At 42.2% G+C, this 288,358-nt stretch overlaps 1 protein-coding gene across 1 annotated transcript; it reads left to right on the forward strand.

Moving 5' to 3' along the window:
* Positions 1 to 67,426: 67,426 nt before the first annotated feature.
* On the forward strand, positions 67,427 to 236,950 carry LOC145411433 (thrombospondin type-1 domain-containing protein 7B-like). Its single transcript, XM_080281473.1, has 26 exons — positions 67,427 to 67,545; positions 129,866 to 130,024; positions 156,077 to 156,797; positions 157,598 to 157,727; positions 198,319 to 198,446; positions 203,817 to 203,996; positions 216,037 to 216,140; positions 216,436 to 216,644; positions 217,388 to 217,583; positions 217,746 to 217,941; positions 218,656 to 218,777; positions 221,018 to 221,227; positions 221,371 to 221,568; positions 222,024 to 222,291; positions 223,358 to 223,493; positions 225,660 to 225,823; positions 226,173 to 226,326; positions 226,928 to 227,175; positions 227,688 to 227,812; positions 228,273 to 228,421; positions 229,809 to 229,961; positions 233,207 to 233,300; positions 234,639 to 234,827; positions 235,650 to 235,856; positions 236,391 to 236,475; positions 236,875 to 236,950. The coding sequence occupies exons 1-26, from the start codon at positions 67,440 to 67,442 to the stop codon at positions 236,948 to 236,950; spliced, it is 4,707 nt and encodes a 1,568-aa protein (XP_080137599.1). The 5' UTR covers positions 67,427 to 67,439.
* Positions 236,951 to 288,358: the final 51,408 nt, after the last annotated feature.

Below are 288,358 nucleotides of genomic sequence, written 5' to 3' on the forward strand. Positions count from 1 at the left end.
GACTTGTTACCATCCATGTAGCGGGTAAGTAATGGTTTTGGTCACGTTTGTCTGTCTGTCTGTGTGCTTGTGTCTCTGTCCGTGTGTTTGTTCATGTGTTCAACTCTAACTTAAAATATTCGCTCAGAAACCTCATTTTTAACACTTGGCTGCCTTTCTTCAGTGTGAGATTGCGGTTTCCATTTGAACAATAATACATTTACAAAACTTTAATCACTGCAGTAATACTCACAGTCACGGAGTAAAAAAAATATATACGTTGTCCCTTACGATGACATTCTGTACCGTGGCTTCATACATGCGTTAACTATGCCTTGGTCAAGATGAATTATGCAGTTTTGTTAATACTAGTTCAGTGATTTTACCTTTTGTTTAGTTAATTTTTCTGCATCTTTCCACTACTTTTCTTCTCCTCTCTAGTTAAAATTCCATTCATCATACTGGCTCAATATATACAGTAGATCTTTTCATTTTCCTATAATGCCTCAGGTACTCTTCTCGTCTCTTCCCTCTGAATTTTTTTTCCCTTCCCTCCTGCTATCCATCCCCACAAGTCCCCTGCCTTCAAGATTTTCCGCTCTCCTGTCATACTTCCCTTCCAGCTTCCCCTCTCAGCTCACTCTCCTTTTCTTATTATTCAGGGAGCTCGTGTTTGCCCCCTCTATTGGCTCTATTCTTACCTGTCCTAATTCTCCGTTTCGACTTTCCCCCAAACTTGCGTTATCGACTTGTCTTCATCTACCTCGTCTCTCTCTCTCTCTCTCTCTCTCTCTCTCTCTGTTCCACCGCCACATAAAAGAGATTGTTAAGGCCAGCTCAAGGGATTAAAAAAAAAATTGTGTTTATGCCCTCCAGATTTTTCTCACTTTCACAGCTGCGCCGCGGAAATTCAGGGCTTTAGATATTTTTCATTTGAGAATTTCACAGATTTTCCTCTGCCTGAGAGTAGCCTTGCGTTTCTCTTAATTCCTCCGGCACTTATAATTAGCCCATTCAATCCGCTGGCATCTATTTTTTAGCTTCTTCACTTTGCCCACTTCATTTTTCCTTTTTCCCACTCTCTTCTCACTCATTAGTAAACCTTTCCGTCCTTCCTCATGCTGTCTTGTTTGTAGTCTTTCCTGTCATCTCATTACGCTCTCTCTCTCTTGCTTCCTCTCAGAATTTTTCCCCTAGGCATGTTTTCTGTGTATTCTTCTCGTTAGCGTCACTCTTCCTATTTTTATCGAATCCTTTTGTATCATCACATTCATCTTCACTCTCCCTGCCTTCGCCTCTTCACTACGAGGACGGCTTTTTGTTTTTTTACTCGCATTATTTTCAGATGATTTGAAACAGGCTAGGGCTGGCCTTCAGGTTGGAACGGTTGAGTATAGTTTTCATTTCAACATTTCCTTCTGTTCATTAATTTCTTTCCTACCACTACTACTGCTACCACTACTAAAGATAATCTCGTCCCATACACTTACTGTGGGACGTATGGTTACAGGCTAGGCTATCTTTATGAAGAATATATAAGAACATTTAATGACAGCAAGCTTACCTATGGGCTTTGTGTTATTATAAAATCCCACCTGCCTCTCAGGAATCCAAATCAATGCGGACAAGGCCCATGACCTTCATCCCGACCTCCTTTTCCAGGTATTCTGATTATCATGTTTCAAGATCACTGCTCTCTCTACCTACACACGTACTTCTTTCGCTGCTATTTTGAGTTTAGTTTTCATCATCAGTGTTGCCGCTTCACTACGACCGACTTAAAATGTCCGAAGTGTCGATTTGAGCACCTTATATTTTCCAGGACGGTCTAGATTAGGTAAGATTAGGTTAGATAAGGTTGATTTTCTTTTCCAACTAGCACAAGGCTATTATCTTCAGCTGAGAATGAATTATAGGAGCATTACTGAAGTAGTTTACGTATGAAAATAAATGTGTGTGTGTGTGTGTGTGTGTGTGTGTGTGTGTGTGTGTGTGTGTGTGTGTGTGTGTGTGTGTGTTTAAACATTCTACTTAAAAGCGCTTGAAAAATCTTACTATTTCACTTGCAAGATGATATCCTTGTCCTTTTCCCCTTCCTCCTTCCTTTTAGCCAGGTCATGCACATTTGATTCTCACGTGAACTTCTTCCCTCTTCTCAACCCATTACCCAAAACTCACTCCTTGCCCTGAACTTCCTTTTACCCCCCCCCTTCTCTCTCTCTCTCTCTCTCTCTCTCTCACTATCTTCTTCTCTGTTTTACTAACCGTTTCATTATTGTGACATCTATTTTCTTTTTCCTAATTACGGATGATTTAGTACTCTTAAGGGAGCCCTCTTAAGTAATCAGTGAGCAGACTTTCATTATTATTTTTTTTTTATATTTGTTCTTTTTATCACAAGACGATTATATTACTTTTACGGACGATCTCTGGTAATGAAGACTAAATAATCTCAGCTGCTTCCGAATCCCCTTTGAATTCAACATTTTTTCTCTCTTTTTCTTCCTTCGTTAACTCCACATTTTTTTTTCTCTCTTCTTCCTTCGTCAATATAACTTTTTTTTCTTTCTTCCTTCGTCAATTCCACATTTTTTCTCTTTTTTCGTCACTCTAACACTTTTTTTTCTTTCGTCCTTCGTCAATTCCGTATTTTTTCTCTCCTTCGCTGGACTTGCTCCCCTATCCTCGCGCAATTCCCTCTCTTTCCCCTCGTCTCTCCGCCCGACTGCATCGCACCCCACCCCACGCCTCACTCCTCACCCTCCACAACTCGCCCAAGAATGCAGCTGTCAGGGGTCTTTCTTTCACCCTCTCCCTACCCATCCAACAGCCAGATTTCTTTCACTGTACTCCATCCAATTCTAGTTTTAAATAATCTAACTCTTTCTTCTTTTTAACCCAACTGATTGCTGTGGATTCTCTTCATGGCGTTAGCTGAAATAGGATACAAAGTCCACATTTTTCGATTAACGTGCTAATACAGATCGCTTCAGTCTGCTGGGTTCATATTCAACTGAACGTGAGGCTAAAAAAAAACAGCTGCTACTACTACGTAATACCCATCTCCTTTCAACTTTATCCTTCCATTTTCAGTTCTATCAGCTCTCTCAGTACAGATCCTCAATTATCCTCATACTAATCATTCCCTCTCCTAGATGTCTGATGTTTCTCTCTCTCTCTCTCTCTCTCTCTCTCTCTCTCTCTCTCCTCTACTCTTACCATCCACCACTACCACCACCAGCACATCTTCCACCCTTCTCACGTTCCTACGCCCAAATTTCCCCACCGCCCGAACAAGCTCCCCCTGACAGCCCGCCTCACCAAAACATATACACAGGCAAGAGTTGCTTTGGAGGCCTGTTCCCCCCTAACCTCTACCCCTCCCCCTGCCCCTTCCCCCCCGTCTCCCCTACCCCTATCCCTCCCCTTCCCGTCCCCAACGCTCACGGTGCCTACCAATTGATCTGTCGACTGCATGCATTTTCCATGTTATCAGCGTGGAATTGGCGTCGTGAATGCAGAAGGAGCTGGAGTTCCCTTTGAGGCAGACCAAAAAATGCGGAAAAATACAATAGTTTGCTCAGTCCTCGACCGTGCAGGAAGTAGGAATAAGAATGCAGCAAACAGGCGGCTGGGAAATGAAGGTGTGTGCAGCGAAATTCGGTGGGAGTAAAGAAAATAGCTGAGAGAGAGCAAGAGCGAGGGAGAGGGAAAGTGGAGAAGGAAAAAGGAAATAGTTGGTGAAAAGTAAGAGATGGCTCCTGGGAGACCGCGGGAGAGAGTGAGAGGATGGTACAAGAACTGGGATAAAGAATGCAAGAAGCAGAGAGAGGTGGGTACAATGGGAGGAAAGAAAAAACAGCAATAGGTGGGAAAAAAAAAAAAAAAAAAAGGAAAAAGGGAAGGGAAGAAGAAATGAGGAACCAAGAGAAAATGTGAGACGAAAAAAATTAGACGTGAATAGACAATAACATAAAACTAGAAAAAAATAAAAAAAGGTCAGAGAAAAGTATGAGTAGGTTCAAATATGGTGAAGATACAAGAAAGACGAACATAAATGCGATCAAAGACGACGGGACAAAAGGGAGAAAAAGGAGGGAAGATGTGGACTGAGAGAAAAAGAGGTAAACTAAGAGGGAAGAAAGAAAAATGTGGGTGGAAAGGACAGGAGAGGAAAGCTAGTGAAACACCGGAAGGGAAAGAGGGGGAAGGAAGGTGAAAGAGAACTACTGGAGAAAAGAGACAGAAGAAAAATTGAAAAGACCTGGAGGGAATAGGAATGAAATGAAAAGAAGCAGGTGAAAGAAGGGGGAATGTAGGAAGAAGCGAAGATATAAAACCTGTATCACAAGAGGGGAGGGAAAGTAATGGAAATAAAAAGAAAGATGAAGCAAAAAGGTAGGAAGAAGATAGGCGAAGCTGAGAGGTGGAAGATGGTGCATGAAAATACCTCGAGAAAGTTATAAGGGAATCTAAAAATGGTAGGAGGGGAAGCGAAGAAAAAAGTAAACAAAAGACAAAGGAAGCAGAAAGGATAGATTACTGCCAGAGGAGACGAAGATAGGAAAGGAGAGGGAAGGGAAGGGAAGTGATTACATGGGAAAGGAAAGGAGAGGAAAGAAGAGGTGAGGAAAGGAGTGAGGAAAGGAGAAATGTACCACAATGGGTGAAGGAAACTAAAGAAAAAAAAAAAAAAAAAGGAGAGATGAACTAGGAAAGGGCGAAAAATGGCGAATGAATATATAAACCAGGAGGGAAAATAGAAGGAAAATGGGTAGACCAATAAAAACAGAATGAAGAACAATGGAAAATATGCGTACACCAGGAGGTGATGGAAAGGGAGCGAAGGGACAATGGGTAAACCATTATAGGGAATGAGAAGAAAAGTCAATGATGCCAAGTGAAAAATGAAAAAAGGTAATATAAAGGGAGATGAAAAATAAATGATGCGACGGGAAGGAAGGGGACATGAAGGTTAAATACGAGAGGGGAAAGAAAAAAAGGATGCGATACACGGTGAAGAAGAGGAGCGAAGAGAAAAGGATGATAATAAAAGAACTTTGGAAAGAGGAAAATAATAAGAGGCAAACTAAACTAGACAAGGGTACAACAAAAAAAAGTGGAGCAGGGTATTAGCAAAAGGAAGAGGCGGAGCAGTGGAAGAGGGAGCAGTCCTTTGTCCAAACGCCAGAAGCAGCCCACTTACAAGGCATCAGAGGGCAATCAAAGTGGGTTCGGCTTAAAATGTATTATTAATGAGGTGTTTGGCAATTAGGCAGGAGGAGAGGGAGGAACTGGGGTAAGGGTCAGGATGGGTGATGTGCAATGAGAGTCTGGAATAGGGAAAGGGGAAGGGAAAAACGAGGAAATGGAGAAGAGGAGGAAAAGTGCAAAGGTGGAGGAGGAGGGGAGAAGGAGAATGGGAAATGATGCAAGAACAGGGGAAAGGCGAAGAAGGAAGGGAAGGGAAAATGGAAGGGGATAGAGCAAGAGATTGGGAGGTGATGGTGGAGGGTGAAGGGGGAAAAGGATGAGTGGGGAAAGGAAAATGAGGAAATAGAAAAAAAAGGGTTAAGGAAAGAAGAAGGGAATGGAAAGGGAAATAGAAATGGAATAGCCAAGGGAAAAGGACGATGTAAGGAGTGGGGGAAGGGGAAGGTGGAGAAGAGGACGCTGAAAGGTAAGGGGGAGAGGAGAGGCGAGGGTGATGGGATGGGAAGGTGAAGGATAAGACAGGGAAAGGGAAGGAAAGCAGAACTTGGAAGGAATGGGGGAAGGGAAAAGGGAAACTGTAGAATGGGGGGGAATAAAAGGGAGAGAGAGGAGAAGGGGAAGGAAAGGTTATACGCCACTGCTTTCCTATGAAACACTAACTTGTTCACCCCTGTAGCATACCATCGACCTTTCTCTCCTTTGTATCATCTACCAAGTAACCTTTCACCTGAAGCAATGCACCTGTTCTTCATCTATCTCTCCATCTTACTCCGGCTCCCATACCTCTCTTTCTACATCCCTGTCGGTAATGTGGCCCTAGTACTTCCCCTCGGATCTTTAATTCTTCAGCTGCTCTGCGCTGGTATTGCTGCACGCCCGCATTTCGCCACCTCTCCAAGTACGGCCTCTCCTCTCCCCTTCCTCGGCTTACCTCTGTACACACCCGCCGTTCCTTGCTTTAATATTTCGTGTTCTTTTTCTCCTAAGTTGAGTACGGCAATTTCTAGAGCATTTGAACGTTTCTCTCCCTTACTGAACACAGACGCTCTTCATAACTGTGCCAGCTTACCTGTTAATTGGCTTTAATTTAGCTTGCAAAATTACTCTTGCCCTGCGTGACTCCCTCTCATTAATCACACACACACTCTGATTAACTCTGAAATAAGTGGTCACGTACTAATCAAAGCAACGTTCATCCCTAACTCTTAATCCCTTTCCTCTTTTTCCTCATTACTTCGACTCGTTTCAACTCCTGTTACCCCAAGACTCACTTCACAAGACTCCATTTTAATACCCTGGAAGACCTACGCTTAAACCCAATACCCCCCACCCCAGCTCAGGCATCACAAATTCCAGTTCCTATCCATTCTGACACACCCAATCCTCACCCTCACCAGGCCCATATCCAGTCCAGCCTAATTCCTCTTTCAGCTCTCTAATCGTCCCTTCTCTCTGCGAAGCCCCCCTCTAATCACATCTATGTCAGCTCCCTGTCTCCTCCGCCCTCGCCTCCCTCTACCCCTCCTCTTGTACTATTCCTTCGCCACCATTTGTCTCCCTTCCCTTATCTCCTCCTTTCTCCCTTCGGCTCTTTCACCCCCACATCCTCATTTCACATCAAAGTCTAGCCCTTCACCTCTCTTTCCCTTCCAACCCGCAGTCCTTTATCTTACCCTCTCTTGTCTCCTTCATCTGTCTCCCTTTATTTTACCTCCTCCACTCTCCCTTCAACCCTCTTAACCTCCACACCCTCATTTCACATTAATATTTCCTATCCCCTCACTTCCCTCTCCCTCCATTCCCTCTTCCCCGCATATTGTCCCCTCCCTCCTTTCTGTCTCCCTTCCCTTCCCTCCTCGTTCCTCCCTTTAGCTCTCTCGCCCTCACAACCTCATTTTGCACCAACTTCTGTCGCCTCATCTTCCTCGCCCTATCTTCCAGTTCCCCCTCCCATATCAACCCACCTAAACCTCTCCCCATCTTCCCCCCCCTGTCCCCATCCATCCACCCTCACCCTCCTATATCAAATTATATCACCCCACCCTCTGCTCCCCCTCCCCCCACCCGTCCCCCAGCCGCTACGGATATTAAACTGGTAATAGCACGTTGCCCAGGGACTTTATCACGGCATTAATCAAATTGAATTTAGCCAACACGACCACCAGGGTGTTCACCAGACCAGAATTCACCCGACCAGTGTTCACTAGGCCAGTGTTTATTGGGCCACTGTTCGCTAGATCCATGTTTTTAACCGGATGAGAATTCACCAATCCCGTGTTCACCGTATGTTCACCAGGCCAGATAACTATTCAATGTGGCATCACTTAGGAAAGTACAAAACACAAAAAACTTTTCACCAAAACATCAAAAGGGAAATTTACAGTGTGCAGTTTTTTCCGTTTGTCACGTACGCTTTCACTTGCGACTGTAAGACTCGTGGTTGCCTCCATCAGCATAAGAGTGAAGCTTTACACAGAACTGGTACGAACTCTGAGAGCCTTAGGAGATTCGTATTACTTCTAAGACATTTAATTTGCATATCACGTCTTGGTATCCTCGTCCATGTTTCTGATGCATGTTGATATTAATCAGACGCCAGTAACATGTCGAAAAATATTAAGCAGACTGATGAATCAATCACCTAACCAACCAACCAATCAATCAATATCTATACAGAGATAGATAGATAGATAGCTAAAGACAGATACCGTAACTTTATGATTAAGATGTAAAATAATTTGGGAAAGTGAAATATAATAACAGACTACAGACATCGTTGTGTCTTATTTTTCGAATGCATTTTTTACCCCATATGTATTAAACTTTAACTTAAAAATGAAGACGAAAACGATGTGTATATCATCAGACAAATATACTGAACGAAAATGCCTTCCAGGTAGAGAGAACTTCCCTGACATTTCTAAGCACAAACTGCATGCTGACCACACTGCCTTCCTGCGACCCTTCATTACGTAGTCTTCCGGGAGCCGCGCCTAAAGGAAATATGATTTAGTTTTGTGCCACTGCGTACCGTGAGAGGCAAGGTGGCGCTGGGAACGATGACTTCATTCGGAATTTGTAGAGTAACCCATTCACTGCAAGAGGTGTTCAACAAAATCGTCTCTTGCATGAAATAAAAAAAAGTCGTTGTACTGATGGGGTGAACGAGTCGTACAATCTGGCCGTACTAACAACCATATAATATTAAGACGCCATCGTGCTCAAGGTGGTGAAGTGATCTGTTTCACAACAAAAAACATTTTCCGACTTTGGTTTCAAGAAAATACAAAGCAAGACACACTCACCGTCTGGAAGTGATATAGCACAGGGTCAATGGCCAATCTGAAGGAGTTAAAGTCACAGAAAACACCTGATCTTTTGATATTATACAAAAAATTGAAAGTATCCACAAGCGGGAAACAAAAGGCCGTATGAGAAAAATGTAAAAACACAGCGATGAGGGAAACAGAAATTCCGACCTACCAATTTCCTGCCTCGTCGACCAGGTGATAACAGCGGTCAAATGCCGTGTGTCTGATAATGAGTTCTGTGGCTGACTTATTATGCTACAATTTTTTACCTATTATGCTACAACTTTACATTATCTTGCAGTCAAGATACCTAAGGCCTATTTACCTATTCACCTACACTCCTTGGGGGAAGGCTGGGTCGTAGTGGTATAAAGGTGAACTCCAGAAGCAGGTGTTGAAATACCAGGGAATGGGTGAAGTGTATACCTGCGCAGGAAAGAATCTGTTCACAGCCGTGGTTTGCATTAGATCTTTTTCTGATTATAGTGCTCCAGGTGATCAATAGGGTGAAGGTATGCGGTCCCTGAGTTCACCGTCCCAGTTTGGCGAGCGGTTCATTAACTAAACTCACATAAAATAAATTAGTTGGGTATAATTATTCTAACTCAAGTAGCGTACGCCCATATTTATCAAGGACCGCTCAGTGGGATTAAGCCGACGATAATGGACCAATAAAGCTAAGTACAGATGAAGCATAATAGACTGGCTCTTGTGATCAATAACATTGCCGATAATAACACCAACATTTTATTACACTATCCTTCCTGCTACACTGTGCGCTACAGTTCTTTCACTTTAACTTGGCCTATATTTTCATCCTTTTGCAGCTTATTACAAGAGCTCACTGGCAAGAAAGGACACCCCTATGGCTCCACAACATAACATTTCTTCCTGACCAGCATCATGATCTATCGCTACAACTCAGCACACGAGACGAAGAGATGGCAATTTTATGCCAAGCTGATGTAAAAGAGGTATAGTTACGTCGGTGAGTATATTAATTCCAATACTTTGCGTGCTGGTCTTGGCTGTACGTAAAAGGGCATTAGAATAGCACAGTTTGCCAGCGCTACAAATGTTAACTTCCTCAATCACATGTTGCATTTAAGCGGTTTATTTCTGTTACTTCCTGATCACTTTATTCAGCTTTAGAAAGACTTTCCTAACTGAAGAAGACAAATATAGCTCTCGATGACCCTTGCACTACTTTGATTTACAGTATTATATAAATTTAACTAGGCTATTTTCATTCTTGTGTAGCTTATTCCCCGCACCTTAATGGCAAAATAAGAAAAATACTTCTTCTCAACATCCTATCCATAGAGATGTTTCGTGACTTGCCCTCCATACTAGTGTTAATTTATTGCTACAGCTTAACATTTCAGAGGGACTGATTACAATTTTACGTCTAGTTAAACTGAACAGCGTATGGAGATCCTTCTTTAAAAAATCGTCTGGGGTGGCGTGAATAAAAATGAAAAAGACATCACTTGACCGAAGGGTTTAATGATGCAAAACTGTGTCCCCTTCGTCCTGTCCTGCCCACCACCCCTCCTTCGGTGCCACTGGGATGCTTGAATACTGCACCCTTCCCCCTCCCCCTCATGCTCCCCTCTCCCCATCCTCTCACCCGCTTTTACTGAGCCCTGGGGTGGGAGACGTGGAAGGTGGAAGTGACCAGGGGAGAGAGGAGAATCGGGGAGAGGAGACTGAGGGAAACCAGGGACGAGAGATACCATGACAGGACAGGAGACAAGGAGACCAGGGGAGGGAGGACTCTAAGGAGGAATGAAGACCAGAAGAGGGGGTGTGGAGGAGGCTGAGGAAACCAGGGGAGGGAAAAAAAAACAGGAGGGAGGACACCAGGGGTAGGAGGAGGCTGAGGAAAGCAGGGGAGGGAGGAGACCAGGAGATGGATGATACCCCTCCCCCCTTCCCCCACCAAGCATGACCCAGGCAGCCAGAAATCCCAGCTGGGGACGGTGTGAATGAAGCCCCAAGGACGTGACACGAATATTGCGGCGTGGCAGCGAATCTAGGAACTAGATTCACAAAAGCACTGGCGATTAATTCCTTGTCGTAACCCTGAAGTGTTTTACCAGGAAGGTGATGGAAGGAAGGGTGTAATATTTCCCTGTGTTTGTTGGTTTTCCTGTTAAAAAAAAAAAAAAAAAAAAAAAAAAAAAAAAAAAAAAAAAATGATGGTACAGGTAGGTACCGGTCGTAATTTAATTTGGGAATCTACTTAACGTGCACCTTTTGGTTGTTAACTAGAACGGAAGTACAAGGTAACACAGCATAAAAAATCGTCTCATAATAATGGGAAACTAGACAAGTAAGAAGTGCCCCCAGAATCTGTAGTGTCTAGTAACTGCACAGATTTCAGCTCTCTCAAGTCTGATAGCGAATACATGTAAATTATTAGCAGCCCTAATGGAGCAAACTGTCTGTACATTAGAGGCTATTGTAATTTCATGTTCTCTAATTTGGGCTCGGCAGGTAACGTCGTCAGCTCTCCATCGATTACCTTTTTTTTGCATACTGGCCAACGCAGCTGCCTGGCTTATGAAACACTCACTGTACTTCTGATTATACGCTTGTCACTACCCCTTGCGTGCTATAGGATTACGTAAAATGCGGTATTTGTCCCCTGGTAGAAGTGAGACTGTCCTGCATGCGAGAGGAGCCTGAAAGGTCACGATTCCAGAGGTAAAAAAAAGGGGGGGGGGGGGAATAGCTACTGATGATACATCAGTTCTCGGAATATTTCACGATTACTTTTCAGTGCCCCAAATTATTTTTCTGGAAGATCATAAGAAGATGAACAAGTTTTATCCTTTTAGAGTACTGCAGTTTACAAATTGCGTATGTAGACTTACTGATGGTAAGACATCATATTTATTGGCGGTGGAATGTGGCGACCTCATCTAAACGTATGAGAGATGCCCTTGTATATGCAGTTTTTAAATCTCACACTGTACTGAAGGAGATGAAATTCGCACATTCCTTTCTGCTTCAAGTTTTGAGACAGATATGTCAGATATTGTCTCAAGTTGAAATAAGAGCTGGACGAGGAAAAATACTGGGTGTCACTTGCTTACAGTCTGATCAGGCTTATGTTTTGGAAATCCGAACCTCACTTTCAACTGCATTACCTCTGGCACCGAAAAAAGACTATATCCAATATTAGTCTCTGGGTGAATGCAACCTGATTGCTAGCCCATTGACACCCACACCACTGCACACACACTTACCATCATCTACACATCCATATTCACCACCCACACACCTACACCATTACACCCACACTCACCACCACCTACACACCCACATTCACCATCTACATACCTACACCATCACACACACTCACCACCTACTGACGCCTGCACAGCTGCACACATAATATTACTAATAATCATCATCGTCATCATCATCATCATAATCAAAGTCAGTCCAGAGTCCAAATGAAATGTTTTAGTGATTATCCAACAGAGAGTTCAAGGACAAAGTGACCTCAGCCGTGAATGCCAAGGTCAAAATAAAAACAACTAACAAATTTAATAGGCTTGATTCTAAATATTCTCTCCGCTAAAAACAATAATTGCTATCTGCCTTTCATGTCGTCAGATTTGATAACTACCGACCTGTTAACAAGAGTCGCACAAATATAATGATTAAGGTCATTAAAGCTGCACCACAGTAATAACCTCACGTCAAAGGCCCCACTGAACAATTTGGCTGCTAAGAGTCATTATTATCCGCTTAATTTCCATCCTCCATTAACTGCCTGAAAGCAAAGGTCACAGAATTACGCCTCGCTGTGAATATGAGGAAAAAAAAATCATGTTCAATTGGAAGATTTAATAATTCTGTTTTTCTGTATTTCGCCACCAGAGTAAGGATGTGTTGTTGGTTGTGTTCATTCTACCATCAGACGCATCCATTCACGCCGTAATTATGATATCTTGATACCCCTGCCAGCGACAGTGGGAGTCGGGGTAATGTTGTGTGTGTGTGTGTGTGTGTGTGTGTGTGTGTGTGTGTGTGTGTGTGTGTGTGTGTGTGTGTGTGTGTGTGTGTGTGTGTGTGTGTGTGAACAAAACGGCAATTTTCATGTAGTTTGGACAAAACATGATGGAAATGTTAATGGTTTTCCAATGGCCTTATTATTATTATTATTTTTATTTTTTTCATACAAAAAGGCAAGGCTGAAGGACACATAGCAAGGACAATTTTAACAGGTTTGAATCGATCTGAACCAACCTTGTGGGAAAAGAAAATGCGGGGAAGAGAAGAAGGATGAAAGTTTCAAGACCAATCAAAAGTCGAAGTTATGGGGCTAGGTCAAATATTTCACGCTGTAAGTCAATTATGATTAGGTCTAAACCAAACTTGGTGAATAGATCGAAGGTCAGGCAAGGGTTATGAGATTCGATTTTGAGGAGATTTCACACCACTACTACCCTTACTTCAGATCTTCACTATACTCTTTTTTACCTTAATTTGGCCTAATATTGCGTGTGTCAGTCTTGAAATTCCGAGTTGTAACAGTAGACTACCATAAGAAGATAGTGCTGGTTGCGGAGAAGTGCTATGGACAAGATGAAACGCCACAGTATTGTCTTATTACTGTATGCCACTAAACTACGTGAAAATAAACTGTTAAAGGACGATAATCTGGGCCAAGTTAAGGTGAGAAGAGTATATTTCCACTTCAAACCACAATTCACTGGTACTACTCCCACCCCACCAGCAGCCCGTTTCACACCTCAACGACAAACAACTTCCACATTTCACCACTGTCACCTCCAACTTTCATTCCACTAACACCACCTCACACCATGACCCTTATCTCACACCTCAAGTACACACCACTTCCACCTTTCACCACTATCACCTCCAATTTACACCTTCCACTATCTCCACTCACACCACTAAGCAGCTTCGAGGAGAGGAGGGGGAAAAAATGCAGCCACTCTCTAATTACTACAACTTTCAGACTTCCAAACTGTCTCGGAGTTTAACAGGAGCCAGGACGACCCTACGCCTATCTATATTCAGCTCCCCGGACAAAGTTACATCCTGAGATTATAATTAACTTGCAAATTAATTCAGAACTTTAGTTGATAACTGAATAATGTGACAATTAAGGCTTTCACCGCGTAATCTCACTTGACAAGGAAACTTAATGTCACACAACTCTGATAAGCTTTGGGGAGACATGACACTGGAAATTTGCTTATTACAGAGGTAAGTCCCTGAGTCTGCAGTAAGAATAGAGTATGAAGTAAAAGAGTATGTGATGGCAAAATGAACTATGATGGAAGGATGAAAAAAGGAGTATGAAGGAAATAAAAAGAGAAGTAAAATAGTATTAGATGTCTGTTAATGCCCTTGGTGTGGTGTAGTGTGGTGGTGTTGTGTTGTATAAATCTGGTGTGGTGTCGTATGAGATGAGATATTTCTAAATCTGTCATCATGACTGACTTAAAAAACCAGAATAAAACTGTATGCGTGATATAAAAGCATGTAATTAAACTGAAGAGATTACCAAGAATTTAAGACAGTGTGCCGTATTTCATCATCTTCCATTTTAAATTGGCCATGTGAGGTGGCCGAATCAGGTGCATGAGTCACTGATCAAAAAGTATCAGGAGAAAGTGTGGTCTTGTGATAATCCACTGTTAGAACTCAGCATTCAAGATGCAGAGATGGCAATTCTAGGCACGTTAAAGTGAAAAGGAAATAGTGGCCACAAAGTAACAGCAGACGTGTGGCCTTACATATGCGTCTCTGTGTCCAACAAGTCTCCTTCATTTGGCCATACTTTCCCCAGCACGAAATTAATTGTGCCGGAACTCGAGCCTGGAGTTCCCGGCTCGCCAACCCGACAGCCTCAGGACACTTGCTGCAGCCAAAGACAAGAACGGTTAATGAAATATATCCATTCTGGCTTCGATACACCTTTTGCAGTATGATCGGTAAGTTATGATTATCCAGTATGTGTGAGTAATGCCGGCTCTTTCTCAGTCTCGTTCTTTAAATTTTATCTCTCTCCACCTATCTGTTACCTTCAGTTCTTGCTGAGGAAGCTTAAGCTCTCTGTGGAGAACGGCAAAAGAGTTATGAATATACGAACTTTCGTCAGATCTTTTCGAGTCACATGCCACACACACACACACACAACACAGCATTTCGGACCCAGTTCCAACAGCAACAGAGCGTAGGAGGCAACATTACACACATTCATGTCACTGTACAGGTCAAATTACTAAACTATTGTTTCTTGACTCTCTAGTGCGCATCCTCCTCCAAAGTAAGAGTGTTGGGCATTATCGAACCCCACAGTATGGACCTATAAGTTTCGATGGGTTGGAAGGCGAAGTACAATTACGTTAAGTACCTTACCCAAATAATCCCATGTGCAGCAACTTACTGTGGCAGTAGGTTAATAATAACGATAAGTCACATTCTCGACGGCAGTTATCAAAGTAGCTCATTAGTGTAGCTCTTGAAAACAGACGAATATTTAACAACGCTGTTTTCAGAAACTTCTATTTCGACATTAATCCTCTTACTGTATATATTAATTCGTTCGTTTGTTTCAGAAAGTTGTTTCCCTCCGCATTTCAAGGGGTCGCATGAATATGAAGTCAGCCATAAGCAATTTCCATGTAAATGTAAGGCCATCTTCTACACTCCCCGCCCTCGGCCATATCCCGCCCCTACAGCATTGCACCCTCTCCCTTGAGCCACATCCCAGAGCCACTCCGCCAAATGAGATGGACCACGAGACCTGCTCCCTCCCCCGCCCCCCCATCACCGAGAACCGCTTGGGCCACGTTATAACAGGGCACATATTGCCTAACAGTCCACCACTCTTAACCCCCGACGCGCCTCCACTGAATTAGGATCACCATTTGGCACATTCGGCGTTGGATCTAGAGATATTTACATCCTTCCAGCTCCAAATTTTGACAGCTACCATTGATTTTATCCATGTATAGCGAAATTTTAGTGACTCTTTGCATTATTTCCAGTGATCTGTGGAGTTCTATGCACCTACTGACGTGTTCCCGCCTTCCGATTCGGCCAACCCACTCCACTCCCACCACCCAGGAAAGCTAATATCGGCTGAGAGCTTGAAACAGTTGCAGACACATTTAGGTCGCCTCATTGCACACTGGGGGTTAAGCTAGCTAGACTATTGCTTTTATTTTAACAGTTTTCATCCATGTTCTGTGAATTTGTGGAAACGAGAAACTTGTACCGGGGAACGGAAACTGAGTGTGCCCGGAGGTAAAATAATTAGTCTTTGCAACGTAACTGACGCAAGTGTTAGTTGTTCATTTTTTAAAGTTTATAAGGCACCAATTTCCTAAGCATACTGTTGTTTTCAATACACTATATAAAAATACAGATACTCGACACTGAGAATATGGATCGTTTTGTAAACTGAAGAAATACGAACTTGCTGGCATTAAGCAGACTTTTTAGTGCTGATATATCATCATTCTATTTTTTCACACAAAAGGATGATTTATTTATTTATTTGTATTTTTACATTTATTTAAATTATTTTGCTGATATCCCATACGAGAATAACAGACTATTATATAATCACACATCTTTATCACATTTTTCACTCACTTCTCGATACTCCGCGCTTCTGTTTACACCTGGTGGCGGTAATGATCACAGGTAAGCGTCCCTCATCGCCGTGGGTGGCTGTATTGTGCTCGTGTTGTTGTTGTTGGCCGCGACCCTATCGGCCTTTTGTTATGACACACACACCTGTCCTACTTGATTACCTCCCATTGTTATCGCACGTGGCCGGCAAGCACCAGGTGTGGTTGGCGAGGGGTGATACGCGTGTCGCACCTGCCAAATAGCGATGTGTTGTGCACCACCAATAAAAAAAACTGGCTTTGATATTCCCGATAAAAAATACTGCGGTACTTAACGCCCCCCCCCCCCCCCGTTACTGCCGTTCTTATGGTGATCAAGTATGCGCATGATGATAGTGGAATATAAATTCACTGATTTCGTACGTACTGTTATTGTAACGTCGTCGTCGTCATCATCATTATCATCATCATCATCATCAGCCTTTCGTGCTGATGATATTAAGCACAATCTCTATCAAGACGATGATTATATAAATTTGATCCTCCTACTACCATACGATTTTACAAAGATCATGAATGACCTCTCGCAATGAAAGGGTTAACTACAATTGTATTTCGGCCGGGAATGACAACGGGCACTCACGCATAAGGATTTGTTTTGATTGATAATAATAGTAAGCAGATATACGAGTGTTTGCGGACCATTTACGATTATAACTAAATGACAGAGTTCAGGACACTACCTTCCATTACCATAAATTTATTCACAGCTCGGTGGTCGCAACAACTCACTATGTATACGTCAAACAACATCCCCTAACACCACCCTCGTAGAATTAGCGATGTGTTCTGGATAAATGCTGGGTGAAAAATGTAGGAGTTGGGTTACATGTTATTTGTGTGTGTGTGTGTGTGTGTGTGTGTGTGTGTGTGTGTGTGTGTGTGTGTGTGTGTGTGTGTGTGTGTGTGTGTGTGTGTGTGTGTGTGTGTGTGTGTGTGTGTGTGTGTGTGTGTGTGTGTGTGTGTGTGTGTGTGTGTGTCAGATTAAAATAAAGACAGATCTCAAATTTGTTCTATTACTTTATTACCGAGCTCTTCTAATATCAAGTTCTCTCTTCTTCGCTTCATTACTATTAACTGCAGAAAAGCTTAGCGTTATGCAGCACCCGACGACTCTTAAAGTTTAGTGTTAATACTTAGAGGGAGAAAATGCATGAAGATTCTCAAATTCTGACGATCATTTATAGAACACCTGTCGACATGTGATTAGTCAAACTGCCACATTATGGGCGTGGAATGTGAAAAAATAATGTTGCTGAGGAAATTAGGGCAGTGTCAGAAAAAGCTCTTAAACGATAGAACTTTTCCCTGAAGGTTTTACATCGCCAGCACGTCGGCAGGCACTTCCGGCCGAGAAAACCGTAGCTCTTGCGGTAACTTACGCATAGTAATTCACGTCAAGTTTGGGGAGACTCAGACACATCCAACAGTCCCCTCCCCCCCAGACTCACCTCACCACATCACTTCCTTTTTTCCTTTCACCCGGTGTTCTTTCTCACAGCAGTCTTGTCGTTTAGTTTCGTTTCACTGCTGATGCTGCCTTATGTTCATTTAACTTTCTTGATTTTTTGTGTTTCTGTTTTCCGCACGGAGGTGATTTGTTTGTGGCCACCCCTACCAAGATCAAAGCATCTAGACAGACAGACAGATAGATGAGACAGATGGGTAATTCATCTGCATCGTTTCTTATCCGTGTTCGCGGTTATTACTACTTCCTATTTTTCACGTGAACAATGATTAAAAAAAAATATATGTCTTTATTCTACCGCAATCAGAATGTATAAAGTGTGGGAGGCAAGAGGGAACAGCCTCTAGGCTACTTGTCATCCTACATTGAAATGAAAACACGAAAGACGATAGTTCAACATGAGCCGATGCAGTCCCTACTCCAACAACAGCAGGCTCCATCAACACTCCTGTGCTCTTTTAAAAATACTATTTGTCCATCCTGAATGCTGAGCTGCTAAAATACATTAGAATATACTGGTGGTGTTACAGAAAGGATGTACAGCCGTAGCAATTGAACTAAGGCTCTTACTATATTAAATATACGACAAAAAGACCAAAAACGGTTCAAAGTAAGGTTTTGAAAATATATATTTGGGACAGGCCTCACATGTTCCATCGTACACAGTGCAGTATTTATGAAGCTGTGACATATGAGAGCATGTGACGCCAAATTTTGGTATATGGGAGGGTCACTGAACCAAAGGACAAAAAATACCTAGACTCGGTTCAGAGACGACGAGGAAAAAAAGAGAACCGTCAATGCCTTTGGTGATGTGCTCTCAGTTCCGGCAAGTAATTCATATATTGCTGGTGCGTTCGCTGCCCTTCGCTATGGTTGCAGGTGCAATAATTACTGGTGCATGCAATACGAAGTGGCAATACCGAGGGTGCGTGGTTCTGTACATGGAGAAACATCTCTGGACAGGTAAATAAATATGCGAATAAATATATGAATAAACTGATAAAAATGAATATAAAATGACTAGGTAAATAAATACGTGTCTAACATTGCAAGAGTGGAAACATTCTTTCCTACGAGACTTACTGCTTTCAAACAAATGTTCTGATTAACTTTGAGTATATTGTTGTTAATCCCTGCACTACACCAAATCTCTCCTAAGCTGAATATAATTACCTAGTAGACGCGAGTACTGAACTAAAAATACAGTCATCGTTTTGTGTTACTAGAAACTGCTTAAAACCAACTTAGTCTACTTTGAGAAACCTTAACGCTGAATAAAATCATCAGACTAACCATTTTCAACCTAACCCTGGCTTTCACTAAAAAAAAATGGGCGAGTAATTCCAGAAACCGGAAAAATACAAAAAATACAGCGATTATACACCTACCACTAATGTAATATAATCTTTGGCTCTTGGGAGTTTGTTCCTGCCTCCTTCTCTCCATCCCTCCCCTCCCCCTAACACTCCATCCCTCCCCCTTCCCCTCCCCTCCCTCCAACTCCCCATCTCTCCCCTTCCCTCTCCCCCCACCTGCAGTGTCGAGGTGCAACATACAGCTGGCTGAACATTAGTCCCATCAATTCTCCTAATGAAGCAAGGCTAATGGTATTCCGGTTGGCTGCAAACACACACACACACACTTGCACACACGCAAGCACGCGAACATGAGAGCGCACACACACACACACACACACACACACAGGTACACATAAATACATACACCACACATTACACATACACACAGGCATTAGACATATATACAAGTACACCCACTATACACACAGCACATACAGACAGCTCGACAGTTACAACGTAATTTAAGAGGCAATTTTCACTCAAACTTGATCAGAGCAAACATTAACATCATTTAATTACAATGATGCTTGACAATAAAAATTTCTCGTTTCTTTCAAAAACTATATATTAATAGAATGTCATGTGCTATCATATCATTCTACCCCGTATTCCACATAAACTCGACACGCAAAACATTACATGACATTTATCACCACAGCCTAGTTTGGCATCACCTTTGGCAGAGCAGGAAGATGCATTACTGATGGTGAGTCACATCTTCATGGAATCTGATTTATCTATTTATTTAATTTTTTTGTGTATGTGTCAACGTAACATGCCTTGCGGGTCAGATCCTTCTTAATTTGCACCTGTGACTCCTTGCCTAATTGAAGGAGAAAGGAAAATAATTGCTTTAGAGCTTTTAATTTTGCTAACTGTTCCCTGCCACAGCTTTCACTCTTTTCATCACCTGCCCTGCATTTCAGGTGATGGGTGACATAGGTATTCGAGCAAGTCGTGGTTTTACTAAGTCGAGTTATTCTTGGATTATATTTTCAAGGAGACCAATTACCTTACTATCAACTTCTCTTCAAGCATTCAGAACGAAGACATTTCTGGTATTCTCATCGACTCGGCAGGGTTTCTAGTACTTCTTCCTTACCAATTTATTTCTTCATATGGCATTTTAATAATCTTTCGTGTGATATTTATAAGATCTTTGTTGATATTAATAAAGATATAAGAGGCATGCAAGAGAATGTAGTCGTGGGGGGCAGTAGCTCCAACTCCAGGTTCATCTGTAACGTGAACCCAGTGGACTAAGCTTCCTTTGGGGGACAAAAAGGGAGACGAAGGAAGTTTGTATATCGGTGTCACTACGGAAAGACATCCCTCTCCAGCACCACGGCACCATGCAAGAGAAAGTTAACCTGGCAAAATAAATCGCTTAGGAAAAGGTGCTACTCAGCCTCCTAAACTGACGATAGCTTGGGCCCTAATATCGAAAAGTAATTCAGTGGCCGGGGTTCAACTTTAACCCCATCCACTTCCACCCAGACGACCACCAGGAGTTGCAGGACTTTTGTCAAACTCTCCCAAACTCAATCAGTCGCCCTGTTGTCTCTTGTTGACTCGCACCTCTTACAGTCTTTCTCTTTCCTTGTCTTTTCCTTTATTTTCTCGCCCAGTGTCCACCCAGTGGTTTGTGTCATTTCAAAAAAAATTTTACTCTTGTCCCGCGTCTATCATTCTTAGAGCATTTTCAAATTGGGCTGCAATGAACGTTCTTCCTGTCCTTAATTCATCTGCCCTCACTGACTCCACTCTCCTATTCTCCGCTGCAATGATACAGCACTTTCTCTTTACTATCGGTCTTACACTGGATGTAACTCCTCTGAACCCCGCAGCAATCCTGCTCCATTACAGTGCAGCGGACACGCAGCATCCGTCTAACAACACAATCTTGCCCTATTCCTGATCAGCTGTCCACTGGAATAGTTAATAAGAAAGTTAGCCTTTCAAGAAATGAGCTGATCAACTCCCCTGTCTTCCTTGGTCCATGTGTCTTATGAATATGATTTTAAATCCTTCTAACCTGTATTTAGGTACTGCCATACAGATCTAGACTTGTGATTTTGTTTAACAGTTTTGAAAAACAAATAATATTCGGGCTTCCAGCCTTGGTTTCTCTCTTAATTATATATATAAAGTTGATGGCGATTTATTCAAACCCTTCCAGTACGGACTCTCCCATACGTTGAATAAGTTCGTCTTGAAGTTACCTTTAATAAAACTAGAAAGGTGTCATCGTAATGATGGTTCTAACGCTTGGACAGACAGGAATTGTCATAAGATTTTTAATGATCTGAGGACTAAAGTAACGATAAGGAAGGAAACACAGAAGCAGATGTATAAGTGACGATGACACAAGATACAGGGGAAAAAAAAAAAAATGATATTTCTACTGTAAGGTAATTCGGAATGAGTCCACAGAATGTATGACGAAAATAAAAAAATAAAAAAAAATAAAACAATAAAGAAGGGTGAATGAGAACTCAGGTAATATGTTGAGCAAAAATGGCAGTGAGACAGTTAGAAGTGCCTTATTATTGCCTGAAATTAACATTAACAGCACCTTCCTCCAGTATTTGAGATCTTTCTGTGAACCGTGTGCAATTCACTTGGAATTTCCCAGAAGACAATAATGTAAATGACGTAGAAGCTACTCTCTCTCTCTTTCTCTCACTCACTCGCTCGAGCGCGCGCGCGCGATTCTTATGACCACCAGAAAACAAATTTTTAAAATTACATTGAGAAGAATATTAAGAAATGATTGTTTCATGGTAAACTGCAATTAAAGTAAGAATTACATAGAACATATACCCACAAATACAACAGAAATTGACAAAACAGCTAAAAGCAAGCACGTTCCCAGAAATCATAAATCCGTAAACCTGAGCCCCAATTAAAGTGGCATTACCGTCGTGGCCACAGTGCCGTCCGTTTCATAAGCATATTTCAGAGGATTGACAGCGTGACAAAAGTTATAATTGGTGAGAGAGGGAGGGCTGGTGATGTGCTGGCCTCGCTAACTGACTGACACTCTTGGGGCACACTGAATATATGCTCATCCCTACTAACCCCTCACTACCAAACCACACAACATGCACCCCAAGCATATCATCACCCCAACCACATAACCTACCGTACACCCCTCAAGCACACCAGCAACACCCAAACCACATCTAGTACACACCACCTACATTCACAAACCACAATCCACATTACACGCAAATCGGAAGATCACGGCAACCATTGACCCCCCGCGACTCCACCGTGGTTAAAAGCAGTCCTCAATACCTTTACTAGTACGTGAGAAATCTTATCGATGTGACCGTAGCTAAAATCAGGTTATTTTGTTAAGCTCATGAGAAGTTTGCCGCCCTGTAAGCGTTGAAGTCCAGGCTGGGGGGAAAATTGGATGCAAATTCCATTACCTGTCCAAATGAGAGCGGCAAATGAGGGTGTTGTGGGTGCTGGGAGTTGCACTGGGACAATTTATTAGATATACTTGCAGAAACAATAGCGGGGCATGTTAACTGGTGAAACTGAGAAGGAGAGTAGTGTGTGTGTGTGTGTGTGTGTGTGTGTGTGTGTGTGTGTGTGTGTGTGTGTGTGTGTGTGTGTGTGTGTGTGTGTGTGTGTGTGTGTGTGTGTGTGCGCTCATCTGACTTATAAAGAGAACAGGCTGACGGAGGAAAATGTACACGAAGTGGTGGTACTGGAGTAGATAGACAAGTTTTCAGGTGGGCTTGATTACCCCCACTTCACTTAAGAGCTGCAAATGGTCCTTCTTCAGAGTAACAACCTTATTACAAGCTTAAATCTGGCAGTTTGTGATGGTCATAATTACTGTTTAAAGTATCCTCCCGTTCCCTGTAACTGCAGAGAAATTTCGCTTCCATTATCCCAAAGTACCACCTGTGAAAATGATCTCGAGAAACAAGCCTACTTCTTAACTCAACTTTCTACGACTTAATCTCATTATCCAAATATTTTCCCCAGTGTTGCACCCCCTCAGGCCCTCTACAACCTCCCTCACACCCGCATTCTGTCAGTAAACCTGCCACATCCTCAGTGTTCCCCTCCCCCCCCTCCAGGATCCTCATACTCCTCCCTCCCCTCCCTGTCCACGCACCCACGAATGATGTGGCTTGGCTTGCTTGCGTTGCGAGGTCTGAGATAATCCGACCCTCGTAAACCCAGCTTAACGACTGGTCTACTGGCGCATCACACCCTGCCAACCCAGTCAGAAGGACCTTCAACCCTACTACTCTACTAACCTGCACTGCCTGACCTTCCCCTTTTCTTCCATGCTAACTAGCACGGCCCGACCTGGTTCAATCACTCTTTCTGCTTACTACCCCACTCCGCACACTCTCTGCACCTACCCCTAATCTCGCCTGTTCCATAACCTTGCTCCAGAATAACCCTACTCCCTATCCTCTTCACCCATTGTACTCAACACATCAGCTAACCCATAATCTTGCTCCAGAACAACGCTACTCCGCACACTGTCTACACCCCACTCTACTCCCAACCTTATCTGACTCTAATCTTGCTTCAGTCAATAATCGCTCCCAAGCCCTTGCCCTCTCGTTATTAGTGGGCTTATAGCTGACAGGCAAAATTACCTCGACAATATCCTGTCTTTACTGCATTCCTCGAGCTTACGTAACCTCACGAAGTACGAGCATGAGTATATATATATATCATGACAGACGAAGTACTTGAAGCTTACAATCATATCTGCTAATACCTAGACGCACACATACAAACAGACGAAGAGACTTTATGGACCCAAACCCTTGAAATGTGAGTTTACCACGGAGTTCGAGATCTCAAAGCCACAGGTCACTGATATCGTTCTCTAGGCGAGGATCGTACGCTTAGTTCAAGATTGTACCTAATACAAACTGCTGTAAATAAAAGGTTTTCCTACACGTCTTCACAACAATGTATTTTCAAATCTTGGGGCATCGAAATTGGGGCATTTAGTGGGATTATCGAATTTCATGTGTTAATGTACTAACATTTCATTTATAATTGGACGAGAAAAAACCTTTCCACTTCGGGAGATCTTGCCATAGCTCGATAAAAATACGTCACGTTCGTAATGATAGTATGATAGGGCAGTCCAGTGTTAAATATAATGGACTAAAGGTAGAAAGAATACACTACAGATAGATACCAGGCTCAAAAGGCTAATTTCCTCACTGCGATGCCCCGTCAACTTTTGACTTGCTACCTTCAGATGATTTTATTCAACTTGGAAATACCCCCCGTTCTGAAGAGATTTTTGAAGACTAGATCTAACCTTTACAATGCAAAATCTCTCTCTCTCTCTCTCTCTCTCTCTCTCTCTCTCTCTCTCTCTCTCTCTCTCTCTCTCAAAAAACCATCTAATGAAAGGAATAATAAACCAATAAATCAGGTCACTTGAATCAGGGAGCTAAAAATTCATGTGCATCCGTCACCGCGCCCTCCATGGAACTGGCACACATTTGCGTTGAGCGGATTACCTTCAGATTAGGCATTAATACGTAAAGTGCGCTGATGAGTTTACCCTGGATGCTGGGGAGAGTCAGGGTGTGGCCGCTTGTCTGGAAATGCATATAGGTAAACCCGTATACAGTTTCCATATTTCAATGCATTTCTTGTCTTTGTGGGATGTGTGTTTGTGAGGCATCAGGATTATTTAGATGGGGATTATACTCTCTCCACCTTAACTTGGCTTAAAACTGCCACCTTTCCATCTTGAATGCCGAGCTGTAACATGGGATGTAGGCTAGGATATGATGCTAGTCAAGAACAAATTCGTAAAGGATGCAAAGTCGTTGTATTGTCTTATTCTACAATTGATCCACGAGGAGTAAATTGTGTAATTTAAATCTCTGCTAGGTTAAAATGGAGTAGATATAATGTAATAACTCAATAGTATGAGTATTAGTGTGACACCAGGCAGTGTGACCTGCATCAACAGAACATACTCTACAGCCTACAGCAACATGGAACCCAAAACCCCGTGGCTGGTTGATACGGCCTTTCGATTCCGAGGGGCTCCCGTGAAGTTTCCAAATCAGGTAAGAAGATTCCCGGTGCCCTGCGTCCCCCTCTGCCCTTGTGTGTTGTGCTAAGGCTGACAGACATATCAATAACCAGGGAGGGCGAGGGCTAAGACACAGATAAATTTAACGTCATTTCCCTGTCCTAACCATGAGTCTTATTTTATGTATTTATTTATCTATTTATGTACTTATTTATCTAGCCATTTATTTTGCAGGAAGGATAAAGAGTGCAAAATCTGTCAATGTCTCTTGTCAAACTTTCAAAAACAGGTCTTATTTATGGGAGAAAAATTATCGTTGTTTGGTTTATCACGACAAGGACACGAGGGGAAAAAATAAGCGCAGATTTTTCCCATATCTCTTCTTCTTCTTCTTCTTCTTCTTCTTCAAAAAAAAAAAAAAAAAAAAAAAAAAAAAAAAAAAAACGATATAATTAAGAGGCATTTGATCGTAAGCTTGTTTGTGAATCCGGACCTGATAGTGGCATACAGAAAATTATAGTGAACATCATTGCTTTATGCTCTATAACCAGAAAAAAATATTAAGAGGTGCTGACGACCTACGAACCACAGCCTCACAAAGCAGCCAGTGTAGCCAGGACTGCCGACCCACCAACTGGAAGCAATTAAAGGGTCGTCTTCAAGGGAAAGTCAATTAGTGTTTTTCCTCCCCACCAGGAGTCAGCAGAAGGACGGGCAGACTGGCAGACGAGGGGAGAAATTAGTGGGTCCTAATTTATGGAGTCCCTTGAAAGCCTGCCGTGGTTTTCTGATTTTTTTCCCCTTTTTGACAAGAATGGGAAGAATTCAGAAGAGATGGACAGACGAAGAGATAAGTTAGAAAGTGTGATGAATAATTAGAGCAGAAGGTCATCATGGCTTCACCTATGTTGCCTAAGTTTGTTGTCCCTTTTTTTATGACAAGATGGGGATGAATTTGGGAGAGATGGGCAGAGGTAGAGATAAGTTGGAAAGTATAAAGAAGACTTAGATCAAAGGGCCGTCTTGTCTTTTTCAGCGTTGTCTTTTATAACAGAGTACGTTCCCTCGCCGTTGCTCTGCTCTTTGGCGTAAACATAGACACAACTGTTATTAAAATCTTTCGGCATGAGAAGACTATTACGCTTTTTTCCTTCAGGTATCGTTCGATTATTTCATTTTGTCTCACAGTGTTTTTTTTTCGTACCCAGAGGCTCTTTTTTTTCCAGCTCAGATGTTTTGTTTCTAAGTAGCACTCCATGTTTTTTTTTTTTTTTTTTTTTTTTTTTTGGTCACTGGAACAATAATAGCATATAAGAGCGGGACTACAACCACATTATACTCTAGAATAAAACAAAGCAACACATCTAAGGCTTAGGAAATTCAGGACTTCTACTTTGCCTAAAAATAGCAGATATTCCTTGTTTTCTTATTTCCCTTTTTCCAATATGACTAACAACAACATAGGTACAGTACTAACACATACAACAGTAGCTTAGTTCTCCAAATATCTGAACGCTGATATCCTAGAGCGACTTAGATTCAGTTTCCAGGCTGCTAACGTGAGCCAGAAACACAACACGCGCGGGAGTAGCAGTGGAGGTAACGAAGTTGAGACGCGGCCTTTGATGCAGCGGAATCTTGATGGGAGACACGTTTTGTTCGATGAGTTTCGTTAATCGAGTTATCTAGTGTAACGAACATGAGAAAACGCACACACAGAAATTTGCTTGGTTATGGGCGTAAATACATCCTGTCTACACACACACACACACACACACACACACACACACACTGAGACCCCTTTGATGCGACGGGGTGAGGGAAGATGTGTTATAGTGGCTGGGCTTTCTCCGCAGTGTGGCGAACGCAGACAGTCCGGAGGCACCCCCCCCCCTCCCTTTCTCTCTCTCTCTCTCTCTCTCACACACACACACACACACACACACACACACACACACACACACGAAAAAAGGCTACCATGGTAAGGCACTGTTAATAAATTATAGTTTCAGCACAACTTAAATGTTAACGAGGAAATTGTGACGCATATGTGTTTACCTAAAGTGTGTTAAAATTATCGCTTTTCACGTCCTGACTGACTGAGCAATTTGAGTGGAATCGTGTGTGTGTGTGTGTGTGTGTGTGTGTGTGTGTGTGTGTGTGTGTGTGTGTGTGTGTGTGTGTGTGTGTGTGTGTGTGTGTGTGTGTGTTATTTAAGAGACCGAGTTTGTTCTTTCCTAAATATACAGACCATATATTATCTACCTTATACCTGTAATTATTATACCCATGAACACTATGAATTTACTTATGTTATTCTTCAAGGTGCAAGGATGTCTACAGTTCTTTTATCTTAACTTGGTCCTGATTATTGATAGGCAGACAGTCATAGATAGAAAGGTAGACAGATAATCATATATAGATAGACAGATATATAGACAGATAAAGGAACATAAATTGATAATATGTAAAGCGCTCTCTCATTCCCTGCCCATTAACTGCACTCAGGTAAAACGTTACTGAAACTCTATCTCATCAAGCGAATGTAAAAATATGAACCTGTTTCAGCCCATGCCTCCCGGACGTAAAGCAGTCACATCATTAATCTAATTGCAGATTCTCTCTCTCTCTCTCTCTCTCTCTCTCTCTTTCTCTCTGATTAATGGTGCCTTGGTTTAACGTTACTATCAGTGCGAGGGAAGCGGGGAATAGTATTAAAAACGTATTAACACACTCGGGTTTCTATGATGTAGCCACCGTCAGTTCAGGCTGTGGACATGCCCGGGTATACAAACGTCCCTCTCATCTCCCTCCCTCTCCCATCATTAGAGGTTAATGGATTGCAAGAGGAGGACAACTTCAGCCTGCAGTCTACTGGGTTTACATTTTAGATGAAACTGCTACTACTACTACGATGTTCACCTGACAGTAAATGACACTAGCCTAGGTGAGTTACCGGAGTTTTAATAATTACTAGTGGAATAACAGACAAAACTTACTGATACACCTCAACTGCCAGTCATGGGTTCCTAGAAAATGGAATATAGTGCACTGTTTCATCAGTTCACTTTTTTTATTTTTTTAAGCTAGGTGTGTGGAGCTCCCGAACAGTGAGGAAAAAATCCTATTATTCCTTGATTGTAAAATATTGGGGATGGAATTGGTCTGGACACGGTAGGCAGGCACACTCCCCGCCCTCTGCGCTGAGCCTGGCACCGCTCCAGCACATTTACTCTGACCTGATAAAGACCTCCACCCCCATCAGCACGGTTGATAGCCAGGTGCTGTTAGATTAGAAGGGTAGATCTGACTAGTAACCAAGGAGACTAATTCTTATCTCATTACTAAGGCTCGACGTCTAATTCTTATCTCATTACTAAGTCTCGACGTCTTTAATGCAGCTACAACACAGCACTCATGATGTTGGATTAACCAAGTTCCGTGAAGTGACAACAAACTGTCCGCCTGGTTTGGACGTGGCTATGGTTCTGTCAAACTGGTTTTATCCGCACTACCCGCAGAACTTTTGAAATCCATTAAATTCTTTGGCTACTGAAACGACCACTATAATTAAAATAAGGGAGTGAAAGTGTAGACTAATCCTTGGTTTTCATCGCTTATGTAACTCCTGTTTTTCCTGGATGTCATCAGCTTGCATTTCACAAATGATATGAAGAAATTACATCCCTGTGATGGCGTGTTTGCAGCAAGTTTCTGCGAAAGAAGCTTATAGTAAGGAGATTATATAAAGCCGAGGTATTAAGCATTTTTCCTCAACTTAAAGAGGACTGGCAAAATATTATGAGTTTTTTGACCAACAGGAACTTAAACTTACATCAGCACTCCTAAAACCTTAATTTCACATCCGTACTTCAGCTGCCACCAGACGAATTTATTTTAGGGTAGCCCCGTAACAAAGTATATATGGAATTAATGAAGCTTATATTTTACCTCTCCATTTCGTGAGGGTTATCCTAAGCTGTTAAAAAGGAGATAGAGAGCAGGAAATACTAAAGATAATATTATTGTGCCGAAGGGATTAGGCTGTCCGGGGAGGGGGAGGGAAGAAGGGATGATTTCGTGAACTGGATGACAGGAGAGAAAGGAAAAGAAGTAAGAAAGAAGGGAATGAGGAAGGAAAGAGGAATCTGTGACAGCGTCTGTATTTTGCTATGGGGAGATAAAATTATGATGCAGGAAAGGATGGAATGTGGACGGGGAAAAATGAAAAGGAAACAGCAGAATATTGAGAGAGAGAGAGAGAGAGAGAGAGAGAGAGAGAGAGAGAGAGAGAGAGAGAGAGAGAGAGTCAAATTGAAGTCCAAAATAAACAAGAAAGGAAGGAGGAAAAGGATAAGAAGACAGTTAGAGTATGTTAAGAAATGAAAAAGGGAAGGAATGATGAAAGTGGAAATCACAAAGGGAACGAAACGGAGCAGAATGAAATGAGGGAAGAGCATGAGTAATAGACGTGAATTTAGTTAACCAAGTGTAAAAAGAAATAATGAGGATAAGGAAAACAAGAATCAGGTGAACGGAAGAAAAAGAAAATATCAGGAAGCAATGAAGAAACAGGTAATTAAAGATGAACAGGTGCATGGAAATAAAGACAACGTAGAGGAAAGACGATAACGCTGGTAACTACACTGTAATACACCTGATCGTTAATTTAGTGAAGGAAGTCGGCAGTGAGGAAAGTTATAATTAGCTCAGACCAATTGTGTGTGGGAAGAGAGAGAGGAGAGAGAGAGAGAGAGAGAGAGAGAGAGAGAGAGAGAGAGCACAGGAGGAAAGCGAAAGAGAAGAGGAGGGAAGAAGATAAAAGAAAGACGGGGGAAGGAAGGGATATTGAGGGAAGGAGAAAGGGAAGGAGGAGAGGTGGACGGGAGAAGGAGGTAAGTGAGAGAAGCGAAGGACGAAAAAGATATGAGGTGGTGGTGGTAATTTGGCGGTGTGATGAGCGTCAGGGGGTAGGGGGTGGGAAAACAAGGGGAGCAGGTATGAAGAAACAGGTAATACGCCATAGCAAGAGGAGGAGGTAAACAAGGTACACGGGAGGGAAGAAGGTAGGCAAGAAAAGGGGGAGAGGAAGGGAAGAAGGTAAGCGAGAAAGGAGGGAGGAGAGGAAGGAGAACTGAGGAAAACTGGAGGGGGGAGGCGAAGGTAGGTGAATGAGCGAAGGAGAGGAAGTGAAAGAGAGGAAAGGGAAGGAGGGAGCGAAAGAAGCACAACTCTGGTGCGGGAAGTGGGGACAAGGACGAAGGCTGGGAGGGTAGGGGTAAGGAAGGAATGAGGTAAAGAGTTGAAAGGGAATCGGGAAGTAGGAAGGAAGGAAGAAATGGAGGGGAAAGGGACGAGGGAAAGAGGTAATAGGGGAAAGTATGAGGAAAAAGGCGTGAGATGGTGACGTTAATCTAGCGGTGTGATGAGCGGCTGAAGGTGGGGGTGAAGAAAACACGGGGGCAGTGTAAATAAGCAGGTAATACGCCAGAGCAAGATGAGGTGGTGAGTGTTGGGTGGGAAGGTGCGAGATGTAGGAGAGGGAGAGAAAGAGGGAAGAGAAAGAGAGGGAGAGGAGGAGGAAAAACAAGGAAAACGCTGGAATGGATGGAGATAAGCAAGAGAGAGAGAGGGGGGGGGGACGGAATTGAGCGAGAGAGGGGGAAGGGTAGGAAGAGACGCGAGGGAACGAAGAAGAAAATGCGAGAGAGAGGGAGAGAGGGAGAGAGGGGAGGGAACAGGGGAAGCAAGAGACATGATGCAGAAAGGAAAGAGAATGAGAGAGAGGGAAGGGAACAGGGGAAGGAAGAGACGGCGAAGGAAGGACACAAAGAAGAGAGGAGAGCAAGGGATGAAACAGATATGAGGTGGTGGCAGTAATATGCCGGTGAGGTGAGGACGTGAGGGTCTGAGTGAGAAAATAAGTAGGACAGGTGTAGAGAAATATGTAATGTGAGAGAGCAAGAGCAAGAGGGTGTTGAGGGCAGAGGATATGATGGCTCTTGGCAAGACTGGGTGATGCTGAAAATACTTCTTTGAGTGTAATATATTCTTTCTTTTTGCCGACAGTAAGGATGTCCACTTTTAAGAATAATAATGCTAAATAATACTAATACTAATAATGATAATAATAATAACAATAATAATAATTAATAATAATAATAATAATAATAATAAAATGCAGATATACATACAATTACAAGCACTCTACTACTGTAATGACCACACTACATTTGAAATCACACACACACACACACACACACACACACACACACACACACACACACACACACACACACACACAAAGCACTCTGATCTGGAGATATTTGTAGCTTTGGCTGGAGGGAGAGCAACCTTCCTCTTTAATGTCACTCTCCCGCTGCTGCCCTCCGCTTGATTACCCCACCACTTCTACCTGTACCGCTTCTCTCAGGTGTCTGATGAAGGCCGGTTAAATGGGTAAAACGTTTGACTGTAGACCGAACGTAACATTAATCAACGCTTATGATAAAGAAAGCCAATTTTAAGCTGAGTGGTACGTTTGATAGCAGATGGAACATGGACAAACGTTTGAGAGCAGACCGAATATGACAATTTTAAGCTGTGTAGAACGTATGACTGCAGATCGAGTATAACAATCACACTTTTTACGACTCCTGAGCTGAGCAAAACGTGTTAGCCAATCGAATACAATCAGTGACTTTTTTTTTTTTATCAGACAGCTGGGGAGGGGACGCCTTCACGCTGTGGCACTATACTGCTGGGCGGCTACACTGCCTGGTTATAAAAAATCCCAAAACTCCCTCCCGAATCCCCCAAAGGAGGACGGTGGACCGCAGGATTGAAAGCAATTGCAGCCTGTAGTTCAACGGGTTCACGTTTCATAAGAACCTAGGGCTACAACAACAACAACAACAAATACTACTACAACTTCTACTACTATTGCTACTACTACTACTGCTGCTACTACTACTACTAATACTAATACTAGATATCTTACATGAAATCGATGCAATTCCATTTTTCTGTCCACTTATCTACATTTACTATGAACGTGACGCTTTTATTCAGAAGTATAAGATTTCCACACTCGAATCTTTAAAGTGATGGTCATGTCCTATCCAGTATCTAATTCTGATTTTTTTTTTCTTATGCGAGGAAGAAGGAACCAAATACGTAAACCATTTTAAATACGATTCATGTAAATAAGTAAAAATTTGCTTCACATGCAAACGAATAAAAAACACACACACAAAACACTGATAAAACCAAGTATAAAAGCGACATGCGTTTCTGAAGGCTGACTCAAGCTCAAACTTTTAGGCAAAATTAATGAGCAGGAATAAAACACAGGGGCCAGCAAACACCGCCTTGTTTACACTGGCGCACAGAATCGCAAACAACACCATCAACATCACCACCACATCAACATCAACACCACCACCACCAACAACAACAACAGCATCCGACCTAGTTCTTCAATTCGGCTCACTGGCTTATTTTCCTTTGGTTTGGGAGGTTAACCATTGTTCCTTAGCATTTACATAATTTTGCATAGGTGTATGTTTTTTTGGTATCAATAAAGACTGCATAAAGAACTGAGAAGGATGAGATGCTACACGGCCTTCAGACTCCAGGAAAGAATACAGAAAGTGAGGAGCAATATAGACGATGTTTAACGGAGTACAGAAGGTGATAAAGCCAAAATAAAAGATATACATGCGACTCAAAAAGTGAATTAGAATTAAAGGTGAGCCTGAACAAATAATATAGACGCTGTACAAACTTTAAATATGAAACTGATGAGGCAATACAGCAGAATTCTGGTGTGCTATGCAGAAGAAGACGAAATGCTATAATTAGAGGAACGCTCCACACACCCTCAGCGAAGCAACAGCATACCCAACAGGCAATAGCTAATAATACAAAGGCTTAATCACTCCTGCATTACATATACTATACATATACAGAGCAGGAGGTTCAATCAGAAGCCAGACATCTTAAGTCCAGTGGGCTACTTCGTCCAGAATCGTGAGTTAATATCGTGAAGGAGCTGAGGAAGGTAGAGGGAGGGAAGGGAGGGGTTGGGAAAGGGTAGCTGAGGAAAGGAAGGACTGGGAAAGTATGGGGTTGGCATGGTGTACTGGCAAGAGCAAGGGTGTATTCCTGTTATGTCGGTGAGCTTATCTAAGACTGCTACGGCCAGTATCAACACAAAATAAATTTCAATGTTTATTTCTCCATACATACTGGGATCCGTGTCTCCAATATCAGAATTACCAGTTAAATTCTATGGCCACTCAACCACATCTTCCCTACAATATGCCTCTCATTGACTACAACAAAAGACCAGGAAAAAACTGTAGTTAAACATTGAAATACTTGATTATGAGAATTAATATATTCATTTGGGACACAGAAAATACCTGCTGCTTTAGGGTAAATGTACTTCAGCCTCAGGTATTTGTCCCATCGTCACTGATATTCCGGTATAATGTTGGACAGCAGATTCCAGGAAAAAAATATCACGCGAAATAAAATGTGCACTCAGTCTCGACGCACGAAATACTGTTTGGTGATTGTTCCGTGCGCGGCTTTTAAACGTTTAATGGAAATATATATATATGTGGATTCAAACATTCACTGCCACAGTTTATTCCTCAATATTTGTTGCAGTTATAAACGGTTGCATAACTCTGAATATTTACAGTGACGTCACACGTGGGATGGACTGCAGGATAATAATTGGTAAAAGTTACGAGGTAAAAATGTCTCCATCTGATGCAATTTCGAGAGCGCTGAAAAACCAAACCATCTGTGAACAGCAGGATATAATAAAATAAACAAAGCCGTTGACGTGAGCCCGATACAAACGTCCTAGGTTAATGTTTCTGACCCTAGCAGTATAAGTATAGGCACTAAGTATTTCGTTTACTCAGTCTAAAGCCTCGTGTAAAAAATGTAGTTGGTTAAAAAACTGTATATGTTAATTAATTATATCTATAATTTTAAAAGTCTAAGCTTGCTGAATATGGCAAAGAATTGTGAAAGTGCATTTCTTCCCCTCTCTGCCTTCTTGTAACTACCTTTACCACCCTCTGTCTCCCTCTCTTTTGCACTCTGTTTTAATATATACATTTCTCTGCCTTATTTTACCTACCCCAGTCTTCCCCTACTGTCTGTTTCCTCAGATTACCATTCCTGGTTATTCCTACTCATTCCTGTCACTGTCTAGCATTGCTTACTCATCTCTCTTCCCTTCTCTGCCTCTCTCTTTTATCCTTGCCTTTGCACCATCTTAATCTGACCTAAGCACTCTCTGCCTCTCTCTACTACCAGTATTCCCTGTCTCTCTCTATCAATCCCTGCCTCTCCCTACCAATCACAACCTCTCTCTTCCCATCCCTACCTCTCCGTACCAACCCCTACCTCTCTCTACCAATCTCTACCTCTCCGCAACAATCCTTGCCTCTCTCTACCAGTCTCTATGTCAATCTATTAATTCTTACCTTTCTCCAGAAATCTGCCTCGCTCGGCCAACTCTGCCCCTCTCTACCAACCCTGCCTCTCCCTACCAACCCTGCCCCTCTCGACCAACCCTGATTCTCTCAACCCGTCCACCTCTCTCTCTACCCTTTCTATGTATCCACCTCCCCCATCCCTTTGCCTCGCCTCCATCCCTCTCATCCTTCACCCCTCCCTGTCCCATCCTGCCCCTATAACCACCTGCCTGGTCCCTGACGCTGGCACCACGCCCGGACCACCACACTCCACCGCCCATATGTCTCATAGTTCACTCTGTCTTAGCTCCCGTGGACGCTGCAAGGAGTTTTATTATGCAACTTAAGTCGTTCAGTGCGGTGACGATTTTGTGCCTTTTCTTGCCACCATCAGACGCTTTTGTTGAACTTAATGAGGACCTTTGGCAGAGAAGGATGTGATCAAAGCCACATCCAGTTCGAGAAGCCTAATCTAAGCTAGGTAAAAACCATGTGAAATTAACAAGAATAATCTACAAATTATGTCACCTGAATGAAGGGATAAAGCTAGTAGCCAAGACTCTCCAACAGCTTCAGTTTAATCAGTTCCAAACCCCTTATGTCAATCCCCTTACATGCCATGAAAAGGTACAGGATGAGATCTCCAGGTTTCCAGAAATGCGACAGGGAAATAGTACCGCTGCAGATGACATTAGTGAAAGGAGAAGAAAGCCGTATCTCCATCTGACAAAAGGCAATGAAAACACAGGCTTCTGGGGCTCGTACCATGCGGTTCCGTAATATAAGGGTATGGTATCTTTGTACCGATGTATATATGCATTAAAAACATACAGTAAATTAGTAAATTGCAAGCTTCTAAACCACACTATTGTATTCCAACCCGGCGATGTGACACAAAGTTCAGATCCTATTTTAATTATGCTTAGCCTACAATATATATATATATATATATATATATATATATATATATATATATATATATATATATATATATATATATATATATATATATATATATATATATATATATATATATATATATATATATATATATATATATATATATATATATATATATATATATGAACAGGCACTACCTTATTACCCCATATGATGTTCGAGGACTCACGGCTAGACTACCATAGTAGAATTGGTGGCAGGCAAGTGCAATTACATGGGTGATAACACTTCAGGCGCTTCTTGGATATTTGAATGGTTACTTAGAATACATGACCTTCATCTCGACTGGCACTGCTGACGACTAAACCAACAAGGGTCTACTAATGACTTTCCGAATAAATGATCTTAGTTTGGCCAGAAGCCAAAGCACAACATATTGCAATCAGATAATACAGTATACAGTTGCAACACACACTACAGCAACACAAGCAAGTTAAAAACGAAAATTATGGCGTTGTTCTAACAAGTTTTTCTTTTGCTAACACGCTAGAAAAAAAAAATGTCAGACACAGAATAGCGTATCGCACGAACCCTAACCTTTCCGAAACATGGCTGATATTCATAGCCATCGTGTACACTGACGACCAAAACACAACAAATTGGGAAAACGAAAAAAAAGGAATACAATTTTACTGGTAATGAAAGATGTCATGTAAGTGAAATTGTGCATAAGCTCTTCACTGCAAGAGGTCTCCCAAACGCTGAAACTCCCTTGCATAGAGGAAATAGAGTTTTTATAAAGTCATTATAGTACTGAATATAAAAAAAAGCCTTTACCGTAGTGAATGTGTAGCTCGAGGCAGTCTTACCCTACCAATACAAAGGGCTTCCTATAGGCTGAATATAGCACTAACATGAAGCCCACATAAAACACTACTACCATAGTGACGGAGTTAATGGAGATAATGAGACGTCCTTTAGGCTAAACACAAACACATTGCAGTAGTAAGTACTGAAAACGCCATCGCACTGAATGAGTGAAAAAGTATCCTAAAGAGCAGAGTTCACTAAAAGAAGAATCATGTCTACAGTTCTTTCATCTTAACTTGGCTCAGATTCTCGTTCTTCTGTAGCTTATTTCACGAAGCTTAGTATCGGAAAAAGGCAATGACTTAGTGACACATCCTTCCCACTGCACTTTTTCATGACCATAATCATATTCTGGTGTTTACAGACAAAGTAACAATCACACGCGTGTCTGCTCTCCGCTTCTCTTTCTCGCAACTAGTAACAGATTCTGGTGTCAATCTAATGTTACTGTTACAACACAGAATCCAACAAGGGGAGATGGCAATATTAAGGCCACGTTAAAATGAATGGGGAGATGGCAATTTTTAGGCCAAGTTAAAATGAAAAGAGCACAGCACGCGGGATAGTGTTGAAGTGTCTGGGTCTAGTATGAGGGAGGGACTCATGAATATGCAGATGCTGGTGAAGGAAGCAGCGGTGATGGGACGCACATACACTTCCTAGTCCTCCCGTCGTTCTGCTTAAAGAGACAGTGACAGAGGCTGGGATTTATGGCGATGGGAACGGCTTAGAGGGTTGGAACGCGGAAGAAAGTGATGTGGGAAGTCGTCGCTATCACCACCACCACCACCACCACCATCATCATCAAGCATCATTAATAATAATAATAGTAATAATAATGACATTGTTATTATCATTATTATTATTATTATTATTATTATTATTATTATTATTATATCAGTAATACTATTATTAATTAATTAATTATTATCTTCTTCATTTTCTTCTTAATTATCACCATCATCACCAATAATCAAGAACATCAAAAAAGGAAACGCACTTACGCAGAGCTGTAATTACAATGCCCACTGATAATAGTTCCCACCTCCATGCAATCGTATTTCAGGCTTGATTTATGCCTGTGCGAAAGACGGTATTATGTTTTACTGGCTGTGTCTATCTGCTTGTATGAAGAAAATAACCAAAAACGTTTTTATCACACTGCAACTAAACTTTATGGAAAGGCTGAGGGTTAATTAATGAGGAAACCAAGTGCATTTGAGAATAAAAGATCAAAGGTCGAGATCGCAGAGCTACGTCAAATTCTGACCTAGAAAAATTAACTTAAGTAAGCTTGCCCCATTTATACCAAACTGGGTGAAATTATTCGGGTTAAGTCAGGAAAGAAATTAGTTAATTCTGATGACAATCAGTCAAACGTCAAAGTCACAGGGCAATGCTAAAGATAGACCTGTGCGTCTATGTGTTAAAAAAGTTTGTGTTATAAGTACGAAAGTTCAGCAGAAGTCAAACATACTGTACCAAAAGTAGTGGGAAAACATTCAAATTAGCCTCTACTTTGAGAATTTGGTTTCTGGACGCATAAAAACTGCTTCAATTTAGTTTCCTCCCATAAGCCGTGCCTGGTCGTGGTTAGGAAGAGGGTTGCAGGTGAGAGTGACGGGTGTGTGGCCGAGGGTGGGCGTAGCGTGCTGTGATAATGGCGATAACAACACCCTTGAGCCGCCAAACTAATGGCACCCAATATTGCTCAGACAAGTTTCCCTTCCTCCCCCAACGATAACCCATCCTTGCCAACGGTGCACCAGACCCAGGTAGAAACACCATGTTCTGTTAATCTTTCAGAAGGATAAAAACAGAAAAATATATTCAGCAATGCGTAAAACAGAGAGACCACATTTCGCTTAAGGCAATGTTCTGCTTGTGTTTTCAGGCGGATGAAAAAAAGAAAAGAAAAGAAAAGAAAAAGGCCTATTAATTATTAAAATCATGGATGAGGACATATCGCTTAAAGAATATTTTGCTTTTTACTGCTAAGAATAGATAAAAAATGCTTAAAATAGGAGTAACCATATAATTTGGCTTTTATTCTGAAGGGACTAAAGCCGAAAGATGGACGATTCTTTTTTTATGTTTTCAGACTGGTGAAGTACTAAGAGCCTGTTCCATTTTTTCAGATGGTTAAAAACAAAGATCATATTCTGCTAATATTTTCAGAATCTGTTAATATTTCATCTCCTATTTTCTAACATTCGGGGAAAACTCTAGTATTCTATTCCAGATAACGCCAGACGATTATGTTTAACTGAGCGGGTCACAGGAGTCTGAAAGTGTGCAAACTGGTATCACTAATCCTCTCGTGATCAGGGCCGTTTTATTACTTTTATATCCATCTATTTGCAAGCGACTTTATTTAGCCAAGAGTATTGTCACAGCACCTGAGAGTGTTAATTCTTCTCTCTCTCTCTCTCTCTTTTTTTTTTTTACTCAATTTGCACTGCCGTATCCGCATTGCACGACCAGATGAAATTAAAATATAACTGCTTTCCATCTCATCCCATTAAGGGCGGCGTCATGCTAAAATATTTAATAAAACTGACGCCTATTAATTTCCGGCCCACCTGGCGCATCGAGGCTCAGGTTTGGCTAATAATTCTCCCTTCCATTTACAAATAATTTCCCCATCCATTTTAACTAATTTCCCTTCAGCTTGAGATTAATAATTTTCTTTAAATTATAATCAATAATTTTCCTCCCCATTTACTAAAAAATTTCCTGTCCATATCACCTAATAATTTTTCTAATGATTTTAACTAATAACTTTCCTTTCGATTTTGTCTAATATAATTTTCCTGTGGATTTTAACGAAAAATATGCTTTGAGATTATAACTTTTTTAAATATTTTAACGAAGGCTCCTTTTCCCTTGTATTTTTGCGACCGAACAAGGGAATTAAGACTGCTATTCTTGGAACGAATAATATTAATAATAATTAATCCTTCGGTCTTGCTGAACACTCTCTTGGTTCTCGGAAGGAGAGTGACCGCCAGAATTCACCTTTCCCTAGGCTGGCGAAGCCCGAATGGGGACGAGGTGTCTGTCGGAAGTGATGTATGTAAAAGCTGAAGTGTTTTGATGGCTATGTTTGTGATAAAGTCTATGTATGCCATCGATAGAACCAACAGAATGATAATATATGGAAGCTTATGAGAGGACATACTACTGGCACCCACAGTAAATGTTTGCCACAGACTAGGTTCGAGCCCTAGACAAAAGATACAAGCATCGGGAGACGAATACGCCGCCGATCGCATCACCGCAGCTCCTTATTCAACACACTAAACAAAAACTCTCTAACTTGGCCTGAAAATGACGACGCTCCATCTTGCATGGTGAGTTGCACCACTAAATTAACACCAGATTATGATGCTAGTCACGAAGAAGTGCTACGGAAAGGATGTAGAGTCGTATTAGTGTCTTTTTCAGCCACTGTGCCACGTGAAATAAAAAACGAAATCCAGGACCAAGTGAAATGAATATAGCTGCTGTAGATCAAATCACATGTATTTACTTCCCTCGTTGTTGGCTTAAATAAAGAGCCCCACGTAAAAAGACTGCGTTGTTCTGGCCTTAATCGACGGCTGCTGAAAATAAATAAAAGTCTGTTTGCTTCACTTCAATTTCCTAGTTTAAATACACATGAATTTGTAGGACTTTACTCTCGGTGTTCTCGTTCTAAAATGTGAAATATTTATAACTTGATAAATATTAACCTTTTTGATAACTGAAAACTGTGCTGGGATATATGCAAAAGGCGAACAATACTGACAATTCATAATGTACTTCTCTATAATTCTAAGTCACGTTAATATTGTTACTGCTCTCTATAATCTGTACCGCGAATATCAATTTTATTCACCCAAATATGATTCAGTATTTTTTTTCTACTCCACGAGACGATTTTATTAAACTTAGGAAGGATATTTAGGAGTATTGATTAAATGAAAGCTGTATCTAACCCCTCAAGTGAAATAAGTCTCCCGTAAGCTGAAAAAAAAAAATCGCCTGACGGAAGCAAAACTCTAATGAAAGATACGTAATTTGAATGAGGTTGTTCATAATATTCCCAATGATGCCAACAAAATACGACTGACAGTATATCAGGGGACATTCAGGTTAGGGGAAGCGGTGGCAGGGGGTTCTCTATGCTGAAGAAAATCGTCCTGCGTTGAGTGAAGAGAAAGACAAAATTCCCCATCCACGATCATACTGAATCAAAGCATTAGTTATCTCGTCGCTGTGGTGGCTTTTTCTGTAGTGAATTATATTAATCAAACGTTTGCCCTAAGTAAAATGAGAAATTCGAATATTGCAGAGAAAGGGCCATGGGATATCACTCATTTAACCCTGAATAACAAAGGTCCATTCTACATAAAATTGTTCTGTAGTGGCAAGAAAAAAATAAAAATAAACAGAGGCGATGGTGAGACAGGTGTGGTGGTGAGGTAGGTGTGGTGGAGACAGGTGTGGTGATGAGGCAGGTGTGGGGTTAGGCATGTGTGATGGTGAAGAGTGTGGTGGTGAGACAGATGTGGTGGTGAGACACGTGTGGTGGTGAAAGAGGTGTGGTGGTGAGGCAGGCGTGATGGTGAAAGAGGTGTGGTAGTGAGAAAAGTGTTGTGGTGTGCATGGAGTGGCTGGCGTGTGCGTGACCCGGGGTGTGTTCGTCAGCACGTATGCACACACACACACGCACACACACACACACACACACACACACACACACACACACACACACACACACACACAAAATGCTGCACGATTTCAGGTTAACATTTTCCTTTTAGTACCCAGTATCGTTTCCACAATTGAGTAATTTAGAATACAAGCTGGTGACACGCAAAAGTTGTACTACATTCTGTACGTGCTTCAAGTTTCCCCCGAAAATTATCGCATAAGCAGATACACAAGGACACGTACAGGTAACTAACTCATAGGTAGTAGTAGTTGTAGTAGACGTAGCCCATGGTTCATCTGAAATCTGTGTGTGTGTGTGTGTGTGTGTGTGTGTGTGAGAGAGAGAGATTGGTGCATTTGTGGTAGTAGTAACAGAGTTATAATACTGTTTTTTTAACTGTACAGTCAGTCAACCTGGACACATAGGGGAAAGGACACATTGCAGGCTGTCCTTCCACTGTCGTCCATCTTGTTAGCAAGTGTCTTTCCCTGCCTGAATGGACACTTCGTAGGACTCCAGGTGGAAGGCTGGCACTGGCGACGATATCTCATTCTGACGGTCGTTGCTCATGATTTTCATTGCATACTAATGATCATGGCTTTTAAAACTCACTCGTTTGTACGCTTTTCATTCTTGTAAAGCAGGCCCGCAAAACTCTCCGGTCCTTACTCCCCACGTTTAACTTAGTCACGATTTTTCATCTCATACAAAAAACTCGGATTTATGCCACGGATACATTACCTCTCACAAATAAACAACAAGGGATGGTCCTCCTCTTCTCTTAAAGCACATATTGCCATAATGTAGGTCAAAACAAAGGATCAGAAGTGTGCCATCAAAGTTTCATGAAGGAAAGTGTCTTGTGAGGAAGAATTCATGAGAAAAGGGTACGTGAGAATGGGGCTTTAGCTATGAGGTTCTGTGTATTACCGATTAAGACAAGGGGTGTGAGGTGAGGGATGATGGGTGTATGAGGCAGTGGGATGTGTATGAGAAGCTGGCTTGGAGAGAGAGGCGCGGGTGGGTGGTTTAGTGGGCGCGGCTGGCTGGCGGGCAACAGAAAGGGGCTAGTGGTTGCCAGTGGAGCCTCAGTGTCTCTCGGACTCTCGTCAGGAGTGGTGGTAACGCAGCGTTCAGTGTCCCCTTAGAACCCAGATCACAGTGACACAGCTGGTAATTATCCTAAGCACAGTCTGCCGGTGTGGGATTTAGTGATTGTGGCGCGGGAGTTATGTTATCGTCTCCTTAAACTGCGAAACGGATAAACTTAGCTTAGTTTGGTTACACAAAGTAAAATATACTGCAATGTACTCACTCGAACGTGAACTGTGTTTTGAAATAACCATGGTAACTGGATAGTAGTTGCAGTCTCTCATTAGATATCATAATTGCGTTCCGTGATCTAAATAATGAAGTGAGAATGTAGGAATTATATCTTATCAACAAAGACTGAAGTACCAAGGTAAGTCCAGGAAACGCTTATGTTTTTGTTTCATTTGTTTTATTCGTTGATTTGATGACGAAAGTACATATGAATTTTGCACCTGACCCATCTTAACGCGACACTTCTTTCCTTTCTCAAGATTTTCAGTACCTCAAGACGAAGATACTCAGGATAAGACAGACGGCTCCTCCTGATGGAACCTGACACAATCTTCTTTAAGTATGATGACACCTTTTAAAATAATTCTTACAGCCAGAAGGAAATATTCACAATAAATATAACCCCTTATTGAATAGATAGAGGAATCTGTCTCCACTCACCCCTACTGTAACATCATGTCTTCTTAATCTTAATTCTTATACCACAAAATTATTCTATTTAGTTTTACCCCTTCATTTCGGTGATTAAAGTCACTATCCTACATCAGTGAGGAAGAAGACAGGGCAGCAGGAGAGGCACGCGTGTGGTTGTGAGTGTGTCAGAGTGAGGGAATGAGAGTGTGGGTGACACATGCTGAGGTGTGAATGTTATGTTTGCAGGAGGGGCACATGTTGAGAGTGACGGTGTGAGAATGAGGGTGACTGATGCACATGTGAAGAATGAGGGCGTGAGAGGTTCATGTTGAGCGTGAGTGTGGCATGAGCGTGCGAGTGAGGGCAGCAGGAGAGGGACTGCCTGAGGATAAGGGTGGCAGAAAAGGCCCATATAGAGAGTGAGTGTGAAAGTGAGGGGCGTGAGAGTGAGCAGGAAGAAAGGGACAGGTAGAGAATGAAGGTGACATAAGAAGCGCAGGTTGAAAGTGAGGGTGACAAGAAACAGGCTGAGAGTGTGGGTGAGAGAAGAAGCCCAGGTTGAGAGTGAGGATAACAGAAGCAGCAGAGGTTAAGGGTGAGGGCGAGAGGAAAGAGAATGCGACGGTGACTGAGGGCCTGCACCTCCGCAGTGGTCAAGGCTCCCGGACGTAAACACACCTTAATTATAATACAAAAGTTCTCTTGACGCTTGCCGAGTTCAGTGACACGGGAGGGTGGTTGCATGTTCTAATTAAAATGAAGGGCGGCCCGTAAATAACACTCCACGAAAATTCAAGTGCCAGTGTCAAATGTGTTGCGCAGACGGCTCAGTCGGCTTGTGTGGGCTTGGTAGCGATATCTGAAATAGGGTATGATTAAATGATGCAAGGTATATACTGCTTACACTGACTGAGCCGTCCCCAGAATATTTTGTAGTGTGTTATGATCTTTTAGTGTCTTGACGAATACACAAGATATCACCTGGTGGAGTGGGAGTGGAGAGTTCTGTATGTTCCAGCTTGTATATCTCTAAGCAGTATGCCAATCATGTATGCACTTGGTGATTGGAAGTATAGCCATTCTTTTTTAATTGTTCTTATAAACAGATTTCATATATATACTAATACGGTATATCACAGCCCATTCACACTTGCAGGACTATACAGGGTAGATTGGGGTAAGGTGTGAGGAAACATAATATGGTTGTGTGATTTATTTGAGGATGTTCCTTGCAGAGAATGACTGTTTTTATCCCGTCGATCATTTTATTGCTGCCATGCTTGACTTAACTCTGCTTGCATGTGGAGATACCATAAACATTTTCGCATATATCTCCACCACATGGAATAAATCCAGTCCACTAACCCACTCCCTGCGACACTGATTATTCATCATCTTTAATTTATCTTCAATCGAACCCATCCCTTTTAAGCAATGCGAAACTGAATTTAAGATGATGATGAGAATTGTAGCGCAGACGAACATACTTGTGTTTATATCTTTTCATCTCACAGACTTCGATGCCTTTTCTTTTTTACCGTACTCTTTGTATGTCTCAGCTTAACTATTTCCCCATCACTCTACTGCCTACCTCTTCACCACAAGACAGCTTCCCTGAGGTGCATAAAACTGTCGGACAAATGCAAGAATAAGTGGAAAATCATCATCACAAAAAGGTTAAAGGAAACTTTCTAAACTCTTCAAGGTTTACGATCTCTGAAACTTTTATAGAGCAGTTTCGATCAGACCTTTCATGCCCGTCATCACAGGTATCCTTGTTATCTCTCACATTCCCTCACCCAGATGACATATTAGCCTTTTCATATTTCATTTTTGGGTGGGTTGGCTACGTGGAGGTCAGATAAAGTCTTCCTAAACCTCTCCACTAAAGGGGGCTCTCCTAACTTGAATAAGGGCGTGTGGCAGCTTCATGAATAAACTACAGAACAGGTTACTGGAGTGAAGATGCACAATTGGAAAGTCTTCATTAATCTCTCTACAAATGAGAGGCTCTCCTAACTGGAAAAAGATCGTATGGTACCTTCAAGAACAAAGTACAAAATGTGGTTATTGGAGTGAAGAAGCATGATAAACAGCTATGAAAAAAATTGCTAAGAACTCTCCTTTGCCAATCAGGATACATTTTCATTTCTCTGTAGGTCACTGTACAAGGAGGCTATCTTGTTACTCTTCCCTGCCAGTTTATTTCTACGTATGGCATGTTGTCTTTCATGGCACCGGAGAGGGACGCCTTCTCGTGGTGGCAACACTATGACCCGACGGTGTAAGTGCCTGATTTTACAAGCGATCCTCAGTCCCCTCCCTGTCCCCCGCAAGAAGGGTTGTGGACGACAGAAGAAAGTCAGTTCAGGTCTGCAGTGCATCGGGTTCGCACTTAGAAGAGCTCAAGGAAATATACCCGTTTCCCCTTAATTCTGTCCAGATTTTCGTCCTTTTGCAACATCTTTCATATTACTTAGGTGCAGAGTATTACAACACTACGGCTCTACATTCTTTCCATAGGACTGATTCATGGCTAGCAGCATTTTGTAATCTATTAATTTCTAATCCATTGCTGATCTATTGTTAAAACTCAGCCTTGAAACTGGTGAGATGACAATTTAAGGCCAAGATAGAGTAAAACGAGTACAGTACTAGTAATAATACCGTAATAATCTTCTGTATCTCATCTATGTTCTGTGTCGACATAAAACGCACAGTACTTAAATCAGGTTGAAGAAAAAAGGTGACGTGTAACATGCAAACTATCAAGGAAAAATTACCAAGACGCCTTCCACACCAGCGTGAGTGCTCCCCTGCGTGTCTGTGTCTGAGGTCCCGCCTGTTCTCGTCGCTACTTCTTACCGGACCGACACGTGGCCTTTCCGCTACTCGCCATCGATTCCCGTGGAGGTGTGGCATTTAGGCTGCTTCCAAAAATGCGACTAAGTTAACCCGTCCCTCCTCCCCACCCGTGAACCCCAGGACGCTTGATTCATTTCACTGTAGTTTCCACCAGACGATTTTCCTCAGCTTAGGGAAGGACGCATGCATGTTGTTTCTATAGAATTAATATCGACTGTTTGCATTAGTAATATAAGAGAGGATACTGAGGTGTAATATGCAGACAAAATCGCCATGGAAAAGGTGTTAGGAAATCCCGAAGGCCAATCAGAATACGACCCTGAGTACGGTCCGGATTCAAAGCATGGCGGTAGATAAGGAAGGGTACCAATAACTCCTTCGGCTCTGAATTTCTCCCTTGGGCTGAGAGTGATCCCAAAGTCACAGGATGAAATTACAGCAATCAGGTCTTTACTGCTACTAGGGACACACACACAGAGAGAGAGAGAGAGAGAGAGAGAGAGAGAGAGAGAGAGAGACTAATAATTCATAAAGACAATAATAAAAATAAACTAATAATTCAGGAGGAGGAACGGAATATTTACCGCAAGCACTACCTATATATAAGCATCTAAAAATATACCTAATAATACTGAACAGAGATATATTGTGTTCACGGGAATATTAGTGTAAAACCAGGAAGTACAATGAATAGTGTCAGCAAAGTGAGAGTTTTCTATTTGTCCAGCCTTTACTGAGAGGTGTATACGCATTTAATCCAACTATATTGTTCGCCTATGAGAGACAAGTAGCCTTTTCCCCTCCCTGTCGAATTATGTGTGTCGTGTAAATATTGCCAACGTTTCGCATTCAACGGTGTTCTGCGAAAGAGAATCTGTTTTTTCTCTTCGCACAACAATAGCATATTCAATGATGTCTTCATTATACAGAGGAAAAAACTTTGTCTAACACAGAAGGCAGTAAAGGTACGATAATACGTTATTAGCGTCGCTTTCATGATAATAAATTTAGTCTAAAGGAGGCCATGGACTGCAAGCATCACGCAGCCTTTGATGAAAATAAACCTTCTTACATGTATTGTCATTATTTTTACTTCTTTCTTATTCTGAAATGTTCTGTAAATTGAATGCCTGTCCATGCTTGTATTAAATAATCTTACTAAGAGTGGAACTGTTCAAATAGAGAACTGTTTACGGAAGCAGCGTCTTGAGGAGCCTAATACCTTCATAATTACCACATGAGAGGGAGTGCAAGGTCATGGCGAGAGTGACAAGCATTCCCCCCCCCCCCGGTGACTGACAGGCAGCTCAGGCACGCAGCCCATCACTAGCACGCCACACACCTCACGTCCTGTCACCATACTTTGCAGGTGACAGGGTGATGGTGTGTGTGTGTGTGTGTGTGTGTGTGTGTGTGTGTGTGTGTGTGTGTGTGTGTGTGTGTGTGTGTGTGTGATGGAATGAAGTAATGAATCCGCTACCACATATTTACGTAATAAAACACACGGCCTTCTCCGACCCGAAACTTCTGCTAACACACCAGCGAGACATCTAGAGTTACTCGAGTTAATATATAGTAAATTAAGGTTATCACTGTGACCTTCCTTGACATACTACCATCAGGAATAACCTCATGAAGTTTCACCCTGACCTTTCTATTAATTTCGCGCCTGACGTAATTTCTTTATAACAATACCTTTCTCTTGGATCATTACTAATCATCCCACTAATTTTCACCATGGACTTTCATTATACTCGTTTTATTCTTCCTTGGCCTAAAATTGCCATTTCCCCACTTCCATTGCTGAGTTTCAAGAAGAGACTAACACTAGAAAATGATATCAGTCACGAAGAAGTGTTATGAAAAGAATAAAGAACCGTAGTATTATTTTGCCACAGAGTTTCGTGACAGGCTTTAAAAGGACGAAAATCTGGGCCCAGGTAAGGTGAAACGAGTGCAGCTTCCCTGTTAAAGTACCAACAATAACACATAGCCCTTTTCTTGGGACAAAGGTAACGCGTTCACTACAGGAGTTTACATCATCAATCGTTCATTTGTTTTTCTGTAAACCAGCTGGCGGAACAACAGCCAGTCATAATACCCACTGCCTTTAAAACCTAACCTCCATCAGTCTCTGTGTCGGTGATATTATGTTATTCAAGAGCGACTGACGGCCTGGTTGGGGTACGCACTGAAGGCTGTCAATTTCAGTGTGTTCTAAAATGATACCGAGGCGTAAAAAACTGGCTGTAACACTTTTATAGTCTGCTTTAGCCTCTAGGTAGTCAAGCATGTACAGTACCTAGTTTTTATATATTCCTGTTACCGCCAAACTATTCTAAGCTGGAAAATCTCTAATAATTCCCGAACAAAAAATCTCTTGTCATTATCCGTGACAGTTAAAGCTTGTACTGTAATTTAGGACTTTATTACAGCTACCTTCATTCATAATTCTATCTATCTATTGCCAGACGCCTCAATCCCGTTTGGGGTGGCCACAAACAAATCGCCTCCAAGTCGCCCTGTCCCCCGCCATTTCACTGCCCTGCTTCCAACTCACACCCCCCTCTCTCATATCCCTCTCCACCCCATCCCTCCATCTCATCCTCGGCCTCCCCCTCCCTCTCCCCCCCTCCACCTCACTCACATACACTCTCCTCGTCAGTCTTTCACCCTCCATCCTCTCCACATAATTCACTAGGCTTTATTTCAATTGACTCCACACATTATTCACCAGGGTTTTACTCCAGCTACCTCCATACATTATTCACTGGGGCTTTATTCCAGGCGAAGCGAGTGACACTGGGCATATATTAAGCAACTACAGTGAATACAGGCAACATAATCTACGTTAGCACTGTATACGGATGCTTATGAATTGAGCCAGTCACTCATCAGAAACGGCGAATCCTTTGGCCGACACAGAATGGACCAAGCAAAAAAGAATAGAATGACGACCAATTATGAAGCTAGCACACATAAAAAAAAAAAAAAAAAAAAAAACAAAAAAAAAAAAACATATAAAGAAGGGACAAGCAAACAAGAACAGAATGATGACCAATTATGAAACTAGCACCCATCGAGACAAAAAAGAAGAGCCGTATAAGACTAAACTCATTCTCTCAAACTCCAGATTGGTGAAGCAATACACATGGTACCCGAGAGGAAGCAAACACAGACCCAGACTCTCAAGGGCCTGGCTGTGGCGTTAGCACACACGGTGGCCGAAAGGATGCAGAGATTTATTAAGGCCTGGACTTAATCTCAGGGAATGCCGGAAGCCGTGAAGCCAGTAAACAAAAGCGAGTGAGTGACTATACTCTTTTTACTGCAACTTGGCCTAAAACTGTCATCCCTCCATCTTGAATGCCGAGTTGCAAAAGTAGATTAACATTAGATTATGATGCTAGTCATGAAGAAGTGCTAAGAAAAGGATGTAGAGCGGCAATACTGTCTTTTTTCTGCTACTAATACACGCGAAAATTAGCTGCAAAAGATCGAAAGTTTGTGCCAGGTTAAGGTAAAAGAACAGTAGGCTACTATTGGCGTCAGCATTCCGGGAACCACAGACGCCAGGGAGACTCCGAGGAAATACATCAGGATCGGGCTGAATGCGGCGGCCAATAAGAGGCTTTAAAGGCTAATCCAGGATAAAGAGACGGAGACGCAGAGACAGTGAGGCGCTGGTAGGCTAGTCGGATTAAGATCGATGTTCCTACTATTGACAGCGGGAGATTTGCAGACACAGGGGAATTATGTCGAGAGTCCATAATCTGATGAATTTTTAATGAAAAACGTCACCCATCGACCTCTATCTATTGCCAGACGCCTTAATCCCGTAAGGGGTGGCCACAAACAAATCTTCACCATGTTGCCCCGTCCTCTGTCATTTTGCTGTACCCCCTGCATCTCATACGTGATCAAGTTTTCAAAACGAAATATTTAGAGACACCTGGGAGGGCGAATTTCATTGAGAAACAAGATTCCTAGGAGCAAAAAGAAAAGTTGTGATATAGGCGAATAATTAAGTTGTGAGATTCCTCATTTTTCCAGAGTTAAGCTGATCACGTGAAAAAGTATTATTCCCCTCGGACTATAGTTGTTATTTTCTCGTCTTTCCCTCAGCCTATCCTTGAAACACAAGTAAGGGAACGCTCCATGAAAGCTGTTCTAACTGGACTGACACTCCCTTACGGAAAAAGTGGTTAAGCAAAGAGAAAACTCCTAAGCAGTTAATAATCCATACCTCACATCTAAGGAGAAATTTCTGTGTTCTTGATCTGGCTGCAAGTACCCAATTTTGTAAACCGTTAACCTTAAACCTCTGCCTTCTAACTGATGGAATATGTGCCGTCTTGGGGGTCATTATCAAGCGTTAATAAGTGAGGTACCTTATTTTTGGACCCACGAACTTGGTGGCCACGAGTCAGTAGGCGTAGGACAGCAAACTAAGGACCAACTCTTTGAAACTCATGTGTACGGCAAAATTCGGGCAGTAAAGGGTAAAATAATAGAGCGTAGCAGTGGACAAGGGGGTGTGCAGGCAAGGAAGGGAGGAAAGAAAGAGATGGCAGTGTGTAGGGCAGTGAGACAGTGTGATGGGAAGGAAGGAGGTGTAGGGGCACAAATGAGAGGGAGTGTGTAAGGGATGAAACTGGGATAGAAGTGGGAGAGCTGTGGGTATAGGTAGGGGAGGAAGGGAGGTGATGGCTGGCAGAGTGAAGGAGCTGAGTGACGAGAAGGAAGATACGCAATGGCTGATACGGGGAAACAAAGAGACAGTGAGAGGGAGGGAGCTGAGAGATGGGAGGGGGAAGCACCAAGAAGGAGGAGGATAAGAGCTGGGAGTGCGAGCCTGGGAGAGGGAAGGAGGTGAGGGCTAGGAGCGCGAAGCTGAGAGAGGAAGGAGGTATAGTCTTGGAGAGCGTGGAAGAAAGACGAAGACCTGGTGAGACAGGGGGATAAGGAGTGGGAGGGGAAGGAGGTAAGTGCTGGGAAAGGGAGGGAGGGGAGATGAAAGCCGGGAAAGGGAGGCAAATAAGGGCTGGGAGAGCAAGGGAGAGAGGTGAGAGCCCCAGGAGATATGGAGGGAGGGACGCGCTGCCACCCATTCCAAATAAAGGTTCAACAACGCCAGCCGGATTCTCAATATCCTTTCACACGAAGGGCGGCTGATGATGTTTCCTGCAGCTCTGAAATACTGCCCTCTAAATGATATTCCCTGTAAATATTTTGAAAATGGTGTGGTATGGTACTTAGTGTTAGTTTTAAAACTATACTTTTTAATAAGGGAATCGTTAATGCTGAAACTCGTTAAGAAAGAAAATTTTATAATCAATGCTTAAGCTTGCCCCTTCACTGTCATCAACGAATTCATATGTAAATGGTCTAAGAAATAAGTTTTCGTGATTTTTACGTACGTTAGGTACGTTTCAGTAGGTTCTTTCGTCATGCATGGGCGGTTTCGTATTTGTGAACTGGAAATAAAGTTTTAAGTAACCCCTTTATGTTTTATATTTTTGCAATCAACATAAGCACCATTTCAGTGAGAGGGGTTTAATCTTTTTTCAGAAATACAGGCTATACGAAAAGGAAATGGCAAACAGTGGATAAGGAGACACTTTGGATTAAAATGCGTTTCAGATAACATTTTTGTACTATAAGACCATGATCGTCACGGCCTCTCTAGCTGTTCCACCCTTTCCCCCACGTCCAATTTACCTCCTGTTTATTCACTGATGAACCTGTTTGGGAAGACACCAACCACCATCATCTATGCCTCTTCAACAGGATGACGTCTCTGCTAGAACAGTCTTAATAGGGTACTTCCTAAGACTGTATTCTGGTTGGGAGAGCCCCATGGTAATAAAGAGATAATTAAAGATCGTATCTAATCTTACTAGTTCGAAAAACCTATCCTAAACTCAAACATCAAACGCCAGCAAGATTAAAGTTGAATGAATGTCGTTGGGCTCATGAGGTTTAAAAAAAAAAAAAAAAAAAAAGCTGAAAAAAATCTCCATCATAAACGTCATGCTCACTGCTTAACCTTTCTTTCCGTTTTGACATGTCTAAATCTGCCTTCCTGTCAGCAAATACAACAGTAAATGAACTTATATTTCTTTTCGTTTTCATTCTTTCTACGAAACACATAAGGCCTTCTCTATTATGCAGTCGTGACCTATACTAGAGCCCAGTGGAAAAGAGGGAATGGTTGCGATCTGATGAATTTAGCACACGGCATGAGTGACAGCACCATGGGAATTTCAGGCAAAGGACGAGGCGACGAGGTTGTGGTGGTTGAGGGCTGGGATGTACAGAAAGGTCGAGAGACAGAAAATTATAGTTACAGACCCACAGTCCTCAGAGTATTGTCCACAGCATTTGCATATGACTGACAGCTTGTTGCTAATTCGGTGGGATTTTGTAAAGGTTTTGGTGAGTCCAATTTTGTTTCTCGGAGATCTGATGGTACCCTGAGCTGACTCCCGGATAGTTGTAAAGTCTGTGAAATTATCATCTCGACATAGTGGAGAAGTAACTGCTGAAAAATCACACAGTCGTAACTATTTATTTTTCATTCATTCATTTTTTTTCTGGTGTATCCAGTGGGAGTCCTAAGGTGTGAGTGTGTTCAGCGGGGTTTGGGTGTGGTGGGCGGGGTGTGGATGAGGTGGGTGGTGGACCGCGTGTAGGTATGGTGGGTGGTGGGCGGTGTGTGGGAGTGTTGGGTGGGATGACGAGTGGCCAATGTATCTTTCAGGGGCGGCCACAGCTTGGGAGACTCACTAGTTCTCATGATATACGTGTCTCTGTCATCAGGACGGCAGGTGCTGGCCCTCGTCTCACACTCTCAACCATCTCACGTATTTCTGCTTACTTTTCTTGTGCATGCATTTACCAAGAAATACTCCGCCATGCATGTACATCTGCCTCCTTCAGTTACAGTACCCACGATTTAACCTTCAGTCATCAGCTCATATCCACTGGTGCAACTTTAATGAACACATGCGTAACGATTCCCAGGTTTTATACTGAAAGTTTGAAGGTACGGTTTCAGATAAATAGAAAACTGGTCTTTAAAATAAAACCCAATAGTAGTTCTAAAACATTCTTGGGGGAAGTGACTTAAGGCACGGTATGTGCTGCACTCGTGACAGGTACTTCTGACCAGGTTATTTCACGTCATGAGGGACAATGATGTCAGTCGAAGAAAAAGAATAGGATGGACTACCTCAGTAAAATGGGTATCTTTTACTGAGGATAATTCTGAACCATAGGCAGTTAAAGTTCCCCTCTGCTGAATGAAATCGTCTGGATGTAGCATGAATAAAATAGCCTTGCGATGGCCAGAATATAGTCTCAAGTATGTCCAACGTCTAAATTAAATCACTCCATTCTCGACAAGGCAGGTATATTTCTCGTATGACCCCTTTCCTCCACGTTAAGATTTAGAGACCTGGCGTGTGGCAAAAAACGGAATTGAATTTTAGGGTGTTTAGAACGGAATGTAGAATGTCAAGTGGTAATCACGACGCTGACTAGAGTTGCATGAGAATAACTACTGAGGAGGTAATATTACTAACTGAGGTTGGGAGTGCAAAGATGGGTGAGCTCAGAAGGAATTTTAAGTACAGTACAGTATGTGGGCAGGGGAAGTCGAGTTATGATCGAAAAGATACCTGGCCGCATGAAACATGGTCACACGAACACGCTTTACTTCTCATATTTTGCCCAAGCGTAACCAACTGAAACTATGATAATCTAATGTGTATGATGTGCATAGGTAGCCGCCGCTGGTAATGTAAACGAAAACCAGCGTTAGTTGATGGCGAAGTGTAGTCAGACTGGGGGATATCGCTGACTATTAACCAGCGAGACTCAATCCTAACTCATACCCAAATCTCAGCGAATTTCATATGATAACGACTTACTGAGCTGTGGAAATGGTTCGGTTCCGTCATATGAAAACAAACCAACTATGATGCCGTGGTTAACCGATATTCCACACATCATGCATCATTCAGCATCTCCGTTATCCCAACTCCTCGATCTGCATGTCAAAGGCGGTACCAATTAAGGTGCAAATGATGAGCTGATGTTGTGAAGCAGTTAATGACACACACACACACACACACACACACACACACACACACACACACACACACACTGCCAAGGATTTTACTAACTAGGATGCAGCCACAGTGACAATATAATTATCAACTTCGCTCACACGTAATGTGTAATCAGATTTGATAATTAGAATTCTCTGCTTGAAACGTTGCCTCATTTTTTCTATTCCAGACCAATTAGTCATTTCAGTTCGCTTGACTGTGTGGGAGATTAGCTGGTTCGGGAGGAGGGCAAAAAAAAAAAGTTACTCTGCATAATATGAATAAGATTCCGTGATAAAATGAATAATTGATCCTGCCACTGCTTTCGGGTAAAATGAATTATGGTAATTTCATAGGAAGGAGAGGAAAGGCAGAGAAGAATTACTGGTTTCATTTGTTAATACTACAGAAAGATGACTCTACCCAGTATAAAAACTTTCGTGTTACAGGATTTCGTTATTAATTAGAGACTTAATTTTTTTCTAACGTAGAAATGGGCGACAGTTGGTAGACAGACAGATGAAAATGAACAGGTAACATAAGACAGGCAGACATACACATTACAAATATCAAGGACATTCAGAGAAGGTATGGCTAAATAAAAGCATGGGTGACAGTGCGTGGTACTTTGAGTGTTTGGTTCCATATGCAACATGGAAAAAAAAAAAGGGAGTGAAATAAGAGATGTTTTAAATCGCAATTGCTATTCAATGTGTACCTGGGCGAAAGGTGAAAGTGCGAACCTGTAACACACACAACTAAAATTCACACCTATACCACCAACAAGCATATCCTCACCACCAATATCCACACCCATACCACCAGCATCCACATCCACACCACCAGCACCCACAATCACATCACCATCACTCCCACGTACAACACTAACATCCATATTATTACCACCATCACCCACACTCATATCACCAACAACACCACTAACACCTGCACCCACACCAACAACATCTACACCACAAATACAAACACCCACACCAATAACACCCACACCACTAACACCCACACTCACACGACCCACCTAACCTTCCACACCCACAACACCAGCATCCACGCCCACACGACTAACATCCACTGCCACACCACTAACACCCACACACTCACTACCAACATCAACACCCACACCCAAACCCACACCACCAACACCCACACCCCTAACACCCACACACTCACTACCAACATCAACACCCACACCCAAACCCACACCACCAACACCCACACCCACACCCATAACATCCACACTCACACCCATAACACCCACCCCACTAACACCCTCTCCTCTGATGCCCTAAACTTGATCACCCCAACCGGTTTCCATGAATAAGTAAGTAGGAAACTTTGTTATATCTTTTCACTCAGTGCCGGAGAGGAAAGAGGGAAAGCAAAAGTTCCCAGTCTTCTGAAATACTTGGAAACTGAAGGACGGCTCCCAGAAATCGCAAAAATCAGTGAGAGAAAGATCTTTTTGTTAACTGGCTGATTGTTAAAAATAGACGTGGACCGCGTGAAAAGCGCGAAATTTGAGTACTGCAATATTCCTCAACTAAGTGAAATTGTCTGTTAATAGAGGAGTTATCAGGCTGTGCAATAGTTAATGGGAGAGATATCAGGTTGTGCAAAGAGTTAATGGGAGAGATATCAGGTTGTGCAAGAGTTAATGGGAGAGATATCAGGTTGTGCAAGAGTTAATGGAAGAGATACCAGGCTGTGCAAGAGATAATGGGAGAGATATCAGGTTGTGCAAGAGTTAATGGGGAAGATACCAGATTGTGCAAAAGTTAAAGGAGACTCTTTCCAACCTCGCCACTGCAAATAGTCTCTCCAAAGCCCAAGCAAATCGTGTTCAGATAACAAGATTAAATACTATCTAATTGGAGTGAAGGGTGTTAAGACTGCAGCTGACAACCCTGATTACTGGACGTGACTCGAGACCGGATCCTCTGCTGCGGGTATCGATTGTTGCGCGTGGGGGCAGGGTACAGGGGTAAGGGTGTGTCCGGTGCTGGGGGGCAGGGGGAAGGGGACAGGGGGGAAGGGGACAGGGTGGATCATGAGGAGGAAGAGATGGGTCAGGAGATGCCAGGGTGCGTGTTCAATACAAAGGTGATGTGCATCTGGGAAATGATACGTGGAAAGTAATTACAGTTTAGAAGTAAACGTCGCGTCAAGCACTGAGGTGAAGTGAGACAGGATGCACTGATATGATACGAAGAATAACACCATTATTTAGAACACTGGTAATTAAATCATTCAAATTGCCATTCTTGTGTTTCTCCCATGAAGTGATGTTAGCTGAAAACAGGTAAAGAAATAAACAAATGTACAGAATAAAGCGAAATGTCTCTCCGCAGTATTAGCTACAAAAAAAACAGTTAAATTAATATGTTGGATAAAGCTAAATGTTTCTCTCGTGGGACAATGTTAGCTAATAAACAAATAAGTAGATTAATAAATGTACTGGATAAAGTTTAGTAAGAGTGTATAGGGATATGTGAACTCATGAAAACCAGACTGCATGAATGAAAGAAAAATATTGTTAAGTCTCTGCAGTTATTTCGCATTTTGTTACAATCTTTACATTTATGAAGAATAATATGTATCTAGTCTATGACCATCATATGTCTGAATCTTGCTGCAGGATCATCCCAGAATTAGAAATATTTTTACCTCTCTCTCTGACAACAAAACTGCACATTTTCTCTAAAGTTGTGCTGAATACGTTCACATCTTTTACCGAAAAAATCTGCGTAATTAGTTTGCATTGTTACTGAAAATAAAAGTTTTAAACTCATTTTTTTGGAGAAAGATTAATTTTCTATTGTTAAAAATACTTGTCATTAACCCTAAGTTCCTTGTAACGTCTCTGGAAAAGAAAAGTCTTCCCATACCATTCTCGGGCACTTTTCTTTTTTAAAGCACGTAGGTGATATAAAGTAAATACTCGTGTTGTCTTATGGTATGTCATTTAAGTTTGCTAAGTAAGGTGTAAAAAAACGGAACGTAGCAGTCTGTTTACATATTAGCCAAGTATTTATTAACAAAATCTGGAAGTATTCATGCTAAAAATTCTCCCGATGCGATGACAATTTCTGCAGTATTCTGGTTCCAACAAACGATAATGTGCGGTTTAGGAGAGGCCCATTGCAGGAAGAGGTTAATTATTTCACGAGATAGGAGCACATCCACCTCTTACTCACACAGTCAGAAGGTTCCTGGAATTTATCAGCGCCTCTTGGCCACTGAGTGACGTCACTGACCACAACTTCTGAAGTCTGCCCCGCCGCTCGACGCAGAGGGCAAAGTTAGACTGATATCGAAGTTAATAATAGCGTGGGAAATAGACTGCCTTAAAACTAGTGTGGGGCTTCTGCCAGTGCCGGTGTCAAGGTCACTCCTTCTGCTGACATTTTATCATCTGTGCATACTTCCAGGAATCTCACTCTCTCTCTCTCTCTCTCTCTCTCTCTCTCTCACACACACACACACACACACACACACACACACACACACACACACACACACACACAAAATAGTCCAGCAACTTTTTTGACAGAGTTTTTTCCTGCTGCGTAGTGAAAGTCACGTGTACTTCACATTGCAAGAGAAAGCAAGGCTCAAAGAATACATACATAAAAACCACACGCTGTCTGTGGAAAAGAAATATACAAGACATATTAGGTACCTCCTAGGAATCACTTTCCTTCTGGGGAAAAGTCTGATCCTGCAGTGAACCTATTTACAGACAGAGACTACATGGCCATGAGTAAGCTACACACGAATGACAGAGAAACATTCTCGCTAAATGAAGCCACACATCCGTCTGCAGAACAACAAATTATATGTAGTACACGCGTGACAAAAAACGAGTTGCATTTTCAGGCATAAAATCATATACGGTACCTTACCAACACAACCAAACACGATCCCAGTACACAGCCACACACCTGACTTGCAGGTGTGTGGCGCCCCGAAAGGGAGGGCATGACGTGGATGAGGAAGAAGGAGACTACTGCCCCGGTAACATAATTGTATCCAGGAGTCTGCACAGCGTCATTACGGACCCTCTCCTCCAGTGTTAGTGCTCATTAGGACCCGCGTGCTGGCCTGGTAGTCATAAGGCTTGTGGTTGTTTGTGCCTGTGTGAGTATGTCTGTGAGTCTGTTAATGTTCTGGTGTTCTTTTTTCACGTAATATTGGTTTCAGAACAGTGTAACTAAACAGTGACTCTTTCTTTCACTGCATAAGATTTAGTAATAGATATACCCTGCGTGCTCGTATAAATAACAGTAAGTCGGCATTATCTCACAAATAGTTATCTTCACCACCATTTATGTCACAAAACCACCAGCATAACTTTTTCACTATATTTATGCTGGACTTTTCTGCGTGTTCATGATCTGATATTACAGACACCTCACATGATCCCTTTAAAATATTTTCCCCTTTAACTTCTCTGTGAATAACTCATAAGGCATCACTGTATACTGTCTACGTGCCGACCAGGATATTTGCTGGAAAAGAAAAAAAAAACACGAATAGAACTAGCATATGATCACTGATTTCGAAAGTATTTGTGTGTGTGTGTGTGTGTGTGTGTGTGTGTGTGTGTGTGTGTGTGTGTGTGTGTGTGTGTGTGTGTGTGTGTGTGTGTGTGTGTGTGTGTGTGTGTGTTTGTGAGTGTGTGTGTGTGGTTCGCCAGCACATCATCTGACAAATGGTGATGTTTATGGTGACTGCATCAGCGTATGGGGACCTGATGACATTGTGTTCCCGTGAAATTCTATCTTACACATCCTGCCACCTCACACCACCAGCCACCACACACCACATCCCACCACACGCCACCATTGCGGGAGTTCTGAGACATTATATCGTGAAATTACGCCTCGTTTTAGAATTTCAGCTCGTAAAACACAACATTTGGAAGAAACATTATTCCCACGTGACTCACACTTGAGACAAAGCTTGCGGAGGGACGTACACTTCGTCTTTAATATCTGTAGCTCTCAAAACGAGTGGATTACGAGAACTTACACGCTTAACTGTTGGTTCTTATGGAGTCAGTAAATAATAATTCTATCTACGGCTTTACACATACATTTCCCTATTACAATTCGCTTCTTTTTCCACCGTCATACTCTTCTCTGATTTCTCGGCATCACCTCAAAATCTTGATCTAATATCATTCACGTCTTCTGCTTCCTCAATCCCTTAACTGTATGAAAGAACAATAATATTTTATACATGAAAACACAGTGCAAGGTTACCCGATGACCAGAACAGAACACGAGAGAGAGAGAGAGAGAGAGAGAGAGAGAGAGAGAGAGAGAGAGAATTGCCTCACTGATAAACCTGGCTAAAAATTTGTATGCGTTCCATGCAACAGGCTACAGATATAAACGTAAATATAAAAGAGAAATTATTTAGTCACCTAGAAAGACAGAAGTGTTAAAAATAGTATGTTTCATAGTGAATGTGTGGAAGTAACAGGATCCAGCGTGTGAAAGCTTGAGAGAGCCGAGTGGCAAAATGTGAGCCTGTATGATTACGCAAGAGGAAGTAAAAAATGCTGTGTGTGTGTGTGTGTGTGTGTGTGTGTGTGTGTGTGTGTGTGTGTGTGTGTGTGTGTGTGTGTGTGTGTGTGTGTGTGTGTGTGTGTGTGTGTGTGTGTGTGTGTGTGTGTGTGTGTGTGTGTGTGTGTGTGTGTGTGTGCGCGCGTGAGAGTAATATTTTCCATGAAAGAGACGTAGGCTGAATGAATACAGGTCATGCAGCGTGAGAGCAGGAAGGGAAGAGAGAGAGAGTTTTGAGTCCGTAGAATTTTATTGGTAAGAATGCTTTGGCGTGGACGATAAAATGAATACGTGAGGGACTAAGTGCGTTTACGTGAGCTGTGTAAATTAGAGCATGCATGGGGGGGATGAGAGAGAGAGAGAGAGAGAGAGAGAGAATGTGTGTGTGTGTGTGTGTGTGTGTGTGTGTGTGTGTGTGTGTGTGTGTGTGTGTGTGTGTGTAGTTAATAACGCGTTTTGCACTATCAGACAAAGGTCAAATAAAAAATCTTTCGAAGGCAAGTGCTGCATGCCCCTGAACAGCCGTGGGGGCAAGGATCAAAGGAAAGGACGTTTTTGTACTTGAAAATAAAACCATCTCTCCAGTGACCGATGTTGCCAAACGTCAAAGGAGTTTCTCGTGTGGCAAAAGCTGCAGAACAACGTTGGGGAAGAGAGAGTTCCATAATGTGATGGTGCACTTTTTTTTTTCTTTTTTATGTGAGGAAGAAGGAACCAAAGGCAACGATCCCGCCAAGTGAGACGTGACACTGTTCTCACTTGGTCATAATACTTCCACTGTTTGCTCGGGTTCCTCGTAAATAGCTACCGGTTACGTGTATAATTTGGCCTAAACTGTTTTTCTGGGATGAGAGAAACCAAACTTCATATATTCATTGTCAGTCGTAGATGACTAAAAGAGGAACTGCTGTGAAGTCGGCAACCGTTCTCTCTGCAAACCTGATTGTCTGCCGTAAGGATCTTCGTTCAGTTGAAAGGCCTTTCTAAGACGACTTCATTGTGCTGGCGTAGAGTTGAGCTGACCCCAGTGTCAAACAAAATGAGGGTTTCCTTTCTCGTTTGATGCATACCCTCAAACAATCAAAATACTCTGCTCCAACCTCCCCACTCAATGAGGCCATGAGTCTCCTTAAGGATATGTTGATTCAGACTATCTGGACTGAACGGAACAGTCCATATTTTAAAAGCTAGGTGCCACAGCAATTTCAATTAAACTACAACTGCTCTTTAACAACAAGCATGGAAATAATTTGCCACATAATAACGTTGAGTCGACATTACATAAGCATTCTGTCCAATTAAACTTTCCATCTCCATCTTGAATGCTGAACTGTAACAAGACAAGAAACTAGCACTAAAATATGGTGATGGTCGCGAAAAAAAAGTGTTATGGATGGGATGTAGAGCCGTAATATGATCTTATTCTGTCACTGAAATACGAGAAATCTATCCCAATCTGGCGAAAAACCTCCGACAAGTTAAGATGGACTAGCCGTATTTTACGTGCGTCTGCCAAGAATAAATTATTTCGCTTTAAAACCATGCCCTTCAGCTATTTCTAGCCTACTGCCCGAAGCACTTCACACCTTCCCATCCCCTTGGACCTTACTCCTGCGAGTCTGGGAGGCATTCATGTTTCCCTTCCTAAATGATTTATCTTGCTTGTTATATCCTCTTACGTTATTCATCAGTTTGTTGCAAATAACCTACAAGAGGCAATTAATGTCAATATGGCGAAATTGAAGAATAATGGAAACGATGCTGGAAAACAAAGTAGACGAGAATACGGACACGTATCGCTTTCCATCCTTAGTCTCCACCGACACTCACTAGATCTTCCCTCTGTCCATTGCCCCCCTTCCCCCACTATCCTCTTTTCCCTCCTGTCTCCCAGCTACCAGTCCCTTGATTTCCCCATCCCCTTATCCATGTCCCTCTTGAACCTCTTCCAAAAGCAACCTAAACATCCCCCACCCTTTACTCCTGACCCCTCCTTCCCCCAACAACTGCCTTGATCCTCACCCTCTCATCCCTATCCTTCCTGATCCCCCCACCTCCACCCCTACCCTCAGCTCACCAACAAAGCTCACGTTCTCATAAGGGCTCTCGTTTCCGGGGCTATTGTTGCCTCTGAAGCTGCGGAATCGTCTCTCGCCGCTCCTCCAGAAGTGCTACTCACAGTCATAGTTTTCACGGCGGACCTGTGCTTTCGGGATGTTTTTGATGCCCCCGTGAAGTGTCTGCTGGGGAGTTTTATCTACGGGTTACGGGCAATCAAGAAGTAGTTTGCCTTTAATGGTCACTTCTCTCCTGTCCGGATTTCGGCGTCTGATTGCAGGTGTGTAAGTTAGATAATACGAAAGGTCCCAAGGGCAGAAAATGGTTATACTGGCGCACTTCACATAAATACCGCCCAATTGCCTATCCACACACCTTGAATAATATTAATCTGATATGGATTCGCTGGCTGCCTTTATTAATACAGTACATGGAAGAAACCCTATAGCACTGTACAGGTACACACAAAGTTCATCATCTATTCAAAAACATTATCTTTGCTAGGTACCCCTTCACGCTAAGAGGTCTCCTCTAAGCTAAATAAAATAGTTGTCGGTGGCAGGATTATGATAATGAAGACGTCATGTAAGTGCATGGGATTACTGGAGTTCTGTCCAGCCTCTCTACCACCATGGATTTCCCACAGCCAAGAAAAACGGTGGCATTAGCAACTGTAAAACAACTCGGCATAACTCAGTACTGTACAGAGAGAGAGAGAGAGAGAGAGAAAGAGAGAGAGAGAGAATGGTCTGACCGTTGGATAGGAAAGATGCAGGACGTGATATTATTCCTGAACGCATAATGAGAGGTGATCTGGCTGACCTGACCCTGACTGACGGCCGGAAATTTAACTGATGTTCCGATAAACTGGGTGGGAAGTGAGCCTTCCAGTGATGATGTCACACGGCCCCCACACCCACAACCCTCCACCACAGAAGCTAGCACAGGGGGCTTCGTTGCACCTCTTCAGGAGCGATTTATTTTGCATAGTACACTTTAACATCCCCTTATATAAATATACATCGTTTTAATATATACATTCTTGTATCGATAACACACAACACGATACTAAAGTGTAACGTACAGACTATGTCGATAAGGAAGTGACATTACGAAATCTCCCGAGCCACATAGCCTACGACACCCTGGCACCTCGGTCATCCTTCTCCTGTTCACAATGTCACCGGGGACAGATCAGCTACATTTCTTCAGCAAAATAATCAGGACGTTTCAGTACCACATCCTCCTGTGAAGTGTGGTACATAAGAAATATGCACATTCCAACATTTTTCCACACTCATATTTCCGATGAGAATTTTGCCAGAAGTGCATATCGCGTTCACAGTACATTTTTTCTGTCATTCTTTAAGCATGTGGGCATAACTACACGCATATGTCCGGTGTGAGACAGAATCTACACACCTCTTTAATGCACAAAAAGACGAGAATAATGTAGGGTTAGGAGAGCCCATTCAGTCGGATAACGTATTTTTCACTCTTTAATCTGATGTTTTAGATTAGGTTAATGATTATCTAACCCGCCCAGTTCAAAAATTTCCCTAAACTAAGCAGCAAGAATAACAACAAACTGCGCGCTAGAGATGAAAGAAAAAAGGCCCCGTCAACACATGGAAAAGACATCCAGTAAGTCAGGCGTTGTAAAAGTAAACATAACCGGATTGTCTCTTCAGTGCTTGAATTATCTGCCTGGATTACTAGTCACCGTTTTTGCACACAACTAAATTTACAACAACAGTAACTCAATGAACGTCTCGTGTAACTATTGCGCCTCAGTAACTCCCAGTCGCAAGAATTTTTATGTTAGTTTTGCGAGTCACGTGTTTTCATGATGAGAGAAAAAATTAGAGGTATATATGGTTTTTAATGTGATAACTACAAACACACGATTTTAGTGAAATTAAAAAGAAAGACTCCTCTGATGTGAAGGAGGGTAAAATTTCCCCCTGGCGACGTGCTCATTAATGCTAATCGCTTCTTGATACTTGATAATGACCCTCATTCCCTCCTCTCCCTCTGTTGACACTCGCTGCGCCCCTGCCTCCCCCTCCGCACTTCACCTCATAAAGAGAGAAAAGACGACAGAGTGGAGATCCAATACTCTTAAATTAACACAACTGGAGTCCCGCTAATGAGCTCCTTCATTCCCCACTCGAGCAATCTTTTCCAGTTATCTGTATTTTAGTTAAAGTGCACTGCGTATTAGATTTATATGATGGGTGGTTGTTTAAGATTTTTTAGTCTATTCAAAGATACAACGTCCATTAATATCTGCTGAAAGGGTACGTGATCCTTCAGTATTCATAATTAATTAAGGGATTCGTGGTTGTCTGAAATCCGTATCCCAGGCTTCACATCCGACATATAAAGCAGTGTGTGTGTGTGTGTGTGTGTGTGTGTGTGTGTGTGTGTGTGTGTGTGTGTGTGTGTGTGTGTGTGTGTGTGTGTGTGTGTGTGTGTGTGTGTGTGTGAAAATACACGGCGATAGTTATTTTTACACAGGAAAACGATATATTGCACGGTGGTAGATGTCAACTTGGACTAGGCTTTACGATGGGTGGGACCCCTGATACGCCTGTTGGTGCTAAGTGGCAATGAACAGTCCTGAACCCCTTTACCCCGAAGAAGTAGTTTGAATTTATTATGGCTGACACCGAATTATTTTATTTTATTTTTACCTCAGGAACGACCATTCGGGCTGAAGGATTAAATAATTATTGGCAATGATTAATAGGAGTGGTGGACCGTTTCTCTCTTCAATAAAGTGATGAGCTAATTCTCTGACTCTCCATGGGATTAATTCTCAAGCAAATTTCCAAACCAAATACAATACCACCAGAGTCCCTAATACTGGGAAGAAACAGAAGACAAGCTGAGATAATACTGAACTGAGAACATATTATTTTCAGACAGGAGTATAATTCTCTTGAAGCACGACTGATTATATATTGATATGACAGTCGCCAATTCTTTTCCTCAGTCTGGATATAAATTACGAGAAGAGATGACAGATAATTCCAGGTGTCAGAGAAAAGGGCATAAGAGTAGCAGAGGAAGAGTGAAATAAAGACAGGACGAAAGGAATGAGTTGGGCAGTATTATGGAGGTGAAAGTTATGAAAGAGCACTGTTAGAATAAAAAGCTGCACGAGGTAAAATTGTCCATCGTCCTATTTCCCAACACTGCATCACGTAAGGGGTAGCGCTGATTGAATGACCTAACGTTGATTAAAATGTCCTCTAGGCATTTCTCTCCTTACTCAGCTTAAGTCCCCTCACTTCCACGACGCTCTGCTTTTCTTCATATTACACTTTATCACCACCACCACCACCACCACCACCACTACCACCACCACCATCATCATCATTATCATCACCACCACCACCATCATCACATACAGGATTGACTACTATACCTGTGTTGTCAGAAACAGGATAAAGGAAAACAAATAAAGAATATATCACCCAAGTGACCATTTACTCGCCCTACAAGCCATTTGAAGTCTTGGCCGCTCTCAAAATAATGTCTTTTAAAGTGTATTGTTCCTGCCACCAGAACTCTTTCGTCAGTCCTCATTACACAGTCTTGATTAAACCTTCTAACACTGTACTTTCTTTCTATCCTCGTTCCTTCTATATAGTTATAATTCAGGTGAGGAACGAGGTCATGGTAGTAAAACATTGAATCAATCTCTCACCCTCCATTAGCTTGATACGGTCGGACCAACTCGGGCAATTCTTCTTTACGTTTTCCACCACATCAACTTCCATATTGCCTCCATCACGTGACCGGCCATTCGTCTCTCTGTTTCTCGTAAAGGCCACTCTATCAGTCAAGATAAACTTTTGGCTTTGGTCGCAAGATGGCAACTGAAGATTGTGTAAAAGATATATGTTGAAGAAGCACGTGTGAGTGGAAACTAAATAAAGGGGAGTGGTACACAGAATCGGGAAACTAAGGTAATGCCAATATAAAACTGCTTTGGAAACACACACACACACACACACACATACAGAGAGAGAGAGAGAGAGAGAGAGAGAGAGAAAAAAAAAACATAGCAGACTGAGGAGAAAGATAGGCACGCAAGGAATGGAACAAACGCACACAAAGGAGAGAGAGTGAGGGGAAGTCTAGACAAGGGCGAGATTAAGAGAGAATTGAGAGAGGGGAGAGAGAGAGAAAGAGAGAGGGAAGACGTTGGGAGAAGTCGAGAGGTGAGAGATTAGAGGAAAAATATAGAGAGAAAGGAAAAGAAGGAAAAATAAGAGAAGCGAAAAAAGGAAGAATGACAGGAGGGGTATGGGTTCAAGGAGGAAAGTGGGAGGAGAAGCAGGATAGAGAAGAGGAGGCAGGAGGAAGAATGGGAAGAAGAAGGAGGAAGAATAGGCAAAGAGGAGAAAGAAGAGGAAGGAGGACAAAGAGAAATGAGATAAGAAGGAAGAATATGAGGAGAAAGGAGAAGAGAAGGATGGATAAGAGGAAAAGAGTTGGACAGAAGCAAAGAACTGGAGAGGGGAAAAAAAGGGGAAGAGGAGACAGGAGGAGAGGAGAATATGGCAAAAGGAAAGAGGTGAGAAGGAGAAGGGAGAAGGAATGATACGGGGAGGAAGAAGAGGTGGAGGAGGAGAGGTGAGGAGGAGAGAGGGGGAGGAATGATACGGTGTGGAAGGAGAGGAGGAGGAAGGAGAGGTGAGGAGGTAAAATGCTGCTAAGGATAATAAAGGCTGACGGAGGGAGCACGAAGGTAAGAGGAAACTAAGCAATCTTTTCCTCCTTGGCTGGAAAATTTGATACAACCTTAAGTGCACTGCAAGAAGAGCCAGGCAGATAAGAAACCTAGTTATATGAGGGAACTAAACAGGCATTACTTCTTGCTTAGGACACACAGACTGGTTACATGGACTGAAGAATAAACCGCTGATGATAAAACTATACAGAATGGAAGGATGGAATTTCAGACTTACCAAGGAGATGAAAGTGAAGGAAAAGAAGAAACGAAAAAAATGAAGAGAGAGAGACTGGCAAGATGCAGGAGAAGGAGGTGGAGGAGATGAAGGAGAATGACAAGGAGATGGAGGGGAAGAGAGGATGGGGAAGGAGAAGATGGACATAGAGGAGATAAATAAAGAGGAGAATGAGAAGGAAAAGTAAAGAGATAAAGGAGAAAGAGAGTGAGGAGGAGATGGAAGGGGCGAAAGAGACGGGGATTGAGATGGAGGAGGAAGGCAACGAGAGTAACATCGTGATAGACTGAAAGTTCTCCTGATAAGAGGGTGAGCGGAAGAGGATGAGAGCATAGACGAGAGGCCGAAGATGGAGGAGAAGGGAAAGACGGACAGTGAAGCAACGAGATAAGTGTGTGTGTGTGTGTGTGTGTGTGTGTGTGTGTGTGTGTGTGTGTGTGTGTGTGTGTGTGTGTGTGTGTGTGTGTGTGATGGCCTGAGGGAAATGTGGGTGACTGTGCATCAAGCTATTAAATTTACTGCAGTTCTTTTACCTTAACTAAACTCATATTTTCGTTCTTTTGATGCTTACTACTCCAGTGGCAGAGAAAAGACAGTGCTATGGCTCCACATCCTTCCCACAGCACATCCTCGTGACTAACATAAATTTTAGTGTTAATTTGTTGTTGTAACTTAGCATTCAAGATGGAAAGACGGCAATTTTAGGCCAAGTTAGAGCTAAAAAAAAACCATTGGAGGTGTGCCTGTGCATGTGTATGTGATTAGGGAAGACAAGGTTAACGTTTTTTATTTTTTGCCACTTCTATGTTACTGAAACCGCCATGTTCGCTGCAGGACAAGCACCTTCACGAGTGCTGAGGGTGAAAACGCTTGTGTGGGACTATGAAAGAAAGGATTAAGAAAAAATAAGTATTGGATAATGATCACGATGAAAATAAGCATCACAAGCGAACATCCGTGAAATTAACTACCGTTTTCTTTCCAGGGCAAGCAGTGAGTGGTGTGGCAGGGGAGGGAGGGAGTGGAGAGGGCATCACTTTTGTGGTCGCCCCCAACATGGCTCCTGGTGGGCCCCCCCTGCTGCTGCTGTTGCTACTGGCTCTGGCGGCGGCCGGGGTTCAAAGCGTAGCCAGGGACCACAACACTTACACGTGGAAAACAGGTAAGTCTCCCCTCCCAGCTGGAAATCGTGTCCTTAATCCCTTCAGTCCAACGAAATATAGGGTCGTCCATATATAACGCTCCTCCACTCCGTTGGGTGATTTCTGTGTGGTTCGGGGACGGCTCAGCGGCATCAATGTCTCTCCTGCATCATCTCTTAATTTCTTACTTCCACTGCCAAACCCATGCCCACACCAGCAGACTGAGCCATCCTCGTAACCCATAAGATACAGCCACGTTGGTTTCCAGTGAAGCTCTGTTGATGGATCACTCTGTATTTTGCTCGAGGGCATATTTGTAGCTTCGTTATCTTCAGATGATTTTATGCTACGTTTTAAATGGCCTCTGGTAATGAAGAAGTAAGTGAAGATTATAATATGTAACCTCTCCAGTTCGACAATTTTCTCGAGGTGAACGAAAAAAAAAAAAAATGGTCTCGAGGCACTAAGTCCAAACACTTAAAGACATCATCGTAGTGAAGTTATAACAGGATGGGAAGCAACTAAACCAAATAATATCATCCGGCGGTGGGCAGAATAACATGCTATACTTCAAGAACTTAACGACCTGAAAGGGAAGGTCGTGGTTTCATGCTGTAGACAGTCATTCATACAGAAATTGAAGTTAATGGAGAGTGATGAAACAAAATATCATGGTAGCATAACAAGAGGTCACAGCAGTTTGGGGGTAGTTAGAATGAGGTGACCAATTTCTCATGTCGCCATAGAAAAAGTAAGATAGCAAAGGGAAAGGCAAGCTCCAGTTTTACGAAGTTATTATTGACCGATTACATTTTAAGAATTATAACAGCGGAAAAACAGGAGTCATAGCAGTTTGTGAGTACTGTCGTTAGAATTATGTGTTAGATTTTTCATGTCGCTAAGGAATTAAAAGCCAGATCGCGGAGGGAAAGGCAAGCCCCAGTGTCTGACGATCATTTTAACTGTGAAACAAGGGTATAAAAAATGCTTTGTCCAAGTTATCTCGTTATTGGGTATGAGGCGAAACGTGGAATGCAAGCTAACCATGAGTACATTGTGTTTAAAAATGTTCTAGAAAAAAAAAAAAAAGTTTCTTCACATGTTTACGCCTCAGGATTATTTAAATTCCTAGTTCAGGTTACTCTCACAGAAAAATGTACGTGAGTTTAGCTACATTTTTCCATCCTGCATTCTGACGGAACTAACTATTTACACTCCCGGAATACGAACGCATACCGCTGCAAACAACGTCGGTAGAAAAATCCAGACACCGTATTTTTGGCCGTGTTTGGCGTTGGGGTACAAGTGGCAGCCTGAGAGAATAATTTAGCAGTGACATTGATCGTCCGCTGTGCTTACTCCTACTCTTTGTCTGACAACTCCAGCCACCCACACACAGGAGCTCTCCGCAAATAAAGAACTCTTGAATTAGTAAAGCTCTTCATTCAGTTCAGTACTAATTTTTTCTTAAGGATGTGGAGGCAGCATTTTGTTTTTTGACTGAAGAACTCTGGCTGTCTTTCATTTAATCAATTTTTTAGATACCACGGAGCAATAATGAACAGTACACTTACTGAGACAAAGGACATTGAAAACGCTTATCTATACTACACAAAACTCAATCATAGAGAGGGTATGATACAATAATTTTACTAATAATAGTAATATTTTTTTGTCATAAACGCTACTAATAACGTTGGTTCCACAAGGCCCACCGGCGTGCCATAATACTCCCCACTAATATAATCATGCGCCCGTCCTAAATGAGGCAACCTAATCATACATTAAATATGGACAGTGGATATTAGTGCCGAAGTGATGGCATGGAATGTGACTGCAAGAAGGAGGAAAGCTGGCTTAAGAGAGGGAGCTACTAAGCCTATGCATAGATTCAGACACATACAAAAGTAATGCTGAGACATGTGGCAACCCTAATTTCCCCAGTGGAGACGTGGCTATCTGTAGCCCCCTCCTGCTTCTGACGACCCTCACAAATCAGTCAAAATACTACTTCCATAAATTTAGAGGCAGTTTGAGGCACACACAAGAAGGACGAGAGAAACACTTTTCCAAATGAGACCACAGACAAGGGAGCAAGACAGGACTGACACTGTCATTCTTTTCTGATGAGTAATTAGGCATCTGTGTGACCCGATAGTCTTTAGTAAATTTGTTCTCTCAGTTCTCACTGCATTTCCAACTCACTCTAACGTGGTATGACTGACATATATGATTTTCATGTAATCTGTACGATGATTTCCACTATCGCCTTATTTTACCTTGTAACACGAGGCCTGTTACCCAAATGCTGTTTTTTGTCAGTGGATACTAAATGAAGCACGTATACTCGTTGCCAGACAGATGAGGGAATAGTGTTCACAGTGTTCAAAACATCGGTAGGCTGCCTTAGGGTTAGTGAGGTAGGTAGACGGCACCACAGGAGGTCCCTTACCTCCTGCCATGGGCGTCCCTCACCCTGTCATCACCAGAGGCACATGCCCCCTCCCACCCACCACCCATCTCCCTAACCACGTTCCCACACACATGACGCTCACAAATATGGTATCAGCGTTTCCTTCACCACTCGCTATACTCCGTGTGGGGGGAACCTTGAAAACTACTTAAAGGACGAGAGAACCCCGACTTCACTAGCTGTTTTCTTTTCTGTTTTTTTTTTGTAACAGTTGCTGCTACAACTGTCATGAACGCAACTCGGATATACAATGACTATCAACACCTAAAATGACACACTAAGCAATACTTTACAGTAGCTGATGAAATGAAGGGACCTGGAAAAAAATGCAGTAAACTGATTTTGGTCCATAGCAAGCTTTAAAAATCGAAGTTGTAATATTAGACTCTGTCCAAGAATCCAGTAATATTTACAGAATTTGTCAGAGTTGACCCTACACCGCTGAAGGCAGCAATCTTGCGAGGCATAAGAACCCACTCAATATGTAATCTCCCGATGATTTGGTGCAACCCAGAACCGCGGAGGAGGATGGACAAATATTTATCCTAGCAAATGAATCCCCTCCCCCACATTTTAGGCTCGGAAAATTTGAAATATCCAGTGTGGAACGTATCACGGAGAATTTAGTATTAGTATCAGTGCATCAAATTGATACATATATCCGAAAAACATTGGTATGACTTGCAATGATTTTCTAAAATTATACCAAAATCCTAGAATGATATTTGCGTTCCAACTTTTGGGGGTTTCTATTAAATACGAGTTTTAGCATTTCATCAAAAAGTATTTTTGAAACAAGGATTCAGTTTACTACACGCACCGGACAACAATTTCTTACAGTTCGGTCCACAGTACAGTGCGAACGAGTAGTTGCTAGCATCTCGAAAAGTACTCCTGAGAAAGTAGGAAGTAATTCTTCAGATATAACAAACTTCAAAAAAAACATTGAGCCAGACATGGTGACTTTTTTTTTTTTCAGCCCTTTACTTTGAAGTGATATGGGAAATTCCTTGAAAAATTTCTTGGATCTACCCACCTAGTCTTTGCATCAACAAGCAACATCTATGGATCTATAATGGCTAGTTAGCGCCACGACTTATATATCCCTCTCTCTCGTTTACTGACCCACAAGCTTTCACATAAGGGGATTACCATTAACCTTCCTTCAGCGCCAATGCAGTAAAACACCTTCGCTCTTTTTACCGTCCTCCTGGCGACACGGAAACCAAACCCAACCTTGGTGTGTCCAGTTAAGCCGGTGAGGTGAGTGCTTTGCCTTGTAGTCCGGCGGAAGCAAAGCCATCAAGCGCTCCCTCCACTGCACCAAACCATACAATCCTTCCTGGTAATGGTTTTTAATTCCTTTTACCACCGACACGACAGACATTTACCACCATAACACTCGCGTCCCAGATAACGACCTCTAGTTTATTCTTTTAATGGTTTAGTTCGGCCAAAGGGTTAAGACTGACTTTTCAATTAATTCTCGAGTAAATGGAGATAACTTTTAACCAATTCAGTCAGAGAGGTGACTTTTCAATTGAAGAAAATCGTCTGACGTTGACTAGAATCAGAATGAAATGGCCTTGTGTTGAGGGGTTTTGGGTAAATAATACTGTTTTTATGATATCAGATGAGAGGTTATTTGAAAAGCCATGTGTTTCAGTGACATTACAAGACTTGTCAAGTTCCTGAATAAATTAGGGAAAATAATGGATAAACACACACACACACACACACACACACACACACACACACACAAACTAACGGGTGACATAAACGTGTATCCAATTTTTGTGTGGATGCTCTCGCCTGTGATTTGCAACGGGATATTCTGACACCTTAAACGTTAGGTAAATGGATTCATGGCTCCTTCAGGCACTCTATGGATCTTTCCCTTTCCCTGTGTTGTCCACCTTTGTTATTCTTATTTCTTTATTTATTTCATATGGGAAAATGGAAGAGAATGATGATGGTGCCGATTCTCACATACCGAGTAATACCTTCGCCTTTGTTATTGTGTTAAATTTTTTGATTTTGTCCTTTGTTGCATATACGGGTACCATCTAAGGACCACGCTGAAAGAATTTATGGGACTGCGTTTGACCTTTTCATATGTGGTCTGTTTAGCTTTTATCTGTACCCCTTCATATGCCTTTCAGTTGGCGTTTTGACTGTTTGTTGGCATAAATCCTCTTTTTTCTTTCTTGTCTATATTCCATACTCTTTTTTTTCTAGCCCCCTTTCCCTCTCGTATCTTTGTGTCGCCATCTCGCCTTGGCACCTTGTTTTTCTCCTGCCTTCACTATCACTCACATTTCCATTAACTCTCACACTGTCACTTGTACTGAATCATCTCCTTACTTCTTCCATTTTATTGCTCAGTTCCATCTGGACCACTCCGTCCTTTTAGGCTTCACCGATAAATATCTCCCATCCCTTTCTATACACAACATGCTAAATCAAATCTTTCACTGCTCTTTTACTTGGCATATTCAGAGGATTGGCTGTCTTCCGAAACATCATTCTCTTTCCTGCTTCACCCTTCCTCACCCCCTTCTCCCTCCCACTCTCCCAGATTTTCGTTCCTCTCTTGTCTGTCTTCTTTTCCTCTCTTTTTTCCCATCTCCTTCCCATGATGTCTTTCCTTTCTCTTATCTGCCTTCATTTTCTTCTCTTTTTCCCATCTCCTACCTATACTCTCTTTCTTGCCTTTTATCTGTCCTCTTATTCCTCTCTTTTTTTTTCCTGTCCTCTTTCAGTCCCTCCCTCCACTATACGTTGTCATAAACCCGTCTCTTCCTCGGCTTTCAGTACTCTTTTCATCATATCGGCTTCCCCAGCAGACAGTGATCCCATTTTTCTCTTATTTTCTCTTCCCAGTGTTTCTTCCCCTCCCAATATTTGTCTTGCATTCCCGTCTTCCCTGCGTTCTATTCTTTTTACCATCCTCCTGCTCCTTTCTTCCTTCCGGTGACTGCTCATCCTGACCCGCATCCATCGCCTTTAACCTCCCTCCGTCCGGCGTCCTTCCGACAAAGAAAAACCCAACACAATATGCTGAACTCCCCCCAAAAGAAGATACAAGAAGAAAAGGAAAAAGAAAATGGAAAGAAAAAGAAAGGCTGAACTACCGTCTATTGTTTTTCCGCACAAAAACAATTGAGAAAACGGGGTACCATCTCCCAACTATGTTTTAACGTCCAAATCAACTTGGAACCATGCCCTAATCTGAGCTAGTGCCATGGTACCAGGAAGTTTACAGTCAAGAACGGAACTGTTATAATTGTAAGAAAAAATCCAGATTCCGCTGATTCGATAGCAGAAGCGAACGTGAACACATTAACTTCAGGCTGAAATTTTAGAAAAAACCAGAAGAAATGGGCTGTACTTATAAAAATACCTTAAGAATACCGAGTTTAATCGTGACGGTCAAAGACGTATTTGTCTGAAAATTTCTTGCATGATTACAGAAGAAATGACATGACTGGATGCTTGGGTTATACATCCACTAAAAATTACATTGAGTTCAGAATCAGCATTTAAAGAAAATGGATGAAATGAGAGGAGACCTAAGGCGGAATAAGTCGTAAAATAATGTTTGGTGAGAAATTAAACATAGGACGAAATGAAATCTACACTGAGGAAAATTAAATCTTGCCAGGTAAGATTTATCTCAGCTGAACAAAATCGTCTTGTGTCAGACTGAACATATATTACGCAAGTGCGCTGTTAACGGCAATCGGGTTAATCAGCAATGGTTCTTAATAATTTCACCGTTGAAAAATGAAATCGTCTGGAGCCAGTTTAAATAACCCAAGTGTGCCCATGACAATGAAATGGCAAGTTCCTGGAAATACACAAACTCCACATGATGCCACATAATTCACAAACTACAGGACAGCCAGGAAAAGAAGTCGCATGAATAAGCAATGCAAGTAATGCAGGAAAATATAGCAACGGTAACACACGTGCCCTACGGCCGAGACCGAAAGCAAGTAATTTTCCTTCATTAATCTCAGGTCTTACAGAGGCTGGTGTAGTGCCTCGGCCTCAAGTTAGCCTCTGCATATGTTCCACCATTTTTAGCAGCAGTTCCTGAACAAGCCGATACTTTCTCCAACTTTGTCAGCCAAACTTTGTTCACAGTTTCCGTCAGAGATTCTGGGTAGTCTTACTTATACTGACTTATTTTGACTGAAACAACGACTTTTAAGATTTACATATGTCAGATGGAAATTATCATACCGCGTTGAGGGAATTTTGGTAGGCTTCCATGTAATGAGTTACTCTGCCTTAAACGACGACTTCTAAAATCCAGCTATATCACATTGCAATCATCATTTCATTAATTTTAACATACTACTAGATGGACTTATTGCGATGAGAAAATCTATGACAATAATGACACTAAAACTAGAAAGCATTCGGACAGCGCATACCTCCGTCAGTGCTATTGCCGTTAAAAAGGATCAGGATCCGGATTCGTGGAGATTTTTTGAGGAATACATAGCATCCGGATCCTCCCCCAAATTTAATCAATTGTTCCCTGACCCACGGCCCACTCTTCCACAAAATTTTATTGAAGTTCACTGAGAACTTTTGGAGATATTGTGCGGGATACATAGGATCCGGATCCGCCTCCAAATGTAATTAATTCTTTCTTCGCCCATGGCCCACGCTTCCGTGTGACGTTGTGTGATATGGCTGTGCCACTGTGGGTTGGTGTACCTGAGGTGTTGTAACTGAGGTGAGGATAGGTGTTGCTGAGGTATACTGGGGCCATGTTAGGCAATGGCTTTTAAAATAAAAATTCAACACAAGCTACAATTCCAACAAAGTTTATATTCTATGCATCAACACAAGCCAGGGTGAGAAAGACAATCACATATATACATCTGCAACAAGCCAAAACAGCAAAATCAAATAACATACATCAAAACAAGCCAATATAGAAAAAGCAACATGGAAAATATGCAAAAAGCAAGTCCAGTGCATCAACAAGGAGGCAGAAAGGATCCCTTGCATCAACAAAAGCCCCCCTCCACCCCAAAAAAGAAAAACAAATCTTCACATAAATCCCGAGGAGCAACACAGATATTTATGCCAAACATCTTCACCTGCAGATCCCATGTTAGTATACAAGAGGGGCTCCCACGACTGCCTCAACAAGAGCCAAAAATATCCATGTAAATCCCACGGAGCAACACAAAAATTTATGCCAAACATTTTCACCGGCAAATCCGATGTAAAGTAAACAAGAGGAATTCCGGGCTCCTATAAACACAGCCTCCCCTTCAAGTCCCCAGTGGCGGAATTGGTTTATTTCCGCTGACCCGTCAGGTGGGCGGAAAAACGCTACGGCCCTGCAGGGGTGCCGGTGGTGGTGTAGCGGTAAGCTCACCCAGCCCAAGTCTGGAAAAGCCCGATTTCGATTCCTTGGCCGGTCAGACTCCCGGACAAAGTTTGTTTCCTCTATGTCCTTACTCACCCGGTAGTAGAAATGGGGACCTGGGTTTACACTGGATAGTTGTGGGTTGTATCAAGATAAAGACTGCGACTCGGTGAAAACTGTCTGCCTTATTTTCCTACGCGTAGTTGATAGGCACTATTCCCAGGACGGTAACTTCTACGACTGCTTGCTTCCCACCGAGATTTACAAATTAATTTACATGGTTTCACTCCCGTAACTAAGATTTATGTATTTATTTATTTACTGCGTGGGGAACAAAAGCAAGGGGCAAGGGAAGAAGATGGGCCAATTGAAGTTTACGCGCTTTCCTCTCCTTGTCCTCCTTAAAATAAATACATAATAATAATAATAAAAATAAATAAGTCTTACGACGAGGATCTGATATTAGGTTAATTCGTGAATCGCTTTCCACGGTTGAAACCATAATGTTACTCGCTTTAAGAGCACTCTAATAAACAGCGTTTCTATTCGCAAGAGGTGTGTGTGTGTGTGTGTGTGTGTGTGTGTGTGTGTGTGTGTGTGTGTGTGTGTGTGTGTGTGTGTGTGTGTGTGTGTGTGTGTGTGTGTGTGTGTGTGTGTGTGTGTGTGTGTGTGTGTGTGTGTGTGTGTGTGTGTGTGTGTGTGTGTGTGTGTGTGTGTGTGTGTGTGTGTGTGTGTGTGTGTGTGTGTGTGTGTGTGTGTGTGTGTGTGTGTGTGTGTGTGTGTGTGTGTGTGTGTGTGTGTGTGTGTGTGTGTGTGTGTGTGTGTGTGTGTGTGTGTGTGTGTGTGTGTGTGTGTGTGTGTGTGTGTGTGTGTGTGTGTGTGTGTGTGTGTGTGTGTGTGTGTGTGTGTGTGTGTGTGTGTGTGTGTGTGTGTGTGTGTGTGTGTGTGTGTGTGTGTGTGTGTGTGTGTGTGCGCGCTCGCTCCAATGTGTATATGTATCTATGTGTGTAAAACAAAGAGTGACAGATGAAAGGAGAAAGAGGGATAGAGGGAGTGGACACCGAAGGGTATATGGAGAGGAAGGACAGGGGGCGAGAAGAGATAGGCTGGGGATAACCTGAGGTACGGTGGTCGTTGGCAGGGAACAGGAGGGGAGCCGGACAATGGGCGGAAAAGGGAGAGGCAGGGAAGGGTGAGAGCAAAGGGGGTGGGAGAGAGGAGAGAAAGGAGAAGGAGAATTGGATGAGGGGAGGGTTGGAGGTTAGGGATCGTGAGGGAAAAGGGAGAGGCAGGTGAAGGTGAGGGGACAGGCAGATGAAAGTGAAAGGGGAAAGTAGGGTGGAGGGGAGAGGAGAGGTAGGGGAGGGTGAGAGGAAAGACACAAAGGATGAGGGAGCAGCAGGGGTAGGTGACAGGAGGAGGCAAAGGATAAGGGGAGGGGAAAGGCAAGCGGAGAGGTAAAAGACGATGAGGGGAATGGCAACGGAGGATGAGGGGGGTGACAGAGAAAAATGAGGGATACGGTACGGAAAAGTAAGGAGAGAGGCAGGATTGAAGGGAGGAAAAATCGAATCAGGTAAATCATGAAATGTGAATCCTAATGGCAACAGAAGAGGCATATAATACACGACAAAAACAAGGAAGACTGAAAGAAATGAGGAAAAAATTATATGTAATAGGAGGTGCAGAGTGAAGTAGGGAATGAAGAGAATTAAATCTGAGAAAATGAGAGAATGGGAAGAGCAAAAGGTCAAGAAGAGTCTGAGATAGTGAGATGAGAGAGAAGGAAAGCACAGGAAGAGTGAAATGTCAAGGAAAGTGAGAGGTCGGGCTGAATGAGAGGTCAGGGTGAGAGGGGATGAGGGGGAGGCTAGAGACGAGAGACATGATGTGAGAGAGATGGTGGGCAGTGACCATCAACTCCGGCCTCCCCCAGCACGGAATAACAGCCTCTATACCGCCTGGGTTTTAGGGCGAAAGTCGACCCTCACCTGCAGCTCACAATGGCCCAGGGTCACCAGCAGACTATAAACACGAACCCATCCTCACTCCTACCTTACTTCCCTTCCTTCCCCTCCCCAGCCCTCCTACCTCACTGCCCTTTCGTTCCCTTCCCCACCTTCCCTACCTCATTTCCCCCACTCCCCTCCCCCGCTTGTAAGGAGGACGTGAAGCGTGAGGAAGAGCGTCTTTTCTCGATTCTTTCCCCTTCCCTTTTTTTTTCTCTCTCTTTCCTTTCTTTTATCTTCAAATTTCCATCCGCACCCCTCCTAAACCACTTCCCCTCCCCTTCCCTCCCCCGTTGGCGAGGAGGACGTGAAGCGTGAGGAAGAGCGACTCCTCTCTCTTCGCTTTTCCCTCTCGTCTCTTTTCCTTCTTCTATCTTGAAATTTCATTGGCCATTTTCATCATACCTGTTTTCCGACTCAATCGACTTCTTCCCCTCCCCTCTTCAGTCGTTCCCATCCCGTTCAGTGTTCCGTTTATCCTTCTTTTTTCTAACTCTTTCGACTCCACCCCTTCCCCCTTTCATCATTTTTTCAGCTATCTTGAATTCCACTATACCCTTTTACTGTTTTCAAAATACATCGTTTTTTAGACAGGTTCCACTGTGTATTATTTATGTACCTGTCTTATTTTTCGTAAACCTCACAATATATCGATCATATCGCTTGCCATTCCTGATCATTATTTTTTTTCGACAAACTCTTGCCATCCATATTGGTATCTTTGTTTTTATTTATTTTTTCTATATACTTGGTTTCATCGAGCATGAGACTGAGTTGGCTTTACTGTTACCATCCACTGTTTGTCCGTAGTACGGCCATAATTATCACTCTAGGTCTGGCCATTATTATCACGTCTAGGTTATGTACTTTGCCCTTTTTTTCCCCCCCGATTCTATACTGCGAATTACCATTTTTTATTTCTGCACACCTAAGCTATTCTCCCTGACGGACTTCAATCGTTTACTGTACCTATCGTCATATGGTGACTGCACGCAATAAAGGAGTTACCACGCAAGGCTATGAAACTATAAGAAAAAAAAAAAATAATCCTGGTAGTAATCAGGAACAGAAGAAACGAAAAAAAAAAAAAAACATGGTGAGAATGCGCTTGACGTAATGCTCTTTCATAAACACACGTTCATACTGAAGAAAAAGAAAAATGGAACAATAAATGCATGTACAGTGCAGAAAGCATTAACCAAAAGAGCTACGCGTAAACAGCATTTAAAATGAACAACACCAACGGACTATTCTACCCTGAAGCTGAATTGAAAAACATGGACTCAATAAAGGCTTCAAGAGCGAACCTTTTCCTTTCTGGCTCCTGGCTGGGCGAGGAACGACCATAATCCCCCCGTAATGATGAATTCTTTGTTCCCCTGATGGCCCCTGGGACGCCCCCTGTAAGTGGTTCTCAGTTCCCGTGAAGGGCCTGGAATATATATGGGCTTGGGTGGCCAGGAATATATATGACCTTTATCGGAAAACATGGAGCAGTAGCCACGTCAGCCTCGAAGACTTTCTTAAGCTCCCTTCTTGTCAAATTACTTCTTCATGCGGCAAGTTAGTAATTCTTTTGTATCTTAATGTATGCAGTCACTGTCAATACAAATACATAAAACATAAATATAAGAATATACAGTGTAAAAGGGGGAAAGAATTATGTCGTTGAGGAAGAGATGCAGAGAGGGTGGAATGAATGTTACCGGTATTTTACTCGTTGTTCTAGAAAAAAAAAAAAAAAAAATGAGGAGTCAAATATTATTGTCCACAGCACCTTTTCTTTGTGAAAACAAAACCACTTCACTAATGACCCTCCAACGTTATCGATTAAAAGGGACTTGCATCATGTATATGCAAATATTTTAAGGGACGAACATGAATTTTGGGTCAAAATCGATTTCAGTCTGAAATACAATGAATTTAGAAAAATATTTCTGCTTCTTTCTTTATACATATGCTAATCTTACTTTCCTATCAAGTAAAGAAAAAACAAAAACTCGCTATAAAAGTATTAGCTAACTCATAATTAAACGAATGCCTGTCAGTGGACAACTCGTACTTATCATTTATTATGGTTGATCCTGCAGGTGAACCAGTCTGGTAGGTCACTTCAGTGGATTAGTCAGGTGTCACAGTCCGGTGAATGAACCTGGAACCAATTTGATGGACTCACTAACGGACCATTCCAGAGGACGAATCTTCCTAACCACTTCATGGGCCAGTGCAGTGTGTCAAGTAAGATGACCAATCTAAAGGACCACTTGTGGACTAGCCTGATCGGTCAGACCTCTCGACCACTGGTAATCCAGCCTGATACACCACTCTTCTGAATTACTCTGGTGGACCAGTGGTTATCCAGTCTGGTGGACCAGTCCGTTACGCCTGTCCTGTCGGGCGGTGCAACGACCCCCTACCAACCATGATTACTCTCCTTCTTTCCCGGCCTGAATGAGATACAACCTCACCGGGCCTCGCCTCCCATGAGTGGCGTATCACCAAGCACCGAGCCTCACCTCTTCTCGTTTTGCTGAAGGTACGGTGCAACATTTGAGTTGCAACAACTAAACAAGCCACATGTGGCCAGATAAGCCAGGAATCAGCAGCAGCCATTCACAAGGATATATTTCTCATTTGGGTGCGGATTGTTGCAGTTTGTCTGCCCACTGACAGGGACAGTAAATATCCAGCCCGTCAGGTCAGGTGAGGGTGCCAACCGATATAACATCCGCTGTAATGGCACTCGCATCCGGCTTAACTGTCCACCACGACCAGCGCCACAATGACCTCCCATCATCCCGCCACTTCGGAAAGCCTTCACATCAATACGTCAGTGTCAGCAGATCCAGGATGGTCAGGCCATTGGTACTATCAGTTACTGGGTACAAGTGCAACAAATATTTATGCATCAATTACATGCTACACCATGGAAAAATATCCAGCGACACTGCATCAAATATTTATGCATCAATGATATGCTACACCATGGAAAAAAAGGACCGGACACCTCCAGAAGAGCAGCAGAAAAATGTAAATTCTACCCGGCTACACGATTTACTTCGCGCTGGCATGGAAGCTGAATTTAACAGGGAAAGGACTTTGGATCTATTGCTCAGTGTCCATACAGCGAGTCAGACCTAGACCCAGTGAACATGACACTTGCTCTTCGTAACTGGCAAGCAGGCTGGCACACGGGAATTTACTATAAGTTAAGTATCCTTCCAACCTTCTCTGTTCTCCTCTCTGCTGCTCCAGCGACGGGTTGTGAATGTAGAGGACAAAACTCAGGCCGTCCATTGCCAGCCTGTCAAACCGAAAATAAGTTGGCGGTAACTGCGCCTTACATAGCTGTCTTTCAGAACAGTTAAAATAATAATGTCCTGTATTTGTTATTATGGAAGTATAAGTACCAGCAGTTGGGTAACATTACTTTTTAAATTTAGCTGATTTGTATTCCTGAGTAAATGGATGATATACATGACATTATGCTCTTACTGTACATTCGCCATCTTCTTTGGCGTTGTTTACTCTTTTATTATTTTTTCTCTTATCTCCTCTGGCGCTCATCACTATATTCAAGGTGCAAAATCGGTAATAATATAAATAACACTATCATCCAGGGATGGCCAACAGAAATATAAATGAATTTTAAAGAATACACAGATTGCATATTGTGCTACGAAGTGGTAGATGGTACATGCCTGAGCCGATCACGAAAATGACATTGCTTGTGCAGAGAGACAGAGAAAAAAAAGAGGCGCTCTTTAACTCCCAATATGTTGGGCAATAGAGCACTATTTCCAACAGCATTTCGCGCTAACACGAATATGCTGTAATCTGAGAATCACTGCAGGACTTTTGCTTATAGTTGTTCTTAATTATAAGGAAAAAAGAAATATAAAAGAACTGTAATATTTTAAAGTCAGCTTCACTACGCAGAGGCAGGATGCATTAACAGCCTCCGCGGCCACACCATGGCTCCAGTTTGCCGCAACAAACTTCCCACATTCCACGTTTTGGTAATGAAAGAGAATGCGTTGATGACGTGGTCTGGGAGATTGATCGATCTCGCTCCAAATTTGATGACAACGTTACGGGCTAACTCTGGTGGGGGAAATTCTGCCTCGCCCATGCCATTTTTCCAATGAAAACCTGATATTGGCTTTGTTTTGTATCGAATCTGAATTGCAAATATGGGACGGAACCCACCATCTGCTTCCTCTCGCTCAGGCTGCCCGTATTTGGTTACCCTCCCCCTTGTATGCTCATACGCTAAATTTCCCTCAGCTCCCTGCCATTAACATTTTCTATGCATATACATTCCGTCTTTCACATTATTTTTCACTTCTTAAAAACCATAACACGTCCTGAAGGCACCTAAATATGGCTGAATTTATTGTAACCCAACGATGATATTGCTACCCTAAAATTATGTATGGCAACGCTGTACAAATATGCACTGTCACAGGCAGCAGGCAACCGGAATGAGTTACTGGTTACGACTGGGGTGGAAAGGGCATGATCAAAATTACAACAGCCTGACTAACATCCCTCAAACTTCCAGGAAATGTGAATCAGACAATATGCACGATTCAAGGTAATTCTGGGATACTTGGTGAGCAGGGTGTGGTAATGGATCTTCTGTCTATCTGCACCTGCCTGAATATAAATGTAAATACACCATCTTGCGGCGTTCCCAGTGTGTACGTAAGAGGTTGTACATTATATCTTTCAAAGGTTATATTTCTCTTGTTACCTATTATTATCTGAGAGCTAATATGACACAGGGTCTACAAAACACGCGCGGGAATCCTGGCTTCGCGCTTACCAGAAATCCAAAGAGTTATATAACTGTACAGTAAATCAAGAGAAAACAAATTATGAGGAACGGTATCTATTTGAATAATACACTTTGTATACTTCTCTACAAATCTTTTTTTTTATTATTATTCTGAAACACACTGAAAGAACGATTGTAAATTAGTACTCTGAGATTGTACGTCATACCTATGTCAAAAAGACAACCATACACTCTGTAATGAAAATCAAATACCACCATATATCAAATCCACTCGTTTTCCGCACACACTTATATTCCCACCTTCCCTAATACGTGTTAAAGTCAATCTGGAATTAGTACTCGTTGTTCCATTACCCTCGTTCATCCACCTCGTCCTAAAATATGAGCATCGCATATTATCACCTATTATTCATTGTTATTAACCTTTACATCTGGCGCACACAGCTTCAAAAGGACGACCGAATCCCCTTGACCTTTGTCTTCTGTTACCGATTCCGAGAAAGAGATAAATTTTGAGTGAATCTTGATGCCGTGGATTTAAATAGACATCCAGTAGGCTATACATTTGAAATTATATGAAAGTGGAGGACATATTTTTAAATTAAATGAACCATGCATGCAACACGTGGAGGCTAAAAAAAAATCGAGTGCATCCAAATACCGTAAAAATGATGCATGTAAAATTTTTCATTATGTTTCCGGCTCACGCTAGCACAGCCACTGCATCTCGCTCACTCAATGCATCACGATTTTGTAATTTCATTTTTGCTCTGAACTTCAACTCATAAATAATAATTCAGGATTCTGGTGGATCACAAGCGAAATCGATTCTTTCCTTTAGTCAATCAAAACTTGTGAATATTACTGAAATAAAATAATCATGAAACCACGCCGCAGAGAAAGTATAGTATAGATTGTATGAATGAAATGTTAAACGCATTCACAGAGCTGATACCTCCGCCAACGCCAATATCAGACAACTCAGATCATCACATAAATTTAATTCGCTCTTTCGAGGCCGATGACTCACAAAATTTCATTGAAATCAATCAATCAACATTTTGAGACATCTTGCGGACAAACAAACAATAAGTCCTGAACCGGGAATCGAAATCAAATCACCACCAAAACTTAACCAAATCCTCCGTGGCCCATGACCCACTTATACACAAAATTTCACTGAAATCCATCTATAACATTTAGATATCTTAGGGATAATGAAACAAACAGACAGACAAGGAGGCAGAGGTGACTACACAACCTCCTCCAACGTAAAAAAAAAAATCATTGCAGGATACAGAGGTGGACAAACGAATAGACAAAGAAACAGGACCAAAGAAGAGAGTGGAATTTGGAATTCAGTGGAAGGGAATGACTCTGTGCGGGAGGAACTGAGGTACAGAGGAAAGAGAGAGAACGACGACGAGAGGTGAGGTGGGTGGAAGAGTAAAAGAAGTGCGAATGAGGTCAAACGCGTGACCAAGGATAAAAGGAAGCAAGAGCGGGAATGGAGGGGAATGAAAGAGGGAAAGCGGTGGAGATACGGAGGGAGTGTGAACACGGGCGGGAGAGTGTGAGTGTGAGAGAAAGACAGCATGATCGAGGGAAGGTATGAAGGTGCGACCATTGTCCTGAGCAGCGTGGGTGAGTGGTGTTGGGTGCAGGCGACAGGGTAACTGCCTGCTGCCTCCTTCATTGTCTCCCACCACGGCAGCGGCGGACCTAAGCACACCACATATTTCTTAAACAGGTAAGAGCGGGGTCGTCTTCGCTGTCCTCTGTATGACTCGCGCTTTCTCTGCTCGCCTACTATCTCTTCCGTTGTCTCCCACCACAGTTAACCAAGCTACGGCAGACCTAAACACATCACCCGTTTCTAAAGCAGATAAGTGCGAGGGTGTCTTTGTTGTCCTCTGTATACCTCGAGCTGTGTACAAGTATTCTCAGGTTAGCAAAAACAGAGATTCTTGGATATATACTTGAATTATATGTTTCATGGAAAATATATAACTAATAGTAACCAAGTTCTTGTGGCATTTTATTTTTCAGTGCTATAATAATGGAGAATAAAATAAATCTTATCTCCCTCTCACTACCTATCAAAAGGTGTACCACTTCCGGCTGATGAAACAGTTGCTGAAACGATCACTTAATTGACATTATGCTTAAAAAAAAAAATATAGGAAAATGAACAGTAGCAAATTAGCGGGACTATTATCTTCTGCCACAACCTATTTTCTGGAAGCTGGTCAAACAATGTCAGAGGCTGGTAGTGTCGTGTTCTGCTCCTCTTACACTCCCGCCCCGCTGTAAACAACCCGCAAACACCTCACTCAACCACCTGTCCACCACCTTCTGCAGAAAATATTAACAGGGGGTTCGTTTGCCGTACGTATGCTCTCTCTCTCTGTGTGTGTGTGTGTGTGTGTGTGTGTGTGTGTGTGTGTGTGTGTGTGTGTGTGTGTGTGTGTGTGTGTGTGTGTGTGTGTGTGTGTGTGTGTGTGTGTGTGTGTGTGTGTGTGTGTGTGTGTGTGTGTGTGTGTGTGTGTGTGTGTGTGTGTGTGTGTGTGTGTGTGTGTGTGTGTGTGTGTGTGTGTGTGTGTGTGTGTGTGTGTGTGTGTGTGTGTGTGTGGTGACAATGCCGTGCCGTGCCGTGTAAGTGAAGAGTGAATTAGAGGTCAAGCGTGAGGGTGGTGGCTGTGTGCCGTGCCAAGCCGTGCCGTGCCGGAGAGCTATAGAGTGACCTGATCACCACCATCACGCACTGACGACGGGTCATCAACTCGCCGCGTGCCTTGAACTTCAAATAACAAGAACCGCCAGAAATACGAGACCAGCGATAAACGTTTCAGCTCCACTTTTCTGCCGTAATCTTGCAAGAAAGATTTATAGAAATTATTATGTTATAGCGGGTTTTATTTTAACCTACTGTTAAAAATTGTTCTGCATTAATATTATTACAACAGTATTCAAAATCAGTTTTTGTCGGGATAAGCACATTACTAATTTCTTTTTAGCTTACAATTTTTTTTTTCTTACTAAATTCTACGAGTTAATTATGTTATTCACAAGGCATATTTTTTTTCTAGCCAGACCTCACTATGTCTTCCTAAAACAGAACTTCTTGCCAGACGTTAATGAGGCTGGGTTTACTGACACGGGGAGACGAACCGAAGTCTTAAGGATGATGATGAGGATGCTATTTGTGTTTTCTCTGCTTACTTTTACGTTTCTTAGGTGAAAGCACGATAAGCTAAATTTTACGCATGTCATTCTTATTTTACAATGTCTATTATCCAGCAAAGACGGAGATCCTAAAGCCTTCACAGACGTCAAAGGCTAATCTCAATACAAAAATGACTTGGCATCAACAGCTGCATCTTTATTATACTAAGCGTGTTGACGGGAACTGAGCAATGCTGCAGGTTTGCCAAATAAAATATGCAAATTTTAATGAACATGTGCCTTTGCTACATAGTATTCCCAAGCCAGCAAGGCTATAGCAGCTCAGTATGGCTTATTTCAGGCGGCCATTTTAACTGCACGTTTAAGAAATCTCTGCACGTACGTAATCTAGCTAAGTATTAGTGGCACCCAAGGATAAACTAAGGTAATTGTCGACCACGAATACTCAGATACATGCACATATTCAACCACTAATGCAGGGAAGAATGAAATTGTAGATATTTCATGGTTAAAGCCGGTCTAAATACACTAACTCGGTTGGGTAAGCTGATGATATTTACCTAGTGCAGCGTCGCGTCGCCTCAAATCTACACATAAGCCGCCGCCACTGTGCCCGGATTATGGCCATTCCTCAGAGTCTGTGACGCTACGAGACATCAGACCACCTCAGCCTGCCCTCCTAGTGGATATTACGCGTCCCCCAGTCCTGTACCCGAGCCTCACACACCCCAGCCTCCCTATTAATCATGGTATCACTGTACAGCGTCACTCTGAAGCCGCGCATAAGCAAGGAGGGTTTCTCAGGGTTGAAAATTGGACTCAGATGAGGCCGAGGAAGAAACAGAGGAGAAGGACAGGTGGTGCTGGGAGAGATGTGAGGGTCGTTTGAAACCAGCACCAAATCTCATATTCTGTGAGCTGTTTTCTCTCCTCTCTCAGTTTCCTTCACGCTCCCCGGCAACCCGCTCCACGCCACCACCCTCCAGTTATAAGCCTCTTACGACACCCAGTAAACAACCAGCAAAAAAGTTTTTACTAAATTGGAGAGTGTGAATTTTGATGAAGTCGGCTGCATACTGAGAGACATATAATATTTGATTAAAGGGAAAATGGTAAACGAACCAAAGGCTGATCAAAGGAAAGGAAAGATATGTGCTTATGACCGTAGCCTTGCCATTAAGTTTTAAGCAGCCATATTACAGTGCAAGAAATAATGAAGAAGGAATACTTGTCAAAGAACTGCACTTTAGCAACAAACATAGGAATTTACGTGCAATAACCATCAAACTTTTTTTTTTATTATTCCAGTCAATGAATACTGCAACAATTTTACGTACGGGACAAGCAGTAAACAATAAGTAGCCCTATGGATTGCCTTAAGTGACATGAACTGAAGAGAAGGATGAAACGCTTTAACATCATTATCGCGAAACACAGAGGCTCGGAAGTGAACGCATATAGTACTACCACACTGAAATAAACCTACAAGCTCAGAGGGGGAGGCGATAAGAGATTGAACCTGATGATAAGCGCGAGGGATAAAGGGAACATACGAGGGATTAGAGGCAAAAGTTAGAGACGAGCGGCCTGAGGGGAAAGAGACGAAAATAGAATCGGGAAAGGGAGTTTGCTGAGGGGAGAGGGGTAAATGAAGAGGGGAGAAGGGTAGGAGATCTGGTGACAAGAAGGGTTGAGTGGCAGGAAGGGGAATTGGGGAAGTGAGGGGAGGGAATACCAGGTGTAAGGGAAAAAAAGGAGCAGGTAAAGGTGGGATTCGACAGGGAAACGACGAACTGGGGTGGAAGGGGAGAGGGGAGAAAAATGCGAGGGACAAGGCATGAGCACAAAGACTGTATGATATTAAGGGAAGAGAGGGAGAAGGAGAGGGGAGAGAGGAATGGCAAGGACAGAGAGAGAGAGAGAGAGAGAGAGAGAGAGAGAGAGACAGAGAGAGAGAGAGAGACAGAGAGTTAAGGAAGGAGAACCGAAAATAGCTCAATAAAGTAGACCGCTCTTCCCGCCCGGCCCCTGAGACGCCACACAGACCTGTTGATGAATGGGGGACGTGACACTCAGAGACTCACTATTGGCGGCGCGGGGGGAAGAGATAGGGGGAAGAGAGAGTAAAGAAGGGGGTGGGAGAAGGAGAGGGAGAGGGAGAGTAAAGAGGAAGGGAGAGGGAAGGAGAGACGGGGTAGGAAAAGTGAAGGAAGAGGGAGAAACGAATATGGTGAAATATGGAACAGAGGAAAACAAAAAAGTACGAGAGGTAATAAGACAGCATCGAGGGTGGGGGAAAGAAAACGGAAGGGGAGGAGGGAGAGACAGAGAGAGGATAGGGAGAGAGAGAGACAGGAGAAGAAAGGGAAAAGGAAGAATAAATATGAGGTTGGCACAGGAGAAAGAAGAATAAAAAAATAGTAAGATAAAGTATCTGACATATTTACACAATGCATACTTGGAGAACAGGGTGAAGGAGAGGGACAGATGGATCTTTAAGAGAAGGCAAGACAAGGAGACAATAAAATACGTACAGGTAGGGAATGGAAGGGAGAAATGTAGACTACCGGGTATGTGTTGTGAGGAAAAAATATGCCACTATTGTCTTTTTTTTTATTCGACGAAGATCTTTAAACCCATTCCGCACAGGCGATGGTCAGGTGCGGTCAGATTACAGGATAAATTTGATTAGTTACCAAGGAGACTCATCCCTGCCTCACAACTAAGTCTAATCGAATGCCATGCAACAGTGACATTTTATCAGGCAATGGTTGCAGTTAGGATTTTGTTCAGGCTACCTCCAGACTTTTTTTTTTCTTTTAATGACGTGAATTCTCAATTAGGTAAAGTATTAGGAATATTTTCCAGAAACTCTGTCCAGTAGAATCACTTCGAATTTTGTTTTAATTAGCAACAGGCTATTCAGTTCAACAGAGGTATGTCTCCAGTAGGCAAGGGATTAATTATAACAACACTTTAGAACAAAATAAAGACACCTGGTTGATGAAGTGTACTGAGCCATTTGTTTTGGATGGTTAAAATCTAGTATGATAAAAATGATCACTGTAGGTCAGCCAACGGGTGTGGGAAACGATTGTATAGTCACTGTTATTATCAGTAAGCTGCATGTAAACATCACTGTTACTGTAAGCTTCATTATTTTAGCTATTTAAGTGCACTATTATGTCATTATTACAGCCGTGCAAGGAAGCAATCAGTTATTTTCAGCCGCAAAATTAACAGAGCTGAATATATTTGATTTTAAAACTAAATACAGATCTTCTAAAAACTCACTTTTTTTTTTTTTTTCAGCAATCAAAACCCTCCGACTCATTCTTCCACCGTGATTTTCCGCGAGTGTGATTTCCGCGGTGATTTCAACAGCCCTTCACAAATTTTGGCTCCTCCTTCCTTGGCACCTTTATTCACCCCCGCCGACGCCTGCCTCCTTCAGATAAGATATTCTCCCCACAAGTTTTCCTTACGCCTGAATTTTTTATTAGCCTCCAGTTCTTTTCCCGGAGCTCCACAACCTGGACCCCTTTCCAGTTTCCAGAATGTTTTCATGGTTCGGGGAGGAATTCACACCCTTTTCCGTTTTCAGAAATCTTCCATGGTTTTGAGGGGAAATTACTTCCTTTTCACTTTTCAAGATTTTTCGTGATCTGAGGAGAACTTTACAACATTTTCAGTTTTCGAATAAATGTTCATGCTTCGGGATTAATTTATAACCTTTTTCGTTTTTTCTTCTTTTTCTATTTCCACGGTTCGAAGGGAATTTACACCCTTTTCAGTTATCAATTTTTTTTTTTTTCGCGGTTCAGGAGTAACTGATATCCTTTTCTGCTTTCGAAAAAAAAAAAAAAATCCTTGTTCGGGAAGATTTTACATCTTTCCAGTTTTCAAAATTTTATCACGGTTCGGGGGGGATTTGGAGTGTGAGGGGGAGGGGGAAGTTAGAGTGGCGGGAAATGTCTTGTAGTTGAGTGATGAGCAGCGTTTCGGAAAGACATTTACGAAAATCGAGCCGGGTGAAGGAGGGCGTCGGGTGATGAGGGAAGTTTTGGTGAAGTTGAGGGACGGTAAGTTGGCCACCCGAAGCTGAGAAGCTCTTAGGGCTTCACTCTGGCGGCTGGCTCACTTTTCGCTTCGTAAACCTTCGCTAAATCCGAAAAATCTCACAGGAACTTTAAATAGCTTTTTCTTTACATTCGACAGCATGTGATGAAATTTGTTGGGAAGACACAAAGTTGTTTCAAACTATCTTAATTACGACAAATCTGGATTCTGGGAAGCAGGACTTTCACGTGTAATGATGAGGATATACAGTCGTAGCACTGTCATTTTTCTGCTACTGAACTAGGTGAAGTATGCCGCAAAAGAACGAAAATCTAGACCAAGTTTAGGTGAAACATCTATAGCTCTCCTGATCCTTACGTGGCTATCTTCCTTTTTTACTCCTTAGTTTTATCTCCAGAAATCTTCTAGCAACTTGTTTTAGGTTCCCCTCTCTGCTTCCCCCTTTCATCCTCAACACAACTGTGCGTAGTTCTATTGTTAGGTCACTTCCTCTCTCCCTTCCTCGCTCATTCATACACCAAGTCACTCTCTCATTCCTAATCCCTCTCTTCCACACACGTCCATCCTCCTTGTATTTTTTTACTAGGTTCCATCGCTCCCCCAGTAAAGTTGTTTTTTACGTAAAGTCCTTTTTTATTATCTCCCTCCTTTAGGTCTTTTCTCTGGCTGTTAATCAGAGGTGGGAGTTGCATTGTTAGATTCAGTAACTCGAAGGTAAAAGCGTTTGCTAACATCGGAAGTGTCGCAATGTAACGAAGGGTATTCAGTCAAAGCTTATGTTTTTAATTTCTTAATCAAAATTGGCACCAGAGGGGCAGCATATGAGGAACTGATTGCCAAATGTTTCACTTTGTTGTATAGTTCTCCTTTAGGCTAGACTTTCTTGGTATCCTCCATTTAACAACATTTTCTTGTTCACTGATAATTACATGAAAAAAAATGCTTGCCACTGCTTCTCAATTCAAAATAGGTAGGCACTGTCCGTCTTCTATATTTGATAATACACTTAGCGTAACCATACCACAATATTGCTATAAAAAAAAGAAAAAAAAAAGTATTCTGAATTATATGACTTGCGATTCTCATTTATTAAGCCTGGCGACTGGACTTTTTGCTCCAGTCCATATAGCGGAAGTGTACACTCGGATCAAAAATTATCTTTACACTACCGCCACTGAATATCTGCAACCTTATACATCGATACTGTCAAATATATATCCATTGGCACCTGCGTATGCCCGTATCTCACTCAGGCATACCAACCATACGGACGAGGATTATATCAAATACGTTTTGTTCACACGCGTATGTAGAGGTCACCAGTGGAAAGATCATTTCTGACCCGAGTGTACATAAAATAAGAAAATTACCCGTATGTAAAACGAACGTTCACCTTCATACCAGTACACGATTAAAGCTGAAGGGAGTATAATATAGCGCTGCAGAACTGGGGCAAAGTTGATGCATGGTGTCTATTACTTCAGCGTCATATCGAGGGGTGAAAATGGGTGCAGACCTCGACAGCAAAAGCACATGACGAAGCAGGGACGAAAATGGGTGACAACAAAACAGCCTGCCACCAGGACGACATGGAGTGGTCTACCCTGCGTATTAAAGCTGATCAGTGGTTTCAAAGGGAATCTGTTGACTTATGTAGTACGTGATCCCATTTACTCTTGTAATTTTATCTCAGTCTGAGGAAAATCATTTGGAGTTTGCAGAGAGAAATCAAACAGAAAGACGTCATTTTACCGAGTGGCTAAAAGAGAGTGTGTCATACCCTCCTCTGTTGAAATGACCTTAATGAATCTGAACAGCATTTTCTGGAGGTGGCAAGAAGAAACATAATTACGAGTTCATTGGATTGATAAGATTGTCATTAACTATAATTAGAAAAAACAAGGGGAAGGGAAACAACACAAGGAGACATGTGACGCAATTTAGCCATCTAAAAAAAAAATGGAAGTGCTCATTAAGAGAGTCGTTTCTGAGGAAGGACAAGGTAGTGGATTAATGGATACAGAAAGATCGTACTATGAGGGGAATGTAGGGACAGAAATGCTAAGCTTATTTAATTTTTGATAGGTCCACCCCATTCAGGATGCTGCATCAAACACCAGACTGATTAGTAGATGTAGCAGAGATAAGCGTGGAAATAATTCTTAAAGGACACTCGTGCTCTAAATATTTTGCACAGGGAATAATTACCAAGGGATATTATGAACGAACTATGTCGACTTTCAAGTAAAAAAAAAAAAAAGCATTATATCAGATTATCCCTTACTGATGTACATAAAAATATCACAGAAATGACAAAGAAATGTTAATGGGCAAAGGACTGTTAATGTGGAGGCCATCAAGGAATAAAGCCAGTACACGGTAAGAAAATCATGGAAGAGTAAATACAGTACGCCCCAAACACCAAGAAATATAAATATGGAAGGTTTCTTAACTGAACTGTTTCTACTGAGACGTATTACTCAGCGTATTAGCCATTGTAGTACCATGGATTATTTTTTACATTTCGAATTTAACACTGGATAGCTTCACAAATTCTATATCGAACCCCTCCAGCCGAATTAAAATCGAATGGACAAAAATAAACTGCAAAAGACGACATCGGGGACTTTAAAATACATGAAATTTTTAAATAATGCAGGAAAGAGGAAAGAATTTTAAACTTTTGGAGGAGAGACCATGCCGCCACAAACACACACCGGGAAGACAATTCAACATCGATTTCCTATTTGCCCGCTGATTAGGGTACATTCCAGTGTTGTTTGGGAGGAGCGTTTTGTCTCTGAGGACTTTCAATTCTCCTCCGAGTGCCCGAAATAGCCTGAGAACTTTTTCCCCTTTCTATTTTATTTCCATTTTCGTTGGCGAAATTTTCGTTCCTCCTTCTTAAAAGAGTATTTATAATGCTTTGGGGTTTTTCATGAGCTGGGTTGCATTTCATTACACATTACCTTTCAATTAGTCTACTACTTTTTGCGCCTAGTAAGAAGCAATTACTGTTTTCAATTTCTTCGTAATTCCTCCATACAGTTGGCTTCTTCAAGGATCAAGATAATGCTGACGACCAATATAACATAAGTAGCCAATTTTCTTCTAATCACCAAAGTTATATCAAATCCTTTACATACTTTTTACTACGTCTGCTTTTGGGCCTCTTCCTACTGAATGCAACAACTGACCAGAATATTATATGTAAGTCAGCGTTATAGGAAATATACTTTATAAAGAAATGCAAATGCACCCTGAAAATGTATTCTAGTGTACACCAGCTGTTGAAAAATGGCCAAACTTGTGTGTGCAATATCAGAGCTTGCGTACACCGTGTGGCTCCTCCATTATGTCATAAATCATAAGTGTCAGCTGGATTGAAACTAAGCTGGTTTGTGCACAGATGGTGTCGTGGCAGGCTGCGCTTTCCTACACACACACACACACACACACACACACACACACAGTTATACGGCCATGCTGACATTCTCAGACACGGGCTTTCAAAAGAGGTACAAGGAACTGGAACAACGTCGACAGATACTGAATAAGTAATGATGCTATTGCTTAAATGCTTTGTCAATATGTATTTTTATTGGTATATAAACTACAGCAGCAGACACTGTTGTACTTTTATTTATTTATATATATTTTACTTTTTGGTTATTACATTGTTACAGCCGATCATACCGCAAAATTAATGTTAACTGGTATTTATATTTTTATCAAGTATTAGCCTCCATACATGTATACACTTAGCAAGTTAAATGCCTTGACATATACAGTAAACTTGATTAAGGTAGACATGGGCTATTTTTTTTAAGCTTTAGTATAACTGAGTCGGTAATTAATTTGTCAAGTTGATGCCATTTTCTTTAAGAAGTGATATCCAGAAAAGGTGTATATGGATACTCAACAGGAGCAGCACAAATTTTCCAAGTTCATCGTTCTGTCTCTTCGATTACAACGTACTAAGGAAAGATATATATTTACTGGCTGTACATAATGCGAAGCCACACAGAGACCTCTCACCCCAACCTGTACCACTCGTTGAGGTCTGTTACGGCGCATGAAGACTCCTCGGATCATTAACAAGGGTCTCGGAGAAAAAGCCTAACGTATAACCCTGAAAACACCCACAAAAAGGCAAAAATAATAAATAAATGAATCAAACTGGTACCATTACATTCAATCGTGATTCAGTAAGACACAAAGAGCCATGATTTCATAATGTTTCACTGCTACTTTACACTTCCATTTACTTACGTTTGGTATTTTCAAAACACATTGCACAAAGAGACAGGCAGATAGACAGATGAGAGAGAGAGAGAGAGCATGTCAGTACAGCTCAATAACTCTTACTCTGTGGTGTTCACTATTCAGCCATCAGATAACAATGCTTTTCAACGTGTGTGTGTCACTCGGGCGATACACGTCACCAATAGTACTAGATTCCACACAGGGCATTCATTCCCTCCGATAATGACAGCATTGGATCGGGAACCAATATTTATCATGCTTTTGTGCAATATGAGGCTGAAACCACGAGCACGGCAGCAATACGCCAAAAAATTACACTTGACACACAATGCATCACATCACATCACACACACACACACACACACACACACACACACACACACACACACACACACACACACACACACACACACATCATTAACGCTGTGGTGGTGGTGAAGCCGTGCCTCTGTAAGTGACAACTCTTGTTTGCTTCTACCGGGAATCACTTGTCACCTGTTACCACACACACACTAGACTGGTATATTATCGTTACTCTCGCACTGGTTACCCACTGAAACAAGCAACGAGGCGTCCTGATGCTCTCTGTCACTTTGAATAAATGTCGATAGGTCGCTTACCGTAACGTCACTTATTATTGTTTACCAATGTCATGAATCTTATAATTAATTACTTAGAATAGTACTAAATTATCATTGTTATCATCATTACTATTAACACCACCGGCCAAAAAACACAGTCCCTCCCTCGCTCTCTACACTACCTAATCCCGTATCTTATGCCAGCGCCACCCCACCACATTTGGGAGTCACTGGTCAGCCACAGCCTCTAATCAATCCAGGTGACTCATTTAATGCCAGGTGCGGTTCCGTCTCCCCACCGCGGTAATGGAATGGGAAAAGCACCTGGAATGCCTCCTTGCTGAGCTATTCTCGTGTGTGCTGTGATGGAGAGCAGGGGGGCATTTTTTACGAACTGTTATATTCAAGAGTACATAGATAATTTTCTTTGGGTATTCATATGTTAAGTAGTGAATATCGAAAAATTTTTGCTCCTACCCTGAGACATGTTGCCTAAAAATGGAGCCAGGTACTCGTATGCTTTAGATTATTTTGAGGTACAGAATTACCATTTAGTTTTAAAAGCAAATGATTTAGTAATATAAAGAGATTGTTAATACCTATCAAAAAAACTTCCATGAAATCTAGAATGTAATGGTAGGAGGGGAGATATGCTGAAGAAGGGGGGGATGGGGAGAGGAGGGGAAAAATGGGAAGAGGAAGGTAATGATGGGAAGAGGAAGGGAAAGATGGGAAGAGGAAGGGAAAGATGGGAAGAGGAAGGGAAAGGTGAGGAGAGAAGGGAAAGATGGGGAGAGGAAGGAAAAGATGGAAACAGGAAGGGAAAGATGGGGAGAGGAAGGAAAAGATGGAAACAGGAAGGGAAAGATGGAGATAGGCAGAGAAAGATGGGAACAGGAAAGGAAAGATGGGGAAAGGAATGGGAAGGGTGGGGATGCGGAAGAGGGGAGGGGGTTGGCTCCCGTGACAGCGCCGTATATCTCCGTAACTCTCCCGCCACTGGCCTCCGCTGACATAATGCCCGTGGCCTCAAGAATGATGGAGCCCCTGACTGTCATTACGCGTCGCTGTTTTCATCCCATTCATCCCTCCGCCTCCTTTATCACTCCCATTCCTTTGTCGGTCGAGGCCACCTGTCTTCCATGTATCTTACTAATTCGAAAGCTGGAAATCAGAGTTTTGTCTTTTCTTTCGGCATCCTATGAATTACACCTGTCATCGTTCAACTTCACGTTTGAGGAACAAGTTGAAGCTGAACACATTTTACAATTCTGAACATTTACTTACGAGGAAGGCAATTGAACATTTACTTATGAGGAAGGTGATTATGTTACCTATTATGTATTTTTATTAGCTCAAAGTTTTACCTGAGCGGCTTGGCGAACGAATCATTTTGTGCACAGTTATATATCGTATGAAATTCTTATTAGCTGTAATAGGAAACTTGGTGAGCGAAATTTCTTTGGGTTAAGATATTGCCATCGAATTACTAAATCAGTTATATACGCGTCACTGAAACTGCCACCTTACATTACATCGCGGTATGCTATGATTCCAGTCACTATCATCCCATCATCTGTGCGATTTTTTGCACTTATTTCCAATCAGTATTAAACCCCTTCTTTTCGGGGGAACCATTTCTATTTCGCGTGATACCTAAGCTGAAGTTTTGGCATTGGCGTATCTGACGTAAACCTCATCCATCTGTAACGTAAATGTTTTTTTCATACTGACAAGGTGTTTACGAAAGATTTGTCTGATTAAAAACACACACTCAAAAATAACGTATCCTCTCAACATGTACACTTGGTTATGCCCAACAGAAGAAATACCCCGACAGAGGAAATACAATGGAAATGTTACATACTGAACCATCACTTCCTGCCGGCGAACCAGGAAGCTGACATGGATATATCGTCCGTTCCCAGCAGAGAATTATTCCGAGATGCCGAAAACAGAACCAGGAAAGAAGAAAATACAAAGGAAGTGTGCGATATACCAGAGCACGAGCACGAGACGAGCACCCTGATATTCTTGTCTATTGCGAAGATGATACACCCTTCCGCTGCGATTGATGCACTGTGACCTTCTATTCAGCCTGACATCGAAAAAAAAAAAAAGTCCAGCTGAGAGTTCTGCTGGTGTTTGGAGGCTTCAAAAACTGTTTCAAGTAAACCTCTCTCTTTTACTGGCACGTTTAGGAAATGTATTTACGCTAACGTCATACGATGCTGTTCATTCGAGAGGTTTCCTAGCAATGAGAGGGTCAATAAAGGTAAAAATGATGCGATTCCGACCCCGCAAAGTAAGACACAAAGAACTGGTGACGAAAAGAGAGGCAAACAGGGCGGAGTGCAGAGTTTTATAGATACGATGTCTAAGTAATAATAATAATAATAATAATAATAATAATAATCTCGTATTTTTCCTGGTGACTTGCTTTCTACATCTACGTATATACGAGAAATCCTTATACATGCTACAGAGTGTGGCCAAGGTGGATCAGGGAGCAGGAGGTCACGGCTTGAAGACAATCAGGCCTTGAGAGATTGATGGCGCCATTATTTTGGGAGAAGCAATATTGTCGGTAATATCACAGGACGCTGCCAGCTTAAACTTTACGCACACCAGCTGAGGCTAAAACACACACACACACACACACACTGAAGGCCACATGGGGGAATATTTATTACATAGTCAATTGGTATGCGACACAAATGGCCCAGTTCTGCCAGGAATATTTACATGCAAAGTATCGCCAAGGGAAGGATTACTGATGCCTTGGTGACAGGAGGCAAAGTTATACAAGGGCTGAAGGTGACAAATTGAGAAGACAAGCATAATGGAGGATGAGGAATAAAAAGAAGAGTGTGAAGTTTAATTAATGGAGAAATACAGGCAAACGTGTACAGCCAGATATATACAAATTTAAGCAATAAATGGCAGCCATATTAAGTTTCCAATTAATGTCATTTCCTTGTAAAATTACTACCTATTAAATGGTTCTTCATGGGTGCACATACACACACGCGCATACTCAAACGGAACTTCACACACTTACACACATAATTTACCTTCTTAACGTTCGCAAAATGCATTGCCACTTGAATCAGAAACGGCCCTTCGTCTTCATCAATAAAACTGAAAATAATCCCCGATCTGCCAGAAGACGGATACATTTCACTCTGAAGCATTGTAGTGTGGATATTAACACCTATCCACTTACCTACGATAATAAGCGTGATGGTGAGTGATGACTTATGAAACCAAGTGATGCACTTCTTCGTAGCCCAATAAACTTTTCAGAATATTGAGAAAGCGTTCCAAAACTGTCCGACCAAAAACTGATGCGATATTACTGTCAACAATCGCACATTATCTAGGAATGAGGCTACCAGGAATGGTAACAACTTTATTTACCGGCATATCTGATATTTCAATATATGTCGTAACAGTAAATTACTGTACACATAAAGAAAATAATAATTTCACTCTGAATATCATAATTCTAGTAATCTGTTACATTTTCATTTGAGAATGAGAACAGCACTGGAAAAAAGAATCTCCCATTTAAACGATGAATGGATTTGTAAATAAGCTTTGTCCTCCTCTCTCGCACTTCTAATTCTTTTCCCTGTGTTCATCCCTCCGCCTCCCCTTTGTAAATGTAAAGCCCAACATACAGAGCACTCCTGCATCCCCCCTGTAAATGTAAAACCCAACACAGTGCACTGCAACATTTCCAGTGAAAAGGCTTGTTGCGTATGGTACAGCCAGCGACTGACGCTTCCCCCACAGAATAACGCTAAATTGATAGAAAAAAGGTAGGGGAGGAACTTTTAAACCTATAAACGAATTAAATTCCAGCGCACGCCGTGAATATATCAGGGAAAAAATTGTGGAGCGAAGGACAGAACTTTGTATTTTCTCAGACCTGACGAATAAACGAAATTCTTTGTTGTTTCGGCACTAACTTGTCTTCGATTCGAAAAATTTGTGCTGATCATGAATCTATAGGAGAATATTAGATCTGATGATGATGATGATGATGATGATGATGATGATGATGATGATGATGATGTAGGAAAATAACAGATGATGATGATGATGGTGGTGATGATATACTGGTACTGTTAAATAAGTACTGCAGCCGTACTGGATGTGTGTGTGTGTGTGTGTGTGTGTGTGTGTGTGTGTGTGTGTGTGTGTGTGTGTGTGTGTGTGTGTGTGTGTGTGTGTGTGCAGTTAAAATGCAAATATTTTCCTTTTATACCCACCACCCAGCACGCGGAATAATTTATCTTTTCTGTTAGTGAGGCCAACGTAAGTCTTTGTTATTCACGGCCGTGGCAGGAATGAAGGCCAATTATGTCACTCTCCATGCAGAAACTGATGACCCGAGTGACACAGTACTTGATGGGGTTCACACGGCAAAGTCAGCTCTCTCTACCCGGACATTTATAGCGCTCATAGATAACGAAGCCAAAATAACATCAACTTTACTCGTGGGATGGATACGGGTCAGTGTGAGTCGATTTTTCTTGTTCATGACGTTAATCGATCAGTCTTAATTCATGAAGTGTATATAGGAACTTATGAAAATTTACACGCCGCCATTACTTCATCTGGGTGTAAATAAGGACTGTGTTGTCGTAATTACAAGTCTGGTAGTATTGATCAAGTTTGTACCTTCCGTTCCAGGAGGCTGATACACTAAGAAACTTTTGAACATTTCACTGTCGAAACCATTACTTTTTTTTTTTTTTTTTTTAAGAACAAAGAAAGAAGAGTGTCAAGTTTTCCGATCTCACCTGTTCCACCTACGTAACAAAGAAATTACTCACGAGAAAAAAAAAAAAAACTATAGCAGGTTATAATTATTTTCTGCACAAGGACGACAGGAAGGACAGTCCAGAATCTTCCCGTCGTGTACAGTTCTTCCTGCAAAAGCGAATGTGCTCATAAGACAGGTAAATAGATCGTAAATAAGCCTGAGAATTTCCCAAACAGCAGAGTCTCACCAGGCCGCTGTGATCCTCCCCACTGCTCACTTCACACTTCACCCTCCGGCTCTGATGAATGTGTAATTGGTTTCCTGATGGACAATAAAGAGCTGACAACTGGCGCGCGAGACCCTTTAAACTGCTATAATGACGCTTGATTAAAGCAGCGAGCGGCGGCTTTACTGCTGAGGCACAAGAGAGTGAGAGCTCTACCTGATAGGGGTGTACAGAGGTATATTTTCTATGTGATAAATACGTGCAGTCTCAGCGTTTATATGGCATTCATTAATTCTACAAGACTGGCTTAAGTGGAAAAACGACAAACAGTACTGGTGTTACAATTTTTCTGTACTTCTGTCATACAAAGTAAAACAATGAAACTGATGAAGTTAAAAAATCAGATTTAAGCTACGATCTTGCTTTGTACGTACCAGAATGACCATTTGTTGTGCCGTGAGATGCACTGGTTGGTATTATTTTACTTTTCAACTGCAATCAACCTGACAAAAACTACGACTTATTAGGTCTTGTTGACTTAACATACTAAAGAGGTTCACCGATTATCATTGCTCAGTACCATAATTATACGAGACAGTAAATACACCGGTCTCAGTAAAGACAGGATGCATTTTTCCCGTTTCTCTGCAGGTATGATTGGCATTCTAAAATATCGTTTGGTTTCCATTATCCCTATTATCATTCCTTGACGAGAAAAAAATCTTAACAACCTGGCCATTGATATCTCTAATTCACGCACCGATCTAGAGGATTTTTTTATACGAACATCAATAGCCTTCCAATGAAACGTATTGCTGTACTCTTTATATCCGTCTCCTCGTAACCCTGCACGAGTAGGCTACTTCATATCCACATGGGGTTGCATATTAAGGACATGGGTCTTTGATCTATATCGGGAAATGATACACAGGAAAAGGGTATAGTTTTCAATCTCCCAACCTCACTTCCTCTCACGGTTTTGTCGTGGTTACTATGATGCAGCTTACAAATGATGGGACATGGTAATACACAGGAGAGGGGCACTGTTGGCTCCTCATTCCAGCCACTTATGGTCAGTTTCCACGACAGACAAAGAGAATAGGCTATTACTTCTCCCGTGATGCCTTTTATCACCTGGGTCCATTGACACTATAAAATGTATCTTGGTTCAGCGAAGACTGGTGTCATTTTTAATTTAAGAATACCTGCACCTTCTGTTGACGGCTTCCCCACCTTTTTATCGCATCGGATAGTGCACATATCCGTTTATCGCATTCCTTTGGGACTCCACTACCACACAAAGCATCATCATCATCATCATCATCATCATCATCATAATCACCATTCAAAGCCTATTTCCCATTATATAACCGGATAGCGATGGATAATTTTATTCATATAACCAAAAGCTCCTTCAGCATCACGACTTTTGTTACTCTTGTTACATCAGACAGCTTTAATTAACCTGAATGGCAATCTAAGTGAATGGGGGTAAATTCCATACAAAACTCTGTCACCACAATGTTGACGAAGTAATATTAAGGGTAAATGGGTCAGTGAAGGACAGGAGGAATAATGGTGAGGGTGGATGGGTCGGGAGCTGTGATGGTGATGGCAGAGAGAGGGTGAGGGATGAGGGTAGTAATGACAAGGGAGAAAATGGGATTATTGGCGGCAGTACTGGGGCTGGCCAGGTTGGAAGAGGTGATGCTACTGATGTATTATGATGAGAGTGGAAACGGTGGACATTACAGTAGATGGGTAGGCAGATTGATGGACAGATAACTAGGAAGATAAGAGACAAAATGAGACAGACAGATAATTAGATAGACAGACAGATAAGGTGAGACAGACAATGAAAGACAGACAGGCAGATTTAGTGAAGATAGATATGTAGATAGATAACCTGACAGAGTTATATAGAAAGAGATAGATGAAGATATTCGTATTCATAAAAATAATAATATTCGACACTTATTTATAGCACGGACACTCACTCTCTCTCTCTCTCTCTCTCTCTCTCTCTCTCTTTCCTTACGGCTGAATGTGTATGGCCAGACAACGAACGGGACGAAAAGAGTCAAACAGTGAAGTAAGTTTAACCAACGATTTGCTTGGAACTGAAAAAAAAAAATACGAAGCAAATTTTCAGGCAATCTTCCAAGCAGAAAAGCACAAAGAATATCAGCGTAGGAAGTACCAGAGAATAATGCGCACTGGGTAATAAAATAATGCAATAATAATCATACGTAAACCGAGGAAATATGAACAAACGGTACTGAGAAATTGCTTGACCCTAAGACTTGGCGTAAAGGAAGGTGGAAATCTGGAGGAGGAAGGGAAGGTGGGGGCAGGAAGGAGGGGTCTTGGACACGAATGGAGGTGTGTGATGAAGAGCGGTGGGCGAGAGGGAGGACGCGAATGAGATAGCGAGGGGGAAAGTGAGCGAGGGGCAGCGGTGTGGATGAGTGAGGTAATAAAGCAGAGACAGATGAAGGTGTGGAGTGGGGTAGGTAAAGCTTAAAGGTGGATTTGAGGGGAGAGTGGAAGTGGAGGAATATGTTAGGTGGATGTAAAGGTGGATGGGGTAGGGAAGTAAAGAGAAATAAAGCAAGAAAATCAGATAAAGATTGGGAGGAATTTATTTAAGCCCGCAGAAGCAGCAAGGGAGAGAGAGAAAGATGAAGCTGGAGGAACACATTGGGTGGATGTGGACGTGGACGAGGCAAGAAAGGAGAAACAAATGAAGTCGTAGAATTTTGACGAATGAGGGAAAACAAACTGGAATGGATAAAATCTAGAGGAGTGGCGGGGAGGGAGGCTCTGGGGCGAAGATGGACTAGGAAATTAGGTGAAGGCGACGTTGGCTAAGGTGAGGAGATAACGATGTAGGAAGCAGAGGAATTACGAATGATGAAGAAAGATGAAGGAAAATGGGTTTAGATTAACACTCTAATGGGAAAAAGGGCTTAAAGAGATGGAAGCGGAAGAGCCTGTGGGGTGGATATGAATGTGAATGATGAAAGGACGTATGGATACATAAATAACAGACAGATGAAGGGATGGAGAGTGGTCACCTCTTACGGGATTAAGGCGTCTGGTTACTGATCAAACAGACAGACAGATAGGTATAGATAGACAGACAGACAGATATATAGACAGATAGACAGACATAGATAGATAGGCAGATAGAAAGATAGACTGACAGCTAGAGTTGACAGAGGCAGGCAAAAGAAATAGACAAATAATTCTGAGGAACTGTTTGGGCAGAGCATATTGAAGGAAAGATCTAGGGTACTAGGAATGAGAGGACAGAAGGGGAGGTGTGTGATGGAGATGAAGATTGGTGAGTTAGGAAGGTGGATGTGAATGAAGCAGTGAATTTGTGTTGGATAAGGGTAACCGAGTAGGGATAATCGTAAATTTTCGAGAGGGGCAGACAGTGAGCGAGATATGAAAGTGGGGGAGTCGGAAAATTAGACTCATAAAACCAAGAGGAGGACGTGGGATGACAGCTGGAGGAAGGTGGATTGGCACGTCGGGTGGATGAGAAACAGGCTGAAGTAGGAGAGTAAAGATAGGCAAAAACCATAAACCGAAGACTGAGTGGGAAGAAACACATGTTCACAAAATAAAATAACAGAGATTATAACAGTGGCTGATGAGGAAACAGCAGTCGATGGTGATGATAGGTACGGGCGATAGTGTAAGGAATAAGAGATCAAGTGAGAGAGAAGCAGTGATCAGAGAGAACGAGCAACACAAGATATGGCTACCCAAGGAGGAAGGAAGAATTTGAGGAACAGGAAAAGAGAAGGACTGGAGAAATTGAAGGAAAGGGAAGAAGAGGGCGAGGGACGGTGGACGTGATGAGGGTTCTGAAGATGGATGTCGCCCAAGAGAAGAGAAGGCTGGGGTCCCTCGTTCTCTTTCTCTCTCTCTCTCGTACGTCTTCATCACACCCGTCCCCTTATCTCTCCTCCCTCCACAATTCTCTCTCCATTCTTGTCGTCTCTATTCATTTTCGAGGCGTCCATCTATTTCGGTTGGTCTTTTCCTCTCTCATTTTTCTTTATTTATTTCTTATCGCACCTCCATTTGTATATGAAGTCTCTGTTTTCTCTTGCTTTTCTAGTCTCATTATCTCCCTCAGCCATTCTCTCGCTTGCTGTAAGTCTCTTTTTCTCTAACAGACTTTCCTGGTCTTAGTTTCAGCTTGATTTACCTCTCCCATAATGTCTGTTTCTTTAACAGATTGTCCCTTCATCATTGTGAACCTGCTCTTCCTCTCTATCTCTCCATTTCTTTCTCAGGTTTTCTCCTCCTCCGTTTGTTTGTTTGTCTGTTTGTTTTTTGGCTCCTCTTCATTATTTCTTTATTCTCCCTCCCTACAGCCCGCCTGTCTCTGGTCTCCTGTGCCCACTTCTAGCACTCCATCTACTTCTGTTTGCCAATATCTCCCTCATACTGTTTTCTTTTTTTTCAGTCCATATTATTTTCTCTCCTTTCATCTCCTGTGTCCTGTTCCAAGTCGATTCTATTTCAGTTTCTGTCTTCATTTTTGATCATCTCCACTTCTACCCCGGATTTTCTTTACGTGTTTCACTTTCTATCATAATCATCCCAATTTTTCACCCCGCATCCATTAATATTTCTGACCCCACTCTTTCTTCCTACCGCTTTTATTTTCTTTCCTTTTTTTTTTCCCCCCCTATAACTCTCCCTTGGTCCCTTTTCGCTTCCCGTCTTTTGTCAAGAGAGATTTATCACGGTCCTCTGTGTGCAATCAACAAATTTATTACTTTTGCTGTGTTTACGAACAGAAACCAACGCGACCCTCCGTGTTTTCTAAGTGCAATTAAGCGACATCTTCCGCAGCCCCAGTTAATATTGCAACATTTGGTAGCCTGGGATTGCTAGTCTAAAGTTTTGTTCACCATATCTCACGTTTGGAAATGTTAGGTTAATCATTTGGTTTGACTCTCTCCCCGGGCCCTAAAAATAGAGAGCACGGAAAGGTCAAGACAGCGTTTTTCATTTCCACATACATTTTTCCCGTGCGCGTCCCATTAGCAGGTGTTGTGTTGACGCTTCCACCCTCTGCTCCACCACCTGCATCTCTCTCACTCACTCACTCGCTCACTCACTCACGCACGCATGCACTTCTTGCATCAACAGTACCACTTCAACACACCTCCCTTTATACCACTCCCCAGTCCTCTCATCCACTTCCTCCTCCCCTTACAAACTCCTCTCTCCTTTAATTCTCCACTCCCCTCTCTCTCCGCGCACATCTCATCCCTTCTCTAACTTCCTTCCACCCTTACCTCACTTCCTCCCCTTTCTGCCCTCTTCCTCCTCTGGTTTACCCTTACTCATCTCTGTCTCCTTTTCCCTCCTTTCACTTCTCTTCCCGCCTACACTCTTCGTCCTCCGCGTTTCCTCCACTCCCTTCCACCTCCTGTTCCCTCCCCTCTTCCCTCTTCTCGCCTTTCTGCGTCATTCCCTCGTCCTCTCCGCTCTTTCATCCCCAGTCCCCCTCTTCCTCCCCTCCCCGCCTCCACTGTCCTCCATCCTCCCACCCACACATCACCACCAGCACCTTCAATACACACCACCCTGAACTGATTTGCTGAGTGTTAAAATTTCCATGAGGTGAAGCTATGCATGTCGAAGGCCTGAGCTATGAATTAAAGGATGTATGGCTATTTTCTCTAGGTACTCCTACAGACAGTTCTCCAATAACTGCACTTCCCTGTTCCTGAATCCTATTAATCCTATTTATGTGGTGGAAAAGAATTACGATAATGATTTGGTTAATAATATTGCGTAATTTAAAAGAGATATTAAGTCTGTGAAATGTAAAGTCAAAGAGCTTCTCGCTCTCTCCCTCTCTCTCTCTCAATTCACCATGCCACAGGGAAAAAAAAAAAAATTTGCATCCTCGTTTCCCACACACCCAATCTGCTGCCGCCACACCAACAACACATGATAAGTTATGCAATTCTGTTCCTCCGTCTTCGCTACCGCCATCCTCCTTTCTCACCACCTGCACTCGCCTCTCATTTTCTCCGTTGTTGCTGTGCTCTTCTGATATATAACGCTCTCTCCTTTTCACCACTTTTTTGTTATTTATTCGTATTTTATTCCTGGTACAAAATGGGTACTTCCTTCTTTTATTACCGATACCTATCCAAGCTTTCCCTTACCCCTCTGCTTCCTGGGTTATTTTTCTTCCTTTGCTTTTCCTCAACTGATATTCATGTCGCTAGTGGGGTGAAGCTGAAAACACTCAAGGCTTGAATGGTGAATGAATGGAGATGTGGCCCAATATTATCCGCAATTCTATTCATAAGCTTCATTTTGTGCATCTCCTCTTCCTCTTTTTATGACTCCTACCTAAACGATGTATAACAGTAGAAATAAAGTTAGAATGATGAAGGATGTACGCCTACAGTACACTGCATTTTCTCTTCTCCTTATCTTATACACAGCATGAATAATGGTGGACACTGAGTTAGGACGATGATGGTAATTACTCTATCAGACAACCCCCTTTTTCTCTCGTCTCTTCTGTCCTTTACCTCCTCTTCCTCTTCCCCTTTGACTACACACACATTTCCTCCCTAGCTTCCGCTCTACAATTTATACAGTACCCTTTTTTATATGCTGTGGCACTGCTGTACATCACAGTATTTTCCTCCCTGCATTTTTCATCTCTTTACTTCCGCCAATCGTTCGTGCAAATTTCTCCTTTACAGAACACTACAGTATGTTCTTTTTCTCCCAGTGTTGCTCTTTTACCTTGTTTATTTTCTGTTGCCCTCAAATTTGTGTATTTGCACATTTTTGTCAATGCCTCCATGACGAGACACCTCCCGTTGGCGTTAACTTCAAAAAATAATTTAGTGTTAGCTGTTTTTGCTCAGATCTTTATTCGATATTCTACTTATTAACTTATTTTATTTATTTATTTACTTTTACCATGGTGGGGTTCTGACCTGAAGAGACTTGTATGAACTTAACCTGAACCAAACACAAACTTCTCACATCTCACAGAAAACATTAAACGCAGGAAATGTAATACGATATTTGGTGATTGAAGGCGGTAGCGTCAGAAGCCAGAGGGAGTAAAGCCAGCTGCCCACAACAGCATTTGATTGATACCGCAACAATGACTGAGAGACCATGATACGCGGCCGGGAATATCGGGCGCATATTCTCAAACAACACTATTTAATCACTTTACTGTAAATAGTCCCGTTACTTGATAATGTGTTAATTTTATCATGGTATGTCTACTTCACGTTACGGTGTTTTAAGGCCATCATTTGTACATATACTTTTAGGACAGAAATAGTCGCCTTTAAAATATATTGGGTGTATTTTGATTTCCACTAGACAGATATTTCGAAACGACACATACTGCGGAATTCCAAGACGTCCTCATACATTTCCAGAATTCAGCTGTTCGGGAATGAACAGATCATGACTCGCTTGCACATAACCCAATAGCAGAACATCCTCAATTGCACAATAACACGGATGAAGAAGCTTTGTTGCACTATGTCACTGAATGAAGTTTGAGTATAAAATGAGGCTATAACTTGTGGAAAATGAAACAGCTATGGGTTAATATTTTCCTGCCCTCTTCCCCCACACGAAGGGATTTATAGGATTAGTTTCAACTGTGGGATTTTAGAACGAATTTACTCATGCCGTACCTCGGGCATAGAACACAGCAATAATTACATTTGAGTCAGATACACAGTGGTAGTTAGGCTGGCGGTCACTCAGGCCCCGCTGACGGCCTTGATGTAAACTAACAAGCAATTAGCGTACAAATGGCGGAGGGATTCTGCCTTCCACTGAAACCGTGTGTGTGTGTGTGTGTGTGTGTGTGTGTGTGTGTGTGTGTGTGTGTGTGTGTGTGTGTGTGTGTGTGTGTGTGTGTGTGTGTGTGTGTGTGTGTGTGTGTGTGTGTGTGTGTGTGTGTGTGTGTGTGTGTGTGTGTGTGTGTGTGTGTGTGTGTGTGTGTGTGTGTGTGTGTGTGTGTGTGTGTGTGTGTGAGAGAGAGAGAGAGAGAGAGAGAGAGAGAGAGAGAGAGAGAGAGAGAGAGAGAGAGAGAGAGAGAGGGAGAGAGAGAGAGAGAGAGAGGGGGTGGAGTAGGTGAGTTGTGGAATGTAACTCACGTTGGATTAAGCAGAACCTGTGAGCATGATGGGTCTTGCATCGGATAACAAGAACGACCAAGATCAAGTCATGGAATCTTACAGTGAGAAGCACGAATGACGCAGCTAATACCAGAGACAGTTACGAGTCATCAACACATTCGGTGACCAAGTATAATTTAGTCATCAGCATATCTCTGCAAATAGCACACGGAGTTAATATCCCAATCATCAGTCAGGCATCATCTGACCCTAACCTCACATGAAGAACACTGGCGATGGAACAATGACAAACACAATATATAACGCTGGTGAACTTTTATGGATTTTTTTTTCTCTTCTTATGGCAGTTATTATTGCCGAATCCTTGACAGAGTCCACTACACAGACAAAACAAAAATATCATTTAATGACAACACTGATGCTTATCTAACTATCTACTTATTTATACATAATATATATATATATATATATATATATATATATATATATATATATATATATATATATATATGATAGTATATAATTGTTGTCAGTTGTTATGACTGATGAAACCATACGAAAAATCTTGAATATGCCGTTTACATTGATTTTAAGAAGGCAATCATCACAATCTCGTCTTCTCGTTCTACTCTAATTCAAACTTGCGTATCAAGTCCAATGACCCATGTATAACTGCTGGCTACCAAAGCTGTTTTGTGTCAAAATTCTCTTCGTGCTCTGTGTAATGACAAGATCATTAAATGTTGGCCGTGGCGACGATAACTCCTGCCAACAATCAGTTGTCACACTGGTGCGATGACAGTCTTGTTTACAAGCGGAAAACACAGCAACCTCTCAGAGGCTAAATATATAGTTTTTCCTCCCCATTTTAAGCCTGCAATTGGATTTGGGTTAAGGAGGGTTGGACGTGACCTTCCCGAGGGCCCAGAGCTGAGGCAGCTGCTGACGCAGCTGCTCTCAACACATTAACTTTATTTATCCTGGGCGCCCCAGAAAATTGTTTCCTCGAGAGGAAAAAATAAACTTTATTTTCTTCACGAACCTTTTTTGAGTGTATTGTGTTTGTTTCGCTTGCCTATCGTGTGATGATCAGAAGCTGACACGTGGCAAGATAATATGGCACGAAATTTAAAAGCATTATTCTACCCTTGTTCACATACAAATGGAGCTCCCTCACCTTGTACTGCAAGTATGGCATACACAAGAAGAATTAATCCCTCAATGTTATGCCTACGTTTCATACCTGCTGCTAAGTTCACCATAGAAAACTGAGTGGTTCGGTTGTATATCTTTCCACACGTATGGAAGAAGGTGTAGAGGATGAGAGTGAGCGGGAGAAGAAGGGAGGGAATTGTAGGAGGGAACTGTAGAGGAAAACAGTTGTAGGGGGGAGAGGGAGGAAAGGGGAGGTGGATTGAGGGAGATGTGAGGAAGAAGGGAGGTGTGACATGTGTGCCGGTGAAAGGAGAGGTACTACAAGACGCAGGGCAGGCAGGTGTGGGATGGCACGGCACTCAGGAAGACGGTGACGAGGGGGATTACTGCTGGGATTTACTGGCAGGGCGGAGAGAAACGACAGAGGGAAGGACAGGCGGCAAACGAGGAAGGAAAGGAAGAAGGAACGAGGAAGAAAAGATTAAGGGGATACGGAAGGAGAAGAAGGAAATGAGGAATGGGAGGATGAGTTAAAGAAGGAAGGAAAGGGAAGAAGGAAGTGACAGAAGTTGGAGGAAAATGCACAAGGAGAAAGGTAAGACGAGGGAAAAATGAGATACGAGGAAAGGAAGAGATAAAGTAGAGGGTAAATAAGAGGGTGGGTAAGGATGATTAGGGAGACACAATCCAAAGAAAGACAGAGTAAGGATGAGACAAGAGGAAGAGGGTGATGGACAAAGACAATTAAAAAGGAAAGGGCTGAAGGAAAGGGGAAGTAAGAGGAAGGAAGAGACACGAGGAAACAGCAGGTTGAATAAAGACGGGACATGAGGAACAGGAAGAGACACAGCTAAGAGGAAGAAGGATATAAACGAACATGAAGGAAAACAGAATGTTCAAGAGGAAAAGGTAGAATCAGTAAGAACGAGGCACGGGGAAAAAAGAGAGAGGAGAAAAGGAAGGAACACGAGGAAAAGGAAGACGTACAGTAGGCGAAGAAAAAGGAAGCTAAAAAGTCATGAGGAAATGGCGAAAAACACCACAGAAAGCGACCAGAATGTATGAGAACCAATCTTTCACAGAGAGGAAACTATTTCAACTTACCAATATCACAGAAGATATATGAGTATGAAACTGCTTTGTTTAATTCTTTCTACCGGCAGACGACTGTGGCGAAACCTCTTTTAGTGAAGGGGCAAGAAAGCCTTTATTTACCCTTTCAGACGGATTGTGTATTACTGATTTTATTCCTGCTACCGGCACGCGCTCTTACTCAGCTGACCAGACATCAAAGTGTAACCGTAAGACTTAGCTTTCCTGTTTTTACTATTAGGTCTAACATTATCATATTTACAAGTCACGTTTTCATTAACTAACGGGATATCATTGATCGAGGAGGTCGCATGTTATGAACAAGGTATAAAACCTGGCACTCTTGTCAGCAAACTTGGCAACATGATACGACCTACACTTGGGTACATGGAAACACGAAAGATCTAATTATTTTTTATGATAAACTAAAAAAAAAAAAATGTGACTAAGGAACACGGTAGGAGGTGACAGAAAGGTAGGAGGTGATAGAGACAGAAAAGGTGATAAGAGGTGGGAGGTGAAGGGGGTGACACAGAGGTGAGAGATGGCAGCGCTGGAGGAGGTGGAGCTGATATTGAATAAGGTGGAAGAATTCTTTGGTGTTGCTGTTGACGGTCGATAATGCGATACTGCGACCCCTTCGTTCCGGCCCTCACCCCTCACTCACGCACCCTTTCTTCTGCCTCTCACTCACGCACTCCTTTTAGTCCACTTCTCACCCATACACTTCTTGCCCTCTCAAACACTTCTTTCTCTTCTCCTCTCAAACACTCGTTTCTGTTGCTCCCTCACTCAAGCACTTTTTTCTGTTCACTTCTTACTCATGCACACCTCTCTGTTACCCTCTCACTAACATACCCCATTCATTTCATATCTCACTCGCACACCTCTCTCATTTGTCTCTCACACACACACCTTCATTTTGCTCACCTCTTACTCACACACCACTTACTTAATTCACCTCTAATTAACACAGTACTTCCAGTTACCTAACGAGTGTCTCATACCCGTTTCTTTTTCTCCTCTCTTTGAAAGAACACTCCTAAATAAACTTTCATTAAAACATCGTTCATATTATCCTTCACTCACACATCATCCTCGTTCCCTCTCTCACTGTGCAATGTCATTCACTCCACTCCATACACCCCACCCGTCACTCACCTCTCAGTTTATTTGCCACTCACACACCGCTCTGGTCGCTTACTCATATAAACTTCATAGCCAGCTCGCTCTCGTGTACACGCCAACACCCCGGCACTGTTCTTGTTGTGGCACCACGACATGGACTCATACACGCACAAGGACGCGTATAAATGGCAAAGAAAGGGCATGTGGAATTATCTGACAGTGCGTGGAAAACATGATAGAAAGGGAATAGGAATACTGTAATGGAAACGTTTTTATTATACCGAGTGCTGGCTCACTGAAACTGATTACTAGAGAGACGACTTTTGACTTAAAAATTAATCAGAGAACTCCACTGCGGCATGGCGAGCATTTTTAGTCAATCGATTTGAAAAAAGAAGAAGCTAAATTTAAGCCAACCTCTGCAACTGTGAGGATAAATCTGGCTATCAAACTAACACTACGGAGACACAAGGGAGACTGACAGGCTACGAACAACTTAAAAAAAAAAAAGTATATTTGAAGAAGCCAGGTAGGGGACGATGAAAAGGGAGGAGGAAGGGGTGATGGTGGGGTGGACAGGGTGAGGGGAACACACGGCCAACATTGTTTATCGATCAACACAAGGGGAGGGGAGAGTGGGGGAGAGGAGGGGTGACATGGAGCAACAGCTGCCCCTGCTGAAATATGGATGTCGCTGGAGAGTGGCGAGGTAGTTTTGTCCCTCCCTGTCCACCTTTCATTGGTTCCCTTTTCCCAGTTACGCATAAAATAATAATAATAATAATAATAATAACTAATAATACCCTTCCTTTCCATCCACTTCGAGGTGTAGAATGCCAAGACCAATCTACCTTCCTTCGTTTCGTGTATCCAAGTGATCGCCAACGCACTTGGTGTAATTACTTGATGAGAAAACTTCAGACGCTTTCAGAGAACTTGAACTTCCGAGCAACTTAATGACGACCGTCCTTACTGGAAATTTAAGATCACTCCGGTTTTGTATACTAAAATAAATACATGAACAAATACATACATACATACAAACATACGTATATAAATGAATGTATATTGTGAACTACTTGTTATACTCTTACCAGTATGTCTGCTGAAAGTGGATCTTAGCAATGCCTATATAATACTGTACACGTCTGGTAATTAAAATGATTGAGTAAAAATTCAGACTGATGACACAGTAGGAAATTATTTGCAATCATTAAAAGGCGACCTAAAGCACACCGTATCAAAACTCTTTCACATACGGGAAGCATTACTATAAACTGATCTAATTTTCCCCTTCCATTCTAAGCTGCGGAAAATCAACGAGTGGAAGCAGAAATAAAACATACCGTGTAGAGGATTTACTTGTACCGAAAGAACTAGGGATTGCTTAAACCCCTTCTGTCCGAGAGGTATTTTCTTAAGCTGCATAAAATCGTCTGGGGATAAGAAGAGAAAATATAATGGACATCTTTTTCGAGTAAATTACATTCATTTTCTATCGGGTATATAATAATCTAAATAATTCGTACAATAATCTCACATAACAGCCTCGAAATACGTGAACGTGAACTGTAATTAAACCCTATTTTAATGACGCTTTAGCCATGACAATTAGCCAGCCGCACTAATGACCCCCCGAGGCACATTATCTTTACGCTGCAACATTATGCAACACCAGTAATGACCACCACACCACGAACCAAAACACTCTCGGTGATTCTGCAAACACTACACTCAATGATTCTATTAACACTACACCCACTGATCCTACCGTCACTACTTTCAGCTGTTCTACCTACACCACCATCAATGTGTGTGTGTGTGTGTGTGTGTGTGTGTGTGTGTGTGTGTGTGTGTGTGTGAGAGAGAGAGAGAGAGAGAGAGAGAGAGAGAGAGAGAGAGAAATCGAAATTGCGTGCGATTCCCCTGAGTTAAAAAAATACCGTCACTCATTACCGAGAAAAGACCTTATGTTCAATTACGTACCTACATCCAGTGATCAAGGAAAGGTTTAATCCAAATCGATTTCTTCCATTCTGCCACGAGTATATTCCGTCACCTGAATAAAATCATCTTGAATTACATGGAATATAATGACCATGTTTGAGAGTCAGGGAAGATAAGAGTAAATTTTGATGACTGTCAGTCCTGTGGCCATGAGTTGCTCGTGCAATATACGAGTAATTATTTTTCGCCAGTTAGCTCGAACAGAACACACATCATCGGCCACCCCAAATAATCGTCTGTCAATCCATTTCTTTACTGGGAAAAAGGGAAGAAGAGAAAATTCCTGACACAAGCAAGCGTTATCAGTTTCATGTCACGCACCTCACCTGGGGTAGGAAAAGAGAAAAGTCTAGGCTTTCCAAAGACTGCGTAAAAACAAAGGGAGTGGAGGCGTGAGGGAAGGGCGGGGAAAAAGCAAAGGGTGGGGGATAAGGGGATGGAGAACCACAATAAAAAGGGGGAGGGAATACAACAAAACAAAGGGTGGGGCGTGAGAGATGGATGGGGCACAAGAACGCAAAGGATAGTCTTGAGAAAAGGAGGTGCAACACAAGAAAACAAAGGGAGGGGACGTAACGGAGACGGGTAGAACACAACAAAACAAAGGGAGGGGACGTGAGGGAGGGACGGGGAACACAACAAAACAAAGGGTAGGGGTGTGAGGGAGGAGGAGGAGAAAAATAAAACAAAGGGAGGGGGGCGTGATGGAGGAGGTGGTGCACAACAAAACAAAGGGTGGGGACGTGAGGGAGGGGTGGCGGGGTGGAACACAACAAACACACCACTGACCTGAAAGAAAAATTTTGAGGGGTCTCGGCCGCCGCCTTCCTTTCACTCTGCCAAAAACGTTGTAGTGTAAGTCGCTCTTATCTAAACTGCTGCCAACCCTCACACCACGCAAACATTACCCGACTTCCAAACAGACCACAGGCCACTCTTTCTTTACCTACAAACAGACCACTCTTAAATTTCTCGACATACAAAGACCATTCTTACATTACTCGTCTTACAAACACACCATACTCTCTTAACTCGACCAACAAACAGACCACTCTTAAATTAATCGACCCACAAACAGACCACTGGCTAGAGAGGGAGCTGGGAAGTAACAGATAAAAGCCTGACTGCAAGCTAAATGAACTCTTTCAGTATATGGCAAACATATCGTCTCAAAGTAACATACTGCCTGAAGATGATGATTCGTATTTAATGGCAAGACTAACTTCTCTGGTAATTTCTCCAAAAGCTAGCTAACACTTCAACAATCGTTTTCACTCTCGTCAGTGGCAAAAGAAAAATATACACATCAAAAACACCAAAATATTTTCCCTCGAAGGCGTATCGCAGTAGAAAGACAAGACAGAAAATACTGATAGGCATAGAAAAAAAATTAACACCAGTTTCCTAGCAAGGCGTGTCTAGACGAAAAGATAAAAAAGATAGACTACGGCCACATCAAAAACATCAACAATATTTCCCTCCTATCAAGGCACGTCCGGACAGAAACATAAAACGGCAAGCATATCACTTACTCCTCTTTTCTAGTTCACAGTGTTATTCTCGCCATCTCCTCCGGGCTGCCAGAGATCCGTAGTTAACTAGCTAAGCCAACGACACCAGAGATGAATACGTGTCGAGCTCCATAACGAAAGTCAGGCCCAAGTCCTCATCAGGCAGGTTAGCTTAAGGCGGTCTTGTCGTGAGCTGACATTTACCTTAATTAGATGGCAGGTTTTATCCGGGGTTAATAAGGCGATCTCTGGATTACGGTAACCTGGCCTGACTCATACTCATCGCCTGGAGTAATCCGGCACTGTTACTACTTGATTAAGGGTGTTGAGAGATGAGAAAACTGTGCTCGAGCCACATACATTCTTTCCATTTACCTGTACAGAGATCTATTCTTTTCATACATCTCAGGATCATCAAACGAGACGAAAGAGATGACTCCTACACACCACCTGGGGTAATGAGGGGCTGTTAGCACTTCAATAAGGGTGTTGAAAGGAGGGAAGAAATTGTACTCCAACCACACACATTCCTTCCATTTACCTGTACCCGAGAATTCTTATTTTCCTCACGACTATGAACTGAGACGAAAGATATGCTTACTAAGGATGAGAGTGAAGGGCAAGACACCCACACAAAACATTAATTCTTTGTAACACCTGAGACGATAATTAGAGGTTGGAATGAGTTAAATACTTTTCACAACATAAATATTTACAAATACAATGAAACAGCATATGCTAGATCTTATCAATACTCAATCCAGCTATATTTTCATGCAACTGCTAATCTTATGAGAATATATATGCAATATAAGCAAAAATTAATTACCCAATTACTGTTGATGTATACGACTGCAGTAACACACACACACACACACACACACACACACACACACACACACACACACACACACATTATCACATAAGGCGATTCAGTGGGATATTAACATGAGAGCCCTACTTGGAAGGAGGGAGGCAACCATTACAGGAGGCAGGGGATTAAGAGGCTACAGGGAATTAACACAGACGGCAGATAAAGGAGAGCTTCAGCCGACAAGGAGGGGAAGCGGATACAAAGGAGCTTAGGACAAGGAAGGAGGTTGGAGATACTGAGTGAAGCAAACTGAGAAAAGAAAATGAGATTGCTATTAAGGAAAAAAATATACCCATTCTTGCTCCCCTTCTTTACTCCTTTTACTCCCCTTCTCTACCTTTCACACTCCCCATCTCTTCCCCATTTTTGCTTCCCTTCTCCACCCTGTCTTCTTCCCCTTTCCTACCCCTTCCTCCCCTTCTCCACCACACACGTCACTATTCATTAATTACTATCAGGGCTCCGGGACGACTCTCAATCTCCACCCGGGGGAAAATACCCTCATCTTCCCCTTCTTCTTATTACTCATTCTTGTCCTCATATATTTGCAATTCTCTATTCTCTCTGCCTCATCCACTTTCACCTGCTCCTCCTACTCATGCCTGTCATTTCCATTTCCTTGTAGTTATCAAGTTCTTTTCTTTCTTAATCTCGTCCTCCTCCTCCTCGAGTTCATTACCTTATATACCCCCGTAATTTTCATCGCCTTCTTCGTGCTCGTTATCTTCAATTCTTGGTAAATCTTGCCTCCTTCATCGTGTTCGTTATTTGCAGTTCCGGGTAATTCTCGTCTGTTTCTCCTCCTCCTCCTTTCATCCACGCCCTTCCCCTCTTCCTCTTACAGTCTTATTCCTCCGCAAAATGGCCAAGGAGTCAGGAACTTAGAGCATTAAATTTGCCACTAACACGACACGTCCCCGGCAATGAGAAGCACTTGTGGGGAAACGACGACAACGCAGGTGGCATTTGCTGCACACACACACACACACACACACACACACACACACACACACATTTCAGCATGTATCTATATGCACATATATGGATATTTGAAGCTATAGGCGCATACTGTAATATATATATATATATATATATATATATATATATATATATATATATATATATATATATATATATATATATCTTTCCACGCCTTGCGTATGCAGTTTTGAGTTGGTTACTTAAGGAACTGAATTTTTTTGCGGGTTGGCTGGCTGGTTTATCGTATTATTCGGTTAGCCTGAAAAGCGAATTGGTGAAAGAATTATCTTTACATTTGATTCCATAACTATGTTCAACAGTTTTCTATATTTTATAAAACTAATGTTTGTTTTCCTCTTCCAGGTACGTGTGGGGTAAAAATGTGTAAGGGAGTAAAGGTACGTGAAGTAGACGGCGAATGTTTAAATAACTGAAGGTAGATGACATGAACCAAGATCTATTTAATACCGAAAGATACGAAGCGGAACTTTCAATACATACATAACATAGGCCAAAGGTTAAAGGTAAGAGATGTCCGCCTTGGGAAGTCATTATCTGGGTGCGTCTGGACATGTTCGCGTCCCAACACCTTCTGTATATTTCATGACCTCATCTGGCTGAGACGCTGGCCGACAAAATGGTGGGGAGATGTGTAAGAGTGGTGGGTAAAGATGCAGGAATGGCTGATAAAGATGCGGGAATGGTGAGTAAAGGTGTGACAGTGGTGAGTAAATATGCAGGAAATGGTGGATAAAGATGCAGAAATGGTGGCTTGAGATGTAGGAATTGTGGGTTAATATGCAGGAATGGTGAGTGAAGATTCAGAAATGATGGGTAATTATGTAGGAATGGTTGGTTAATGTGTGAGAGTGGTGAGTGAAGATTCAGGAAATGGTGGGTGAAGATGCAGTAGTACTGCCTTCAGGTGACTCTACATTGCGTGACAAGCCAAATGACGTCCTGTAAGCCAGGGAACCATTTACAACGCTGGGTGGTTATCATGTAACTATACGAGGCCTGGTAGTCTAGAGGGCTAAGGTGCTGCGAATGGATGGAGCCTGTAGGGGTTTCCTGTCTCAAAGATAGATGGACTTTACTGCTCACCTTATGCCACTCACGGATGAGTGAGGCTGGTCACCCATGTCTTAAATGTTGGGACTGCGTAGCTTAGCCCTGTCTCCCTACGATCCTGATGGAGGGAAAGGGCTTGGATGACTTACGGATGAATGTAATGTAACTATCCTACTAGACGCTACAATGCAACTACCCTACTAGACTCTGCAACAGTACAGTAGGACATGAGAAAGATGGCGGTAACGCATCCACCAGAGGAAAGGCTTGAGATTCACAAGCTACCTTACGATGAATTTTCTCTCGTAGCTAGGATTCGCTTTCGTGGGGAGAACAAAAGCCAGGAGTAGACATTATATTCTCATTTTCGTATCATTCCTGAAAAAATAACATCTCAGCTTCGACTCGGTAACGATATTAAGTTTGTAAATCTCATTGCAGGTCTTGGTCGAAGGACTCTGAGTTCGCTGGAGTGTCTTGGGCTGTACATAGGAAAAATTTCAGACGATTGTGGAATGTGCTTTGCGTAACGATCAGAATTTCCAAGAGGAGATTTAATGATTTCTGGTCACTATGTTATCAAAGGCAAGGCCGGTGATTTACCTATAGTCATTTTTTGATACAATGGTGTAGTTTAAGGCCCATGCACTTTAAAGGAGACGATCTGAGACTGGCAATTACTTTATCCCTTAATATTACCGGTAATCTGAGTTTCGTGCTGCTCGTGTTTAGTGAAATCCAGTACATGAGACGAACCTTAAGAAAACTGACGGTCCGCGCTTCTCTGAGGAGCTACTGAATATTAAATGAACTTTTTTCATATCCAGACGAGGGGAGTTCCCGGTCTGGCATTCAAAGAGCTCATTTTAAAGAGGATGAGCCCAGCAGATGTAAGATTAGCTAAAGTGGTCGTGGGAAGTTTTCAGGTAATCTTCCAGGACTCCTCTGAGAAGGGATGTAAGGATTTGGACATAGCGAGGGTCAAAGTTTTTTTTTTATTTTTTTTTTTTTTACAGTGGAAATTAAACCGGTATACCATAAAGCAGAGATTTTATTTACAATGGAAATTAAATTGGAATACCAAAAAGTATGATGTTTTAGGTATATATCAACACATCTTTGTAAGCAGCTTATATTCACGATCAGCGAAGTGAGGAAATACAACGGAAAGTGGCTGTAACTCACTAAAAATACTTGTTGTTATAAGTAAACATGTGTAATTTAAAAAAAAAATGTTTGGGAAAGTTCAGCCATCTCCACGTTGAACCCAAAAAAAGTCAATTAAGTATAAGATGAGGTTCAGTTAATGATAGTGTTTCTCTCAATTCATAAAGTGAAATAGAAACTTGAATGAAAAATGCAAGGCTATACTGTATAGGCTAAAGCAGTTCAGCAAACAATTGTGGGTAACTATACTCTGTTCACTTTAACTAGGCCTAAAATTGTTCTCTCTCGAGTGCTGAACTGTAACAAGAGATAAGCACTAGATTAAGGTTATGGTCATGAAGAAGTTCTATGGGAAGGATGGTGAGCAGTATCCTTTTCTTACTCTGCCACCTTGATACAGGAAATACGCTGCAAAAGGACGTAATCCCCACCTTGTTAAAAAGAATGAACTCCAAGCAATGGTAAACTGAGACTACACCTCAGTCCCAGCGTAGCAAGAAGGCAATGAATATTTTTACTTTGTGTTATCTCGCCACAGTATTATCAAAGAACAAGACTACACCTACTGTACACTTTGAAAAACGCTAAAAGTCAAAGGGAATATTAGTAAAAGTAACTCCTGCCTTCATGAATTAAAGAGTAAAAAAAATCCGCACGCAGTCTTTCATAAACGACACATATCAATAAGTTGCCTCACAAAAACCCATTCACGTGACATAAGTGAGCGCTGGGGTGAGAGTCGGTGTGGGTGGTGTGAATAAATATTGGTGTGGGTGCTGATGTGAGTGGTATGAGTCAGGGCAAGTGCTGGTGGTGTGAATGAGTGCAGGTGTGGGTGGAATATGTGCGGGCAGGTGTTAGTGGTGTGAGAGTAGGTGTAGGTGTGGGTGATGAGTGAGTGAGTGAGTGTTGGTATGTGTGGTGAAAGGGTGCATGTAGGTGAGGCTAGTTTCAGTGAGAGAATGTGTGTGTGTGATGAATGGGTGTTGGTGTGAGTAATATGAGCGCATGTCGGTTTGGTTTATGTGAGGGAAAGTGTTGGGGGTGCGAAGGAACGCTTTTGGATGAGTGTTAATGTGACAGAGTGCAAATGTGACTGATGCGAAGGAACGCTTTTGGATGAGTGTTAATGTGACAGAGTGCAAATGTGACTGATGCGAAGGAACGCTTTTGGATGAGTGTTAATGTGACAGAGTGCAAATGTGACTGATGTGAACGAGGAAGTAAACGGTGTGAGTGAGTAAAAGGTTTAGTTAATGCAAACACGAATGAATACAGATTGTTGGTGTGAGTGAAATGGTGTGGTCACAAAATTTTCTGCGCCAGATTAATATTACTCACTCCCTCAATTGAAATAAACTGGCGTCTCACTCTTCAGTAACATTATTTCATTAACACTCTACTTAGTGTTTTTTCATTATTCATCTTCATAACATAACAGTATATTAGCTTGATGTTGCTTTCTGTACTCTTCATATTACAAGAAGTGCATGTAATCCTGATCATTCTTGGCATACCGTATATATTGGCCAAATGTCAGCATTGTGACTTTGGTTCTTCATTTCCCTGCATTTTTGTCATTTTTCTCGCACAGATGGTAATAGTTTCTACAAAAGCAGACTTTCTTCTCTACAGATCTTTCATCTTTATCTCCTTTCCTCTCTCTTACTCCCTTCTTCTCTTCTTAGTCGTCTTCTTAGTGTCGTCCCACTGAATAAATCGCTCCTGTCGCGAGACAGGCTGTCTCTTTCTGTAATCTACTTACTAGCTTTCTGTGTCATCATTCTTTTCTGTTTCTGCTACCTACCCGATATCATTCAAAATTAGCTCCCTTTTTTTCCTAGCAGCAGATGAATCACGCTCTGCTAAGAACATTACAGCGTTTAGGAAGTAAATTGATTTCGCCATTATTCCCATTATCGGGGCTTTTACGTGCTGGTCTGCTGAAACATTAATGTATCCAATCACATTTGCTGCCACGAGTTGATGTGCTGAGGAAACTCATCTCTGGACTCGGGAATTGCTCACATATAATTTGCATGGGCCTCCTCCTTGTCCTCGTAAAGGGTGGCAATATAGGTCTTCACCTTTTTAACCCTTTATTATCAAAAACATGTTACAGATACGGTGACGAAAAGCGAACTGTTTGACAGATGAAATCCAGAAGAGAAGATGTACTTTTCTTAAAAGGAAATTTTACTACGAGTGTAGGTAATGGCTAGGCACAGTGTCAGGCCGAATATTAAGTTCCTGCCGCATTATTCAGAAAACATTTAGGTCTACATATGCACAAGACCTTGCGATTGTGTCTTTCAATCTTATCTTACTTGCAGTGAAGGGACGCAGACACTATCCTCAATAATCCTTAGTAAACAATGCATGGGAACATAATCCAATGATATAATAATAGATATTTAGTTAACAAGTTTTCGTACCTACCAAATGGCTTTTCGCAAGTTGTTGGTAAAGTCAAGAATTAAGTATGGAATTAAGTGTCTTCCTTAGGTTTTGTGAATAAATCGCTGAGGGGTCGAAGCACCGACATAAGCACTAGTACTGTTAAGACTTAGGTTAACTCATGCCAGCTCCGGGATAATCTTGAGACAAAACTAGGAAGATAGCTGATTCTGTTTTTGTACATTCTAAGCACGTTTACTAAAATTCACACGACAAAAATCAACAAAAACGCTCTTCTTGTGCCACACTAAGTAATTTCTAATGGAGGCAAAAGCGTATCTACACGGATGCTGGCCAGACATAAAAGTTACCCCCCGCCATTTCTGCGAAACTGTCGAGGCAGGAAAAACGGAAGCCCTTCGTGGGATTTTGCGATGTCGCTGTAATTTCTTTGTGCATAAAACCCGACGCTGCTAAAGTGCAAACTCCACGAACGCATGAAACAATATCAACCCTTGCTCTTCACTTCTCTCTTCACTGGTTCTCTTCATTATTTATTTCTCCTCTCTTCTCTACTTTCTCTTCTCTTCGTATTTTTCTGTTTTCTCTTCTCTCCTCTCCTCACTTCTTTTCTCGTTACTTATTTCGTTCAATTCTCTCTCTCTCTCTCTCTCTCTCTCTCTCTCTCTCTCTCTCTCTCTCTCTCTCGTTATCCGTCTGTGTATACAACTCTCCCCTTCTTCTCCCCAGCCTATAATCCCTCTCCACTCCTCGTTATTCTCGCACCCCTCTGCCTCTCTCCCCAGCATTCCGTCCTTATGTCTCTCACGTCTGCCCCTCTCACTCTTGTTTATCTCGCTATATTTTCCTCCTCCTCACTTGTATTGCTGGCCATATTTTACCTTTCATCTTCGCCCAGCTTTATTTAATCTTCTGCAAAAACGGTAAAACTTTTCAATGCCTAAAATCTGTAAATATTTCATATGCCTAGATTTACCGTAGTCTTGAACTTGTAAATGATATACCCCTCCACTGCCTCTTGGGGATTCAAACCTAGGCGCATCACAAATCTAGCCCCATCTGGCGGCCTCAGACCCCTAGACCACCAGGCATCATTTGTCCAATCGACCATCTCAATTTCCTTTTTCCTTACTCGCCCCATCTTCTTTTAAAAATTCCCTTCTACCTCCATTTACTCAGCTCTCCCTTTTCTCCATTTTTTACTGCTTTCCCTTCGTATCTCCCTTACTTATATCTCCACATTTATCCTCTGGTGTATTGCTGTCCACCTTTCACTTCCTTTTCGCTTTCAGTCGATTTCCATTTCCTTTCCTTCCTTTTAAATTGGTCTTTCCTGCCTCTCCCTCCCATGATCCTTAAAAACTTTGTGGGTACTTTATTTTGTTTTCTCTCAGGCCTTCCTACTTTTATTTTGTACCGCATTTCTCTCCTCTGATTTTATGTTTGCTTTTTTGTCAACCCAATTCCATTTCCTATACCCCCATTTTCTACTTTTCATTTTTGTGTCATATTGCATTTTTTTCTCTTAGCATCTCTCATTTCTCTTTCTCAGGCATCTTCCCTCTGCCATCTCGTTTCCTTCTAAGACAGGCTGTACTATCAAAAAGCTGAGATGCAAAATAGATAATGAGAAGATCAGAAGAATATAAAAGATTCTTATTGAGAGGCCTGGGACCCTGAATCGGAATTAAACTAACAGACGGTTTGGTGCAAATTTATGAAGGGGTGAATGGGTAAAATGTTGTTTGCTCAAGGACAATATAAACAGCTGATGAAGGAGTAAGAGATCAGACCCAATTATTGAGAGTTAGAAAAGATGAAGAGGAAAACGTGAAAAAGACACCAGGAAGCTCTGGACGATGGTAAAAGAGAGGGAAGTGAAAGGAAAAAACATGTAAGATCAGTGGATATTGGGGGAGAGAGAGAGAGAGAGAGAGAGAGAGAGAGAGAGAGAGAGAGAGAGATGGGCAAGAGAAACGCAGGAGGCGGTAGAAAAATGGGAAGGATATAAAAAGGAGGAAGACGGAGCAGTGAAAATACGCCAGACATATATCAAGGGAATAAATATACTGGGAGGCGGCGAGCAACAAGAATAACAGCATGTAATAAATGTGGGGGGAAAAAAATGCTGCAAGAAAAATTATATTCGAAAAGAGAAATAAGATGAAATAAGTTGGGAGCTGGTGACAGACAGGATAAAAAAAAAAAAAAACATGAAATTGAAAGAACTGAAATAAGACCCAGAGGAAAATTATGGTCAAAAGCAGCGTAACAGATAACTAAAAAAAGGAAATGAAACAAGGGACCAAGAAAACTGGTGTGAGAGTAAGGAAAGGAAATGAGGAAATGATGCTTGTGAAAACAGAACAAAGCCTGTTTCTTGGAAAACCCAGAACAGCCCCACCAGCTCTGTACAAAAATGGGAAATCTAAAACAAAAACATAAAAGAAAAAGGAAAAAAAGTGTCGTTTCCGTGCCTGGTCCAGTTAACAACATGGTCTCTACCCACGCAGGCCGGGACAAAGACGAGGCCCACCAGTGAACGGGGTGATTACATATATTTTCCTTTTTCATCATTCATTTCTTGTTTATGGTTATCTCTTTCCACTTTCCTTTTTTCATCATCATCAACATCATCATCATATACATACATACAGAGAGAGAGAGAGAGAGAGAGAGAGAGAGGAAACGATGCTACCTAGCTTCCTCCTACAGCTCGACGACAATACTCCTTTCACCTTAACTTGGCCCAGGTTTTCGTACTCTTTCAACCCATTTCACAAACGTCAGCAGTAAAACAGGGCAATACTATGACTTAACATTCTCCTCGCTGCAATTCTTCCAGACTATTATCACATTATACTGTCTATAAACTGTTAAAACACAGAGGTTAAGATGGGGACACGGCAACTTCATGCTAAGTTAGAGCAAAAAGAGTATATCGGTCTGGCAAGTTAGGATGTCAGTCAAGAAGGTCAGGTGTCGTGTGCCTCGTTCGGAATACCTAAGTAGCCAGTGGATGTTTGGCCTCTCTTATTGCCAAGAGAAAAGCAGGATGAACTAAATCAACCGCCAGAAATATAGGACAGACTAAATCAACCTTGGTGTGTGTGTGTGTGTGTGTGTGTGTGTGTGTGTGTGTGTGTGTGTGTGTGTGTGTGTGTGTGTGTGTGTGTGTGTGTGTGTGTGTGTGTGTGTGTGTGTGTGTGTGTGTGTGTGTGTGTGTGTGTGTGTGTGTGTGTGTGTGTGTGTGTGTGTGTGTGTGTGTGTGTGTGTGTGTGTGTGTGTGTGTGTGTGTGTGTGTGTGTGTGTGTGTGTGTGTGTGTGTGTGTGTGTGTGTGTGTGTGTGTGTGTGTGTGTGTGTGTGTGTGTGTGTGTGTGTGTGTGTGTGTGTGTGTGTGTGTGTGTGTGTGTGTGTGTGTGTGTGTGTGTGTGTGTGTGTGTGTGTGTGAGAGAGAGAGAGAGAAAATTACAAGTACCGGTGCAAACAATCATTTGCCACATCACCCCAACCAAAAGGCACGATGCTCTGCTCAACAGGCGCTCACTCAAAGTTTGCCTATAAATTCCCCAATACTACTCACATTGTTGTTGGTCTCCCTCACCGACAGTGGTTTAGTGGGGAACACTCGGATGCTACTAGACTAATGGAGTGGCCGATGGGACGAGGTTATGGCGGGGACACCATCATCGATACCATCTCACTCAACGCCTTCAGTACAAATGGATGATGTTAGTGACGGACGCCTTCACGCTGTGGCACCGATATGGCCGGGCAGCCACACTGAACGGCTATATAAACATCCCTCAGCTCCCTCCCTCTCCCCCAAAAGGAGGAGGATGGACTGTATAAGGGCATCTTTAGCCTGCAGTCCAGTGGGTTCACGTTTCAGATGACGTTAGGACCAAAACAACAACAACAGCTACAATAACAACAGCTACTACTACTGCTACTAAGAAGGGAATCTCCTTAAGCACTTTGAATGCAGGGGCGTATTTCTGAAGTGAGAAGGTTTAGGAACTTCCAGACGACTTTACTTAAGAAAGAGCTATCATACTACACGGATACCGAAGACAACTTAGCCCCGTCATTTCTAAAGTGTGCCCTAAAGAAAAGTCTTAAGAAGGTAACAGGAAAAAGATGAAAAAATACATCACAAACTGATGGAATCAACTGGAGATAACTATCTTACGACAGGAATAAAAAAAATTCATACTGCTGGAGTTACTGGAGTGTCTCGTAATTGGTGCATAACTCTGTTCAGTGTCCTTCGAGTGTAAATTATTCTACTGCATTGTTTAATACAGTAGTCACAAAATACCTGCAAATGTTGTTAGGCTGTTTATACATGAGAACAGACTCCTAGTACAAGCTGTTTATACATAAGAACAGACTCTTAGTAATGGAACAGGTCAAAAACGTATACTGTCCTCCCCTTTTTCAAAAATACAAGAAAAAGGCAAATACATTTTTTTCGGTGTTTGCACAGGTATTGGAATGAAAAAATTGAAAATCATTTATCCTGTGGTACGCGCTGGCTATCACAGAGTCACTGCATTCTGTGGCCTCCAGCCCTCTCTATATATAAACAAAATTGATACCCATGTCAGAGCCAACATTTCACTCTGAAGCCTGTTGTCAGAACCACAATATATGTCTGGGAAATGGTAATTGTTCTCTCTTTAAAAAAATAACTATGTTGAAGACCATTGTACCGCCGAAAGCATATGTAGGTAAATGGTGACTGATCTGGATAATAATTGAATGTGAAGAAAAATGTTAGTATTACCAATGGCCATTTTGTTGGTGGCCTGAAACAAATAGTCGTGCTCTATTATTCTGTAATCATCAAGCATGTTATTACATTCATTAACTACCTCAGTGAAGATATTCCCCATTATTATATTAACATCATTGGGAGACATAATATTACGCCGCATAACATCAGCGCTGGATATGATGACTGGCCACAAGAAACTATGCAAATGTCAGAAGAAACTATGGAGACGTCTGTGTCTGGCAGATGATCAATGAGTTCCAACTTACTTCAGAGCGCGTGACTGATTGGGTGGAGTCATGCAAAGCTGAAGTACATAACAGCCGTCTAGCGAGTCAAGTCATAAACTACACTCCCTTACAAATTTAAGACAATCAGCTCAAGACCCCATCAAAGGGTTAGATCCGATGATTACGGATTATATCAACGAAAAGGTAATTCAATCATATCTGAATTATGACTATGAACTTACAGGTAAATGTATTTTTGTCTGTAATATGTTTTCTATGTTAATAAAGACTTGCCTACATGGCTGGCAGAATTTTTTTTTTTTTTAACACTGCACGCCCGCTATCAAACAAAAATGTATTTACCATGGGAAAAATCTTTATATCGTTTTCACAGACGCCTACATGGCTCGTACGTCTCCCTGTAGTTCAGAGCTAACGAGGTATAAAATCCACCATAAAATTATCAGTCTTCTTTTTCATCCACTCGACGTTTAAAAGAACTTTCCACTTACACTCTAATGGCCAAACTTTTCCCGCTCAAACTTCTTGCCAACTGTGGTTCACGGGAGACGAACTGTGTATCTGTGGACCTCTCTAGACTCCAAAACAGTGGGCAAAAACGAGTTGTTTATGTGGCATCTCCGCTTTTTACTCGGTCATGAAAAGAATTTGTGTTTGAAAGTTACTTACGTGTCTGAGTTTCTACTTCTTTATATTCTTAAATTCAGGACTTATTATTATTATTATTATTATTATTATTATTACACCAGACATTTTCTCTTTATCCCATACCATTTTCATAACTGGCAATCACTTACTCTCACACTTTTACTCAGTCACGCTCACTCAGTCTCACTCACTCTCACACACTATCTCACATCATTTACTTACACTTATACTCATTGTCTCCTACTCTTTCTCACTCTTTCACTCACTCACTCACTCCACACACACAAGTGAAATAAACGCTGCCTCAGCAGCATCTATACTTACGATAGATGTCTTGGAGTAAAGAGGCTAAATAATCTAAATAAGCAGGTTTGCAGTGTTGAGAGAGAGAGAGAGAGAGAGAGAGAGAGAGAGAGAGAGAGAGAGAGAGAGAGAGAGAGAGCATAAAAAGGGTGGGGAGAACCTCTTGTAGTAAAGGGCTTAATGACCAAAAAAAAAAAAAAAAAAAAAAAAAGAATTGGCTGACTTAAAAGCAAGGACTCCATCTAGGACCCAACACAGCTACTCCCACCAACACAGCCACTACCACCACCAACACAGTCGTCACCACCACCACCACCACAACACCACCAGCACCACAGCAACCACCATACCAACACCACCAAACACAACCACCCACAACCCCCACCAACACAGGCAAACCACAAAGAACACAGGCACCCACATTCATTACCATCACATCATCCCACCAGCATCAGCATCACTCTCACACGATCCTCACTGCACCACCACCACCACAGCCACCCACCACCACTTCCACCACCCCACATATTCTAGCACCCTTGACTGGTTCTGTGTGTACCTTAATCCCTACCAGCGACCCGAATTGTTTGACCTGGCGCGCTTTCCTCTCGCCCTGATTGTTGGAGCGTGTATTCTTGTTTTTTTTTTCCATCCCTGGCATTTTTTTTTTCCCCTTCTATCACTATATCTTTTCGGATTTGCGTCCACCTCGTGCCATCAGAACTGCTGGCATTAGTGTGGTGGAGCAAGAATCAGGAATCAGAGCATGGTGAATCAAGAATCAGGACACACAGTAGGGAGGACCAAGACTTAAGTGTTAAAATTCATATGTTACAGTGAAATTTAAATGTTACTCTGGTTCTTAATTTGCGTTCTAGTTTTTGATGCACCATCGTAATCCCCTTCTCAGCCGCTCCCACGTGTTTCAGCTTCTCTGTGCTCTTACATTTTTTGCATATGCACTCTCATTCTACCTCTTACTCTTACCCTCCTCTTTGTATACTGATAATTTAGTCACTCTCTCATATATTTTCCGCTTGTTTTTTTTTTTCCTTTTATGTTCACACCTACTCCAGTTTTTCTCGTGTTTTTGCAATATTTTCGCTATTTATTTTCCTCTCCTTCCTCATCCACTTCCTTCCAATCATTCTCGTTTAACACAAAATTTTTTCCTGTCATTATCTTCTTCATCCCCATCCATTCTCTTCTCTCAGTATCTTCTCCGTTCCACATCCAGTCTTCCCTTATTTGTACGAGTACTTCTGTCTTTCTTCCTCAGTAATTCACGCTTTTATTTCTTCAGATGTTTTCTTCAAGGTGTCTTCTTTCTCGACATATATTCTCTTATCTCCTTGTCTCTAATTCTTCCACATTTATTGCCAGTCTTCTCCCCAACATCGATTATTCTCTTTTTCCTCTTCTCAATCCTCATCTGTTTTCTTCAAAGACTCTTCTCTCTTCACGTGTATTTACTGTTACACTCTACGCCTTCCAGATTTATTATCACCGAAATTATTACTCCTTTAACCTCTTCGCTTTTCCTTTTCATTCTATTGAAAATCTGTCTCTTCACACGTATTCGCCTCTCGCCTACTCTCTTCTCCTTCCACACTTATCCCATCCTATTTCAATCGCTTCTCCTTCCTCATTCGTACCTTCCATCCTTCTTCTCCCCTTCACTTTCCTCATCTATATTCTTCCAAGTACCTTCTCTTTTCACAAGTATGCTCTGTTCTAGTCTTTACTGCTTCCAGATTTATCCCCTTATTTCTTAATCTCTTCATCCACTTTCTTACCTTCCTACTCCTTTCAGACGTATCCTCATTTTTTTAAATCACTTCTTCCTCATTTCCACCTACCTACCTTCCTTCCATCCATCTTTCCACCCATCCATCCATCCTTTCTTTCTTTCTTTTTTTCTTTCTTTCTTCCTTCCTTCTTTCCTTCCTTCCATCCATCCATCCATCCATCCACCCTTCATTCCCTCCCACTATCCCGCCCCATCCGTGTCCCTGATTAGTGAGGCTGCGGGATAAAAGAGAGTGCCAGCTTTCACCCGCCTCCTCTGCATTAATTACTGGGCCGGCAAAACAAGAGCTGGCCTCACCACCGACCCCATCATCACGATAAGCTCACCGCCGACCCACCTCCCGCCTCTGAAGGCTTTTGGGAGGCTGGCTTTTAGGCTCTTTCCCTTTTAGATTTTATTAAACCCTTTCGTACCGGAATGGCTTTATTTTATTATTTATGTATTCATCTGTCTTTGATTCTATGAGACTCTTTTGTACTGGGATGGCTCTTATTTTCCTTCTTTCCTTACTTATTAATTTATTTTTTTCGATGCTTTTAGACCATTTTATTTTGCTTTAGATAGACCTTGGGGTATGGAGATGATCGAAACAATATCCAGTAAACCACTTAGTCCGATGTCGCTTTTTTTTTCTTTTTTTTTTAAGTTAGGCAGCCTCCAAACAATTTTATTCAATTTGGGAAGGGCCTCTTATAGCGAAGGGGTTATTGCAGACCACGCCAAACCCCTCCCATTCAAAAAATTTTAACGTGAATGAAATCATATGAATAAAACAAGAACAAAGTGAATTATACGTTTCCACACTGAAGGGGCTACCCATTCCACTACTCACTTTTCGTCAGTCACTAAGATTCTTCATAGGTTCGTATTCGTGGTCGTGGAATTGGCTGAACACGCATGCTTTGTCGACTGTGGCTTTAATCTCTTGTTACTTGACATTCACAAAATTCTTGAGGGCTTAATTGCTGTTTGGTATTTATATCTTTAATGAACACAGACGTTATTAAATGGGTGAAGTATTATTTTAGTGAGAGCACAGAAAGACCTCAGTGCTTTTCAGTTGTTATGTCTCAACCTTCACATGTGTCGGTGCGTAAGTAGGTATAATACTTTAGTCATGTCTCTTGCCTGTGCTTACATATTAGTGACCGTGTGAGTGACCGCATGTGCTTGTGCCGCAGGGGAGTGGGGCGTGTGCTGGTCTGAGCGGGGTTGCGGCCTGGGCAGCGAAGAGCGGACGGTGTGGTGTGGGGACGCACAAGGCAGCCCTCTGCCACCCACACTCTGTGACCGGGATAAGAGGCCGCCTAACTCACGATCATGCTACTCCACATGCTCAGGTAAGTCTTGCACAGTGCATAAAAAGTTCATGGTCAAGTACAAATATTACCCGAAATATAATAATCTGCTAAGTTTCCTTTATTAAGCATATTGCATGTCTGTAATACACCGATCACAGTATAATTCAGTGCTGGAGCGCATAGATACAAGGGTTCAATGGGTGGAGAAGAATGAGGGGAGACGAGCAGGGTGGTTAAGGGTAGTGGGAATGAGCAGGGATAAAACACCATGTAAAGTTCGGCAATGTACGTTGGCAGGTTTGGATGTGACGATAATATATTTAAAAACTTTCTCCTACAATAACAACAGCAAAAAAAAAGAAAAAAAAAGAAAATCTCGTATATCTAACTATCTATCTATCTATATACCTAGGCTGCTTCCCCCAAGGAAAGGGAGGTAGCCGAGACAGGACGACTCACTCTCCATTTACTCATCCATTCAAACACATTCATTCGCATCTTAGCCCCAAAGGGGAGAACGGACAGATCCTCACCGCACCACACCGCACAAGGGTCAACTGGGCAATGCAATCAGTGACATCCGCAGCAGGGCCCGACAGCAGAACTGGTTTACCCCTGCCACATCATAACAGACCCATCCCCTTACCCGCACCTGACCTGACTAGCTGATCAGACCAAATGCGGGAGAATATCCCCTCAGGGCTGCGTCATCACTTATTCATTCACAATTTCTCTCCATTTATTTCTGTCACGCACAGCCACTCTTCCTTGCTCAACAGACATCCCTCTCGCATCCAGCGCTCTCTTCACACTGTCCATCCATCCTATTCGTGGTCTTCCTCTCAGCCTTACACCTCTCACATCAGATCTAGTTATCTTTTTCACCAATCGCTCATTATCCATTCTCTCCATATGCCCAAACCATTGCAACACCCTCTGCTCAACTCTACCAGCCATCTCCCGAACAACTCCAGTTCTCCTTCGCACTTCATCATTTCGCACCCGATCCATACGCGTCACTCCACACATACTCCTCAGACATCTCATCTCCATTACATTCAAACTTTTCCTCTCTGCTACACCCATATTCCATGTTTCAGACCCATATAATGCAGTCGGTACCACAACACCCTCATACAGCCTTCTCTTTACATCCATTCTAAGCGAACGACATTTAAACACTTTTTTCATTCCTCCCAGCACCTTTCCTACTTCATTTATTCTAAACTTCACTTCTGCATCTATTCTTCCATCCACAGCAACATGTGACCCTAGATATTTAAAACAATCTACCTCCTCAAGCAACTCACCATTCAAAACTATATTCATCCCCCTACCATCTATCAACCTCGTACACTTCATCACTTTACTCTTATTCTCATTTACTTTCAATTTCCTCCTCTCACACACCCTCACAAGAATAGGAAAAAATAACGAAAGCTCAGCCAGTGCAGTGGTCAGAGTTGTAATGGAAGAATGTCCCGCGTGAAATGGTGATGCTGTTACTACTACCACTACGACATGTCCCGCTGCCTGAGAGCACTAGACGTGGGTACGGAATGGTGTCAACAGAATCCCCTGGCCTGTGGTGGAGGGACAGTGATAACCCCACCCCAACCCCATCAACTCACACACACACACACACACACACACACACACACACACACACACACACACACCACAGATTTCCGATACGCGGGACTGTAGCAACAAACGGTGTCGGTGAGTCGGTGAAAAGAGAGTGGAATATTTTTTGTTTTTTTTTTCTTTCTTTTCAATAAACAGGGTGCGTCTAGCTGTCTTCACTAACTCCAAACGAAGTTCTTAAGCTGAGAGAAGTACTACACTGAAACGTATTCCCTGTTTCTGCTGTCGTGTATGCATATAGAAGGTTAGAATTATTCACTGAGTTCCAGGGTGACGGCTTCCAAGAAACACTCAACTCCGCCACCGATCCATTTGTTGCGAAGTTACGTGACCTACACAAGAGAGCTGTAAAGGCTGTGGAGACGCAGGTTGTCTGAATAAAAGAAAACAAACGTGGTTCCCGCCATGACTGAGCTGTAAATTCTTTTTTTCTTTCTTTTTTTTCCACGTGAAGATTCACACTTACTCGTTAGCATAATCAAATAAATGGACGTCACAGTTTTGTACATTTTACATTAACGCTTATTATCCTTATATTTACTGAATAATCCATTTAACACCACCGTCATCAGAATAATGATAAATCGCGGACGAGGGTTTAATTTAGCCTCAGCAGAAAGGAACTGTGTCTGAAAATTGGCCCTGACATTATTATCCGGAAGAACGGTCTTGGTGTAAATATGATATAGCTCTGCGTCTCTCTCTCTCTCTCTCTCTCTCTCTCTCTCTCTCTCTCTCTCTCTCTCGCCTGAACTGTTATTGGTTATTTTCTGTATTGCATGACTCGCCAGCTGGGTATTGCTGTCCCTCCGACGTTATCACAATGGCGGCCATCAGAACAGGCATCAGTTACCCTGGTGTGTTCAGATGGGGTTGGATTCCCTTGTCGTGTCTTGCTTTAACCCCTCCCGCCTTGCTCGCGATTGTGCTGGCGTGCTCTGTCCTTCCCTTTGTTCTGTTCCTGCGTCCTGCCTCCTTTGCTTGCCGTCTTCCGTCTTGCCGTTTTCCATCTTGTCCTGCTCTGCTTTCACTGATTTCTCTTCCTGTTCTATTTTTCACTGGCTTTTCTTCCTGCTCTGCTCTTTATATGTTTTTCTTCATCCTTCTCTTCACGGTTTTTCTTCCTGCTCTGTTCATCACTGGTTTTTCCTTCTACCCTGCTGTTCATTTTTTTCTCTTCCTGTTCTGCCCTTTACTGTTGTTTATGTTCCTCTGCTGCCGCGGGGGCTTTACTGGAGAAGCTGTGTTGAGGTGTAAATCATTAGGATATTTTCTTTCTTTTTTTTCTGCCCAGCTCTACCAGGAAGTGGAATGGGGCAGCCGATAAATGGATGGATGGATGGAAGGATGGACAGACTTTTACCCAGCAACATCTACTCGCATCCTTACTCTTATTCCCACTAGTTGTAAATACCAATTTTTGCGTATAAATCTTTATAAAGTAAACTGTTCAAAATCATTCTTTTCCTCATTGCCAACTTTCTGAATGAATGGCCTTGGAGTCTTTGCTTTCAAGAAACGAAGCGTATTATTTTTCCGTCACATCTGGATCGTTAATGTCAAACTGTCTTCTATCAATGTCCAGGGTACATGTTAAGTGAATACGTGTTCGATTTCCGGCGAAAGCTTAGGTTCCAAATCACGACTCTACATCACAATAATCACAATTTTACGTCACCCCCCCCCCTTTTTTTTTTTTGGCCTATGATTGGAGAAGAGAGTAAATTGCTTTTATTTTTTTTTTACTGTATAACCTCAGCACAACTGACACACACTCTGCTGTACGGAAAAACGAAAACCAACTCTTGAGTTTCTTCCATAGTAAATTATCAGAATTCGTAAAAACTTATCTTTTATTGTCACAAAGCATTTTTTTTTTTTAGTGTTCTTTTCTGATACTTTTACGCATACAACCACTGTGCTACAACTTTCATCACAAAATATTATTAAAGTTAATGGTGTTTTTCACAAGCTCGTGAAGAGGAAGCTGTTGAATTTTCAAGCGTTCGGAATGTTAGTGTGTCAGTGCTGCGTAGGCTATTTATAACGCACTCTCAGACCAAATAAATCAACCTAGTGTGATATGGGAAATGCACTAATTTTACACTGATACAATCGAACGGAGAGAAATATTCCGTATCATAAATATTTTCAGTTAGTTATTCACTGAAAATGGCAGCAAAAAATTGCATCGTTTATCACTGCTTTACATCACAGACTTTACAAAGTCACTTCATACAAGGCTTACGCCTATGTTCAGTGGCTAAAAAGAAATGAAAATACATCACTGCTTACACTTTTCAGTCCAAGGAGATATAGCCGAATACATCACTTCTTACTCTTCCTATCCAAAGAAGTCCATTATAATGTTTACTTTCTGACAGGATTTTTATTCAGCATGGGCTATACCGCTCGGACTGAAGAGGTTAAGCAACATGAATATAACCTGGAAAGAAAAAAAAATGCAAAGTTAACTTACATACCTTTGAGAAGAAGACTCAACGAAGGGAGGGGACATCAAGGGAACCTGAAAAGAACGACGAGTGTGAGAAGAATAGGTAGCGTAGCCTACTATACGACTCATAGGAAAAGATAATGATTTACAATGCACGCAACTCAGATTTAATGAGACAAACTATCTTGTCATCGATAAGCCCCAGGCAAGTTTAATAACGATGATTATATAAAAGAGGTGAGATGTGTGGTAAGTATGCAAGTGAAACACATCACATAAAATACTAACATACTAATACTATGCCAGCAGTATATACTAAAGGTAAAAATTAAAACCTAAAATGAGAAATACTATCAGAAATATTGTAAGAAAGTAAAATATTACAAGTAATAATGTCCAGCAATATTTAAGACATTGAAATACTTAAGTTCTTTTAAAGAAAATCTGGAAAACAGTGCAATGGTGCCTAAAAATTCACGTACTTCCACTGACATTCTCTGTTCACATAATTGCCTTCTTTTCTCTTCACAGCAACAAGAGTTACATTAAGGCTCCGTGTGTGTGTGTGTGTGTGTGTGTGTGTGTGTGTGTGTGTGTGTGTGTGTGTGTGTGTGTGTGTGTGTGTGTGTGTGTTACAGGAGCTTATCTCTTCACCCTTCAGCGATTTCCTACCCACATACTGTGTTTGGATTCCATTAACAGTAAATGTTAAGAGAACAGAATTAGCCCATTTAACCCTATGACGATTTTCTCTACCTTATTTTGCCACACAACATTTGCTTTTATTCACCTCAGAAGAGCCTGTCGATCTGAAGAAATTAGAAGCAGTAGTCCTTAACCCCTTCAGTGTGGGAGAGGATTTTTTGTTGTTGTTTTTTTTTCTGGCAAAGAACAGACGATTTTGTTAAGTCTGGGAAAAGCCTTAAGTTGTGAAGGGGTTAATGTTTTTTGGTGTATGTATTCATCCCAGTTACAAGAGGGAAACCGGGAGATGACGATGATGATGATAATGATGTTGATGATGATGACAATGATAATGATGATAATGATGGATGATGATGATGGATGATAACTGATGAGGGTGACGACGACGACGATAATGATGATGATGGTGATGATGATGATGGTCTGAAGTACATGGAGATCTAATTCACGTGCCTTAGGTTGTGAACAACAAAATTTAAGTTACATGATAAGTCCAGCAGAGGAGAACAACAATAATGGTGGCAACAGTGAAGCTTAGCTCGGTGCTTGGCGCAAGAGTGGGTGGACAGAGGCTCAGTTGGTTTGCTACACGCTACACTGAATACTTGTGTTGTCGTGTCAATGTCGGGGATTCCCTGGCACACCGCTGACCAAGTTTTGTTTGGGGAATATGTGGCTTCTCCCTCATCTCTCGGTGTGATCCAGTGAACACAGGAAATGTTTGGTGGCCGGATATTGTGGTGTTCGTGGGGAACCTTTTCTCTGCAGCCCATCTGTGTGTTAATTTAAAGTCTGCAATAGCTTCCCTTCCATTTCTTTATATTTGTGCTTCATGTGTAGTGGTACTCGAAGGGATCTTTTATCTGCAGCCCACCTGTCTTATTCAAATATGTAGGTTAGTTTCTCTTCTCTTCGTATAGACTTTTGCTTCATCTATTGTGGCATTCGTAGTGAGCCTTTGTCTGCAGCCCATCTGTTCGTCACTTGAAAGGGTTGATTAGTGTCCCCTTCCATTTGTATACATTTGTGCTTCACGTGCTGTGTTATTCGTGGGAAACCTTTTCCTGCAGCACACCTGTCTATTACTTTGAAGGTAGACTAGTTTCTCCTTCCATTTAGACATTTCTGCTCATGTTTCGTATGGCAAATAAGCGTCTGTCAAATTCAGGTTCACTAATAAAATAAAATGACGTTAAAACATCTTGGAATGGCTATTAGGATGCTTGCTGCCGGGGTGATAGTAGCTTTGCTGATGTTGGCCGTTTTCGAATTAGCAGCGTTATAGGATCAACCATAAACTCTCCTACACTCCGCTCACTTAAAATCTGTGTAAAGCTACCATCTCTCCTTCTTGAATGCTGAGCTATGGCAAGAGGTTATTATGGTGCTAGTCACGAATAAGTGCTAAGGGATGGATGCGATCGAAATTAATTGGCTGCTCATAATAACCACATTTAGTACACAGTAACGAAAACTCAGGCAAAAAATAAACACACCTGATGCTGACTTACACATCGCCCCAAACAAGAGTGGTCATAATCACCCAATTAGCCATAACAAGCGCATCACTTGGGCCCTGATTACCAGACATGAGCTGGATTAAAGACAATACTGGGATCGTAGTCTCTTTTCAGAACTCATTACAGGCACTGATTGGCTTCGGGAGTGATGAGCTGATATGATGTGTACAGTGCTGTGGTGGATATTTTACATTAAGTATTACGGTACAATATATAGTGCTACAGGTTATGAAGGGAGTCTCATTCGTATCATGAAACTATAACTATGAAACAGAAATGATGAAACCGCATTTATGACACAATGAAACGGCTAATTACAACACAAACAATGAAACTTGAATTACAGTATGACACACATAATGAAACTACAATTAAGACAAACAATGAAATTGGAATTATATATAACACAAACAATAAAATTGCAATTATAACAATGAAACAAGGAAACAACATTGATGACACTGAAACAATAAAACTGCAATTATGACATTATTCGAGTCCGATTATCGATTTAAACCTGATAAAGATCCCTAACCCTTTCAGCTCTGTCGACGGCCATGTGTAGATAGATCGGAGAGCTGATTTGACTAGTAACTGAGGAGATTCATTCTTAACTCACTACCGTGTCTTGTTCAATTTCATACAACACTACATTGTATTCAACTTAAGCGACCCAGTTTTGTCATATGATAACTACCAGACTATAGTATCGAAGAAAATTATATGTTCTACTTTTTTCTCTCTCTCTCGTCAGAACGCTGGGAATTTATGCCTCGAGTAACGTTAGTAATAATTTCAATGTCTATCACACCAAGACACGGCTTTTTGCTACTTGCTGGATTTAAGGATGGCATGAGTGAAGTAACAGTCTGAAAAACATGTTACTTTTCAATCAGTCAACGCTGCGGCGACACGAAGGTACTAAAGCTGCTGAAAATTAAAAAGACTGCTAAGAGAGAGAGAGAGAGAGAGGGGAGGGGGGACATCCTGAAAGACGACACGAAAGAAGCACAGGATGAATCAATTTACTATGGCCTTGAAAATCATTTACTGTACACAGAAAAGAAGAAAAAAAAACTGACATGAAATACGATCCTAAACCAAAAAAGACAAAAACCAACGCAGTAAAATACCATAATCCCAGGATCTCGTTTTCTGAAGCTGCATAGCAAAGTTTCCCAATTGCCTCCATTACGCGGCGCTCAGGGATACGTATGAGCGGTGATCAGGAAAGCAAAAAAAATACTGATATAGCAGAGGGACGCGGCTGGATGGGTAAACTGGGGCCCTAAAGGAGGGAAGGGAGGACGCTGCAGGCCTTTCCTTGCTGCAGCCGAAGAGCTTTTAGTACAGTCAGGTTGTCCTCATCTGATGGAACTGGGCCCTTCAAACGACTAATATACCAAGTCCTGATTGCATGGAATTCGATAAGCCTTAGCAAATGAAGCACGCACGAATCTCCCTGGTTACTAGTAAAAATTACCCGCAAATTTAACTGTAATTCGCCACCGACTGAACTGGAAAGTGTCATGGATTTTTGTCACGTTAGAAACAAAATCAGCTATACTGTAATTAACTATTTCAAGTAGGTACTCAATGTTAACTTCTGGAGTCTGAAGGTTTCCTTCATATTAGGAGAGACTGCGTTGAGGAATATTTAAGACCTTTCTATTTTTCATATATATATATATATATGTGTGTGTGTGTGTGTGAGTGTGTGTAAAAATAGGATGTTGCTGCAGTAATGCCTTAATCCTCCTGTTTCATGGTCAATACACCGTTGTCGAGATTTTACTTATATCCCAATTTGTATATTATTTTGGTGTGTTTGTGATTTTTTCTTTTTTTTTACCACGAAATTGCTCAGTGAAAGAGCTCATTTACATAAAGCCTTGACTTAGTCTGGATCTCATTTACTTGGCGGTGTAATAATTTGCTTTGATGTCTCTCTTCGTTTGCTTTATAGCATAATCCCGTACCTCGTTTGGTCAGATTCTCGCTAAGGGTTTTTAGTTTTGTGGCTTACGCTCCATGGGAATCAAAATGGGGAGTACAGAATAGATCTCTTTGTAATTTCATCTGCTTTTAAATTCGTCCATAATGTAACTCCCAAGGATGACAATTTTGTGTCACTACAATGCGTCTTCTTTATGGCTGTCATCTGCTTGTACTGCCTACGGTGCACTGATGGACGTACTGGTCTGCTTTTAAGTAGGATAAATGCAGGGTAGTGTGTGTGTGTGTGTGTGTGTGTGTGTGTGTGTGTGTGTGTGTGTGTGTGTGAGAGAGAGAGAGAGAGAGAGAGAGAGAGAGAGAGAGAGAGAGATCCACGAATACAGTGTGAGATTTAGAAAAGTCTGGCTGTCTTTGTATCAGGCATGTTGGAGTGCACTTCAAAGGACAGGGAAAGGGGAAGAAAGGGATGGTGTGAGAGGGGAGACTGTCAGGGCAAGAGAACAAGTGAGGCTGATGGATAAGGATGAGAAATACGGTGAAAAGAGAGAGCGACGGGTGTGTAAGATGCATAAAAATGAAAGAAAAACTAGGGAAAAATTAAAGAAAAAGGATGCAGACGACACTAAATGGTGCGACTGCTTTGCTGGGATAAATTAGACGACATAGATAGCTGACTGAGGGAAGGAATTGGGGAAAATAAGCATGAAAGTGAAAGTGATAAATAAGGTAAAGGAAAGAGAGGCTACAGTAGAAGAGATAAAAGATGGATGTGGACGACACTGAAAGATGCGGCTGTAGAAGTGATTTAACAGACCCACCCTTATAACCCTCTAGTGTATTCTTGAGACATCTCGAGAAAATATAAAGAGAATATTGACACCGAATACAGAATCACAAAGTTCCTCGTCCCTCCTTCAAATACTCCCCTTCGCCCGTATACATCGTAGTACCATTACCTCCCTACACTGTAAATGGGTCTATTTGTCTTTCCTGCTGATACGGGCCTCACCCCGCGATGTTCACTACTCCGTAAAATTACCTCTATTCATACACCAACGTAGCATTGTGTTCAACGTTTGATTTATGGGGCCGTTGTTAGTCAGAATGATATATGTATTACACCCACATATCCTCCAAGTGTACAGTATGCCATTTCATTACGTTGATATTCATCCAAGACATTATAAGATTTTGATGCACTATAAGAGCGTAGGTGAAGTAGTGCTGTCGATTTTACAGTAACGTAGGAGCAGTAGCAATTGCAACCTCAGTCACACCTAAAACGTGAACCTAGTGGATGGGAGGCTAAAGTTGCCCCCATTTTTTACAGTTCACCACTCTCCATTTAGGGATAGGGAAGGGGTTCAGGGACGGTTGTATAAGGCAGTCGGGTCACACAGATGCACCGATGCCACCAAATGAAGTCGTCCCTCTCCACACAGTGTAGTAAACGGAATAAACAGTGATCAGTACAGTAGGGTACATCGGGGAACAGTCCAGCCATTCGGGACACGCATTAGTTGAGATAAAGCCTTTCGCTATGTTTCGCGAGTTGTTTGTAAGCTTTAAACAGATTCGGGAAGCTAGTTGTTTCAGCGACTGTGCATGGAGACGCAGTGACAAATACATCATTTTACTTTAGTATGACTAGAGCTATTAGAGGTGTTCAGATTATATACGAGAGTGGGTGTTGGTGACTAACTGGTGAATTGCTCAGAAAATGTGCCTTAACCATATCACTGATGTTCACGAAGAAAATAACTGTATTGAAGTTAAATCAGACGGTCTTCTCCAACCAAGGATATCAATATAACAATGGAGGGATCGAAAGCGTTCTATTATAGATTAAAAAATTTAATTAGTGCTTAATATTATGCTATACTACAAGGACCTCAAACCATTTTTTTGTTCATGAGTATAAGAGTATTACCTAGACCAATTAGTGATTTCAGAAGTCATAAATCGCCATTACTACTGGCCAGAGCTAAAGTGGCTTATAGCAGAATAAAATAACTGAGGCAGCAAGATGGCCGAATATTCGCTGGCACGATTCATAGTGACTAAGCAAATTTCACTGCAGTAATTTTCGCAAGCAAAATTAATGATATATTTGCAAATCCTTCACAAAACAGGCGCAGAATTCAGAGACAAGAAAAGGCTACGAAAAGAGTAATGCATAAACGGAGCGAGGAAAGGACGTTAAAGAAAAGCAGACAGATAACGAAAGCCTCAAACACTAACTAAATACCGTATAGGAATTATAGTGGGAGTGAATGGGGTTAACATCGTTGAAAAAGACACAAGTTGGAGCGAGAGGTGACAGAAGAAAAACAGGATATAAGCTAAAATATAAACAGAAAGTGGCTACAGACAGAAAGGTAATCACAAAAACATAAAAAAATCGAGAGAAAAAAAAAAAGAACCTAGAACATCAAGGAATTAAGGCAAGGAAAGAAGAACTTTAAAATGGAAGGAATGAGATTGACAGAAGATAAAATAAAAAGACGGTATGAGAGAGAATTTAGAAACAAAGAGAGGAGGAAGGAGAAAACAGAGAATCACGTACAAGGAGGCCCACTACCTCAGGCTCGAGAAACAAGGGGCTGGAATGAAGGACTAAGAAAATCCAGGGAGGAACAACAGACGGATCAAACACTCACTGCCAAGCGGGGGCGGTACGAGGTGTGGTGATCCTAAGGGCTACCGGGATCACACACACACTGCCTCCACACTTCTTCACCTCACTCATTCTCATTCTCACTCACTCACTCTACTTGTATCCTGGACCCTTCACCTCACTCACTTCGGAATCGCACTCACTCTCGCCACACATTTCCACCTCATTCACTCATTCACTATTCTTCGCTTAATTCTAGAAGTTTCTCCTCACTCATTCCTACCTTTTATCCACTTGTCTGTCTGCTGTTCTCTATCCTGCTAGCATTCCCTGCCTTTCTGGTCACCCACCTACAGAGATGTCCCTCATACTTCGATAGTAGCAAATATTCAGGGTAAGGAAGAAATAATCATAAGAGAGAGAGAGTTGATGCTTTTTACGTTGACTTTCCCCAACCCCCTTTTACCAACCTCCACCCACTACCCCGCCAGGGCACATCCACAGCTTCGTTATCATATTTACAACACAGATAACCCCACAGTTTGACACCCCCGCCATGCCACAGTCACATATATCTGAACATTTTCTCGCTCTGACCTCGCGTTTTTCTGTTTCTCATTAGGCGTCCCCCGAACCCATCAGGAGAATTTTACCAACAGATATTCGCACCTGTATCTGTACCTTTATCTCTGTTTGTCCATACCAAGTGCACTGCAAAGCCGGTTCTATTCCTTGGAAGGAGAGTGACAGCCAGAAAACCCTTTCCCAGCTAGTAAGTACACATGGGGAGGGGGTGTCTGTAGGAAACTCGGTACATGTGAAGGTCGAAGTGTGTTGTACTCGCTACATTCGTCAGAATCTTTATATGTCGTCGGCAGAATCGACAGAGTGCTAACACACACAAGTATGTGCTAGGACATGCTACCGGCACTCTCTAAATGATTATCACGTGTGGACTAGAACCCTGAACTCTGGGCACAAGCATCACGAGATCAGTACGCTACCACCGAGCCACCATACTTCCAGCGAAAGCGTTGATAGTACCGGTGTAAATAATGGTAAATATAAATCATTGGTGCTCCTGTACTGTTGTTATTTTTATTGGATTCTTTGCTGTTTTCTTCCATTCTTGCTTAAAATGCGAAAAATGCGCATAGGTAAATACAATGACCTACCGCAATCCTCACCTACGCTACACGTGATTGTTCTTACAAATAACGCAGTACTTTGCTCTATGAGAGAACTACAGAACGTGGCGTCCTACTGTACATCACCCTAGTTAGAGCATCTTCCCCGTCAAACTTTAATCTTACAGAACGTGGAGTGTGTAAACCAATGCAAAATACAGAAGGAACACTCAAGACGTGGAAACCCCTCGCCAACCAATCGTTCTAATGGCGGAACATGTCACCGCACCCCGTGATCTACACCTTCGACCGACTGCTCTCAATTCTGAATACTTTATTCTTGCCTAGCCCTTAACCGTTCCAAGTTGGGTCAAAATCTGATTAAAACTGTTTAAGCTGCCCTTGTCCTGTAACGCTGACTTTCGACCTTTTCCTGTGACCCTGATCCCTAAACGATTGCTTTCAAAATTAAATTCCTTTATACTTGCCTTACTCTGAACCCTTCCTCAAATGTTGGTTTAAATACAATGAAAAATGGCTTGTGTTGATCTTGCCAAGACACATACGGACACACGGGGTGAACTTTGACCTGTAACCTTAACCTTTGACCAACTGATCTTAAAATTGATTATCCTCAACCCTTCCACGAAATTATATCTAAATCGGATAAAAACTAAGTTGGCCTTGCAAGGCCAGATTTTGCGTAGCCACGTGGTCTTGATCTTTAACCTACTGTTTTAAAGAGCAGTACGCCAACCCCTTGAATAGTCATCTACCACATCTCATTAAAACTGGATAAAAGTTTTTGAGGTTTATTACACACACACACACACACACACCACGGAAAGCACAGCATAATACCAGTTCTCGCTTTGAGTGCACGAGTACAATAAAAATCTTGCCCTGCATCAGACGGGTCTCCTTAGTTAGACACCCGAACATAAAACCAAATCCATAAGATACAAGGCAGAATAAAAGTGTACCTATGCTGTGAATTATCCCACATGACCGCTCTCTGTAGGTGGACACTGATCAAAATGGCTGACCTTGGATGTGTGAAGGATGTCGGGCTGATTCCCTCTTTTCGGTCCCAGCGTCACCCGATTTCTCTTCCACACCTCAAGACGCCCACCACCACCCGGCCATCATTGTCCGTAGTCACCTGTATCCTCGTAGAACACGCAAAGGCACACGGAAACACGAAAGTTCACAATCAAAAGCAGACTGATCCTTACAGCATACCCAACGTCGTTGAGGCCAACAACTGCGTGAGAAAGCCGGCAGAACGCAGGAGCTGGACAGGGCAGGTGTACCAATCATCCCGTGTCAAGCCGTCAACATCCACACCTCCACACCACAAGTTAACTAATCTCTAAGTACACCAGACCCAGTCACACAGCGTATTACTAAATTTCTAAGCATACAGGACCTAATTACACACGATGCTAAGATTTTTACCATGGTTAAACGAATAATATGTGAAAATAAATAGGACAGTTCGGTTTTTGAGTCCGCATGAAATACTGGTACCCCTGACTACCGGGATGAGCGCTCAGCAACTCCCGTCTTATCATTACCTGTTCATTTTAAAAGTATGGTCTGTAAGAATGTAAAAGCCATGTATTAAGTGTCGCTTGTGCATAAATTTTACGTGAAGGTTATCGTAACACTTGAGGGAGTTAAGATACATGATGAAAACTTACGCAATACGTATGTTTAATTACACTAAGCAACCGCACCTGTTCACAACTCCCAGCCTATCACCGCACAGGGAGCAGGAGGGGGAAGAGAGTGAGAGATGTATTAGCTTCTGTTACATCTTCTTCGCCTTGTTTCACTACTCATGGTGGAAAAAATGATGCGCTTAGTGGTGTGGGAAGAGAACGATAAAAACAGCTTATTGACATGTTGATGGGAAAGAGAGACAAAAGAGGAATGTGTGCTGGAAAGGTGAACGACCAGTATCCACATGTGAACGATGATTAGGATGAGGTATATGTAATCTTCCAGCCGATGTTTGATTTTTCACTACGATTCGTACTCAGAAAAGTTGATAGCGGAAATACGTTCAAGAGATACACCAATTAACGTGACTTTAATGGCGATATACCTGTTAATGAGACTTTAATACGTTGAAGCGATTAGCCTACCTTCTTTCCCCACACACTATTCGTGTATTTACCATCCCATCTCTCCACCTCGTTGTCGGTCTTCATCTCCTCCTGCCATCCACCCCACGCTAATAAACTGTTATAAAAGACACTGGTTCTCCATTCTCCCCTTTCATTCTCTCATTTTCACTCTTTTACCAAGTTCTAACCTTTCTTTCCCTTTTCTGCTCACATTATCTTGCTTCTACAATTTTCCCTACCTCGCTACCCTTCTCTAATCTTGTTAGTCTGTCATCAGTCCCTCCTTTACCCCCCCCCCCTCACTCCCACTCTCCTTCGTCCTTTCATCTACTCCCTCTTTGCAAACCCTCACAGCTTTTCTTTTCCTTAGTTTTCTCTTTTTTCCTGCGTATACCATTCTCCCTATTCCACCCACCTGCTCTAATCCGGTTATTCTTTTTTTTTTTTTTTTTCTGTCACCCACTCCCTCCACCCCATTTTTCCAACTCCTCTCCTCTGCCTTGTTCGCCTCTTCATGCTTTCAAGTTCTCCTTTCATTTTCCTCTTTGTTGTTAACATATCCTGCTTTCTTAATTCTCCCTAAGTCAACCGCCTTCTCTTACGCTGGTATTCTCTCCTCGGCTCCTTCCTTCAGCATCATCACGTCTCTCCCGTTTTTCTTTCTTCTCCTGATCTTCCTCTTCCTCTTTTCCCACCTTTCTTTCCTTTACCTGTTCACATAACTTTTCTCTTGCAGTTCTTCTTATATTACAGATAGATAGACAGACAGATAGATAGATTGATATGCTTCTTAATCATCGTAACAGTTAGCAAAGAGGCATATAAAGTACTTGAGCTTGGTGGAGACCATGTTGTATTCCCCTGTCATTTCCTCCTCCACTCCCATTCTCGTCGTTATTCCCGCTTCTTCCTCTCTCTTATTCACCACTATTACTCTCTCCATCTCTTTGGTGCGTACAGTTCTGCAATCACTGTCCTCCCTACCTCGCTCACCTTCTCTATTTCTGTCGTTGTCACTCTTTCGCCTTTGTCCTCCCTTTTACCGCAAGCTTTCCTTCTTTTCGCTGTCAGAGCTTCCATGTTTTTTACTCGCCTAATCTGGTCTTCTTTCCTCTGTTTCTTACCACGTCTCTCATACTTTGCTTTACTTTCCTTTTTTCCCCAGGTTCTAATCCTGCTATCGATTTATGATTTTTCTCTCCCTTTCTTACTATTGTTTTCCTATGGCATTCAGGTCTTTCTTGCCAGCTGTGGTGGTATTTCTTCTCTCTTCCTCTCTTCTTAATCCCTGCAGTCCTACCTTTTTCAACTGATTTTTCTGTCCTCTCCTCTCTCCCAGTCTGACCAGCTCTCCACTTGTGGCACTCACATCTCCCCCCCCCCCACCTGGCTTGCCATACATCCTTTCAGATCCCAGCCTACCATTTTGTCCCTTTTCAGCCACCGTCCACTCCTCCCTTCACACTTCTACTTGCATTTCCTTCCCTTCCCTCCACTTGCCACTGCTCCACTCTCTCCGTTGACACTTTCCCCTCCACTTTCCCCTCTTCTCATCTCACTGCTTGTCTTTTATCTAGTTTCCTTCCTTCACTTCATCCATCTGATCTTTTTTTTTTCACCTCCAACACTTACTTTTTCTTCCCTTCCCCCACTTGCCCTGTCTTACCACTTCCACTTTCTCTTCCGTCTCCCTTCACTGTCCCATCCATCCCCCAACCACGGGTTCCTCTTTCAGTTCCTCAACTTGTCTTTTCATTCCCCTGACACTTCATCGTTTTTCCGTTCCTCCACGTGGCCATTCATCGCCCTTCACTTGCCCTTCCATCCGTTTTTGTCCTATCCACTTTCACTTCCACTCCTCTCCACCTGCCCTTCCTTAACCCCTTTCCACCTGCTCTTCCTTCCCCTCCCTCTTCCCGCCATTCCTGTCCTCATCCTCTCATCTTTCCTTCCTCCACTCCCTTCTCCTTTTCCTTCTCACTTTCCTGCCCGCTCCCCCAGCTCCCTCTCCCCATCTCGTGTTAGGCGGCACACAAAGGCGGGAATGTGGTGGTGACGTTTTCCTTTCTTCGTCATGTCTCGCCAAGTTTGCCCCACCTCCTCCTCCTCCTCCTCCTCCTCCTCTTTCGTGGCCCCGGGCAGGAGATTGTTAAGGCGGGCTACGAGAGAAAAAATAAGAACGTGTTTATTCCTCCATTTTTTCACTCCTTCCCTGAAATCCTGACGAAATTCCGGACACTGGATATTTTTCTGCCAAGATTTTTGCTGCGTTTCTCTGGCCTCAGATTTCCCTCAACATTTATTTCTTCATATGTAAAAACATGCCACCACCAGCAGAAGCACTATAAGGATGGTCTTGGACTGTATATCGCCAATGAATATAATACTACTTGGATTTATTTAGTTCTCCTTTTCCTTCGTTTTCTGTTCCTGTGGTTCTGGAGAGGGACGCCTTGACGTGATGAAACCCATATGACCTGGCGGTGGAGCTGCCCGGTTATCTAAACGTCCATTTTCATTGTACATGAGGACCACACACACACACACACACACACACACACACACACACACACACACACACACACATCAGATTTAGAGGCCCAGCTGGCTTGTCCCTAATATTTTGGTATTTCTAATTGTTCTAAGTACATGTGGTTAACATTCAGGCTGGATCCATATCATTTCATTCAGTGGCAGAATTTGTTTTTTCTCGTGCTTTCAGTGTGTAAAGCAGACTGAGAGTAGCGGTAGTATGCAAATAATAATCTTTTTCGTTACTTTCACGTGCAAATTCTCACCGTGAATAAACCAAGCACTCTGAGAAATAATGGCAGTTTTATATATCTTGTGAAGTGTCTTGGGTGTTCTCTAACGGGTCGTTTTTAAAGACAATATTTATGACTGGATGTAAACTGCTCTCCGGGTGAGGCACTGCTGCACGAGGAAACATATATCGTTCTTGCCTTTGTTTGTTCTCTCGTTGTTCCAAACATTCCTTTCAAAGTCGAAATAAAGAAACATGTTGGGCCCTGCTGTCAAAGAGGGAAGTATCGTTACTCTTAGGTTCTATACTGATGGATTTTATTGATGTATCTCTCCTTTTCTGTACGTCTGATGCTTGTGAGTGTGTAACAATCCAGTCCAATGCCATATAATTTACCACACCATGTCCCATTACAGAAATTAGTAAATGGTACGTGAAACAGGACATATCACACATTATTTCAAGCCTACTCGTTCCTTACGATATGATAAAATTTTCTGTTCCACGGTGAGGGTATCGGTAAGAGTGAGGGTAAGGGTGATGGTAAGGGTGAGTATAAGGGCTACAGTGAGAGTGAGGCTGAGGGAAGGAGTATGGGCGAGAGCGAGGATGAGAGTGAGTGTAATGGTGATGATGAGGGAGAGGCAAAGCATATGAGTGAGAGTGAGGATAAGAGTGAGGATGGGATTGTTCGCGGGAGGTCAGTATCCCGCTGTCAACTTCTCTCAGTCTCATCAGAACTCACACCATTTTTCCCCCTGAAGTTGGTGAGCCCCTGTGTTAAATTAGAGCAGCGGGTGAAGTTGGTGGCGTATAACTTGATGTGCCAGATACTAATTAGGAACCGCGGCCCCAGCCACTACTGATATACTCACACGCTAGACACACGTACGGAGGAAGTATGCCCTAATGAGATCCTTAATTAGATGTTGCTGAAAATATGCTGGGGCTTCATTTTGCGTAATTTTATCGTTATCACAGGCACGCAGGCCTCGTCACTCTAACCACCACATCCCCTATAAAAGAGTGACTGGGAGGAAGTAAAGGAGAAAGGGGACAAGGGCGTTCTCATTTAATATTGTATATTGTGTAACTAAGAGATGGTATGTATTAGGTCAGCTTAGCTAGCCTGTTATCTTAAAGAAGGCATTCTTACTGTTGGGCTATTTTTTAATGCTTTTAAACCTATAGTGTTAGTATCATTGTTATTCTTAATTGCTATTATTATCATTAGCTATTAATGTTATTGCAATTATTAATGCCATTAATGTTATTGCTGCTGATGTTTATCATTATTATTATTATTATTATTATTATTTTCATGATGATTATACCGGATGGCTATACTCTGGCAAGGAATTTTTGAACAGCAGGTTATGATAGTCTTCTATAACCTCTTCTGCACAAGACGTCTTCGCTAATAAGAGTAAGATCATCTGGTAGCAGCAAAAACAGCTTTAAAGTAGGTCATTGTGCTGAAGGGGTGAAACAGATAAATTAGCTGAATATGTAATTTCCTCTGTACCCTCAATTTTGGTCATCAGTCAGTCAGTCGCTGGGAAGGTACAGCGGTGGCAACAACGACGAGACGTGAGTTCCTGCTCTTCAGGCTAGCAATTAAAACTGGAAATGAGGTAATTAGGAGGACGAGGAGGCTGTCGTGTTGTCTTTATGAGCGCCTCATTTGCATACTTCACCACCGCAGAGTTTAATCACACACAGACTCGGTTTTCTCGGCATATTAAGAGTCTCCGCCATTCCCCTTCCTTGCTGGAGAGGGACGCCTTCATGTGGTGGCACTGCTATAACCACACGGCTCTACTGCCAGGTTATACAAACGTCCCTCGACTCCTACCGTTCCCCTGGAAGAAGGATCGTGGACTGCATGAGCAGGGCAACTACAGCCTGCAGTCCAATGGTTCACATTTCAGTTGAACCTGGGGCGACAACTACTGCTGCTCCTACCAGCCTGTTTTTGGAATGGGTATGTTGAACTTCTCTTGTTTTTCTTATATTTTGGGACTAATCGATCGTGAAAAAGCTATAAATAACACGAATATATATTACGACATTATTATGCAAGCAAATCGTAAGGGACAAGTTCGACGACGACGACGGTCAGGAGAGCTGTAATCCTTTACACACTAATCCCGAAGGACTCCTGACGACAGCAGAAGTGGCCGCTTGTTGACAAACGACCTGATTCAGTGGAGCAATAAATGTTTACGTCGGTGGGTATAAGACCAGAAGAGTCATGAAGGAAACTGAAGGAGGTCCAAATGCAATAAATTTTATAGATAGATAGATAGATAGATAAATAGATAGACAGACAGACTGATAGATAGATAAATTATCCTTACAACCTGTAGGCTGAGGAGGTTTTTCCTACGCTGAGTGAAATCGTCTGGCATTTTCAGAATAAATAATGTCTACGTGCTGGTGAGCTCAAGCCCCTTATATAAGTCGGCCTTGAAAAATTCTGCCCCTTAACCATATATCATTATAGCAGGACGGCAGAAGATATTAGAGATAAAGCAGGTTTTCTAATTTCATCATCCCACTTACACACACACACACACACACACACACACACACACACACACACACACACACACACACACACACACACACACACACACACACACACAAAACTCCTAGAACAAAGCATTATTATCATTGTCGTTATGGCACCAGGCTCATCTAGGCGTGAACCTAGTGGATCGCTGGCTGATGCTCTCGTGTTCCTTTCGTGGGATATGGAGGAAGCTGAGGTGCGCTTACATACCCTGGCCAGTTATATCGGTGCCATCGCGGGTAGGTGTCCCTCTTCAGCACCTAAATGAACATTACAAGCTGGAAAGGAACGCCTTCACGTGGTAGTACTGATATACTGTAACCGAACTGCTCCTTTATCCCACTATACAAACGTCCCACAAGTTCCCCAGTATCCCCAAAAGGTAGGTGGCGGACTGCCAGAGAAGGGGAACGTCTGTCTGAAGTCCACCGGGTTAATGTTTCAGATGAACTCAGGGCTATATCAACTAGACTACTACTACTACCACCGCTACTACTACTATAAACATTATCTAGAAATTTAACGACCTCATGCTTAATATTCATATCGCTAAGGGAAAGGGAAGCCTTGCCATTTCTTGCCGTGATTTCTAAAACAGAACAGGTTCGGCCTCTCCAAGTCATTGCTGATTATACTCTGTAATGTGGGGTACAGGCTAATCGAATCTCCTTTGGTACTAGCTTTATAATGTCTTCAAAGATAACTAATAACTACTGTTATAAGGCAATATCCTTTTGTTGTTTATTTCATGCAACTGAGTGGCCAAAAAATACAATATCACAGCTCTACATCCTTTCTATTGCACATCTTCGTGACTAGGATCATTTTCTAGTATTAATCTATAGCTACAACTCAGCATTCGAGATGGTGAGACGGCAGTTTTAGGCCAAGTTACTGTAGAGTAAAAGCAATATAGAAAGTTGATCTTTGACTTTCTTGGTCGGGTGATTTCAGACTCTATGTTCTTCCTGCCTTACGCGTACCTTCAGCCTCGCGCAACACTGATCATCTCGATGATTTCCCAGGGGAAATGAAGCCAGAGGAAGGCAGCTCACATTGTAAATTGCAAAATTTGTGGAAAATGGGATACCTTGATGCAACACAGACAGAATAGAGAGTTGCGAACAGGGAAATAAAGGAGCATATCGCGTGATGTTTTTTTTTCTCTCTCTTTCTCTCTCCCTCTCTCTCTCTCTCCTGCATTTTTTCTTTTGTACATTTTGTTATATGTATTGCACACCATGAAGATCAAGCAGAATGTTCATAAAATTATGCAGTAAGCTATGTCTGCAGTATATTTCATAATGTTTCAGTTTTGTAAGATTCCCGGATTTACACCTAGTAACTTATGGTTTTAAAAGTCCACGAAGACACTCCGAACACTTTCAGACGCCCGAGAAATGCGTACCGACGAAAATCTCCGTAAGAAATAGGCTCGCAGCAATTGATTCACATGTATATCATTATCCTACGTCAGTAAAACAAAACCACTTATACATTAGATACACGACCCATGTACTCGGTGACAGGTGTTCATTCATTTCACTATGTTTTACGGTACTTCGTAAATGCTTCCACTTCACACACACCAAGATATAAGCCAAAAACAATGCCTTCCTTCACTCTCTTCTCTGCCTCACCTTGCTTCCCTCACCCTGCCTCCTCCTTACCCTCTCCTCATCCTGTTCGTTTCACCCTGCCTGTTTCCCTTCATCCTGCTTTTCTCACCCCGCCTACCTCCTATTACTGTGCAAACGTCCCCGAGTTTGCTTGCCGCAGTCTTAATATCTCCTCTCTCTCTGCCTGCCTCCCCTCATCCTGCTGCCCTCACTCTGCTCACCTCTCCTCACTCTAATTGCCTTACTCTGCTTACATCGCCTCATCTTGCCTGCTTTCTCTCACCCTACTTACCTCCTCTCACCCTGTCTCCTCACTCTGCCCGTCTCACCCTACCCACATCCTCTCACGCTTCCTGCCTCACTCTGCCCACCTCCCCCCACTCTTCCAGCCTCACCCTGCGTATCTTTCATCATACTTGCCTCCCCTCACCGTGCCTGCCTCATCAGCCTGACGCCGTATAAACCAATTTGCAAGCGACCCAGGCACGATACCCTCCATTTATCTTCCTCATGATGCAGCTTTACTATTCAGCAACACAGCACTCTCTATTTTCTTGCCTTTACTTTCACCTATCTTTCTGCCTACCTGTCTGTCCATGAATCTGTCTCTCTACATATCTGTCTGTCTATCTATCTATGTCTATTTGTCTATCTATCTATCTATCTGTCTGCCATTCTTTCTTTCTGTTCGTCTGTCCGTCACTCCATATGTGTATTCTTCATGCTGCAGTTTCAGTGCCGTACCCAACAGCACAAAACAAACATACGGTATTTCTTATATTTTCCTTCACTATCGTTATCTCCTCATATCTATATCTTCATCTTCCGATCTCTTTATATCTGTTTCTCCCTGTCTGTCTATCCACCCTTCTATTCACCTACTTACGTATCTGTCTAACTGCCTGTTGCTCGACGCCTAGTTCTCAGAGGGTTAGTTTTAACAAAGGAACGTCTAGGCATTATGTCCCTACTCAGTAACGACTATTCTTCCCATCGCCTCCCCTCCACCACTCTCCTGCCTTCTTCCAATAGTGCTTTGAAGATTTAAAAAAAGATGGTTATGGTATACAAAATAGAAAATGAAGAATAACAGGAGTAAAACGAAAAGGCCGTTGAGTTTTTAACAAACTCATGTCTATTTCAGCAAAAAACACACTTAATATTTTTAGAGTTCTCTGTTTTTCTTTTTGTAGTTTTTCACTTTTTTACATGGCGTGAATTCGGATAGTATTTTTAGATGAAGGCGAGGGGGAGTGTCTATGTGTTGTGCCACAGAAAGAGTACACCATCACGCAAATTATTTCTCAGAGCCAGAAAATGGCGTGTGTGTGTGTGTGTGTGTGTGTGTGTGTGTGTACATTTACAAGATCCAGTCATTTTCTGAACTGTGATACATCCAACCCATCATTTTCAATTTTATACTGTTAACATACGCCCGTAACAGGGGCACATAATACAGCAGGTCAGCAGATAGCGATAGCCCCTCACTTATCTAATTTCTACGCTCAGGTAATTCAATCAGCAATCATATCAATACCGGTATAACGAGAATGATTTTAACACCTTAATTCCGATAACTTTTGGTATTTTAATCGTCCTACCACCAGATAATATTATTTAACTGAGACGGACTTCTAGCAGTGAAGAAGCTAATGAATGTCGTGTCTAACTCCTGAAGTTTGAAAAGATCCTTCCAAATCAGAATAAAGTCATCTGTCGGTAGCTTTACTCAGATGAAAAATTGATACTGGATTGAAGAGGTTAATTTTTCTTTCGATAAAATTACCTCATGCCTCCGAAATAACCTGCTTCCTCGGCCTCATTGACTCCTTCCTAATTGGTGTCCCGAGGCGGCCACGTAAAAAGGATGTTACTCCTAAACTCATTTGGGCCATTAAACCCAGGAGCCTGATAGCGGTCCTCTGTGGCTGTGGCTGGCGTCTCCTTTGTCCCTCCCTCTTCTCACTTTCTTGTTTCCCCTTTTTTCTGCACCTCTCCTCTCCTTTCACTCTGTCCTCTCCACTCCTCCCTCCCTTCTTCAAACTTTTCTCTCGTTCCCCCCTCTTTCTCTTTTCTCCTTTCTTCTTCTTCTTCTTTCCATTCACCTCTTCTTCTCCTTCACATCTTTTACCCTTCTCTCTTCCCTCCTTCCTCCTTCTCTGCCCTCCTTCTGCCTCCTCCTCAATTCATACCCTTCCCTTTTCCCTTTTCTCCACCCCGTTTCTCTCTCTTCCCTTCCCTTCCCTTCGCTGCTTGCATGTGTTATGGTGAGGTAACTACCATCGCTACTCTTTTGTGTGTGTGTGTGTGTGTGTGTGTGTGTGTGTGTGTGTGTGTGTGTGTGTGTGTGTGTGTGTGTGTGTGTGTGTGTGTGTGTGTGTGTGTGTGTGTGTGTGCGTGCGTGTGCGTGCGTGTGTGTGTGTGTGTGTGAGAGAGAGAGAGAGAGAGAGAGAGATGAGTGAGGTAACAAGTGAGGCAATGTCTGTGGTCCCTTTGTTCTCCTTTACCGGGGCCCTCTCTCACGTCCTCTTTGCTTAGGTACAGTATGTAATCAGAACCAACACAGGGCAGATGGTGGTGGGTGTAGGCGTGTGGGACGAAGCGTATGAGTATGGTGTGGGTGAGTGGTGTTGTACTGGTATGGAATGAGAGAGTGGTGTTGTACTGGTATGGGATGGTGGTGTAGTGGGCAGTCTGAAATAAGCATGAAGTTTGTAGCACAGGCCAGCGGAAAATTGCCTGTGTGTGTTGGAAATGACGAAAAATAATCGAGGTGCATATATCCAAAGAAGAGATTGTGTTGAATAAGAGGAGCTAAAAACGTCACACACACACACACACACACACACACACACACACTCAAAACTAGGAGATTCAAAAAGGCATATTTGTCGAAAACCTGCGTCTCAAAGGAAAACCGGATGCCCTTTAGTCTGAGCTGCCAAATCACACGTCGACCTGATCAAACACCCGCCTCGGATCCTTTCCAGAGCCACTTTGATAACGTGTCCTGGAGGCAAACTTACCATCACGGAGAAACGGATCCGACTCGAATGATGCTCAGGTTTTCTTGTCGGAGTGCAGTGGCTCTCTGAGTACGAGTGGGATTCGCTCTCCCAAAGTTGCCGGGGCGATAGGAATGAGGGGAAGTATGAGGAGACACAGAGATAGATAGGTAGGTTGGTAGGCAGATAGACAGATGGATAGACAGATCCTTAGGTACGTAGGTAGGTGGAAAGAGAGGGGGATGGTACAAAGGAACTAAGCATAATCGAGCGAAAAGTTTCATTCCCCATTTTCAATTGGTGGCTGATGTTTGATTCATGAGAGTAATCAGATGGAATACTGCATATTATTTTTTGTTTTTTTTACGGAAAGTCCCAGGAAAAGTGGAATAGCAACGTGTGTTCAAAATCAAAGGCTTCTCATCCTGTATGGTTAATAAAGCATTATTCTACATATACAGCAAATATTAACAAAAGCATACATACTCTTGCATACATAACTGTTTAAGAAACTGTGGTCTACCAAAGAACATAAGCCTGTTCTGGTGTTCACTCTGCCCTCAGCCCATACTATTAACGTTAAAACTATTGCTCTTTCACACTAACTTGGCCAAGATTTTCGTCCTTCTGCAGATTATTCCAGGTAGCCAAGTGGTAGAAAAAGACATTGCCCCGGCTCTACATGCTTTCCATAGGACTTCTTCGTGACTAGCATCAAATTCTAGTGTTAAACCATTGTTACTGCTCAGCAATGAAGATACAGAGATGGAATTTTAGGCCAAGTTAGAGTAAAAAAGATACTGCCTTCAGTAACCTTTTCAAGAAGTTGAGAATGCTAGCTTTTCATTTTACTAGAGCTGTTTCATTTTAACTTGGCCCAGATTATCGTCTTTTTGCAGCTTATTTCACAGAGCTCAGCAGCAGGAAAAGTCAATACTACGGCTGTATGTCATTTCCACAGCACTTCGTGACAAGCACCATCTAACCATCTAACAGTAAATTTACAGAAGAAATGGAGCATTTAACAGTATAACAGTTAACTTATCGAGAAAAAAAGAGCATCTAACAGTAAACCTACCGAGAGAAGAGTGCATCCCCCACCCCCTCTCATGAGAAAAAAAAAAGTGCCACATGGATACTTACGGCGCCAGGGGAAATATTTATTCTTCCAGACTTTAATCTAAAGGAAAACCAAACACAATTCCTTGCCAGGCTCGGTCAAGACGTGAAATAAAGGGAAAACGTACCCTTGCATAACAACGACCCATATTTAAGGCTTATTTCTGCAGTGTACCCAAATGTCATACAGAAAGTGCGTACCCCCTGTACCATGGAACGCTGTGGTCTGTTTATTGGATTCTTTCCCCCTCACCATGAGAAATCTTCCCTCAGAAGAATCAAGTGCAGGATATAACCAACATGACGTTATTCGTGCATGCGAGGTAAGGGTAAGGGAGTTGGAACCAAATTACTGGTGAACCACCACCAGCAACATCATCATCATCACGCTATTTCCCACTTATAAATGCAGTGAGAGGGAACCAGAAACACTGACAGGAAAGCATACAAGTAGCAGAACTATCAACAGAATACTCAGGTGAAAGGACCATGCTATGTACCCACTGGCAAATGCTCCTCGACAATCATCTACCAGTAGTTTTTCGTGCCATCTATATTTGTCATTCTTCCCCATACGACAGAGTATCCTTCCTTCTCATGATCTTTTGTTGTGTGTTTCACGGTGCTATCACATAGTAACAGTCCATGTAATACCTTCCAATGACACAACCAACAGAAAAAAGCTGGAGAGCTTTTGCTTATCGCTGTGTATCTGTTCACTAATCATTCATGGTCTCAGATTTTTCAGTTCCATCATGTGTAATCGCTGTGTATCTGTTCACTAATCATTCATGGTCTCAGATTTTTCAGTTCCATCATGTGTAACTAATACCGTGTTGTTTTCTTACAGGTGGTACGTGGTTGGTGGACTCGTGGTCGCCGTGCCGTGTGGGTGAGGACCGTACCAGAGACGCCGAGGGCTTGTGTCAAGGACAGCGCTTCCGGACTGTGAAATGTGGTGTGTACAACACTATAGTGGATGAGGAACAGTGCACCAGCCCGCGCCCTGCACATCAAGCCAACTGCACCACCACCTGCCCCCAAGACTGTGTGGTGGGGCCTTGGGGTGGCTGGGTACCCTGTGTGTCCTGTGACGCTTCTCAACGCCGGACCAGGACTGTAGTTGTGGCACCTTCGGTTGACGGTAAACCCTGCCCACCCCTCAGTGAGTCACGTCCTTGCCTGGCTGAGTGTCTTCCGTCTGGTCTATCTCCAGCCCTCTCTGGCGAGAGGGAGGAGCCTTTGGTGCGGCTGAGGGTAGGCGAGTGGGGCCCCTGTCAACCAATCGCCACACCACCTCATATACCGGAGCTGCCATCTGCCATCACAACACCCACTGACAGAAACAGGGACGATACTTTCCCAGAAGCGGTCGACGCCGAGGACTGGCAGCAAGGTAATGACATCAAGGCACTTCCACGCATCGGTTCCGAGACTTCCTGGGACGACAGCCCAGCCAGACGTCCCCCTCAGTTACCCCGAGGCATCACCATAGTGGACCTGCCTCTGGTGGGGCGTCAGGAGAGAGAGCTCACCTGTGTTCACGTCAACGGTACCCGCCTCCCGCTCAGGTACGTCTCCTGTCAGCTTATTACTTTCATCCTCTTTTCTACCATGACGTTCTTTTTACCGTTCGAGCAAAAAGGCGAGCGAGAACACTATGCATAGTCAAAATTTGGTGTGCAATATTCTAGGCCCATATGGTTTGTAAAATTTCCCTAATTAAGGAGAACCAAAACGTTTTCTTCTTAGCTATCAAACCATTCGTGCCATGTCATACCATTTTCAAAATGTAATTGAAACTGCCTTCCAATGGTACCACACTTTTTCTACCCCCAAAGGAAATTATACATAGCCAACCCACCCACCCCAAACAAAAAGCATTTCTACTGGGAAAGAAAAGAATTCCATTTTTTCCTCTATTATGCCAATCATGGAATATCTTTCCTTATTGAAACTGTCATGAAAGTATTTTCCAGTGGTACCAGTCATGAGAATGAAAAAAAAAGTTAAATATAGCTGAAGAAGGCCAAAAATACTGTACATCCTTGCACTCAGACACGTTCCACATTTTTGGTATGGACGCCAATTTCTTGATTTGTTTGGCTAGCGCAAGACGATTTTTAGGTATTTTATCAGAGATCCTCCGTACTGAGGTAATTAGAAGCGATCTTGATTACCCTTTCAGTACCATAACTTTAACGACAACCTAATGATAGTATTCACAGTATTACAGACTTGTAATCAGTGGCTTATCGCCTCATAATGTACTTTTGATTGAAGAGAATTTCAGCATATTGTACTAACTATATTATCCGCCTACCATATCCTTATGCCCCTAACTTCCCCGTCTGTGCGTGTACCCCGGCAGCGTTTGTATGGCGGGGCGGGGCAGCGTGGCGGGGCGGGTGAGGACGTGTGTGGTGGCGCGGGACTGCAGCATCACCCAGTGGTCCTCGTGGTCCACCGTAGTGCCGGGATGTGTGGCACCCAGCGGACTGGTAATGTACCTCATTTAGTTCATATCTGTGGTTATTAAAGTTCTCTGTCTCTGTCTGCACCTATCTAGCCGTTTATCTCTCAAGCAATCTATCCAACTCTTTACCTATCACGGTCCTAGGAACAGTCACGGCAGAAGCATATTAATTTCTGTTTGCTCCCATTGTATCTAAACTTCTTCCAAAACAGGTAAGAAGTTTCATATGTTTCCATCTTAAATAAACTCCCAGTGTTTCTCAAGCTATAAGGACTTTCACTGACTGTCTACTCGGCCCAAGCTAACTGTGTATTCTTCTGTGTGTGTGTGTGTGTGTGTGTGTGTGTGTGTGTGTGTGTGTGTGTGTGTGTGTGTGTGTGTGTGTGTGTGTGTGTGTGACGGAGAAATACTTTTTATCACCGAGAAAGTGGCCCGTACCAGTCAGGGTTACATAGAGGGGGATATTTTACGAGCAGAACGAAAAGTGAACGTGGGAAAAGTGATGAACACATTATAAGAACGCACGTTTGAACATACTGCTACTACTACTATTACTACTACTACTACATCTACTGCACTCACGTAAATGTCCTTTTCCAATAGAGACTGATCCCAGCCTAACAGAAAAGCAACTATACACCCGATCACTGTAAACCCGATCACTGCAGACGCCTTCAAAACCTTAATAATACTAAGTATATGATCAACTCAAAACCAGAGCCTGTGTGGACCCTCATTCAGCTAACATGCGCGAGGAAACGAATGATCTGCTCACGCGAACTTCCCGCACTGCCAAGCAAAGACCTTCAATCCGGCGAACTTGTGGCCCATCGTAAAAACGGACCGTAGGAGAGAGATCAGTCGTAGATGAAAGAAAAAAAAAAAATGGGTCCAGGATTTTTGTTTTACGTTCCCAGCCAATTTTACCCGAGCCTCGCTTTTTCCACATCCATGTCCGACTTCCCCCGACCTGAAAAGCTGGAGTGCGTCGAAAAGAAAAATATCAGAAGCTCAGCTAGCCTACGCCGGTTTCACTGCTCTCTCTCTCTCTCTCTCTCTCTCTCTCTCTCTCTCTCTCTCAAGGTAACATATATGGACATTTATCAGTCTTTTGTCTTTAGGTACGTATACTCACTTAGTTGAATACAATATTTCAAATGGAGTAATAGTGCTGAAATGTAGAAAATCAGACGAATGTGAGAGAAATTTTGAACGGGAAAGGAAAACACACACACACACACACACACACACACACACACACACACACACACACACACACAGATATCCCACGCTTCCTCTGCCTGCCTTCCGCTTCTCCCTCCTGGGTTGGCGTCACAGGTAAACACAAGCTGGCAACTCCATCCCACGAGACCTCTGCCGCGCATGATTGTTATGTCTGTCAGTGGGTTTCATTCTTTTAGTGTGTGTGTGTGTGTGTGTGTGTGTGTGTGTGTGTGTGTGTGTCAAATTCAGGGTTGTGCCTTCATTCATTATTCAAGCTACTGTCAGGTGGGACGCAATATGCAGAAGATCAGCTCCTCAGGGAACGAACGAACAGGAACGAAAGGTCTTGTTCTCTGCTTTATAACAAATCGTCTTTTAACTGAATGATGTTCAATGTATCAATCATCTTGTAGCATAATTTCAATGTTAATAATTCACCAATTAGCTACGATGTCGCCATTTTCTTTCTCTCTCTTTTTTTTTTTTTAACAGACATTCTGAATTGACTTGGGAGATACTTTTTCTCCCGGACATGAGAACGTAGATAATAGTTTTCAAACCAATTTCAGTACAAGAAATCTTTCCTAAACTGAATAACAGTGTCTGACATTAAAAAGGAAAAACTTGAATTGACGTCATTGCATAGGAGGGGTTAAAAGATACACAAGCGTACTCGGACTGAAAGGGTTAAGTATTCAACAGCAACAAGCGGATAACACTGACAACAAACCAGCCACCAGTATCAACACAGGTCTTGATTATTTATTGCAGGTGAAACATGTCCAAGCCAACATCCTGTCCTCTCACGCTTATGTAATGGGAGTAACAGTCAAAACAAAAGGAAATGATGGCCGTCTAACCCACTATACGAGTAGTTTGTATGGACGGACACGGGTTGAGGGGAATGTCAATGTGAATTGCTGATGACAATATTACGGGGTTTGTGGAGTGAGTGTTAGTAGGAAGATACAGTACTAGGGCTGTGTTAAAGTGGATAATTCGACATGGTCCTTGGCTGTCCTGAGATGTTCATTGCAGCATTGTAGTTATGTTCTAGAAATATTATTGAACCTTCCCTACCATCCGAGTTTTCATGCCTGCCAAACCTTATATTGTGGGTGGTTAATCTGGTATAAACAAAGGAATAATTGAAATAGTTTATTCTTACACTGGATCTACATAAAAGTAATCTTGCAGTGAGACGAGACTTGAGCATCGTTATGCAAGCTTTCTGTCTAACTTTCTTTCAAATATACTAATCAACATCGCTGCCATAATCATTCAGATCTACTCGTACTTCTTCACACTTACGAACATTGAGTGAAACACTGTAGATCCAGAGCATGACTTTGGAACTGGTTTGGGGTACGAATACAAGGAAAATGAGTGCATCAGGTACGCTGTCTTCGCTTCTCTATTCAAGATGAAGGTCTGCTGCCTGGACAGGTGTCTGATAGTAGTCTAAAATATTACTGGGACTTCCGCCCTGTTTGGTGGCATTTCACTGTATTGTCTCTCCCTAACAGTAAATGAAACGACAGTAAATTCAGCATTGTCATTTATTGCTTCAGGTCGCTTGGACCAACTAAATGAGCATCCGCAAAGGTGAGATTAAAAAAGGAATCAGTAGGTTACATAAATGAAAATGAGATTATTATTAAGTACGTCCAATATTCGTTATTTCATGTAGCTTGAACTTCACTACTGTGCATCAGTTATCAAGAGTGTACCAGTGTTTACAGTAAGGCTGTGTTTACTGTAATGTTTTCTTGTGCGTAACTGAGTTTTTATTTTCGGATTCAGATATTGTATATAGTAGAATGTCATTACTTCCTGAGGAGCGCAGTATAAGGTCAGATTTAACGAGAGCCTTTCAATTATCCGCAGAGAACACCTCTCCACTGGTATCGCTGATTATTATATGATAAATACAAGGAACACAAAAGTCTAAAACCCTGGAGTAAACCTGCCGTGAATAATAAAGGGTCTGTCTCCCGTGGTATATACGTTCTAAATTCGAATGTAAACATGTAAATTTCTTTATATGAGGATGTGCGTTTTCTTGCGTATGGAAAGTTTATTTTGATATTAGAGTAATTTTAGACATATCGCTTCGCTGCAAGTCACAAACCGGTCACCCAGTCTAGATATTTTCTCAGTTACAATAAAAATCCAAAGTATATCTGTTTGCATCAGTGTTCTATGTTTGCCTCCATATTGTGGGAAAGCTGTTCCTTAACACTAACAGTTACACTTACCTCAAGAACACAACCTAGCCAAACCTAACCCAACCTAACCTAACCTAACCTAACCTTACCCAGATCCTTAATTTCCTAACCACCTCTGGCAGACTATTCAACAGGGGAACAGAACATAATCCTGTGTTTCCCGTCATAATTATCAGTCCCTGTGTTTGCTTGGGTACTGTATGCCAAGCTGTTCGTGCATGCCTGGACGATGCCTTTGTGCCTGTGTGCTTTTTGGCCGCTGGGGCGTGGATGCCTGCGTGTGGGACTGGCTGGTCCTCCTATACACGCACGCACACGCAGACAGATACACATACATGCTTACACACACTTATACGTCACTGTTCCACACATAACACACTTCTGTGTTCCACCGAACACACTACATACCTCTCCATTCCTTAAATCTATCTATCTATCTATTGCCAGACGCCTCAATCCCGTTTGGGGTGGCCACAAACAAATCGCCTCCAAGTCGCCCTGTCCCCCGCCATTTCACTGCCCTGCTCCCAACTCACACCCCCCTCTCTCATATACCTCCCATTCCTTAAATGTGTTCGCTATATCGTATATAATTATATGTAACCCATCGTCATCATCATATTCATCTGGGCACTGAACGTATAAATGATGCTTACATTAATGATGACGTATATATATATATATATATATATATATATATATATATATATATATATATATATATATATATATATAGCTTTGTAATACGTATCAGTTGTAAGTGTTCCTTTACCTGCATCATAACCCTCGCACTAATTAATACACGTGTCCCCATCCACGGAGAACACATTAATTTTGCATCGTCAACACTCACAATAATTAAATTCACAGCACCACTTATATATTAAAATCCTCAAGCATTAAAAGTGTCTCGTGCTTGTCTCTGTATGTCAGAGTTGATCAGACGGCCTTTACACCTCTTATCAGCTATTTCATTGGTAGCAAACTGAGCTCACTGTCTCCTGCTTCCTCCAACTTTTTCATCTACGCTCTTCTTTCTGCTCTTTTATTCACTGCCTCTATCTTCACCCCCTCTGTCCGTCTTAATTCACCACCTCCTCATCTCTCTGTTATTATTCATCATTTTCTTCTTCCTCTCTCACAGTTTTACTCGTATTTCCATCCTCCTCCATCTCTCTCTCCCTCTCTCTCTCTCTCTCCCCCAATTACCATCAATTTCAGACACTACAACGTGAAGGAAATGCGATTCTGGAGGACACTTTCTAGTCTCATCCACAGCGGGTTTGGTAAAAGAGATTACTGCAGAGGCGCTCAGTGAATTGATTAGTGGGCTCTCCATTCCGCCGCATCTTGCAACGACACAAGAAGGATGAAGGAAGAGAAAGAAGAGCAGAGGAATGAGGAGGAGGAGGAGGAGGAGGAGGAGGAAAGTCAGAAAAAACGACGACGACGACGAGCATGAGGAAGAAGAAAGTCAGGAGGAGGAGGAGGAGAAAAGTAAAGAAGAATAAGGAAAAACGAACGAGGAGCACGAGGAGAAATGAAGGCGTACGGCGAGAAGGTCTGGGGAGATGAAAGAGGCATGACATGGAAATTGAATAAAATGGAAATGAACAACGGGAAGGGGCGAAGGAAGGCAACAGAAACGAGGGAAGGAGGGAAACTGCTGAGAGAAGAACGAGTCAGCATACACAAAAAATCTGACACAGAGGAAATACTCAAACGCACATACACAGTTTCAGCAACACAAAATACAATATGATGAGTAGAGATCAAAATATAAGGCAAAAACTAAATTAACCCCTGAAAGATGGGAAGCTACACCTGAAATGAATATAATTTTTTTATGGGTAGCAAAAGTAAAATAGTCGATGTCTCTCAGTTTGAAAGGGAAATTCGAGACTGGTTTTTAGCCTCAGAGGATGAAAAGCCAATCTCTGCTTGTAAATAATCGCGTGGCCGTAGTAAGAACAGACATTTCAATCGCCAAACACTTCAAATTTATCCCAAGTACAATGAGCTAATTTAAGTTTCCCTCTCCCTCTCTCTGCTTCCCATGCCATAAAATGTAAATGCATGAAACCGGCAGCGGCCAAGACTAATCAGTGTTGTATTTGCCTGGCCAGGGGGACGAGAGAGGCGGTGGTGGCGTGGTGGAGGAGGGTACATACCGAGTGACGCCCTTTGGAGGTGTGTGGGGGGCGTGATTAATAACTGATGTCGATTTAATACTTGGCTTGCACGAGAATTATTGCCTGACACGTTGTTTTTGCTACCTTTGATGATCTAGGCGAACTCCATGACTTTGGATACAGAAATTATAGACTAATCTGGACGGTTGTTAGCATGCAGGGAAGAAGGAATTAAAACTTTAACAAATACCCGAGTAGTATTTTGAGACATCCGGTTAAACAGAGGTTCCTATGAACTCTCTCTCTCTCTCTCTCTCTCTCTCTCTCTCTCTCTCTCTCTCTCTCTCTCTCTCTCCAAGATGGATGTAACTTGATTATTACAGTATTAATTTGTGCATACGGCCTACACAAAATCATAATCTTTAGCAGAATACATTACCGACATGCATGTTGTGCATCTAACTACGTCATTGATGATATCTACACATATACTGTATATCCAGTTCCGTTGAAAATATGCAACTCTAAATGTATAATGCCCATTCCAAACAATGGTTCATGGTCTCAAGTGACAATATGTTAATTCTGTTTAAGGGAGCGAGTTAAATTAGCCTAAGTCGAATTCTAACCCCCCCCCCCAAGAAAAGTGAAATCTAATATAATGTTGGTATCTATATCTCTGAGAAAAAACGATATACTCGCACGTTATCTTATTGGGAAAATAATGAAAGATGTCGTGGAAGAGTAGAGAGATCAAAGACATTCCCCGAGCCAGATCATGTAGGGAGCAGGGAGGGGCTGTCATGGGTGTTGAAATATTCGTTTACTACTGCCTCTGTGCTGAGCCAGCAGTGACTGACACATCGTGGTGTGATGAGGAGGCAACACACACACTACGGGAAAGGAATACTCGTATGAGTTAGCACAGTAATACACAGTGGATAAATGGCCAGGCGCCGTCCAGATTATACCAGCTGCGTTTCGGGTCCATAAATTAAGTATGGATATATGGTTACAAGGAGTCTAGATTATACCATCCGTGTTCAGGGACAATTAATTGTGTATGGATATATGGGAAGGCGGGTACAGCTTATATAGGCTATGTTCTGGGGCCGTAACTTGCGTATGAATATACTCGTATGGCCAGGCGGGACGGGTCTAGGTTTGTCTCACAGGTCTGTAACTTGTTTGTAGATCTATACGCCCAGACTAGGCCATTTATTTCTCGCAAGACTACAACGAGGCCACACGAACGACAAAACAGCCTGCCCGCCTCACCTCCACACGACTTCCCTAGTCCACAGATAAGTGCCACTAACATCTGCCGCTGACTAAACCGTGGCCTCTTCCCTGTACATCGCTCTCCGCATGCAACAAGCCAAAGAAGGATAACCGTTTGCTGGGTTTTTGGTGGCGGAGACCGTGTACCCGCGGTCCTAAATATGGATTGTTATGGGTAATAAACACAAGCTGGCTGCGCAGTGGCTGAGCTTTGCCGGCACCCTAAGCACACACATGATGGTGCTCGGGAATCTGGTGCACCCGGCCCTACCACAGTTGAGTCTGAGGGGGCTACATTACTCAACACTGCATTTCTTTAGCAAGTTAGGATGTAATAAGCTACCCGGAAATTTCTGTCTGTATATGTCTTGTATTCAGCACTTGAAGGGTCTCCAACACTTGTTAGCTTTTGGACCCTAAGGAGAGTCAGTGCAGCGATGGAAGCTTGTCCTCCGGTGCAAATAGTAGGACTAACAGGGCGGCAAATCCCCCTCCGCTTGGCTGCTCTTGAATAATATGTACGTACCAGCTCAGCCCTCACCCCCGCCCCTCCCGGGAATTCCAATAAGATGCCCCCCTCGCCTCCAGCTGCCCCCCACCGCCCCCCTCAAGGTACGCCATGTGTTGCGAATATATTGCCCTTTTTGGGTACCGGTGAATATTCCCCTCATGCAATATGGAACCTTCTGCTCTCGTTTGTATGCTAATCGACCAATCTTCCTTCAGCTATAAGTGTGTTATCAAATTTTCTGTCTTTACACATTCAATTACAAGTCTGTTTTATTGATGTGTAAGGTTGTTTAGTCCTCCGTTTCACTGTGACCTTTCAAATCTGTGTCTTTATCAGTGCATTTCACATTAGACTGGTATCCACTCACGGCAGGTTCTTATCTTTCAGTATTGTTGTCCCTACAGGTATTTGGTATGTTCAGCATATGAGTATACTGAGAGATGGATGTAAGTTTCTTGCGTGAAACTATGTAAGGTACGAGATTTTCGAATATATTATACTATATCAATGAGAAGCCATAAAGTCTCGCATATTGTCCATGATATTTTATAATGCTATTCAACGCTCACACGCTTTAGTTTACCTGTTAAAAATTTTTCAGATTGTTTTCCCCATGGTTGGTATGAATTTACAATGTTGTCCACGAGACGACATACCGACCCAGTGAACTTTTACGAACTCTTTTTCTCTGTCAGGTGACATGGCGGGAGCGGTAATTGAAAATGAAAAAAAAAAAAAAAATCCTAAGTTAAACTGACTGATTTCCCTTAACACCTCTACACTATGCCATGCCCCCTGCTACGACTTTTGACTAATTTTGACACAGATCTTCACTGATTATAACCAATCTTTCCAACACCGTTTTCATAGCCTTGGCCTAAATGGTCTCATATATTTCTAAATACATTATTCCAACTCTCGCCAAATTTCATCTCCACGCATTTCTCACTCCAAATTTCAAAATTTCAGTATAACTCTACGTCCTCTCCGCCCAACTTTAACCCATAGTCTTCATATGGCTCATGGCCTTTGGTTCCTTCTTCCTCGCATTTTAAAAAAAAAAAATGCCTTCCGCCCACCCTCACCTACGCGCACCCTGCTCACTCAGCCTTGCCGACATCCACCTTTCTACCTGTCTGTCTGTCTGTCTGTCCACATCTACCTCTCCCAGTTTACCCAGCCTGATCCACACCCACACCTCCCGCTCCACCTCTCCTCTCCCTTTAAGCCTACCCCATCCACCCCTTCTGCGCCTCCCTGAGCACTAATTGTTTACCCGGGGTTCCTGCTCCCTCTGCGGCGTAGTAGGACCCTCGGGCAACGCTATTTTCACCCAGCTATTTTCTGAGCCACTGGAGACACATTTCCTATTCTTTCAATCCTCCACCTTTTCTTCCTTCACACGAGGCTGGATTTTTTTTTTTACTCTTTTTTTTATTATAAGAGAATTATTTTCTCCGCAGGGCAATGTTCTTCTTCACGATACCGAAATACTGGGGTGAATAACTAACACGTACCGGTAGCTAATTTCCTCCTCTGACCTTCCGTAAGAGGGCTTTGCTATAGAGCCGAACGGGGAAGACGAGGATGCGTTACAGGGAGAAAATGTTTATAGGTGCTTTATGATGTACAGTTGCTGCTACGGTAGCACATCTTTTCATACAGATTTAATGTACAGGTATATGTTACAGTACTGACTTATGTTTCAGTATTACAAACACCCTTACCCAACACTGAGTTAAGAAATCCAATAGGAAACGGATGATGGGAATTGGGATATGCTGAGAATCTTTCCCCCCAAAGTATACGCAGCAACCTACAAATGATAATGTAATCTATATTTTCAGCAATTCTGCCCTCCACAACTTATTGCTTTCCCGCTGTCAGTTATGGGTGATGAATTTCATGATGCCTTCTCTTTATGATTCCGTCACTTAGTCTTCTCATTGTCTTAGCCAGAGATCCAACTGACTGGCCTCTCGTCCCCTTTCCCTCTTTGTTTCTCATCCCTTATCAGAGTCCACCGCTGTTCTCATTATATCTAATAACTCAGGATCATATATCGTTTCCCCTTCCTTTATCTGCCTCTCTCTCTGTCTGCTCCTCCTTTGTGCATGGTGCTGTTTGTACTCTACTTCCTGTCCTCGGCTATGATTGTCTGTTTACCTGTTTCTTTCTTTATGTGTCTGCCGTAGCTCTGTCGTTTCCTACCGTACTGCCTCCCTTTCAATCCGTTTCTCTTCCTCCATGCTCATGTCTCTGCCTACCCCTTTGCTTTCAGCTTGTTCTGCATTAGCTACCTGTCATCTTCATATATCTAATTTGTCCTCCTAGCACCTCTCCTTCCTTCACTGTTTGTCTCCTTTACTGTTGGAGAACATTCTATATGCAATGGTTTCTGGGATGTTGCTTGGACTCCTAGCCATAAATACCCTGGACTGTGATATCCTACCAATCAACTCGTGCACCTCGAACGGAATAATATGGAGTTGACTGTTGCCATCACCTTTAAATCTTTATTTCCTGTCTGTTGCCGTCATTTCTAATTCTTTGTACCTGTCTGTTACCGTCACCTCTAAATGTTTGTTTCTCTCTGTTACACCTTTAATATTCTGTTCCTCTCTGTTACCATCACAATTCTCTATTCCTATCAGTTACTTCCACCATTCCCTATCACTGTTGGTTATCGCTACGTCTCTTTTCCTGTTGCTATTAGTTACCGTTACCGTCACCTTTAATTCTCCATCTCCACCTGCCTCCTCCTACTCCCGTAGCCACTGGTACGCGACGGAGGGCCCTTCAGCCTCATCAAGTGGCTCCTCACGCTCGGGATGGCGCGTTACCTGGGAGCCGGACAGGTCAGGTGACAAAGTGATCCCCAGGGCGCTACCAACACAGCCTTTACGTTCACCAACCACAGGGAGGCAGAAATACAAATGGGTTGCTTTTTTCCTTCCCTAAGTTTTCGTTTAGGTCTCCGTACTTAACATTAATTCTGCTTTTCATGACGATATAAAAGATTGTCCAGTACTTGAGATAACTGAGACTACTCTTAACACGTTGGTTTTTCTTACCCCAGAAGCTGAGTTCTGGAAAATCGTAAAGTAAAAATACATAAAAAATAAAACAATCCAGCCACAAACCATGGTGCATTGCCTGCCGTATCTTCATCTTCATATTCACACAATTGACCCACCGTAATAATAGGAAATCAGCATGGGTCATGAATTTATCACAGGTATATAATAGTTGCTTTTGATAGGTGAAAACATACTACTACTATTACTTCAGTTTTTAACAGAGGTAAAGAATACAAGGTTAAAAGATAAGCCAGCCTACGGACTCGCCGGTGGCAACGATGGCAGTACACTAGGGAAGGTGGGGGGGAAGTGAGGGGTAGAAGAAATCCAAGAAAACAGGCAGAGGAAAAGGACAGAGCAGAGACAGGAAGAGGGTAAGAAAGGAACGAAAAATTAAAAGTCCGGGAATGATGCTGAGAGAGGTGGTAATGTTCGAGGGGTTAGTAGTTTTGGGTAAAGTATCAGAGGTAAAGAGAACTATGTGAGGGTGAAAAGGAGTTAGTATCATGATGAGTACACGTGAATGGAAAATCCAGAGAAGAAATCGAAAAAAAAAAAAGTCCATAAAAAGTACGGAGACATGGGAAAAGGGGCAGTACTGTCTTCTGTTATTTGAAGGAAGACAGAGAGCTCGTAAAATTATTCAAATGAAGAAAAAATGAAATAGATTACTTGTAGAAATGGTCATAACACGAAATGATAAAGAATAAATTAACGGCAATAGCTTGGAGAAGTAAAGAATGGGCAGAAGAGAGGAGACAGTAATGGACAAAGGCCTGGAGGACGAAAAAAACAAAAAAAAAAACTTGGTAAAGAATGTAGTCGGGGGAGGGGGGAGGGAGAAGAAAGGAGGGGAAGGGAGAGGCAAAGTGGCTGAAACGGGTAAGGTTGCCTGGAAACATTAAAAAAAGTTGAAGAAAAGCAAGTGAAAGAAAGGAGAGAAAATGGAAAGAAAAATAGGGAAGTAAAACAAAGTATGAAATGGAGAATCCGTACGCCGAGTGTGAGGAGTTACTGGGAATCGAAGAGAAAGAGGATTTTGCAAAGGCTTAGAGCGGTGTGAAGCGGGAGGACCAGAATAAAAGTCAAGGGAATGGAGAGGAGAGTGAGGTGAAAAAGAAATACAAAGTTGAAAGCAAAGCGGAGGCGTATGGCGAGGATTATATAGTTTAGCATGAATGAGGAAGTGCAAGGGGTGGAGCGTGAAGTGCAAATGGAAGGACTAAAATAGAAGCCAAGAGAATGGAGTAGAGAATCATGTGAAATGGAAGGCAGAATGAAAAGCACAGTGGAAATACGTGAGGACGATATAAAGGACAAGCACGTATACGAAGGTATAAGGAGATTAATATAAGAAATCTGCGCACTACTGTCTTGAAGGAGGTGCTTCTTAGACGTGAAGAACTAATATTATTCATATAAAGCCAGCAGAACAGCTAGGAAAATTTTTTAAATAATTTATAATAGCTTCGATGCTGCAGAATAAAGCATTCATGTGGCGCCACCGATACAGCCGGGGAAGTCTTTTATCCGCTTATGCAAATGTCCCTCAGTTCACTCCCTACCGCATAAAAGATGAATGACAGAGCCGAAAGGAAACCTCAGCCGGCAGTCCACTGGTTGCACATCCAGAAGAACTCGGGACCATAACAACAACAGTATTTTTGGTCCGATAATTTGTTCCCCTGGCCCCATTCACAAAAATATAGACTGGACTCGGTGACCACAAGAGAAAAAATTCGACCCAGAGGTATGAAGGTACAGAATCCGAACCCGTAACTGGTGTACGGGTGCCCGGGTGTGTGAGAGAGAGAGAGAGAGAGAGAGAGAGAGAGAGAGAGAGAGAGAAATGAGAAAATTCATTGGTTTTACCGAGTCTTATTTATGGTTTTGTTTCATTCTGTCTCTGTCTTTCCCGTCCTATATATGTTTTGAACTTCTCTCTCCCTCTCTTTCTCTTTCTCTCTCTCTCTCTCTCTCTCTCTCTCTCTCACTGCTTCCTGCTCCTTTCTTCTCCCTCTTTTCTAATTCAAAGCCTTCCCCATCCATGGCTTTCTTCCCCAATGATCCCTTTCTCCTCTTCCTTCTCCTCCTCTTCCTCCAACTCCTTCGTCTACTTCTTCTTCTTCTTCTTCTCCTCCTCCTCTTCCTCTTCCTCCCATTGTCGTCCAACTTTCTCCCCTGCCTCTGTTAATTAAGCCCAGGCTCACGTGTATCCTCGCATTGGGTCCATTTTCCACCCTTTCTCGGTAACCTGATCATCTACTGGTGTTTTGTTATGATGATGATGATGATGATGATGATGATGATGAATCATATTATTATAACAAATAATATTTTTGTATTGCTATTATCAATTATTATCTGTTTCACTCACCTGATGTTTGAGTTTGCATATGCTTATTAGGTTTCCTTCGATACAGTAAATTCCCTTTATCACATTCTCTTGCCTTCCGATATTGTTTTATTTGTTTTCGTTAGCACTGCTACTGTACCAATAATAGTCCATGGAGTCCTGCTTCTCTTCACTGTAATGTTAAGAAACCTAGTAATGTGCACCTATTTTATTTGATTTAGATCTGTGACTTCCTTTGTTGTCAGTCGTCATTTTTTTTTTTTCATGCAGTTACCTGTTGTCCCACTAAATTCTGTTTATTTCGTCTTCTTCATGCCCATATTCTATCTGGCTTCTATTTTTTTTTTCCTCAATGTTCGTTTTCCTCCTTTTACTTTGGTCTTACATATCATTCGCTTTCTGCTTCTTATACAGTGTTCCCTTTCACGCTTCGTTTCTCCTTCCTCTTCCTTCTGCTTTCTCGTACCCCTGAGGTTTTTGCAGCCACTTACACCTTCTTTCTTCTTGCGGCTCCCTCTAAGTTTACATTCACTGAGTCTGCCTCTCTGCTTCATACTTCCCTCACGTTCAGAATTTTACCACCTATGTTGCCTCTGCTTTCATACCCCTCATACCACCTCCTCCTCCTCCTCCTCCTCCTCCTCCACATCCTTCTCCTTTCTCCCCTCTCCTTCTCAGACTCCCCTTCTGTATTCCTGGTGCTCTTTCTGCCTCTCCTTCTCCTTCTTCTCTTTCTCCCTTTTAACCCTCTCTTTCCTTTCGCTCCTAGTTTTCTCTCTCCATTACTCCTCCTCACACATGATTTATCTTCCTACCTCCCCCTCTCTCCCCTTGCCATCATTCCCTCTCTCTTTCTCCCTCTTTCCAAATTCTTGCTCATCTCTCCCTCCCCCTCTCTCTTCCACTAGGTCTTCCATCTTACCTCCCCACCCTCCTCCTCTGTGTGATCTTTGCACGTGCTTCCCATTCAACACCTGTTCCATTCCGTGAGTCTTAAAATACACATCTTCCTCTGTTGTTTTTTCGTTCTGTAAACTTCTATATCCTGTGTCTCTTTAACTACACGTGTAAACTTTAATTGTTCTCTAAGTAGTTGTCAAGTTTTGTATTCCATTTTTTGTATACTGCCCCACGTGTTTGAATATTTATTTGTATTTCTTATTTCGTCTATTGTTTGTCTGTGTTTCTGCTGTTCCTTTTGATATTCTGATGTTTTGTTCTGTGCGTATATTTTTCACTTCTTCCACGGTTTTCTTTTCTGTTTCATTTTGGTGTTACTTCCTCAATTATCTGCTCACTTGACTGCATTTGTTTTTATATTATTTATGATTACTTAGTTTTTTCTTAAGATGTCTGTGGATAAATTTACTGTAGATACGTTTTGTGCTGCTTTCTTTGTACAAGGTAGTTAATGGCCAAGTTATTTTCTGTTTTTCTATACATCTGCACTTTCTCACTCACATTCTTGGCCCTTTGTCTTACTCAGTGTCTCCTTTCTTCCTGTCGTCTAAATGGCTTTTCTTCTGAGAGAGAGAGAGAGAGAGAGAGAGAGAGAGAGAGAGAGAGAGAGAGAGAGAGAGAGAGAGGACAAAAACTTCTGCAAATTTCATAGAGCCGAGCACTCCGCCTTCCTAAAGAGAATGAGATAAAAGGTCTGCCTGCCTGCCCTGCTGCCCGTCACCCCTTGGACCACCTCAAACACTGCACAATTTATCCTCCATCTTTGTGTGTTATTTAGCGTCCTTCATTTTCCTTCTGCCCAGTTTAGTGAAGCAGTTTAAGGCCTCAGATACGCTTAGTGGCTGCTTAGTGAAAAGACGGTGTTTTGAAGACATTTTTGTTGTTGTTAATGGGTGCTTTTTTTTAATGCATGGAAGAAGGAACCAAAGACCAGGAGCCCGTAAATTGTTCCCTCCAAGAAAAAACAAGAACATGACAACTGAGAGCCTTCACGTAGTGGCACCGATATGGCGGGGTGGCTCCGACGCCTGGTTGTACAAACGTTTCTCTATTCCCTCCCTATCGCCCAAGAGGAGGACGGTGGACTGCGGGAGAAGGGTAGTCAGTCTCCAGTCTACTGGGTTCACATTCAGATGAGCCTACTACTACTACTATTAACACCACTACTACTATAATGGTCAGTGATATTACAAGTCACCTGATGGTCTGAGGCGACTATGATGTTAATTATTATTGTTCTTTGCCTTAGTTCGAGACCTGAAGAGGCAGCTGCTTGTTTTTCTACCAAGCTATGCCATCAGGGGTGCAGGCCTGTCTCTTAACTCTTTTGTTACGGTTACACATTATTTCATTCCAGTTTTTGTGCCTTCAGACGATTTAAGTCACCTTATGAGAGATTTTTCGAACTGGAGAGATTAGCTGTACCATCCATTAATTCCTTCATTGCAAAAATCCCCCTTCACTGAATCAGATTATCTGCTTGGGATCTGAATCAAATTAAAGATACGTCATCGGACTGAATGGGTTAACTCTGAAAATCTTGAGCCACAGTAGCAAAGACTTGAAACTCCCTAACACCTTTTCCTAAGCGATTTATTTTACTTGCTACACCTTCTTTGTCCTATTTTGTGGTATATAAATTGTTCCACTATCGCCATAAATACCGTACAAAAGGATCTTAACCAGCCATATCCAAAAATAAATCGCCAAGGAAAATGTGCTAGGAAGCCTCCTAACCCGACGAAAATACGGGCCCTAGACCTCACAAGGGGAAACAAGACTTTTTTTTTTTTTCTTTTTTTTTCCTTTTATCACTGACATAGCACTTCTCCAACCTCCCCGTCCATTTCCTGCAACATTATATATATTTTTTTCAGAGGCGAAGGGGCTGCCATTCTCGTAGTTTCCTTCCTTGCCCTTTTACCTTCATCTTGTGCTAATCTCAGGATCTTTCTTTATGTTTTCCTTCAGAGAGGCAGGCCCTTACTTTTATTTCCTTCTCTCTTGGCAAGGTTTCCTCGCTTTTCCCTCCTACTTCCTCTCACTCTCCCCTCTCCTTCCTTTAGTTTCTCCTTAGTTTTTCCGCTCACTTCTTCCTTCTTCGTCCCCTGACTCCAACTTCTTTCTTGATTCCACTCCTTCCTTCTCCTTTTTCTCACTTCCTCTTCTTCCTTTCAGTCACCCCTCGCTTCTTACCTCCACCCTTTCCTCCTTCATACTCACACTCTTTCCTACCTATCTCATTTCATCTCCCCTTTCTTTCTTTTTTTTTTCCTTCCGCTTCCCCCCTTTGTTCCTCCCACTGTCTCCTCCCTCTCCCTCTCATTTCTTCCTCCTCTTTCCTTCTCTCGTTTCTCCCTCTTTCTTTCCCTCATAGTAAAGCCCGTCTCACTCCTAGATGGAAACTTCCCTCCTCTCAGCCCATTACCTAAAGACTCGCTCCATTTCTTGCACTTCCTATCACCAGACGGATCTCTCTCTCAGCTCCTACACAAACAACAGCTTAATCATTCTCCCCCTCCTCTCTTTCTCTCTCTTCAGGGGCAAGAGGGGAGGGGGGGATAGATGGGTCTACAAACTTTATTCTCACAAATATATCGCACCTCACCTTTCAATCTTTTTTTTTTTCACATTTTTTCGTGTCTATTTTTCCATTTATCTTTATTCCCTCCTCCTTTTTCCGAATACTTCTCTTTCCTCCTTCCTTCCCTCCGCTCCTTTCCTCCTCCTCGCTTGGCTGCACATCACCCCACGCCTCGCTCCTCACCCTCTCTCTCAGTGTACCAAAGAAGGTTGACGTTCCGGACTGTTCCTTCACGTTTTCTGCCCCAGCCACTCGTTAAACTCCCTCAGATTTACCCAAACTCTGGTATAAAAATGTCTTACCTTGTTTTCCCACCCCTCTTCGTAGTTTTCCTCCTTCCTTCTTTTCTCAACCGAACATTTAATTATTTTAGATTCATCCAAACTCTTGGTTAAAATGTCTTTCCATATTTTCACATCCTTCTTTGTTGATTTCTTCCATTCTTCCTTTCTCAAACCCTCGTTTATCTCTTTTAGATTTATCCAAACCCTATGCCCTTAAAAAGTCTTTCCTCATTTTCCCATCCCGCTTCGCAGTTTTCCTCTCTTCTTCTCTTCTCCTCTCCCCTCCCCTCTACCATCCAAACCACGAGTTTCTCTCCCTTCTCCGCCGGTTTTCACTTTTCTCAAACGACAATCACTTTCTCTAGTTCATCTGACGGTACCGGTATTCATGAAACTTCCATTTTTACTTTCTTTAGCTCCTCCTCATTTAAAAACAATAATCTCCTCTTTTTAGTCACTAACATATATATATATATATATATATATATATATATATATATATATATATATATATATATATATATATATATATATATATATATTCCACGTCTCTCCATGATTTATATTGCAATCACCGCTACGACCGTTCCTCTTTAAACCTTTTCATTCGTCTATTTCCCCAATCCTTCCTCCTCCTTCATCCCAGACTCAGAATTGCTTCCAAAATAGTCACATCCCTCACACATGTCCCCTCTCTTCAGGCATTACTATACATACTCGCATCTTCATGTTTTCTCTCTCTCTCTCTCTCTCTCTCTCTCAACCAATCACTACCTTCCTCCTTCAATCTCACTTTCCTCTCTATCTTTTTCTATCCGCAGTCATCCCACCTTCTTCACCACATGCACCGCCACAGCTCCCGCTTTCTCAGCTTCCCCGCTCACTTCAGCTTACATTTCCCTACCCGCTCCCCGGACACCGTTGCTCAGCCCAACATATGCACACGCAGGGGGGCGCCCAAAGTGCTGTGGTGTCATCTGATCTTAGTCGCCTCTTTTACTATGCTCTTTTTACACGAACTTGGCCCAGATTTCCAGCCTCTCGGAGCCTATTTCACGCCTCTCAGTGGCAGAAGGCAAAACTATACTCCTTTTACTCTAACTTGAGCCACATTTTCGGTCTCTCGCAGCTTATTTCATGCATCTCAATGGCAGCAGAAGACAATACTAGTACTTTACATCCTTTTCATAAAATATCTTCGTGACCAGCATGATATTCTAGTGTTTAATCAATTGTTACGTCTAGGTATTCAAGATGGAGAGATGGCAATTTTAGGCCAAGTTAGAGTAAAATGAGTATAGCACTGATTTCATATACTCTCAGAGTGGGACTTGACCTGTTCCTTGGCGATATTCACTGCATATTACACCTTATTATTCTCTTGTGTTTTATTAATGTCACCTTAATATGAACAAATTTTTCGTCAGTAACATACGACACGATAATGGGGTGTAATATGCAGAATAAATTGCTTAGGAAGAGGAGTTGCGGAATCCCTGAGGCAACTAAGAATGCTGGCACGAGTTGGTGTCGACCTCGTCCTTGGGGGATAAGGCTAAAAAATTTATAGGCGAAAAATATGCTTGCTTGAGAGGAAAAATAATGTTTGCAACGAAGTTTGGAGGGAACAAGGAGGAAAAAGGCTTAGAGAGAGAGAGAGAGAGAGAGAGAGAGCATGAGTATACAGAGACGACGTGGGAAAGAACAGGGAGAAAGACGGGATGGGTACCGGTAGTAGGTTTGTTGTGTGTGTGTGTGTGTGTGTGTGTGTGTGTGTGTGTGTGTGAAAACGAGAGAGACGTGGGGGGATATGTAAGAGTGTAGGTCTGGAAAAGGAAAGGGAATTTGAGTTACAAAGCGAGAGAAGGTGGGCGAGAGAGGAAAAGAAATGAAACAAGAATATAAGTGAGAGAGGGGATGCGGATCAATGAGAGAGTGAGAGAGGAAAAGAGCGAGCATTTAAGTGAAAGAATGTGTGTGTGTGTGTGTGTGTGTGTGTGTGTGTGTGTGTGTGTGTGTGTGTGTGAGAGAGAGAGAGAGAGAGAGAGAGAGAGAGGAGTCGAGAGAAAAGTCAAGATCCTTATCTCTTTGTTTACACTGGAGAAGCAGCTCTTTTGTACAATGGCAGAGAAGAATAACATAACATGGATTTTCTCTAATTAAATCCGCTTAACTTGTACGGTAACATTTATTCTTCCATCATTCCCTGTTCTATCTTTTTCCTTTCCATTATACCAGCTTTTCTTTTTATTTTCCTTTTATCCTTTCTTACTTCTATTATGTAGTATCTCTTTTTCCCACTTTAATTTTCCCCTTTCCATCAATTTTCTCCCCCCTTCTTCTGTCTCCTCCACAGTCCCCAACCCTAAGCCCGTCCAGTTATCTTTTTTCCTTCCACCTCTTTCATCCTTCCCTCTCCCTTTGCTCACCAGTCTCTCTCTCTCTCTCTCTTTTTCTCTCTCTCTCTCTCTTCCCCATATCCACCTAGATCCCTATTTTTTTTTTTTTTACATCTCTTTCAGCTTTTATTCTTCTCATATTCACCACCTTCTCTCTTTCTCCTATATCTCTCTCTACCCATCCTATTTTGATTCAGTATGTTCTTTTTCCTTTTACCTCTTTTTATTCTCATGCTTTCCCAGTTCCTTCGGTATCATTTTCTTCGTCATTCCCTCCTCATCTTGCTTTTCTCTTTTTCCTTCAATCTTTTTCTATTCCTCTAGATCATCCAGCACTATTTTTTCCTTTCCTCCACGCCCTCTTGATCGTCCAGTTTCTCTTATTCCTCCCTCCATCTTTTTCATCCTTGCCGATTCCTTAATTCATTCAATATTCTGTTTTCCTTAATCATTCTATATCTCTCATCCATCTGTTTCTTTTCATTTTTCTGCTCTGTTTGTTCATCACCTCTTTTTCTCCTTTCTGCCCTTGAATACCTTGTTTTTCTTCTCTCTCCATCTCTTTCCACCCTCCCGCTCCCCTCATTCATCCCGTTTCCCCTCAGCTCTCCCCTCTGTAATCTACCCTGCCAGTAAAAGCCCTCACGCACCTCCCCCGGGGACCCCACTCTCTTTACCCACCTTCTGCTCTGTCCAAGCTGGTCTACTTTCACGTCCGCACTCCACCACCACTGTCAGTAGAGTTTAGTCACGTTCCTTCTTTTGGTCGAGAAAGTACATGTGTCTGCATCTGATAAATGTTAATAAATTTGTCATAGTCTACAGTAGATGAGTGTCTGTTGTGCAATATTCGAAAAATCCTCGTTTCTCACTGGAGTTTATATTACGTACCGATACTTAGGGAATTTCTCAAAACATATTGCAGCACACAGAATTGCTTTCCACGTATTGGCTATCTGACTTTCCTGGTGCTTCCTACCCACACTCTTCAGCCAGATATATTGCCCTGATGATATGGTTCATCTGCGTCACCTCGAAAAGTCGCCCCATTCCACATTTTATGTCTCTATTCCCATATCCAATATATGCGCATAAATATAAGGTCATAAACCATTTCCTCGTTATCGTAATACCACTGACGTCAACTCACACCACCACAAAATTTATGAGACGCAATATTCCCATGCAGCTGATACGTCCCATATTTCATTCCTTTCCCTTCCTCCTCTGCACTACGTATATATTTCATCGCTTCCCACTCCAAGCCTGCCGTATTTCTATTTTTCCATTTTCTCTCGTCCTTATCTTACTTTCCACTCACTGACACCGTCCGCCTCGTGTCCTGACGTGAAACCAGTCCCCATAACTTACTTTATACACATTCTGACTCTTATCCAAATAAAAATACTATTACACCTTGGGCCTCCTTTCTGGACACTTACTTTCCCTTCTCTTTTTGTCACTATCGTCGCCACCTTTCTTTTCCTACGTCACTTTCATATCCACAAGAAGGAGTAGACAAAATTTTCTGTACCATCTCTCTTCATTTATCACCTTGTATGGCCTAACCAGGTTAAGTGCTCCTTCATCTTGCCATGCGATCCTGTTTCACGGTCCCGCCTCCATATTATCCACTCCCTTGATATTCAGCTTTGTTAGTTATCTTTGCATCTCACCACATCAATATCTCTTGTGATTCCTCCAACTTTGCCCAGCTTCCCGAGTCAATATTAATCGACTTTCCCAATATTTAACCTCGTCATAGATAACTCCACACTTCACATACCTTCTCTCCTCTCCTACCTCGATCCTTTCTTCATTTCCCAAAATCTCGAACCTCATCCCACTTCTTCCTCTTATCCATCTTATTTTATCCTCTACCCTGTTCCTCTCTACTTATCCGTGTCACTCTTCCTCTCATTCCACCTACCTAACCCCACTCCTTCATCTAAATTCCTGCAATTCTTTAGCATTCGGAATTAGATAGTATTTTGCATTTCAACCCTTTAAATCCCCAGATGATATTATTCGGGCAGGGAGGGGCTTCTCGAACCTGAGTGGTCAGATGTAACCTTTATTTAACTCTTCGGCAGGATAAATTCTTCCTCATTTGAACATAATCGTCTGAAGAGAACAAGAATAAGATATAAAAATACGTAGTTGGAATGAAGGGGTAGAACCATCTTAACAGGATCATACTGTCTGTGTGGTTTGTAAACTCAGATAAATACGTCGCCTCTTCTTTCTCTCCTGGCGCCTTCCCCCACCTCCCACACCACTCCACCTTTCTTTCCCTCCTACTCAACCCCTTCTTTCTACTGGCACCCTCTTTTCTCCTCTACCACGGCACTTCTTCCCTCCCTCTCCCTCCCTCCCCACCATCCCTTCCCCCAAAACCCTCCTTGCTACCCCTTCCACCTCCTCCCCTACCTGCACATTAGCCGCTACGGATATTAAACTGGTAATGGCACGTCGCCCCGGGACTTTATCAAGGCATTAATCAAACTGACTTTACTCAACACGACCACCAGGGTGTTCACCAGACCAGTGTTCACCAAAAAGTGTTCAGCGGAGCAGTGTTCATCAAGCAGTGTTCACAAAAGGCCGTACTAAAAAAAAAAAAAAGTTCACGCGGTCCAACGGAGACGTTCAGTCGTCAGACGCTCCTTAGCGTCGATCATCCTTGCTATTAAAAATCTTGACGGTCAGACCTGCCGAAACCCAATTCATTTTGAAGATCGCGACAGTCGCTAGATTGGACGAGAATACGATACATGAGCGCTAACAGCACTCGAATCTTGAATGTTCCTTCTGCTTAATAAACCAGATACACTGCTAACCCATTCTGAGCTGTTATTTTTACACAGGAAATATGTATTTATACGTTATAACTGTTAAAAATTTACGACAGAACGCATAGTGAGGATGCATTTACAAGGAAAATACAATACCGGTATACTCTATAAACAGGCATTAATTATGATTTAGCCTCCTTATGCCATATTTGATTGAAATAATTGGAGATATACAGTATAGACTGGAATTTACAAGAGCAAAGAGAATATATTACTGATACTTCATAGACTTCTAAGGAAAGAGAATATATTACTGATACTTCATAGACTTCTAAGGAAAGAGACTATATTACTGATACTTCATAGACTTCTAAGGAAAGAGAATATATTACTGATACTTCATAGACTTCTAAGGAAATATATTACTGATACTTCATACACTTCCAAGGAATGTTTCCTGCCAGCCCACCAATCAGAGACTACACTGCAGTGCAGTATATTCTGATTACGTGTACCTCCAATCGTGCAGCAGTACATCCTGTATTCCTAAATTTACATTGCAAGACGTAAATTCTGAGTTATTACGGAATTATTTTTAGCATGGAGACTGCTTTGCTTCTTTATAAAGCTGGTGGAATGGTGACATCCACTGTAGCACCAACACCAGAGGGATACAGTAACACCCTTCCATTTGGTTCAACAGTTTCTTTCCACATCTATCATACAGCCATGACTAGCAGACTACGCTGGAAAACGTAGAATATCAGAGGTGTGTGCTGCACAAGTATTCATTTAGTTTCTATACATATGGCTATACCGGTTTTCTTTCCCTATCTATACTATAGCCACCTTCCATATCTCAGTTGTTTGCTGTACTAGTAAATTTGTGGTTTAGCTCAGTAATTATACTCCTACTGTATTCACATTCTTGATTATAACCTTTCCCGTCAGGCAGTACGCAATGATTTCTTAAGTTACTTGGCACAATAATTCTTTTTATTCATAGTTATATCCCAGTCTGCTACACAGGCCTTGCTCTTTTCCCATTAATCATTCCACTTTTAAACTACTTTCATCGAATTCTGTTTATGAACAGTATATATTTCCAGTGTGCTAACTGTTGTGTTTTCCTGGCTTTGTCCTAAACTGTTCATATGCTTGATGGTGGTCTCCTTCCATGAACATTTACCGGTATCTCATTACTGTATTACCTTTTTGTAACAATCACTACTTAACTACTCCATGCATGCTTTTGTATATTACACCCAAACCTATATATATTCCCTGCCTTTTCTTCTCCCATCTACTCCTCCATTACAGTAACTGCCATTTCCATCTAATTAAAAAAAAAGTATTATATATGCATGATACAAGCCACTTCCTCCGGCCTGCAGCTATTTATAGGTGAGGAAAGCTCTTGACAGAAAAAGGCCTCAGAATGTTGTGGTTTTTCTTTGTTGTGAATCTCATGAAATAATCTGCACTGTTTTACTAACATTTTGTACAAACAAATTTAGTATTCCAGTCAACACACTCAGGCTCAAAGCTGAGTGTCTGATAGAAACTGGTAAATATTTTAGGCGGCATCCTAACCAATTCATTCTTACCTATGGTAATTTTACCTAACCTTCTCTTGAATAAATTAATCTATTAATTTTACTGCATAAACGATATTATATATATATATATATATATATATATATATATATATATATATATATATATATATATCAGAGAAGAACTTAAGTGTATTTAATTTCTGGTATTGCAATTTTTATTAATATTATTTTTTTCCCATTACTGTAACCTACAGATTAGGGAAACATTAAAATATGTGGAAAATACAAACCTACATTACATTTTACCAACACTGACCTAATTCTACAAACCTACATTACATTTTACCAACACTGACCTAATTCTGATGACTGTAATTTTTGCCATGTAATATAATATTATGCATATTCTCTTCTCATACTTTATATACTTACTTAGCCTCAGATTTCGGGGAAAAGTGGCCGTTCCCAGCAAAACGGTCCGACTTTCATATTAGCAACCACTGCTGCTCCTGCATGAATCAATTATACACTTATAATGCAAGTGATATACTGCAAGAAGCACTCTATTAAAAAAAAAATGTCAAAGATTTCATGATTTTTCAATGTCAAGATTGTCAGACAAGAATTTTGTTGGTCTGTAGGCAGTAGTTCATTGGCTTGTCCTCAAATATGCATGAATCAACTATACACTTATAGTGCAAGTGATATACTTCAAGAAGCACTCTATTTAAAAAACAAGTGTCAAAGTTTTCATGATTTTTCAACGTCAAGATTGTCAGACAAGAATTTTGTTGGTCTGGAGGCAGTAGTTCATTGGCTTGTCCTCAAATATTGTCACTAGAACACTGAACTGGCTAACAAACGAACATTAATATTGCTGTCGTTTCAAAAATGTTTTGAGGAATTACTCTGGTAGTCTACAGTTCACTTGGACGCTTAATTTATTGTCATAACTCCAAATATTGTTCGCCACACTGCCACCTCACCAACACAGTTTTGTTTATCCGTGTTCGCTTGCAGAAACGTTAAGTCTTTTAAAAATTTTCCTAATAGCCCTGTATTTCCCATATATTTCAGCCTGCAAAGAAAAGTTTTAGTCTGTAATTATTCAGTACGTATAATTTGAAGAAACAGCTATCCTATTTATAAATATTTAAGTTTGCTACACGATAGGGGGCTCTGGTGGCGTTTATCCTGTCCCATTCCAATACTATCCTTCGCCATAGCCAGGTGACGAAAGCCTGGCGTGAAGAGCAAATTTATTTGTTGTAAGAAAAACAGGAACGTCAGATGCTCACGGTCGACAATACTGGCGTTTAGTTTTTCATAGTACGGTCCAAAGCCATTGATCACTAGACCAGTGTTTACCAGGCCAGTGTTCACCAGACTAATGCTCAATAGGCCAGTGTTTAGGCTAGTGTTTACCAGACAAGTGTTCACGGGTCAGTGATAACCAGACCAATGTTCACAAGGCCAGTGCTCGCCGGGCTAGAGTTCATCAGGTCAGTGTTCATCCAAAATTCGTGTTGTGTGTCAGTATGCAAAGTGTCCATAAAACACAGTCCTTTTACTGAATGGTCCATAGAATCCTGTTCATCTGTGGTACATTATTCTCGTGTATGTTTCAGCCAGACGAGAGAGAGAGAAGGGGGGGAGGGAGGAATAAACACCTACCACTACAATCCCACACGGAAGGTACCAAACAGTTTTCTACACTAACAAAAAACAAAAACATTTATCCTTAGTTTAAAGAACCACGCCTGTCCACCAAAATTACTGCATATATAAATCGGCAAAAGCAATACTTTTCCGAAATTTATGAGGCAGGCAGCACCACGTCCACGCCAGTGCATTATAACATTTTTCCACAACATCGCAGCCACATGCGTACGCTGCTAAAAGCTTTCACAATGGACCGGCACGTAAATGAAAGCCAGATTGGAATATTAATGCAGTACCACTCACTCTGTCGCACAAAAAACGCACACATAGCGATTCAGGGTGTGCTAAAACTCATGAATAAGCACACGCTCGCTCATGTGTGATACACACACACACACACACACACACACACACACACACACACACACACACACACACACACACACACACACACACACACAGCTTAGACGTCACTGACACGATTTAAACTGTCTTTTGCACTCAGATGTTCGTAAAATCCTATCTCTGGACTATTCCCTGCAAGTTCTTTTGATCTTGACTGATTGTTACACAGAACAAGTTACCTTAAAGACTACCCTGAAATTAACCCCGTCTTACTCTGATGTCCCCTGTTAAGCTTATTCCTTCTATCACCAGAGCCATCCCTTCGTCTTAGGGAAAACCTGTAGAGGCAAGGTCAGAAGTAATCTCAGCTAGCCCTTTAATTTTTGAAAAGTTTCCCCTAAGATAAGAAAATAAAGCCTTCCCAGGATAAGAAAATCTGATGGTAGGAAGGATAAAACAAATATAACAATGATGCTGAGGGAATTAGGATGAGAGGTATGTATTTTCAGTCAGTGATATTGTGACGCCGCGAGGAAATGGAGAACACAATCTTTTTTTTTTAAACAAATCATCGGAAGTAAAACTGCAATGATTGATAGATTCTATGAGAGAGATCTGGATTTCATACAGTATAGTGCTGAATTATTTCTTCTGCTCTGGATTTTATTTCATTTTGTAGAAACTTGATATCATAATTATATTGGGACTGGGGACTAGGACTGATGATGATGATGATGATGATGATTATAAGGAGGTAAGGGCAGAAGGCGTTTACCATTAAGTGCAATCAGTCAGCACTTTCTCTCTTTTTCTTTACTGATTTTTCTTATATTTTTGCGACCAACAGACGCTTTTATTCAATCCAGGAGAGACCTCTCAATGCGACGGGGTTAATTGACCGTTTTATGGATCTGGGTGTCATTACCAGCAGACGCCTTAATGAGGAGGGGAAGAGGCGGTGGAGAGAGAGAGAGAGAGAGAGAGAGATTAGCACGATAATCTTTGCGCCTGCACGTACTGTATGTCTAAAAGGAGGTTTACCCATGGACCGCAACAAAGAAACCATCCAGCGCTGCCAAGCAGAGAGGCGGCCCTTTCAGACACCGTGTACAGGAGGGTGTATGGCCCTCCCGCTTCCCTGTCCTGGAATAATTTATGGTGTCGGCCCACGGCATTACTGTCACCCACCACCACCACTACTAAAACACACTGACACCACCACCGCTACATCACCACCACTAGCTTGGAACTATACTGACGCCACCACCACCACCACTAAACTACAATGACACCACCACAACCACAACCAGCACCAGACTACATTGCCACCACCACCATCACCAGTGCATCATACCAACACCGCCACAACCACCACCACCACTGCATCATACGAACGCCTCCACCACCACTACCGCTACAGCAGACTGACAGTACGGTACTACTATTACACCAGACTGACACCACCACCGCCGCCACTACACCACACTGACACCACCATCGCCGCCACTACATCACACTGACACCAGCATCACCACTTTACGACACCACCAACACCACCACCACCATCACTTTACCATTCTGACACCACCACATCACACTGACACAACCACCTCCACTAAGCCGTGTACTGTTGCGCCACCATCACTACTACACTATACTGCCATCACTATGCCCTTCTGCCGTCATCACCAACACGATTTCAATATTCAGTTTTCTCGACTCTGGCCAAAAACTAGTCGGCCTGTTCCTGAGGTTTGGCAGTCGTTTTCGTGACCATCCCAGAGGTGAAATTACTGTACACACTACGAACTTGGGTATGGCTAGCGCACATTAGAGACCCTATAGATACATAACAACTCCATCCATAGAGTTTCAGCTGAATATCATACGTGAGAACAATGTCAAAATCGTGCATATATACAGTACATTATCTGAAACTTAAACCGCTTCAATGCTCCTGGTCAAAACTTAAAGCTTATTAATTTTACATTCTCGGTTACGTCCTAGCCCTCTTGTGCCACTGTTTGGATGAGTAACCCCCCAGCCCCCTTTTAGAGATTCAGATCGATGCCCCACCGCTGCACGACCTTCACCCCTAATGCTGACGCAGGCCACTAAACCACCAAGCGTTAAATGAATAAACACCATCAAAACACCGAGTCCCCAGGCGATGATGAGTTGTGTCAGCAAGCACATCAAAGTCGTGAATGCCACTTCACCTAAATTACGCCCCATTGACACGGAAATGAGTGTGTGTGTGTGTGTGTGTGTGTGTGTGTGTGTGTGTGTGTGTGTGTGTGTGTGTGTGTGTGTGTTCCCGGCCTCTCATTTACATAATCTCGTGTTACAGCTGCAAACGGGATTAAAGACCGATAATCTGTACATTTCGTTAACACCTGGATAGACAAACGCACCGACAGAACAGTAAACCTGAATACAGTATTTACGGTAATAAGCACTATGGTTGACGTTCAGTTCATTTATTCTATCATTTCAGGTACATTGGGCTTGATATTATAGATACAGTGAATTAATTTGCCTTACCTATCACTGCAAATGGTGTGGGTGTTCTCATAATTACTATTTTGGCTTGTTATTTTAAAGCACTAAGCAATTCACTATTTTTGCTTTGGGTTAACCTTGACAAAATAACAGGTTCCCGTCCTTTATCTGATGCGATTAATAAGGCTTTACACCGTTAATGGAGGAGTTAATGCGATTATAAACATCTGATCGAGAGCCATAAATTATAATCTGCATTATCATGTTCACAAGCATTAGTCCAGTAAACATTACTGGTATGTGTTGGTCGTACAGATCAAAGTAATCCATTCAGTGCCTTATGGATTATCAGCGCTGAGTAGGGAAATGAGAATATAAACAGCTTAACTATCGGTGGATATTACCTCATTCAGATACAGTCGATTTCTTGTTACCTATTCACTGTTCCTTATTGCAAGCCTAACAGGGTTATAACTAAGAGATTTTATGCACTGAAAAGGCAAAAAGAACCATGAGAGAGAAGCTTTTTTTTTTTTTTTTTTTTTTAATACAGGGAAGACTGGGGACTTATTATTCTTTGTACTGAAGATGACATTACTTGCGTAGGTGCTAGTGAGGTACACCTTTCCGTGGTGGCACCGATATAACTAGGTGGTGGATCTGCCCTCCCTGTCTCCCAAAAGGAGGACGGTGGCTTGCAGGAGAGGGGCAACTTCAACTGGCAGTCCGGTGGGTTAACATTAAGAAGAAAGTAGTGCTACAGCTACTACTTAGTCACATTACGGACGTGTTAATCTACTTACTGAGCTGTTCAATAGAAACTTGAACACACACACACACACACACACACACACACACACGCACACACGTAATTCCTCAAAAATCGCTAGCTATAAATTAAATATGAGATAGGGAAGGTATTGTATTTCTTTCCGGTAAGCACCTACACCTGCTCCGCTTGATGTATTATGTTATTACGCTGGGGCATTGGTTTTCGATGGGGGTGATGGAGTAATCTGTAGTGGAGGCCGACGCTATCAGTCACCGCCATCATCATGAATTATTCCAGCGCTCGGCCAACTTCCAAATTCACGGTGAAACTCGACGGCTCTCACTCACTCTCTTGTTCACCACTTCTCCTTTAGTGCCACTGGTCGTTGCGAGGACACATGTATATTGCAACACACACACACACACACACACACACACACACACACACACACACACACACACACACACACACACACACACAGCCTCCTCTGCCCCGACCTCTGCATTTACTAATGGCTGAGGGTGAGAGGAAAAACTGAAAGGGGGCAGGACTGGGAAGTGGGTTGAGGACTGGGTTTCAAGAGGGTAAGGTAGGGAGGGGTACTCGAGAAGAGGACAACATAAGAAGGGAAGCAGGATTTGGGGGAGAGCAAAGGAGGGAAGAACGCAGAGCTGAGAAAGAGCATACTACAGTGTGGTAAGGAAGAGGATTGGAAAGAGAGAGGGTAAACTCGGGATACAGGGTCAAAGAGCAGGTTTTGAAAGGGTACAGGGTTGAGAAAGGAACACGGTTAGTAAGACAAAACAGGGGTAAGTAGGGGACAGGGTTGGAAAGGAGGCAGGGCTGAGAGGAAGGCGGGGTCGGAGAAAGAAATAGCGTGTTTGGAGAACGACATTTCGAGGACATTGCTTGAGAGTGGTGAGAGGGCAGGAGGTGGAGGGCACTGGGGAGTGGAGAGTTGTGTGTTGGAGGTGGAAGGGTGGACGATGTGGAGAAAGTGGCGCGGAGAAAAAGAGAACAGTACGTAGAGTGTAATGCAAGAGGTAAAAGGGAGTGGGGTGTTGAGAGAAATAAAGAGAATGTATGGGAGATGAAAGAGAAGAAGATGTAGGAAAAAGTACATAAAGTGAAAATGAGTAGGTGTGTTCAAAGAGGAAGGAGCAGGATGTGAAGAGAGTGTAAGAGGAATGAGTACGATGTGGAGAAGGGCACTGGAAATGGAAGAGATTAGGATGTGGAAGGGGTGTAGAAAATGGAAGGGATTAAGATGTGTGGAGAGGTATAGCAGAGGAATGAGATGTGGGAAAGGGTGTAGGAAGCTCAAGAGTATGGGAGGCAGAAGGGAACTATATACTGTACATGGCAAGGGGACAAGAAGAGGAAGCGAGTAGGACGAGGAGAAAGAGAGGAGTGGAGAGAGGGGAAGAGGGTGAAAAGTAGGGGACGGTGCATGAGAGGTGTTGGTGGGTGGGGGAACTGAACAAAGAGAGGGAACAAGGAGGGAGGGAGAGGGGGAAAGAGAGAGGGGAAGAGAGAGCGTATTATTCTCACCCCAGGAACGCACTGCACAGAAACTTAGCAAAGGTGCTTCCTGGATTTCGTCCAAGCTGTTGAGAGGGGACAGTTTACATTCTTTGCTTACTTATGATAATGAGCTTATTCAGTAAAAATTCGAGACAGTTTTGTTTGTATCATTATTTTTGTTGTTATTCGCACAAGAACAACAACAACAACTAGTACAGGTGCATCTACTACTACTACAACAACTACTACTATTGCTGTTGCAGATGTCTGTAGTAATATCATCACGCTACAGGTGCACCTAGACACTACCAAAACAAATCCTTTTCGTCGAAATATGTAGGAGCTGATCCACGAAGCATATATCACGCCTTTATTAACCCACTCAGAACGATGACTCCTTCTGTTTATGATTTTCCTAACACGAATCGGTTTTTTTTATTCGTCTTAAGTAATGTTTGTCTAAATTTGGCTTGGTTGTTACCTGGTTATTTTGTTCAGCTTAAAGGAGAACTCTCGCAGTGATGGGAGAGGGCTGGGAGGATCACAAACATTGATTGCTAGGTTTTTCATCTCTAACTGGGTCACTTGCTCTTCACGTATCATCCTCTCTCTCTCTCTCTCTCTCTCTCTCTCTCTCTCTCTCTCTCTCTCTCCCCTCTTTCCTGTTTTTTACTGTATTCCTCCTTCTCTCTTACCTGTATTCTTCTCCGATTCTTCTATTTCTCAAACTTTCCCTCTTAACTATCCCCATCGTCCACGTCTCATTATCCTCCTCCTTCTCTTTTGTCTATCTTCTTCGTCCACTGCTAGTCCTCCTTCTTCCCTCCCCCTCATTTGCTTTATTAACACTTTATTGTTTTTCATTTTTCTTCTCTATTCATTTCCTACTCCCTAATCTTTTCTTCCTTTCCTTAGACTCATCCTCTTTCCCCAGCTTCCCTCCTTTGGCGTCCTCCTTTCCTCCTCCCCATCTTACTTCCTCCACTCAGCCATTCTCTCTGCTCGACTTTCATACTTATCTCATTTTTCCCTCTTACTCTCTCTCTCCCTTCCTCTCATCACTCATTTCCTGACGTTAGTCTGAATTTAACTGTCGGTTGCTTTCATTTCCACTCTCTCCCTTCCTTCCCTTGTCCACTTTCTGGCCGCATTTATCTTGCCATTTGATGTTCAGTTCCTCAGTATTTGTTCCTTTATATTGTCTCCTTCAGATGTATATACCGTTTCTCAAAGCACACATAATGCTCGCCTCTCTCTCTCTCTCTCTTTCTCTCTCTCTCTCTCTCTCTCTCTCTCTCTCTCTCTCTCTCTCTCTCTCTCTCTCTCTCTCTCTCTCTCTCTCTCTCTCCCCCCTCTTTACTGTCATTTCTTATTCTCTTTCTTCACCACTCAGACTCCTTTTAAGTAACTGCTCGTATGGACACTAGTTCTCGTGGCCATAGAAGTCGCCCCATCACAGACCTCTCACCATTTAAAGCTGCATATATCACGTTAACAAGCTATTCTGTATTATTAAGGTAGACATATAATCAAGGACACACACACACACACACACACACACACACACACACACACACACACACACACACACACACACACACACACACACACACACACACACACATACAGAGTTGCATCTGTCAGTACCATTATCCAAACAGTGCGAATATAATCATCATAATGTTCACTTTTTTCTTTGTTGTTTTCTTCCAGTTTATATCACATCCTAGCACTTTTGGTAAGTCCAGAAGCACAGTGATTTGTTAATTGCAACTCCAGCTCCGAAATAGTTCAGCTTTGTCCATTGTCAGCCATTTTTATCTTTACCTTTCTGTGATGTTCTTAATTTTAATCCGTTCGCCACAAGAGGTCTCCCCTGAGCCGACACCATCATGCTGAATGGTCTGATGGAAGTTAAGAACTATTTTGTATATTTTTCAAGTGATCCCAATGGGTGATGGATAATATATTGCATCAAGAAGTTTTATGCCGTTTCTGATCAGGTATAAAAATATTAACTGATAAATTTCGAAGTTAATAGTGCCTCAAAATACTAATGTCAAGTGAAAGGAATACGCCGTATGAGATGCTTTTTTTTTTTTCGCTTTTTTATAATCTTCGTAGCATAATTTACCGAGGCAATTAATATAAAAAGCTGTTAAAGATTAGGTTAATTCAGGCCCAGAGTGCATCAGGCATCCATTTTTTCCTTAATTCCGGTAGTCCGAAGCATTTCCTTAAAATTTAGAGCGCATATGGCAGAATTATTTTATTTCGTGAAACAATTTAAAATTTTAAGTGGAGAGCGTTATTGCGCGAACCGTAATATTCGGGTTAAAATACGCAGCGAGGGGGGACAAGAAGATCCAGATTTTTTTCCCAACACCTCGCTTTTCAGAGATGCATTAGGGAAGCTCTTACTCCGGCTCCACCGCCACAGTCACACACAGACACACACATCACCACCACCACAGCCTCAGACGCCTCAGCCACACCTGCCGGAGCCTTGGTAAACAGAGGGTTGCCATGTTCACGCTTTCTGTACCGGGTTAAGAGATATTACTAATTTCGTAGCACAAAGCATGACTGATGTCTGGGCTACACATCAGAGATTTTTGTCTAGATTTTAACAGAATTTTACAGATTATGTCATTATTTTTTTCTTCTGTCTTATCTGATGTTTAACGTACGAAACGAAATTCTAGTCTTTTTATGTGGCAACTCGTCACTTGCAGCAAACACCTTCACGCGCCCATCCACTCAACGTTGCTTTATTGTTATCTGTTTTTCGTATGCATGCTCGATACGTGAAACATTTTGCTTTGGCTTCCTACCCAGATTTCTTTCCACATGCTGTAGTTGTTCCCCACTGTTTTCTCCTCACACGTCCTCTTTACTCGTTCCCTCACCGTACCCTATCTCGGTTATCACATTCTTAAGAGTTACCTTTCATCCTTCTTTACCTCCGACTCTTTATTCTTGTTTTCCTGATCCTTTTTAAATATCCAGCGCTATTCATCAACAAAGTACCCGTAATTTAATCTCTACTACCTTTCCTTCCTCCCTAACTTCTGTCTTTCCTCTTTCACATATTCTCTCATCGTGCTCTTTCCTCTCGATGAGTCTCTCCCCCCCTTCCATGTAGCCTCATCTCCTCTGCCCTTTCTTTCCTCACTGGATTCTTTCGTTTCTTTTTTACATGTTCTTCCATCGTGCTCTTCCCTCTATCAGTTTCTTTCATGATCCTGGTTTCTTCCACGTGTCGTCGCCTCCCCTTCCATGTAACCTCATTTCTTGTGATCCTCCCCCTCCGTCTGTTTACCTCTACTCTCACATATTCTCCCATCATGCTCTTCCCTCTCTATCACTTTCTTCCACGTGTCCTCTCCTTCCCTCCCCTCCCCCTGCGCCATGACCCTGAGCGGCAGTAACTGGAGCTGGGGACGGTGTGAGTGACGGCTCTGAGGACGTGACACAAATATTGCAACGAGGGAGTGAAAATCTGGCTGGGAGGCTGCCAGGAGAGAATGCCCATGTCTCAAGAAAGGGGGTGACTAAGATAATAGCATGTGAAAGTAATGATTCTAAATGTAAAGGACTATCGGAAGACTGGAAGCTAAAGTGAACAAGGATTTTTCTTTTCTTGTCTTTTCATTTTTTTCTTTTTTGAGGGGGATGGGGGGTTTATGAGGAATTTTTTTTTTAACTTATATATGCAAGTTCATTTATTGCCAGGCTAAAACGTGCTAGCAAACTCGTTCTTCTATAAAACAAAATTTATAAACGCGAGAGATCAGAAAAAGGAGAGATCGTGAATCAGAAAAACAAGAGATTTTGAGCTTAGTTCTTTTGTCATTACATTTTTTTTTTTTTTTTTACGCCAGACGATACTACTGGTCAGGTGAGGGAAATCTCTACTCCTCAAAGGGGTAACCTGTCTCGATTAACCTATTCAGTAGTGGTGTCGCAGTTCAGTACTTTGTTCTGGCTTATGATAGACAACCTTGTTTTGCTGACTATAAATTGCACTTCTCAGATGGGTAGTTAAATGAAAGATTACCATTCTTGCTACAAATTACCGAGGGGCAATTACGCAAAACAGTAAAATGATTGACAGGAGAAATGCAGGCTCATTGGAAAGGCAGATTAATAAAATATAACGAGCAGATGTAAAACGTTCATCAACAGAAATGTGCACGAAATTCTAAAATCTGACTGACGAAGTACAACGCAGAGAAGTAAAATGTTTATCAGTAGACTGGTAAACAAAATGTAAAATCAAGTGCCATAAAAATAAAGAACAGTGCGCCACGGGACTGACAACCTCCGCCTCCCTGGCCAGCTTGCCCAACACATGTGAGTGGAGGAGGCGGGGTGAGGGCGGACGAGGGAGTAGGAGGAGGCGGAGGGGAGGGGGACGAGGGAAGGGGCTATGGAGGGGGCGGCGGGGGTGTATTTTTGTGGGACGTAGCAGGATGTCGGGTTTGTGGACAGGGAGCGCCGGGCCCGCCCCTCACGTGTCCTGGGTTTATGGATACATGGCGGATATGACCCTTGCCATCTTTCCTATCCGGCGTTCACTTTGCTACTTTATTTCACTACCAGCTCCTGGATTCAACAGAAAACTCAGGAGCCGATCCTTGTTGCAACTTTGATCTGTTATCGGAGAAAGGACTAAAAAGAGTACAGAATCTTAGTTTATCAAGTCTTCTAGCAAAAGAACTTACTGATTAGAGAATATTGTCATTAGCTTTTTATTTTGTGTGTATATATATATATATATATATATATATATATATATACTAGTACATTGCTGAATGAAAATACAGAATTGCTGAACATGGGATCTAAAGAATATTTATTGATATATATATGTCCATTCTCACCAGCGACACCATTACCTCCGATCACAATTTCTTCTACCATCACCACCTCAGACAACCGCCAGCACCACTACCTCACACCACAACCACCACCACAACCGCCACCACAGCTTCACACTACCCTTTTCACCACCGCCACCTCATAACATCGCTATCCCTCAGTAGTGGGTGTTGTCAGGAAATGAAGTGAATCTCAAATTGCCCATTAAAACTTTCAGAATTTTAAAACAGCCAAAACTTTTAACACGACCAGAGTGCTAAAGAAATCACTGTTTGCGTCAGTATTAAACAGAATGGATAACTTTCTTATTAAATGGATCACTTGTATGTATGCCTAAGAATCCTAACTCCTTCAGAATATAAAAGACATGTGATCTCGAAATTGTATAGGTGTAATTAAGGTGACCAGGATGTGTAAGGAAAATGAGGATGGTGCAATTAGACAACAAGCGAAAAATTACTGTATAATTGGTTATGGTATCGTCTGTATATAAGCTTCTTACTAGTAAAGATACTGCCATTCTCTCCCGCCATCCAATTATCTCGGTTAATAGGGAAATAATTTATAACAAAACGTGTGTGTGTGTGTGTGTGTGTGTGTGTGTGTGGCATAAGGGAGTAAAGGGAATTTAGAAAGGTGCGATTATGGTATTGAAGAGGCAAAGGCGATTTCCCAGTGTTCCACCTAGATCCATGTTGGGGTGCTTCTCTTCCTTCAGCCTCCACTTTCACTACATCCCCAGGAAGTTGTGACAGAGAGGAGAGAAAGAAAGGAGAGAGAGAGAGAGGGATGGGAAAACAAGAAACAGAATGGGAGAGGAGGAGGAAGTGCGGGAAGATTGTGTGTGTGTGTGTGTGTGAGAGAGAGAGAGAGAGAGAGAGAGAGAGAGAGAGAGAGAGAGAGTATAAGAGAGAAGCTAAGAGAGAGGACACAGAGCAAAGAATAAAAAAGAAGAATACGAAATAAAAACTGGATATCACAAGAGGGCGGATGATTGTGGACTGTAGAAGGGGGAGAAGGGCAAGAAGGACAACAGATGAAGAGGCGAGCAAGGACGGGCAAGGGAGGGGAAGAGTGGATGGAAGTGAGAGAGGAAGGAAAATAGTGGGAAGTGGACACGAGCACGGGGGAATGTTTAATTTGCTCACCCACTCACTTCATCAAATTCCTGACATTCAGTGAAGGTAGGGAGGCTATAGAAAGAGCAGGAGAGAGGGGGAGAGGCAGATGATGTAGTTGTGGCCTTGGTGGTGGGCTTCTGGGAAATTGCTTAAATAATTCACAAATCAACCAGGCCACAGGCTACGGTAAACAGTCGTTCGTGTAATGTCAGCAGAGAATTTGTGGCACAGTATTTTTGACATTTATTTCTTTGTCTTCTCTGTATTATTGTGACCTCTAACTTATTTTGCTCTTGTTGCATCCGTGCTATTTGTTTTAAAAATTGGAAACCTCATCAGTAAACGAGGTAAGGATCGAACTGAATTAAACAACTCGACAATGAAAAGTCTGCCTTATGTTATATAAAATAGTCTGGTAGCAAGAGATTAAGGCGAAAATACAAGAGACTAAGGACAATGTAAGAGAAAAATAAGAAAGTAAGGCGTAAAAAAGACTGAGCGAAAAGGTGGTCTTGTTGTAGAAGATTAGAGTCGGCATCCAAAGTCCTGTCGCCTCTCCTGCTTCTCTCTCCATAGACTTTGAGAATCTCTGTGATGAATCCGCAACACTGGACATCGATGGATTTATTTGGCCAAGGAAGAATGTCATCAGCGTTGGTTGCACTCACCAGACAAATTTACGAAGTTGTTTGGGAGTGAAGCAGGAAGGGGGACAGGAATTCTGACGCCGACTGTACAGAGGAGGTAAGGGCGTCGAATTTGCCTGCGTGTTGCGTAGATCGGGACAGGAATGAAATGGGCGGGGGTTTCCGGCCCCTTCTCTCTCTCTCTCTAATGACGTAAGAGGAGACTTGTACATGGTCGACCGTGGGGTGATTATGGTTTGTGAGGAATTTAGAGATGATGGAGGAGGTTGAAAGGGGGAAGGATGAGTAGGAAAAACGCAAGGAGTCTGAGAATAGAGTCACCATCCTTACACCAGCACAAGGGGTGGCTTTCGAGGTCCTCAGGCCATCTTACATGCGTGTTACGATCCGAAGAAAACTGAAAGTGATATTTTTCTTCACTATTTACAAACGAACTGAAACGATAACGAACTGAAAAGATAACGAAGTGAAAGATAAGGTAAGACAAAAAAAAATCCCATAACATTTCTTCCACGGTGGCTAATCATCAACTGTGTACCGTCTACTTGGCCAGATTATGTTGAAAGTTTTTTCATCAGGGAGGCTTATAATGGGGCTTAGATACTTTCGTCCTTTATGTAGGCAGAAAATTCTTTTACATAAATCTTTAAAAATTTTAGTTAGAATACTTTTTTATTTTTATGATTGCCTCAAAAGTAATTATATTTAATTAGATTTGGGTGAATTTTCATATATAATTATTTTGCAGGATTATGTGTCAAAATTTTGTTCTTTATTTTGGCATGAATATTTGCGGAACAAACATTGACTAGGGTTTACAGACAAGTGTAGAGGTAAATCGTTTGACATATTAGCTATCATTTAACACTGTAATTTGCCAACTGGTTCACCACATACATCACACTCACCACCACCATACCTTCACACAGCATACTTCATGATATCTCTATGCTAAATATTTCGCCACACACCTACACACAATCGGTCGACATAATACAACTCACTGCAAGTCATCACACCTTTTCACACCGTTCATCACCATAACTCCACACACAATTGGTCATTATACCTTCACATACAGTAAACCACCAGACCCCTACACACAGTACGTTGCCATACCACCCCATAAACAGCAGGTCATTATAACTACACAAAGCATAGTAAATCACCATAACTTCACATACAGTAACCATAATTCTACGTACCACTTTAGGTCATACTTTAGGTCACACGAACTCCACCCATGAACGAGGCAAGAGAAACCTAAAATTATAATTCACGTAGGTAGTCCATGATATATTCAAGTGTTATACTACAGTACAGGTACATGTGTTTTCATGCTACAGTACTCTCATTTCAGGCTATGCTAACAAGAGGCAAATGAGGGGGCATTATGAGGAGTATTACTGTTACATCACTTTAATTATACTGTATCTTGAAAGCAGTTTGGAAGTTTAAGGAAGCCTGTAGTATATGGTGAAATGGATAGCGCGCAATGTCTTCACACCAGAAAATCGTGTTAAGCTTAATTAATTCATGTGCCTAAAGTTTAGATCCTATTATCAGTAGCTATTCCAACATATCTTTTACAGAATACAAAGAAGTGCTGTGGATCCTCCAGGTTTCTTATAACTCATCTGCTTTAAAGCTTTTGGTTTGAAACTTCTGTCCATATATCTGTAACATTAATCAAAAGGTGACTAAGTGTGCGATACCTCACCATCTTTGCCCTTCTACCTCCCATATTAAACTGGCCATGTGAGGTGGCCAAACCCGGTGGATGAGTTATTGGCCATAAATTGTCAGGAGAAAGTTGCCTTATATATGCGCCCCAGTGTCCAGCAAGTTCAAGACGGAGAGAGGGCACTTTTAGGCTAAGTTGGAGTGCAAAAGGTATCGTGGCCATAAAGTACCAGAAGTGTGGCCTTACATACGCGCCTCTGTGTCCAACAAGTCTCCTTCATTAGGCCATACTTTCCCCAGCACGAAATTAATTATGCCGGCACTCGAGCCTGGAGTTCCCGGCACGCCAACCCGACGGCCTCAGGACACTTGCTGCAGTCGCTTCTAAGAACAAGTCTCGTAAACCACTCTTATTTCGTTTCCTTGAGCGAATTCTAAGGACTTCATTCCAGCCGCGTCTCTTAACCGTTTATGAAGACGTTTTTGTTTGCATTTTTTAATTTGTTTTCATATCTTTATAAATGAATACCTCTGTTTTCAGATGCCCATTGAATCTGTCGCTTTATCTGGTTATATATCTTTCTACCCATCTGTCTCTTGATATCTGTCTATCCAGCAGTTATTATCTGCAGTCTCGTGTAATAAGATTAAATAATCATGAGCATTGTCATTGCCAGGAGACTTTCAGTGAATCTGTAGTCCTCCACCTCGTTGGTTATTTTCTGTTTGAGTTAACAGTTCATTATCCTAACACGAGTATTTCCCTTCATACCTTGACCTTGCGCATTAATAAATCTATGATCCAACGAGAGGTTAAACCAACTCCATGTGCATTTTTGGTGGTCCACCCAGCTTTCCAAACTTGTTATTGCATGAATATCGTTTTCGTAGCAACTTCAAGCAAAATTTCTGCATGCAGTGTACCATACCGCATTAGCGTATAACGAATTATGCAACGTTTACAAACTTCATGATAAATAGTAGAGCTTATACAGAGATTTGGGCATTCAGCAGTCAGCCAGATGCTTTGATTCAGTGCTGTGTGAATATCAATAACAAATATTACTAATGGTTATTGCATCGCACGAATCTTGTTTTACGAGCCTGATTAGAATAAAACTTCCTTTCCCATGTTTCGTTACCAAAATAAGGAATATAGAGAAACGTGTGCCCTATAACTAAATCGAATAAGAACACTTGATTAGAGATAAATAGATAGATAGATAGACAGATAGATAGATAGGCAGGTAGATATTTCTCAACTAGTTAACATTTGGTATAGCTCTGGAGACATGATTGCTATGGCATTCTTTGTGTGTGTGTGTGTGTGTGTGTGTGTGTGTGTGTGTGTGTGTGTGTGTGTGTGTGTGTGTGTGTGTGTGTGTGTGTGTGTGTGTGTGTGTGTGTGTGTGAGGGAGGGGTGGGTGGGTGGGTGGACGTGGGCGTGTCACCTATCATGAGGCCTGTCCCCTCTGCCAGCCCCTCACACCTGACACATCCGCCACAGGTCAAAAGGTTACGCAGCGCTGAACTTACAGTTACATTATCATTTCTGTATAGTGTGTTTATACTAATCATAATTCCGATGGGTGATGTTTTAACCACATGTATAGTAACTTTGGACCAAAAACACTTTGGAATTCACCAAGCGCATTCCTTATCAAATTCAGTGGCATAGTGTGACGTTGGTGAAACTTACTGAAAACCTCTAGTTCTGTGTTGCTGTTGGTTTACTGAAACAATATGTGGTGATTGGTAAGGTATATTATAGATGCTGTGATAAATAGTGTTATCCATCTGCTTATCTGTTTGTCTATGTACTCGTGTTTATCTGTCTATGGCTCATGTAACTGAACACTAACTTTTCCGTGTCTGTTCCTGGATCCTACCTCTTCAGTTTATGATGATGGCAGACTGAGTCCAGATGAAGATATTCAATTTATTTGTGCTCATTTCATACCTAGCTCTACTGAAGTTGGATTATGAGTAGGTGCCAGCTATGAGAGTCAGTTTAAATCGCGGTGTATAATCTGTATTCATATCTTTCGAGCTTGGTAGATCCTACAATATATTCTGTGCTCAGGTGGTGCGTGAGGTGCGAGAGAGGCGCCGCACGAGCCCGGCCCTGCAGCACGGGGACGGGGTACCTTGTCCACATCTCCTCGAGCGGCACACCCTTCCGGACCCCAGCCTCCAGCCCTGCGACACAAGGTAACTCCTCAGAACCACTACCATGCTATACTATTTTCTCTTTAACTGGGCCTCACATTGCCATCTCTCCATCTTGGATACAGAGCTGTAGCGAAGGATTAACATAAGATGATGCTAGTCTCAAAGAAGTGTTATAGATAGGATGTAGAGCTGTAGCATTGTGTTTTTCTGCCAGTGAGCAAAATGAAACAAACTACAGGTTGACGAAAATCTGGACCAACTTCTTATATTCTACATCATCACATCATGCACATACTCCTTTCACCTTTTTTGACCCCAGCCTTCAGCCATGTCACCTTCCACCACCTCACTGTACACTTATTTCTATGAAGAAGCTAAATTTCATATTCTCAATATTCACCGGTTATCTTCAACAAAATTCCTGATAAACATAATAAATCTAGTTTCGTCTTGAATTAATGGGCTAAATAAACATAAATAATATTAAAAACCATTTCGGTTGAGTTTTCCAGTGAAGAGAAAAAATAAATAATAATAATAATAATCACCATCATCATCATAGATATAAACTGCGAAGGGATGTTAATGGCAAATGTTGAATCACTACACTTAATGCCATAAAAGAGGATTACTACCCTGGGAAAAGCAGGATGAGAGTGCTTAATGTTAATTTTTGTGCATGAGGCTGCTTTCTTTTTTTTCTTTCTTTCTTTTTTTTACTGTGTGACGAATTTAGACACTCAAATGGCATAATTTTACTTCACACAGAGGTCTGCGTTTATGACAGAAAACAGAAATTGTCAGATATCTTGCACAGTTGGACTTTGCATCCCTCCAAAAGCTATTATTATTATTATTATTAATTTTTTTAGTAGTAGTAGTAGTAGTAGCAGTAGTAATAACAGTACAGTATATTACTACTACTGCTACTACAACTACTACCGTTATTATTATTTTTATTATTATTATTATTATTATTATTATTATTATTATTATTATTATTATTACAAAAAGCATAATTTCAACACGATGACTTCACCTTTTCTGCACTTAACATGTAACGATGACTGAACTTTTACATTATCACCGAGTCCTAACGGACCCAGGTTCAAATCCCCGCTGGGGCAGGGAACAGTTTAAGGATTTGAATGTAATAAAATTAGACTTTACTGATCTTCCAAAAGTCCCGCCGACATGTCATAAAAATACCCCCGTTAATACCAATACACCAGTCCTGTATGAGACAGCCCTAGCATGTATTCAATATGGACGGTGGGTGTTAGTGCCGAAGTGGTGACATGTTGAGGTACATGGTATGTAGAAGGACTACTGGGCCTTGGAAGCAGGCTGTGAAACCTATGCCCAGAGTCGGACACATAAAAAAAAAAAAAAAGCTGATTCAGATGCTTCGAACGTTTGTGTATTCAAAGCTCCAAGGGTTTATTAAGTCATACACAGACAACAGCCAGTGTCTTATCATTATTTATCTTTATCCCTTTGAGTGCGATAATGTCTATATATATTTAAATATTGCTTTCGTCAGACGATTTGATTAAGTCTCGGAAGATACCCTTGTAGAAATGGGGTTAATGAAGTGTAGAGGAATTCAGTAAAGCTATGATACCGGTAATGACAGCCAATCAGTCTTTACTTGCGACTGGCACTAATAAGTTTTGATAAATGGGGAAGTGAAGCATACATCATAGTAGATTGTGATAATGAATGTATGGCAAGAAAAAGAATGACTGAGTGGATATTGTTCTTTTTATATGTACGAAGTTAACAAGTAATGAAGTTAAGAAGTAATTCCAGCCTAACTGACTAATATTTATGAGATTACCAAGATCTCTTAATATATAGATAGAGTCATGGCAATATAAACGAACACTGAATCCCATCTCTGCTATCAAACACATAAGTCCATTCACTACTACTGCCCCTACTTTTACTTCAGCGTTCATAGATGCCTGAATGAGACGTAGTGGACAAAGGTGCATGTTATCACCAGCAGATGAATGATAATATGCTCCTCAATTACGTCACGCCGAAACATCTGTGAATCAGAAGATAAAACAGAGGCGATGGGAGGCGAGTGAACTACATTACATGACTATAAGTAAATTTTCCCTCTCGCCATCCAAGCTCTCATTAGAATTAACTAAACCCTCGACGTACATCGCTGACCACATTTCATCTGGTGTTCCTCAAGTATTTAAACAAGGCATCCAGAGTTTAGAACACTGCAGTTTTTATTTAATTTCCCCGCGCTGGAATATTAATGTAGGCAAACATCCGGGAGAACTTCCAATCTAAAATATACATACTCGGCTCCTGATAAATATTAAACGATGTAAATTTGGAGTGCAAGCAAGAGAGGACGCGAGGAACGGGGCATGTCCAGTTGATCTATTGTGGAGACCCCCGGCTCGGTAGTTGCACTTTAACTCGACCGTAAACCCGAGAGAGAGAGAGAGAGAGAAAAAGAGAGAGAGAGAGAGAGAGAGAGAGAGAGGAGAATTAATCCATGAGACAGACAGACAGAGTGAGTATAAGTGCAGTGAAATATTATTACCTTACCTGCTGGAACACTGTCTCGATTTCACTTTTTTTTTTTTTTTTTTTTTTTTTTTTTTTTTTTTTTTTAGACTGCTGCCACAGTGCCTCACTATCAAAAAAATATATTCTTCATTTTCGACGGTATATATTGATGAACTATGCAAATTAAACAAAATGTTATGCACGTGCATTTCTATGGCCTTGTCTATCAGCAACATTACCTAGGACTGAATTGCGAAAATGAAAGTTAAATTTAAGTGCCACTAAGTGTTCTAATCCCTTTCAGACTAATGCAACAGGAATAAATGATCAAGTTTATATTTTACTATTGATAACCAACTCTATTCAGCCGTTGTAAGTAACCATGTACTGCATACATACTCTGTTCACTTTATGTTGGCTTAAAATTGCCATCTCTCCATCATGAATGTTGAGGTGCTACAAAAAAATTAACACTAGAATTTGGTGCTAGTCATGAGTAAATTCTATGGCAAAGATATTGAGTTGCAGTATTTTTCTCTCCTGCAACTGAGCTTTGGGAATTGAGTTGCAAAAGGACGAAGATCTCCTCTTAGTTATAATAAATGAAGTGTAGTTATCTATTTGCATATTATAGCAAGCGTTGTAAATAATGAAGTAGACATGGCTAAGCGTTGTAAAATAATGAAGCTGTGTTGTAAAATAATGAAGAAGACATGGGTAATCGGGTGGAGCAGGGTTTATGAGGAGGAGCCCCGCCTTAGCCTGCCTTATCCCGGAATATGTAGGTGCGGGAGTGTCGTCGTCGGCCCAGGCTCCTGAATAAAAGATGAGGGTCGAGTCTTAAGAATTCTGGCTTGTCGTGGTCTTGATAAGATCCCCGCTGCTCCTCCTGCTGCTTCGCCTTTCGCCCCAACGTCATTATTCCATCCATATATAGCAGTCAAAAGCTTCATCTACACTTATTCCCAGCCACAAGCGTCATAATTCATAACTATAGTTCTTTCACCTTAACTTGGCCTAGCCTTTCCTAAGTTGCGTAAAAGCGATTGGTAGTAGCAAGAATGAAGAACATAGGTACGCCATCGGATTGAAGAAGCAAAGGTCGTAGTGAATGAAGGGTTATGTCAAAGACCGAGCAAATTCTAAGTAAACACAGAACCACAGTTCCATTTCGGGCAGTGAAGAGGAAAGGACAAAATTTGTTCCGAACTTTGGTACTTATAATTGTGCATAAGTTTAACTGAGTCCGCGTAACCAATGAGCCAGGAAGGGTACTCTACTTATAGCTCATAACAGTACATGAATAAGAATGAATTTTTGGTCATAAGTGTACAGTACATTCAACAAAAAAAAGTATCGCACGCCTTGGGTTCGATGGCTGTGAAAATGAGCGAGTTTTGCAGATACACATGAATCTATTAACATGTTGTTTAAAAAATATACAACCCAATACGTGATGATTAATGTGATTTCGAGTCTTATTAATTACCAAGGACAGTATTTGCACTTATAATTACAAGATGCCTTATGTATCAAGAGTTTTCCTCATAAATTTTATTACGTTTATAGAGATACCCATTTGGCGCTGGCTCAGTGTAGAGATGAGTGCGTCGACTGGTTTGATATTCCGTGTGTCAGCAGTGACTGACCCCGACCCGTGAGACCAGGGCACTCACGGGATCCTTGTGTCTATATACCTTACCATGCACCAGCCCACGCAACACGGGACACTGTTTCCTATACAGATATCATGGAAAAAAAAACAAATCATGGTCTAGCTGCTCCGGTGTTTGTGAGTCAAATATGTATAGCCCGGGACATATATACAGACAAGCGAAATGTATTGTCAGAAAAAAGCGAATACAACGAGGGATGTTCCGGCTTTCCCGTCGTTGCAGCTGTTGTGTGTCCATTGTTTCTTTGCAATATAGTACAGGGTAGGGTTTTATCTCTTTTATGTCAGTAACTCTATTAGTGAAGGACTTTGTGTCGATGCTGCAACTAATTGGAGGGTTGTTATTCTATATATCTTCTTATTCGCTGACATACTCTCTGTTCTATTTTTCATCTTGCCCATCTAATATTTACTGCACATTGATGAGAAGTTTTGTGCACTTCGGAGAGGTGGGATACTTTGCATTATTTTTCAGTACCTTACCAGCTTAATTACACAACATCACCATTCATCTTCAGGGTACTTTTCAGTTTCTCGTCAGCGTTCTCTGCCACCATGGCCTCCTCCAATACATCTCCCACCACCATACAACCCTACCAAAATCCTCACCCTGTCACAACCATAATCCACACCATTATCATCACTACCACAACCTCACCACTACAGCCTCTCACCAACTCACTGCCTACCATCAACACCCCTACAGCCACTGTCCTCACCACCACGACCATTACTGTCAACCATCCAGCTGTAATGAGGGCTTTCGTTAATTTACTGAACTAATATACGGTCTCTAGTTTTACGTACAGGCACGAGGGGAGTAATTGTGGTTGTTTAGTTTCACCATTGACCTTATAATTCTAATCTACCTCCTCCTCCTCCTCCTCTTACTCCTCATCATCATCATTATTACGCGATTTCGACCTTCTTTTGTTCGACTTCTTGGAGGGTACAACACAGCTTTTGCCTCCTTCCTTTTGTATTAAAAAATGCACCTTATTATTTAAGTAAGATATTACTTATCCTTATCTTTCAGTTCTTTTTGGTGACAGCTGATGCTCTGATATATTATTTCTTCAAAGGGTATATTTATAGACAATTGACAGTCCAAAAATATGCTTGATTGTGTGTCTGGCTCCCTAAAAATATACTTGATAATAAGTCTAACACCCCTGCCTGACCTCTATCTTCCCCAGGTACCAGTGGGTGAGCTCAGCGTGGGGTGCTTGCAAGGCGTCTGTAGGCGAGGGCGAGATGGTGGTGCAGTGTGGGGGCGGCGTCCAGACCAGACAGCTCACCTGCGTCCGTGCCTCAGACCACGTCCCAGTCGCCGACGAGCTCTGCGTCCATGTTGAGCCACCGCCACGCGTCCAGAGGTTAGTTCTTTTGGGGATTACGGGTGGTGCTTCTCTTTAAAGACGACGATGATGATGATGATGATGGTGAGGAGGAGGAGGAGGAGGATGGTTCAATTTTTTACCGGAGTTCCACTTACATGCTGTCGCTATTACCACAAATGCATTGCTTTCTTATGATGGTGCTGGATTTTCTTATCTTTCTCTCCATGTGTGCTTCGCTTTTATGATGCCAGTGATTTACCTTCATACTTTCTTGACCCCCGCTGATGTATCACTTCTATGGTGTCTTTTCTCACACTAAATTGGTACTTTGGTTCTGTACTGCATGTACTGTGGCCAGTATTCCATCTTCCCTGCTGACGTCTATTTCAGCTGTAGTAAAAGCATTTCGGTAGTACGTCACTTCCGTAGGCCTACTGACTTTATGGATATGTGCTGCATGTACTCCTACTGATACTTCACTTGTATTCTGCTCTCTGTTAACGATGGTTCTACACAATCACAATTGTGCAAAGGTAATGAACTCCCACTGGTACTACAGTTGTGTACTGGAAGGTACTGTGTGGTTTAGATGGTGGATAGGAGAGGTGGTGTTGCAGGGATGCAGACAATGCCATCGTTCTTTTTGCATTGTCTGCATGGGCGTCGCATCTTCCAAATTTGTCCTCCATGTTTTATTAATATCAGGTTACTGGAACCTGAATTTTTCTTTTTAGCTGAGAAGCAAGAATTCTGCCTTTGTCTCCATAGCAGTGGTGAGAGAATACATCATTGGTATAGCCTGCAGATTTTCTCTTTTAGAATTGTGCTCTTTATTAAACCCAAAATAACAACCGGATCAGGCAGCAGATTACAGACATCGCAAAATAGCGATACGTTAGTTTCATCCATAACAGGAGTAGCATGACGATTTATGCAGGCAACTTAAGGCATTAGACAAATACGTAAAGATATGCATTAAAAAAAATAAAGAAAAAGAAATAAGCGTCGGTTTACGGCGCTACATATGATTCATAAATTCCCATTCCATATGAAATACAGCCTCTTCTATAATTTCCACCTCTTAGTAAAGTTTCATAATAAAAGGTTTGTATGAGAAAACATGATTTAATGAGGCAACTTACGAAAACTAATTATTGCCAAGTTTGCTGGCGGGCAGGCATGAGAATCAATGCCTTCCTCCCTTACCAGTCACCCCCGCTCCCTCCCTCACCAGTCACCCCCTCACCAGTCACCCTTCTTCCCTCATCAGTCACCAGTTCCCTCTTTTATTTGTCGCCCTCTCTCTCTTACCTTTCACCTACTCCCTCTCTCCCCCTCTGGTCAGACTTCTCCTTTCACCACTAGTCACCTCATCCCTCTCTCATCAGTTATGCCCTCCCTCCAAATCTGAATAATATTATCGATAGCAAGAGAATCATTCAAAAGTGGCCGCTATCATGGAGGAGTTAAAATAATACCTATGGCGAATTATCCATTAGTTCGTATAATATCAGCCACTTGCCTCCTGCTGGTGTCTGTATCTCTAGAACTGATATGTGGCACAGGAGGTATCATCACACCTCTGCCATAACGACTTACTTTCCATAATCATCCTTGACATTCTCTTGCGCTTATTTCATCTCATCTTGATATGAAGATGGTTTGCTTCAGTGACATTCAAGAGGACGATTATTAAAGTGGAATGTGTATAATAAGTCGCGATGGAAAAGGTGCTACGAACTATTCAGAGCCACTTAGAATACGGCCACCTGTCCTGCCTGTTACTGATGTAAGTGCCATTACTGGTGCATGTAATAGTGAACATCGCTGTTGTTGCTGCTACGTCCCTGCCTCATCCGGGGCGGGGTGGGGGGGGGGGACACTGAAGCAACACTCACCAATTAAATATCTGTGTTGCTGCGGTGTTGGTGGGGCTTCTGGGTTTGATTGTTTTTCAAATAAATGGTGAATGCAGTTCTGTGTTGTTTTACGTTTTTTTTTGTTTTTGTCTGTTTGCATTGTTTAACCTTTTCAGTACCAAATGTTTCCCTTAAGCGAGGTGATTTGTATAACAGTTAGAGGTTATTTAAAAAGACGTCATCCAATGGAAGGATTAACAGTTTTAATTTAGGTTGATAATTCCTACCGTATTAATTTATCATGACATAAAACCTGCCTTTCACTTGGAAGTCCACTAAATGCCCAGGCTATTGATTTCCCTGTTAGTGCTGCTATTTTTGCATCAGTTGTTGTTGTCAATGTTGCACTAATTAATACGATGCTTGTCCTCGCCCACGTCCTTCTGGCACCCCTCTCCAAACCCCCCACTCCGAACCCTCAGCCGTGCAATTGCCTCCGTTCCCCTGGCGCATCCCCAACCCCCAGGCAACCCCTTCCCCCTCACCCCGCCTCTCCTCTCCTGGTATACCCCTCCATTCCTTGAACCCTCAGTCCCTTGTCTTTCCCCACCCAGTTCTGTCATTTCCTACCCCTGCAGTTGCTTTCGTCCCCGTGGTATTCTCCCAACTTTCCCTCTTCCCTCCAGTCCACTTAACCCCTAACCTATTTAAGCACAGTCCTTCCCCCCCCCCCTAGCCTTTCCCCCAGCTCTTTTACCTCCACTCTTTTTTCCTCCAATCCTTTTCCCTCAGTTTTTTCCACAAACCCTTTACCTCACAACCTTTTTCCCCCCCCAGCCATCTTTCCCCCAGTATTGTTACCCCAAGTTCTTTTACCCCCAACCCTAGCACCATCCCCAGCCTTGGCACTCCCCCAGCCCTAGCAATCCCCCCTCCTTCCACCGGGATCCCGTCAGTTGGCGTGGCACCGTGCAACATACAGTCGCCCTCAGCATTATTGCAATTGACGTCGTTAATGACGTGCAGGGTAATGGCGCTCCGAATGGTCAGACACACACAATGCATTTCACATTTTTGGAATTAATTTGTTTGTTCCCAATCAAATTCGAGCAGGATAATGACAGAGTGTTCAAATGATCAGTAATCACAGTAATTACAGTTCCCAGCCCACCCACCCCCACCTACACTCACCCACGCACTGTGTTCCTCCCTGACCACCCACTCCCTGTGTTCCTCCTGACCCACTCATTTAAGGGACATGATCTTCTAGTCACTTTGATTCATGTTGTCTATAAATTTGTTAGATATTTTTTGCATGTTTTGTATTGATGTTAAAAGAGATGAGAGGCGTACCAAGGTTATAAACTTTTGAGTAAACTGATCGACGTATAACATTTCAGTGAATTAAAGCGGAGCATTCGCTGCTTTTATCTGTAACTGAATTTTCATGACAGCTCAATTTCTTCTGCAGTAGTAGCAGTAATACTACTACTAATAATAGTAATAATAATAAGCTCAGTCATCCGGGAATTATTGGACGCTGAAACAAACACTAGGCATTGCCGCTCTTGGACTTCAAAATTTCCACTGGCCAAGGGACAGAATCATTCCATATCAATAATTTTCAGACCCCATATAAAATCAAGCCAATAATGTTTTGAAAACTAACTTTATCTCACAGGTACTGACACTTGTACCTGGTATCTTAATTAGTTGTTTGATGAAGATTGTTTTAATTTACGCTCTTCAGTGTAATGAAAAAATTTGTAATAGCTGTAATGAAATGACAAAAGTATTGATAGGATTTCATTTCTTTTATATAGCCCTTTGACAGATGGCGTTGGAATCAGAAATTTTAATATTTTTTAATGGTTTGAACAGAAACAGGGTAATGGTTTGTGAATAGTGCGGGATGTGTCTGAAAGTTTTTCATCTTTTGTGGATGAGGACCAGAAAGAAAATGTAAATTGGTTTTGCAGTTTCTTTCGGGTAAACCTCTCGTTGTATCTTGACCTGCGATTACAAAGTATTTCACACACACACACACACACACACACACACACACACACACACACACACACACACACACACACACACACACACACACACACACACACACACACACACACGTAAAAGCCAGACCTATATTCCGTTTCTCCCTCTGCCAGAAACAAAGGAATGTTTGGTCAGCTCTACATTCACTCTTTACCCAGTGATATTGGACTCTCTCCCAACTCGTCCTGTCCCTTCCAACTTGTTTTCCCCCCAGCGCACAGTATTGTCTGTTGTTCGCCTGCGTCCGCCACAATCAAGTTAGCACCCCCACAGCTGAAACAACCTACCTTTTACCCTTACTTGGCTACCCTTTGCTCTCACGGTCTGCCCTTTTACTCTCAAGGCCTGCCCTTTGCTCTCATGGCTTACGCTCTGCTCTTCCTTGGTTACCTTTACTTTCACACCCTACACTCTGCTTTCAAAGCCTGCCCATTTACTCTCAAGGCCTATGTCTTGCTTCTGCTTCTTTACTCTTTATTTTAATGGCCTACTATTTACTTAAAGTGGTATCTCTTTTGCTCTCCTGGCCTACTTTTTACTTCAAGGCCAACTCGTTGCTTTCATGGCTACCGCTTACTCTTGATTGCCCTTTGCTAGCACGGCCTAATCTTTGTTCTCATTACCTCCTCTTTGCCCTCCCAAGTTATCCTAAGCTCTCACGGGTTACCCTTTGCTCTCACTTGGCTCCCCTGTGCCATTGGCCTACCCACTGCTCTAACTTTGTTACCCTTTGTTCTCACGGCCTACCCTTTCGCTCTCATGGTAGGAGGACCCAGTCCTTTGCTCTTTCGCCCCAGTTTGCATTCACACCCTCACTTCAATATCACTGAAGACATGGCTCTACCCCCACGGCTTGAACACCCTACCATTATATTATTTCAAGGTAACCCCGTGGAGTAATAAGATGGAAAGTACTGGAGAATTATCCTCATAGGGGAACAAGTTTTATAAGTTCTACCATTAATGATGTCTAATCCATTAAGTACGATATTCACTAAATGTGGATGAGTTTGTCTCGATCTGCCTGAAGTAATGTTAAAAAAAAAAAGTCAGTCATCGTGCTGAAGGGATTGAAAGCCCGTTCCTATGTGTTATTGCTCAGCGGGCCGCCAGCCATGACAGTGTGGTGAGACAATATGGCGCTGCGTCATCAAACCAGAGAGAGGACAGGTGGGTCAGGGGCGAGGACGGTGGGCCAGTGAGGGTGATATATATACAGAGCAGCGGTGGAGGTGGGGCTGGCAAAGGTGGGGGTGGGTCAGGTGCGGGGATGGTGGGCCGGGCAGTGATACCGGTATATACAGAACAGCGGTTGGTGGTGGGAGGTGGCGATGGCGGTGACGGTGATAACATACTGCCGTACGTCAGGCCAGGGTGGAAGCGATGCTCCGAACCGCCTGATGATGACGTGCAAGGTACACCGATACTGCTCGGCCGTAGTGTGTGAGATGTAGACGCCCACCAAAGGACGTAAAGTACTCTGACGTCAAACGACCGTACGATGCGAGTAACACTGACGTTAAATGACCGTACCATGTGAATAATACCGTCAATATATGACCATACAATGCAGATAACACTGACATTATACGAACGTAACTTGGTATCAACTCTGACGTTATATGACCGTAACGTTAGAGGTACAGCGGAATAATATGGACCGTAACGTGCGAGGTGTACAAAGTCTGTATGACCATAACATGAAACATACACCGACTTTATATGACAGCGTGCGAGGTACACCATCATCATCAATTATAACTGTAACGTGAGAGGTAACTAACAATATGTGACTGTAAAGTGCGAGTTAGAGAGTTATGTGACCGTACACCTCAAATACATCGAGTAATGGGACCGTAACGCCTGCAATACATCCGCCATATATGACTGTAAGGCCTGAAATACACAGCTTTCAGTGGCCGTAACGCCTGAAATACATCTACGTTATATGGCCGTAATGCCTGAAACACACCGAGAGTATCCGAGCTTCACGTACAACTTCCGCCGTTTATTGGCGCCGCGTCACCTCCGGCCGGGTTCGCTTGAGACATGGCGCCATTAATATTTTCAGAACATGAATGCGTCGACGTACAGGAGCGCCTTTGCCTCGCCTGGCTGTGATACCCACCCATGATGAAGATGAGTTTGACGCAGGCCGTGGACACCGGGCAATAAAGGATATTCCCCAGTGCTGCTAACAATGTGGGATGTAGAGGTTCGCGAAAAAAGCAGAGTAAGAAATTTTATTGGCCAAAAAATTAAGCATGACAGACTACAGCCCCTCCCCAACCCCTCTCCTCCCAAAAAAGAGACAATTTGAATGAGTGCTCCTCCCAAATGAATGAAAATATAGCACAAAAGAGAAGGATTTCCCACCCCCAAAATAAAACACGGATAAAAAAATGGCCCCCCTAGTCCTCCACAGAACAAGAGAAAGACAATAGAGAGCAAAACAGAAAAACTCCTCCCTCCCCTCCTCAAAAAAAAAAAAAAAAAAGTTATATATATATATATATATATATATATATATATATATATATATATATATATATATATATATATATATATATGTGTGTGTGTGTGTGTGTGTGTGTGTGTGTGTACAATAAACAGATAAACAGAGTTTGGAATACTCCATCCAAAAACGAACAACGATGTAGTAGAACTGGGAGTCACCCACGCCCCATCCGGATAAAGTGAAAAAAATAAAAATAAATAAAAACAACACTGAAGGACTCCCTCTACCATCTCACCCCCTCAAAAAAAAAAAAAAAAAAAAAAAAAAAGTGGCGAGGGAGCAGCAGCGTGGGTGGGGTGGAGGCGAGTGGATTTGGTTGTGTGCCAAGGGTCTGACAATGATTTATCGTTGGTAATCAAGGGCGCGTGACTCCCTACCAACTCCAGGGCCACATCCATATGGTGTTATGTGGGATGTTATGTACTGGATGAACCGTCTGTAGCTCCTCACTGGAAAATCATCTAGCAGTGTCTTACGTGTCGGGAGGACGGCTGAGTATGCTGGTGTGGGCGTGTTTGTGGCAGTGGGAGTAGGAAATGATTATACGATGCAGGGTAGACATTACTACTGCTGTCTGAGCCGTCCCTGCAAGACATGAGGAATCGCCTGACAGGGTAGAAGAGGTGCGTTACATGTTGGCCATCCTCTATATTTTTTTGAATGGCCTATCTTGTTAGTTTTGTTGTTGTTATTAACAGTCGTGAGGAATATTACGATGATATAGTGTTACTTGGTTTTTATGTGGTGTTGTCTGGTTATGTGATTATTATGGTGTTATAGGGCGTAATTTGGTTGTAATCAGGTTGCTGCTTTGTGTATTTTAGAAAGCTAAGTGGTTGCTTTATGGTGTCGTGTTATCAAGAGATAGAGATAAACAGAGATAGATACAGTTAGACAGGATAAGCCATGAGGTATGTGAAAAACATCCATACATAGACGGACAGATAAACAGCCAGATAGATACATGCATAGTTTAGTACGAGATCTGAGTAATCCCACATAAGCAGTGATGAGACCAGCCTGTTGCTATGACCGCAGAATCCCGTGATCGCGAGACCGGGGGGAAAAAAAAAAAAAAAAAAAAAAAAAAGCCTGTTTCAAGGCCGTCCTGGTGATGACTCGAGCTGCCCCATCACACCCAGGCCAGCCACCTCGATTTTCAGCCCACGCCGCGCTATCTCGGGATGGAGGCAGGAGAGTCAGCTTGGGTTTGAGGGAATTCAAGACTGTCGGAATCAGATGCAGTTTCTTGGATATCAGACTTCTGTGCTATTTTGCTGATGATCTTCTTATGGATTATTATTTATTTATTATTATTATTATTATTATTAAGTGATTATCGTGTTCCTATCTCCAGACACGAGCGGTATAGTCTTCAAAGGGCGAAGAAGTCATACAGCAGAAAGATAAACAGAGAGTCTAATGCTTGTTCAGTTTTCGCCGTGTGTTTAGCGAAGGCAAACAGTGCAGCACTTACTCATACACCTATTAAAAATGCAAGGCTCAGAAACGAGGAATGAATTATTACACCATTAGGAACACTGAAACATGATTAAGTTTTCGTTAATTGACTCATAACAGGCGCACCGAGGAAGGAGGTTATTCTCAGGCGTGTGTTGCAGTCATTAAGCAGGGCGATTAGCTGAATTACATTTGACAGAAATTGCCAACAAAAATATATATGACTCGTTCCAGCTTTACTTTTCTATTTTCTCCAACAAGTATCTTATTTAGACCACATGGAGCAATGACCCGTCACTCATATACTAGTCTGTCATATGAAAAGGCGCCGAAATGAATTGTCACTTAAATTCTGCCTGCATTAGTGAGCAAGTTGTATGCAAATGATTAACGAAAGATTATTGCTCTCGTTCAGGAAGGTATATCAAGCTCTGAACAAGAGCTGGATATTTCTAAAGTTTTGTCAGAGAAAGACTGGCTGTGTGTGTGTGTTTAGCTGTGGCCGGACCCTTGAGAGCATGTTGCCGTGGGTCCACATGGGCCTTACCTCCCTCTCACATATGACTGGCATCGACACACAGGCGGGAGGGGGAGCACAAACAACTTCCCCTCCCCCCTTGTTTACCAGCCTCGGGGAAGCCAGGCTCTCGTGCCGTGAATGTGGTCATGGCTGCAGTATGAGTAGGTCCCTCCACACTGTCTGTTTATTCACATTTTCATTATAGGCCGCCTACTTTGATGGTGAATTGAGGTCTTTGACAGTAGGATGCTCTTACTCTGTGCGGTTAATCATATCTTCTCATGTTCCTCCAATTTTAAGGGCAAATTAGGCTCCTTTGGCGCTATTCTCGTTGGTGCCTCACTAACATTTGTCCCATACCAGTTTGTGTCTGAATATGACACGTTAATATTGTACTGAGAGCTATACTGTATGCATTTTACGTAATCTTTGTTAAACTAAACACAATTAATTCATACATACATACATACATTACATACATTCATCCATACATACACATATATGTACGGTACATCTATCTGTCTACCTATCTGTCTATCTCCCTATCTCTCTATCAGTCCAGTCTATGTGTGTGTGTGTGTGTGTGTGTGTGTGTGTGTGTGGCCATTACGCTGAAGAATATATCTGTGATGATATGCAAAAAGAATCGACATGTCTTGACTGAAAAAAAAAAAAAAAATATTAAAAGCACGAGAGAGGTTCACCTTGTCAATTTTCACCCGTCTTCCTTCTCGCCTCCCTTTTAAATTTCGACACTTTGCCAGCGAAGTTATCTTTTTTCGAATATTTTTTCCTGTGGTCGCCCCTGGTGGCCCAAGGGTGGTCCTGCCTCGAGTGTGTGTGTGTGTGTGTGTGTGTGTGTGTGTGTGTGTGTGTGTGTGTGTGTGTGTGTGTGTGCTTTTTCGTGCAAGTTACTGCATGTGCCTGACATGACGGATGCATATGTGAATGTAAGTTCGCTTATCTTTGCCCTTTTCACGGAACAGGCCAAATAATTCTGCTAAAAAGAACTGGACCGACACTTTCTTAATTATACATATATTTAACAAGTATGTTTCCTCTTTTAAAACATCTTTAGTCTAAAAATAAGGAATGTTAACCCTAACAGTACAGTTACTAACACCCTGTGCAGAAATATTGCCTCAGCCCCAACACACAAGTTAAGGGTCGTTTCTCTCTGATGAATTGCAATGGGGAAGAGGGGAAGTTGTAGCTGGCGAGGGGAGGGGGAGGTGAAGGCTGTACCGTCCCCCTCCTCCCCTCACTTCAACTTGTTAGCCAGAAACGACCCACAGCTTGTGTGTAGGGGGATGGTGGTGGTGCAGTGGTTGTATATCCACCTTTAAATGTAAGACCTTGAGTTCGATTCCTGGGCTGGCCAGACTGTTGAACAAAGTTTGCTTCCCCTTTGTTCCTCTTCATCCAGCAGTACATATTGAGGTACTGGATTCAATGTGGACGGTGTCAAGTCTTGTTCAAGCAAAGGAATTAAAGACTTTCTGCCTTAATGATTCTCGCGGAATCAGTAGAAAGTAATGCTAAGCGCTCTTCATCGTGTGTGTATGGGACGAAGCAATATCTCAGTTTCATGCTGCTCACAACTGTACACATGGTGACTGTATACCTGCATGTGACATACCTGGCACATTTAATACGTTTATATAATTTTTGTCACTTTAACATGAAACAAGGGCTTTCTGTTATGTCTTTTTGAAATAATACGGTCTGAATGAGAATCATAACCAAGAAATGGTCTCCAGTTAACAGACTGAACAACATGTCATCCTGTCACTATGAACATTTGCTGTTACAATTGTCTGTTGACAGAAATTGTGCATTATGTGTTTTGTCTTTATAGGCAACTGAATAAGTGTTATGTGTCATGCGACTGTAATAATAAATTCTTTGATGTCTTGTAGCTCTTCGCTTTATATTCATTAATCAAGGGGGTCTCCAGACATAAAGGCACAATCTTGTCAATTTTCCGGTTAATCAAGTCCTTCATCTTGTCGCTTGATGTCGAATACCTATTGTTCTGCAAACATATTAATAAGACCAGACTCATACAAATGTTAGTTTCAGAAATTATACCAGGTAGAATTATATTCGTCCCATCCTCCTCAAGTCTGATATCTGTCGAAGAATCCCAAGACTCACAAGAAGCTCCAGAACTCAGTCAGTCGCCCATTTGTCCTCTCATTGACTTCTGTCGCTAACACTCCCCCCCTCTCTCTCTCTCTCTCTCTCTCTCTCTCTCTCTCTCTCTCTCTCTCTCTCTCCCATATATCCCCCCCCCCCACCACCACTAACGGTCTAACGCTGTACCTTCCTCACGAGAAAGTCAGTTTCATTTTCCTTTAGGATCTTATTCAAAGAAATTTGCCCCTATCAATCGAAGCCTTCACAAAGTTACAAAAGCGTTCAGAAAATATACCTCACGTTTGCAACCCTCCGCAGCAATATACATCAATATAAATCCAGCCTAGATCCCAGACACACGGCACAAGCACCCTACACTTCCCTCATCCCCACCAGGCCGTAACGCAATATCCCCCGGCCATATCTCACAAGACGCCCTATATTGCACCATATATTCCAACCAATCTATTGCTGTCACCTCCATCAGGCCAGGTCAAAGGCCACAAGATGATAACCCGCTCGTCCTCTCCTTCCCTCTCGCCATTCCCATAAAGTGATGCTCCTCAGGTAATATGAATTTCCCCAGCTTTTACCTTTGAAGTCTTCTCATGCCCTGGTCCTTTGTGGAAAATAGTTTTACATCTCGTTTTCATTCAGCGTCTCTCTATTCGTAATTTGTTTTTAATGCTCAGTATTTTATGAGATATGCGAAATGCGCGCGCACACACATTCTCTCTCTCTCTCTCTCTCTCTCTCTCTCTCTCTCTCTCTCCTGCGTGTGTGTGTGTGTGTGTGTGTGTGTGTGTGTGTGTGTGTGTGTGTGTGTGTGGCTAGTATATGCGATCGTTTCCCTCTTATCTAACCCTGGATGCAATTTAGCTCTCCTTCTCACGGATACTGATCGTCCAACATCCTCCTCCTGACGTAGCTGAGTGTGAGAGAAATTGGTACTGGATGAAAGGAAGGTATCGTGTCAGCCCCGTCCGTCCCCCCATGTACACACACACACACACACACACACACACACACACACACACACACACACACACACACATTACTTACTCCCACTTTAATTTTCTTGCATCATCCTCAGTCTTCCTCAGCGCCTTGTCATCTAGCAGCCCATTTTCTGTCGTAGACCATGACTAGCATCTTCAGCAACGGGTAATTCCTCTCGCAGCATAGCAAACGAATTGTTATCATTCAGTATAATGGGAAGTCTGGAATTAACACCCCACATTTAAGATTCCCGTCGCTGTTATATATTTTATCCATACGAATATATAGACGGGAGATTTTTTGCTCATTCAAGTGCACAAGGGGCGTAAGACAGCTATGTATCCTGAAATGCTTTGAAATGGTGTAGGTTAAATTCTGACTCCACACCTCTTGAAGTTTATTGTGGGACGAGCTGTTACCTTTTTCATTATTTTCAATTTTATCTTCTGGGAAACAGGGTTAAGATAATGGTGATGGTAGATTTTTAATTAACTACTGCATGTAAGTAAGTCTGGTTTGTGTCAGATGTGAGGTTGGGTGCGAGCGAGACTGTGTAGTGGGCCCGTGGTCGGCGTGGGGCATCTGTACCCCCACGGATTGCACCGCCTCGCCTCCCCCCGCCACCTCAGGTTCGTACACACACTCTTGCGTTCTTCCCATCCCTGTTATACTGTTTCACTTACTATCCAGCTTAAAGCTTACAAATAAAAATAAACTTTACGGAATACCTCATGTTTCGATCTGGATTTTTGGGCTTTGCGGCTGGCAAAAGCACCTATCCTTTTTTCAGTGAGATCTAATTTCGTTCACCTTTTTGTAATAATAATAATAATAATAATAATAGTAATAATAATAACAATAAATAGTAATAAACATTTGTACTATTGATAACTGTGAATTCAACGATGCCCTGCTTCTTATTAGGATTCCGTCGTCGTCGTCGGCAAGTAGTGGTGAACCCTAGTCCCGGGGGGAGAGAGTGCCCGCCACTGGAGGAGCAGAGCGAGTGTCACGAGGCGCAGTGTCACCAGTGGGTGCTGGGGGAGTGGTCGCCCTGCATCCTCACCAACCCGTCACACACCTGTGGCCCCGGCAACCAGCGCCGAAACGCGACCTGCCTCGACAGTGCTGGCGTGAGTCTTGCCTCCTCCTGTTATTCCTTATTTATGCAGGGTGGTCCATATAGAATACGTCTCAGTTTTCTTGTGTTGTAGGGGGCGCTTAGTCAGCGTTACCAGTGTCTGCTGTGAATCATTTTGTACTTTCTCTAACTCCGGTCTTGCTTTACAGTGTCTTCTACTTTACGTCCACTGATTTCATGGTACATCAGTAACTTCATGAATCTCTCTAAATATCTTCGCTCCCTGCACTGGTAGACTGAGCTGTTCCCGGAGAAACACATGATAGAAGGGCGTAATTTGCGAACCACCATGTATATAGTTTTGCCCTCTGTGCCCTGTGCTGTAGGATCCATCGCTTCCAGTCCCAGAGATGAGGCTGATGTATATTCTGGACTACTTTATGTTGTAAAGTAGTGAACATGGATAGAATTCAGCCATTCTACAATTCTTTTGGAGCATACTGTCTATGCCCCGAGTTGGATGCACTGTGAAAAAATAAATATCACATGCCCCAAAGCATATTCACCAGTGGATATTGATGATAAAACCAGTGAGCACAAGCTCAGTTGTTCACTGAGAAAGGCAATAACAGATTTTATCTTACATTACCCCTGCTACTCCTGTCCCCTGCAGTAGCAGTACTCTGTTCCTAGTTCCATCGAAACCTATCTGCAGTTTGAGAACCTTGTCGTTTTTAACTGTGTAAAATATGTGACGGTGTGCATAAAATAACCCTGGTGAACCTTTCGACCCAGTCCCCGGCGCCGTCTGAGGAGTGTGAGGAGGAGCTGGGAGCGGCGCCCAAACAGCAGGAGTGTCACGTGCCCTGCTCCTTCGACTGCGTGGTGGGGTCGTGGTCGCAGTGGTCGCCCTGCACCCGCCCCTGCGCCAACCAGGTTCACGTGGGATATACGCAGAGGAACACCAGCATTATGGGACCGCCAGGCCCAGGTTAAAACTTTAATTACCTATAACTAATTAATGACGAATTCATGCATTATTATTATTATTATTCCTATTATTATTATCATGCGCAAAAAATAATCCAATGCGCAAGAAAATAATCCGATGTGCAAAAAAATAATCCGATGCGCCCTTTCCGTGTCCCAGCAGGCGGTAGTGCATGTCCCCCGCCAGACGAGCTGACCCAGGTGGAGACGTGCCGGGTGGAGCCTTGTGGAGGGGCTGCCTGGGTCCCGGGGCCGTGGGGTACCTGTGGCCTCCCAGCTCGTGCTGCGTGTGGACCGGGACGACAAACACGACAACTGTACTGCCGCGACCATCACAACAACTCACTCCCGGCTTACAAGTGAGTACACACACACACACACACACACACACACACACACACACACACACACACACACACACACACACACACACACACACACACACACACACACACACACACACACACACACACACACACACACACACACACACACACACTTTATTATGTCTTCTGCATATGATTAGAAAAGGAGAACTTTCATGTTTAAATAATGCAGGGGTGCTGAAGTGAATGTATTAATGGCATGTCGTTGGAAGTATATACAGTAGATGAACAATGAAGCAGCTGTGTTTAATTATATTCCCTTATCATCAGTGTGGGATAAAACACTTACCACCATAATGTACTTTGAAAACATGGCAAAGGTGTAGGCAAGCTCCCCATTTCTAACATTCATTTATGAAACTAAGTATTTGAAAACCAGCCATACACACAATCTATTAGTTTTGGGTTTCAAAATTGCAACATAGTGTGTCTGGCTTCTTTGCAATGTTACATGAAGGTTACAATACCTTAAATGACTGACAGAATATAGGGTTTTCTCAGCAACTTCTCACTCTTAGTTTGAATTATAAGGCATCTACAGTCTTAGACCACAAGTCCACGTCCCTTTCAGTATATCACACTCAGATACCCTGCAGTGCTAATAACAGCCTTCCACTCCCCCTCCACTGTATCACACTCAGCCTCTGCGGTGCGTATAACCACTTTCCCTGTTCTCCTTTCCTCCAGGTGCAGCGGGATGGGTCGGTCTGAGGTGGAGCGGGCGTGTGAAGTGTCGTGTGGTACCGCCTGCACCGTCACCTCCTGGAGTGACTGGTCCCCCTGCCTTGCACCAGACCCCTGCCCCATCGGTGAGACTCTCGATCCAGCCCTCGGTCTTGCTGTTGTTTGTTACTTTTATTATTGACGAACTTCCAAGTGATCTTTTCTGAATGAACTTACTCGTTGACACTCTATCTAGTTCCTCAAGGACTGAGTTAGTTATATCTCCGCTGTCATGAGCTGAAATTATGTGTTTATCTGTCCAAAACATTGTGGTCTGAAGAATTGGAATGTCACTCATATATTATTTGAAATTGTGTGGTTATTTTTAGTCACTGAACTCTTACCGATGCTTTTCTTCTGATTATGTAGTTGTTGCAGCACTTTTTGTTTTGTTATTTATATTTTGTCGTTTTGCATATCAGGAGGAAGCATGGAATAACAATGAAAGCTTTAGTTTGCCTGTTGTTGTCAGCGGTGTTTATTGTTCGGAGGTTTTTCAGTTCCTGCCCTCAGTGGTCTGGTGCGTGATGTCTGAGAGCAACTCTGAAAGATGGGAACGAACAATGCGTCGTGTCAGAGTGGGATGTAAAGATTTGTGATCTGTAAGATTAGCGTCTCAGACTTTGTTTTTACTTTGTTCTTTCTGCAACGGACGATTTTATTTAACTAAGGACAGACCTGTATTAGAAAAGGGGTTAATATAGGCTATATCTAACTCCCGCAGTTGGAAAAGTCTCTCCAAAGCTGACTAAAAAGGTAGAGTACAGCGAGGGAAACGGATCATTGTTAACATGGACAGAAATACGTGGAGAGAATTTTAAGATGCCATTCTCTCGCAGTGCAGCATCAGACAATAGATGGATATGGAATACAAAATCAGGTGACAGATACACAGAGAGAGAAATTTACGACTGTAGTCAGTGTGAGTTGGTAACGAGTTCTTGCCTTCCTTAACAAGTTAGCGGATTTTCAGTTCCTTTCAGTCAATTTTCTCTCTTTCCTCTTTTTCATGCGCAAACTATTTTCACCTCTTTTATCCTTACCAAATTTCCTCCTCACCTCTGCTATTCACCTCTTTTTATTCTCACCTCTTTCCTTCCTGATTGCATTTCTGATTTCTTTTTTCGTTTTTTCTTAAGTCAGTTCCTTATTTAGTTTCTTTCTCCTCTTCCTCTTCCTCGCGACAAACCTGTGGCCTGAAGGTGAGTTTTCCTTTTTTTTTTTTCTTTAAGTGCTTATCTCAAAGTTCCTTGATTGCTTCATTCTTTCTACACTTTTCCCGACATTTTTTATACTCAGAAACTCCTATCCAATCTATTTTATATTTCTTTTTTTCCTTTAAATTTTTATGCAGTTATTTAAGTTCTTCTCCGCTACGTTTGTAATTGATGTTTTACTTCCTACTCTCTCTCTCTCTGTCTCTCTCTCTCTCTCTCTGTCTCTCTCTCTCTCTCTCTTTTGTACAATTGCTTATTTTTTGTACTAATACCTTGCTGCTCATGGACCTTCGAGTCATATCCCTGAGGAGTGCAATCTTTTCCGTAATTTTATTTCTGTTACCTGCCGACTTTCTGGGTGTTCATATCGCCAGGTTATTCTCTTGCCTGGTCTTTTCATTTTTAGTTTTTAGATCAAGCGAGATTTTTCCATCGTTTTCCTCCTCGTTTCGGGTTTTCTCTTTTGGGCATTCCCCCCTCCTGCTTTTTTGTTTCTTCGTTTCTTTCAAACTATTTCTTTACTCCAGTGTATCCTATTCCCCGGCCTCCCTCTCGCCCAAGGCTTGGCAAGAAAAACACTCAGTAAAGCTTGATGCAGGGTAATTGGAAGTCTTTGTGCAGCAGAATAGCGCCAAATACCTAATTCGAGAACTATTTAGGATTTAGCTTTTAGTGTTCCATTGCAGCACTCGAAAACGAACTGTTTAAGATAATTTGCAATAACACAGTAACAGTGTACATTATAACTTATTTGATAACTTTTGAAATGGGCTAGAAGGTTTGAATAGCGCTTATGACATGACAAAATAATGTCTTCTTGGTAAGTAGGGCATAATGAACCACCTACATCATGATCAGAACCAAAACACAAAATAATAATCCTCACTCGTATTACGTATTATGGGTATCTAAGACGTATGTAACACTTTTAATTGCTAAAGTTATCTGAAGCCTCACCTTGATAGGGATTCGCCAGGTATAAAGCGTAGAGTTCTGTCCCTGATGTTTGTGTGGTGTTATTTAATTTTCATGACAAGAAAAATACAAAGCAGCATGACGATTGCGAGTGACATGACTTTCAAATAATCTCCCGCTGACATTCTGCCCAGACGGGGTGCTTGTGTCGTCTGTCCAGCGACGGTGGAGACGAGTGCTGGTGGAGGCGAAGGAGGGAGGTGCTGGGTGCCCCGGGTTGAATGAGGAGAGGGGATGTGCCCACGCCCCCGTCACCTGCACCTCTCACCACTGGCGTACCGGGCCATGGTCCACCTGCACACTCGCTGATGATGTCGAGTGTGGCACCGGGTTTAGGGTTAGGAGTAAGTATGGTGTAAAAGAAGTTCGTTTACAGAACATCGAAAAACCTGCATTGTGCATTCTTGACGTTTTTATTGATTTAGATGATAATCATAGTGTCTCCAATTTACACAGCTTGTTGCAGTAGAATAATTTGTTGTGAAAGGTGTTGAATGTGTGGACGCGGTTGGTGAAGTGGTTGAGCCGACCCAGTGCCTGCTGGGTGAGAATATGGTGCCTCCCAGCAGTGAGGAGTGCCACGTCCATTGCAGCCAGGCCTGTGTCACCTCGAGCTGGGGACCCTGGACGCCCTGTCCCATACACCCTCCATGCGGACATACTGAGAGGACTCGACACCTGCTAGGTCAGTACTTATTCGTGTTCGTTACAGGCACTGGATTTAATACCTTCATCGTCATTATCACAGTAATCAGTATCACCATCAACAGTCCCACATAAACATCATTATTAACCTAACAATGTTTCCCACTAATAAATGAGTGAGTATAATCCTAAACTAAGAGAAAATACGACCTTTCCATATAATCCAGTCAGATGATACTGACAAACATTATTGATAGCACTCTGTACTGTAACTTAAAATCAGCTGGAAGTATTTCAGTATGTTTAATACCTTTCGTACGAAGAGTAAACAGTGGACCAGTGAAGGTTGTTTCTTACCTCCTCACTGTCAGAGGTCTCTCCCAGACCGAATAAAATCGTTTTGAAAAAAAATAAATAAATAAAAAAAAATAAATAAAAAAATAAAGAGTGGAACTTTTTATGGAAAGGATTAATTTTGAGTGCATATATATTTAGATGGCAGCGAGAGAAATCCCCAGTGCCTAAACCTGACGCTGCGAGAGAGCGAGGAGTGTCCCTGCCACAACTTCTACGCCACCCCTGTCGGTTCCTGGTCCTCCTGTCTGATATGGGGAGAGGAAAGGGAGCGAGATGAGGAGGGAACCGCCACGACGGAGGAGGGGGACGAGGAGGGAAGAGTGGTGACGGGGGGTCAGTGTGGGGTTGGCAGGAGGTTCAGGGCGCTCCTTTGTACCAGAGACGACGGGGTTCTGGCTCATCCCAGGTGGGTATTGGGCAGTTTTCTTTATTCTGATATTTGTTGTTGCGCTTACCTTAGAGTATTATCGATAGAATAATTTTCACCTCTTTTACCTAAAAATATTACATCGTATCAGAGACCATGGTGATTTGGCTTGTCCCAGGTGGATATTGGGTTGTATTCCTGGTATTTGCTGTTGCGCTTGCCTTGAAACAATGTCGTGGGAAAATTTTCTAACTCCCCTTAGCTAGAAAAACATTACATAATACCAGAGACAGCGTCGTTCTAGTTCATCTAACGTGTGTACCGGACGACCTTATTATACTTGAAATTTGCTCTCGTTTTTCCTTTAAATATTGAACGAGGTGTAATGTGCGACCCCCTTGTGTTTTAAGTACTGAAAAAAAGAGACGATAGTGGACTGGTTATGCGTATTGTGCTGTCTTCTTTAACATGATCTTTACTGCCGTCCCTACCACGAAATCCTGTACTAGAAATGACTCTGCTATAAAATGCAACCTTCTTTACCTTATAAAACCAGGTACAGTCTGCTACTTCCTTTACCTGTTAATAATGTACCAGAGACCATTGTGTTTTGGCTTGCCCAGTATTGTGCAAACTTTTTAGCTTCTGTTATACTAATGGCAAAGTACTGTACTGAAATGCTGCCATCGTAGCTCTGAAATAGTTGCATCACACACGACAGACTTCTTGTTCGTATGGGGTGTGAGTATACTACCTTCTTTTCCTTGAGGCAATCTTGGCAATATCAACGAAAAGAGTCGAAAATTGTGAGATTATGTGTGTACGTTTCCAGCTGTTTTATATACTGGTTTGCTACATGTTTCTGTTTGAGTTAGTACTTGCTCTGCTGACAGTTTACTTCGTTTGCAAGTGTTTGGATATAAAAAAGTTTGTGTCTTCTCCACTACCCTGCTCAGCCCTTCCATTCTCCTTTTCAACCCTTCCACTACCCTGCTCAACCCTTCCACCACCGTGCTCAATCCTTCCACTTCCTTGCTCAACCACTCCACTACCATGTTCAACTCTTCCACTACCCTGCTCAGCCCTTCCACTACTTACTACGCAGGTCGTGTGGTCATGGTGGGATGGAGGAGGAGCCGTGCATGGTGGAGTGCCCCTCTGACTGCCGCATGGGGCCGTGGGGCGCCTGGACTGCATGCAACGCTTCCTGTGGGGCCGGACTACAGCACAGGTCCAGAGAGGTGAGCCTTAGAGCTTAGGGTAGACGAGAGGTTCAGAGATAAGCGCAGATAAGAGATTCAGCAGTGAGATCGAATGGGAGTTTCACGGCACAAGACAAATAAGAAATTCACGCCCAAGGGTAAATAAGAGGTTCAAAACAGAGGGCGACTGAGAGGGTCAAAACTAAAGCCGAATGAGATTAGTCTACTCTGAAAACAATCTTCCTCATCCCATCGTTCCCTCTGGTTCCGACCTCCAGTCCCTCAAACGTATCTCGTAATGAAAGGATCTTCATACCGATTTTCATTCAATTTTACTTTAAGGGACTTGTGTTGCATGGAACAGAAACCAGAAACGACCACCACTCATTTCAAAATATAAGATTAAGAACGGTTAAGTGAACCATAACTTTTAAATGAGTTTGTACTCGAACCCTCAGTGTGCTTAATAACCCCACATTTGAGTTGATGTTTTATGCACTTACGGATTTCCTTTTAAAATAAAGATTACCCTCTTACCGATAAGTGACGGTCTAGGAAGAGGAAACGAAAACGGCCTCTTTTCCCGAAGTGCCACGACTCTTTCACCACGACCATCATCTCGGTAAAAATTCCATAAAAGTGGTCAGAAATAATGAGGTCTCGTATTGATCACCGCTGCCCCCTTCCCACTCGAGATGCTAACGAGCGGCTAAATCTGCCCCGGTAATCGAAAAAACGTCACTACTAATGACCACTCCAAGTATTTAAGGACCATAACAGGTAAGATAGACGACAATCGATGCGGACCTCGCCATAATGAGCTGCGTCCACATAACCTCCTATTTTTGGGAACTTTAAAGAGATCCGGTGTTCCGTTCCAAGAAGATCGGGCTTCCGCTCCAAGATCATAATTTTTTCCCTTTCCTTTTCCTTTCTTTCTTTCTACTTTTTCTCATGTGAGTAATTTTTGTTCCTACTAAGATCATAATTTTTTCCCTCTCTTTTTTTTTTCATTTGTCTTTCTTTTCTTTTTTCGGAGCATCCTAGAAAGTTTTTAATTTTTTTTTTTTACATCACTAGTGAAATGCAAATGCTTACTCTTACGCTCATCCGATATTTTTTATTCGTGTTTCAAACCTCCGTCATTATGTTCGACTCTAAAAATAAACCCATAATTTGTAGTTTGTGATTCGAAGAATGGATCTAATGTTATAGTAATTACCTCCTTTTAAAGATCCACATGCAATATTTCGAAGCGGTTAAAGACTGTTCTTTTCGTCTTTTATTTTGATCACCTGGATATTTTTATCAAAGCAGGCGTTTCTTCATCACGATTAATTTCACATAGCTTTGGCTCCCCAACCTTTTTTCCCTCGCCTCCTTCAAACCTTTACCAATTTTCTAACATTTCCTGCCCTCCTTTCTTTCTCGCAGACCCACCTCACTCTAGCATTCTGTTACTCAGCTTAACACACCCCTGCCTCTCAACTTGCCTCTCTTTCCACCTACCACTTCCATTTTTCTTTTCGTTCTACGACACACGTTTCCTTTCGCACCGTCTTTCACAACCTATACTCCTGTGCTTTGGCTTCATGCTTTGCCTTTCTTATTTTGTACCTTCCATATTGCTCTGTTAACATCAGTATTCTTGCTTGTTAAGTTGCCCGACAGGAGTAACTGGGGTGTAATGGTTCAGTGATTTTTATAATGTGCCCTACTAGTTTTTAACACACACGTAGTCCTCTACACACACACACACACACACACACACACACACACACACACACACACACACACACACACACACACACACACACACAAACATATCAGTCTGGTACATTTACTTTATATAATAATTATTACGGATGGGCAGTTAAGCTGAAAGTTGCAATCCAGAAATGGAGTGAGAGGAAGAGATGGGCAGAGAATAGGGTAGAGGGGTGTAAACTGCGAACGCAGTTGTACTGGATGGGTTGAATGCGTAAATAATTAAACTTCCTTTACTCTTTTTCGATATCGCCCAATCACTCCACGTCTTTCCAACCACAACACATCTTCCCAACCACTCAACATCTTTCCTACCACCCAACATCTCTCCTACCACTCAGTGTAATACCACCAGACATCTTCGTTATAACCACGACATCTTTCCTACCACTCAGTACCCTCCCTACCACTGTACCACTCTGGCCCTTCCCGTGTCAGGTGCTGGAGCCGAGTCTGTGGGGTGGTCGTCCGTGCCCCGAGGTGCGGCAGAGTCGGGCCTGCTGGGGATCGTGCCGCTCTGCCTGGGTGCCGGGAGGGTGGTCGGAGTGTGAACTGAGCGACGACCAGAGCTGCGGTCCCGGCACTCAGGCCAGGAACATCAGGTAAGACGTCGTAGCTCATGACATACAGGGTCATAATATATGGGACTTTGGAGATTTCGTAACTTCTCGTCCTCAGTGATTTATTTTGCACGATACTCCTGGATATCTTCTTTTATGTAAATTATACAAACTGTGTCGACATTAAAACAATGAAGACTGTATTTAAGAGAATGTTGAGGCGCAATAAGACAAATAAATCGCCAAGGAAGAGGCGTTACGAACTTCAAATACAGATGATAGTCTACATTGCAGTATTCTTTTCTTTTTAATGTCAGACGACTTTATTCAGCTGAGAGTTATAGGATCCTGAGAGTGTTAATTGAGTGGTCTGTCTGTGGTGGTGGTGTAGGTGTATGCGTGAGACGGTGACGGGGCTGCAGCAGGAGGTGTCGAGTAGTGAGTGTGACGCCTCCCTCAAGCCCCCCACCCACCAGGCGTGCCAGGTGTCGTGCCCCGGCCAATGTGTCGTGTCGTCCTGGTCCCCGTGGTCGCCCTGCCCTCTGGTGAGTCATTTGGTCTTTTTTTTTTTTTCCACATATAGTTCTTGTTTATTGTACAGAGAATTAGAAGAGTGCGTGTGTGCACTGAGGGATATTACAGCATCACACAGAATTAGAAGAGTGCGTGTGTGCACTGAGGGATATTACAGCATCACACACACACACACACACACACACACACACACACACACACACACACACACACACACACACACACACACACACACACACACACACACACACACACACACACACACACACACACACACACTTCGTACTGCCATGCTTTGTACCGATACACCTCACACAGCCATACGTCAAACGTATGAATCCTACACGAACATTTTTTAACTAAAGTTCTTTCACTTTAACTTGGCCTAGTTTTTCGTCCTTTTGCAACTTATTTTACGCAGCTAAATGGAAGAAAAAACGAATAACTGTACCTCCTTTCTGTAGCACTACTTCGTGACTAGCATCATAATGCAGGGTTAATCAGTTATTACAGCTCATCATTCCGTATGGAACGCTGTCAATTTTAGCCATGTTAGCGTGAAAAGAGTATAGTAGCGCCTGTTAGTGTCAATGTCTTGGGTGTGATATGCAGGGCTGCCCAGAAAACAGCAAGAGGCGGAGAAGTCGCGAGGTGGTGCGGCAGCCCGTCCAGGGGGAACCCTCGTGTCCGCCACTGAGTGAGGAGCAGCCTTGTGTCACCGGGAGCTCCTGCTGGCTGTACTCATGGCAGGCGGGCAACTGGACCTCCTGTGTTCCCCTCGGCCACTCCTCCTGCGGTGAAGGCGTCAGGAACAGACCCGTTACATGTGTCAAGACGGGAGGGGCCGCTGTGCCGGACTGGTAAGTCTCTCTCTTTTTTTTTTTTTTCTTACTTGCTCTCATCCTTTCGCTTTCTCCACAAAACTCTGCAAGAAGTAGGATGTATCTGAAGACATATTTCACAGACTTCGTAAATGAAACTTGGAAAATAGGGGGTGCAGTTCCTCGAGCTGACAATTCATCATCAAGTAGAGGCACTTTTGCAGTGATTATGAAACACACACACACACACACACACACATTCCATTCATCAGTCACATTAAGTTACTGATCCACTGCAACTTGTTAAGAGGAAGACACGTATTACTGTGTTATGAAAATAATGTTTCCACTGAAAAAAAAAAAAAAAAAAAGTAGATACTGGATTAAATAGACCCACAGATACACGAAGGTTTTTGAACATATTGGCTACAAGGCAAGTTTCAAGACTACAGTTACGCAGTTACATAGATACAAAAAGGTACTAGGTCAGATACAAGACAGACTCCTAAATCAAACAATCACACAGACAGTATCCATTTGCTGTACCCCAGGATATGCCCTCGAGACGCCCGGCCTTCACCTGTAGAGACCTGGTGCTACGTGGACTGCCCCATCGACTGTGAGGTGACAGAATGGACACCTTGGGACGACTCGAAGTGTTCCTGTGGAGACAAACGTGAGTTGGTGTGAGCTCTTGTTGGCGTGATTTTCTCTGCCTCGGTTTCTCTGTCTCTTTTTCTGTCTGTCTGTCAGTCTCATTTTATTTATTTATCTATCTATCCAGATACCTTACTGTCTGTCGGCTTGTCATTTAATCAGTCACTCATTCTGTCTGTCTATGTATCTGTCTGTCTGTCCATAATTTAATCAAACACTCAACCTGGTACCTTTCTGTCTAACTATCTGTCATCAGCCTACCTACCTACCTGACTGCCTACCTACCTAACCTAGCTACCTACATACCTACCTAACTACCTGTCTAACTACGTAACTACCTGTCTACCAACCTACTTATCCATCTTCCTCCAAAACTCCCTTGTGAGTTAGGAAGATTTGTTTTCTGTGCTCAAGACACACACATATACCCAAGACACATACACCCCTTACTCACTACCCATCCTTATCACCCCACACAGCTGGAGAGATGGTTCGTCGTCGCTTCCTCTCTGTTAACCCTAGTGAGTCCGGCCGCCCGTGCCCTGCCAAGCTGGAGGAGACCCGCCCTTGCCCCGCCATACCCTGCTACACCTGGGAGAGAGGGCCGTGGTCGCAGTGCCATCTGGAGGTAATACAGTGGCTTTACCTTTTTGCTCTGCATATACGTAAATTATCAGCAGCCGCATCATCATCATCATCATTATTATTATTATCATCATCATCATCATCATCATCATTATTATTATTATTATTATTATTATTATTATTATTATTATTATCATCATTATTATTATTATTATTATTATTATTATTATTATCATCATCATTATTATTATTATTATTATCATCATCATCATCATTATTATTATTATTATTATCATCATCATCATCATCATCATCATCATCCAATTACAGCTCCTACTACTACTCGTACTAATACTAATACTAATAATAATCACCGTTATCATCATGATCATCCCAGTGCCTCTCTCTCTCTCTCTCTCTCTCTCTCTCTTCCTGCACTAACGACGAAGATGAAAACTTATATTTCAGCCCAGTGACTGCACCAGTGTTATCAAGGCACAAAATCAGTTTTTTCTATCTCACTCTCCCAAAATACGACGCTGCTGTAGTCGGTTTACATGCAGTCTCTAATTATACTGCTGAGTGTACAGGAGTAAGGGGAGAAAAAAGAGTGAGTCTACTGGTCTGACCGGCCCCGTAATCGAACTCTAGTTCTTGTAGATGCGAGCTGAATACGCTAACCAGTGCACCAACGATTTTGTCACATACTGACCAGAATGTTACCTTTACCTTTTTTGGTTCGTTGCTCCTTGTTAGTATTGAACCGTAACATCGTCTTGAAAGATGTATCAGAGCCTAATGACATCTTGCAATAGTAATGAACCTCAGCCAGCTGGACTGTAATCTTCTTTCATTAGCTTGGGTCCTGGAACTTTCATGGACTTACTGATTAGGAATTTACATGGCTACTACATCTCCATCTAACAGTCTCGATAGACTTGCCGAAGATTTTGGCTATTGTGTGTGTGTGTGTGTGTGTGTGTGTGTGTGTGTGTGTGTATCACCTGTTATATTTTCGCTAGGAATTATACCGTTTGAGGACCAGCTTTTTTCACTCAAGTGAACATTTTTACATAATCGACGAAGTTAACTAGAACAAAATGGTTCACTTCGATAAAAACTTGTCCTCAAGGTTATCTTTCTCCAAAATAGTGTCGGTATTTCTTGCCTAATCAATAGCCAAATTAACATGATCAGCTTTGCACTGAAAAGTGTGAGGCACTGGAGGTTCCCTATTAGTTCGTTGCCAGTACGTGCACGCAAGGGAAGAGTAAGGTGTGACATTAAAAATAACAATAAAGGAGAGGTGTAAAGGAGCCTCGTTTGCCGACCAGGTACATTCGCTTAAGTAAAGCAGAAAATATAAATATAGCTGTTCATATGCACGTCAATAAACTCTGTAGTTATACCTTTTATATATGTCTGGTCAGGGTGGAAGCTGCGGCCACGGTTTTGTGGAGAGAAATGTGTCGTGTGTGGGTCCCGGTGGCCAGATGGTGGACCCTCACCTGTGCCTGGCTTTGGTTCACGTTGGGGGACACACCTGGCCTTACCTCGCCAGGGCACTCGACCTCAACACCAGGGTGAGTCATAATCTGCTGTGGATCTGTCTGTCTGTTAACTCCTTCAGTCTGGTGACGTCTTTTTCATTTTAATATTGCTACCTTCCGACGATTTTATTCAGGTTAGGCGAGCACCCAACTAGAGAAAGGATTAATGGATTTAATGGTGTGTTGTTGCAAGGATATTGACTCAGATGTGACCTGAGTGGAAGGATCCGGAGATAAAACACCAATGGAAGAGGAAAGGAAGTGGGCGAATAGTATGCAGGAAGGAGCGAGATAAATGAAAGAAGGAATGTACCGAGAGAAAGGGTAAAGTATAGTGGTTAGGTAAAGGTAGGGAAGAAAATGGCAAATAAAAACTATTGAGAGAGAAAAATGAAATCAGTTATATAAAACATCAGTGACTAAGTATTATGTACAATCCTTCACTGCATATTTTCACCAAGGCTGAGTTGAAGAAAACTAAGTGAGATGTTTCAGTGAAAAATAAGATCACTGAGAGCCTGTGTACCTCACATAATGGTTTTCTTTCCCAGCGCACTGGGATCATAATATTTTCTCTACCAGGAAGTGAAGGATTTAATTTTGCTTGTATACAGTGCCGATAGCCATATATATTCTCTCGTTTGAATTCAACAGTAATATTAACGATTATTGCCTCAGTATGTTTAGGAATACACGACTGACTGAAATGAAAAATAAAATCCGCAACTTCACAACTCAGATCACTTTCGGGATGGTCATGTATTCGACATTAACACCTTACTTAGGAAAAAAAAATGAATACGCAGGCCAATGGACCCGTATGGTTCTAAGGGTCGACTACCATTGTCTAGAACCATTAAAGGAAGGTGACTGGCCTAAGCCCCTGGTGACAAGTGATTGAAAAAAGTCCAAATGCCTCCCAAAATTAGAATCACTGCATCTATGACCTTCGTTCCAGTCACTGTCTTAGACTGCTAGATCACCATGAAGAAAGCACAGGTACGTATGGTGATATAGTGCTCTGAATATCAGGTTTATGCATTATTTATTATGTACATTGAGAATGGGGTAGGATGAATGCAGTGAATAGAGTATGATGTCATATAAACCAGTACTGTGGAAGGTGAGCATCTCTTTAGCTACATTTCTGTAGACTCATACCACTATATATATTTCAGTGTCCATGTCTGATATGAAAAACTGAAACCGGAACGAGCCCTTGAGGGGAAAGAAACCACTGAAATTTTGCAAGTCTAAATGGAGAAAGCACTACCAGGGGAGACAAGTTATTTTAATCAGAACTCCAAAAAAATAGTAATTTTCCCAAGTAAATAGTGTATATCAAGGCTTGGACTCAACCTGGGTAAAGAATAACTGCATATACACACGGATGAACCCCATATATTTTTTCCAGTCAATTATAACCGTCAGCGTTTCTGGTAATCCATCCAGCGAAAGTAGATTAAACGAATACCCTCTATCCCATTCCAGCAAAACTGCACAATAAAAAATGATGTAAACAGTAGTGGCAAAAGTCATATCTAGGCCAATGGAAGTGAAAAATAGCCGAATTTAACATGTAGCAATTAAATGGCACGGTGCTGACATAAAAGATTTGTTTAATTTTTTAGTAAAAGAAAAAATCGTCCTAGTTAATTAAAGAAAAACTGAGCTCCTAATTAATCAAGAAAAAATTGAACTCGTACTTAAGTACATCATTACAGAAAAAAAATTGAGTTCTTTGCTCTAGTTAAAAATTCCCAAAAACTTTCAGCTGTGGGGTGTGGCAACAGGATAATGATATTTAGATGTACGTTTACTCAGCATCCAACATGATAGTCAATAATCTGCTTAATCACCCCACAATTACGTGTCTGTTGAGGTCCCTTCTTTATACTTTTTTCTTAATGTGTCCAACTCTGGGCATAGGCTTCAAAGTCCATTCCCGAAGGCCCAGCAGTCATCCTATGTACCATACACTTACACTTGTCACCACTTCGGTATTAATATCTACCCATACAGGGATGGTGTATTGATATCAACGGGGATTTTTTAATGACATGTCGTTGGGTTTTATGGTAGATGAGTAAAGTCTCTTATAGTTAAATTCACATCCTTAAACTGTTCCCTACCCCAGATGGGATTCAGACCCACGCCCATTGGAACAGTAAGTCATCTCTCTACCAACTCGGCCACTGCCTTCCCTTAACATGGCCGTACACGAATACATAAACACTAAAATGTGATGATTGTCATAAGAAAATCTACGGAAAGCACGTTGATCCGTAGTATTTTCTTTTTCGGTCATTGAACTACTTGAAATATGCTGCAAAAGGCCAAAAATCTGGGGTAAGTTAAAAAAAAAATGTATACCTAGAATACAGTATACGATGTAGTCAGCAGCCATATACCTACGAGTATGTCAAGTATACAGAAGAACAAATCTAAGGAAATTCACTTAACATCATTTATCAATTACTTCCTGAGTGCGTTGCAGTGTGTGCTAAGTACGACATGGAGGAGATGCATTAACTTCCTACATTTTATTCTCTAAATCTTCTCAGAAATGCTTTCTCCGTCCCCAGATAAGACAAAGACGAAGACTTATCAGATAAATGAACAAGACTGTATAAATAGAATATATATCACTAGCATGGAGTTTCATTTTCAGGTTTCATATATGCATTATAATACTTATAACATTATATATATATTATTCTTTAGCGGAAATTACACATGTGTTTAATATTCACTACAGTACTTCACATTCATCAGAGATAATCTGTGCATTTTTATGTCGCTTTAGAAGAAGCTTCATGTCGCTGAGATACCTATCATGTCGAGGTACAGAAAAATAAGTCTAAATTGCAAACAATTTTGCCAGCCAATACCTTTTTTCATTATTTGAAAATGTTTCAAAATCTAGCTTGTCTGTAGCAATATTTCTAACTCCTTCAGCTCAAGGGGACTCTTCAAAGCTGACCTGAATCGTTTGGTACTTGCAGAAAGCAAATAGATATTCTCAAACTGAACGATTTACATATGTATTCAACCTCTTCAACCTGAGGTTTTGCTCTGAAGATCCATGTAATCGCGCGCGCGCGCGTGTGCGTGTGTGTGTGTGTGTGTGTGTGTGTGTGTGTGTGTGTGTGTGTGTGTGTGTGTGTGTGTGTGTGGGTGGGTGTGTGTGTGTGTGTGTGGGTGTGGGGGGGGGCTAGCTGGCTAGGTACGTTTTTTAAACTGAACTTCTATGAATATGTACCCTGTGTTGACGTCAGGACGGGTGCTACGTGCCATGCGAGGGAGACTGTGAGCTGACGGAGTGGGCGCCTTGGTCACACTGCCATCGGGACTGTTCAAGAGGACATCAGGGTAAGTTGATCTGCTACTGGGGGAGGGTGCGAGCTTATGGGCCATAGGATAGGCTGAGGAGGTGTTAGGTTAAGTTGTTGAGGTGTTAAGAGAGCTGTGGGGTGTTAAGCTAGGTTGTGGAGGTGTTTGACTAGGTTTTAGGGGCGTTAAAATTGGTCATGGGAATATGATTGATTGTGGGGTGTTCAAATGGCTCGTGAGTTTGTTAGAATAGGTTGTGGGGGTGTTAAGATAGGTTGTGGAGGTGTTAGAACAGTCGCGGTGTATTAGGAGAAGTTTTGGGTGTGCTAGGATAGTTTGGGGGGGGGGAGAGAATTTGGTGGGTGGGCTACGATGGGCTGTGGAGAGACTGGGATAGATTGTGGATTTACTGGGATAAACTGTGGTGGAAGTGTTAGCGTGGATTGTGGGGGGTATTAGGATGGGTTGTGATGGTGTTAGGATAGACTAGATACTTGTAGTTTAGGGTCAGGTTTAGGGTTTTGAGGGCAGACAGTAGAGCTATGATGACAGAGTGACGTTATTGGAGTTACTGATAATAATAACAGCAACGGCAGCAGCAGCAACAACAACAACAACAACAACAATAATAATAATAATAATAATAATAATAAGAGTCTAATAAAATTCTACCCAATGTGATTCTGGCTCCTTCCACATTCAGGCGCAGGAGTAACATAAAGAAGTCTCATAGAAGCTTTATCTTCTGGCTTGGAATATATTGCTCTTAGGATAATTGATAGCTTATTTTAGGAACCACCTCCTGATATTCTGTCAAAATCCGAATGTATTTCAAGAGTGAAATATAAATTTTTGATGGCTCTGGCTGAAAGAATCTCTGACATTTACACAGATGCTAAGCTGCGGTGTGGGCGAAGCAAGCAGAGTGATATTTAAAACGCAAAAGTTCACGTTAACATTCAGTGCATTTGGTTGCGATATAGGTTCGCTGTATGCTATAAAATTTCTTGTCCATAAGTTCTGTTACGGAAGATTGTTAATGCCCCTTTTTTCCGCGAAAAAATCTTCCATAAGCTTAATAAAAAAGAAAAAAAAAACTTGTCGTGGAAGGGTAGAATTAATTAAAAGGTCATTATATCAAAAGAGTTAATAGAAGAAGATTTTTCCATCGTAACTTTTCCGGTTCAAGAGAATCTCAAGAACTGGAACCTTCTAACCTATTTTTTCAACGTATGTATTTAACACCGGGCGTTATCTCGGAACTATATAAGAGTTATCTGGGAATTATACAAGAGTTACCTAGAAAGTATTGAGGAGTTATGTGCATTGACTCGGCAAGGAAATATCTACAACGGAAATGATCTGTGTGGCTGACAGGTGGGACGCAGGCGAGGTCGAGAGCAGTGCTGACGGAGGGGTCATCGTTACGGGAAGGAGGGCAGGGGTCGTGTCCAGGGCCCCTGTGGGAGACCCGGCCCTGTCTGGCGGGTCCCTGCCTCAACTTCACCTGGCAGGTCATCAACGGTACCATACTCTGCGTCAGGGGAGATGGTCTCGTCGTTACTGGTTAGTCTGATTGTGTGCTAATCACCATCTGTCTATCAATCTGTCTATCTATCTATCTATCTGTCTGTCTGTCTGTCTATCTGTGTATCCATTTGTCTATCTATATTGCCAGACGCCTTAATCCCGTAAGGGGAAGCCACACACACACACACACACAAAAAAAAAGTCCCCGCGCATACTGAACTATATTGAATCGCGTCATTTTTGTCTTGATTATTAAAATTACCTTTAATGTTGTCATCGTCATAATCGCCGTTACTATCATTGGCGTCATAGTTATTATCACGCTGTTTTTCCAGGCTCGTCATCATTACATCCTTGCCATATATACCATCGCCCATTTTCCCACTCTTTTAAAGGAATGTGTCAGAATAATACCAAGGAAGGATAAAGCACACAAAAAGAGTGACTAGTGAGAGGAGATAGTAGGCATTCCCTCAGTAGAAATGGCCATACACCGTCAGTGGGTGAAACATGATAAAACATAGACCTATTCCAATGCTGTCCTGGGCATGTAGGGCAGTATTTACGTGTGGTTTGTCGAATCACTGGGAAAAATATCGTTCTACTCGTGTCACCTTTTTTAACTCACCTTGACTCCATGAGAGCTAATGTACTGCTGTATCTCATCTCATTAGTAAATATAATCTTTTACTTTTAATTAATGAAAAACCACGGGTATGGTCTGTTCTGGCATGTAATGTAGAGCTCATCAGCTTGACACATACAAAAAGAAAGTGAAAGTAATAATAGTGCTAAAAACAGTAACCAATGAGAAACTTGTGGTCCTAAAAGCTGGTATACTGTTTGCCATGTGTGTAGGAGGGTGCGAGGGGCTGCGACGACCGTGCCTGCCGGAGTGCTCAGTGCGTGGGTCTCTGTGCTCGGCTGTGGGGGCCTGTGTGTGTCGGCCCAGGCTCAGGCCCATATACTCCGAGAAGCAGCGGTTCCGCCTCACCGCCTGCGTCTCCGTCCGTAACATGACTTTCCCTCTGCCACAGCCTCTCTCGGGGGCCAAGTATCTCCCGGGTGAGTCCTTTGATTCTCCTTGGATATAGATGGATACTGCTTAGATGTAGATGGATACTGCTTTGGTATAGATGGGTACTGCTTGGATATAGATGGGTACTGCCTAAATATATGCCTGTGGATGGATACTGTTGAATTATTTAGATTAACATTACTTCGACAAATAGAACTTGGAGAGGTAGATAAATAATGCTTGGGTTTACACACACACATACACAAAACTGACTATATACATTTAAAGCAATAGACCTTAGATGAGCCTAGAGATAAAATACAAGAATACACAGATATAATTTAACTGATGGCCAAAGACATAAAATTCAGATAGATAAACATATACAGAGTATGATTTATGGTAACGCATTAATTTGGGAAAAGATAACCAAATAGTATAGAAACTGTATGCTTTCTTTCAGATTAAGCGGCCGATAAATACTGAAGTGTTTACGTACTACAAGTCCTATCCTTAACAAATGTGATAATCTTTTCTTTGCTGTGTCATTATCGTTATCTTCTTTCCCCTCGCGGCGACAGAAGACATCAACGTGTGGATGTTTGCCATGGTGGGAGTCGGTAGCGCCTTCGTGGTGTTCGTCGTCATATCCATGTACCTCTTGTGGTAAGTGGTTTCTGAGATTCCTGTGATGGTATGAGATAAGAGTTAAAGATAATATGAGGCCCCTTTTCAACACTGATTATTCTTTTGTGTGCCACAGTTACATCCGCCAATTTGTCTGTATGTCTATCATTCTGTAGAACTGTAGAACTGTTAATAAGATGACTGTGCTGAAAGGTTCGTTGAACGACGAAAGAATCAAGATTTTAGTGATGATATGGCAAAGGATAAGGAAACCTGGTTATCCATCTTTGCAATTATAGCGGTGGCAGACGCTCTACTAAGCATTTTTTTTTTTTTTTTGGTCTAAGCTTTTCTGTAGCTATAGCTAGTCAACATTATTTCAACTGTTCTTCAAAGATTTTTGTCATATTATTCTGTTATTTTCTTTAATTCGACCAGCCAAAGCCCTCGCGAGCACACGACGACTCCACTGACCCTGAGGCGGCAGAAAAATCTACGTCACCGAGCAGTGTGAGTTCCGGTAGCAGACTAGGCCATGCAGGTATTGCGGTCCGTCTGTCTGCTGCAGCCCTCACCCTCAGGCCACGCCGGGAGCCCACGTGTGGAATGTTACACAGGACTGCTTGTGAGTGAAGCAGCCACACAGTCAGAATTACAAGTTCAGGTGAAGTGGGTTCGTCCTGGACCTGATTCCTGTTTCGAAATGGAGAAAATGAAGACAATGCATATATCTGTGTTGTAGTTGCAGTGGACTTGTATTACTATCAGTCTGCAGTCTACCGTAACGTAACGAACCTGATATGAATGAGAGGACCAGCAAGAAACCTTCCGATAATATGGACACAGTTAAAACCATGATTCAGTCAGTTTCGTTCCTCACTTCTACGGTAGCAGGAGGTTATAGAAACGGTATTAGAACCCAATGGCTTCCCTCAGTGTGGTGTACAGTATGTCAAGCCACCAGCGGACCTTACAAACGTACTACTGCATATTGGTGAAGTGTGTGTGTGTGTGTGTGTGTGTGCTTATTTTTGTGTGTGGAGGAGCACCATACGAGGCATACAATAGTTACTTCATATCAAGAGGTGAGTTTGACTAAGTAAGAGAGAAAAAAATTGTCCTCTTTTGCATCATGTTACTTGCAGTGCTGTTTTGCGTGGGAGGCTTGTAGTAGCCGTCAACATACGGTCAGTATTCTGTATAAGGTACATTTTGTGTGCACTAGTGTTATCAGATATGACCAGGTACAATACGACCAGCCACAACGTTTACTTGTCTCCTTTGTTAGAATGCATTGTAGAGCAAATAAGAGTCAGTTTTATCAGTGTGGCTTGAACTGCTGTCCTTAGACGTGTATATTCAGGAAAGTATTTTGTATTAGTAATTGTTACATATACAAAAAGTTTATCAAAAAGAATACATATTATGGCAATTATATATCATTACATATAAATATTCACAACTGAAAGCATATTACCTAAATCTCTCTAGTCACTGAATTTACATTGTTGTACATAATATATCAAGTGTGTGTATTTGCTACCGAGCATGATTTACGTCCAGACTTCATGTTGTGAACGATGATCCGCCAGCATGACCGCATCTTGTGTAAATAAGCCATGGATTACTTGATGAAGATTACTGGCTGGAAGAACTGACACAGGCAAGACTGAAAATGAAGTAAGATAGAGATTCGAACTTTTCTTCTGATTTCATCGAACTTTTGATCTACCTCAGTTCAAGTTATAGCCAGTAAATCAGGACAAATCATAATACAAGGGCTAAATTTCACCATCTTTAGTTACTAGTCCATTACATCCTACAATTTCTTTCAGCTGAGAAAAATTGGCATGTGTTAGTCTCATCAAAATACATACGCGAATACACATCAAGTAAAAGGTGAATCGAAATAGCTTTTTAACTTTTGTCTGCCCCGATATATCTCATCTAAACAAAACTGTCCAGTCTCAGCCTGAATAAGATATACAGACGCAATTATAGCAGTATATATGCCAGATAGTTGAAGCATCGATCGTATCTGGCAAGGAAACAAGCCAATAAACCTTTACCGGAACTACAACACGCAACCATCGAGTTACTAACCCAGGTCCCTAATTCAGTTACGGTGGCAAACAGGCTGGGGTAAAGGAGACCCGACCTAAAGAGTAGGGTGTACACGGAATGGGTTACATAGAATAGTTAAATAAAGTGGAGAGTACAGAAAACTTCCTTGTCGCTTGGTGGTGCGGTATAGAGTGTCACATGCAGCATCTCATAAGTTTTCATCATTTACCAACAACACAGTCCTGTATATAAGAACATTTTTGTACAATGTTTTATGTGTACAGATGCCCCAGGAGTCTATCTTCCTTCTCTTGTCTGTCAGTAATCCAAATCATTCTGAAAGAGGGAGACAAACAGACCATGAATGTGAAGTAGTTCCTCAAAGCTGAAATTGTACCTTGTGTCCCACCAATCAGCATATTGGAACACAGTGGGTGATAAAGGCTGAAGCAAGTGATATTATCCCTTGTGCGAGGTGGAATTCCTCAGTATGAAAAGCAATAGGAAGACTGGGATGCATAATACAATAACCTATAAAATTATCTCTATCTGGCTTGGCAGCAATTCAAATCACTCACCTCTTTTGGAGTGCCTTTTTCACACTTTTGTTTTTTATGGAGTGACTGTACATTTTAAGTAGTAATATTCGTAAAAATTAGTTAGACTTCTGTGAATTTAAATATCGTAAGCAAAATATCGTCTTAAAAATCTGGATAAACACAGAAACGAAAGTCTATTCAACCTAAATCAAACCCAACAACAGTCAGACTACTTACGTTAATGGCAGTCAATAGCAAACTTAATCTCCTTGTCAGTTTTCAAAATAAGCCAAACCACGCCCATAGAAATCAGGCGGCTTGGAATATTAGACGAAACATACTTAAAACTGTTGCCACATACTTAATCTCTGACGTAGGTCTTTGACATAACTGGTTCTCCAGAAACTTAAATACTAAAGACGTGCTCAGGAGTTCTAACATATCGAGGAAAATAAAACTCTAGCATGTTGCATCTTCTAATGACAAACTGACACTGAGCTGCGGAACATTGCTAGAGATGGCCATATTATAAGAGCATACCTAGAAAATAACAATATGACATCCCAGAATACATCACGATTAGATATGAATGGAAAGAATATAATGAAGAAGAAACAATCCACTGAACTCCCAACCCAGTTACATGGTCACTTGTCTCTCCAGTTCTGCGATTAGGGGAAAAATGGCAAAAGATATCTTCCGATTATTTTAGTGTACCTCATCTCCATGCTAGACGTCACTACTTTTAAGCCGACCCACTGCTCCCTCAGCGACAAGTGCTGTGTATATATGATAAACTCTCCTTGTCGGCCGAGGCAGTTGGCGTCAGTGTAGCTTAATACCGAGTTACCTGTGTTGCATATAATAAATGTTTTAAAAGTTGTTTGTGTGTCATAATTTATCCACCAAACATAACTTTTGCAGTGTTTTTTACAGTTAAATATAAAAATACCTCTCCTTATATTTTACTATATTTTGTTAGCTTTCATTCGCACGCCTCCAAGTAGCTGCACATATCTTCCTTATGGGATGGCATATTTTTTTCTTACATGAAATCAGGGACGAACTGTGCTGGCTTAATGCATTTCAACGAATTGATTTCGTTTTATTAATCTAACTTGTCTTTCAATACACACAAATACACACAAAGCCAACACATAATCAGCAGTGTGGGTAACATCATCAGGGTATCGCTAACAACCATCTGCCAACAAGACTACACCTTCCAGCGTATCCATTAGCACGCACAAACACCCAATAAAGCAAAGCATGTAATCACGCAGTGTGGGCGGTATCATCAAACTATCCTTCTGCCATCACTCTGCCAACAATATTGCACCTTCCATCAGTCACCCTGCCAGACTGTCTCTCTCGCTCCTCATTCCAGTTATCAGCCTCTTGCAACGCCTTGTCACTCAGGTTTCAGCCGAGACAGTGCATTAAGCTTACTACCACGTCTCACTCCTGAAACTCTCTGTTTTATTGATTTTCATGCTGGCAAATAATCATGAGTGATATCTGTTGCTTTGTAAAATTAATCACTGAATATCTCTGGTGTATTACTGGATGCTGATAGTGACCTCATTTGTATAACATCCATTCTAGCACTCCTGAAAATATTAGTAACTGGCTGTGTTGTCACTTGGAGAAAATCGATTAAGCTTTAGTATTCATGCCTGTGTGTGTGTGTGTGTGTGTGTGTGTGTTCTTCAGTTTATGTTCTTTCACAGTCGTTAATCACACAAACATCTGCTAACCTGCAATATTTCTAAACCCCTTCAGTACACTATCCGCTTTTATGTTTATTTTTGCTACCTTCAGACAATTTTCAGCCTAGGAGAGACCTCTAGTACGGCGGGGTTAGGTATTTCGTTCCTAACCATATATCCTTTTCATATTGTAATTTCACGCCTTCCCCCACACAAAAATCGGTTTCCCTATTTTCTCCTCTAAAGCTAGCTAAATATCTTTTTCTCTACTGCCACTTTCATCATCCCTCCCGTCCCCCGTGTAATTAAAATAAAATTAAGACTATTAGCTGCGATGGGGAGGTAGGAGGGGATGGGATGAAGCCGCTGTGGTGAGGCTCACTGTGGAGAGCCTTCCTGAGCCGCTGGACGATGTTGTTGTGGGCTGGGTTGGATCGTGTTTGTGGCCTGTGTGTTTATGTGTGTGTGGGTGTCCCCGCATGCCGGCGAGCATTTATGTGTCTGAGGGGTGAAGTTGGCGTGAAAATGGTTTTATATATATATATATATATATATATATATATATATATATATATATATATATATATATATATATATATATTCTTTTCCTTCCGTCTAGTTTTCTAATTCTCTTCCATTACTACATTACTATAAAATGTTTCATCTCTCTCTCTCTCTCTCTCTCTCTCTCTCTCTCTCTCCTAGAGCTGAGACATAATCACGTTATTGGTAATTTACTGACCCACTGAACCCAGTTCCAAAAATTCCTTATTGATTTAGTAGCTAAATAGAAGATAATGGCATGAGTTTGTGTTTGTCCCGAAAATACTGAATCAGCTTTATGTTATTATCATCAACTTCAGAATCATCACTGCCCTCCTTCCCACTACTGTAAATGTGGTGGGCAGGATTTAAAAAAAAAAAAAAAAAAAAAAGTAGGGGAAACCGTTCTCAATGAAATCGATCATATATATTCATTCGGTCATCCCTCATTATTCTTAATTCTCGACTCCATCATAAAGGCGAAACAAACCACACTATTATACACTTTCCGATTCAATCACTTATGCTGTACCTGTGGAGTTGAGTCACTCTGTCCACTGCCATGTCACTGATAAACGATGCAAACCTTGGAGTGTATCTCTTCATTCTAGCTTAATCTATTCTTTACCCATCCTTCAGTATTTTTAATCACGCATATCTTACATATTACTCACCATACCGGGAAAGTTCGGGCTTTCACGCCTCCTCCTGCCTTCAAACTCTATCGCACATCCCCTTCACCATGCTCTAAATGTGAGGTAGACACAGCGGACTACTGAAATTGTGTTCCTGATTTTACACGATTGACAGCACAAGCCTCTAAACCAACCAAAGTGGAGGTCAGGGCCAGAGGGAGGGAGAACATCCAGCCCTTCATCGAGGAAACTGTAGGCTAGTGTGGCATGTCAGCTGGTGGTACTGTTGGCATTTACAGCTGCTGTGCAGGGCGGTACAGAGGCCGCCAGGGTGTCAGTGGGTCTGTGTGGGAGTGGAAAATCGTCCAGAGGAAGAAACGCCACAAAAAAAGTTACCAAACTCTGGGTATGTTGTGCTTTGTTGACTGTACTACATTGTATTCGAATAAAAACAGTAAAGTTTAATGTGAGATATTCATCGTTGTCGTTACATAGTCATTTTACCTTAACTGTCCCAGATTTTTGTCGCTTTGCAGTTTATTTCTCGTAGGTCAGAGGCAGAATAAGACAGAACCGTGGCTCTACATCCTTTCCATTGCAATTCTTGATGACTAGCACCATTTTCTAGAGTCAGGCTCATGTTAAAAGTCAGTATTCAAAATGGAGAGATCGCAAATTTAGGCCAGGTTGGAGAGAAAAGGGTATAGCCTTGTAAAATCGTTCTGAATTATCCAGAAGAAAGTATCCAGTCGTAACTAAATCTTTAAAACCATTATTGAGGTTATATCTAAGCCTTTGACTGGTAGCGATTTCCAATAACCGAGTGTCTTCTGATGTTTGCCAGAAAGAATTACACAAGCGTGGTATTAAAAGGTAGTCAATACTGATCCCGTTGTGATATCTGGAAGTATCATCTCTAATGTGCTCTCAGTATGCCAGATGCCCAGCTAACATTAATAGGAATCTGGAGGGATAAAGGAGGGCTGAGATGCGAGATACTATACGTTAGCTGAGTAATAGGGAGGGTGGAGGGAGTGAGATGAGGCTGACAAGATTTACTACGCCATAACGGAGATGGGAGCAGGGCGAGCAGGTACAATGTGTAAGGAATTAAGATGGAAATACGTAAGACAGAAGTAAGGGAGATGTAGGTAAAGAAAATTATTACATCCTGTTTACTCTAACTTGGCCTAAAATTGATATCTCTTCATCTTGTCTCTCGAGCTGTAACAGTAGATTAAAAGTATGATGCTAGTCACGATGGAGTGCTATGGAGAGGAGTAGAGCAGTAATATTCTCTTTTCTGCCACTGAACTTTGTGAAATAAGCTGAAAAAAAAGGGGGGGGGGGAACGTGGGCCAAGTTAAGGAGAAAGAAGAAAAGGAAATAATGATGTGAAGCTAAGTGTGTGTGTGTGTGTGTGTGTGTGTGTGTGTGTGTGTGTGTGTGTGTGTGTGACTCAGGTTTCCTTCAGACATTTTCATTTAGCTTAGGAAGGACTTGCATTGAAAGAGAGGACTGAAAACAACCTCTATTAATCCTTCACTACGATCAGTATTATTTTTCCTCTGTAATCATGTTATAGTCAGAGGAATTTATTCAGCTAGGAAATTTTTGCTTAGGCAGAAATTCAGCGCGATATCACTTAATACGTGTTTTAAAGTGTATGGTTATTGATACCGCACATGATGTATATTAATATGTAAAATTCACTCCGTTTCCCAGAAATATACCTCATTTCCTCGTCGTACACAGCCGAGTAGGAAGAGATTTTTCGTCGTATGCTGAAAAGAAGTTTCTCATAACTGCGAGTGGATATTACATTTTCATATCCTCGCTGAGACTGATTTCAGTTTCTTGGAAGATTCTCAGTGTCGCATATGAAATTTGGGAAAGCAGCAAAGTTCAGTCTCACCTAAGTCTCCTCCTCCCGCGCCTTCAAAAGAAAAGTATTTATGTTTCACCATCCGCTTCTCTCGGGAAATACAACGCAAGGACAAAGAACCGGGAGAACAGATCCCAGTGGAGCTAACAAGGCTGTGTCTCCGTCCCGGGTATAAAGTTTTGAATATTTACCGAGAGATCCAAGGCGCCCATAGTGAGTCGGGGAATGGAGAGGGGGAGTCTGAGTGGGAGAGGGCGGGTCAAGATCTGGGAAAATGCAGCAGGAGAGTGTGGGTGGATTTGGTGGGTCGAACTTGAAGTGGTAGGTCTAGGACGACACGGTGGAAGAGAGTGCGTGGATCAGGTGGGTCAGGGTGGGAGAGGGTGGGTCAGGGTCTGCGATAACACAGTAGGTGAGAGTGGATGGGTCTGGTGGGTTGGGGTGGGAGTGGGTGGGTTAGGATTAGGGCAACACAGTGAGTGGGAGTGGATGGATCTGATGTCAAAGTGGGAAAGAGTGAGCCAAGGCAACGAACAAAACAGTGAGGGAGTTGGTGAGCAGTGTGTGTGTGTGTGTGTGTGTGTGTGTGTGTGTGAATCCCATTACCCAGCGCGTCATTAGCTGCATCGGTAGCAATAATGTTCATGGCGGCTGAATGTTGCACGATGACTTGGCAATGGAACGGCTGGGGAGGTCGGTGAGGGGGGTCCGAGGATTGAAAGGAGCGAGGTAAGATTAAGAGTAATATTTTCGTACATTACAGAGGCTTCTCAGCACCTCTTCCTTACGAGTTCCTTTCTGTATCTGGTACGTTACTATAATCTTGCATATTATTTAAGTGATCTACGTGGACATAAAATAGTAAGAACAAGGGAATACTAAATTACCATATGTAGAAGAAATCGTTAAGGTTGATGTCCCCAGAAAACCTCCTACGTTAATAAAGAATTTGACCACAAGAGAGTAGAGGTGAGCATTCTTTACCTTGTGTCTCAGCAGCAACTTAGATAGAATTCTTATTAATAAATACAATATATGCATCAGTAAGTGGAGAGTATGTATCTTGTGTATTTACTTCATCTATCAACTTTAAAGCAAACTCTCATATTTCCTTAAGATTAATTCCAGTTACAAAGGATCTGGTGTTTGGTTAGAGTAAGAGTAAACCCTTATTTATAGTGGTAAATGCACTGATGAAATGCACAATAGAAAGAACCTGTGAAGAGAGCGATGAGCAGAGAGGAGAGCGTGAGGCTTACCAAACCCAGTGAGACCTTGGGGTGGGCTCCTCGCTTCCCGATCTTAATGAAAAGCAAACAGACAAACAACAAAAATACCCCATAATAAGCAGGCGCCCCCAACAGACAGGGGTGCGGGGTGGGGGTGGGGGGAATGAGATGCAACCCTTAGTCCCAACTCAAGCAGGCCTAGCTTTTCATTTGGGTCGAATACGATGCTATTTCTCAGGGCAAAAAGACGCCTTTCCAAAACACTTAGAGAAACAGAGAAGCTAAGATTACAGTAGTTGCCCTTCATACAACAGCCCCACTGACTTACACAACAACTTCATAAATAATTAAGAAAATAATAGGCACTCCCACTCAGCTTATATGTAAATAGAAATACCGGAGTTTTCGTTTCATGTTGGAACGACATAACGTAGCGAAAACAAAGCTGGAACAATACTGTAATAACCTCACTTCCAAATTTTCTTATATAACCTGGTGTTGCTTCAGGGGTTGCCTTTATATCTGGCACTAATCAAAAGGCAGAGTCCCAGTTCTGACATTAATTAAGTTACCAGGTCGCGGAGAGCCACAGGGAAGCTAAATAAAAGAAAACTGTAAAGAAATGTAGCCGAGGGGCCAAGTTAAGGCAAAAAGCGAGGGAAGTTGCGGTGAGTTGAGTGTAGCGAGAAATGTCGAGATGAATGTTGGATGCTGAAACAAGAGGGGACGCGCTGTAGCCTGAGGGGGAGCAGAGAGGGAAAGAATGGCGGCATCAGTAGGGAGAATAAGCAGAAGCAGAACAATGGGCAAATACACGGCCAGACAGTGGCATACTAACGATACATACTGCAGCTTCCTATTATAACCCACTTTTCCAATGATAACGGGATAAATACATGGGCAGACGGTGGTATAATAATGGTTCACATTGCAGTTTTCATCTGTAATCAACGTCGAAGTGATGACTTTTGTATTTTATTCCTCTGCCGTCAATCAACCTTATGAAACTTTCGGGAGATGTCTAAATGTGCAGATATCAAAAAGATTTTCTTCTAACCCTTTCAGTGTGTTGGCATATAATATTTGTATGATATTCCTCCCACCGACAGGCGATATAAAGCTTAGAGGAATCTAATCACACACACACACACACACACACACACACACACACACACACACACACACACACAAAGTATATGCACGTCCAGGAAAGATTAACGACAATAAATATACATAATACGGGTCATTAAGTTACACCCAATAAATTTACTTAGCAATAAATCACTGACCCTTTTTTCAGAGCAAGCTTCAATTTGTTGCCATTACTCAAGATCAGCAGCAATTAGTGTCACTGACTGTAATTATTGTGTGGACTTCAGGATATATTGACATTGTTCAGACCGATGGACAAAAAAAATCCTGTGAATATGTGGATCGTACATACTTTCTTATTACACATCAAAAAGGACTGATTAAATTATTATCATGAATTTATGTGCTCACACCCTGATAGTACTGTATTATTAAGGAACTCTATAACTCTCACATATATACATACAAACGAGAAGGTTATCTAAGAATCTGTATACTGTATCAAAAACGAAAGAAGTTTTACATTTTAAGTGAGGCGTGTCAAGTGAAGCCACATCAAAATTTCCAGGGTTAGTGTCTTGTCTAGCATAACAATAACGCAGAAACTTGTGAGAGAATGTATATAGCTAAGAATATGCCAGTATCCAGGGACTTCTGCATGGATGAACTAAAAACCGACGTAATGGAGAGGAAATGCTTTGTCAAGATATTGTCGAGGTTTAGATGAAAAGTAATTATTGCTTTCATACAAAACAAATGACCTTCACAGCACTTGCTCCGATATATTTTCACGTTCCCTACTTATATTTAAAACTTTGCTAATGACAGTGACTTACCATGTGTATTGGAAAAGTAAAGAACCTGATAAAACCAAGGATATCTACTACAAGCATAATACCAGGCAACTGAGAATGGAGGAATTGGGCACTAGAGCAGGACTGAATATACCGATCTTGTAACCGCACCCCAGTTCTGTGTTACTCGCCCGCCATGTTTACATAGCGCTATATTTATCAGTAGCTGCGGGCTGCTGGTGTTTGCATTTTAGATTGGAAGCTTTCCTCTTGTTTGCAGAAGATATTTTTTCTGTAAGTGAAGAATATATCCGAATGAAATAATTAGAACTCTGCCCGTCTGATAAGAAACGTCGTTGTTCATGTGCGTTATATACAGCAGAATCAATAGAATCTGTGGTCTTGATGATCCGTTATAGATGATCTGAGATTTAATATCAGCCTGAACTTCACACTTTTCTTCGGTTTGCCTCACCTATGCAAGTGACACCTGACTCCTGTTTTACAATAATTAGTATCATCATCCAGCAATTATACCAAGATATATGCCTGAAAGAGATGAAAGCCGTAAGAAATTAATGCCAAGTGTATGTAACTAATGAATTAAGAGTTGTTATAGAAAATATCTTGACTGAAGCCTATGAAACGACAGTAACTGGTGATCATGAATATATATATATAAATATATATATAATAGAAAGGCTTGGTCCTGCTGTGGTAAAGGAATATTAGGTACAGGTATATGGGACAAAAAACTCCACTTAGTAGGCCTATGTGTGGTTCGGGATGAAAGTTATGTACTGTCACTCCAAAATTAGTGGATTATTTAGACGTTATCAGAGAGGTTATAATGACAGGTAGATGTAAAGGACAAAATAGGAGAAACTGACGAGGTTAAGGTAGGAATGTTTCCTTTAAGTGAGGAATAGTAGTAAGACAAAATAAGAGAAACTGACAGGTAAGGTAGGAATGTTTTATTTAAATGTGGAATAGAAGTGGCTTAAGTTACATTCCTGCTCGAAGATTCGGCCACTCGCAAAAATTCCGATGTGATCTTGGGGAAAAACTTTAGCCAGCCTGACAACACTCCAACTGCCTTTGCATTCAAATGGGATTTTTTTTTTTTTTTTTGGGGGGGGGGGGGTGGTGGATCGTGACTCGCAGGTCCGGTATTTGAACTTTTTGGTTCACGTCCAAACTCTTTCAGTACTAGATGATTACATGATTCATTGATTAAGGAAAAGATTAGGTTGTTAAAAACATGTTGGGATATCTTTTGAAATGAAAATAAAAATTGCATACTTTGAAAGGATTCGACCCTGTGGAGCAAGCAGAGCGAGGAATCTTTATAAGGGTGAGGAGATTAGGAGATGGAGACAAAGTGGAGAAATAAGGCAGAAGAGTATACTGACTGGAGGACGAATAAAGGGAGGTGAAAGCGGAGGAAGGAGGGGAGGGGGGTGCACTTAATTCTTCAATAACATTGGCATGAGGTAAATAAAGAACAGCCTGTCTAGTTTTATTACATTCCTCTCAGTCGTCTAGTAGCTTGGCCTCGGACAGACAGACAGGAACTAATTGATGAGACGCCATATATATGAAAACACCACTCTGCTCACTTCATCCACAGGGTTGCTGAATTATCCCATTATGATTTAACCCCACCAGTCAAATGACGTATTTTATTTTATTCTTAAAACTACCAGGCGACTTCATTTAGATCAGGATTTATATTTCATAGATAAGAAAAAAAGGGAATTGGAAGAACAAGATTTTTTTTTTTTTTAATTTATTCTTTGCTGCTTTGCCTCCTGGGAAGTATAATGCATTTTCTTTTTTTTCTGGAAAGAAAATTATAGTATAATGGTATCTGAATAATTTTGACCGATTGAAAATGCATTAGGTTCGGGAATCTGCCCTGAAGATGTTTGCTAATTTACTTACTGTTTCCTGCGGTTAATATTTTTCTATCTAAAAACTGCGGCAGAAGTAACCTTCCTCATCCAGATTTGATGTTGACCTGGGAATCTGAACTAAAAATTGAGGGTCATAATTGTCTTTTACTATTTTTATATTACTTTATAATAAAATGGGTAAGTGATCGATCACGCGAGACATTTCTGTCTCAGGGGTTCATCGCTCTAAAGTCTGATTTGACCTCATGGACCGTACTGTACTGTATACTGTTTTTGTAATACTGTATCCTTCGCCATTCAAGTGGAGGAAAGTTATCTTTACCTAATAATTTAATATCGTCGAGTGGAAGCCAGGATAAAGAATGACTGAAAGGGATGGATAACAGAATCTCCACATAACATCCAAGTCAGTGTTGATTGAAATTGATTTTAAAAGTTTACACAGACCCTTGCACTGGACAGGGATGAAGATGTACGATAATGGATGACCAGAGGGAAATGACAGCACAAGTTAACAGAGTAGTATTGATTATGTCTGGTGTTACGGTGCAGGTGCAGAAATTACTTGGCACCTGTACTTTTCATCTAATTGTTCCATATCATTGTTATTAGTAGTATTATCATTATTACTGATGTAGTTCATAGGCTATTATGCTATCAGCTAAAATCATTGCGCACTTTAACACCTTAACTCATTAACACTGCTTCTGATATGTGGTATTTTTGCTGATCGTGTAGTTCCGAACACAAACAAGAAAAGTTATTATTCATGGTGACGTAGTACAAGCGTTTGTTGCAGAATACCGCCTAATAATAACACATTGCAACTGAAATCAACAGGATCAGGTAAACATGCTTAACTGAACAGCTTTTCTACATTAAATTTTCGTCATAAGTTTAGATATCGCGACCCACGTACGAATATGCAAAGCCCCGTTGCCAGGGTTACCGGCTGGTGGTGAGGCATGGTGGAGTGCGTCCCGTCCGGGGGTATATGGCGCCTCTCATCTGTGCTGTTACGCCAGTACTAATATTTTCCTCAATTATTCACACGTCCATAAGTTTATATATCCCTACTTAAAAAAAAACAAGAAGAGTATGTAATTAACTCGTAATCTCGTGAATTCATTGGTAGATATGGTGAAGCGCCTTTGTTGCTCACCACGGAGGGCGACGAGGCTCGCGCATCATCCTTGTCTTCCCATTTTCAAAACGATCCGTAAGATAAGAACCTGCGCATCATATTTCATAGTTCAGGTCGGATAAAGCAGTTCCGTGTTACAACGAGGAATTTAGTGCAGGACTGCCGCTGAAAGAAATGACAATGGTATGAAGTATTCTTGAAGATTGGTCAGATCTTATTACGCCGTGTGACGACACCTGGTCACGTGACAGCACCTGGCCAATCAGGAGTCAAGACGCGGCGGTGGGCCAGCATTACACCTCTTCGCCAGGTACGTGAAGGTTGTAACGTTGGTTTTGGTGGCTATTTCATCTCCCAAACATCGTAATTACATCACGGAAGTGGCGGCAAGACTGTAAGAGTATAGAAGAAGGTGCCGGGGTTCATCTGGAGAGGAGAAGAAACGACATCTTGCAGGGAAACCATGCTGATAAGGTGGGTAGGTGTGTAAGCAGGTGTGTTGGGGCTCGGCCGGGACGGCAGCCATTTTGAGAGAGCACCGGTGAGCTCGGGGCAAGTTGATTCTCACGTAATCCCTTGGCCGACGAATCGTTTATTGTTATTTTCATGTACATTGATGAGACGCGAGGGAAATTGTTGTAGATATAATTGCTTAACCCCGGGAAATAAATCATTGGGTATTTTGTCGGAAGCAAAGAAATAGTTGGGTATATTGTCGGCTTATTTCGGGATGCTAGTGACCGCTGAAAGAGGTGCAGTAAGGTAATGGCTACACGCGCCGCATGTTTAAGGCGGTAAACTGGCTTTTATTTATTTTTTTTAATGAAAACTTCCCACGGCCGTTTCTTGTTCTTGTCTTTAATATTATTATTCATACTTTTTATTTTAAATGCGATATTTCAAATGTTATTTGACCTAGAGCCTTCAAACTTGGTCAGCTTAGTCAGACAGCCAACCGCTTCTTTTGGCCACATATGGTGGCAGTCCGTCAACTGGATCTCTGGATATTATCCAGAACACAGGAAAGTGACCTACCCATGCTATCTCAAGAACAGCTTAAGCAAGGAAACTGAAAATTTTTTTCTATATAGTCTGAAAACGGAAAGGAGTATGGTTCCAATTGGTTGATTATTCACTGAGATCGTATGGGGTAAAAAAATTGTGACTTTTTCAGGCATTCCGGATGTCACCTAATTTTCCATAAGGATTAAAGCTAGAGCCACCAAAGTTGGTGGAATTTTGTACCGTTATGAACTAAGGTGACATGCCCAAGATCAGTGACCTCGACTTTAAGGTCCCTTTATAAGTTCGGCTTGTAGTAGGCAATGACTACTGGAAGTTTTTCTTTATGAAAATTGTTATTGGACAATTGTACAGTGTTCTGATTATCGTATTATTGTTAATAGTATCGTCATTATATATTTTTTTTGTATCTATGCATGTGTCACTGGATATTTAGAACACGGTTTATAATTTAAAATTTAGAACATGTAGCAGCTCCATTAAAACACATCGCTTGGGCTGCACTTTTGTGTAGGCATAATTGTTGAGGCACGCGTGTGTGTTTGCAAGTATATACGATACAAACTGGCACACACACACACTGCCATTATATCTTCGCCTGGTAGCCCCATAGTAATGGCGCTCTGAGGTTATTTCGCGGTACCTAGAAACATAGTAGTCACTAATCCTTTCAGTTAGATGAAGTCTTACGTTTCGCTTGTTTTCCTTGCTGCTTCCAACGATTTTACACAGCTAGTAGTAGTACTTGTGGAAGAAAAGGGGTTGGAAGCAATCTGCGTTAACTCTACCAGCATGATGACACCTACACCCCTCCTCTCTCTCTCTCTCTCTCTCTCTCTCTCTCTCTCTGTATGTATGTTTGTATGTATATACGGTATATCAGCTGCTGCCGCATGACGATTGTCCTTTTTTATAGCTTTTGTTGGAAACAGTTGACTCCCTACTGCTTCTGTTACTAAACGCAGACTGTGAAGCCGAATTCATTTACTAGACCCACTTTTGTTCTTGGTGCGTAGAACGGATTTATTGTGTTACACTGCATCTGATTTCTCTTTTGCTTCGCGGAATGTCATTATATTCTGTTTGCTGTTTCTAAATATTTTGCTTCCTTACCATAGCCTACAGCCCTACACGGCCGCTTCCCTTCTCTGAATTCTACTTATTTTCCGGAAACTTATCACGATTTTTTCTCTCTCTGACCTTCAGTTTCTCCGACCATGCCCCTCTACTTGTCCCTCTCACTCTCTAGTCCATGTTCTCGTCCCTTCGTTCTTTCTACCCTTCTCCCTCTGGCTTCCTCCCTCTCCCTCGGGCACTTACCGAAATTTGTACCCACTTTCTTTTCACAGTTCCCTGTTTTGTGTGTGTGCGAATTTTTGTCCCCTTTCGGTTGTTACTGGAAACCACATAATTTTCTTGCGGTTCCGACAGTCTCAAATTATTCAAAATCCAGCGCGGCCAGTCACTTTAAACAACGTGGAATGTAGATCCACCTGAAAGAGGCGCTGCAGATCAAATGACACTGCACTTTGGACGCTCTCCTTCATGCACGTATGTTTTAGTGAGGAGCCTTGTCCTGGGAGCCTGTGCAGGTGGCGGAGGAATTTGAGATGGAATGTGTCAGGAGGACTGGGGAGCTGTTCGGGGTGGTTTTTTTTTGGTGGTTTTTTTAGAACAGATTTATCGTGGTTCATGTCACTGAGATAGGTGAGGGTTCTAGGCAGTGAGATGTGCAAGAAATGTAGGTTGTTAACAGTAGTCGGATGAAAGACCTGTTAGCGGACCAATAGGAGAAAAAGATTAAAGAAAACCTGCTCATGTTATCCTTGTGATTTTTCTGGTGAAGGATTGGAGGGATTACGTGGAAAAAGGTAATGAAAATTGTTGGGGAAATACAAGTCTTTGTGTAGACCCGAAAGAGCCTTGCTGAATGAGTCAATATATTAAGTTAGAGCGGGAAACGAAGACAGGAAATGACATTACAAGGACAGAGACTCCAGGAAGTGAGCAATGAGTGAAATGATTCTTGGGTATGCGGGTGCTCTGATGGGTAGCAAGCATCTGTCTGTCTTTCTGTCTGTCTGTCTGTCTGCCTGTCTATCTCTCTCTCTTCCCGGAATGCAGCCAGGCCGTGTAGGATGGCACTCCAAAATGACAACAACTTCCTGTGTTTGAATACGTAATGGGATATATTTTGCCAGTATTTACATAAGGGTGACTGCCAGCGGTCTCTGTTGACACTAAGCGCACAGGAAGCTCGTTTGAATACATGACAAATATTATGTTATCATTGGCCATGCAATACGTATGTAAGAAAAGCCTGTTAGATTTATACTTGCATATTTATATCCGTGAAGAGAAGTCATATGGAAATTATATATGCAGAGTTATGGTCACTGATACAGGTTACACTCCTAAATAAATTTCTTCAGTTTAGGTCAGACCCCAGGAAGCAAGATGTTAGGGACACGAGGCAAGGTGGAAGGTCAAGGTAAAGAAAGAGAAATGTGAGGGAAATAGGGGAAAAATAATGTTGCAATGTGCATGCAGGTCATATGTCTACTTGTTTAGATTTTTATGCTGCAATATTTTGAATTCCTCTGTCTCTGATAATAGTGTCAGTGTAACGATACTGATAACGATAACGGTGATGATGGTGGTGGGAAATACAGGAAGGATAATGACCTCGACGACGATGACAGCAACGTCGGTGATGATGATGATGATGATTTTAATGATGATAACATTATTGATGATGACAGTAAAGATGATGGAAAGGTAAAGACTGGACTGCCTTCAATGGGAAACGGATGGAATGATAAAGAATGAAAAAAAGATGCACACGAGGTATGAAGAGAGAGAGAGAGAGAGAGAGAGAGAGAGAGAGAGCCTGAGTTTTGTAGAGTAAGGCTAGGCAGACTGAGTAGGAAAAGGCAGCATGACATGGAGGCGATTTGTCCGTGGCCACCCCCGCCGGGATTTCGGCGTCTGGCTATAGATAGGTAGATCGAAAGACATTAATATGATCGTTTTCAGTTCCATCTGCGCCACGCTACTCCCACACACTGACCTTCGGGTGGACAGGTGTGGCACTGATACCCACCATCCACACTTACTGTACCGGTGCCCTCGTGTTAGTGCTGTAACCCGAGACGGAACCTTTATCAGTGAAAACGGACACACCCTGGTTCGTAAAATGCCCTTCATCTGCCGCGGAGACTCACCATTTTTTTTTTTTTTTTTTTTTCACAAAACCTGTTTAATTAGTAGCGTTGCTTTTTGGTCTGATGATTTTAAGTTGAAGGAGATGTGACAAAGAAAACCGAGTATTCTTTCGGGGCACATGTTTTCAAAGTTAATAAAGATGTAGAAAATTAAAGAAGAAACTACACCACTACAGATGCGCTTACCGAGAGCCAAACCCGATTGAATTTGGTGATGAAGGAGAAAGGAGAAGAAAAGTTTGCCTTACAGGGAGGGGTGAGGGCAGCGGGACTAAAAAAATGAAAAAAAAAAAAGAGGATGAAAAAAAGAAGAGTGGAATCTATTTTGGCCCAGAAAATAGCCGGAGGAAAAGAGTGGAGGGTGAAAGCCATATTACGCCGCAGAGGGAGCAGGAACCCGGGTAAACAATTAGTGCTCAGGCCTATGACGCGAGGGGCAGGTGTGGGAGGAGGGGGTACTATGGGTCTACAGGATTGGGAGAGGCTGGTGGGAGTGATGTGGGAGGAAGTGTAGGTTTAGGGAGTTGGGAGCGGTTGGTGGGGGTGATGGGGGGAGATGGTATAGGTCCAGAGAGTTGAGTGAGGCTGGTGGGGGTGATGAGGGAGGAGGTTTAGGTCCTGAGGGTTGAATGAGTTTGATGTGGGACGAAGTGTGGGTTTAGGGAATTGGGAGTAGCTGTTGGAGGTGGTGGGGGAGATAGTTTAGGTCCAGAGGGTTTAGTGAAGCTGGTGGGGGTTATGAAGTAGGTGGCTTTTATCTTAGAAGGTGGGTGAGACTGGTGGGGACCGTGGTTTGGCTTCGGTGAAAGGAGGGAAATGGTCTGAGATCATAAGCCAAGGGTCTGGGTCTGAATGGGGAAAAGCCTGTCAGTAGTGAGATGGAAAGATGTGGATTCTGGATGCTGGATTAAAAGAGAGATGTGGGCCAGACTTTTGTTGCGCGTCAGATTGTTGAGGATAATAATTGTAAGAGTAAACTGATGGTGTCCTCTTACCTCCATTTTTTTTCCTCCTTTCGTGCGTACACCTAATAATTATGCATAATCTTGGAGCTTATGACTTTTCGTTATGTTACGCTACATACGAATTTGAAGAATAATATGTTCATTAGTGTTGATAGCTAATGCGAGGTTCAGTATGTTGCGCCTGATAGTCTTCATTTCTGTCCAGCCGTTTCTACATACCAGTATATCTAAGTCCTTATCTTAATTTTCTTCCATCCCTTATGAACGGAATATGTAGGATCCAAAAATAAGAAAACAAAGAATAGGCGTAAATATAGTAGAACTGATATTAGATTACCCAGCACCCTTAAGCTTTCGACATCAACTGCTGTCTATAATTTTGTCTTCCCTCTCCGTTCCCTGTTTTAAATTTCATGCTTATTTACTTTGCATTTCATGGTTCCTTCAATTTCATTAAGCTTCACACTCTCCTCCCTCATTCTTCTTTTCCTCTTGCCCCTCCTCTTCTTTCTTCTCGTGCTGTTCCTCTTCCTGCTTCTCCTCCTCATTCTCCTTCTCTCTCCTGTGTCCTTGCAAAATGCGGCGGTATGGAGGACTTGAGTATCCACGCTAATTAATTCACTGAGCACCCCCGCTGTAATCCCTTTTTACCAATCCGGATATGAATGAGACCACCGAGTGTGTTCCAAATCGAATTTCCCTCGCGATGAGAGATAATGGCGGTGGTAAAAGGAAAAGAAGAGGGAAAGACGTTTGAAAGCAAGAAAATGATGAGTAGGAAGAAAATGAAGTCAATAGACGGAGTTTTATGAAGAAATTACAGTCGAGGAGGATGAGAAAGATGATAATATTAGTAAATGGAAAAGAAGGGATGGAAAGGAGTGTAGAAAGAAGGAAATAAGTGGAAAATTTGGAGGAAAGAGGGTGCAAGAAGAAAGAGGAATAAATTTGGAAAGGTGAAATTTAAGGAGAAAACGAAGGAATGTAAAAAAAACAAAAAAAGTACACCTTGAAGCAATTGAAGAAAAAAAAATCGCCCTGAATAAGGAGGAAGTCATGATTACAGAGACGGAAGAAGAGAGAGAGAGACGAGGAGGATGAAAGACAGGTGGAGGAATATGACGCGGAAACAGAGGCGAATCAGCAGGAATAGGACGTCGACAAGGACGGAAGGATAGGCAGAGGAGGAATGGCTATGGATGAGATGCAAAGTGAATACTGTGAAGGGGGAAGTGGAAAATTAGATGACAGGGCGACGGAAGACTTGGAGGGGAGCGAGAGAATTGGAACGAAAGAAAGGAAATAAAATGAGTCAGAGCGAGAAGACCGACTGAAGAGTGCAGAAAGATACGAGTCAGAGAATGGACAGGAGATTTGAGAGAAAGGAAATGAGTTAGAGAAAAAGGACGTGGATGAATCAGAACTTGAGCCTCATTCGCCCTGTTAGAAGTACAGATCTCGTGTGTGTGTGTGTGTGTGTGTGTGTGTGTGTGTGTGTGTGTGTGTGTGTGTGTGTGAAGGAGGGGGGGTGGGGATTGAGGGCCACAATTTCCGGCTTTACATCCAAATGGGCTGCTTTTAACCGATTTATTTCAGTCTCTCCCATTATCACAAATTTTAATGACTCCACTGTCTCTTTTACACTTGTCTTTGTCCCTCGAAAGTCACTCCATACATGTCCTTCCCTTCAAGGCGGACACGCATCAACTGCCTGCTCTCTCACATTCACACGTTTTCCTTCAGTATTTTTAATAATCGTATAAAGGTTAACTGGTATTCTCAGTCCTTCATATGCACAACTGGGAAGCACTAAATCTGTCTCCCTTCGTTCGTTTTTCCCCCTGCCTACGATCTTGAGTCATCCAGGTGCAGTGTATACAGGCATAAAAAAAAAAAATTACGTTTTGACTCTCTCGTGTTTGAGTTAATTCTGAAGAGACAATGATGCAGACTGCTAAACTAAAAAAAAAAAAAAAAATCTTAGAGACATACACCCGGCCAGGTATACGAGTACATTTCACAGGAACCAAGTCATGTGTTGGCAGCAGACACACCTAACAACTGGGGCGCCGCACATGTACACAAGTATAGTGGCTGTGCTCATGTGTGGGCAATTTCTCGTGTATAATATGCTGGTGTGAAGTTAATTAATGTGAGTGTTGGCGATGCAGTATAAATGTGTTGGTATGGAAGGGGATTTGTTTATTGATTTCAGCGAGGGATGCACTGTGTGAAATACGAATGGTGGAATGACCGTAATGGCAGGCCGTGTAATTATTATTATTATTTTTATTATAGTTGTTGTTGTTATTATTATTATTATTATTATTACTGAAAGAAAAGGGGTTAAGCGAGAAGTTAAGGGTGAAGAAAGGGATGAAGGAATAAAGGAGTTGAAGGGTGAAGGAGGGAAGGGTGAAAGGAGGAGTGAGGGGAGGGGAGAGGACGAAGTTGTGAAAAGGTGAAGGAATGAAGGGGTAAAATAGTAAAGGGGAGAAGGAGTGTAAAGGGGGAGGGGTGAAAAAGTGAAGGGGTGAAGGAGTGTAAGGTGAAGTAGTGAAGGGGTGAAAGAGTGACGTAGTGAAGACGTGAAGGAGGAAACGGTTGAAGGGGTGAGAAAGTGCAGGAAGTACTGATGGAATGAAGAAGAGTGTAACGGGAATGGTGACTTCGGCGTATACACGATTCTCTTAGCAAATTCTCCCGTCTCCTACAATATCCATCTATCCACATTTTCCTTTCTCTGCCCCTTATTTCCATCACCCTCTCCCCTGTCCTTTCTTCCCATCACCCCCTCCCCTGACCCCCTGTTTCCACCCCACCCCCCTCCCTATGCTCGTCCCATCACCCCCTCCTCTGTCACTGAATACTGCATGAATGAACGGATCAAAAGCGGTCCGACAGCCGTGCACTTGCTCTTGATCTGCCGCCGCTCGCCTCCGCTGGGCAAACATTAGCTCATTTCACGTTAATCCTCTCATTAGTGCCGTGTCGATCGGGTGCCAACGCGGCTGTGGGTTGAGTACAAAGGAACACATACGGCCATATATGAATTTTTGTTGATTACATTTTTGATACGCATAGTATTAGCTCTGTCTCTTGTGCTTCATGAGTTGACTGCTGATAATATTACATAAAACAAATGTAAAAATATGTGTTTTCTCAATTCCAGTATCAGTGTATTGTTCACAAATTTGGATAATAGATAAAACTGGATAGTTCCAAACGTTTGAATAAAAGTAATTTAGAAACAAGACTACACACGTTCTGTTGGCAACACAGCAAAACGTCATATATGAATTTTTTTGAATATGAACATAATTGGACAGTGCATTTTGTATGTGTGTGTGTGTGTGTGTGTGTGTGTGTGTGTGTGTGTGTGTGTGTGTGTGTGTGTGTGTGTGTTTTACGCGCGCGCGCTCGAGCAGGTATAAGGACCAAGTCTGAAATTCTCTGATCACTTTGCATTATTTGTACTTTTGGATCAAAGCTTCGTTTGTCAAGAATTAAAAAGAGATGCAGACACGTTAAGACTTAATTGTCTTTTTCTGTTCACAATGCAATAGTAACTGCAGTAACGATGGGAAACTAATTGCAAATTTGTGTGTTGATCTGCCCTCAGCCCCACGCACATGCAGCCTCACACCAGCAGCTACAAAACACACAGGCACAAAGCCAGTGGCCACGTATGCACGAAAGGCTTTGCATGCATAAGCGTATGCAAAACCCTGATGTGAATGTATATTTGTTTTCATATTCCCTGCCTTTGTTGAGCAGACGCCCAGGGAGGTTCAGCCGTTTGTGACTTGCAGAGTGCCAATGCACACCAAAATAGAGATGTAAATATGCAGTAGTTCCCTGAGAAGTCGTTTAACGTGTATTTTATGACAGGGTAAGAAGAAAGTATTTTGATGATTAATCAGGTAAAATGTTTGACCAAAAGTATCTTACACTCTCATCCAAATCTGACGCTAAAACGTCAAATAACCATTGCAAATTTTGTTGCGTGTCGTATAATACTGATTAGCATATGGCAAATATCATCAAAGCGGTGCCACTCATTGAAACTCAGGTAAAATTAACTACATGGAGGACCCGACCAAAAAAAAAAAAAAAAAAAAGGGAAAGGTCCCCAAGTACATACGTTTTTAGGTTTCAACCTGTTTAATAGATTTTATATATACAGTATATATATATATATATATATATATATATATATATATATATATATATATATATATATATATATATATCCCGCTGGGGCAGGGAACAGTTTACGGATTTGAATTTAATTAAAGCAGACTTTACTGATCTACCAGAAGACCCGCCGACATGTCGGAAAAATACCTTCGCTAATATCAATACACTAGTCCTTTATGAGACAGCCCTTGCATATATTCAATATGGACGGTGGGTGTTAGCGTCGAAGTGGTGACATGTGGAGGTGCATGAATGGAGGACTACTGGGCCTTGGTAACGGGCTGTGAAGCCTATGCCCAGAGTCGGACACACACACACACACACACACACACACACACACACACACACACACACACACACACACACACACACACACACACACACACACACACACACACACACACAGTAATACCAGCACTGCATTGTTCCCTTCCCATCTCGTTACGTGAAGGGGACATGTGTCGTGTTGGAGATATGGGGGTTCAAAGGCATGATTACCCAGATTACACAGAGGTTCCTAATGGGAGCGAGGGGTTTGGTGTTGGCTGGGCTGGAGTTCTGTATGGGGTGGATTGAGGTCAGCTAGATCCTTTGAGTATCCTTGCCTTCTGTTTGTCCTCGTGCTTTTTCCGGGCTCAATAATCTCTAGTGTGATTGAAGGAGGTGGGGAGGGGGGATTTCCTGAGAGTAATGGAAGCTTTCATGCTGGTAGGACGTCTAATAGTAATGTTTTATATTGGTGGGGATTGTGAAGTTCTTTATGTAGTTTGTGAAACGGTATTTTATGCCACTATAGCTATTACATTTTTTTTTCCTAGGTGGAATGCAGTTGGTGGCCTACACTGTTTAATCATGCCTCTAATGACATGAATGACTGATACCTATCATTGTGTAGGGCCAGATAGAAGTGGCTATTACCAGAGGCTGGGGGAAAGCGAAATGATATGAGAGAAGAAGGACGGCAAAGAGGTGGATTATATTATTATTTCGAGTAATTTTGAGAATTCTTTCTAGGCATGTTTATATGGTAGCGATCAACTGGTGCAGGTCTTCGTACATGGGTGTGAAGCTCTACAGTTCAAGCGCAAACCGTGTGTTATTAGTCTTGAAGGGGAGCAGTTTCGACGGACAGAAAGTATACCAATATCCTTTGTTAGAAATATAACCTGTCCCCTCCTATATTTAGAGAACGAAATGTGTACGAGAAAAATTTGTCTTGTTGGAGAGGCAATTTCTGTGAGTGAGAGAATCTGTCAACGCATTCTAGGGATATTACAATTTTCCTAATAATCTGAGGAGCAAAAAGCGTGTAATATTATACTGGAATATGACACACACGCGTGGAGAGTCCAATATGCGTGAGTGATGGCGGGTCAGGTGTCAACATCCTTCACATGATCTGTGCTACCTAGGCTGCCGGAGAGGTGACTGTGGTAGGGGTAAAGGTAGGGTGGAAGGGTAGAGGGGGGGCTGCCTGATACTGTGGACGTCATAGTAGTGTGGGCGGCTTCATCATCATCATCATCATCACCAGCAGCAGCAGCATCGTAACCTCATTCCCATTTCATTATATGGCGTGGGTAGTATCCAGGAACAGGAACGCTGAAAGTAGGAAACTGTGATTACCAGCACCAGAGTGTTCAGCGAGAATGAAGCACACCATTAGTCATTCAAATGACAGGTCAGTGGGATTGCTTCAGTCCCTATATCCACGTCTTTAGATCTTTGATGCTGCTTCCCCTCCCCGCAGAATATCATTAAGGTAGGGAAAATATTTATGAGAAGAATTGTTTAAAAAGCATTCTGACTCTTTATTATCGCCATAAGCTTTTGCAGTGAGCGAGTATACAAATTTGGTTGCCCTAGAAGTAAAAATTATCGTGTAAAACAATCCACATCCACGTTTATTAACCACCTGAAGTGAAACCGTCTTTTTCTAACTTATGAGGAAAGTTGATGTTGACCTCGTAAACTGTGGTTGTTGCGTTATTAATTGAACTAGGTCAGGTTGCATAAATAAACAAAATTAATAACAGTTTCACTCTCCAGGGGACACTAGATTACAATGCCTCGCTGGCGTCAGTTTTTAGAATTACTTGGGAGATCAAAATCCAACTCTTATAAAAGAATATCGTAGTACACAATTCTTGCAGTTCCATTCCATAGTAATGACATATATCTTCAAAATATCAGCATGAATTATCAGTAAATAATATTTTATCATTGATTTTTGAGTACGGTGATGAAGTTTTTTGATGCGCTGGAACAAAGTCCTGAATCGTGAACTTCAAATTTATATCTTACATCAATAATTAACACAGACAAGGTATTAGAAGTGTGATTAATTTTCCTTATAATTTTTAACAAATCTGAAGAAATATCGTTCTGTTTACATTTTTTAAATTATTGGTGTAACAAGACTAAGTTTTCTGGCTTACAACACGGTTTTAAGAATCTGTACAGAACAATCACTTGTACAGTCAGTCTTCAGACTACAACTGACAGGCACAGTGTACAAACAAATTCTTTTGCACATGCTCAAAATATGCGTGGCCTATAAGAAATGTTTGTAGATATATACTTTTGTCCATATCTACAGTTCAAAGTATGGTCAGTACTGTAAGCCACTGTTGATTCAAGAATTACAGAGGGCCTTAAAGAAATTCTGTTTCTGTCTGCATTATCGATATCAGACAATTTGCAAACGTTGATCCCAAAACAATTTACAGACTTTTGGTCGAGGAGAAAAACCGGCAAAATACACACTATTGAGATTTTGATGGTCTTCCTGCCTAAACTTTGGAGCTTGTCCGACGAAGGAGGGTGAGAGAGCAAGAAAAAAAGAATACCTTGGAAAAAGTCACCCTGAGCAAAATCCTAAAATAATGTTTTTCTCCAGCAAAGATTTCTTTTTCTTTTCTAGTCGTTTGGGTCTTGACTTATGTGCTTCTTGATTTATGTATTAATCGCAGGACCCCGAAGATTCCACTTCTAACACTTTTGTATTGGGGGAATGATAAACAACATGTATTAATTACAGAGAGATCATGGGGAACACAGAAAGGATATAATAACAAACTTACAACAAAGAATGAAGATGAAAGAGAAACAGACAGCTAAAGATACGAGTTAAAGGAGAGTCTTGATACCTACAGTATATGATCATGTGACTTATTACCTTAGGTGTTGCTTAGGCATTCAGTTTCTTGTCTTGCTGAATTTTTATACTGAGGAAATGAGGAGAAAGCTGTTGAGGAATGTTCCCGGTATAAATCATCTGTCTTCCTTGATTTGTTTACATATTTCGCCTGTCCACAAGTAGTTTTTATTCCAAGTCAAATATAGCTAAGGAAAAATGTTGATTCCCCCAAGTATGCAAGAAAAAATATTCCTTGGTAATGAAGCTGGAATAAAGTTAGAACAAACCTCTCCAGGAACTCGGGTCCAAACTTTTTCAGCACACTTCCACGCCTCCTCCGCCCTCTCCTCTTGTGCATCCCGCTTCTCTTACCCTGCCTCTTTCTTTCCATTTTCCTCTTCTTTATATTTGTCGTCCCTTTTCTCCCTTTCGTCTTCCTTTGATACTTTTCTTTCTGATTTTTTCTTCCTCTTCCTCCTCTTCTTTATCCTCTTCCTCCTGTCTTCCTCTTCCTCCTCTTATCTTTTTCCTCCTCCTCCTCCTTCTTTTACACACACACACACACACACACACACACACACACACACACACACACACACACACACACACACACACACAGTTTAGTTGTGCAGAGGACATCATTAATATAATTGTTCTTATATACGTACTCGTAAACTGTCAGAACAACTTTAAGAAATTAGTAAGGTGATGTTTGCAATATATAGACAGGAAAGAGTTGCAGTAACCCCGATAGATGGAGGACGGTATGGTTGAGACTGAAAGGTACTGTGGATGTGATGGAAATGTTGTGTCAAAGAGGCGAAGGGAGAGAGAGGGATTGAGCGGGAACTGTGAGAGACGGATTGCAAGGAGAATAAGAAGATAAAGGTCGAAATTCAAGCATACGGTCAAGGAAGAGGAGCACTGTGCATTATGGGCGGTGGAGTGTCGTGGGAGGAGAAGATGTTGCTTTGTTGGGACATAATTGCTTTGCACCCGCTCTAGTTGGGTCAAAGAGCTTGAGTCATACAGATAGGGAGAAAGATTGGCAAAAAAGAAAAAAAAAAAAAGAAAAAAAGCCAGCCATACAGACGGTTAAATATTAAAGTTCACAGGCATTTGAACAGAAAGGTAGACTGCATGAAATAGCCACATAAAAGTAATACAGAGATGAACATCGGTGTCAGTGATGAGAGGGAGTTGTGCCCGTGTTGGCAGTGAGTGGTGGGAATATGGTGATGATTTAGAAGATTGCGATAAAAATGACGCCTTGATGTTCCCTCATTTTGTGCAATTTGTGTTGCCCTTTGGGATACATTTTCAATCAGACTGTTTCATTGGGTATGTATTGCTTTCATGTATACAGAAATAGCTCTTTTTACGCATGAATTTTATTGCTGTGTATGTGCATATGTGACTGACCTGTTTTACCGGGTATGTTGTTGCTAGTTTTAAAACTTATGCATCATCCCTTTCATATTTCCGAATCCCTTCGTTCTCGTGTATTACTGGCAAAAGAATGTTAGGATGGTGATGATAAACCTAATATTGAAACTTTAGTCTCCTTATCAATTGAGAATTTAATGTCTTACTGATTAACGTTAGTGGTAAATGCGTCTGCTTGTGATTTTATGTGATGAAGTATGACAGCAGACCCTGATATCCCGTCGTCCACACTTATGAGTTAAGGAGTGCTACCTTTGAACCAGTTGAGATCGTAATTTTAGCAAACAAATTATTCAATTTTTTCAATTCACGTTTTACTTACAAAGATATTGAGATTAATAGATTGAAGGCTTGAGTACCCTAACACGAGGGCAATCGTTTACGTCCTTAACCCCACATTATACATTCTGAGCCCGCTGCTGCAGTCAGTTGAGCTTCTGTACCTAAGTTTTTACATTACCGTGCGGGATAGTTAGTGTCTCGCTATTTACATGGTTACCTGTACACATTTCCTTTTCTGTCCTTTTTATTTCAGTATTCTGTGACGTATGATTTCATTAATACACTCCGGTTTTTACAGACACAAATATTCCTGTAAAATTTTCATAATGTTTGTTCGGTCTCATAATACTGCCACCCCAGGTTGGACATATGCAAGTCTTTCTGATGTGAAGCCTGTGCAGACATAGAGCATTTAATTTAGAGCTGCGGCACTGATATATTGCCAGTAATCTCCTGGCGGGGCATCATTGCATCCACATTGCATCCACTGATTTGATTCTCCTGTTTCCAACCACCGTGTAATGGAACACATCGGCAGTGGTCGGTTCGTTATACTCTCATTGTTCATACTTTGATTTAGTCAGGATTGGCCAGAACGAGGATCAGATTTCATTATTTATCATAGTCGTCGTCGTCGTTTGAACGTGGGTCTGGGTCTCCGTCTGGGTCTGAGTCTGCTTTGAATTAGTCCTGACCGGTTTAAATATCTCGCCGGAACACCCATGGGACCGATTTGAAGTATTCCAGAGGGTCTGAAGAGCTCAAGAAGAGTGAAAGGTAATGGAAATATATAGTAACTGGATTTAAATTCCTGTTTCGTTGTCATACACGTCTAAAATTCAGACTTAAGATCCGTCCAGAGTTATTTTTCGCTGCTAACAAGTTTGTCGCTGATGGCAAAATGGAAGTAATGTGTTTTAGGGGGAATACACACACACACACACACACACACACACACACACACACACACACACACACACACACACACACACACACACACACACACACACACACACACACACACACACAAGCATTACTTTTGTGGCTGTGTCTTAGGCGATTCCACGACCTTTCCTCGAGCCTCGACCTGAGAGTGTTCACCAAACCTGGCTCGTTTGAAAAAAAAAAAAAAAAAAAAAAAAAAAAAAAGCTTTCCTCCAAGGGGAAGCGTTTCGTATAGGTCCTTTTTCCACTATTCATGTGTCTTTTTTAACACTGTTCTATACTCATGTTTGCTCCAAAGTGCCCAGGTAATTTTTCGCGTTCAGCAGCTTAACCCCCTCAGATGACGCATTATTATTGCTGTTTCCGGACACTCCCATTCAGTCTTTGAGAGGCTTTTCTAACTGGAGAGGTGAGATATAGCCCCATTTACACCTTCACTCAAAGTGATCTCCCTAAAGCTATTTGTATCGTCTGGAGGTAGCGAGAATAAATGAATAAAAGACGTCGCTGGATTGAAAGGTTCAGGATTAGGGTTATATTAAAGAGGGAAATGAATTATGTGTTTGTGGACACTGGCTCCAGATTATGAAGTGACAGAGATATAAATTGCAGACTTCATGTTCCAGCCTCACGCTAATTGGTTTATCTTGACACCAGCCCTGTGAGGATGAGGGGAGCTAGACACGGTGAGGGAAGACAGGGTTAAAAAGGGCAGGCGGGGTGAGGGGAGAAGGCAGGGTGTGGGGAGAGAGGCAGAATGGGGGGCGACAGAGCATGCAGGGTGAGGGAAAACAGAGTGAAAGTATGCAGACAGACTGGCACGGTGCGTAGAGCAAGGCAGGGCGAGGTAAGACGGTGAGAGCAAGGAGGCAGGCAGGAAAGATTAGATTAGGCAGACAGGGTAAAGAAAGACAGGGTGGAGGCAGACAGCGTGAGGAGAGAGAGGCAGAGTGAGAGAGGGCAGGCAGGAGGTTTGAGGGCTGGATAAGGAGGAAGGGTGGACGGAGGAGACGAGCGATGAGAGGGGAATGCCCAGACAATAACACGGGTTGTTGACAAACATAATCGAGGAAGGGGAGTGGGAGATAAGAGGAGAAAACAAACAAGAAGGAAGAGCAGGCAAGACTGTTTACCTAAAGCTGGATGTTCAGGAATGTCGTCGCTGAATTGGAGTCTGTTGGTGGAGCAGTGTTAGAGGATAAAGGCTGAAAAATTATGTACTTTATCCTACTTGTTCAGTGATCTAAATTGGAATGTCAGGTGGAATGTTGTGATTTTTTTTTTTTTTTTAATTTGTTAGAATTCTAAAGAGATGGCCGAAAGGTTTACAGTCATATAATACCATCAGGAGTGAAAGCAAGTCATCTACCCATAAAAATTCTGGGCTTCAGTGGTCCAGTCTGGAGCTCCTACCTCAAACTCGCAGGTGTAATATGAGTGCAGCTAATACGTTACCTTTATCAATACCTTGAATATAAAAAGGTTGTTATGATTTTAATATAGTGACGAACACACCACAGTCGTACAGTGCTCTGTGAAAGACAGTTAGGAGAAATACATACCCCGTGTCATGACACGAAGGAATATATTAAATTCATCACTGCTGTCCCTGTACCTGCAGATAATGCTTAATTACACCATATAAGATTTTAAGCTAAACGAAGATGAAAATCCAAAGTACTAAGTAAAGCATTTAAAGCCTCACCGTTCATTTCAAAATCACTTCACTTATGGACAGTATGGATGAAGCCTTATACAGTGAATTTTAGCTCTGTCTATGTTACGGCAAAAAAGCTATTAGAAGTTTCAGGGTTTAGCCAGAATATAATTAAAGAAGATTTTAGGTAAATTCCACATCTTATTATCATATGAAATGCGGTGTTTTCTGAAATTATTTAAAACTGACATTAAATACAGAATGACTCTCTCTCTCTCTCTCTCTCTCTCTCTCTCAATAAATTTGGTAGCTAAGTAGCTCGAACGCTTGGAAAAAATACCTTTCAGCATTTTTACTTTCATGTCAGTGGGAACCTGCATGTGTAATTATTTATTCATGGGAACGCTTTCATATTGAGCCAGTACTTAGCAATTTTTCATTTTTTGGAGGGGCGGAGGGGGGATTATCATTTGTTTTAAAAGTGCATGTTAAGAGTTTGGCCCTTCATCAATGCTGGAAATGTGGGATGGTTAATTTTGGCTCTGAATAAAAGAGAAAAAATTAATCTAGATGTTGCCCTCACGTGAAGATGTAAATATTCCACTGCGTTCAGATACTTCGTGTTTTCTTTTTCATCATGAACACGGCATATCTAGCTATCTCTCCGACTTTATCTGTCTGTGTATCTATCAAATATCTACCTACCTATCAATATATCTGTCTATCTAATATTCCGCTACATAGGATAATGTTTTTTCAGTAATTAGCGTACGATTAAAGAACAGGTTTTACTTTCATTAATGTGCGAAAAAGGAAGGATCAACAAAGGAACTCCACAGCCAATATAACTACAGAATGAGAAATATGTAGCGATCAGAAATTCGTGAGCGTTTCAGTGAAGAAGTATAAGTTGTTGGAATAGGCAGGTAAATCTGTGTGTGTGTGTGTGTGTGTGTGTGTGTGTGTGTGTGTGTGTGTGTGTTCCAGCCTGCGCTCCGCTTTCCTCCTCCGTATTCTCATTCACCGTGTTACGGGCAATATTTTTTTTTTCTTTCCTGTTGATACTCTTTGTATACTCAAATTTCGAAATAAGAAGCTGTGAAGGATGGTAAATAGACTGATCTTATTCACTAATATTTAGCAAGTGTTTGGGAGTCATTACCCATAGGTCTGTGAAGTATGTTTATTATTATTAGCCATTTAATTAACATTTATTCTTATCCAATATACTTCACTCTTCCTTGTTTAGTAGGTTGGCATAATTTACATTCTGTCGGTGTTAGTGGTGTGTGAACTCCATCATTGAAATACTGACACAAATCCATCAGCCCATTTTATTTTTTCAAAGCCAATCAGTACTGGTAATGAGCTGGGAAAAGTGAATTCTCTCCCAATATCGTGTACAATTCTGGCCATGTCGGGTAATCAGCGCTGGAAGTGATTCGCTTGTTAAACTTAATTGGGTGATTACGACCACACTTGTTGGTCGTGGAATTGGAGCGCGCGTCCTGGTGGCTCGTTTTAGCGGACTGGGGTTGCTGGTTATTCAGTTTTCTTCATCCTGGCATTATTTCTCTTGTATAACTTCCCATCCTCGGTCTCCCCCATCCCCGGTCAGGAGGTCTCTTGATCCTACCAATTTAGTTTGATTTACAAGATGGTCCGTAAATGGACTCTACAAGAAACTTAACTGGCGTTATCTTATGTGTTGCGGGAACGGCTCAGTCTGATGTTGTGGGCATGGGTGTAACATAATTTAGTTCTTACCAGTTATAACTAATTAAACAGGTAATTTAATTTTACTATGTTTTTATTAATCCAGACTGTTTAAAAGGACAGCATAATTTAGCTAATTTTACTACATAACTAATTAATCAGGTAACAATTTAGCTAAGTTCTTTTCCATTCATAACTAATTAAACAGGGAACATCATCCTCACATACACGTCCCCCTCATTTCAGGAACTGAGAGTCTCCCGTCACCCGCACTGGACCTGCTTGTCAAAGTGAGTTGCCTACGTATTTATTTTTTTTCTGTGTTACCAATTGTGGGATATTGCATGGAAGCCTGTTCCCAGTAGCCATACAATCCTCTTGCACACCAGCAGATGGAGACACAGACTCTCACGTTACATCTTGGACATTCATATCGATCCAAAAGACGTAGATACAAACTCATATCTTAGACACTTATATTGGTCTAAATAATGTTGACATAAACCCTCTCACGTCATATCTTAGACACTCACATCGGCCCAGTTTCATGATGACATGCTGAGGATTATAGAAGGACTAGTGACGACAGTATTCACAGCTTTAAACTATCCTCCGAACTCGCTTTCATACAAGTCCCATTCCACAAACTAAAATACCCGACTTTCACTTCATCCTATACTACTTATTCTGTAACTGTAATTTCTGAGCTTTTGTTTCGAAGGTTTGGTAACGATCTGTCCCTAGATTCCATGGGTCGTTGGAATTTTGCCAGGAATGTGTTAAATAAAGTCCCATCCTCAGTGTGTTGGCGCAGAATAATTTCCAACTTTCTGTTAATTAGAAAAAATAATTGAATAGGAATTGTATTATCGGACAAATTTCTCACTGTACATCAAAATCGAAACTTATCAGGCACCACTGGTAATTAGTTTGGTAATTGCAATAATTAAATCTGAGGCACGAAGACAATGAACAGTAAGTCTGCGCGTCTGACTGCAAATACTGCTGTGTTGGTAGGAGATGAAGACTGTAGGAATTAGTAGAAGAAGAATTTTAATATCTGCGTAAATGATAAAACTGTAAGTGAATGTATCAAGAAGGAATGTGTTGCTTATTGATAGAGGCACGGTGAAGCATTGCAGTGTGAGACAAAGAGATGCGGAATGTGTATGTGAAAGTGTTCAGGTACTTGGGAAATGTTGTCAATAAAGATGGGGGTAATGAAGTTGAAATTAAGAGATGATGTTAGAAGATAAGAAACTCGTTTGAACTTTGAGAGCAACGGTAGGTAATACAAAATGGAGTGTGAGAGTGAAAGAGCTTCATTGCAGTATTACTTCCTCAGTTTCTGACGTATAGCTGTGAAGTTGGGAAGATGGATGAGAGCTATAAGTATAAAATCAAGGAATAAGAAAGGTACGACGAAACTCCACCTTATCCTGCCGTAACTTTTGTCCCTCCTTGTGTGACCATGGAGCTCAAACAGGAACTCTCCCCATCCTGATAGTCCCTGAAATCATCTTTATTCAGCGGTACATAATATTGTAGATAGATTGCATACGAAAGACCAGTTGCTGGAGAATACGTTTCAGTGCTTACCTTGGAAGCAACTCCGAATCATTCCACATTTTCTTTTCTTTTACTGTCCATCGTATTTGTAGCTACAGATCAGCGTATCGGAAATCTATAGCCAGGGCTGTGTGTTGAGCGTGAGGGAGTGTATAGCGCTGTCCTCCCTCCCCAGGGGATGTGTTTACCCGATATTCTCACTCTGTACGTGCGGGGAACTCCGTGGGAATGGGGAGGGGTAGGATGTAAGGGCTCAGGAGCACCATCCATCTTGGTAAACTCGAGGAAGAAAATCACTGAGAGAGTCTGCCGATTGCATCCCTGTTCCCAAAATGGCTGTAACAACAAAGAATATCTTAATAATCAGTAATTTTTCGAATGTTTATCATTATGAGGCAGTGATAAAACAAGCATCTGTATAAAAGACTACAAATCAATGAATAGCTCGTCCAGGTTATGAGAGTGACCTAAATTTCTGAAGTAGCAATACCGTTACTGAGATGGTTTGTGGTGCTGGTATCACTACAATATGAAATGTAGATTGGCTTTGATATCTAAGAGTTCTATGGGCCGTATTTTAAGTGACATGATGAGGCTTCTTAGCATTTCTTCCCCTGCTATTTATTTTGCATATTTCACGTTACCATTTACTTATGTGATCACTCACAAAATACACATATAGTGGAAAAGGAGGTAATGAAGATAAGGCCGAGTTGTGGCTAATCGAGACTATTGGCAAGGGGGATTTATAAAGGCTTAATACGGGACATAACCTACATTTAATGCGAGACCTTGAAAATTAAGTCCGATACTCAACTCTACATTCCAGTAAGGAATTTTCTAATTAGGCTGTAACGAGAGCCAGGCAGCTAACTGCATGCCAGCCATTGCATACCGCCCACGCCAAAAATGTGTACCTACTCACCGGGTGCCCGTATGGAAGGAACTATAGACCAGCACAGCGAGAATGCAGTACTTTATCCGTGAGACCGTGCCAGATATCTTAGTGGTGATCAGATCCTAGTTATTGGACACACATATCAGGCCCATGCACATGAGTCATAACCTGTTACTAAGAATATAGAAAACATTGTAATATTATAGCCAAAGAGTCATCCACTGTTGCCCTCTCGCTCTTTCTCTTTACGTCTTCATAGTGACTGTATCTGTGACGGTCTCGTATGACTCCGTTGTGAGGTGTAATCCGATCCTGGTTTGCCATAGTCCAGGACATAAAACAGTAACCTTCGTGGCAATGTGTAGCTGAAAAATCCCAAATCACTTCGCAGGAATTGTTATGCGAAAACACCAAGTGCTCCTCAGCCTTACTAAGGATTCGTTACACCTTTATTTGGCAAATTCTTCGGTCTATCACACATTAATATTGCCTAGTATTCTAATTATATATTTTTGATATTGATATAATTTGCATCAGTAAAATATTAAGAGTATACTGAGGCGAAGGGTACAAAATTATTAGCTATGGAAGAAATCTCTTTCATTGCATGTGTATATCCTTTTCACCTTAACTTGGCCCAGAGTCCGTTCCTTTTGCTGCTTATTTCCCGTATTCAGTGGTAGAAGAAGACAATACCATGGCTGAACATCCTTTCTATAGCACTTCTTCCTGACTAGAGCCATAGTCTAGTGTTAATCTGATGTTATAGCTCAGTATCCAAGAATGAGAGATGGTATTTTTGGGCCAAGCTAGAGTAAAGAGAGCATATAATGAAGCTATCTGTCTATCAAGAGATCTGTGAAAGTCGCCCTTTTCAACATACAAACCGTGGAAAGGACCTACATGAATTTATTTTTACCCTTCAGGGTTTGTATTTCCCCCCGTAGTAAAAAATGCTGATGCAATGGAACTCATGTTTCGTGTGATATTATAAACCAATTACCTCCAATGAAAATGACGCCCAGATACCCCTAGGGAATGCGGGCTGGTGTGTACGTAATCTGGCGCATCAATCCCAAACGATGGGGGAGAGCACACGCCTGGTTCCCTCGTCGTGTTATTGCAAAAAGTTGGATTTGTTGTGGCCCATACACGTTGCATCAGGCATTTTAGCTGGATATTTAGCCTACCCCTGTCACTAGATAGCTTTTTCCCTAATTTTTATTAGTCTAGATTTTAAACCACCAAGTGCGTTGATGTGGAGTGAGTATTGGTGGATTTTCTGAAACTTATAGGGATACGTGTTGATCTTTACTGAATGTCCCCGTTTCTCGGTTTGGCGTTTTAGTCTTTACTGGAGCATCATATGACAATTTTAATCCATATATTTAAAAGTTACAATGGGTTTTACCTCCTTAGGCATTTTTTTTTTTTTTTTCACAGAACGAGTAGATCTTTAGCATAATAATTCGCGTAGGAATAATTTAACTACATGTGTTGAGGTGTATTTTTAGTTTATGCAGTAATTTCTCAAGTTCACAGTTCGCATCTTTTCATGGTTACTCTACTTCGTGGCCATCCCCTTAACATATTATTTTTGTTCATCGCCATGATAATCATATTCACTAAGTTTGCATTATCTTACAGCAGAGCAAATTTGTCCTCGCACCACTCTTGCATTTTTTCTGAATTTCTCTTTATTTCCACCTGGCTACGAACTACAAACATACCTTAAGACAATCACCACCATCACCAGCATTGTAACCTCCACCATGCCAGTATATTTTCTCAACAGTCATTCGTTCATCACCATATTCAGTATCATCTCATCATCTCCAGTTCATCAGTATCACCTTTATAACCACACACACCCTCACCTGATCTCAGTATTCTCGCTTCACCAATCTCATTTTACGATTACACGCAAATGAGAGAATTTCATTATCTTCCCCAAGTTGAATAAAGTTGAGCAGAGATAGCAGTATAAACAAATTTGATGTTATCGTACAGAAAAAGGTTAAAATTACTATCTCAACGCTATGACCAACTCTATACGACTCACCTGTTTCACTCCACACCTGCTCCATCGTTCCCTTGTCCACTCCATCATCATTACTCATCGCTTCTGCATCTTTTCCCTCAATTCCTGCGTTATCATCTACCGTTATTGCATCTTTACCCACCGTTCCTGCATCTTTACCCACCGTTCCTGCATTTTTACCCACCATTCCTGCATCTTCACCCACCATTCCTGCATCTTTACCCACCATTTCTGCATCTTTACCCACCATTCTGCCGGCCAGTGTCACACAAAATCGCCGAGATGAGATCATAAAATATTAATCAGGCCACCAGACGAGCTGAGACCTGGACGTACCCAGAGAGCGACCCTCCAAAAAGGATGGTTCTCAGCTGAATCCTCTCTGATTCAATGGATTTCACTTCAAGCAGCACAGTCGTTCACTACTACGCGTTGACAGCATTTTACCTCGTCTCCTTATTGTGCAGTTTAGAAAATGCAAAGTACCGGGGTTATGAAGCGGAATAGATGAATTTTAGGTCGATTTGCAAGTGCACAACATGGATCGCCGATAACCAGACCTTTAGTTGTAAAGTTGTGAAAGTCTGATATCCGAAACTGTAAAGAAAATATAAAAATCCTTGCCTGAGAAATACATCTTAACCTTAATGAAACTGTCAAGAGATAGCAGGAATAAAATAGAACAAGCACCGTCGGACTGAAGAATTTATCATATCTCGAGCCACAGCACCACCAGGTCCTACCAGTCTAGTAACAAAAATGTCACCCTCCATACATCTCACACATCTCACCACACATCACTCAGTACCACGCATCCCAACACATATCCCCATCCTCCTTACGTGCCACACATCCTCCCCAAGCACCACAACAATGAACATCCCATCACACACCCTCACCAAGTGCCACACATCCCAGTACACATCTTCGTCAGTTGCCACCCACCCAGTACACATCCTTACCACGTGCAAAGATCCCAACACTCCTCTCCACGAGCCGCACATCCCACCAGTGCTTATTTTCAGGCTGTGTCATAAGCTTCCACCCACGACACCCCCAGCTCTGTGCCACCGTGTCGATGATCCCAGAGCAAACATGACACTGATGCTTCTGTACCTACTGGCTTTACTGCCTTCCCTTCCTTTTGTTCTGGGAGTATATATGAAAAAAAGCTAGTTATTTTTATTTTATTTAATTATTTTTTTATTTTTCATCACTCATTAGCGTTTAGACCTTCGAAATGACTTCTTTTATGGGAGTTTTCTCTTAAAGTCAGGTACTACAGTAATTACCTGTCTTCTTGTAACTTTCATGATTATTTGCAGTTAAATGATCAGAAGGACTTTCACGTTATTCTCGTTTTTATATCCTTTTAATATCCTGTCAACGAAAAAAAAAAAAAATCAATTGCATAATTCATAACAGCTATGTCTCCAGCCCTGTGGTACTTTGCGAAACACACACACACACACACACACACACACACTTTAATCTCTCTCTCTCTCTCTCCATCACCTTTCCAGAGAGGTAGTAACGTGCCATCTCCAGAATAACCTCGATTTTTTTTTTTCTTTACATTTTTCTGACCCGTTTTCCTGCGTCTGATATAAGGTGATTTACTGCGGTGATAATGAACCTCAGGGAGCCATTAGGGAAGCTGTGTGTTTAGACAAGGGGAAACATTCGTCCATTATTCTCAAAACTTAATTATACTAATGACTTCCCAGCCGATATGAGGTATCGACTCAGTATTTTTTATATGAATGATAAGTATTTTGTCGTCCAGGTATTTACGGTAACATCAGGATTGTAGGGAGCAGTAGACTCCATGAACATCTTAACCTAAACTTCAACATCCTTTTAACACTTCATATACCTAAAGGGCAATTAGGAACGGCAAATGGCAGACACTGTATAAGAGACACTAAAATAAATAGGTGTTATTAATCCTGTACTAATAACCCATGTACCGGACACATATCGGACAAGGAAAGTAAATGGGAGAAAGACTGGAACAGATAATTAGGTTATTTGTGCCATAAGCTGATGCGAGGTTAGGAAAGCATTGACATCATATTCTTACACACTGGCATGCACCCTCCACATCAACATATTCATGCTGTTCGTATGCTGAGCCTGTTATATCTAGTACATTATGCAAAGAGGGTACTGTGAGTCAGAACGCGGGTGTTGGTGCAGAGAGTAGCTAGTTTGCTGGACCGAGTCTCCACATCTGCATAGGAATATGAAGCAGTCTCAGTCTTCCCTGCTGTTGTTTTCATTATTTTTATATGCATCGTGAAGTTTAAAGGAATGCATTCAAACAGAGCTACTTAGTTATATACATGGATGGAGAAAGAAAGCAGGACAGCTATAATTCTTTCACTTTAACTTGGCCTAGATTTTCCTTTTGCAGCCCATATCAGGTACATCAGTGACATAAGACAATGCTACGGTCCTGCATCTTGCCCACACTACGAATACTACTTCTTGACTAGCGCCATCTTCTACTCTTAACCTTTTGCTACAACTCAGCAGTCAAGATGGAAAGCCACTAATGTTAGACCAAGATAGAGTAGAGGTGTGTATATCTGTAACATTTTCTCACAAGCATTAACTGTCGTATAAAATGTTCAGTGTTCTTATAAGTTTTACCCAGAGTTGCCGTTCATGTAAATACAGACAGTCTACGTATACATGTGTTTAATTACCATATCAGAGTCTGACAGAGCTAATATACTTTTTCAGAGAACTCTTAATTACACTGACCTCTCTCCTTGCCGCTAGTTTGTAAATATTGCGGATGTTATTTCAGTCGGTATGTTGTGATTATATTTGCCTGCTTTCCTTTCTGGTTTTTATATTGTACCATTTTCTAACAGAATTGCATGGGATGGTGATGTTGATGGTGATGATGGTTTTCCGTTTCACCACTGCAGTTAGGCAGTATATAATGGGCTATAAATTTTTCTCTGGTAGACTCTAATATTGATCTCCAAGGCAGTATTGACGTTGAGCATTTATGGATGTCAGCATATTTCACAGGCGCAAGACAAAGGTTAAACTAGTGCGCAGACTGAAAATAACACACACACACACACACACACACACACACACACACACACACACACACACACACACACACACACACACACACACCTATTTTGAAAGCACGAAAGTTTGTTTATCATTTTTAAGCAGAAGTGCCTTACAAAAGTTTAAAATTCCATCTTCCTGCAAAGGTCAGAGTAAATAAGATTCGCCAACCTGAAGTAATTTTGGCTGTTCGCTGCTACAGGGCTTCTGTGCACTCAGAATAGCTGATGTTGAGGTCTTGTTGGTGGCTTGTTGTGGGTGGATGAATGAGAGGAGGGGGGAGTGAGAGGAAGGAGGGCACACACACACACACACACACACACACACACACACACACACACACACACACACACACACACACACACACACACACACACACACACACACACACACACACACACACACACACACCGGGGATAAAAAAAAAAGCAACAAAAACCGCTCGACCCCAACACTACCACCAGAATGTAACGCACAGAATACAACTATACTCCGATGTTTTCTGTTTCTCTTCTAGACTCAAACTCTTCTCTCCATGCTAACGGCCCTATTAAAAAAAAAAGTGAAGAAACAGCTTTAAGGGGAGTGGGAAAGACGGTCGGATGTGCATGGGAGAGCTAACTAAGGAGCTACTTGGTGTATGAATAGGTAATTTGAAGGCGAAATGAGGAGTGAGATGAGAAATTAAGGTTTACAGTTTAGCGCTTTTGTTACTAGATCCAGAAAAATTAATATCCACCTGACGCTAGTTCTAGATGGTTGTTGGTATGAGGTCGGGGGATGATGTATATTGATGTCTTTGTTATTTATAGAGATGTTATTACGTCTAGCTATCTTTGGAGTTTTGTTTACCTAGCAATATTCCAGCGGCTAATGATATGGTATTAAAATGATCTGGATGAGAGTGGGATGGGTGAACGGAATGTGGAGTGAGTTAGAGCGAACGGGGTGAAGGAGGAGAGGAGCCAGCTGAGAACAGAGAAGGGTGAGGGAAGGATAGGGGAGAGAGGGAAGAGCTAGGATGAGAGGAGCGTGCAAGGAACTGAGAAGAGGCCAGGGAAGTGTGAGAGCAGAATGGGGGAGCGAGAGATGGGCAGAGATGGTGAAGAGGGGCGGACTGGTGTGAGAGGAGGACGGAATGGAGTGAAAGGAGGATGGAGTTGGGTGAGGATTAGAGAACGCGAGGAGGGGAGTGTCGAGTAGGGACGAAAGGGGCTGGAAGTGAGAGAAGGACATCAGGAGAAAGTAGAATATGATGAGGTTGGGAGAGAAGGGCGTGTCGGATGGTGTGTGTGTGTGTGTGTGTGTGTGTGTGTGTGTGTGTGTGTGCGTGTGCGCGCGGGGGTTTTATGCTGGGCTTGTAGTGGTGGCGGGAGCAGCAGCAACACCACACAGGCCACGCCAGGCAAGCGACGTGTCAGGAAAAATAATATTTCCTGTAAAAATAGCAACGTTATCCTCATCTTCAGGTAACTCTTATACGATCTAGACACATGGGAAGTGTTGACAGTTCGCGCCTTAATATGTTATTTGATTGTAATTATATTTGATTATATATTTTGTACCCCATGTGATACATTTGACCAGAGGTACAAATGACGATGATGATGATGATGATGATAATGATGATTCGAGGATTAACCTCTCTTGATAATTTAACCCTCAGAATTTTCTGTTCATCATATCAGAAGGATATAAGAAATTTGAAGCGAATTGTGTACACCTTTAAACTTTTTATCCTTAGGAAGTAATTGATTGTATGTAGCTTCTATGAGGAATATTCGTATATAAATGTGGAGACAGTTTCCAGAATACAGTTAATGAAGAAGCTTTGTTAAAACACCAAAACAGAGAGACGGGGAAGAATAAAGTGGAGGAGTATGTGGCAGCAATATCAGGAGGAACGCTGGGCTGACTGGTCGTGATTGGAAACAGGAGACAAGGTCAATAGTCACGAGGAACAGGAGAAGGTGAAGGAAGTGAGAAGCTTGGAAAACGAATTCGCGTTCGTCTATGAAAGGTGACAGGAAACTGAATACGAGACGGCGGAATGACTAGTGAGAATGAATGACTCTGCCTCACATTTGTTGCAAGAATTTATTATGCAAAGTGAATCTTAATGTGGATGCATCAGTCTACGTGCTACAGTTCAGAATTTCGAAGGATTTATTGTTAGTGCATGATTTATTTCACTGCGCACTCAAAAATGAAAGAAACGGAAATCAGAGACGAGAAATACGGGAGAAAAAAAAAAGAAAGACGAGAGAAAGATGGAGAGGAGAGAAAAGAGGAAGAGTAATATAATGGAAGCAAAACAAAGAGAAACCGGGAGAAAAGCACTGTGGGAAAAATGTTGAGTCAAGAAAATAGAGAAACAAGGCGAAAAAAAGAAATAGTGAAAGAAAAAAGTCGAACAGAAGAGGGATGGTAGAGAGGAGAGCAGAGGTGTGGGACTCGAGAGGACATAGGATGGAAAACAAATATATATATAGACTGAATAAGAAAGAGAAAGGATACTAAAGAGACACCAAGAAGGAAACGACAAATAGAGATAGATATATAGATGGACATAGGTAGATAGACGCAGAGGGAGGGAGGGAGGGAGGGATATTGTGATGAAGATGTAAGGGAGAGAAAGATCCGGACCAGCCCTCTCTTGGGTGACATCTGTCTCGGTAACCCACATCACGTTCACCTTCCCTCTCCCTCTCCCACACTGTCTTCCACTCTCTAACGCACTGCTTTGTTCTCCTGCCTCTGCCCTCTTCCTCCTACTCACTCTCTCCCACCCTCTCTTCCACTCACTTTTTTTTCTTTTCTTTACTCTCCTTTCTCCTCTCTTTCACTTATCCCACTATCTGTCCAACTCACCTCCTTGTTCTCTTTCCTCTACATCCTCCTCTCTCTCACTCTTTCCAGCTCTCTCCCTCACTAACTTTTATTCTTTCTCGGCTACTCCTCTTCTCCCTCACTCTTGTTCACTTTGCTGTCTCCTTCTCCCTCACTGTGTGTGTGTGTGTGTGTGTGTGTGGTTACTGTACATGCTTTTCAGTAAGCATTTATATTTGGTCATTCTATTTGTATGCAATTTGTTTCAGTGTCAGTACTCGTGTTCACACATTTTGTAGTTTCTGTAGCGCCCATCAACAAAGTTTTCTGGCAAACCATTCAAGATTCACGTGTAAAAATTCAAAATAATTAATTGGCATGCCGGCACGCTGCACATAACTAATACGCGCTGTTGTACATAAGGATCGCATCAATGGGTTCTGGCCCGTCAGTGGAGCCTGAGCATTTTGACATAAGTTTATATTTTGACTATTTATCAGCGACACAAAATTTCAACAAGGTGTAAGGCTGGAAGTGGTTCCTCATCTGATCGGTGATATTATTCGTTAGAGTATTATTTTGTCCTTATATTTTTTTCACAAGATTGCATGGTAACTATTGATGCACATATTTTCTTCAATATATATGTTAAGACAGTAGTGAACTTCGGGCATTAATTTAAGAACTATGGAGCAGAGTACTAAATTCCTCTTTCGTGTCAGTGATTTCCCTCCTCTTTCTCCATTATACGTTCCACTTAAAAGCCCTCACTCACAGTTTTAATCAAGCATTATCCTGGGAGTTTCCCGGGTCTCGCTTGGCAGTTGGCAGCTCTTTATTGGCCATCAGGAGACCAGTTAGGGATTCATCAGAGCCGGTGGGTGAGGCACGAGGGGGCGGTGGGGAGAAACAGAGTGGTGTTGTGAGAAATGCTGCCACCACTGTCACTATGAAGGCATAAGGGGGCGGCTGGGAAAGTCAGACGGCCATGGTGAGGGGGAGTGTCAACACGGTCACCTGCGGTTAATGAGGGGGCAGCGAGAGGGGTCAAAGTAGCTTGGTAATGGAGACTGTAACCAATGACTAACAACAAACCAATGTTGCCGCCAGTATCCACCCACGCTCGTATCGTTTTCCTCCTCATGTAGTGATCAGTGTGCATGTTTAGGAGTTTGTACCTTGTTAATGTTATAAAAACTTGCATTTGCAAAAAATTTAAATCAGCAGCTGTTGCAGTCATGAATACATTTTTTCATTTATATAGAAAATGTCAGTTCACTGTGAATGATCTGTGCTGCATAATACTCCGGTGATCATTCGTAGCGGATTTTCTGTGTTGTAGTTTGTGTGTACCGTAAAGGATTAACTAAAGGGAATTGCCTTGCCTGTGTGAGCGCCATGAAACACTAGCACACTCGAGTCATCAACTTCATCAGGGAAAGCGAGGGGGAAATGAGTTACATTCCAGCCCGGTACGCCGGGCCTTGGTAACTGCTGGCTGGCTCCTCCATTTGGACGCTGCAGTTAGGAGAGAAAGAGAGCTCGTTTTTGGTGCACATTCTCTTATATGGCTTTCACTGCCTTGGCGCATGGTTTGATGTGTTTTGGCAACGTTAGTGCTTGTGTTCGTATTTGTCAAGAGCAAGTGGTTCTGTAAGTGTTTAGTAGTTAACATGAGCAGTGCTGACATAGTAAAGTAGGAAGTTTTTCTCTGATATTACAAGTATTTTAATTTTAATTTCTATCCTTCACCAACGCGCGAGCTTTACAGTATTTTTCTAACATAAAACGTTTCTTTTAGTACTGTGAAAAATAGAGTTCAGTTAAGGTAGATTACAGGATGCAATAATTGAGATAGTTTGGTCCAGACATTATCACACCGAGTAGAGAAAGATAATACTCGTTGGTCTCAAATTATACCGATTTATAGCTATTGATGTCTTAGTGTAATTTGCACCACGCGCATGCACCCTCGCAAAAGTCCATTAAAATGTTGGCCAAACTGAACCGTTCTTCAATAAATAAAGATCAGTGATAGGAGAGACCTTTTCATCTTACTTGCTGTGGTGATCTTTGAGTGAAAATTGTAGTGGATTATGTTTTGAGTGGATGAATTAAAAAATGCATTTTGCAGAGAGAGAGAGAGAGAGAGAGAGAGAGAGAGAAAAAAAAAACTGAGTTTACTGACAAACCTCTTTTGATTTCTGCTAGTTTTGGACTGTCTCCTCTGTGCTTAAAAAATATACGAGTGATTTTCAGTGTAACGAATCAAGCAAATCGTAAAGGGAAAACAAGAGAAGTGAAACGAGTACATCTTATGGACTCTTTTTAAGTATGAATGTTGGACGTGGCACGGGTGAGGGAAGAGAGCTGTACTATCCATTCTTCTCCGTAAATTATGTTCTGTTAGGTGCGAGAGAAACTGAGCTGCGTGATAATAAAAGACTTGCCTATCCGTTTTATCAAGGCCAGAGAAGTACTTTTTTTTTTGTGTGTGTGTGTAGGAACGAGCATACTCAGTTTACAAGATATTAGTTTGATAATCTAGAGGTAAAAAGCGTCTAAATGCACTCTAAAGCAACCCACGAATTAGTGCTGTGACTGTAAAAAAAAACTAGCCGAAATATTGAAAGATTTAAAAGCGTAGTGGGACATCCGGGGGAGAATTGAAACTTCTCATCGGGAAAAGTTTCCTCCCCAACAACCCGGGAATGTGCCCTAATCAGCGAGCAGATAGGAAATCGATGTTGAATGGTTTTGCCGAAGTGTCAGTGTGGCTCCGCGGCCTCCACTGCAAGGTTTCCATTTTCTGGTCATTTTTCTTCTCTACTTTGGGCCTGCTATTTTAAGTTGGCTTCTCGGTGCACCAATCATTCCTCATTTTACGGCGATTCTTTTTTTTCATCCAATTTCTTTTTCGTTTCTCTAGATACCGCTGTTTTTATCTGTTTGTTTACATATTCATTTATTATTTGATGGAGAACATGGTCATGCTTATTTGTTTTGTACACATTCGTAAGACTAAAATCTTCTATACGTGTTGAGGAAAAACTTTTAATGCAAGAAACTACACCGCTGCCGAAACACCAGTCAGCTTTAATGCCCACTACTGCACCACTCCCTGCTCGGCTGATGAGTGATCTGTTTTGTTGTTTCCACTGGGTAGTGCTGTATTGGTGCTGGAGAGGGATGCCTTCACGTGGTGGCCCCGATGTAATAGGGCGGCTCCACCGCCCAGTTTTACAAGCGTCTCTCACTTCCCTCCCAATCCTCCGAGGGAAGGATGGTGAACTGTAGGAGGGCGATTTTAGACTGCAGTCCAATGGGTTCACGTCCGGATGAGCCTGGATTTGCAACTACTACTACCGGTACTAGTAGTAGCAGTAGTAGTAGCAGCGTAGTAGTAGTAGTAGTAGTAGTAGAAGCAGTAGTAGTGATAGTTTCATATCCAATTTTTCTGGGCATCGAAGACAACGCTGTTTTCCTCCACAACTTGGCAGTCCCATGACCACGCTCCAGTACAGCCATACACCCTACGTTTTTGTAAGTTTTTCAGTTTACTTTATACGTATTTTTAATCAGCGCAAAAACGAAATGTTCTCTTTGCATGTCGAAAAGTTATCCGCCTTATTTATCGAGATTTCTTCTAACCGGGATTCTTTTCCACTCAGCAATTCTTGGAAAGGTTTATAGTGTCCTGTTGGTATGCCAAGGACCCGCTTACTGACGTTGGCTAAATCGGAATATCGATGTGTATAGATTCTGCATATCATAAATACTGTGACAGACTTACCCAGTAAATCACATTCTCGGACGTTTTGCTAAATAATAAAGTACGAAAGCAAAGACTAAACACACACACACACACACACACACACACACACACACACACACACACACACACACACACACACACACACACACACACACACACATTGGAGTGAAGATCTATGGAGCCTTATGGACGCCCTGATGCTTCCGTGTCCCCCCCACCTGTCACCTCCATCACCATATATTTCCCTGACTCACACCCAGGAGAAGACGGAAGGAGGTGTCTAGTGAGGAGGGGAAGGGAGGAGGTGTCTGGGAGGGGAAGGGTGACAGGGAGGAAGCTTGGTGATGGGAGGAAAGGAATGGTGAGGAATGAGATTAAGGGGAGATGTGGAGGAAAGAAACTGAAGGAGGGACGCTGAGGAAAGACTTCAAAGAGTGGATACTAAGGAAAAGAAAATGAGGGAGGGATGGCAGGGAGGGAGACGTGTGATGGGAAGGGAGGGATGGTTAAGAATGAGACTGAGGGTGGGTTGAGGGGGGAAAGACTCTGTAGTATGGATGCTGAGGTAATGAAAGCAAGGCGGGAAGTATGAAGGTAGAGTAAAAGGGTAAGAACCATGAAGGGGAAGTTAAGAGGAACAGAGAAAAAGACAGTGAGGAAAGAAAGGGAGAGAGGGAGAAACAGAGGAGAAGGAATAAAAAGAGAGTTAAAGAGAGAGGGAGAAAAATAAAAATTCATGAGCTAGAAAGGGAGAGAGTGAGAGGGAGAGGGAGCGGAAGAAGAACAGAAAGAGAATGTGAGGAGAGGGATAAAGAGTCAAGAGCCAGGAAGAGAGTAAGGAGGCAGGCGTGGCCATTAACGTGAGCATCTAAGAGGGTGTTAACCTTGAGAGGGTTGGCCAGTACAGCAGGACACCCTCTGGGGCCGCCACACTCTCGGCCACCATATCACGCACCAGGATTACACGTCAACCATGGCTTTTTTTTTTTTTTTTTTTTCATTAGTAAATCAGCTTTTCCAAAAATATATTAGCTTTCCAGAAAATTAAGTGTTCTTTCATTATTAGAAATTTTGCCTGAAACTGCTACTCTGATGATATTAACCGCTTTCAACCTTTCCCGCTTAACTATAGGTATGATTTACGTTTATGTCGTTTAAGAGAGAAGCAAGACAAAGCATAAGCCTGTCTTCAAAAGGAGAGAGTTAATAACATATAAAGTGCATTAAGCCTACCGTTAAGGAAAATCCCTTTTAATGTCTCCATACTGTTTCATCACTTTTGATCAAAATAATCTACAGACAGCACACTTTGGTAGTGATTATAAACAACTGAATGAACGTATTGTGATAGTTAATGTTTGTGCTGTTTGCTATCCAGGTATTAAAATGAACCGTTCTGCTTTAAGGTATTGCCAGTGGAACCATTTATCGTGATGGCGATCGTGAATTCGTGCTGATCGTCTGCTCCGTGTGAGAAAATACCTTGGGTGGAATGACAGGATGAGAGCATGAGGGGGAGAGAGTGTGGGGGGAGGAAAGCAGTGAGGAAGAAGAGAGTAAGTGAGGGGAGAAAGTTAATTAGAGGAAGGAACGAGTGGTGAGAGTGAGTGAGAGGGGAGAGAGTAAGAGGATAACGTGAGTCAGGGGTATAAGTATGCGTGAGGAGTGAAACTGAAGGGGGACGATGGTGCGTGTGCGAGGGAACGTGAGTGAGAGGGCTGAAAGTGAGTGGGAGGGGTGAGAGTGAGTGGAGAGCCAGAGAGGGTGCGAGAGTGAGAGAGGGCTGAGAGAGTGAGTGAGTGTCAACAGCTCTGCACCAGGTGGCCAACCTGCCGTCCACAACTTCACCCAACTTCCCTCATGAACTCGTCGCTCTCACTCACTAGGCTTCTTATTCCACCAAGTTCCTCTGACGCAGCGTTCACCTCCTTGTTATTGCCCTTTCATTTCGCTACGAGAGATCCCCCTTATGAAGAAAATATCCTTAAATTAGGTCTTTCTTTTTGTCGGAGATATTTTGATGTTGACGTATTATATCCTTGGTTGTGCTGGTCTTCATAATCTTCAAAAGTTTATAGGCCAGAATTTTTCTTGATTATTACTCTGTTATCCGCATTGGGCTCTGAATGTCCCTTCCTTCTGTCGTTTTCATGTATTTTTTTCCCATGATCATTTGCTGACTCGCTGTTAAGTTCCTATAAACGACACTCACCTAGATATTCTTTCCTTTTCTGTCGGTAGTCATCAGCTTTGAATTCCTCTCATTTTTTTTCAGAAATCTTTACTCCTGTTTCATGTTGTTGCACTCCCAAAAGTCATTCACTTCCTTTCCCTCCCGTCCTAGTGTCCTCTTTCTTTATCCCTCTCTTTTCCTCTCCCTCTCTCTCAATATTCTCTTCGTGTTTCTTTCCTTTCCCTCCCCCTCAATACTCCTTTCCTATTCCTGTTTCTTTCCCTTCTTCTTCTAGCTCCCCAGCGCCCTCAACCTGATTCTTCCATCAGTTTTACGTTATTGCTTTCGTTTTCCTGTCGTGCAGTCCTTACTAGCGTTCTTTACTGAATTTCGTTCTTTCTCTTTGTCACGAACACCCTCAAACCAACTTGCAATTTCTATATTCAGTTTTCTATGCACATTTCCCTTTTCCTCGTCTGTACTCATGCTATGCTCTTGTTTTTTTAATTGTTTCACACTAGTCCTAAAAATGCACATATTATATGTATAAAGATAAAAGCAGGTGACAGGATACATAGCTGAAATATTTTTTTTTCGTTTAATGCAACACAGTGCTTGCTGTTCTGAATGAGGAGCACAATATATACTTCAAGGAGTGATACCTTTGATGATATGACTCCCTGAAGTGTATATGGCTTCTTCACTTGACATTTTTGTACCCTTTTCAGGTCTCAAGGCATTGTTTTAATCCTACCTTTCTCCCTCTTGTTAATTTCATTTCCGTCCTGCATCTCATCTTTTCTTCCCACTCTTTGTTCATTCATTCATAATTCTTTCCATTTTTTTATTTACCTCGGGACTTATATTTCTGGCGCGGAGCCCAATTCTCTGTTGTAATTTCCTCTCATTTTTCGTCCTGTGTTTCTTTCCCCCCCGTCTTTGTTTGTCCTCTCTTTTTCCTCTCCTTATTAATTCCCCCTCACCCTCTCCATAACAATAGTTGGCCTGAGTGTCACGTCCCCTTTTCATCAACAGGTTTGTCTGGCGTCCGTGTGGCGTCTCATGGCTGGGCGGGGCGAGCGTTCTGCTTTATTGAGCCATTGTTGTCCCCCTTGCTGCCACATTTCGTCCCCCTCCATCCCAGCTCTCGTTCTCGTCCTTTCCTCCTATCGTCCTCGTCCTCTCTTGCCCTCGTTCTTCTTTCTCTTTCTCCTCGTCTCCCTCACTCCTCCTAGCTCATTTCCCTGCCTTACTTCTTCCCTCTCCCTCCTCGCTCCTCCTCGTCCACTTTCCTCTTTCAAGTCGTCTCCTTCCCTCCCTCACCTCTCCTAGTACCTTCTTGACCTTTTCTTGCCATCCTTCTTTTCTCTTCTCGTCCTCTTCTTCCTTTTTCTCGTCTCCCTCTTTCCTCACCTCGTCCCCCTTCCTACTTCACCTCGTCCTAATTCTCCCTCACCCCTCTTCGTCCCTCTTCGTGCACCGTTCCCGCCCTGTCCAACTTTTCTCGTCCACCTGCTGCTCTTCACCGACTCTGTTTGCCCCGTTTGTCTTTATCTTTGTTATCTCCAATTTTTTCCTTCTAACTCTATACTGAGCCTTTCTCGACTTGTTCTCTCCTATTCCATCCCTCTCTGTCCACCACTGTCAGTAATTGAATGTTACTAACTTCGTTTCATGCTAAACTTTATCACTTTACATTTTCCTTCATCTGTCTTTCACAATTTTTTTTTGTTATTGAATAATGTGCGCTACTTCTGTCCATCCCTCTGCAACCATCCCTCACGAATCCAACTGTATTTTCCCCATCTAATCTCAGTTTGTGTTTTTCCCATATTTCTCTCCTCTGACTTGCCCTCATTACCCCTCTCACACCTCCAACATATTAGCTTGTACCTGGTTTACTCAGTTTTTGTGTTCTGCCCTAGCATACCTCCTCTATTCTCGTCACTTCACTTTGTCATTCTGTCTCCGACATATTGCTTTCCCCTTACATCCTCGACCTCCCTCCCCTTCGCATCCCGTCCCTTCCTGCCACCCTTCTTGTCACCCGTTTCGCATACTCTCTTTCCCACTTCAGTTACTGTCCTCCTCTGCTGTTTTTTTTGTTTCTTCCTGCCTTGTATTGAGGGAGATGGTCGTGTGCAAAGCTCGAGTACAGTGCTATAGGACGCTGTATGTCCAGTAGGAGGGCAGACTGAGATCGGCTGATGTATCGTAGCAGCGCCAACTCCGAGGAATGGCCATAATCCGGGCACAGTGGAGGTGGATTATGTGCAGAATTTGAAGCGACGCAACGCTGCTCCACGTAAATACCACGAACTCATTCACCAGGGATTAATGCGTTTAGGGCGGTATTGTGCAAGGGATATTCGTACTGGTTCTCACTGCTGTTTTAATGGCAGAAGGAAATATCGAATTATCTTGTATTTGTGTGGTGTATGTGTGTGTGTGTGTGTGTGTGTGTGTGTGTGTGTGTGTGTGTCATGTATTGGATTCTCGAGCAGAATTGGTGATACAGACTCGCACTGTCTTTAAAGATTTCACAAAATTCAGGATGCATGTGGGAGGGAAAACAAATATTCTTCGCGAACTGCCCTGAGCGACGTCCATTCCAGGCCAATCTTGAGACTTTTCTGAGATTTTCAAACGCTGGACAAACAAGGCAGGAGTATCGCCCACCCCAGGAGATTGTGCCCTGCCCACTGATTCAGCTCCCTCCGTTTATAAAATCGTTTGCGTAGGTTGTGATGCCTTGTGATGGAAATGACTGAGAATGAAGAATGCATGAGAACGTAAGAGATTTTTAGCTAAGGTTAAGGCGCACACACACAACACACACACACACACACACACACACACACACACACACACACACACACACACGTAATGATAAGTCATCCAAAAAATACCGTCCACATATCGTCCAGCTTGGTGGAGATGAGGATATATTTCAGAAACTGACTGTCTGGAAAAATAAGTGAGGAAAGTTTTCATTCCTACGTTCCCATTTTTCACTGTGGGTAGAAGTGGCAGCCTTCACCCCGGGTCATGGTGAACTGTTGAAGAGGCTGCGTTGGAGTGTATTTACTGCCCTTTCTTAACCCCCTCAGTCTAGAGACATTTATCATTTTATTCTTGCCATCCTGACGATTTTATTTAGTGTAGAGGATGCTTTTCGGCCAGACTAAGTTAGGAACGGTCTTCATGAATTATCTTTACGAATACAGATTCTTGGTTACGATAGGACAGTTATCAGACACAAACCGTGAAAGCAGAAAACAAAATAAGGTTTTCCGAGCCAGTTATGTACCGGTAATTACAGTATGCTTGTAAATAAACTACCGCCGGGAGGGAATAAATTGTGGACATTAAAGTTTAACACTTCGTCTTTAAA

The sequence above is a fragment of the Coenobita brevimanus genome, chromosome 89 (assembly GCF_032717465.1).
Source record: "Coenobita brevimanus isolate Jiangsu-jjx chromosome 89, ASM3271746v2, whole genome shotgun sequence".
Taxonomy (NCBI): domain Eukaryota; kingdom Metazoa; phylum Arthropoda; class Malacostraca; order Decapoda; family Coenobitidae; genus Coenobita; species Coenobita brevimanus.

Excerpts from the sequence above, each read along its gene's own strand:
- LOC145411433 (XM_080281473.1), top strand. The coding sequence starts at position 67,440 with ATGGCTCCTGGTGGGCCCCCCCTGCTGCTGCTGTTGCTACTGGCTCTG. Across the intron at positions 216,141-216,435 it reads GCCTCCCCCCGCCACCTCAG|GATTCCGTCGTCGTCGTCGG; the intron begins GTTCGTACACAC and ends GCTTCTTATTAG. Across the intron at positions 234,828-235,649 it reads AGATGGTCTCGTCGTTACTG|GAGGGTGCGAGGGGCTGCGA; the intron begins GTTAGTCTGATT and ends CCATGTGTGTAG.